This window comes from Sceloporus undulatus, chromosome 6, assembly GCF_019175285.1.
Source record: "Sceloporus undulatus isolate JIND9_A2432 ecotype Alabama chromosome 6, SceUnd_v1.1, whole genome shotgun sequence".
Lineage (NCBI taxonomy): Eukaryota > Metazoa > Chordata > Lepidosauria > Squamata > Phrynosomatidae > Sceloporus > Sceloporus undulatus.
Genome location: NC_056527.1, coordinates 40,099,115 through 40,387,472, shown reverse-complemented (window position 1 = coordinate 40,387,472; position 288,358 = coordinate 40,099,115). Strand labels below are relative to the sequence as shown.

General features: G+C 39.4%; 1 protein-coding gene across 4 annotated transcripts; it reads left to right on the top strand.

Moving 5' to 3' along the window:
- The first annotated feature begins 59,650 nt into the window (after positions 1-59,650).
- RAPGEF5 (Rap guanine nucleotide exchange factor 5) lies at positions 59,651-239,272 on the top strand. Of its 4 annotated transcripts, XM_042475396.1 has the most exons (26): positions 59,651-60,140; positions 97,603-97,653; positions 97,919-98,025; positions 100,659-100,780; positions 105,959-106,127; positions 107,741-107,807; positions 119,019-119,067; positions 130,215-130,291; positions 135,659-135,784; positions 170,386-170,504; positions 170,891-170,979; positions 201,644-201,722; positions 202,675-202,819; positions 204,836-204,933; positions 209,174-209,204; positions 210,054-210,132; positions 212,233-212,382; positions 215,241-215,338; positions 217,826-217,948; positions 218,829-219,007; positions 222,858-222,948; positions 227,353-227,403; positions 227,706-227,793; positions 231,445-231,509; positions 233,007-233,061; positions 233,773-239,272. In XM_042475396.1, exons 1-26 carry the CDS (start codon positions 59,955-59,957, stop codon positions 233,889-233,891), a joined length of 2,613 nt encoding a protein of 870 aa, XP_042331330.1. In that variant the 5' UTR covers positions 59,651-59,954; the 3' UTR covers positions 233,892-239,272. The 4 variants fall into 4 exon arrangements, with proteins under 4 accessions (XP_042331330.1, XP_042331331.1, XP_042331332.1 ...); XM_042475397.1 differs by lacking the exons at positions 227,353-227,403; positions 227,706-227,793; positions 231,445-231,509; positions 233,007-233,061; positions 233,773-239,272 and adding an exon at positions 224,672-225,223; XM_042475398.1 differs by lacking the exons at positions 227,353-227,403; positions 227,706-227,793; positions 231,445-231,509; positions 233,007-233,061; positions 233,773-239,272 and adding an exon at positions 223,944-224,612.
- Positions 239,273-288,358: the final 49,086 nt, after the last annotated feature.

Sequence of the window (288,358 nt, the reverse complement as noted above, 5' to 3'; positions counted from 1 at the left end):
GAATCTGTCTGATCCTATTAACCAGCCTGTTGCCTGAGCTGATTAACTGTCATGTACCTGAATCTCATTTATGGCCCATGTCCATTCATCATAACTCATTTCTGACATTATAACATTTGCTTTTTGTTTATTGCAGTTTCATACGATACAAAAGAAGGAATCATTTCTAAAATCATTCATATAGCTTATTTATTTTAAACTATTGACTGCACATGAGATTAATATTTTCTTCTATATTCAAAGCAAAGAGGCAGAAGATGTTTTTAAACAGGGCTTTGTTAGGAATCAGACAGGTGAATAGCATCTCTGGAGTATGTACAATTTGTACTCTGGAGTATGTACAATTCTCACCATAGAATTCATATCCATGGCAGTTTCCAGAGGTCTGATGTAGGTTTTGGTAATATATTGTATCATAGTATATTATTATTTTATTATATTAAACAATGAAATGTTGCTGTTTGAACATTTTCAATGGTGTTCACTGTGATAAACCTCTAAATTCTGCTTACTTTATTAATAGCATTTTTTCCCATGGTGACAGAGCAATATCAAAGAAGGAAAATTCACATACAGGATATTGTTCTTTAGAATGGATATTTATTTTAAACCAATGCCAGGAATTGTGCCATGGTTACTGTACTGCGTATAAAGAAATGAAAGAAAGCTGTGATTGCAAAATTATGAAAAATCCCAAAAATAAATAGTGCTTTAATTGCCTTTCCTGCTTAACATGAGACTTCTCTATTTCAGTGCTTAAAGCAATGGGATATATGCAACCTAAGAACATAAGACGTCAGTAGAGGATAACATGATGTAATGTCAAAAACTGAAAGCATGATACATGCAATTTTTCCTTTTTTCAAGAGAGAAGCTAAATGTTACACATTCTAACTACAATCCCTAGAAACAATGGAAGTTTTTGTTCCCTTTTCTCTTTTATTAATTCATTGTGAGTCCCTGCTCTCAATCTGAAATTAAGAGTTCAAACATTCAAAATTGTGGGAAGGGGAGGCGAATAAGGGATAGGGAAAGCTTATCACTTAATTTTCCTAGAAGTCACAATGGGACCTACTTTTATGATGTTGAGGAGAGCTGGGCTTAACAGGTTGGGCCATTTGTAGTGATGTATCTCTAATTATGTACATATGTATGGGGCAAAAAGAGTTACCAATCCACTGGGATTTTCTGTTCTTCTCCTTGGTTTTTAAAAGACATGATTGAAAAATGGTCTACTTTAGGTAGGATTAGCAACAGAATTCTGGATAATAATAATAATATGGAGAGATCATTCAAAGTTCAGATTCTTTACTGCACTTATACTGGAGCCAGCAGTTACTACTACTTCAAGTAAATTACAGATGAGTCAGTGTACATGGTGAGTTAGGAGTAAATTGTGCCTCTAATATGGAGCAATAAACACCTGTACTGGATAACAGTCTCCCTTAGCACAGGATGTGTTGGACTATAGCTGCCATCAGGGAACGTGTCAACTGGTGATGTTATATTCATATTCCACCTTTTGAACACTTTTCAAAAGTAGCCTTATATAGAGATCATTGCAGTATTAAAGCATGTGTCACTGTATCCAAATCCAATTCACTGTAGTGTGTCATGGCACCAGAGCTCTCTGACAGAAAAGGCCAAACAGCTTACAAAACTTCAAATCCCAGAATTCAATAGCTTTGAGCCATGGCAATTAAAATAGAGTCAAATTATTATTTCTGCAAAATGCATCCACACTTATCTTGGATTAAGTCTCACTGAAGCCCACAGGATTAACTTTGAAGCAGAAAAGCAGCTCTTTCTGCTACACCTCTAAAAACTGTTTATAAGTGTGAGATCGATAGACTCAGAATGGCTAGCATGACCACCTGCTGCTACAGACGTGCAACTTTTTGTATTAATAAAACATAAGGACACCGTGGAAGAAAGTGCCTATAGAACAGCAACAGATGGTTGTACAAGATAAATATGATTGATTATAATTTCCCCCATGCTCCCATTTATGTCTTCTCCCCTGAATTCCAATGTGACATAAATGCTCAGTTATCTGTTGTTCTTCTGTGAGTCATCTCCTGCTATCTGTAGTTTGTAGGAAACACTTAACTCTCACTTTCACTAATGAGATGTGAGCCCTTTTCCCCCCTGGTGGAGCAATCTCTGCATTCGTATGTTCTCCTCTATTTAACTTGACTCACTTTCTATTTCAAAATAAGTTTATAGTACAGGAAGAGAGATTCAAAATATTTTAGAAATACCACTGTATTCAGTGTAGTGTAACTGCAGTGAGTTTTGAATCAGAGTAATTTGGCTCAATCCAAGGGAGAGGAAGGGAGTCAGGAAGGAAAAATAATGTCATTAGGATTATGTGTTTGTAGTCCCCCCCCCCCATCTTCTTATATTTTCAGGAATCCTCATAGCAAGATATTGTGTGGGCAGCAGTGAGTGGGAATTGGTGGTATGTATCCCCCCAGCTGCCTTGCCCTGCCATTGATGTTCCACACTGCATTTAATGAAGCAATATATTTATTAGCAATTCCCTTTCCAGTAGAAATTATCCTTCCACAGCGTCTACTCACGAGCAAGTAAAGGTATCTGGCAACTTCAAATAACAATCAGTGGCAGATTCAGCCTGTTTTATTGCATCCTGTTGATTTCCATCTGAGAATTCCCATCTGAGTGATTCCACCCTGGAAGGCCTCTCTGTAAATTGCCCTGTCTCAGTTTTTGTTTGGAGGATGGAGTGTAATTACTGGTCTTCTAGTTTTACTTTTCTTTTAAAGTTAAGGAAAATGCTAAAAAATAGCCCGAAAAACCCACAAAAAACTATAGCATTTTGAACTTGCCAAATAGCATTTCAAAAAACTAGCTTGATTTCTGGCCAAAAAGTCACCTTTCCCACAACTGGCCTGCCATTTGACCTGGAGTGTTGGATCCCCTTTGTAGCAGTATAGAAGGGCGAAGTGGCCTCCCTTCCTGTTCTGTTGACAGAAACTTCTGCCAGATAAAAAAAGCTTACTGTCAGCAGAGAGATACCAACTGGATGCAACCAAAATTCTTTAGAATCTACAGAGCAGCCCTATGTACATGTTATACTGGCTCATTGTACATAGTTTTGCTGCACCAATTGTTGATTGTGCTTGTAGACTACTTTGGGTACACCAACAGAATACTCCACTACTGTCGCTATTTTGCTTATGAAGACACACTGATGGAGTGGGTAGCTAGCAAGAGCTGCATCTACACTGCAAAATTAATGCCGTTTGACACCACTTTAGCTACCATGCCTCAATGCTATGGAATTCTGAGATTTATAGTTTTGTGAGATATTTAGCCTGCTCTGTGAGCTCTGATGCCACAACAAACTACAAATCTCATGAGTCCATAGGATGGAGCCATGACAGTTAAAGCTGCCGTGTGGCATCAACCAGGTGGAATTGTTATAAGGATAGAAAGAAATTGTTCAATAACTTTAATCCATATTTTTTTTAGGTGCCAAGGCTATTGATTACACAATCACATCTGTAACCCATATTAGGCAATGAGGCAGCAGAATAGGAAGAAGCACAAACTCCAAAGAGATTTGGCCAGTTCCTTCCTCTGAAATATAAGCGCGGTACAGACTGCGCAAATGCGTCATGCTGGCACCGATGTTAGGGTTAGGGACTACGTGGCAACTGCACGGTCCCTAACCCTAGCACGGTGTGGTGCCATAACAATGACGGTGTTCCGTGTACACAGGCACTGCCATTGTTATGTAAGAGCCGTGCGGCGTCTGCATGTCGCTCCATGTCGCTTACAGAATGAGTGTGCCAGTGGCACACTCATTACGTCAGCCCTGCGGTGCAAAAAGAACCTGGTTTTTCCAGGTCCTTTTTCCTGCGGATGGAAGCCATACGGTTTGGTGGCTGTGACTTCCCTCTGCAGGAAATTAGGCTGCTGGCAGGCCGCCCTTTTTGGCCAGTCTGTCCCACACCATAGTCTGCAGCACCTGGTATTCATCGGCAGTCCCCCATCCAACTACCAACTATGGTTGATCCTGGTTAGTTTCTATGATCATAAAAGACCTGGTACCAGAAGTGGATTACCCACCAATTCCAAATTTATCCTTTTCTTTTCTTTTCTTTTCTTTTTTTTTTTTTGTCCTTTTTGGCAGTGTACTGGGCCCCCTGGGGCAGAACATAGCCCCCCTCAACCTTCTGAAGTTGCCATACCTGTTCCAGAAGGTACTGCAAAAGACTCAATGTTAGATACAACACTAGGGTACATAGTACTGTACTGAAATGTGATGGAAATGAATCCAGGAGAAAATTGAGTAGTAATTTATTCACAATAAATAGTTCTTCAAGTACTTGCTAATTAGCTTACTTGCTGTTCACCGCTATGATCTTTGGAATAGCGGTATATAAATAAAAAACAAAAAACAAAAAAGTAGCAAAACAAATGAACCCATTGCCAATAAAATCGTTAACATTAGAAAAGGTCAAATTTCTGTCCACCCCACTAATATTTCTCTAAACCACAATTGAGGTGGCATTCCAAAAGAACAGATACTGTATTCTGTAAATCACATATGTCTCTTTTGTGAAGGTTTCCCCATATTGCTTAATGAAATTTTCTGCATGATAATGTGTGGAATTCTCATTAGAGAGCGAAAATTTACACCAAGAGAAATTGTGTTTCTTCATTGAGTTACAAATTCTTCAGCCAAATATCAGAGAAAGAAAAGGTTTAATTTGAGAGATCATTGTCCATATATGAATGGCTGTGCCTCAATAAAGTGCATTAGAAATTGTAGCATGTCACAGTGCTATGCACTTTGACATTATGTGCCACTAACTGCCATATGCTTTCCTCTCTAATGGCTCATTTTCATGTGCTCTAATGGTGACGGTAGGTACTTATAATGGAACCAGAGGGAGCAACTATGGTACCTAAGGCTGTAGCTTGAACACCTGTTCCATAAACAGCGCCATTTGGAACTATGAAGAGAAACCAGCAACTAGCACTGTGCCAGCAAACAAAACTAGGTCCAATGCAAACATTTGCTTATCAAACAGTGGGAAAAATCTATGACTGATAGTCCTGATATTTGCGTGGACAAAAACAATCTCCACTGAGAAAATTGTTGGGCAATACAATATATGCAAGCCATGCCTGAAAGAAATGTTGATTTGATACTAATCTGTGTGTCTGTTCCATCAGATGTGAAATGAGATTCCGCCTAAGCATTAGGAAGAACTTCTTGATGGTGAGAGCTGTTTGACAGTGGAATATGCTGCTTTGGAGTGTGGTTGAGTCTCCTTCTTGGGAGGTTTTTAGTAGAGGCTGGATGTCCCATCTGTCAGAAGTGTTTTGATCATGTTTGACAGGGAGTGGACTGGATGGCCTTTGTGGTTTTTTAGGACTGGAGCATGGCTTTGGGATGGCTTCCAGCCTCTTAGGACGCATGCATCCTTTAAACAGCATACCTCCAAAGTGACCCGAAGCAACTTTATTTTGGCCTGCCTGTTCAGGCCTGTAGTTACTGTATATACTCATGTATAAGTCTAGAAATTTTAGTCAAAAAACTGATCCAAAAAAACCTGAGTTGACTTATTAATGAATCAATGTAAGCACTGTACTTCAACTCTTATTTTAAGAAAGTAATCCTTTCCTGGTGAAAGGCAAGAGTGTCATCTCTCATGGAAGCACCAATCCCCTTTATTCTCTCATCCATCCAGACTTTAGGGTGAACATAAACAGTTAAGCCTGCTGGAATTTTGTAAGCTCTTCAGCATTGTTTTCCTTTGCTTCATCCTTTATAGCCTTTGTTATATGCCCTAGGTTTCACTCTTGGCTTATTCATGGGTCAAATCAAAATCCACAATTTTGTCCCCCAAATCTGCCCTGGACTTATACATGAGGTCGACTTAGAGTATATATGATAAGTTGACCATGCAAGATATTTGCCTGTTTTCTTAATCTACTTAATATGAATACTGAAAAATATGGAAGTTCATTATATAGCCACACAGGCTTGATGCACATATAGGTATTATGAAAGTAACAAACTCTACCACTAATTTTGAATGTTGGTGGTATCACTAAGCAGATGCACAGATATCTGGGAGGAAAAAATAATCAGACACTATGTCATTGGATGTTTAGGTCATAATAACCACACTGTGAAAAAATATAACTTCCTGAACCAGGATCAGTTTTTCACAGAAGCTGAACATGCAATTATGCCAGCATCAAATCATGTGAAGCAAAATACACAGTGGGAATTGTGGTGTGTGCTTTTGAGTCATTTTTCAAAAGGCAAACCTATCATGGGGTTTCTTGGCATGGTTTGTTCATAAGGGGGTTGCCTTTGCCTCCCTCTGGGACTGAGAGAGTGTGACTTACCAGAGATTGTCACTCAGTGGGTTTCCATGGTTGAGCAGGGATCTGAACCCTTGTTTAGAGAGATCTAGTCCAACACTCAAACCACTAGACCACACTGATTCTCTGAAATGGAAACAGAGGCTTTTGTTTGTATTGGTGGTAAAATGTACGGAAAGCAGAACTAAGGAAGTATATGTGAACAGAAGATTTGTTTTTGTAGCTTGAAGCTTCTTCCCAATTCTGGTTTTATCAGCTGAAATAAGGGAGACTGGAAATTGCCTTCACTGTGCCACCTCCTCACAACAGCATCTTTTAAGTGGTATCTCCTACATTACTGAGTTCAGCAAAGGTCGCATGGAGGAGGTGCAGGGGGAAGGGGGAGCAGGAAGTGCTGCAGTGATGTTGTGCATTTCAGTATCCATGGTGCTGCATGTGGGAGGCATTCCTTTCTTTTACCATTTTGCTTTCATTCACAAATTAAATGTTTCAGCTGCTCCCACTGCTGGGAGTTGTCAAGTGTTGTTATACGAAACACTTATCAACTTAGCCTCTTTTGCCTTGACTAGAAGACAAAGGAAGTGTCATTGTTGTCTTTTGCCTATGTAAAAACTCTTTGGGCTTCCTTTTTCCAGGAATGAAACCCATGAAATGTAATGGCACTTACTTTGGAGTAGGCACACCTAGGATGGGACTGTTATAGAGTTATGTAAGATATTTTGAAAGCTATCAGCAACATGATCAAGTATGGTTCTACTCTGGTGAACACTGAGATCAAAATATGAATATGATTGCTCTGATATTTTTAAACCTTGGAATCACTGGCATTTTTTGGGGTGGAGGGTGAGGGAATAATAAATACTGTCCTCAGTTGGAGATCTGGAGAACAGAGTCTTCCAAGGATTCATTTCCCCACCTCTGCACTTGAAAAAAGATGCTTATAAAATGGATCTAACTCATTGGGCAAGAATAGTCTGGCAGATTCCTTCCTCTTACGGAGATCAGTTATATAATGGGTGTCCTTAGTGATATCCTTAAGTAGATCATTCTGGCAAGGGGTGTATGTATGAACTGACTTTAGGGTGAGACCTATGTAGAGATACAAACTGTGATTTGCTTATAATGGATACACTCTCTGTTGCTCTTTGAAGAAGTATTAGTTAAGCTGGTACACTCCAGATATTTTGGGTTCCAAGTCTTAGCACGACTAGCTGGCATAATCAATGATAAGGTATGATGAATGCAGAGAAGTAGGTTGCCTATCCCTGCTTTGAAACTTAGGCTGCACTTTAAGATGGATTTAAGATCCCTTAAACACAGAAATTTATTGCATTAAAAAGTCAACTTACCCCCTCTGTTTTACAGTCACTTACAGGATGCAGCTGGGAATTATCGCATGGAAAATGTTGCCTATGCTGCCGCCTGACTACATCTCGCTTAAATCCCGGCTCCCAGCTGTGCTCAGCTGGTCGATTTGCAAAGTCGGGAGCTTCCCATTTTTCAACCCAGTGGGTTAAGTAAGAGTGACTGAGAGCCAGGATTTAGGTGGGATGCAGTTGGTCAGCGGCCTTGGCGGCATTTTCCGTGTGATAATTCCCGCTTGCATCCCATAATCCTGAGGGCAGGGGACCGTCTAATTAAAAAGGTTGTATGTACCTCACTGTGTAAATTTACAGCACTTTATAAATAAAGGTTAATAATAATAATAATAATAATAATAATAATAATAATAATAATAATAAAAGTGACTGTAAAACGGAAGGCGTAAGTTGCCTTTTTAATGCGATAAATTTCTGTGTTTAAGGGATCTTAAACTCTTCTTACAAACCATTGCATTTCTCTTTATGTAGATTGCTTTCTATCAACTCATCAGCAATGTTCCCTCAACTTTTTCCGTCTGTCTTGGGGAGATGAAATGAAAATGAAGAAAGAAGCCATAAGAAAACCAACCTCCTTGATAGTTCTTACTGTATTATTTGCAAGCTGAGTGTTAATGGCTTGTAAAACACTAAAGTCTGATTCTCAAGAAAGAGATTGTTGCAAACAGGCAACTAGAGAATCAACCCTATCTTACTTTCCCCTTGAAATAAAGACTTTAAAGGCAACCCTATTAATTCTGAAACAAATAGTTATGCTTCTAAGCTCCAGGGCTATTACTGCATGTACTGATTCCATGCAAAGAGAAACTAGATTGTCATAAAAGAAATTCACAGCACTGTTTGCTTTGTGAAGAGTAATAGTTTTAAAATACAATTGTTCATATATATGTAACGAACTTCTACTCCCACAGGCCCAATTTTTCCTTACAAACTTCACAGTATGATATTCATGCTTGATTCACAGTGCACAGTGTGGTTCTCCATTACTAAGTCTTTCCTCATTTGTTCTGTGTGCTGATTATTCAGAGTGTGAGTCTCAGAAGCAAAATGTGTATTGCACAAGAACTGTATCACTGTTGGTGAACTGCAGCCACCTTCTGGGAGAAAGCATGACAGCAATTTACCAAAGGACTTGAATCAGCTATCATGAAGCCAACATTTACTTAATTAATTTTATGAGCTCTTTCTCCCAGAGTGGGACTTGAGAGACTCCCAGAGAACATAAAGTCTCCAACAGGCATAGGCTGAACCCTTAAGCCTACTGTGTCTATGTGCCTTCAAGTCATCTGTTGCCGAATGATGACACCATTAATTTCATAAGGTTTTCCTAGGCAAGGAATACTCAGAGGTAGTTTGGCCAGTTCTTTCCTCTGAAATACAGTATAGTGAACAGTACCTAGTATTCATTGGAAGTCTCCCATCCAAGTACTTACCAGAGCTGACCCTATTTGGCTTCCAAGATCATACCGGATCTGGTGCCTGTAGGCATTAGGCCTGCTTGTTGCTCTGTGCCTTCAAGTCATTTCCAACTTATGGTGACAACTAAGGTGAACCTATGTGCATGTATGTGCCTACAAACATAATTGTTATTTTTATATTCCATTGTACAGTACTATATTGTTGTTTTTATTGTTGTGATTTGTATTTGTATATATATTGTATTGGGTTGTAATCTCACCTCAATCCACAAATAAAAATTATATATATATATATATATATATATATATATATATATAAAAATTACAAGCTGCCTGTTGACTTTGGTGACCCTATGAATTGCATAGGATTTTCAAGGACTAATCAGATGAAATTTTGCCAATTCCTTCTCTGAATTATAGCCTACAGCACCTGCAATCATGGGGTTTTCTTGCCAACCTAAGCATGCTACATTAAGGAAAGAATCAGTCGGAACTTAAATAAATGGAAAACTTTGCTGACAGGAAGAGAGACTACAGGTACACCTGAATGGCTTTCTGAGAGGTTAAAGGAGCCTTAATTACAAAACAAACAAACAAACCAGAGTTATGTAATATCTTTACTACTGCCACTAAAATCTCCTAAAAGTGGTGAACCTTCAACATGTTTGATGTGATAAAAGACTTGACTTGATTCCCAGGCCAGAGTGATGCTGTGTGCCTTACCACACAGCGCGCGGCATCATGGCACTCATCTGGCACTGAATTTACATGACGCAGCACTAAAGGAGTGCAGAAAAGCCACACGGTGGCGGGTCTGGCGCCCTTTCCAGGGCACAAAGGAGACACTTTTTGTGGCTCTTTTTTGTGCTGCAGAAAGGTGAGATTGGGATCATGGCATGTAGTTGCTGCAACCCCATTCCAGCACTAAAAGGGGTGGCTGCAGGCTACCCCTTAGGGATGGTCTGTCGAGCCCCAAGTATATTGTGCATTTTGGTTGGCCAAATTTTTCTTCAGACAAAAGACTTGCTTGAATACAACAGTTAGATAGAGAAAGAACTTCAAAGCTCACCACTTTTGGTGTTCCTAATAAAAATGTTATCTAATTCAAACTTTTGTTTTTATCCTTAAACCTGGTTGAAGGAAATCTTAATAGGGGCTGAAGTTTATATGAACAAGGAATCTAATCAAGAAGCTGGAGATAGCAGCCCTCTTCCTTTCAGTGAAGGAAATGAGAAGAAGAAGGAGAAAGACAGTTTCTGTTCAGAGAAAACAGGAATCATCTGACCTACATTTGGGCAGTAAAAATAAAATGCGCAGATACAGGAATGTTGACACTTGGCATGAGGGCAGTACATATGAATCATATCTAGGAAACTTAGGAGCCTGCAGCTGCCCCCTTTAGCTCCAGATCAGGGCTGCCATGGCCCCAATCTTGCCTTTCTGCAGCGCAAAAAGGAGTTGCAAAAAGCAGCTCCTGTTTGTGCCTCAGAAAGGAAGCGATAGCTTGCATGCAGCTTTTCTGCACTCCTTTGGTGCTGCATCATGTAGATGCAGTGCCAGAGGAGCACCGTCACACCACATGCCATGTGGTGTGGCGTGTAGCATCATGGTGCCCTGGGGGCAGACTTGGGCATGCATCATGTGGATATCACACCCTACTCCACACCCAGGCCAGCTGGTCTGTACAGCCCCTTACTGGACCACATGCTCAACATGATTCAGCTCAGCAATGTGATGTGACAGCTAAGAAAGCCACTGCAATTCTAGGATGCATCAATAGGCGTATGGTGTCTAATTCAAGGAAAGTAATAGTACTACTCTATTCCTCACTTGGAATATTATGTCCAGTTCTGGGCACCACAATTCAGGAAGGATGTTGGCAAGCTGGAGCATGTCCAGAGGAGGGTGACCAAAATGGCGAAAGGTCTGGAAACATGTCCTATGAGGAGTGACTTAGGGTATGTTTAGCCAGAAGTCAAATGTGAATTCCTTTTTTTTTTGTTGTTATTTGTTGTTCTTTCTCACTCCCCTTCTATTCTTTGTTTCTCTCCTTTTTGTGTTTGCATATTATTTCTTTCTATTATTGTATTTTAGTCTATTGGAAATTATAAAAATATTTAAAAAAAACACTCTTAGACCACACAACTACAGCAGTTCTGATTTTCAAACTGCATGCTAGTGTACCACAAAAAGCTGAAAGATATATGTACACATGAAAGGTCCATGAGAACCCCATGGTTTAGGGCTAACCAGAAAGCCCAAAGTCCCCCTTTATACATATCAAATATGATGCAAAGGTTCAGTCTGAATTTTCATCCAGCGTGTGAAGGCTATGTGTCTTGATGTCTTGCTGCCCTGTAAATATCAAAAGAATACTCAGCACTGAAAGTTAGTCCTTGTGTTGCCAAAACAGCACTATTCACATGCAAGAGAGAGAAGATGCCAGCAGTCTTGGGGAAAACCTAATATTTGCAGAAGTAAAAAATATGTACATTATGTGTTGGGGGAAAAAAACCAAGAGTAGGAGACTTTCCCTACTGGTGGATCCCCTTCTTTACAAGGATTCCCTGCTCTTCCCCCAGAAATTCTGGCAGGCCACCACTAGTTGGGTTAAATTTCCTCACCCATCTTGCCCACAAATGGACTATCTGTCATTGCCTGAGGCCTGTTATGAGAGCCCACACCATTAAATCCCCCCTAAAAACTTGTTATCCATTTGTTTAATGGGTATGTGGGGGCAGAAAGCAGGACTGTGTGACGAAAAAGGCACACAGGAAATGTGCAAGAAGTACACTGTATGAAGCTGTTCTCTGTAGGGGAGGACTTTCTTTGATGTTGTATCCTACTTGAGAGGCCCAATTGGTGCTAACACTGGCTTCATCCTAACACCAGGCTAAAATGTGGCTTTCTATCAAAGGCTTGGCAGGAACGTCTAATGAGTTTGCTTAGATCTATACAGCATACCCTACAACATGTTACTGCTGAAAACCAGGATATATGTGACTAAGCAACAGAGTGTGGCCAAGATGGCAAAAGTTATTAATGAAGAAGAACAGATAAGCTAGGATAGGCTGCAACAGGTTGCTTTTGTCTGAGTCCACTGGGAAGGGCAAGATTCACCCCCTCTTCTCCACTCCCCCCTGCTGAGTTGATTGAGTACAAACTCCTCAAACTCAGTTTGTTGCAGTGGCACTCAGATAGGTAAGGTATGATGAGGGAAAAGCTGAGTTTATGTGAATGTGTCTGCATCTGAGTGTGTGTAAGAAAAAAAGAGTCATCAAGGGAGAGGCTGAATCTGGCTAGCTAGGCCCTCTGACACCTTTGGCCATGCACACTACTGGTATTCATTTCACAGTTCAGCGCTTATAGCTACCCATGGATCTCATGGGCAAGAAAAAATCTTACTCAATTCTGCTCTAGTTTGTCCACCTGCTTGGGAAATTTCAAGCCTTCCTGTCAAAAATGTATATCATTACTCTAGCTCTTGAAAAAAGGAAGGTGTTTTTGGATTGACTTTTCAAAACCCAAAAGTGACAGAATTAACACAGTCTTTTAAAACCTCCTCAGAATGTAATGGGTAGATTACAGTAATAATGCTGTCTTCCATATGGATAAAGTTTTAGTGAGACACCATCTTTTAAAACAACATATCCAAATATTCAGATTTAAAAAGAAGTTTATAGGGTGCAGGAAAAGTGGAAGAAGAAACTGTATGCATAAGGCACCAAATGACACCCAGTGACTTGCAAAGATCAATGACATCAAATTTAACCTAGTCATTTTACCTGTCCGATTAGTTTCAGAGCATTTGCAGAGTTCTGAGAGTGTGTGTTTGGTGCCCTCAAGTTGTTTCTGATTTATGGTGACCCTAAGGCAATAAGGGTCATGGGTTTTCTTGGCAAGATTTGAAGGCATTTGCCATTGCCTTCACATGAGGCTGAGAGCATGTGACATGCCCAAGGTCACTCAGTGGGTTTCACAACCAATCTGGGAATCAAACCCTGGTCTTTAGAGTCATACTTCAGTGTTCAACCCATTACACCATGCTGGCTCTCTTCTGAGAGAGGATAGTTATCTCTTCCAGATGTTAGAAAGAGTCCCACAATTGCAAATGCTGTAGGGGAGGTTTTGCTTCCATCACAATGTAAGGTTCATCACAATTTTTAAACCTCCCCAACAGATCTTTGTTAGCATGGGGCTGCAGGCAGGAGAAGGATTCAAAAAACATTCCTCCACTCATGTAGGATTCATACAGTTTTTCCCCACACAGATCTGGAGCCAAGTGACAGATTGCCTGAAGAAATACACCAGTCTCTAGGGTACCATCTTTGTGTTATTTTTGCAGTCCAACACAAATGATTACACGGACAAGAGAAGAATTCAGCAACACATCATGAATTAAATATTCATTATGATATGCCAACAGTGATGCAAATATTATCTCTGTGACGCTTTTGTACTTGATTCATGCTTTGAGTTCAATGTTTAGTTTTTTTCCTGGCTACAGTAACAGTGCTTGTCCTGAAATGCTTTGTGTGTACAAAGGCAGTGCCTTATCTATTCCCCAATCAAACTCTGTCAATCCAGACAGCATTTTTTTTGTGTTAAATTTTGTCCTTATTGTGTGACAGAGATAATATGCTGATGATGACGTCATTAGTTTATTTAGATAAATTAACAAATTTAATAAAAAAGGAACCCAAAGGAATTTTTAAAAATAATTTGGGCACATTACAGACCACCCGTTTGAAGTGGCCTGTACCCACCCCTTTCCCCGGGGTATCGGGGCCTCAGTGGCCAAAACAGCAGCCGCTGAGGCCCTGATCCGCTGCTTTCCAGGCTGCAGGGAAACAGCAAAAGGCCACTTCCCCACAGCCTGGAAAGGGGTGTCCTTGGGGCTTCAAGCCCCAAGGACCCCCCGCGGTGGTGGGGAGGAGGAGAAAGGGGCCGCTTGGCCCCTTTCTCCTTTGCGCCACTAGGCGCAGCCGTGTGAAGGCTGCACCCAGTGGTGCAAAACAGGAAGGAGCTCCGAAATGGAGCTCCTTCCTGCTCCGCGCAAAGGGCGCACTAAGTGCCCTGGTGCGGAGCGACGACGTCACGTCCATGCCGCCCCGTATAGAGGCGGTGCGATCGTGACGTCATCATGGCATCCCCCATGTAGATGGGGTGCTGCCATTTTGTACAGACTCAGTCTGTACTAGGGTTAGGGGCGTGTGGAAGCACCGCACCTTCCTAACCCTAATACGGACTGACTCCGTACTAAAAGGCCCGTCTGTAAAGGGCCTTGGAGACTTTTAAAGAAATATTTAAAGCAAAAAAGGAGGGTTATCAATACTATGGAGTTTGACTGCAATTAAATGGGGTCAACTGAAGCTAAATCTAGTTTATGTACATGAAGAGAGGTTAAATACAGCTAATGATCAACTTTGACTAGCAAGAAAGTGGAATGAGGAATTGAGGTGTAGATAGGTAATGGTTTTACATCACAATCAGGGCAAAGTGAGAAGTCTTTTAATAACAGAAAGGGTAAAAGATGAGGAGGAATAATGTTATTTTATTTTTTGTATGTATGTATATACGTGACTTTCTTATATTCTTCCTTTTTTCGGTTTTTCCTTGAAACGTCAAATAAAAATTAATGATTTCGAGATAATATGCTGTTGTTTATGTGCTCCTTTATCTGTTACATTAGTAAAGTACAAATGCTAAGTCTATATGTGTAATGGAGCTACTTTTAGTGCTGAGCCCTAGTTTTAAGGCCTCAGTGTGGCAATGTCTGTACCAGACTAGCAATGCAACATCCATCAGATGTTTTGGACTATACCTCCCATCGTCACAGTCAACATTTTCTGAGACTATCTGGTAGGGCATCTAGAGGTCAAAATAGGATTGGTGACATCTATGAAGAATGAAAGATGGTATGCAAGAAATTAGCACCTTGAAGAATGTAATCATCACTTCAGTGAAGTCAAAACCTGGAATTTTTTTTTATTTTTTATTTTAGGATTACAGTACTGAGAATCCTCCAGCCACTACTGTATTGCTAAGATCTGAAAGTGACAAGTGGATATATTAATGGTTTATTACAAATACAGTGAACTGTATTTATGAATTGTTTGGTTGGAACCAAATCTTTCTCTTTTCCCCTCCCAGTTTAGATAAAGCAGAAGGGGAGACAGCTGACACTGTAGGAAATCTGCGAAGGATGCATTACGGTAAGTCCCTGGGCGAGAATGAAGCCATCAGTTGTCCTGTGTGCTGCCTTTTTAGTGGACGCATAATCAAATCTTGACTAGGGGATTGCCCTGGGAAATATAGTCCAGATTATTTGTTGTTTAGAGGAGCTCATGCTGATCAGTGGTTAGAAAACTGACTTTGGTTTTGTCTTGGCCTCTCAAAAGGCAAGAGTTATTCCAGCAGAATTTGATTCCCATAATTCCTCTCTGAGGGTATGAGTGTAGGCCTTGTCCATTGATCTCTTGCAACTATGTGGTGGCAGGGTGGAGTGAGTGGGGGGTGAGGAGAGGAATTCATTTTGGGGGCATGGATTTCAGGGAGGCAATGCTAAATGCTTCTTTTCTGCACTATTGTCCTTACTTCACTGCACTCCCTTACAAAGAATTTTTTTTTTGTTCTGGAAGGGGTCAGATCACATATAGGGACAATAAAGAGTTTCAGTACAATAGAGTATTTGTTCAAGGAAAGAGCGGATATATGGATTGGCATGCACATGTTAAATCAGCTGAGAAAAGTATGTTGGACCAAGAAGGCAACTTCAGCTGATCCATATCAATCATCTCCTTTTTGTTTCTGATCTATGTGTATTTTTAGATAAGGCTTTAATTTTATTATTTACAGATTGGAGGAGGGGGTGTCATTTGCAAACTTTTGTCTTTTCTTTCCTGACAAACCTATGTATTACAGGGGGAAAGATTAGAGTTTGGGAAAGTTGTATGGTTGTGGGAATTCTGGAAGTCAATAGACCACAAAGGTGATTTTATCACATTCTGAGAAAGATGGAAAACTTCACAGTGCTTAATAATGTGGAAAGCTCTTTTTAGAAGGATCTTCTGGTTCTGGACAGCTCCCTCTACTTCAGTTGTCGCTCTCTATAGCATTCTCAAAATTTCTTAATGCCATTAAACCATTCAATATGGTATAATAGGGAAAGTCCATGAGCTTTATTTACCTGTTTAGTCTTGACTTTTAGGTGATGTCAAATAGAGCCCTTTCACCTACCCCATGGTTGGCACCTCATTGCCAGGGGCTGCAAAAACTGATTGTTCTCAAAAAGAAAAGTTCCACCATCTTGGATTTTAAACTATGTGGGCATTTTAGCAGAGGTCTGTGAGAGACTGTGTAACATGTTTACCTACATGTTCTGTTATTGGTTTAATTTAAGAAAATTTCTGTCTATCCACTGTAAACAGAGTGTCCAGGCAACTGATAATAGTTACAAGCACTGCATATTTGGAGATCTGTGATTTTACCAATGCAGATCACAATGTTCTATTTAAAATTGCTATGGCCAATTTGTTACCTGGAAGCAATCCTTCTGGCTCAAGGATCCATACTTCACATGAAGTATTTCCAGCCTTTTAGATCTCACCAAGGTTGGCCCCACTATAAAACCTAGTGAGGCAGTTTCCCCAGGTGATAGAGCAAATGTGCTGCTCCATCCTCACATTGCCATCATCTTCATTGTCCCAAAAAGTTCCATTCCACTTTGGAGAGTTGCCACTATAGGTGGCTTTCCAGAGCTGGCTATTTTATGAATAACTTGCTTCAATGGGAGCCAAGACATGATAGGACTGGTAGTTAGAAAATTGCCTCTGCCATTTGTTGTGGTGGTCACCTGCCCTTGAGTCGACTCCCACTCTTGGCAACCCTATAAATGAGACATCTCCAAGATCCCCTATCCATGCTTGATCTGTTTAATAATAATAATAATAATAATAATAATAATAATAATAATAATAATTTATTCATAGCCCGCTCAATCACAAGGAATCCAGGCGGGTTACAACAGTAAAAATAAAGATAATAAAATAAAATACAATAAATAAATAAAATACAATAAAATTAAAGAGAGCGAAGTGAGTACATTCACAGTTAGGCCTGATGGAAGTTGGGCCTCTCTTTTTCACTCCCTCCCAGGTCTGATAATGATGTCATGGAGGGAGGGCTCTTCTTCTTGAGGCAAGGATTTTATTTTAATTAATTTTAATTTAATTCTTCTCATTAAATTTAAGAGAAGAATTGGTGGATAGAGTGACATAAGTCACAGTAAATGGGGAGTAGAACTAGGTAGGGAAGGCCTGCCGGAAGAGATCCGTCTTAAGAGCCTTCTTAAAGGCTGTAAGAGTAGAAATGTCACGGATCTCCTTCGGCAGGTCATTCCATAGCTTCGGAGCTGCGATGGAAAAGGCCCTCTGGGTGACTGAAGTTAGCCTAGATTTTATTGGCTGAAGTAGATTCTTCCCCGAGGACCTTAGAGTGCGGGACGGACAGTATGGAAGTAGGCGATCTCTTAAGTATTCTGGACCCAAGCCATGTAGGGCTTTGAAGGTAATCACCAACACCTTGTACCTTGCCCGGAAACTAATTGGCAGCCAGTGAAGGGATTTCAAAACCGGTGTTATGTGATCGGTACGACGAGTACCTGTAATTAACCTGGCTGCCATATTTTGTACAAGTTGAAGTTTCTGAACTTGGCACAAGGGTAGCCTCATGTACAGCGCATTACAGAAGTCCAATTTGTTCAAGACCCATTTGTTCTCCTTTCTAGCTGTCCACAGTATCTTCAGCACTCTTTCCCAGCAGTTCATTTCAAATGAGTTGATTTTCTTCCTCTCAGCTTTCTTTACTGTCCAGCTCTGACATCTGTGTATGGTGATGGGGAACACAGTGGCCTGGACAATTCTAACTTTAGTGCTGAGTTGTATATCTTGACTCTTTAGGATCTTGTCTAGTTCCTTCATAATTGCCCTTCCCATTCTTAGGAGTTTATCACATGGGGGAAATCCCATGCAGAAACAGAATTTAAAAGCCAGAAAAAAACCGCAAAAGCGGGTTGATTTTCACTCACGTCATTGTTAAATTTGTGTCAACCCAAACAGAAAGTAAACAAAAGCCACTCCTTTTTACTTTCGGGATTTTCCGAAAGTAAAAAGGAGCGGCTTTTGTGTACTTTCTGTCCACTTTCCGCTTAGGTTAACACAAGTTTAACAATGATGTTGTCTGACAATCAATCTACTTTTGTTTTTCCCCTCTAATTTAAACCCCTGTTTCTGCACGGAATTTCCCATGTGTGATTCTTATTTCTTGACTGAAGTCCCCATTCAGATCAATGTTTGATCCAAGGTATGGGAACTATGTTTTGATTTCTCCATTGTCTAGGTTGAATTTATGTATTTCTTCAGTGCCATACATAGGGCAAGTGATTTTAATGGTCACTTCTCCTGTAGTTCCCTAGCCCTACAGAACCCTCAGAGCCAGTACAGTCGTCCCTTCTTATACACAGATTTCTTATGCACGGATACAAGCATCCACGGTTTGAAAATGTTAAAAAAAGTATAAATTTCAAATAACAAACCTTGATTTTCCATTTTTTATAAGGGACACCATTTTGCTATGTCATTATATTTAATGGGACTTGAGCATCCAAGGATTTTGTTATCCACGGGGATTTTGGAACCAAACCCCATCGGATAACAAGGGTCCACTGTAATTCATAAAAATAACTGGCTCTAACCAGAGCTGGTCTCTGTGTTGGTGGGATACCATAGCCATAGCCTATTTCTTTGGAGCATCGAGACAGTTAGCTGTCTGGCTACATTGTTGCTTATGCCAGCAATGTCTGTGGTGAGGAGAGGAATGTATGGAAACACAGGAGGAAGTAGCATGGTATTGTGGGTTTTTCAGAAGAGCACCCTCACCATATTTAATAGTCCAAACAGCAGCAATCACGCACAAGAGGAAGGCATCAGCAGGTTGTTGAGGCTCAGGGGAGCTCCCCAACTTTGAAAACTTTTTTTTGAGCAGGAAAGAAAACCCCTTATTACAAGTCATCAGAAGTCAGAAAGGGCTGATCATGCTTGGTTGGAATGGGATGTGGACTGGCTGGCCGGAAACTGAAGGGAGGAGGAAAATGAGAAAGAGCACAGTATGTTGGAAGACAATCTGGCTGGTTGGCTAAACTGCTAAGCTGCAGCTGCCGCTACCTATTGAAACATTTCAATACACTAATTGCCTAACTACTTTGACAAGAAAGTCAGTCAGTAAGCAAAGGAATGTTAGGCTAGCTCCATCCTTGACCGAAAACGGCATTGTTCCCTATGGCTTTTACAAAATTACTTTTTTAAAATTGGCAAGTACAATTATTTTTTATCTTTTTAAAAAATAATGCTTTATCCCTTTTTATTGTACATTACTTTGGAAAAATGACCAACAAAATACTTTTGATAAACAAACAAATACTGTGTTGAAAGTCCCGCCTATTTCTTGGTTTAATCTATATCCCCCTGGTACTCAAAAATGGGGTTCAGGGTGGCTCACAAGCTTATAAAAAGCTCACAGAAATAAAATCACTAGAAAGGGATAATATTAAAACATGGAGAGCCAGCATGAGCACCGGACTATGACTCTGGAGATCAGGATTTGATTTCCCACTCAGCCATTGAAACCACTGTGACCTTGGGCGGGGTCACACACCCGCAACCCCAGAAAACCCCATGATAGGGTTGCCATAATTTGTAAATGACCTGAAAGCACACAACAATAATATTAAAACACAACAATCAGATAAGCACATTAAAACAATAGCTGAATTACAATCAATTTAAGTACAAATTCAGCATACAGAATACACCCCATTAAAAGTCTATCGGCTTTAAAATGGGCTGTGACACTGTGTCTGGCCTCAGACCAGCTTTGTAAACTTAACCTCATTTTCCCAAATTGACTTCAAAGCAGTTCCCTGGCACAAAAAAGGGAACAGAAATTCTGAGTATATCCTGCCTTTTGCATCCCACATTGCCAAAGGCAATGAATAATTCATTCATTTTCTCCCTTGCTGGAAACTGTTCTCTGTCCCCTGTCTGCCCATTCAGTTTCACTTGGCAGTTCCTGTTTTGGACAGTTAGGTTTGTACACAGTTGGGTAATAAGTGACTCAGTCCATTCATTTGAAATTACATGTAATGCTCCTACTGCTGTCAGCTCTGAGGATGGAATAGGGGATGGCAGATGGTGGTAAGGAAATTAAAGCAGTTATAGGGACACAGGAAGCTGCTATATATGGGCTGCATCCCAGGCAGAGCACTTCTAGGGCTACAAATCACTGAGAGGCATTGTACAACTCTGCAGTGGATTCAGGGCTCAAAGGGCCAAACCACCAAGATGTTCTGATTAATAGAGATAATAACCACATATGCTAACCTACACATGACACAGAGCTTCCCTCTTCCCTCTAAACTGACCAGCACATCTCACAGTAGTGGGTGGAGGGGGAATGGATTTTCCCAACAAATGATATAGTTGTCCCGCCATATCCATGGATTCAATTATCCATGGGTTGAAAATACAGTGGGTCCTTGGTATCCACTGGGGTTTGATTCCAGAACCCCCTGTGAATATCAAAATCTGTGGATGCTCAAGTCCCATTAAATACAATGGACAGTAAAATTGTGCCCCTTATATAAAATGGCAAAATGAAGACTTTTTTTTTTTTGGAATTTATCTATTCTTTGAATATTTTCAAGCAGTGGGTGCTTGAATCCATGGATAAAAAATCCGTGGATACGGAGGGCTGACTGCATTCCAAAAATATATAAATTCCAAAAAGCAATGTTTGAGTTTGCTATTTTATATGATGGACACCATTTTACTATGCCCTCATATAGTATCAGACTTGTGCATCCATGGATTTTGGAACCAAACCCCAGTGGATACCAAGGACTCATTGTTTCTTTGTTGTAGTGCACAATATTTTTGGGTAGACCCATGCTCAGTATTTTTGAGTAAGACCCAAATGACTGGTATTGAGTCATTAGATTTACAAAAGACCTGCTGCTGACAGGTGAAAACTGTCGGAAGTGGTTTTCTGTCTCTGAGATTAAAAAAAAATTCTTTGAAATTGGGAAATGAAACACTTGGAAAAGTTTGAACTGTTGATTGTATTTTGGGCACAGGCACACTTCCTACTTCATTACTTTTGTTGAGCATGGGTCTTACACCCCACTGAATACCTGTTTCCCTCTATGTCCTATCATATGTCCCCTTGGGTTGTCTTGTTTGATAAAGCATTGAAACTGTATCTCTTTTTTGCTGATGTGTATGAAAACAAGAGTTTCTGTGCACATTTTAAAAATTTTTTCAAGAAGTTCAAAAAGAAAATCAGCATGTGCTTTATAGACTATAGCAAAGCCTTTTACTGCATAGATCATGAAAGGCTATGAAACACCCTTAAAGACATGGGAGTGCCAACACATCTTATAATCTTGATGTGGAATCTGTACTCAGGACAAGAGACTACTGTCAGAACAGAACATGGAGAAACAAGATGGTTCCCAAATAGCAAAGGAGTCAGACAAGGCTGCATCTTATCAACCTACTTGTTCAACTTATATGCAGACCATATTGTAAGAAAAGCCGTCTTGGACATAGAAGAAGGAGAAGTGAAAATAGCAGGAAGGAATAGCAACAACCTGAGATACGCAGATGACACCATAATACTAGTGCAAAACCTCAAAAACCTGGAACAACTACTAAGAAAGATCAAGGAAAAAAGTGAAAAGGCAGGCCTATTGTTGAACATAAAGAAAACTAAAATAATGACCACAGAGGACCTACACAAATTTGAATTAGGCAACAAATAAATAGAAATAGTAAAAGAATTCTCATACCTGGGATCAAACATTGATAGAAATGGGAAATGCAGCCAGGAGATCAGAACAAGATTAAGAATGGAAAGAACAGTTATGAAAGAATCAGAGAAGATCCTAAAATGCAAGGATATACAACTGAGCACAAAAGTTAGAATCGTATAAGCCATTGTATTCCCTAATGCCATGTATGGATGTGAGAGCTAGATAGTTAAGAAAGAAGATAGGAGGAAAATCAACTCATTTGAAATATGGTGCTGGAGAAGAGTGCTAAGGATTCCAAGGACAGCCAAAAAGCCCAACAAATAGGTCCTGGAGCAGATCAAGCCAGAAATCTCCCTAGAAGCCAAGATGACAAAATTCAGGTTGTTGTACTTTGGACACATCATGAGAATGCATGAATCACTGGAAAAAAACAGTAATGCTAAGAAAGGCAGAGGGAAGTAGAAAGCGAGGAAGGCTGCGTGCAAGATGGATGGACTCTATTCAAGAGATCACGATTATGAGTTTGCAGGAGTTGAGCAGAGCAGTGGAGAACAGAGGGTCTCATCAGCAGCCTTTCCTTTAAAAACAATCATTTCCCAAAAGCCTGTTAGAATAAATAAGTGTTTGCCTACTGATGGAGAGAAAACAAGGAGTGGGCTATTTTAACTTCCCTAGGAAGGCAATTAGAGAATCCAGGAGCAACCACGAAACTGCCCCCTTCTTGCATCTCCATTGGATGTGTCTGATGTGTATCTCAGGCTCAGCAAGCTGAGTTCACTGCCCTTTGTCAGCTCATTTTTAAGTGACTGTGAGCTGATTTTAATAAATTATTATGCTGAGCAGTGCTGTCTTTGGTGTCATATACGCAAATGTGTAAATTAGAGAGGGGGGGGAGAGGGAAAGAGATGGATAAACATGGGTACCTTTTATGGGGGGGGGTTCCTTGGGGTTATGAGCGTGGAGATTGTTGTGATGAATACCTGCATCTTATCTTTCCTTCCTTAAGGGGAAAGTGAATTGAGAGTGTGTTGTGATGCTATCCCTTTTATACTGTATGGCACTGTCTGTAGAAATACACACTGCTGTTGCTAGTGAACTGTGTAGCATGGTCTGTCTCCTAGTGAGAGATGCAGTAGTTTCTTCAATAAACACAGACACTGTGCTGAGTGAACAAATAAGTCCTAGGTCTATAAAGCTGCAGGCTATACATCTTTTGTTCTGTGTTCTATCACAGGCCCAAGTGCTGCATTTCTACACTGGCTTTTATGTACATCCATTTTTCCACAAAACTGTAAGCCAGGCAGAATGCTGGAAGATGTCATTGTGATATTCTCTCCAGATCAGTGAGCTGATTCAGAGAAAATAGCTTTTCTGATTAATGTTAATTTTGTCCAAGAATATTCTACATAAAAAGTGCATGTGTGAAAGAGAAAGCAGGGAAGCGTATTACCAGATAAATGATAATGCTGTACATATTTAAAATCCAAGTACAGAGAACTACAAAGGAAACAACTGAAATAAAAGAAATTGAACAGAGTATTTTTTTTTAATTTTCATACAGAATTTATAAAAAAGAAATGTCATTAAAAACACCTTTATTAAACAAAAGGGCGTAAGTTACTGTTTTACCTGGAGATTATAAATGTTGATAATATTGGCATTAAAACTATGAACATACATGCTAATGGAGAATAAAATGTAAGGGAAACCAGCATTGAAATAAATGTCAACAAAACCAGAAACAGCAACAACAATTTATAACCCATCTTTTCCCCAAATTGGGATGCAAAGCGGCTTACAATTATTTAAAAAATGGTTAAAAATCTCCAAGATTCAAAAGTTAAAACACAATTAATCAGAAAAATTAAAAGCGTGTTAAACATGTATCATTAAAACACACACATTTGCATCAGCTTCTGCCAACAAGTGGTTAACTGGACTTCTGGGACACGTACCCTTCCAACCTGATGAATACCCAACAAACTCTGTAGAGACAGGTCACATGAATCAAATATATCTTAAATGACTTTCTATTCCATTTGTAGCTGACACAAATGGACAGAAGTGATATGCTGTTTCTATATCTATGTCCTATGTTGATGTTTGTTTGTCCTTTATAACAAGGCTTTATAACTGGGCTTATTACAAATGTGTGTGTGATCTAATGCATTTGTTCTTATTTTTTGTTAATTTTTTTCTTTAATAAAACTAACAAAAAGGGGGAAAACATAATTATCTAGCTGATTTCAAAGAACTATTAACATCCTCACATACTACAGATTTTTTACTAATTGTGCACACTAGATGGTGCTAGTTTACTTGCTGCTATTTCTTGGTAAGAAGCAAATTAAAAGCCAGGATAGGCTGCTGAAACTTAAACTAGCTGCTACCCTTTTATGTCATATTCTTCATGATATTCAGATGCTTAAGATCCAGGCTGGTATTAGAATTCTTTGGGATGTATATACCAATTATTCATTTGGTTAGAATCTTCTAACCCGTATAATAATAATAATAATAATATTTATTTATATCCCGCTTTTCCAATTGCATGATCAAGGTGGCTTACAAGACAAGAAACAATAAAATACAGTTAAAGCATCACAATATAAAAAGTTTAAAAACATCATTACTATGGGTAGGAACGGGAATCTATACAAATCACAATTCACTAGGGGCAAGAAAAAGACAATATATTGCACTAATCCGGGGTCGAAAAACAGAGAACAAGGAGCAGAGAAAAAACATTATTACCTAAAATGAAAAAGCCAACTGGAATAGATGCGTTTTTAATTGTTTCTTAAAAGAAACTAAAGATGCAGAGGAACGGAGCTCTGCAGGGAGCTTATTCAACAATGAGGGGGCGGCGATAGTGAAAGCCCTCTGTGAGGTCCTCACCAAATGGGATTTAGGGACCTCTAACAAATTGGTCCCAGATGTTCTGAGTGTGCGGGGCGGATTATAATCTTGTGTGGCACCTCGTTCCACAGGTGTGTATACTTTTGGGGGCATTGAGAAAGACACTATTGTTGTGCCATGGTCCCAGGACTCAGATTCTGACAGTGAGACAGAGGGGCAAGATGAGGGAGAGAGGCCAGAGAGTGGGATAGAGATCCTTGCCACTGAAATAGGGGCTGTGCCATTAAGCCAGGGGGGCCCTGCCAATGAGACAGCCTCAATTTTGTATTTTTAACTTTTAACCACAATGTATGACTGCTTTAGTTTTGTCATCTTGGCTTCTAGGGAGATTTCTGGCTTGATCTGCTCTAGGGCCCATTTGTTTGTCCTTTTGGCTGTCCACAGTATCCTCAGTACTCTTCTCCAGCACCGCATCTCAAATTAGTTGATTTTCTTTATATCTTCTTTCTTGACTGTCCAGCAGTCACATCCATACACAGTAATAGGGAATACAATGGCTTGTATGATCCTAACTTTTGTGCTCACTTGTATACCTTTGCATTTTAGGATCTTTTCTAGTTCTTTCATAGCCTCTATCCCCATTCTTAATCTTCTTCTGATTTCCTGGCCGCAGTCCCTATTTCTATCAATGTTTGATCTTGAGAACTTTTACTATTTCTATTTCCAGTGTATATGGGAATAGGAAGGAGAGATGTATGTATGAGTGGTTGCACTGAAACTGGATGGGAAACACATCAGTACAGATACCCCACTGAAAGCAGTGCAATGCACCAGAAACATTCTTCTTCTTCTCAATCTCAACCAATTTTTTTTGTCTTGACAGTGACAGTGATGACTTCTAAGAGCCACATACACCCTGCCCACCTCTGCTTTGTATACAGAAGGCCCCATGTTCAGTCTCAAGCACCTTCTGATAGGGCAGAAAACACTCTTCTCTGAAACCCTGGAGAGTCGTGCCAGTCAATATTACCAACATTGGGTTAGATTGACTGTTTGATTCAGTATAAGACACCTCCCTAATTTCCTAGGCTTTCTTTCCAAAGAGAGTTTCAGCCCTCATATCCACTTCTTAGATAGGAGCCCTTCTAGCCATCAAACAGAGGTGTGAGGTTAATTGTAATTAAGCAGTAGCCATGGAAAAGCAATCTGTGCATTCTAACATTCTCTATTACTGCTGGGCTTACTACAAATGTGTGTGTGATCTAAAAGAGGGGAGATCATATGAAGATAAACAAGACAGGGAAAATCAGAGGGGAGAACAAATGTAAAGAATATCAGGTTGTATCCAGTCTGATTAAAAAGATAGAAAACCCCAGATTTTGTTCTTGCTCTTTTCATTTTTATTTTGGCAATGCATACACATTTTCTTTATTCCAGAATATTTTCTGTCAGCTCCCAGTACTATCAGAGGCTTTTTATATCAACTCCCCAGGTCAGTTTATTTTAACAAGATATTAAATTTGGGGAAAAAAGAATAAAATATGGGACTTTTCAATCAGTCTGGATGCATTCTTAATTAGGACCATTATTAAGACATAAAGAACAACATGGAAGATGAAACGTGGAAGCAGTTTTGAAATAGTTATTCCTTCAGCTTTTCTGTCAAATTGTATGTTGGATAATTCAGCCATCAAAACAGATCCTTAATAGTGCTGGGACTTATGTGAAGCATAACTAAAGTAAAACTGAACTTAAAACTGAAGTAGGTTGTCTATAACAAGTGGGAATTGTGTATCCCTGCTACATTTCTCACCATTAACTATGCTGCCTAGAGCTGATGAGAACTGCTGCAATCCAGTAGCATCTAGAGAGGCACAGACCTCCCATTGATATTCCATATTCAAGCTAGCCATAACAATTCAAGTAGGAAAAGCTAGAATGCGAATGATCTGTTATAAAACAGTTTAGCAAATACCCTAAAGGCACCAGATCTTGTCTAATTTTGGTAACTAAGGTCCAAAACACACTACGAAAATAACCCAGTTTGAGACTGCTTTAACTGCCCTGGCTCAGATAGGGAATTCTGGGAACTGTAGCTTTGGAAGACATTGAGCCTTCTCTCTGTCAGAGCGCTCTGAGGCCACAACAATCTACAATTCCCAGGACTCCCTCGCACTGAGCCAGGGCAGTTAAAGCAATTTCAAACTGGATTATTTCTGCAGTGTGTTTTGAACCTAAGAAGGGTAAGCTCTGGTTGGATGGGAGACTGCCTGGTGCTGTAGGCTGTACTTCAGAGGAAGGAACTGGCAAATCCATCTCTGAGTATTTCTTACCCAAGAAAACCCTGTGAAATTTATGGGGTCCCCATAAATTGCCAGGCAGCTTAAAGGCACATACACGCCTACACAGCAGTTTAGCAGATATTTTGGTAGTTGTGCTTAGGATGGGTTTATATTTTGAAATTTCCCTTTCCTCTCATACTAGGAGCTGGCAAGGGCCTCCAGTTTTAATCAAAAACAAGCAAACCTAGCAGGGAGAGCATGGTTTATGCTGTGCTATTTTGATTTCCGTTCTGCAGAGACAATATCTTAATAACACAGGCTATATGGAACATCAGAACATATGCTTTGCCTGTAGGAAGTTTTAAGTTTGGTCATAGCATCTGGTAGTCTGGGAATCTTGGCAAGCTACTGCCAGTCAGGACAAAGCTCAGAAAAATTTCTTTTCTTTTTCTTTTTTGGGTTACAAGTGGCCAGCATTGACTATGCAGATTGCAGGATTCTAGGAGTTCTAGTTCAACCTCTGAGTTAGAACAACCATCAGGCATTGAGGTGACTGCCTCAGACAGCGGATTTGGGATATCCTGGAAATACTGTATATACTCGTGTATAGGTCAACCTCATGTATAAGTCAAGGGTAAGTTTTGGTGCCAAATATCTGGATTTTAATATGACCTGTAGATACGTCAAGGGTAAAACTGAAGGGCACATAAATTCGAACCCAAAAGGACGCTTGTTCCTACTATCAAGTGTTTTTTTTTCCTTACCCATTTACATTGCTTCCCCCCCCCCGCCAATTGTAGTCCCCACTGGCAGCCCCTCTACAGAATCCCCCGTCAATCATTGTGACGTAAGAGGCAGTCCGGACTCTGGGGGGAGGGCGCTGGCAGACACCTTTTGACAGGCCGGAGGGGGGGGATAGAAGAGGATGAGGAAGAGGGGGACCAGAACGGAGGTCTGTGGGGGTTGGAGAAGGGGAGTGAATGGAAGCTGAGAGGAAGGCAAAGCAAACCTTTTTTTTTAATTGAGTGTGAAATCAGAAAATTTTAGCAATTTCGTTGTTGTGAAATCATCCTATCGATTTATATATCATTTTTTTAAAAAAAGGAGAAAAGGCAGCACCCCTCTGCCATTCATCCCTCCCACTCCAAATGATGTGATTCTGATCCATTGTTCCCACTTGTTACAGTATTGATTAAAAAAAAAGACTGCTAAAGAACATAAAGGGTATGGGAATGTTTGTCAGCTGCTTCCTGATCAGTAGGGGAAGAGACCCTTGTTGATCACAGTGGCTACTGCCTGGTAAATGGGGATTGGTGCAGTTGGGCTGCAAGACACTACACAGCTACATAATTTGTGATAGTTACATAACTACATAGCTGACAGAAAATTTTGGCCACCAATAGTTTCTCCAAGATGTATTTCCAAATGAGACTCCATTGTAGGGTTAGAGCCCGGGAAAGTTACTTCTTTATACTATAATTCCCAGAATTCTTCTTGGCCATGCTAACTAAGTATTGTATTCCAAATAACAACCTTTCCATGCTCTGCATAGAAAGGTACTATATGTAACCACATATTAAGCAATAGGGCTAAAACTGCAGCAAATTTTGAATGGATAGCAAAGCTATGATTATACTCAGTCTGTAATCTAATCCAGTGGTTTTGGTCCTGTTTCATTGTTAAATTAACTTTGTGCTAAAGGCTCTTGTTGTGGTCTGTGATAATAACTGAAGTTAGGCCTTTTCTTTAAGAGATTCTCCCCCCATCCCCACAATTCTATTCTTCAAGTACTGTAATTACTTTTGTCTGCCTCAGTGCTTGTGCCAATAATCCTGTCTTGCAAATTAAGCGGAAGGTAAGTAACGCAGGACAAAGACCCACAGATTTCTTTCTCTGCATCAACACAATTTCCTGTTCTCTATCATCTACTTTATTTTTTTTCCCACCCTTAATACAAAGCTCAAAAATTCTTGGAAAAAATCAAGGTACAAGGTTACAACAAATCCCAGGAACCACTCTTGCCCGTAACAGCTGAAGTCTTCAACCAGTTCAATCATGTTTGTTTGCTTCAGGTCATGGATTTCACACTTCTGTTTGAAATGAATATCTGCAGGGATTTATGCCAGGCAGTATCAGCAATTCCTTCAGCTGCTGAGATTTCTGGTGCTTGGACTGCTCTTAAGGTACTACCCATGTAGCAAACCCCTTGAAGATTATTATATTTTTACTCTGTAATAAAACTACTTCACCTCTCCTCTATATTTTAGGTCCTCTCCTGAAATGTGATCTTCCTTCAGGGAACTGCTCCAAAATTGAAATGGAAGTATTAATTCCCAACTTGGGTCCAATTCAAAGGACCATTTCTTCTTAACAGTGTTCAGCCTTCATTTTAAAGATTTTTCCAGCAAAGAGCTGCAGCCTTGGCACATGTCAGACTTTCTCGCAAGACTGATCACCCAGCTGAACACATCCACTCCTACTGAGTTGGCTGTGTTGAAAAAACAAAGCCTCAAGCTTTAATCCACTAATCAGTGCAATTAATCAACAATGGCTATGATCCAAAGAAGTGTTAAGATGATGCAGGGGAGAACCACACACAGAGCCAAAGTTGTTTTAGTGGTTTCCACTGGGAAAAGACAAGCTGCTATTCAGTTTTTATAAGTATCATGTCTCTCCAGCAGTAGAAATTCTACAATAGAAACAGCAAACAAAGTTCTGACTCTTCAAACCCAGTGGTGGCTGGTGAAGCCTCTCTGGTTTTAATCTAAACTTTGAAGTAGCTATCCAAAGCACTATTCCCCAAATAAGATAGCTACTCTAAAGTTTGGACTAAATTCCAGAGTAGATCTATTGCCCCACTGACATCAGAGACAGACACCACAGCACACACAACACTTCTCTGGATCATCTCTTGATTCTTAGGATATTTCTACACATGGCTTTTAAACCATGATTACACCAGGAAAGAAGTGGCATTAGCCATACTCATTGCATGATACCACCTCCGACCCATAGCTACACTGTCTTAAACCCGTCCCTTTTCATTGATGGGAGCAACATGTCAATAAGCTGGTAAGTATGCAAATCTAGAGGTGTGAAATGCCATTCCTGAGACAGTTGTATAATTACGAATCACATGGTGTTAGTGTCCCCTCATCTCCCTATCCTCCTTTCCTCTTCACTACTTCAGTTTATCTTCAGTAGATTCCCCTCTCTTTTGTACTTTTGACTTCAATTGCTGTAGCAAAGGTCAGGAATTGCTTGAAAAAAGTGTGTGTGGAGGGTAGCCCCTAAAGGCATGCTACAAAGGGCATAAGGCAGGCTTAACGGAAAGTCATTATGCCTGTGATCGGGGCAGGAGCCCCACTCATGTGAATGAGAGAAATCTGGTGATGGCTGCTTTGAAAGTTGTATGTTTCAATTTTATGTTAGTGGTCTGACTGGTGCGAGAATGGCTCTCGTGCAGAAGAGTCCTAAGGTCTTATCTGCACTGGAGAAATAATGTCGTTTGACACTGTTTTAACTGCCATGGCTCTATGCTATGACATTCTGGGATCTGTAGTTTGTTGTAAACACCAGAGTGCTCTGAGAGAGAAGTCTAAATATGTCACAAAACTATAAATCTCAGAATTCCATACCATTGAGCCATGGCAGTTAAAGCCATGTCAAACTTCATTATTTCTGCAGTGCAGATTAGACCTGTAATTTCATTCCATATTTCATGTAGAGGGAAGAAATGCTATAAACTGATGAGGTCTTCCAGGGATAGCTGATTTCAGAATCCAGGAAGGGCAAGGATCCAGTATGCATGTGGTGGCCCTCACTTCTCCAAGGATCCTATCCACATCCTCAGGCTGCACAAATTGAAACTTGACCAATAATATGGGACAAGCAGGCGCTATGATTACATCCACTGGGCCTGTCTCAACTACAGCATCTAAGGCAGAGTGAATCCGAGCAATTTTGTCTGCAAAGTGTCTTGTAAATTCCTCACAGCAAGCTGTCGAATGCCTTTGTTTCCTTCTTGGGGGCCAACATGTAAGAGGCCCCTGAAAACTTGAAACAGCTCTTATGGATGACACTGTGCAGATGCAATGGTGGCAGAAAAGTATTGTTTCTTTGCTGCCATCACTGCCACAGCATAGGCTTTCCAGTGGGTTCTAGTTCGTGTCTGGTCAGATTCACTCTGAGTCTTCTGCCATTGTCTCTCTGGTTTTCGTCCCACTCATTTCATCACCATGATCTCCCTGGTAAACCAGGGGACATGTCTGGCTCCACTTCGTGTGAGGGGACGCTTAGGGGCAATTGTGTCCACCGCCCTGGCCATTTACCTATTCCAGAGATCAGCCAGAGCTTCAACAAGATCACCTGCCAAGGCAGCAGGAAATTCCCCAAAGCCATCAAGAATTAATCCGGATCCATAAGCCTCCTGGGGTGGACCATCTTAATCAGCCCTGCACCCCTGCAGAGGATCTGAGTCCCACTGAGTGTAAAACTTAACAGGTAGTGATCAGTCCTTGACAACGGAACAACCAAGCATTCCTGCACTCCCAGATTACGGTCACCCTGGGGTGTCCTGGGGAGTGTGTGGACAGTGCTACCAGTATTGGCCCATTGTGGGTGCTGGTTTTATGGACAGCTTATCCTCTTCATGGATCTGAAAACCCCAATGGTAAGCCAAGACATCACCTGTGTCTGCTCTGGGAAGGATCTGTCTTCGAGAGCTGCAGGCTCTTTCTGATCAGATTGCTCCAAGTCAAGTTCCTCATATACCACAAGGTGAATGAAGACAACACTATTTGTTATGGAAGAGTGTGTGCACGTGTGCGTGCAAGTCAATGTGGGCGGAAAACTAAAATTTGAATATTTTACTTTTTGGCTTATTGGCCATGCTAACTGGAGGATTCTAGGAGTTGTGGTAAAAAAAATAACTCTTCTGAGCTCTGGAAAGACCAGTCTGCAGCTAAGTTGGTTTTGGACTGTAATTCCCATAATCCTTTACCATTGTCTATGATGGCTGGAGCTGATTGATTTGTAGAGGCCAAAAACATCTGGAAGGCCTTTATTCATTCCTTCTGTAGCTTCACCCATTTTCTCCCTTCTTTCCTACCAGAGCACATGCTTCCTTACTTCATCATAACTTATAAAATAACAATTCAACAGAAAAATCAGGCTGTCTAAGGCATCCTTGATTATGCATTCCTTGTTTTTAGGAGTTAGTATTAAAAATTACTTATTACATGTCATTGTTTTCATTCAGTGCTACAAGCTGCAAGCTTTCTTTGGCCTTGCAGTTGCACAGTCTTTCCTAAGAGACTACTGTAGCAGCATAATGCAACAGTGATATGCATGTGATTTTGCCATGATTAACTATAGCTGACTTTAATCACTGCAATTGTTGATTAGCACCAAGAGCACAAACCCTACATTACTGAGTCATAATGTAGAACAAGCAACCATCTTTGTTCTGTGGCAGTTGTGCCTTTTCTGGGGGCTTGGTCTAGATAGAAATTCAGCTTTTAAAAGGAGTTGTAAATAGTATCTATGGATAAAACAAAAAAGCAAAACATAGCAACCTCATCAAAGCTTAGAACAGTCCTGCACAATAAAGTAAGTAAGTCCTGCAGCCTTTTAGTGTATCTTTCCAGCTGTTTCATTTGTTTATATAACCACAGGCAAGCACTAAAGTATGGAGATTAATCAAGTCCATGGCAGGTCATCAAAATCAAGTTCCTGATGGGTCATCTGATCAGTCACAATAGCTGATATGCCAGTGCAGGGAACTGAGTGATTATCCATATGTTCTTCTAATGCAGTGGTTCCCAAACTTTGCTCTTTAAGAGATTTTGGACTTCAGCTCCCAGAATCCCAGACTATTGGCCAACATGGTTGAGGCTTCTGGGAGCTGAAGTTCAAAATCTCTTGAAGGGCACAGTTTGGGGACCATTGTTCTAATGCAACATCCCCAGAATCTAGTCAATGAATGCTGGGAGTGGCATTTCAACAACTTCTAGAGGGTCAGACAGTTCACATCTTTGTGACAAGCTAATGTTCATCTTGGTAGGTCACAAGTTGTGCAACCCAAACTAAGACTGCATCTACACTGCAGAATTAATGCAGTTTGACACTTTAACTTCCATGACTCAGTGCTATGGAATTCTGGGATTTGTAGTTTTGTGAAATGTTTAGCCTCCTCTGTCAGAGAACTCTGGTGCTACAAATCTGAGAATTCCATAGGATGGACCCATGACAGTTAAAGCAGTATCAAACTGCATTAACTGCTTTGTGGCAGCAGCCTAAGATGTCTTCTACTTTAGTTGAACTTTAGTTGTGATTTCTGAATATAAAGATACTGGTGAATAACAAAGGTGCCGTACAGACTGCCAAAAAATGATGGCCTGCCAGCACCTGTTTTTCCACCAGAGGGAAGCCGTAGCTGCCAAACCATGCAGCTTCCCTCCGGCGGAAAAAGAACCCACAAAAATTGGGTTCTTTTCACGCCGCAAGGGAGGTGTAACAAGTGCGCCACTAACACACTTGTTACGTAAGCGCTCCGTGGCGCCATGCAGATGCCACACGGCACTTACATAACAATTATGTATACAGGGCACCACCATTATTACGCTCTCGTCATGTGCTAGGGTTGTGGGACATGTGGGCGCTCTGCATGAGCACGAAGGCATCATTGAGGGCCTGTTTGTACCGGGCCAAAGCTTGTTCATGAAAGTCAGAAGTAAGCCTCACTGAGTTTAACTGGACTTATTCCCAGGTGAGTTGTTAATAGAACTGCAAACAAAGTTCAACCTACGTGCAATCAGCAAATTGGCACCCAATTTGCTAGTTATTATTTGCTGACTATGTTGTCCACAAAATGGGGATATATGCAAGATGAGGATTCTGGAACTAATTGTCCAAAAGTAACATTTCCAAACTCTAGTTGTCCATCTGGTTGTCCAATGACTGTTGAACCTCTATGTTATGGATAAGAAAACTGTAACCCATGGGCTCCATGTAGTCTTCAAGACCGCAAAACTGCTTAAAATGCATAAAAACAGACAACAAATGCAACAGTTTGATTATTTTCTTCCCATAAATACCCCATGACTCTAAAATAGAGGGAGGAACAGCTGAAAACAATCCAGAATGGGAACTGGAAATGATACAATATCTCTTCCTGGACTTGCATGACTGCAAGACTCAGTGGTATGTTGCATCAAGAGAATTGTGGGTCAAACATTGGGTCTTGCTCCCCATGCAGTTGTCCCCCCTCTCTGATATAAATTGCAGAGCATTGTAAGATTCTTCCTGACAGTTCACTGTCCTTTAGAATCACTAGAACACATTATTTACACATGCTGCCAAATGATGGGTTCAGCACAGATAATGGGTTCAGCACAGATAATTAATCCTGAAACGAGGAAAGCAGATAAACTGTAATCTTCCCTCTATAATGGCATTTCCATGGAAGAGAGTCATATGTCATAGGAGGAGGTCTAATACTCTGAAATGCACAGCTACAAGGTCACATGTGTGCCTGTCATCCACCTGTGTGCTTGACCTTTTTGGCTCCCTTTGTTTAAATACACTTAGAACATTCAGTGAAGAGTTCACAATGTTTCAGACTATTGCAGGTGTTGAGAAGGAAGATGGAGAATGAAACACACATAGGCAGAAAGTTCTTTCTCCTCCCTTCCCTTCCCTTTCCCTTTTGAGGCCATAAGCCAAGTTCTCTGATCCTTATCTGTGGCCTGCAGATCCCTTTGAATGATGTCATGCAGGATGTTTAATCAATCTTATGTCATTGTCACCACATCCTAGACGTCTGTATAGTCAAACTCTGCTTGCTGCCATGATCTAATATATTACACCAGCCAGCACATCTGTTTAAAAACTTACTGGATCCAGGCACACTAGGAACAGAAAAGCTTTGCTATGATTTTAGGTTAAGCAGTGGCATCTGGAATGTGAAAAGTCAGTGGAACAATGTACACTAGCCCTTGATATGCCATATCCAGCACCGCTTTAAAGGACAGACTATAGTGCACATGCTTTAGAGGAAACACTATAGGTCACATTCTATATGTCACATGCTATAGGAGGTCCAGTCACTGGCATCTCCAACTGAAAAGATCAGGTAGCAGGTAGCAGAAAATACAGTCGGCCCTTCTTATACACAGATTTTTTTATACACGGATTCAAGCATCCACGGTTTGAAAATGTTAAAAAAAAGTATAAATTTTAAATATTAAACCTTGATTTTCCATTTTTTCATAAGGGACACCATTTTGCTATGTCATTATATTTAATGGGGCTTGAGCATCCACAGATTTTGTATAACAAGGGTCCACTGTACTTTTCTTTGAGATTTTGAAAATCTGAGACTAGATGGTCCAAACCAATATATATATAGCAGCTTCCTCAGTACTACAACCTGTATAAAGTTACCTTCTGTATTCTGCAAGACTAGTTCAATATTATGATTGTGCAATATTCACTTTGCCTGCAGAACCCATTGGAGAACAGGTTGATGGGAGGGGTCAGTAAGCAAACAGAAACACGTATTAGGTTGAAATAGGCCATGCTATTTATTTGTTACAGTTTACCTAGTTTTTTGGCAGGGCCTAATGGTAAAAGTAGTCCCTTGACATGAATGTCTAGTTGTAACTGACTGTAAAAGCTGAAGAGCCAGCATTGTCCGAAGACTGCTCTGGTGGTTATGTGGTCATGACTGCACCAAATGCTGTTACCTTTCCACCAAAGTGGTACCTATTTATCTACTAGCATTTGCATGCTTTCGAACTGCTAGGTTGGCAGATGCTGGGATTAGTGACGGGGGGGCTCACCTTATCATGTGGCACTTGGGCCTTGAACTGCCAACCTGCCAATCTTGCAATCAACAGTCAGTGTCTTAACCATTTGAGCCACCGCATGGCCTACTAGACCATTTATCCCCTGCACATTGAAGCCATAATCATGTAGCATGTGGGTTCTGAGGTGGATCCTTCCTGTCACCTGGGGAAGAGAGCAATCATTGCCAGCTCCCTAAGGTAAGCTAAAAGATTGACTCTCACTCCAGGATCCCTTACTGGCCCCCACAGGAGAGTGGATAGCAATAGCAATAGCATTTACATTTCTGTACCACCTAATAGTGAACTCAGCACTCTCTAAGCGGTTTATAATATACAAGCCAATTGCCCCCAACAAGATGGGTACTCATTTTACTTACCTGCAAAAGGTTGGAGGCTTGGGGCCCTGGGACTGAACTCACAACATTGTGGTTGCAGTACTTGCATTTAACTACTGTGCCACCAGGGTTCCAGATGACACCCCAGTTTTTGCAGACTGGATTGTATTTCAAATTGTGGATTAGGGATTGTGTTGTTATTTTACTATGTTTTATTTTGATTGTAACCCGCCCCTATCCTCCGGGGAGAGGTGGGCTATAAATAAATAAATAAATATTATTATTATTACTATTAAAGTACCTCTAGCACTACAAGGGGTGGTCCTCAAAGCAAGGTCAATTCCTTCCTAAATCTATTTCAGCTGCAGCCAGTCCAACAGGCCAACTTTAACATGCTTGAGAGCTATGCCCCATAGCTAGCTTATAAGAGGTGGGTGTTATATGGCCTGAACAGCTTTGCATACTTTATTGAAATGCATGGGTCATGAATTATAGACACATTTGGGTTGGGAGGAAGCTACCAGGGACTCTATTCAACTTCTTCCTGGACCTGTAATGGGGTCCCAAATAGTTTATCAAGAAGACCAGAATAAATCACTATAAGCTAAGGGAAAAGACATCAGGCATGGTTGTGCAGTTGAGGCAATACTTCTTATGTTATTTATGAGCTTTCTGTTTTAGCTGAATCACCAAAGTATACATGTATATGTGTGTGTATGAGTGTGTGCTGTCTTCTCAACCTGCCCAAATATCATTGGATGAGCTAATTTGTCCAAGAGAGGTTTGATCCTTGCTCAAATGAGATGCTGTTGAAGTTAGAAAAAAAAGAAGAGCCTGACCCAGCCTTTATTTGTAATCTTTATTAGAATGAAGGCCATGTGGCATTATGCCCCCAGTGGGAGTGAGCTCATGATCCTAGTTATTATCTGTGTTTAGAAGAATGATAATCAGGAATAATCAGGTTGGAAATTTTACTTTTCTAGCCTACTACTCCCAGTCTTCCATGCAGCACAATCCAGTATCCACATTGGCTGGGGGACACTGGGAGCTCTAATAAAAAAGTGGTGTTTGGTAGTTCTGCTCAGAACTCCTTAGTGCCAGATAGAAGTATTGCTCATAGTTTAAGACCACTCTTCGCAAGTCTGAAAGTTAATTTTCATGGTATAATTTTTCACAGGTGGAAAGGCAGATAAGGAATTTCAGCTTCCCCTAACATGAGTGGAATTTGTAGCCAGAATGAATTCCATATTTTATTTCACAGCAATGAAATAAACTTCCATGCTGGGTACTAATGACTAGAAGTGCCTCTTATCTCAAGAAGTAATAAGTGAAATGTCAAGTAATTCCAACCATCAAGTCATTATTTTTAACTTTCCTAGCCTACCATTGTGTGAGGGTTGAAAATGAATAATTAAAGCAAACATGCATAAATGTGTGAGACAAAAATCTTTGTATGGTTTATTCCTCCTATACTAGTTGTTTATATGGAACATAAAATACTTAACTCTCCATATAATGCAGGAGGGATCAGGCACCTAGTGTGAGGGGCGGGACAACTGAGGGGCAGGACTTCCAGGTCAGGGGGAAGCGCTGTGTGGGCTGGGGAAGAGACCTCATGGGCTGAGGAAATGGCTGCCTGCCACCCACTCAGGCTGGAGTCTCCCTGAGGCCTGGAGACCCCCCTGTGGCCTGGATCAGCACATGCAAAGTCCCAAGGGGCACCCACGTGGGCCCAAGGAATGCCTGCTGGGGTGGGGGGCTGACTGGGTGCCACCCCCCTTCTGGGGCATCACCCAGTGTGGCCTGCACCCCTGGACCCTGCAGTGATGCCACTGCACCTAAGTCACCTGATTGTTCCTGCCATGTAAAGGTAGTTCCTTCTTTGTACTGGCATCTGGAAAAGGCAGTGTTGCCTTATTCTTATTTATTTGGATTTGATGTTTGTAGGTGAATGTTCACATATGCAGCATTGCACATATTCTCAGGCTGGCATTTCCTCTGCCCCTTCTGTACCAGCTTAACTTTATAGAAGTGCAAGAGGACAATCATAATAAAGGGAGAACGGAATATGCAAATATGCACATACATTATGGGAAGTAAAAATAAACATCCTGCTGCTGAAGTTATGTGACCAGACATAAACCAATATAGCAAACACATCTGCACGGTAGAAACACTTCCTTCCACTGATGTGGTTACATAATGGGGGACCCATGTGGCTTCCCAAACTGATTTCAGTTTGAACTGAAATGTGTGTGTGGCTGTAAAGGAGTCAAACTGGGATAGGAATACTGTGTAGTGGAGCTAGGATACAATCCTTGTGTAGATTCAGCCTAATTACCTTAGGATGAAATGTTAAAAAATGGAACCCAGACTCTTTAACTGTACAAATTTGGAAGTGACAGCCCCGATTAATTAGCTGCTTTATTTTAAAGTGTCCCAGTTTCCCGCTTGTCCTCCCATTTTCCATTTTTGTCATAGGCAGGAAAGTTTTTGCAAGCCACGTTTGAAGTGCAAAAATTGGTTTGGTCTCAAATCAGCAGGGGGGAGAGAAAAAGGGCAGAATCTAGTCTTTCCCAGTGGGTTCTTCCAGTAGCATCACAAGTGCAGTGGTGCGGCCCACACTGGGTGACACTCCAGAAGGGGGTGACACCTGGTTGGGCCCTCCCCCAGCTGGGCGGTGAGGACTGCTACAGCAGGTACCTCCTCTGCAGCCCTCCTGACCCCACTATTGTTGTGGTGTTCTACTGAGGAGACCAATGTTGTGGAAGTGAAGGAGAGGGCCGAGCACAGACCTCCTGACCTTGCTGCCATGGTGCCACTCTCTTCACGATGAGAATGATGCCGCGGCGGCAGCAGCAACAACACCAGCAGTGGAGAAGGGGCAAACTGTCCCAGAACCCCCCCCCCCACCTGAAGCCCTGCTCCCTGCTCAGAAGCCATTGTGTTCTTCCACATTAATAATTTTTGACATCTTAACCTTTCCTGATGTTGTCTTTTCACATGTGTTCTGGTTTTATCTGTGAAATGTTGGAGGGTATGGGAACCACATATGCTTAAGCAACAAGGAAGAAGGCTTAGTAAAAACAAAGCAAAACAGCAAATAAGCAAGCCTATTTGATGTCTTTTTTTTTACCAAGCCTTTACCAAGCAAGCTTATGTGGTGACTGAACAATAACCATTCTTGTAAGCCTCCATAGATAGTTTTACACAATGATGGTGGATCCAATTTGTTTTGCTGCATCTGTCATAAAACAAGGTTTACTTTTATCCAAAAAAATAAGCCAGACATTGAGTTAAAAGTCCAATCAATACATGTCCATAGGCAAGACAGGTAATAAAGAGCTGGGGAAAGCCATTAGCAGAGGGCAAAGGGTTTGTTTATTCCTTTCATACTGGGGTTTAGGAGATGCCTTTGCTATTGCACACCTGTCAGGTCTTTACAATTTGAGCTGGGCATGCAAAACGTATGCGTATTCAGCAAAATAGCTTTTTTTGTGTGAGAGGAGTAGAAGAGCACGGGAGGTCCTGCACCATCATTTCATTTATCACAGAGACCTGAAAGACCGATTGTTCCTTACCTTACAGCTTTAGTTTTACACTGAAATTAATCACTCGGGAATGCCAGGGGCTCTGCTGGGCTGAATGTATGCTGCCTGCCCTCAGTGGAAACACAAGTACCTTGCTGATTACTCTGGTTTTAACAATGGCTAGATCTAGTGAGAATGACACAGCTGTCGGAAGCTGACGGTGGGTTGTCTCTCAGTAAGTGACTGACCTTGAGGGCTATTCGCATCCTGTTCTAGATTACTGCCTTAACTGGGTCATAGTCAAACAGCCAATGTAGAACAGGAAAGGCAACTTGACAGCCTTCTGTGAATTGTTTCCAGTAAAATTTTAATCTGTTCAGAATTACAGGCCACACTGTTGCTGCTGTTATCAACCTCATTGTTCTCTTAATACATAGAATGTGATAAAGTGGATCATTCTGCTGGGAAGTATATGTTTTGCACAGAACCTGGAAAGTTACTTATAAAAAGTAATTAATTGTTGCACATTCAAGGTCTCCCAAAGTAGACACCACTATAGCATGATTTTAGAAAATAAACTCTCTGCTCTCTCATGATTAAAAATCATTAAAATATTTTCTCTTTCATTACTTAAAAAGGCATCATCATACCTTGAGCCACTGACCTGTGGTTCAAAACACATCTATATAATGAGGGCACACAAAGCCTGTAACTGCAAAAGTAACTAAGGCACAGTACAGAGCACCAAAAAGAGGCACCAGGGAGGTGCGACAAATTGTGCGCAGAAGTGGCTCCTTTTTGCGGCGTACCTATGACGCCACAAAGTGCTGGCGGCGGTGTGATGACATCTTAGCTGCGCTGCGCCGTTTGGGCATGGCGCATCTGCAACGTCATAGCTGAGTGCACCATCTGTATGGCGCTGCTCAGCTGAGGCATCCTTATGACATGCTAGGGTTGAGGGGCGTCTGTAAGAGGCGCCCCGAGGCAACCCTAGCACGTCACTAAGACATGCTTAAAGGCCCATCTGTACCGAGCCTAAGACAGTTACACTAAAAAGGAGCTGTGTTATCCCTGAACATCACAATTGAAACATTAGAGAATGGCTAGCATGATAATGGAAACATGGTTTATAAGCTTAATGCAAAATTTTCACCTGTTAATTTCTACTATATAATGGGGAAGGACCCCAAATCACACAAAACTCATAGGTACACAAAGAGATTTAAAAATAAATAAATAAAAGGGAGATGACAATATTCCTGGAAAATAGTCTTCTTCCACAATTGCTGTCAATCAGCTGTTCATGTAACCTGGGGTTGATTACATGGGGTTATATGAGCATTTTTTTTGGATGTTGCAGAAGAAGGTATTCAACACTTTGTGCAACATTTACTCCTCTCGTAGAAGGCAGCTTTGAAATGCCAGATTGTGCTTCCTCTGTTTTGTGAGAGGAAGGGTGTGAGGGGTGCCTGGGCTAGGGGAAGAAGGCTTCCATCATTATCCTAGATGTCCAGCAACTCACCTGGACAGTAAATTGCTGGACAGGTGTGTTACAGTGCTTCTAAGGTGCAGCCCATGGTGGGGGGTGGGGTGGAACACAAAATTGCACAGGTGAAACATACAGTGCCTGTAGGTACCAGCCATAATTTCCTTCGGTTATTTACTAGAGCATAAATAGGTTTCCCCTCTGGAAGCATAAGAATAGTCTGTAGATGTTTATATATAAGAATATGGATTATATATGTTATACTTAATAAAGGTCCACCCCCCCCCCCCCAGTGTCAGCATCTATCTAATTTCTATTCTGTTTCCCTCCCAAATGGGACTCAAGGCAGCTCACATGTTTATATGTGACAGTTACTGACTAGGGTTATTTTTTTATCTGCAAACATCACAGAGACAGTTCAATGGTATATGTCTGAAAAGTGGTTAGAATATGTATCTTTATTAATTCACAATATTCACATAGATTTGTCACTGAATGTCAGGCTTAATGCTGGACATACATTGCAGACAGCAAAAGAGTGTACGTGTGCCTGCTGACACACACAACATTTCTAGAATCTTTTTTGAATACCTCTTAATTCACCAAGTGCTTGAGGGGATGTTCAAATAAAAAGGCACCAATTAAAGCTTCTGTTTTCACTGGAAACTGAGAAGAGATGTTTGAGACATAATTTGCAGATAAGGATATATAGCTTAGGTAATTCTATTTTTCACTTTTTTGTGCATGTCCGTGCACATCTGTGCTTGTTTGTCTGTGCTTCAGATCATGTCAACTCGTTGTTGTTGTGTGTCTCCAAGTGGTTTCCTACTTAAGGCAACCCTAAGGTGAACCTATCACAGAGTTTTCTAGGGGTGAGAGTGTGTGACTTGCCCACGGTCACCCAGTAGAGATCCCATTAAATTTCCATTAGGTTTTCTTAGGCAAGGAATCCTCAGAGATGGTTTTGCCAGTTCCATCGTCTGAAATATAGCTCGTAACACTTGGTATTCATTGGCAGTCTCCCATCCAAATACTAACCAGTGCTGACCCTGCTTCACTTCCATGATCATACCAGATGGGATCTAGAAGCCTTTAGGGTATTTGTTGTTGTGTGCCTTCAAGTTATTTCTGACTTCTGACCCAAAATCTATGTTAGTGGGATGGTCACTTTAATAAGAGTATTTTTTCTTATGGATGCTATTTTTGTTTCCATGAATAGTAGATCAGGAGGAGAATATAATGTTTAAAAATAGAGAGGTAGAATCTTTCAGATATCGGTCTTGCAGCACTGTGGCAGTGAATGTATGGCCTACATACATTCATGAGAAATGCTGCATTCTACTAATACTCTTTTAAATATGATATTATGACAGTGAAGACAGCATCTCTCCCAAGCAACACAGGCAGTAAGCTATACTGCCAGCTTCATTATAGGAACACCTGCAGCAAGTCTATATCACTTACTTAACACATTGTCAACAATTCCCACCATTAAAACTCATTTTGAAGGGTTATATGGATACATCTATAATTTACTTCAGGCTTTACTGACAACTGCAATGTGTCTGGAAATGATCTGTGTTTTTTCCCCCCTTTCCTCCTTTAAATCATTGGCTGTTTCAAGTGGGAGAAATGAGGAGTAAGATGAAGATAATTTACAGCAGGGAGGGAGACTGGGTATTGTAGAATAAATCCTGAGAAAATATTAAGTTATAATCTGGTTAATCACTTTTGGATTTTTTAAAAAGTTGCCCCTGAAAAAATGCCATTGATAATTGGTGACATAATGAATACTTCAAGGAAAATAAGCAAGGTAGCTGTCAGAAACTGAACTGTTCAACTTCCACAAAGAATGGTTATCCAGAACTCAAGAAAACCAAATGCAGCTGAGAAAGTAGGCTCAAGTCTATGAAATCTCATGATGCCAACTTGTGTCTTTCAGTTAGTCTCAAAGGTACTGCAAGATCCCTTTGCATACAGATCTTCCAGACTAACATGGCTATGTCTTTGACTTCTGCTATCAAGAAAACTTGTGTCCCTTTTGTTGTATACTGTACACATATTAAAATGTTGAATACACTCATCCTTCCATATTTGCAGCTTTCATATTTGCAGATTTGATTATTCATGGATTGGATTAATATGTTCTCTCTAGCAATATCTAGATTCTCCAGTGCAACTCTGTGGTCAACTTTAACTAAAAGTTACACTGAAAGACCTAGAGATTCCTAGAGAGAAGACTCTACTAGGCATGTGTAGCTCCTCCAGCACAGTTCTGTGGTCAGTGTCTGTCCAATGTTGACCACAGAGTTGCACTGGAGGACCTAGAGATTCCTAGAGAGGTGTACTCTCAGGTAAAAACATGGTGTTTTTGTTATTTGTGGTTTTTCCATATTCACAGGGGTCTTGTGCCCCTAACCCTAGCAAATAGGGAGGGACAAATGTAATTTCATCTCCTAGAGCCCTGATGGCACCATGGTGGCGCAGTGGTTAAATGCCGTTACTGCAGCCACAATGTTGTGAATTCGATCCCAGGGCTCCAAGGATGACTTAGCCTTTCATCCTTAGATAGGTCAATTAAATGAGTACCCAGCTTTATGGGGGCAATTGGCTTACAGAATGTAAACTGCATAGAGAGCGTTGAGTTCACTACTAAATGGTATAGAAATGTAAATGCTATTGCTAAATGCTAGAGGCAGATACAGTAGATATAGAATTGCAACATGAACACAGTTCAACATTGTCTTCAGAAGTTATTATTAAGCTTTATTTATATAGCGCTGTAAATTTACACAGCACTGTACATACACTCTTTTAATTAGACGGTTCCCTGCCCTCAGGCTTACAATCTAAGAAGACATAACACAAAAGGGGAAGGGAGTGGAGGATGGAGCCAGATGCCTTCTGGGAAGGGCTCAGTTCCTTTGGGGAGGCCTGATGGGATTGGCCTACCTTCTCTCTCCCTCAGAAGCCAGGATGGAGCCAGATGCTTTCTGGGAAGGGCTCAGTTCCTTTGGGGAGGCCTGGTGGGATTGGAACACCATATTTAAGAAAAAATGAATAAAGATAGTGTAAATAGAAAAACTGTTATTTTGCCTTCAAGTCGTTTCTGACTTATGGATGCCAATTTTGATGATTGTAAAGTTGGAAGGTTGGCAGTTCGAGGCCCAAGCGCCACTTGATGGGGTGAGCTCGCATCACTAGGCCCAGCTTCTGCCAACCTAGCTGTTCAAAAGCATGCAAATGCAAGTAGATAAATAGGCACCACTTTGGTGGAAAGGTAACAGAGTTCTGTGTAGTCATGCTGGCCACATGACCACTGGAGTCGTCTTCGGACAATGCTGGCTCTTCGGCTTAGTAGTGGAGATGACTGTTATGACTAGACATTCATGTAAAGGGGAAACATTTACTTTTTAAGGTGACCCTATCATGGGGTTTTCTTGGCAAGATTTATTCAGAGGAGTTTTGCTTTTACCTTTCTCTGAGGCTGAGAAAGTGTGACTGCAATGAAGCTTAAGGTGGGAAAAAACAGGATTTTATTCTAGCCAATTCTAAAGCAGCTGTGTCTGCCTACAACAAGGAAACGTAAGCAGCTCCCTCCAGAATCGGTCACTGAGCATACATAAAATACAACAGCAGAACAGATAAGCTTGTCTTGCCAGCTCCCCCACACATTAAAAAAACACACACAATTACCCCACATATATCTACAGATCTGACCACAAAAAGAAATCATAAGAAAGGTGGAGGCTGCTGAAAGAAAAAAAAATGTCCCTGGGTGCATTTTGGAAGAAGCTTTTCAAGAGGTTCTAGAAGGTTGAAAATGTTTTTATTACACATGCAAGACTTCCCTGGCCTGATTGTTTCATTTCACATGTTCATAATGTTAGTTTTGGATACAAAGTTTGCTGAAACTTAGTGAGCTGCTCTTCTTTTTTCTGGTGTAGGAACCTATGCCTATTCTTTCCATGCTATTTTTGCCTCTGATACAAAAGCTTCTGTTAAAAAAGTAATGCCCAAGAACACATCTACTTTGTTAACTGAGGTATAATTACAAACAAGACTAAAAGCTTAACACACCACATTGAAAACACCCCTCTGCTGCATGATTTAAGAACCAAATGCCTGCCTGAATTAAAAGGTCTTTGCCAGCTGGCAAAAAGAGACAAGAACTAGTTTTATTATTTATGTTGTTTAGTGCTAATGCTAAAATTTATGCAGGGAAAACAACCTCTTAAGAAATATATAGAGTGAAACCTATGCATTAGAAGAAAGAACATAATAGGTGCAACACGATTATGCTGGCGCAACACTGTTGTGTGACACACCATAGATCTGGGGCAACAAGACAAAGTTAACTGCACTAGTGAAAGGGCTTGGCTGAAAAAGTAGGTGGAATGGACCTTAATATCTTTGGCCCCTTCAGGCCTAAATGAGGAAGCTATCTCCCACTTTAATTAATTTTTTCAATGTTTTCAAAAAACTCCCTTTCTCTATAACTCAGATACATCCATGTGTCTTTGAATGTTGTCTCTATTGTTTCTACCATCAACTTAAAAGTTATTAAATAATCCAGCCTTTATTCACATGCCTTAATTCTGTAAGTAAATGTTTTGGAAGTTCCTGGCCCAGATATTTCTGCAGTTATGATCTGAGGTGGGTATTTACAGCCATATGCAATTTTCAAATACAATACATTTTTAATGTAATTGGATACCATTTAATGTACATTCGGCCCTTCTTTATACATGGATTTTTTTATACATGGATTCAAGCATCCGCAGTTTAAAAATGTTCAAAAAAAGTATGAATTTTAAATATCAAACCTTGATTTTCTATTTTTTTTTTATAAGGGACACCATTTTGCTATGTCATTATATTTAATGGGACTTGAGCATCCACAAATTTTGTTATCCATGGGGGAATCTTAGAACTAAACCCCAGTGTATAACAAGGGTCCACTATATATGCTGTCTTTTTCTTTTTACACACACACACAGCTCCCTGAACAAGCCTGTAAGACCAAAATACATTGAGCTTTTTAGCAATAGACCATCTTTACAGCTTCTGAGATCTTGAGACATGTCTCATTATTCTCCTGGGGATTTCATTGAATGCTCCTTAGTTTTTGCTCTTTTTGCAAATAAAAAAGGGAAAGGTTGCATACATCAGTTATATATCAAGTCTGCATACAAGTTAAAAACATTTTCTTCCTTATCCTTTGTCTAGCTGGAGGTTTTTTTTTAAAGGCACACTGGTGCTAGGAGGATGGTAAAGAGGGCTGAAAAAACACATGCATTTGCTATGTAACAAGCCTGAGCTGGAAAAGAATGGGATTCTCCTCTAGCCAACCCTACTGTAGCCTACAACAGGCAAGATAAACAGTACCTGCTTCCCGAATCTCTTAGGGAGCATGCATGATAGAGAGAAAAGGGGAGACCAGATAAACTTGCCTTGCCAGCTATACCCATATACTGTAAATCTGTAAATTTGGTCAGCAAAATGGAAATGATATGAAAAGTAGAGACTGGTGAATCAAAATGTCATCCCTTGATGCATTTTGGAAGAAACCTGTAAGTGGTTCAACATGTTTTTATTTTCTTATGCAAGGATTATCTGATCTGGTTGTTTCATTTTGTGTCATGTGCCTTCAAGTCGTTTCTGACTTATGATGACCCTAAGGTAAACCTATAATGGAGTTTTCTTGGCAAGATTTGTTCAGAGGAGATTTGCCTTCTGAGGCTGAGAGCATGTGGCTTGCCCAAGGCCACCCAGTGGGTTTCATGGTCAAGCTGGGAACTGAATCTTGGTCTCTAGAGTTGCAGTTTTTATATGTGCATATCTTTGGATAAAAGGTTTTTTGAAACTGCTCTTCCTTTCCATGGTACAGAAACTTTCCCCAATTTTTCCATATATATATCCCCTCTAGTATCAAATTTTCTATTATAGAGGCAAAACCAGGGAGCACATCTGTTTTGTTAATGGGGTATACCTGCAATATGAAAACTGAAGAGCTTTTACTATAAGATTCTAAACAGTACCAAGATGGGGAACTGCCAGGAAAACCTGGCTACTACAGACTATATTTTGGTGGTGGGAGCCAGAGATCATTGGTAAAGCACACCCTTTTCCTACAGAAAGTGAGTCTTGACATTTCCAGTGAAAAGAAACAAGTAAGAGGCGACAGTAAGGACCCTCTGCCTAGGATCATGGAGAGACTGGGCCAGGAAAAGCAGGCAGTGCTGGGTTACGGGGATGGATGTTCAGATTCTGTATAAGGCAGCTTCATACTCTCATAAAGCTCAAGGGTTTTTTTTCAGTCACACTTTCTCATAAATATTTTAGCGGAAGTACTTCTGTAAGTACTAATTATTAAAGCAGCAGCTTTGAGATGGTAATTCCAGAGACTAAGGCCCCATACAGACTGCCAAAATAAAGCTGCTCTGGGTCACTTTGGAAGTATGCTGTTTAAATGATGCATGTGTCCTAAGAGTCTGAAAGCTGCTCCAAAGCTGTGCTCAAATCCTTAGGACTGGATCATGGCTTTGGCACAGCTTCCAGACACTTAGGATGCATGCATCATTTAAATAGCATACCTCCAAAGTGACCCAAAGCAGCTTTATTTTGGCCTGTCTGTATGAGGCCTAAAGGCCCGGTACAGACGGGCCAAAAGTGGTGTGGGGCTGCTGATACTAGGGTTCAGGAGTACACTGCAACTGCATGCTCCAGAGCCCTAGTACGTACAGGCACTGCCATGACTGCATGGTTCGACCCACATGGCTACCACTCTGCATGTGAAATGGACCTCAGTTGCTGATCTTGAAATGGAAGCAGCATGATATAGGTGCCAGGTGGCTTGTTAGGTAGGCTCCTGTACTATTTTCTGCCTTGAAAGGTCAAAACCAACATTTTCAAATGGGTTTAAAAATGCACTAGCCAGCAGTGGAGCTGGTACAGAATTGGGGGGTGGGGGAACGACAAGATCTAGCTGCCTGCAGTGAACACCAATTGAAGTTTTTGGAGTGTCTCTTTAAAAATCCAGTACCTATCTTTTCCCTCCTGGATTGTTCCTCATATTTAGATGAATGAATGATTCAGGTGCATTTTAATTATTTGCAAAAAACAGAGATACAAAGATGAAGCAAAATAAAAATAAAAATTGAGGAAGATGACAGAAGACTATTTAAACAACACCAGATTAGGACAGACGGTGATAAAACAAATATTTTGATGGAGCTGCTACAGCTTTTGTATTATTAAACACAGCTACCATTTAGAAAAGCTTCTCTTGCACATGCTTGAGCTATCTGAAATTCCCAGGGAATCCAGCTGAGTCTACTTCAATGCTTTCCTGAAGGCAGACTGTCAAATTGAAATCCTTCTAACAGAACAAGGTGTTAATATGTGGCTGAGGCAGGCAAGAATATGCCTTGAGTTTTATTTTGTTTCTTGCTTCAGGGACTGTTTGAAGGTTAGTATCAAATATATGTGAATATTCTTTTTTGAGCTGCATTGCCAATAACTCTTTTAAGGCTATTTTAAATTGAGCTATAGGGATACAAACTTGACTCAACACAAAATTGCAAGCAATTCTACGCTAATGTAACATTAAAAAAAGGATTTATGCCTGCAACAAAGAAAACTAGACTACCTATATTACTTTTGTTTTGTTTGTTTGTTAAATTCCATGTATGTTGTTAAATTCTAACACTTCCACCTATGACAGAAAAGTCTCTAGCCACTATGGGTTATTTATTTATTTATGACATTTCTACGTATCCTACAATTCAACATATTCAGCACTGGAAAGAAAAGCTTTTTAAAAATGAGTTTCCCTCCAGGTACTTCAAAAAGATACTGCAACATAAATCCATTTTCTATGCTTTCAGATCTCATAGTTTCTAAAACTCCATATTTTTGATTACTTCTAGAGTAGGATGCAGGCGGGAATGACTTCAAAGCAGAGCAGAACTGCACATATTTGCAACCACCCCCCTTTTCAATGGGATGCACAAGCCGGAGGAGCAGAGAGCCATAAGATGAATCTTAGTCTGACTGCTGCTAGCTGTGCTGCACCGCCATCAGCTCCTGTGGTACAGATGGGCCAGCTTTTAAGAATATGGACTATGAGATAAATAAAACAAAAAAATTCTGGCTGCCCAATAAGTAAACAAATCTTCCAACTCAGCCTTCGCTAGTCTGATTCCCCCTGGATATGTTGTACTGCAAATCTCAACATCTAGGGTTACCAGGTTTCCCTTAGTAAAAGGGATGGTCTTATTTAAGTTCTGGATAGCTTGTCCCATATATTATAAAGGATGCCTCTTATTTAAGGGCTGGAAAGCCTTGAGTGGGCATTAAATTGAATATCAATTGGAGTATATTGTTACAGGCTTAGTGTTAATTTGATGTATATTTTGCAAAATTTAAGCCCCTGTAGCATGCATAGTAAAAAAAAAGTGTATCTGTTTAAAGTATAAAGCATGATGTGTGTGGCACTAAGCAGCATCATTTTAAGCCAGCAGGTTTACAGGCTGGTATGGGGCTAGCAGCCAGCTGTCAAATTATACGCCAAATGCTGTGGGAAGGGATCTGTTGCAAATGCAGCTGATGCCCATTCTTCTGACTCCAGCTGAGCAGTGGGCTGAGCCTGATGGAAATAAAATGTCTCCTCTCATGATAGCTGCTGGTATGCCATCATGGTATTTTCAGAGGTGTAAGGTTGTCTGGGGGATTTGAGATTTCACAAGAGCCTTGAGCTCTTGTAAGGAGCCCTCCCCTTCCATGACTTGAGGTGGGCCTTCTTCTGGCAATATAAAACAACATTCCTGTAGTACCTGAAAGACTAATTAATTAATGAAGAAGGTCAAAGAGGAAAGTTCCAAGGTAGGCTTAATGCAGAATATAAGAAAACAAAAATAAAGGCCAGGGAAAATCTACAAGAATTCATCCTAGATAATGAGAAAATTGAAATAGTCAAAGAGTTCCCAAACTGTGGATCAAATATTGATGGGAATGGTGACTCAGTCAAAAATTAGAAGGCGGCTAGGATTGGGAAGGGCAACTAGAAAAGATCCTAAAGTGTAAAGATATGACTCTGAACCCTAAAGTGAGGGCCATCCAAGCCATTGTGCTCCCCATAATCATGTATGGATGAGAGAATGGGACATTGAAGCCAACAGAAGGAAAATAAACTCCTTTGAGACTTGGTGCTGGAAAAAAGTGTTGAGGATACTGTGGATGGCCAAGACAAACAAATGGGTTCTAGCCTGAACTGTTCCTGGAAGCCAGGATTACTAAATTGAGGCTGTTGTACTTTGGCCACACCATGAAAAGGTATGAATCACTAGAAAAGGCAGTGATGCTAGGAAATGTAGAGGGAAGTAGAAAGAATGGAAGACTGCATGACAGATGGCTAGACTCAATCGAAGAGGCCATAGACCTGAGCCTGCAAGACCTGACCAAAGCAGAGGAGGATGGGGGGCTTGGAGATGTCTCATCCACAGGATTGCCATGAATCAAGGTCAGCTTGAGGGCAGTTAACAACAATACCACCGGTGTAACTCTATCAATGTACTAAGACAACATGGGCAATGGATGGGGAAGATTGGTGTTATGGTATAGTACCTGTGGCATCAGGCTGGGGAAAGCAGTTCTGTTTTCAGATTAGATTTGTCCTGTGATGTTGCGGAGTTTGTGCACTGGATTTGGGCCATAGCATTCAGTGAGGATGAAAATTATACAGCCCTGTAGATGTTATTTGATTGCATCTCCCAACATTCCTCATCATCGTCTATGCTGGCTAGGGCTAATGAGAGTTGTAGTCCAACCTCTAAAGGTCACATGATTCCCATACCTGACATTAATAAGAATTTAGCCTGATCCTCATTGCATCTTTTTCTCTGTTAAAATCATATTTCCCTCCCAGTGCTGCTATTTGCCCCCAGAGAAGTGTACACACTTCTTCATACATATGCATAAAAAGGCCACAGTGCACAGTGGAAGTAGCAGACTTAACAATGGAAGCAGCAGACTTTATGTTGCATATCTGGACATGGCATCATGCATGTCAAGAATCTCTGATTTACTTGTAAGGGTTTTGTATATGTTACGTGTAGTATATTTCAGTTAAAATAAATTGTGTTTAGAAAAGAAATGGTGAACATGTCATCAACACAGAGCATTTCTGCAGTTTAACCTTGATCTGCAGGGACAAGAGCAGTATATTAGCACTGATATTTTTATGACACAGAGGCAGAGACTCACAATAAAATTGTTAACAGATTTAATTTCCCTGAAGGGTCATAACGACCAAAACCCCTTCCTATAATATGTTAAAATGACAATATTATTGGCGGTATGAGCCAATATTTGTAGCTGAGATATAGCAAATTGTGGGCCAGAGCAGTTTACTTGTTTAGACCAATGTTTTAGATATATTAAAATACAACCACATCCCTGCAGTACAGTTAGTAGAGCTCAGTTGTGATCAGTAACCCATTCCATACCTTTTGACTAAATCCTTTAGTTAAAAGTTGGAGACAACCAACTCAAATGCAGTATTTAATAGATTATTCTATGTTCAGGTTATATCAAATTGTTGTTGTTGTGTGCCTTCAAGTTGTTTCCAAATTATGCTGATCCTATAGGTGATCCTATTACAGGATTTCCTTACAGACTTCTTCAGAGAGGGGTTGTCATTGCTATCCTATGAGGCTGAGAGAATGTGACTTGCCCAAGGTCACCCAGTGGGTTTCATGGCTCAGCAGGGATCAAACCCTGGTCTCCAGAGTCATAGTCCAACACTCAAACCACTACATTGGGCCTCTTCAGGCTAGGATTGTGTCCCCTATTTCTGATGTGAATGGTGCTATAGATTATGGAGATTATCACATTGAGTTTAAAACACCCTATCCGTGACAGGATACAGGCACCTTTAATTTTAACAATGGGTGTTACCACACTTGGCCGTGGTCAGGTGAATGCAGCCCATATACAGCCCAGATGACAGCCAGGCTTATCCTATGACTTTTCAAAAACAGGAATATCCTGGTCTTACAAAGCCACAGAATAAGCCTGACTGGCATCGGGACTGTATACGGGTTGTATTTGCCTGGCCACAGCTCAGGGTGATAACACCCTTTTTAAACATTAAAGGCACCTGTAGTCCATTGGGGATAAGGCACTTTAAACTCAATGTGATAATCTCCAAAGTTGTGTGTGCGCGCACTTGCACACGAGCCTTCAAGCTGCCTGTAAACTTATGGCAACCCTGTGAATTTCCAAGGGTTTTCTTATACAAGGAATACTCAGAGGTGGGTTTGCCAGTTCCTTCCTTTGAAATATAGTTTACAGCATATGGTATTCATTGACAACCTCCCCTCCAAATACTGACCAGGGCTGACTTGCTTAGCTTCCAAGATGGAATCTAGTGCCTTTAGGGCAATGGTTCCTAACCCCCACTTTGAGGAGCCCTTAGGTCTCCCGCACACTTCCCAGGTGCTCTGCGGCTGCCCCAGGAAAATGAAAGAAATAAAATTGTAATGAAATTAAAGAGTAAAAAAACCCAAAAAGTAACACTACTCCTAAACATCATTAACTTGTAAGACAAAGGGTAGTCTCTTAGGGGCTCCGCCACAGAAATTAATTCAAAAAGGGCAAGTCAAAAAGGTTGGGAACTCCCTGCTTTAGGATATTTTGGCCCTGTAGATAGTTACTGCTTGCAGACTACATCTTTTATCCTCTATTTTTTTAATCTCTGGTATGTGGATGGGGGAAATACATATGAATCTTCTCATTCATGAAGGGCAGGTACAAATGTTCCTTATTGCAATCTGAGGTTTAATGTATCATGCTTTTTAGACAGAATATGCTTGGATTTGACTTCAATATTTGAAAATACAGAGTAAAAAATTTAAAAGGAGCGCAAATCAGGAGAACTCTAAAACAGAGAGAATGAACAGAGGCCAATATTATTCATTTAATAGAAGTAGAACAAGGATGAGAAATGCTGTTGTGCTGCAACTTCCATAATCTTTCTCATTGGGTTTTGATGGCTAGGGTTGATGGGAATTGCAGTCCAACAGCTGAAAAGCCACACATTTCACATGACGCCCCCTCTGCCTCCACACCGGACCACCGCCGCTGCCAGAGCCGCGTTTCTGCCGGGCGGCCTCCTCCCGGGGTGTCGGAGGTGTGCAGTTGCGCACCGCCCCGGGAGTGCCGCCCACGGACTGAGAGGGCACCGCTGCGGGACTCTTTTTACTGGCCTTGGCGTTTGGCGGCCAGAGTGTGAGGGCTCTTTAAGGGACACCTGGGGGGAAGGCAAGGAGGAGGCTCGCCAGGTGAGAGCGGCGAGCATAAAGCCGGGCAACCGGACCTTCCTGCCACGCCCCCTCTGCCTCCACACCGGACCACCGCTGCTGCCAGAGCCGCATTTCTGCCGGGTGGCCTCCTCCCGGGGTGTCGGAGGTGCGCAGTTGCGCACCGCCCCGGGAGTGCCGTCCACGGACTGAGAGGGCACCGCTGCGGGACTCCGCAGCGCTACCATCGCGCAGCTGCGCAACTGCGCAGTTTTAATCGGGTTAGGGAGGCAGTGGGTTAGTCACAGAGCAGAGGATGCCTGAGGTGGCTAACCTCTGCTCTCTTAATTGTGGGAGGAGGGTGGGGGGAGGTTATGGATGTGGGGGATGCACGGGCTGGGGAGGAGGGGGATTACATCATTACGAGCGGAGCTCCCATTGAGGTAGTGTGGGGCAGGGGGAGGTATGGCGGTGGGAGAAGGGACTTGCGTTCCAGGGAAAGGAGAGACAGATGCATCATATCTATCTCCCCTTCCTGTCCCCCTCCCAACCTAAGGGACCTGAGGGTCACTCCAACCGTGCCACAAACCCTGTCGCTGCTCCTGTGCAATGCCAGGTTGATTAACAACAAGTCCCACATCCTCCACGACCTGTTGGAGGACAGTAATTGCGACCTGGCTTGCATTACCGAGACCTGGCTTGGGCCTGAAGGAGACGCTGTGTGGGCTCAGGCCCTGCCTGCTGGGTTCTCGGTGAAGGACCAGCCCAGGTTAGGTGGGCGGTGTGTGTGTGGCCTTGATACATAGGAACACCTTGTCCCTTACCAGGAACCACATCCGACTGACGTCCTATATCGAGTGTATTTACCTGACCCTAAAGGCTAGGGACAGTCTAGGGATTCTGTTGGTGTATCGGCCACCCCGTGCGCTAATGGACTCCCTTAACGAGCTGACACAGCTGGTCGCTGAGCTGATGCTGGAGACGCCCAGGCTACTTGTCCTGGGCGACTTCAACATCTCCCTCACGGCCAGCTATGTTCCACCCGGTGCGGCTCGGGAATTCATGGATACCATGGCGGCCATGGGCCTGTCCCAGCTGATTTTGGGTCCTACGCATTCTGCGGGTAATACTCTTGATTTGGTCTTCTGTTCGGATGCGGAAAATCCGTGAGCGGAAATAACTAATATTTCCCCCCTGTCATGGACGGATCATTTCCTGGTGGAGGCAAAAATCAAGGTGTCTACCCAGATCCCCCCCGGGGGTGGCGGACCTGTTAGGATGGTCTATCCTTGACGGCTGATGGAACCCAAAAGGTTCCAGGAAGCTTTAGAGGGGCACATGGTTGGAAGTGACGGCGACTCTGTTGATGCCCTGACTGGTATCTGGAATACCGGTCTCTCAAGGGCTATACACAGTATCGCTCCTAAGCGCCCTCTCAGGCCCGCTTCCAAGCGTAAGCCCTGGTATACGGAAGATCTCCGGGCAAGGAAGCGGGAACTGCGACGGCTAGAGTGCCGTTGGCGGAAACACCTTCGCTTACATGACAAGGCTCTCCTAGACCAACTGTTAGAGGACTACGGAGAGGCGATATGAGCAGCTAAGAACTCGTTCTATGGTGCTCGTGTCGCGTCCGCGGAGTCACGTCCAGCAGAGTTGTTCAGGGTGGTCAGGGAGCTGACTCAGCTCCCTCCTGCCCCGAACCAGATCCTTGAACCTTCTAAGGCCTGCTGTGACAATTTTAATAACTTCTTCGCGGATAAAACCTCTCGGATAAGCGAAGGTCTTAACGCTGACATTCAAGCAGAACCTAGTGTAGAGGTGTCCAGAGCCTCCGTGGACTTCATTAAACTGGATCGGTTTGAGTCGGTAAGTAGCGATGATGTGGACAAGATCCCCAGAAGTGTTCGGAAGACAACCTGCTCTCTCGATCCCTGTCCCTCATGGCTAGCAGCCCAGGGGGGACCGGCGGTAACGTTATTGTTACGCCGGATCATTAACACATCTTTGAGGGAAGGGCAATTTCCACCAGAATTAAAATTGGCCATTGTAAAACCTTTATTAAAAAAGCCCTCCCTCGACCCCCTGGTACATAATAATTATTGGCCAGTTTCGCTGCTGCCATTTCTGGGGAAGGTGATCGAGAGGGCGGTTGCAATCCAGCTTCAGGCGGTCTTGGATGAAACGGATTATCTGGACCCATTTCAAACTGGCTTCCGGGCGGGTTACGGGGTTGAGACGGCCATGGTCGCCTTGGTCGATGATCTCCGTCTGGGCATCGACGGGGGAAGCGTGTCCCTGTTGGTGCTCTTGGACATCTCAGCGGCTTTCGATACCATAGACCATGGTATCCTTCTGGGGCGCCTGGCAGAGGTGTGAATCGGGGGCACTGCGCTCCAGTGGTTCCGGTCCTACCTCTCTGGGAGGTCCCAGATGGTGCAGCTGGGAGACGTGTGCTCCGATGAGCGGGCCCTTAAAACTGGGGTCCCTCAAGGAGCCATTCTGTCTCCCATGCTATTTAACATTTACATGAAACCGCTGGGAGAGATCATCCGGAGACATGGGGCGCGGGGTTATCAGTACGCTGATGACACCCAAATCATTTTCTCTATGTCTCCGACTGATGCAGTGACCGAGGATGGCGTCTCTCCTCTCGTGGCGTGTCTCGAGTCAGTAATGGGCTGGATGAGGGAAAACCGACTCAAATTGAATCCAGAGAAAACGGAGGTACTTGTGATAGGTTCCCCTGGTCCAGGAATGGCGGTGGTTCCACCTGTCCTGAACGGGGTCACGCTCCCTGTGAAGGACTCCGTGCGCAGTCTGGGGGTGCTTCTTGACTCGTTGCTTCACCTGACTGCTCAGGTGAATGCGATGGTCAAGAACACCTGTTATCAGCTTCGGCTTATTCGCCAGCTGCGCCCATACCTGGCCCAGAGGGACCTTGAAACTGTCGTACATGTTCTGGTAACCTCGAGATTGGATTTCTGCAATGCACTCTACATGGGGCAACCTTTATACCAAACCCGGAAGCTACAAATGGTACAGAATATGGCAGCCAGGCTGGTCACTGGTACTTCCAGGGCCAGCCACATAACACCGGTGCTCCAAGATCTGCATTGGCTGCCTATTCGCTTCCGGGCACAATATAAGGTGTTGGTGATGACCTATAAAGCCCTAAATGGCTTGGGCCCAGGATACCTGAAGGACCGCCTCTCCCCGTACATTCCGTCCCGCACCCTCAGAACATCTGGGCAGCAATTACTTAGGGTGCCAGGGGCTAGGCTGACCTCTACCACGAGGAAGTCCTTCTCCATCGCTGCCCCGGCCCTTTGGAACACACTGCCCACAGAGCTCCGCTCGGCCACCTCCCTGGCCCAATTTAGAAAGGACTTAAAAACCTTTCTATTTAAGATCGCATTCCCCCAATTAGAGTCCTAGTAGGCCTCCCCTCCTCCGTATTCCGCAGGAGGGCTGACTAACGGGGGCTTTTATTCTTTTATTCTGTTGTTGTGTACCTGTTTTTATCCGAATGTATATGTTGTGTTTTGATATTTGTTGTAAACCGCCCTGATCTCAGGAAGGGCGGTATATTAATAAAAAATAACAATAACAAGCTGAACAAATTTATGACAGCATAAATTTGGCCTTGAAGGCTTGTGGGAGCTGCAGATACTGAGGATCTCATGGGAATCTTCTCTGCTTATTTGGCTTACCAACTAGTAAGTCATAGCCAAGCTGATGGATATGGATTAAAATTGCACAATACACCTGACGTGCAGCACTGTCCTACATGAATGTATGAGTGCAGATAGAAGAGCTGTTCACTTCTCTTCTTTAAGAAAACAGCAGCACTAAGTTTGCCAGAGCTTGGAAAATTTACTTTTTTGATGGTTTCAATCCCCACTCAGCTACAAAAATCCATTGGGTGATGTTGGCCACGTCACAGGCTCTGAGGAAGGCAAAAGAAAAAAAAAAAACCTCTGAACAAATTTTGCCATGAAAGTTTCACCTTGGGTCACTATAAGTTGGAAATGACTTGAAGGCACACACAACAATACAGAACCCCTGTGAGAGCCAGCATGGTATAGTGGTTTGAACGTTAGACTATGATTCCAGGGTCTGAGTGCCCGCTCTGCCATAGAAACCCATAGAGTGGCCTCTTGGGCAAGTCACATAGAAGAAAGCAAAGGAAAACCTTACTGAATAAATCTTGCCTGGTAAACCCCACGATAGGGTTGCCATAAGTCAGAAAGAATTTGAAGGCACACAACCACAACATGGTGCTATATTGGCTTGAAGCTTGTTGATGCTATTGTTATTTCCTGATGCTAGATATTTTATTGTTTTTAGCTGTTTGTAATTGAATTTTAATGTAAACACTTTGTGCTTTATTTTAGTCTGTAACCCCGCTTTGATCCATTGGGAGAGGCGGGGAAACATAAATAAAATTTATTATTATTATTATTATTATTAAGGTTCTGAGAACTTCCAAAAATGAGCTTTTGCAAGCTGCAAAATTGGAATGTTTAGAATACAAAGTGAACAATTCTTATTTCTATAGTGGTTTAAATGTTGGACTAGGACCCTGGAGACCAGATTTCAAATTCCCAGCTCTGCCACGAAACTAACTGGATGACCTTGGGCAAATCGCACTCTCTCAGCCTCAGAGGATGGCAATGGCAAACCCCCTCTGAAGAAACCTGCCAAGGAAAACAAGCAATAGGTTCGCCTCTTATTACCTGGTTGCTGCCTTTCTGCATCCGCACTGCGGAAACAATCCGGCCTGACACCAATTTTAACTGCCATGGCTCAGTGCTACAAAATTCTGGACATGACAGTTTTTTGTGGGTTTTTTTGGGCTATGTGGTCATGTTCAATTTGGAAGAGTTTATTCCTGATGTTTTACCGGCATCTGTGGCTGAAGCATTCTCTGAAGATGCCAGCCACAGATGCTGGCGAAATGTCAGGAATAAACTCTTCTAGAACATGGCCACATATGGATGCCGGCCATGAAAGCCTTCAACTTCACTCTGGACATGAGTTTGTTGTAGCACCAGAGCGGAGCCGTTATGTTGTATAACTGCTATTGTGATGGCTGATGCTATATCCGCACTGCAGAAACAATCTGATGTGACAACGGCTTCTAACCACCATGGCTCCATGCCATGGGAATTCTGGGAACTGTAGTTTGTGGTGGCACCAGAGAGGAGCCCATAATTCTATAGGATGGAGCCACAGCACTTTAAAAGTGGTACGAAACCAAATTGTTTTTGCAGTATGGATGCTACACACATATAGACCTTTCCCCTGGTCACAACAGCACTTTCTTTACTTATTTATTTGATTTCTATGCCGCCTTTCTCCCTGAAAGGGACCCAAGGTGGCTCACAAATAGAAAGTCTAACAAACCGTAGGACAACAAAACAATAAAATAACATCAGCTAAAAACCATATACAATTACAGACATTAAAACCATGGCACCCATCTCATATAAAAGCTAGAAAAGAGCCCAGAATTTCATAGGATGGAGCCACGGTAGTTTAACAATGGTACGAAACTGGATTGTTTCTGCAGTGTGGATGCAACACACACACACACACACACTCTTCCCCCAGTCACAACAGCACTTTATTTACTTATTTGATTTCTATGCCACTTCTCCCATAAAGGGACCCAAGTTGGCTCACAAACAAAACACAAGACAGCAAAACCCCACATAAGAAGCCATCCCACCACAAACTTCAATCCCCAGAATGCCATAGCATTGAGCCAGGGAAATCAAACCATTCAAAGCCTGCCTGAACAAAACCTTTTTTTTTTTTTGTTGCTTGCTTTGAACAGAGGAGGAGGAGGGACCAGGAGAGGAGAGGAGGAAAAAGGTGGAGGCAGCAAAAGAGAAAGGAGAAAAGAGAGCCTCTCTCTCTCTCTCTGCTGGCCCTTCCTTTCCCTTGGCACCTGTGGGAGGAGGAGGAGGAGGAGAGATGCCTGCTTCTTGCCTCCCTCTCTTGGGCCTGGCTTTTGGGCCAGCCCTCCTCACCTTCCCGCCCAATTTTTAGCTCCCGAGGCAGGTCCCTCTTCCCTGGCCAAAGGAAGGAGGAGGAGGAGGAGGACGAGAAGGGGAAGCTCTGCCAGCCTGACAGCAGCCCCAGCCTTTGCTTGGAGGCTGCGCTTTGCATAACAAGGGAAAGGTGTGGGAAGGGAAGGAGGGAGCCCAGAAGCTGAGCCCAGGAGGAGGAGGAGGAGGAGAGGAGGGCTCCATCCCTCAGGCATGCAGCCTCCATGGCTGGGGGCGCCACCAAGATGCAGCCGGACTCCTCTCTCCTGGGCCAGAGCCTCAGCCAGAGCCCCCAGGAGCAGCAGCAGCAGCAGCAGCAAATGCAGCTGCGGCAGAAGCTGAGGGAGCTGCCTGCCTTGCTCCGGAGCGGACTCACGTTGCGGAGGAAAAACTCCAACGCTGGCAGCCGGGTGAGTGAAGGAAGGGGCCTCCCTTGGGGCTCAGGGGCATCTTCCCTCTTGGCCCCTCCAAGGCTCCAGGCCTGGGTAGAACCCCCCCCCCCAATGGCTCAGTGCTCACCCCAAACCCTCTGCTCCACTTCCATTTCCCTCAGGTGGACCACCCCCCTTTTGCTGAAGCAATGAGGAGACCACAAACAGCTCAGACTTGGAGGGCCCCCCAGTTTTTCATCCCCACTACGAAGTGCAGCCTGGGCCAAGTGAGAGCAGGCAGAGGCTACGTTCTTGGGACCAATGTTTAAAATGGAAATCTAGCCCCAAGTGCTGGAAGACAGTGGTCCCCCAACTGTGGACTTTGGACTTCAGCTCCCAGAAGCCTCTCAGCCATGTTGGCCAATAGCCAGGGTTTCTGGGAGCTGAAGTCCCAAAGCCCTGAAAGAGCCCAGTTTGGGGGCCACAGGGGTAGGGCATTCAAGGGGGGAAATGGAAAACCTGACCACCCAGAAAAGGTACAAAACACTCCCAGGAGTTTATCACACGGGGCCTAATTTCGGCATTAAAGAGAGATTAAAGCGCACTGCAAGCATCCTGCGAATAAAGCCAAGTAATTGCGCAAATGATTGACACACACAGTTGCACAAATGAGGCAATATCGGAAATGCATTGTCACTGAACTCCTGAAAGTAAGATGTACGTTAATGCTTCTTTGTGACTAATGGTGGGTTTTATGTGATGTTGTGTGAAATCATTTTGTGCAATTAAACGATTTTCCAGGATATTCACTGGATGATAAACTCTTGAACTCTTTCATGTGATAAACTCACTAGAAACGCAAACCCTTGCTTCCTAGCCATGCTCAAAATGGGATTCCTCCTGGACAGAAAGATGGCATGGGGGGCGGGTCTGGGAAAAGGAGGACACCTGGTCACCTTGGGGTTGTTTGGTCCCCAAGGTACCCCCCCCCCCCCAAATTTGGGAGACAGTTCTGTGTGTGGAGGGAGGAGGGGGATGCCTGGCCCATGTCTTAAAAATTAACCATGACAACCACAACAGTCTGTTTGGCTTGTGAAACGTCAGTGAGGTATTCCATTGGCTCATCAAAAGTCCGTGGGTATTGCATTGGCTCATGGAAGGTCAGTGGGATATTTCAGTGGCTCTGAAAAGTCTGTGGTCTAATGAAAAGGCTCATGATAGGTCAATGGGATATTGCAAGGTATGTGCTGTTCCTGAGATTGTTTTGGGGAGGGAGGGAGGAGACATCAGATATTCACCTACATGAAGTGAGATTAGGGGCTGTCAGGGTTAGGCCTTGCAGTATGGATGTCCAGGGTGAGTAGCAATAAAAGAAGGAGGCTACTGATTTCCCTTGGGGAATGAATGATTTGCTTGACCGTGATTGGGTTTGTTGCCCAGTCCTTGTTTGCTGAGAAGTGAACCACAGAGATCAGGGAGGCTTTTAATCCCAGGTCAATGTGGATAAGATTTTTTTAAAAGTGTGTGGTTTTAGAGCCTGCCAAAAGAGTGGCCCAGGGGCACTTTTCTAACTGTGGCAAAACTGTTGTGACACATTGGAGACTTAGCAGTTTATTGCTGTGCAAGCTTTTGCTAGGTAAAGTATTTTAATGCTATTATCAACGAGGTACATGCATCTGATATAGGATGTATGCCTCCATCCCACAAAATGTTAGTTAGTAAGGCTGGAGAAATTTTGTCACACATGTGACACATGGGACCAAACCTTGATATTTTCAAATCATCCAGGCCACCAATTAAAAACCTCTTGGAAAATTGTCCAAACCACTGCAAAAATACACTGAAATGTGCCGATTTGATTTGTCCCCTACAACCCAGCAGAATAGATAAAATGACCCCAAACCAGTCAAAAGTAAAATCAGAACTCATGTGGCCTCTTGATTTTTGTGTGTGTAAGCAAACTTTGCCCAGCCCTAATCTACATGAAAATTCAGACATTTTCAGTTGAATTTTGATTCTTTTGCATTCTGTGGACATAGCTGCTTACTTGGATAGTCCACTGCATTCACTCAGATTTCCTTCCAGGCAAACATGCATTAGATGTGCAGACGTGACCTAGGTAGCATAGGCTATTCAGATCAGTCATTCAAAGAAACTATGAGGAAGCCAATTTAGAAGTAGTCCTGGTCATCTCTGTATGCATTTTGTAAGCAACATAATGCTGCAGTTCAGTGGTGTTGGAAATTTCTGCTGAGTGTATTAATATTGTCAGCATCAATGGAAGATGGACTACCACCAAATCAAGTGGATCCTGCAACAAGACAAACAACCAGTAGTAGGCAGCCTCAGCTGTCCTTTAGAGCACTACTGTAGTTTTTAGGTTATTTGATGGAGGGGGAAATGGGCAGTTCTCCTATGTGCCAAGAATTGGGACCATATTTGTGACCATTGACTACACCTGTTTTTTTCCTCGAAGGTCTCCATGGACCAGCAGCCAATAGCTCACAGACTGACACCACTTTGAGTAGCAATGTTAATAATATTTGTACAGCGCTGTGTATAATTACAGCGCTTTAGAAATAAAGTTTAATAATAATAACGATGCTCTGGAGTCTGTAGCGTAGCATAGTTTGTACTATCCAAAATAGTTGGAACTGTTCGTTACTAATCTTTTATCCTAGGTTATTCTTTTGGATTTGTGTGCTTTGTCTCTTCCTCTGATAAGTTTTTAGAAGTGCAAAAGTTTGGGCTGCAATCTGATTGATAACAGAAGTTGCAATTGTGTCAGTTTTAAATTGCATTCCTATACATGAGAGTAAGTCCCATTTACCTCAGTAGAACTTAATTTTTAGTAGCCATGTATAGCATTGTGCTATTTGTTAACGTTTCAAAAGATAACATAATTTTGAGGCAAAAGTCACACTTGTTCCTTGATGATGTACTCTTAGGGAAGGAAGCATTCTCCTTGTGTGTGAGAGAAAGGATAATCCTTCTTAAAGTAGTACTTGTCATCAGTAGTTTTTTTATCAACACTTTGTTTAAAATAAAAAAATAATACATTGTGAAACTCCTTAGCTGCTCAAGTAATTGGTACATCATTTTGACTCTTTAAAATGTTTGTACATTAAACATTGTAGCATTATTAATTATCCCTAGATGCACCCATTGTTTTCAAGCAAAACTTGTACCAAGAGATTTGGTTTAGTGGTCTGATGAACTAAAATGATTTTTTATTTGTGTCTGAGGGACTGTGCTACTTTAATAGTAGAAATAATAATGATTAATTTCAGAAACATTACAGAGTGTTTCTTAATATCATCCACATGTTACATATGTTGAAAAGTTCATCGTTGAAAAGCTCTATCATAACTAAACTTTGCCTTGGGCTTATGACATTTGGGAACACACGAATAATAAATAATGTATACTGGAAATTAGATGCCCTATGGTAGCCTTCCCAAACCTGTTGCCCTCAAATATTTTGGCCTACAGCTCCCATAATTCTTAAACATTGGTCATGCTGCCCGGGGCTTATAGGAGCTGTAATCGAAAACAACCAGAGGAAACTTAATGAGGACAAACTGCACATAGTATTTAAACACTAGTGTAAGTACGTCTCATCATTTTAATTCTCTTAAACATTCTGTGTGTTCATAAAGCTTTATACAAATAGTAATTAATTATGAAAATTATACTTGTATGGCATCAGGAAGCTTTGGAATGCGACTGCTCACAAATAAAACATTTGCCAGGTCCTAGATAAAGACAGTACAGTAGTTCATTTGTCTGAGTTGTGAAAATGTAATTGCTATTATCATATCCTGTTTTGCAACATGAGCTACACACACACACACACACACACACACACACACACACACAAACATGTATAGGATACACTCAAACACAAGGATAAAAAAAGTGACACAACTGGAAATGTAGCCCAAAATTCATGCCTTGCAGGCATGAATTTCAGGATCTAGTTATTATTAGTCTTCAGTTATGTGTATATTAAATTGTGATGGAAATAGATTGTAAAATGGAAAGCTTGATATGCAGAGGTTCTAGGGTTTGGTTTGTATATGCAACATCACATATATACCTGTACTAATGGCATACACAGGTGATTTCTTTATTCACTGGGCAGTGAACATCTTTGAAAGACTTGACTGATCAGAGTTATATTATTGGAGAGGTAATCAGACACAGTGAGAATTAGTAGTGATGCTAAAATACCTTAATTTTGAGGAAAACAATTTTCTTTAAAAATCTGCATTCCAAGATGCAGGATCTTCTAGTAAGTATATATTTAAGGGTTACTTCCAGGAATGGCACACCCTCATAGTGATCTCCCTATCATAATTATATGTTGCTGTATGAAATTGTTATCTTATGTGTGGAAATGCTGTAAGTGCAAATAGGCTATAGATCAGAGGAAGAAACAATACAGCCATCCAAATGTTGGACTCCTGACTGTTGGCTTTGGTGAATGTGATTGCTGGGACTTTCATTCTGACAGCATCTGGAATGTCACGTGATTCCCACCCCAATGTAGATCTTTGAAAAGGTACTTTAATAAATTGAAAAGACCAAAACCAAAGGCAAATAAAAGGGAGAAAAATGAAGAAGATGAAAGGAATTTTTTAGATTGCTGTAGAGTAGGATGGACAACTGTTGAGCAGGGTGGGGTTGCGTGGACTGCTGAAAAATAAAGCAAAATTCCCAAAGTGCTCAGAAGTCCATTTATGGCTCTCAAAAATGTGTATTTTATTATTTTAAACAGTACAGAGAGGCCTTGCAACCTTTTTAAATTATGCATCTGGAAGTGTCCTGGAGCAGTATTTGCTCTCTTTTTTTGGTCAGAAAAATCTGCCTTGAGGATTCTGGAGAAGCATTTTATCATCCCCTCACTGTAGTGAATGGTTAGGGTGGCCAGACTTCAAAGTGGATATTCTATAATACAGGGTTTCTCAACTTTTTGACTTGCAGAGCTCTTTTTAGAATCAATTTCTATGGTGGAGCCCCTAAGTGGCCTACCCTATGTCGTACAAGTTAATGGTGTTCAGGAGTGGTGTTAACTTTTGCTTCTTATTCTTTAATGTCATTCAATTTTTATTTCTTTCATTTTCCTGAAGCAACTGCATAGCACTTGAGAAGTACATGCGGAGCCCTAAGGGCCCCCCAGAGCACTGCTATAATACCTCTGTACAAGATGGATTTCAGTAGGTAAAGCTTGTCATTTTGGATTGTCTCATTATAGGGTTTTCATGGTAAAATATATTCAAAAATGGTTTTCTATACTGCCTCCTGCAAAAGTATATTAAGAAAACAGAAATAATGATCTCAGATTACTTAATTGACTTTAAGGTGGATGGTGCATATATAAAAGTACTTAAAGATTATCTATACCTTAGCTCAGTCATTAATCAAAATGAAGATGGTAGTCAAGAAATCATGAGACTAGAACTTGGAAGGGCTGCTATGAAAGAAATAGATAAGATCCTAAAGTGTAAAAATATGGCATTGAATACCAAAGTCACAATCATCCATGTAATAATATTTCTGATTTTTATGTGCAGTTGTGAAAGCTGCACAGTTGAAGAGAGTTGTCAGGAAGATAATTAACTCATTTGGAATGTGGGGCTTCAGGAGAGTTCTGTGGATACAATGGACTATCAAAAAGACATGAGTCTAATCAAGCCTGAACTCTCTGTAGAGGCCAAAATGACCAAACTGAGACTGCAGTCAGCCTTCCACATTTGTGGCTTTGACACTCATTTTGATTATTTGCGGGGTCAAGGCTACCCGCTAGCGCACTTCTCCTCCTTCTCTCTCCAGGGCTTTTCCTATTTGTAGGAAAAGTCCCAGGAGGGAGAAGCCAGGAGGGGTACATGTGCCAACCTTGCCACTTTCCTGGCAGGAATAACTATCTTCTCAAGGCTGCCACCTAACCAGGAAAGGTGCAGAGAGGAAAGGTAGCCACCCCACTGGGAAAGAGGCAGGAAGTCAGTTAAAGGGACGGGAGGGAGGAGGGAAAGAGGGGAGTGCCCATACATCTGCTCCTCTCGCCCCTCCCAGCCATTTCTTTAATTGGCATCTGGACGGGTTAGTTGCAGTTTTTTTCACATTTGCAGGGGCCTTGTGTCTCTAACCCCCGTGAATGTGTAGTGCCGACTGTATTGTACTTTGGGCATATCATGAGATGATCTGACAATAACACTAGGTAAGGTTGAAGGTAGGAGAGGGGGAAGAGTGCATGACAGGTGGGTAGACTGTGAATCAAAGATGCCATGGTCTTGAGTTTGCAAGACCTGAGCAAGGCTGTTGCGGATTGGTACTCTTGAAGGTTTCTTATTAACTCCTATTCACCAGATGCCAAAGCTGACCATGAAGCAATTAAAAACAACAAACCATCACACATGGTTTGTGTGCTGAAATTCGTTTCTTGATAATTCCTTGATAATTCTTATAGCTGTTAACCATGACAAGTGAGGAAATGCTACTGAGCACTGGGGCAAAAAATGATGTCTGAGGGATGGGATACCAAAAGGGCTTAGCCAGCTTGTTCTGCAGTGATGCAGCTTTGTCATGACTGTGTAATATAATGATTTGGAAATGTAATAAGATGCAACTTAATGGATTATAATACCCTATGGATTGAGCTCAACAAATAATGTCACTATACTTGAATGTTATTAGCACTTTGTTAATGGCACCCCTTGGTTGGCATCATTGTCATCTTTAGTAACTGTGAGACAGAATTCTTGATACTATATAGCACATATACTGATAGCATTCCTAAGAGAAATGCTATATACTTTCCCATGTGGTATGGGAGCAAGAGATCATTATCTCTGTGGACAGTGCAGAAACACCTCTTCATCTGTGCTGGTAAATTATTTTGACACTTGTGTTCCACACTGAAAGCTTTTGTTTGTGTGTATGAGACTACTGTATAACCACTGCCACCTCTGTATTTCATGTAGAAATAGTAGCAGAGTGGAGAAACGTATTCTGTTGCTTGGCCTGCTTTGAGATATTCTGTTCTTTCTTTTTAGTATTTGGCTAATGTGTGCCTGAAGATTCCCTGTTTGGCTTGTACCTATAATGAACCTACCTGGAGGAGAGTGAATTTAGATAAATCCCCATAATTCCATTAATATTTGAAACTGGAGACATAGTTCACAGATAGTTCACAGATAAGTAGCCTTTGTTTTAAAGCTGTAACTTATAATGGTGGCATTTACTTTTTAGAGCCTGAACATTTATTGCCATGGAGATTCAATTTGGATAATTTGTTGTAGGTGTCATTATGTGACTAAAAAAAGACTGAGTATACAGTACCGAGCTTTTCCTATTGTAAAGCTCCACTGTTATACACCCCAAGTAAAACAACTCAAGATAAGCATCTTGTTCCATTTTTCTTTTGCTCTCCTAACTGGCCTATGGAGTAGTGGTTGAAGAATGTGAATACAGGATAACATACTATCATTTCTTTTTAGAGATCAATAGCTAAGTTTCCCCCTCCTGTTAAAAAATTGGTAATATCTTTCCCCCTCCTTCATTTGGATTTAACAATCAATAATAAGCACATTTTTGTGGTGGTTGTTATTGTTGCCTTGTCAGGATGTGTCACATTCTTAATGGTATCATGCTAGTGCTTAAACCTTTAAGGAAAAGAGGCAATGGAATATCTGTTGACTGAGAAATAAACTCTAATAGGGAAAATAACAAAATCCAAAATCCATAAAAGAATAATAATTTTAATGGTCAACTAAAATGCAGAAAATACATCATGCAAGCTTTCAAAGCTTCACTGGCTTCTTCATTAGGCAAACAGGAGAAGAAAAGTGATGATGTTAGAGTCACAGGACTACATTTTATCTCAAATGTTATGTATGTTTTCAGTTTAGATGGTCTACAGTGATAGGATTACAGGCACAGAGCACTTCTTTTCTTGTATAGAAGCTGTCTGAATCACAAGGGAAGCTACTTTTCTGTTGCTATTGGAGTTGAAATTTTATTATCTGTCTTTTATTGCCCTTTGTCCCCAGACAAGAAGGGGAATGTCCTCTGCCAGCATTGATATCCCTGTAGATCAGTGGACCCCCAACTTTTTTTAATGCCCCATACCCCTATGTAATGTTTGTTTAATGTTTGCATACCCTACAAAACTAATATCACATTTGAAGATGAAGAATTTCTCGTTTTTAAACTACAAATTAAACCATATACAATACTGCAGGCAAACAAATTAAACTTTATAAGGTTTTGCCTCAGTGCATAAAATGCTAATCTAAATTGAGGAATTAGATTCTAATTTATTCAGAAAAAATTGTAAACTACTGTAAATTGTACAGTTCTCTCCATTTGATTAAATAAACAGTGAGACTACTATCTATACACCATAAACAAGTACTGTCACTTCTCAAGGCACACTGGGAGCTGGCTGAGTGATGACTCGTGACTCACCACTCAAGGACATAAACTTCTCTCTGTCGCACCCTTGAAATTCCATTTTGCATCCCCTTGCGGGATGGACACTTTGGGAACCCCTGCTCTAGACCATCTTAACTGACAACAGAAGTGACATCTGAGACAAACTGTAAGCCTCTAACATCATCACTTTTCTTCTATTGTATGGGAGTGGATGTGGTGTAGTGGTTTGAGTGTTGGTCTAGAACTCTCGAAGATTGAGGTTTGAATCCCTGGCTATGGAATTGCTCAGCCATGGATACCAACTGGGTGGCCTTGCGCTAATCACACTTGGACAGCTGCAGAGGAAGGTAGTGGCAAATCTTCTCTGAGAAAACCCTGTGATGAGTTTGCCTTAGGGTCACCATAAGTCAGAAATTACTTGAAGGCACACAACAACAAAAATGATTTTTAACATCTTTGCCTGATGAAGCTTCAAAAACTTTTGTTGTTAACTGCCCTAAAGTTGACTTCAACTTCTGGCAACCCTGTGAATGAGCAATCTCCCAGACTCCCTGTGCTCAATAGACCTGCTAAATTTCTGCAGACCTAGGGCAGTGTTCTCTGATTGAGGCTATCCAACTGGTGTGTGGTCTTCCTCTCTTCTCTTGCCTTCTGTCTTTCCAAGCATTGTTGCCTTTTCTAGTGAGTCATTTCTTCTCATGGTGTGGCTAAAGTATGACAGCCTTAATTTAGTCATCTTGGCTTCTAGGGAAAGATCAGATCTGATTTGCCTTTGTACCCATTTATTTGCCTTTTTGGTCCTCCATGGTGTGTGCAGAACTCTTTTTCAGCACCACATCTCAAATGAGTTGATCTATCAGCTTTCTTCACTGACTAGCTCTCACGTCCATACGTAGTGATGGGAAATACAATGGTATGAACAATCCTTACTTCAGTATTCAGTTGTACATTTTTGCACTTTAGAATATTGTCTAATTCTTTCATAGTTGCCCTTCCTAGTCCTAGTCTTCTTCTGGTTTCTTGACTGGAGTTTCTGTTCTGTTCTGCAACAGGGTAGGGCCTCCAGTGCATCTGAGGATAGTGAGTTAGCAGAGGTGGGAAACATACAACCTTCTAAATGATGCTGGATTGCAAATCCCAGTAGCTCTAGCCAGCATAGCTAATAGTGAGGAATGTCAAGGGGTACAGCTGAACAGTTTCCACTTTGTTCAGTCCTGGTTGAGTGGGTCTAGGATAGGTTATAAGGTGTATACAAGACTGTTCTGCAAGAGAGAAGAATGACCAGATGATTTGTCATCCAATATTTGTTGCCTTCATTCTGCTTCATGTTGCTTCATTCTGCTTAATGATAGGCTCACCCTTATTATTAGGGGTAAACTTCAGTGGGCTTTAATTCAGCTTAACAAAAAAAAAAAAAAAAAAAAAAAAAAAAAAACTGTAAGCAGTTTCAGTGGAATGTATTTTAAGCATACATTGAATGTGGATCATTACTGTTGCTCTGGTTTTAAAAAGCGGGATAGGGCATGAACAACTTCTTACTTTAAGTGCCAAATTTTAGTGCCTTTGCATGCAATGCTTCGTTTAGACTTGCTGAGCCTTCACCCTACAGTGTCTTGAAGCTAATGCCCTACTATCTCTGTTGAAAAGGGTAATGTGTGTTTTGAGCTACTGCAGTTGAGACATGATCTTTTGCTGGATTGGGCAGTTGGTTCAGTCATAGATTTTCAAAAATTAAGGGGAGTTGTATCCACAGACATAGATAACCACAAGCCTTTCCTTTATTATCAAACAGCAGTGGAGCGATACAGTTTTGCAGACTATGGATCCATGCCCAAACATACTTAAAAATATAGAAGGCAAGGAATGCCAGCTTTTTCTTTTAAAAAGCAATATATTATGTCACCAGTTTTTCCTTTTTTGTGGAAACTTCTGACCACTTGCCAATCTAATAGACATACATATACTGTAGTATCTATTCCAGCTATGCTTTAGCTACCTTTCTGCAACCAAACACTAAAAATAAAAATAAATAATCATATGTGGTTTTATGTGTGTTCTTTTACAGCCCTACCTATTATACTCATTCTCATTATGAATGATTCCCAATTGGCAAAGGGGTCAGACAAGGCTGTGTCCTTTCATCCTATCCATTCAACTTGTATGCAGAACATATTATAGGATAAGCAGGCTTGGGCACAGAAGAAGGAGGAGTGAAAATAGGAGGAAGGAATATCAATAATCTAATATGCAGATGACACCATAGTACTAGCAGACTAGCAGACCTCACAGACCTGAACACCTACTAAGGAATATCAATGAAGAAAGTGCAAAGACAGGCTTAATGTTGAACATAAAGAAAGATACACAATGGAGCACAACAGTAAGAATCATACAAGCCATCTTATTTCCTATTACCATGCATGGATGCGAGAGCTGGACAGTTAAGAAAGATGATAGGAAGAAAATCAATGAGATATGGTGCTGGAGAAGAGTTCTGAGGATCCAATGGACAGCCAAAAGGACAAACAAATGGGTCCTGGAGGATAGGGGGTCTTGGAGATGTCTCATCCATAGTGTCACCATGAGTTGGGATCAACTCGAGGGCAGTTAACGAATACATTTATGTAGCATTTTCTTGTATTACAGCACTTTACATGTATTTTCTATTTTTAATCCTTACAACAGCCATTTAACGATTACTGTCCATTTTGTAAATGCAGGATGAGAAACATATGATCCTCTAAATATCGGTGGACTGCCACTCCCAGCATTCTGCACCATTGGGTTTGCTGGCTTGGACTACTTGACTTGGGCTGAATTTTCTATTCAACAAGATCTGGAGCGTTATATGATTCCCTCCCTGTTATAGATGGTGAAGAAGGCAATGGAAGGTCAGACAGAGTATTTTGACTAAGGCAATCTTCTGAATTCATAGCAGACAGAAGATTCATATTAGGGGCATTCTGGGGCTTTCTAGACGGCCCTTTGGGACGTCCGGTGGACGTCCCATTTTAAAAAAGGGGCGTCTCTTTTAGACGCCCCTGGGCCTCGTACGGACTCCGTCCGTACAAGATGGCGCCGGCCTTTCTACATGGCCGGCGCCATCTTTACGTATCGGACGCACAGCGTCCAGACGCGTCGCACCGCTGCTGACGTAGCGAGCGCGCCCCTGGCGCCTCGCTACGTCGCAAACGCGACGCAAAAAGAAGCTCCATTTTGGAGCTTCTTTTTTCGGTCCGCGCGGGAGTCGGGCCGTTTGAAGGCTCCGGCTCCCCCGCGGACCTTCTGGCGGCGGCGCCAGACCGCTGCAAAGCGGCGGTCTGTACCCCGCCTCTGATTCTTAACTTAGTCTCTTTGCCACTCAACTCTAGTCATATAGCAAGGACTATAATCAATGGATCCTTTCTTCCTTTTCACTCTTAGTTCATTCTCTTATTGTGGTGTTATGTTGTGGTTTTCCTATTAATTTGTGGCCAAGATCCAAAAGGTTTTGGGTATCCAGTGCTTGCAGAAATGTGACTCTTCCTCCCCTACCCTCTCCCCCTTGCCCTCTCCCCCCAGTCCTGGTACAGCTTTCCATAGAACCAAAAATCTTTGTTGGAGGACTTGCTAGCCTCATTAATTTTCAGGATTAGATATTGCTTCAAGCTCCAGCATAATAGGAATGTAATGTTATATTTTTGACATGTCTCTGAAATAAAGGCCACATTTGACATACAGTAGTATTAAACCTATGACTTACTTTTTTGATAATGCAAGCCTCAGGCATATACCCTTCCTCATCTCCTTTGACATGGCTGGCAGGAGGAGGTTGTAAACTACCATCTTTTTTCATGGACAGTGTTCTGTGGTTATTGTTGTGCTTGATTAATGTATGCTACTTTTGAAATCCACAGATCCAAAGAGTCAGTATCATTCACAACTAAATGATAAAAAAGATTCCATGTCTGTATTGGTTTAACTGTGGTCAAGGGCTGTATTTTAATCTAAACTGTTGTTAATTTTATTTATGGTTTGTTCATAACCTATAGTTTGAAGGTGACTTATTTCTATTAAGCTGAAACACAATTTGTCTGTGTCTGGACAACTCTTGAAATGGTGTCTGATTCACAACTCTGGAGGAGAAAGCATATGAGCCTGAAGGTTGCTGCGGTTCAGCCTCATAATGCTACATAGTCATTGTGTATGACAGTGAGATCAATGAAGACAGTACAGTAATAGATAATAATTGCATCCTAAGGAGAACCTTATAGGATGGGGCAAAACATTCTCTCATAGAGAATGTGGAAGTACCTCCTTGCAACTGAATTGTTTTCACTTGTATTCTGTATTAAAGGGGGAACCAACCTTTATTAGTGTTGAATTTCTTGTAATGTATAAGAAACAGTGTTTGACCATATTCAGAATCTTTAGAATGTGGAGAACATGATAGAACAATGTTATCCATTAGCTATAAAATAAGAACTCCAAAGATGGTCCAGGCATTTTGAATAAATTTTTACCAAAGAATTCTGGCAGAATTCCAGGTTGACTAATTACATCTGGCTAGGTAGTATTTCCCAGGACATTTCAGATAGAAATTATGGCCATTTACAATCATAAGATGCTGTTAAAACAGCTGCTTCACTTCATCCTGTAGGTGGTTGCATTTCAGTATTGCACAAAATCATTTTTAAATATGGAAATGCCACATGACATGAACATGCAGTCCTCATTGTTCTTTTTAAAATAAATCTAACAGAAAAAAGAATATGAGTTATGTTGTTTAATGTCTCACATTCAGTTTACCAAAAAAATAAGAATTAAGGGATAGGTTTGTTAAGTGTGAATGGATGTAGTTGCTGTTTTCATTAGGTTTCTCTTTGCCTGATATATCATCACAGATCAATTAAATGCATGAATCTTAACATTGCTGTAATATAGAGCCATCCATGCTATTAGGAAGAGGGAAACATCCACATCAGGCAGCATATGCTAGGGAGGTGAGGAAATGTAGTACAGCAAAACTGGATGTTGTGTGCACCCTTGCATGCTGTCCAGTGGAGTAAAGTGCACGCTATTGCCATCAGTGCTGAAGCAACATTAATTTGCTGGTTCTGTCAGCTTCTGTATGTGTAACTGAAAGGCTGTTTTATAATCTATAATTATAATTTATAATTCTGTGATGTTGATTCTACAGCTGAAATGTACATAGAAACCTTTAATCCCAAATCATTTACAAGTTCTGAACAGAGACTGAATAGCTGTCTATTATTTGGCCCCAGCTGAACATTGTTGTGGATCAACTAACTTCATTTGCCAGCTCATGGGTTGAAATATTGTGGTCTTTCAGAAGTTGTTGGTCAGTTACTCCCAGCATTCTTTCCCATCGGCTATGCTGACTAAGGGTGATGGAAGTTGCAATTCAGCAACATCTGAAGGGACTCTAGTTATGGTAACTAGATACATACCACTGCAATATTCAGAGATTACCCTTTAAACACCCTGTTATGCACATATATGTTACACAGTTTGGTACCTAATTTGGAGGGGTGTAATTTGATGTCGTCAATGAGTTTATATAATCCAACCTTTATTTTTCACTTGGTTCCTCCTATGAGGTTATTGGCACTTCCCCTTCTTCCTGTTCCATTGCTGACATTTCACTGCAAAAATTTTAATCATCCTTCACTGTTGAGCTAATCTTTGAAAAGATTGTGGTGATGGACAGTCTCTCCTCTTTAGTTTTATTTATCAGGTAGACTCCTTCTGGCATCTGAGCATGTGACTCAAATGGAAAGGAGATGAGGTGGAGCACCTGTTAGGTATTCTAAAGTTGGCTTCTAAGTGCCAGGGCACAGTAGCAGGTGGTATAGGTAGAGCCTAGAAGATGGCAACAGCCCTACTATAATTTTGTCATCTTTTGTACGGTTCCCAAGATCTCAGACCTATCTTATCTACCTACTGCTAGGGAGCTGATACCATGGTTGCTGAAAAAGAGTTTCTCTAAGTTGAAGTTGGCTTAATGGCAAATAATAACAACAAATAGCACCAGTGCAGCGAAACATCCCATTCACTACCAGTGGTGGTACACAACCCCCTTGACAAGCACCAAAAATGGCAGCAACAAAGGGGAAAGGAATTGATAGATGCAGCTTTTTTGAATGGGAAATATACAATAAGATAGTTAATAGTGAACAGGACCTAGTTTTCATATAGCATTAGTGCAGTGATTTTTTTTGGGAGGGGGGAGAGGGGGTTAGTCACTTGTTAAAAAGAAGTCACTTCCATTATGAAGAAGAGCAGGAAAGTTGAGAGAATTCCATGTGGTTTCTTTGTACCTGAACTATTTATTTTCTTTTTTGCCTCTCGGTGTGTGTGTGTGTGTGTGTGTGTGTGTGTGTGTGTGTGTGTGATGTCAGCACTGAGGTTTTCTTGCAACTGTATTAGTGCTTGTTCAAGTCAATTTGCAATGTTTTATTTTAGAAAAAATGTTGTGTGTCTTCAAGTCATTTGTGGTGATATCATGGGGTTTTCTTGGCTTCTTCAGAGGGGGTTTTGCCTTTGCTTCTCTCTAAGGCTAAGAGAATGTGACTTGCCCAAGGCCACTCAGTGGGTTTCCATGGCTGAGTGTGGATTTGAACCCTTGTCTCCAGAGTCATAGTCCAGTGGTCAAACCACACCATGCTGGCTCTTTTAATAAAATTCAGTCATCCCTTCTGATTCACGGGGGATCTGTTCTGGACCCCCCTTTGAATTGGAAAAAAACAGAAATATTGGAACCCCATTTTTTAAAAATGGCTGTGCACTCCTGCGTGGGCCTTCATAGATACGCCATGGGCATGAGCACCGTTTTATCCCTCCTGGTTTCCCATCCGCGGAAACTCAAAACCACAAACGGGAAGTCAGCGAATCCGGAGGAACAACAGTAGTAACAAGAAGCAGCTATGTCATCTGCACTATGTCTTTTTGGTGCCTAGAAAAAATTGTACAGCTCCTTAATATAAGAAACCAATGTTACAGTTCTCCTGTTTGTTAACCACATGTATACAGATACAGCACAATGCATGACAGTGTAAATATGCAGGTTAATTGCTTAGTTTGAGTCTTATTGAGGAAGTTATTGCTGTTGAGATGACCTTTGTAAATAAGAATGGAACAATCAGTCTATTGTAACCTGTATTCTTAGACGTTCTTATGACTGACTGAATTGAATTTTGTTTGAAGATAAATCTTTTATTATATGATGAAGTCATCGTTTTGATGATATACTCCTTACTGCTATTAATGTTTTCATACTGTCATTATAGGTGTGTGGGTGTTACCTTTCAGTTTTTAGGTCACACATGTGTGGACAGCATACATAAACATCAGTATATAATGCAACACAATAGCTATGTCTTTTCTTATCCTTCTTGCTTATGTAGGTGGTCATTGGTATCTGCTTTTTTTCTTAAATGATACATTTTGAATCATTTATCCCTGAGACAAGAGTTCCAGGTGTCATAAGAGAGGTTGAAAACCTTCCTTTGAGGTTTCTTCCTAACTTCAGAGAGAAGTTCTGACATCAGTTTTGAGGGGCACAATATTTCCATGGGACCAGGAGAGGATTTGGAGAATTGATCTCCACTTAGTGGAGTGCTTAATGATCTGATCTTTGAAATGTCATCCCAGCCCTCAGGAAAGATCCATTCCTTTCAGCTTGCTGCTGTCAGTGCAACCCCTTACTTTTTTTAAGTTGCAGGATTTGGGATGCCTGTTGGTATCGATTCCACACAATCCAAAGCTCTCCCAGTTCAAGACTATCACTCTGATGAGCCTAAGAGTTTAATATCAAAGCTAGGTCAAGGCTTGCACTGGGAGGGAAATTACCTTTTAAAAAACCAGGAAAGAGAGTAGTGAATGCTGGACCTCCCTCTTTCCTTTCTTTCCAGTGGCCAAACCCTGTCCTACCAGTGTTTGATTGGATAGGTAGGATTGCTCTGTTACTCATAAAACAGGGATCTTCTCTAAAGCAGATGGGGCAAATTTTGGCTCTTGAGATGCTATTGAACCTCAACTCCCAGCATCCATCTCCATTGCATATTCTGCCCAGTATTGATGAGAATTACAGTCCAATAATATCAATGGATCATATGTTGTACATCCTGATCTCTGGACTATTACTTTAAATATATTAATTCATTGTCGCTCAAAATCACTTCACATCTTTCTGTTGCCTAGAATAGTATGAACTGTAGATTAGTTCTTACAGAATCTTCTATAAAAGGTTTCTTGAGATGTCATATGGTGATGAGCATTAATTTTCCATTGTACCTGTAGATACTGTTCAGTTCCTTCCATATGTTCTGTTGAAACCACACGTTTGTCACACACTTATTTCATTTTCAGAGCTACACCTTACTTAAAAAAAAAAAGTGAAACAAACCTTAGTCCACTTCTAAGTTGGAGAACAAGATTTGTGATCGAGTGTTTGTATATTTATAGAAAATGTATATGTGTAACTTAGACTCAGCATCTATAAAAACCTTTCTACTTTGAAACCTAAATTCTTGTTGAGTCAGTTTTTTTGTTGGCTTCTCCCAGGATACTAAAGCTAGACAGGAATAGAATTTTTATTCTAATAAGCTTTCCCTTGCCAAAACACATACATTTCAAAGAACAGCTGACATAGCTGCTACTTGTTAGTATTTCATGAACCGAAGGTGAAGAGGCTGGCCTAATTTAAAAACAAAACAAAACAAACAAATAATAAGTAAACTTTTATTTATACCCCGCTTTTTGTTACCACAATCAAAGTGGCGTACAACCTTTAAAAATACAACAATATATACAGTTTCCACCCCCTTTAAAACGGATTAAACAATTCTATCCATTAAAATTACAGACAATAAAATCTAAAAACAATAGTACAATAATAGAATAATGGTGGGCAGAGTCCTCACTTATATATGTCTGTGGGGGGATCTTTATGTGTCCGGGTTTTATTCCGAGAAGGCCTGCCGGAAGAGATCCATCTTGACAGCTTTCTTGAAGTTGGTAATTTGACGGATCTCATCTGGGAGGCCATTCCATAAAGTGGGAGCGATCACGAAAAAAGTCTTCTGGGAGGTTGCCGTCAATCTAGTCTTTGTTCCTCCTGGAGGATCTGAGCGCACGGGCAGATTATACGGAAGGAGGCGATCCCTTAAATAACTAACCCAAATCTGTCAGTATGAGTGAAATAGTCTGAAGTGTCAACCACATTTATTAAGGAATATTAGGGACTGGGCCAAATCAATAGGCATTGCTTGTTTATTGTGTTTCAGCCTATTTCCACCCCTTCTTGCAAAACTGGATTACTCGGAGCTCAGTTGTCTAATTCTTTACTCTTTATATACTTGAATCTGACTTAAGTGTATTGGACTGTGCAGATATCTTTGTGAATAGTCTTCCCTTACATTTCAGTGGGGGGATGGAATTAATGGTGTTTAATTAATTTCAATTCATTCAGATTTTGATATTTCCAAAACATAATTTCTAAATATTTATAATATTTCCTCCTCAACACTGATACAATCTGCATATGAGTTTTGAAAAGAGCACAAATTCGTATTTATTATTTATTTATTATTAATTTGATCTGTTTAAAATATATTATGGTTTTACATTATCCCTATATACTATTCAGAAAACCTGTGAGTATGCAGTTGAGTATGACAGCAACAAAAGTATCTGACCTCAGTGTAGCTGCTGTTAGGTGTGATCTAGATTACAATTCTGTGTGTCATTAGTTGGAAGTGAAGCAAATCCCACTGAATCTGATCCTATCTGTCTGTGATAGCATTAGGATGCAAGTCTTTTTGAAAGAGTTGCTATTCATGGATAAGGTTGTTTTATAGTGTTCAGTATGACACAGTGCAGAAATAATTCTGTTTGTGAATGCTTTAACTGCCTTGGCTCAGTGCTAGGCAATCCTAGGAATTGTAGTTTATTTTGGCACCAGAGTTCTCTGACAGCAAAAGTTAATGTCTCACAAAACAACAGTTCCCAGAATTCCCTAGCACTGACCCAGTGCAGTTAAAGCAGTCTTGAACTGGATTATTTCTGCACTGTGTTTTGGCCCTAAGTCAGAACTACTTTTAGCTGGAATGATGACTTTGTATTTAAGAATAGTATTGATTCTGAACTAGCACATATGTGTGTCTGGATATAGTGTTAATTACAATGAACTTTTCCTGTTGGTGATCTGGTAATCCACAGAGTTAACTGCCTGTGAATGATGCATCTGTTCACACACCACTGCCATTGAAAATATGGGGTATGACTGTCCACATGTTATACCATCTGTTGGGCTCCTGGAATTGAAGACTACAGTGGGAAGAGTCCACTGTAGAATGTACTGAAGGCTGCAGTCTTATTTACAAATATGACTCAGTACACTTAGCCGGACTGGCATCTGTGTAAATATTCTTACTGCATGTATTGCTTATTAGTACAAACTAATAATTGTCATCTTTTCAGATTTTTATATTTATTCATTAAATCTGTCATCTGAAAGTCAGAACAGCTATCTGAAATGCAGTGAAGGAAAACAAGATATGCATTAATTTTTCAAGTTTTTAAAATTTGTTCTCAGAAGCTTTTATATTGTACTGCCAAAAGTTGTGCTTTGATCTCCTCAACTCCCCTCTAAAGCATGAAAGGCACAAAATAGCACATCATTCAGATATTCTGAAAAGGTAGTTGATGGGATAAAGGTTGCAAAGATTTTACTTTATTTCCTTAGCAACACTTGTTTATGTTCTCAGGTATACACACAGGAGCTTGGCTAACAGGTAGCAAGGGCAACAAGCCTTTTTTGTGGGCATTTTGCATAGGCTTTTTGCAGGGGCCCAGAGTTCTGTTTCAGTGCCTGCTCAAGACTGCTAAATGCGAATGGTGCAGAAGCTGCTGCAGTCACCTGCAACAGCAGTGTTATATTTGTGGTTTTGCCAGAGGTTGTGGGTAGTTACAGTTTCAGCAAGTACAGGTTGGTTGCCCTGTTGGAAGAAAAGTCCAGCAGCTTGAGGCCTGTGTATCTACTATTCAGCATATTAGGGAACATGAGGTTTTCTTGGTCAGGGCAGAGCAGACACTTCCTGGATAAGGAACACACAGTCTCTGAGGAGGAGGTCCATTCCAAACACAGGAGGTAGACATTTGGAGGAATGTGACCCATAGAAGGACTAGGGATCATTCTGTGATTTTGGAGCTACAGAATCATTCTGAAGATCTCTCTTTGGTCAGTGCTGACAAGGAGAATCAGCAAGAACAACAGTATCAGTCCTCAGAGAATGTGCAGGTGGCCTTGAAACATTCAGCACATGGAATGGCTCCTGTCAATCCTCAGAGGAGATGTGGTGCTGGTGGGGGACTCCTTACCGAGGGGAACAGAAGCTGTGGTTTGTAGGCCTGATAAGATGTCTTGAGAGATGTGCTGTCTTCCTGGGGTAACAATCCATGAAGTAACAGAGAGGCTGACAAGACTTGTCAAGCCCACTGACATCCTTTCCTTTTGATCCACATGGGAACCAATGGCACTACAAAACATAACCTTCAGGATATCACAAGAGATGATGAGGCTCTGAGTAGGAAGATGAAGGACCTTGATGCACAGGTTGTCATTTTTTTCCCCCACCTAGTTGCAGGACATGACCCAGGAAGGAAGAGAAGAATAGTAGAGGTGAACAACTGGAGATGGTACTGCTGGAAATTATTTGGCTCCTTGGAGCATGGTCTGCAGTTCATGAAGATGGACTTCTGACAAGTGATGAGTTGCACCTCACAGCAGTTGGCAAGAGCATTTTTGCTAAGAATCTGGAACCTGATTTGGAGAGCTTTAAATTGAGTTACTGTATGTGTGGAGAAGGAGATGATATTCTTTAGGGCAGGAATTCATCAAATTTTGGAGATAATAGCCCAAGTGTTCGATAGAGAACTGGGTGATTAGTACAAAAACCCGCCAGTGCGAAAACAGTGCTCAGACTGGGAAAAACAGAGCAGAGGATGGAATAGGGGAAATGCACACAGAATAGGAAAAGAGGTGGTAGAGGAATATTGGATTTGTTGTTGCTATGTACCTTTAAATCATTTCTGACTTAATCATTTCTGGTGACCCTACTACAAACCTATCATGGGAGCTTTGAGGGCTGAGAGTGTGTAACTCATCCAAAGTCTCCTGGTAGGTTTCCAGACTGAGTGGGGAATCGAATCTTGATCTCCAGAGTCGTAGTCCAATGCTCTAACAGTGCGTTGTTAAATGATGGAATTTGCTTTCATTGGATCTGATGATCTCGGCCAACTCGAATGGTTTGAAAAGAGGATTGGACAAATAATGTGGAGGATAAGGCTATTAGTGACTACCACTCATGATGGTTATAACCTATTATGCATTCTCAGAAAGAGGGCAGAAGAGGGCATGGGCATGCCTCAAACTTACATGTGTCATTGTAAACATAATTTAATATATATACAGTATAGATAAATGTGCATGTAATGTATGCATCTTTAAAAATAATGATGTTAATACAATTCATCATAGTGGTGAACACTGTCCAGGTGATGTCTGTTCCTGCCTTCTCTGCTAATTACAAAGTGTTGAAAAGCGACTTCAGGATTCCTTATATGCTTTCAGTTGCCTTTCAGTATGGCAACCCTATGAATGATAGGCCCCCAGGAGACCCTGTTATTAACAGCCCTGCTCAGTCTTCTTATCTTAAGGCCCCACCTTATTTGATTGAATCAGCTGGCTGTTAATGCATTTCCCCCTTTTCCTATTGCTTTTAACATATTGTTGAATTACCATCTTTTCTAATGAGTGTCATGTTGTCTCACAATGTATGATAGCCTGTTAGTCATTTGGACTTCTAGTGAGAGTTATGGATTTATTTGTTTTTGGAAACATTTATTTGTCTATTTGGCAGTCCATAATTTCCCCAGAACTCTCACCTAGTAAAACCTTTTTAAATGATTTGATCCCGCCCCCTACTTTTCTTCAATGTCCAGACTACACACCTATACATAGAATTTGGTTGTTTTGTAGCACTGATAATGCTGACTTTGATATTCATGATGGAACTTTATGCTTTAGGATCATATCTGGTTCCCTCATAGTTCGCCTTCCAGTTCTTAGTTTTTTTTAATTTCTTCATTTTGATTAATGTTTGAAACAAAATGTGGGGAAATCTGTAACAATTTTGATGTGTTTCTCGTGGACTTTAAAATTAAGGATTAGTGTTTATCTGCACTATAGCTAAGGCTTATTCTGCATTTATTCATTTAATGCTGCTTGTGCTCTTCATGTGCCTGAGCCTCTTATGAAGGAAATAAAGAGATTCCAGGGCTTTCTGTTTGTCTGGTCAAATAACATAACCACACCACGTCAAATGACATGCATATTGTAAGAATATCTTCTCTATCTTCTACCAACATCCGCTTGTCAAACTTCAATGCTCCACTAATGCCTGCCCCACACCCTGGATGCATAATCACTTGTTATGATAAGATTGAAACTATCCACACCTTACTTATATTCTCTCTCATATCTTAGTCAACACCTCCATTATCACATGCCTTCCATCCATCACATTACCAACCTATTCCAATCCTCTTATTCCTTAATGAGTTCACAGATACTACCAGCTTGCATTGATCTTGTGTGGCAGAGCATAGAATAAAAGGTCTGCAGATGAAGTTATGATACGTCTTTCCTCCCAACTCTACTAGATGTTTAGCAGCTTGCCTCCTATGGCCATTCATTGGCTGGGGGAAAGGGGTTGTGTTGGAGAAGTCTGACTCTGTTCCTGTAGCCAGATTCATGATAGACCCCTCAGCCATGTCCCATACAGGGTTCAAATGGGCAAATAGCTTGTTGGTCCATTATATATATATTTGCTCATGCCAAGTGTGTGTGTGTGTGTACCTGTGTAAGAATCTGGATTCCTTTCGTTATTAAATGATGCCTATATTACCCCAATACTTAAAATCTGGTAAAGATCATACATAGTCTGCTAGCTACTCCTTAATTGGGCAAAGCAGACAAGGCAAAAGGAGTGACCAGAGGCCGCTGCCACCCCAATCACTGTAGAACCATCGAGGGAACACGGCAACTATATGTTGCAGTCCTGAGAGTGGCCTTTGCCACTGTCCCAGATAGGCTGTGAAAAGGAGCAATAAGAAACTGGTTCTTTTGCTGCCAGGTTTGGACTACATTAGGAGCCCCAGAGCAGCCTCCGCTCAAGCTGGGACCATGCATCATGTGGACGCCCTGCCCCACCCTGGCCCAACAGTGGCCCTTTTGGGCCATCTGAGGTCAATGTTGGTATAGAATTTGGTATGATTTGCAGTAGATCAGCAGAAATTTCTAGTTTCCATTTGCTTAATTACTTAACATTAACTCCCCATTTGTCACAAATTAGATTGCTAAAATCAGTTATGGATTTCTGTGTTTAATGACTTTGTGCTCCATTTTGGTACTGAAAAGAAAGAGGCACCCTGTTCCTTAACAGTAAAGTATGTCTACTCTTGCTTTCCCTCTCCCAACAATCTTGAGTTTCTGTCTTTTCTTGTCTTCAAGTTGAATTTGAGCCATGGTGACCTCATGAATGATAGACTTCCAAGTCACCTGATCCTCAACTTCTCCGCTCAGCTCCTGCAGACTCATGGCCGTGGTTTCTTTGATTGAGTCTATCCATCAGGAATATGGTCTTTCTCTTTTTCTATTGCCCTCAACTTTACTAAGAATTATATTCTTTTCTAGTGAGTCCTTTCTTCTCATAATATGGCCCAAGTATGACAGCCTCAGTTTAATCATCTTTATGACCAGGGAAAGTTTGGGCCTGATCTTCTCTAGGCCCATTTAATGGTCCTCTTAGCAGTCCATGGTATTTTCAGAACTATTTTCCAGCATCACATCTCAAATGAGTTGCTTTTCCCTCCTTTATCAGCTTTCTTCACTGGCCAGCTTTCACAGCCACACATTGAAATGGGAAATAGGATGGCATTGACTGTCCTAACTTTAGTATACTGTACAATGATATATCTTTACAGTTTAGGATCTTATCTAATTCTTTCATAGCTACCTTTCGAAGTCCTAGCTGTCTTCTGATTTCTTGACTGCAGTCTCTACTCTGATTGTGATTGAGCCCAAGTATGGATAATCATGAACTATTTCAATTTCCTTGTCTACTTTAAAATTATATAGATAGTCTGTGGTTGTAATTTTTATTTTCTTGATGTTCAGCTGTAAATCTGCCTTTGTGCTTTCTGCCTCAACCTTCTTCAATAATCTTTCCATATCTCTGATATCTTCTGTTAGTATTATGGTTTTATTTGCATATCTTAGATTGTTGATATTCCTTCCTCTACCTCCCTCTTCTGAGTCCAATCCTGCTTTTCATATGATGATCTCTAAATCATTTTGTGCATGAAACAAGTTTGTGTTCATCAAACCATCAGAAAGCAAAAATGACATTATCTCAATCACCCATGTGGACAATTTTGGATTATGGAGTATTTTGGATTTTGGAATTCTGGATAAGGATAAGGAATACTCAGCCTATACATAACTTGGAACCAACATATTCCCCCATTAATAAGTGTAATGAAACAATGTACAGTCGGCCCTTCTTATACACGGATTTTTTATACACGGATTCAAGCATACACGGTTTGAAAATGTCCCAAAAACGTATACATTTACCTTGATTTTTCATTTTTTATAAGGGACACCATTTTGCTATGTCATTATATTTAATGGGACTTGAGCATACACGGATTTTGTTATACACGGGGGATCTTGGAACCAAACCCCAGCGTATAACAAGGGTCCACTGTACTATATAAAATAAGAATGTAATCATATACATGTTTACCCAGAAGTAAGGCAAATTGATTTCAGTAGCACTTCCTCCCATATAAGTGGGTATAAAAATTGTAGAAAGGCAAAGCTATCCAAGCTATCCAAGTCACTATGATGGTGCCAGGGAGATGTATAGCAGAGATTGAGCTGCTGTAGCATCCATAGCCATATCAACTCAAAATGTCTAGGTTGAGATTTCAGAGAATGTTTATTCTTCCCTTTCTTTGCTTCTCTCTGTGTTCGTTCCCCCCTCCCCCTTTCATTTTGATAGCAGTGAAAGGGTCTGTTGATTCTGCAGATCCACAGCCTCTCTTGACATGCTGCTGCTAATTAACAATAATGAAAACAATAGCTTCAGAACAGCCCTTCATGATTCTATTGCCCACAGGACACCATGGGCAGCATTAGCGATGTTAGTTATCTTCCCCCTAAGTGCAGAGGTTTTTGCTTTGGGTTATTCCTTTTTTTTTTCTGCAAGTACAGAGAGCATAGGGTTGTTCCTTGCAGCATTCCCCCCAACCTACCATACAACTCTAGTATTTTAAAAACACACACAATGGAATTATTTCATATAATTCTAGTATGTTTTTTTTAAAGAAAAACCAGAGCACTCCACATTTTTCCCTCCAGAACTTTAGAAGCCTTTATTGCCAAGGCTTTAAAATTAGATTGGAAAATGTGAACATATTGCTGGTCCTTTTATCTCCATTCTGATTCTTCCTGTTAAAAGCTTGGGTGTACTTTATGAGGGATGTTACAATGGATTATTCTCTCTCCAGTTATGTTCCCATCTTGTATTACAAAGGGTTATGAATATAATTCCCTGTGCGTTTTGCTGCAACTAATTTTTCTTTATGTCAAAAGAACTGGATGAACTCACCCATAGCAGGATGTAGAGAACATGATGTTAAAAATAGAGGTATTTCTGTATGAAAGTTTGGAGGTCAGTTCTTGGCAAAATGCAATCTGACATTCCTTTTAGTTTCTCCCTCCCTCCTTCACTCGTGATGTAAGCATTTCCTTCCAAAGTTTCCCTTGTTCTAGGAATGACTTCAATGTAATCTTGTAGGAAATAAGATAATGTAACTAATTCCTTTTTTCAGCGATGTGTTGTTGCTAACACAAAGAATAAGGAACTTGCTATTGTACTTTGGTATGTGCTTTGTTTTTCAGTAATGTTTCAGAAAATGGTTCTATCTGTTTCACTGACAGTATTTTATGATTTGACTAATAAGTCTATATTTGTATTAACAGTTTAAAAAATACTGCTGTAGCATTAAGAAGATATTGTTTCTCCATTATTCAAGCATCATTCTATGTTGAAATTTTTTAGGTAATACAGTACAGTGGTTTCTCCTTATCTGTGGACTTGCCATGCGGGGATTTGAGCATCTGTGGATGGCAAGCCTGTTCTGCATTTGCTTTGTCTTATCCCACCCTCAGCTACATGTAAACAATGTCTGATGCTTTGCTTAGGTGGCGCAGAGTGGTTATCAGCTTTCATAGCAGTTATATGCAAATTCCAGTTTCAGAGGCAGTATGACTCTTTAGTTACAGGTGCCAGGTAGCAATGGGAGAGGGTTGTTGGATTTGACTGCAAGTTACCTACCCTTTTCAGGAGTGGGGGACCAATATTAATGGTTTTCCTTTGGTGACTTATGGATGAAAATGGTTTTATGATGTTACTTGTGTTGGGAGATATTTCTCCAAGGCCAGCACTCCTGGAGGCGTATGCTTATTAGGGTTTTAAATGTGGATATTTCTTCACAAGTTTTTTTAGCCTATCATCCCATGCTAAATATTGGTTCTTCTCTAACAATTTCCCAAAGAATTTCTATTCTACATCTCTTTACTGGTATTGCAAAAAGAAAAATAGTCTTGAATCAGTTATGGGCATGTGATTTGAGTAACACAATTTTGTTTTTTATTTATATACCGCTATTCCAAAGATCATAGTGGTGAACAGCAAGTAAGCTAATCAGCAAGTAAGCTAATTTGCCCCCAACAGTCTGGGTACTCATTTTAGCGACCTCGGAAGGATGCAAGCCTGAGTCGAGCTTGGGCCCTTTTGCTGGTCTTGAACTCGCAACCTTGTGGTTTTGAGTGAATGGCTGCAGTACAGGCATTTAACCACTGCGCCACCAGGGCTCCTTACAATGACTGTATGGCAATCCCAGGCATCTCTATTAATCATATTTCAAATTACAGGGTGATGAATAACATGTGAGTTAAAGATAACAAATATTACATGTGAGTAAAAGCCTCAAATATGAATTTATTTTGTTCACAAGTATGGAAAAAGATAATTAAAAACATTTCCCTACACGCTTAATTTACACTGATTTTTCCCGTATTTCTAACTTGACAAGAAACACTGTGAAGTTTTTAATTTTTTATTAACTTTCTATAACTTTTGTGGTCATGAGGAGAAGAGCTTTTAGTGCTCTTTAAAAAGCATAGTAAATGTTCTTTTTGAAAGAACACAGTCAAACTGTAAATAATGAAAAGGAAGTTTATTTTGGTGGAGGAGAAGCAAAAGGGAGAACACTACAATGCAACAATTGCATTGCACATAAAACTGTCAAGAAAATTAATAAAGTCAGTCTGTCTTAGCTAGTCACATGTAACCTGCTTAAACAGAGTCTTGTGTTTCAAAGCATATGCAGAGTTCATTGCAAAGAGGACATCTTGGATTTCCAATTATATTTTATTAGAAGAAAGAAAACTCTTTGTTTCATGAGATACTGGATTCAGTATAATGCTGCTCTTTTTTTGGAGATCGACAGTGATCCCCCTACCCAAGTATTCTGATATACTCAGTTTCTGATGCCAGTGACCTTGCCAGTAATTCAAACAAATATTTAGTGACTGAATCCATTGTAAGCCTATATCTCAGCTGAAACCAGAAGAGAACTCTTAGAGAGCTTGTTTTAGATGCATATTCAGTGGAAAGAACAGAATGTTTGATTATTCAGGTTGCTCAGAACTGTGCCAACTTACAGATGCTTTAGGGGACTGTTGAACTATATCAGAAAGTAAAATGTCATATGTAGTAGTTTCGCCAATCCTTAAAGCCCAGCTCTGGTATTAATTAGAAACAATGGTATTCTCTTTTCTGCATTATTGAGGCTTAGGGTCCATAGCATTTTTCTTGTCTTGGCTAGACTCTCTTAATACTTCTTAGTGTTACAGTTACTTAAACTGAATGAAAGTATTGTGGGGCAATCTGGGAACTGAACCCCAGCTTCAGGTGTTGAAGATAGCACTTTAGTATTTTACATTTGTGTACCACTTCATAGTGGACTAACCACTCTTTAAGTGGTTTACAATGTGTAAGCCAATTGCCCCCAACAAGCTGGGTACTCATATTACCAGCCTACAAAAGGATGGAAGGCTGAGTCAACTAGGAACCCTGTGGGTTGAACTCACAATGTTGTGGCTGCAGTACTGGCATTCAACCACTGCACCACCATACCCCCTCCCTGAAGATGTAGCATTCAGATGAATATTATATAAATATATTTTCCAATATTCAGATTTAATGAAATTCGGTGACCGGAAGTACAGTTGGCCTTCTATATCCATGGATTCTGCACCCATGATTCAACCATCCACAGCTTGAAAATGTTCAAAAATTATTTCAAAAAGTAATTTTTGATACTGCCATTTTATACAAGGGACACCATTTAACTATGTCTTTGTATTTAATGGGACATGACCATCCACAGATTTTGGTATCCATGGGGGATCCTGGAACCAAACCAGTGGATACCAAGTGCCCACTGTAGTGGAATCCAGTTTATTTGAAGGGATTTTTGCCCCCTTGCATTCATACATTATATTTTGCTTGCTTTGTGGTTATTCCTCATGGCATTAACACAGCGTTGGCTGTTATGTGGTGATGATGGAGAATTGGTTGTGTTGACTGCTTCTTCCATCATGTCTGTAGGTCATTTTGTACTCACACACATGCACTTACAGTCAACCATTCTTTTAGGGGAGGGTGAACATCTGTGATGGGAGATTATCACATGCCTCTTTTCACCCAATCTGGGCACAGGTTGGGCACGGGCTTAAACAGGTGAAAATGGATCTTATTGCACACCCCCATGCCAAACTCGATTGCATTGTGTACCCGATCTGGACTCTTGGTGTACTTTTCGAAGAATGGGAAAGCATTGTGCGATAAAATTAGTTTATACCCGTTTAAGCCCATGCTCAGCCCATGCCCAGATTGGATGAAAAGAGGTGTGTGATAATCTTCAAGGCCAGGAACCACTTTTCAGGTTCTCCAAGTTCTTGACAGCCAATTTTAAAAAATTTTTTCCTGCCTTTTAAAATTTTTCCTTTGTAGGAAGCATCACTGGGCCAATTCTCACAACAGCAAAAACTGTCTGTTTTAACTTTTAAAACTCACTTTGTATTCCTGAGTGTTAATTAATTGAAGTGTACCAAATTTCCTATTGCTTGTGCTTAATGTCCTTGTTTTTAATTCAGTAAGTGTTACTAAATTGTTTCCTTGTATTTAAAATAAAACAACCTCCAAACCCATTTGAATTATAAAGAAATGTTTTAATATCTAAAAATAAAAGTATCATAATTATTTAAAATGTTATTATTTAGTTAGTTACATCTCGCTTTTCTCCTGAATGGACTTCAAGGTGGCTTACAATGTAAATTAAAACAGCACATAAAACAATATGAAGTACAAAGTTTGAAAAAGCATTAATAGTACATTAAATTAAAACACTATTTTAAAAACATATTTAAAACAGTTAAACATTTAAATTACAAAATCCACATTGTAACAGTTCACCTAGTTACACATCACTCAACCCTTGACAGCCAAAGCTTTAGGCTTGTTTAAACAAGAGGCTTTTTGCCTGCTGACAGAAAGACAATAGAAAGGGGCAGTCTGAGCATCCCTTGGGAGAGAGTTCCAAAGCCCAGGGGCACTCACCAAGAAGGCTCTCTCCTGTGTCCCCATCAATCAAGCCTGGGATGGTGTTGGGACAGAAAAAAAGCATCCCTCTGAAGATTGTAAGACTCAGGCAGACTCATATGGGGATATGAATTTTCAGATAGTCTGGTCTTAAGCTGTGTAGAGCTTTATACTAGCACTTTGAATTGTGCCCAGAAATGGTCTGCTAGCCAGTACAGCAAAGGAATTGTAACCAGCCCCACTCAACAGTCTAGCTGTAGCATTTTGAATGTGGTTAAGTTTCCAAACAGTCTTCAAAGGCAGCACCACATAGAATGCATTACAGAATTCCAACCAGATTGTAATTGAGGTGTGACCAGGTCTGACTTCTCAAGGTGGCTCACAATTTTTAAATTTAGTTGTACACTAGTACGGTTAGTTAACAGGCTCATCAATTTTGATTTTTAACTGTAGAAACACACTCCTGGCCACTACCGAAACTTGGGCATCCAGGTTCGGTGATAAATCCAAGCTACTGACCTCAGATTTCAGAGGGCGTGAAACCCTGTGCAGCACAGGTTGAATCCCTATTTCCTGATGAGCCTTATGACTGACTAGGACTACTTCAGTCTTGTCTGGGCTAAGCTTCAATTTGTTTACCCTCATCCAGTCCATTACTGACAAGAAATTGTCAGACTACATTTCATTTATTATTTAATAGGACTTTGATGTATTAACTGGAAATATGATACTGACTGGGATGTTGACTATACCCTTGACTACAGTGCATTTTCCCTTGACTATACCCATGACTATAGTGTATTTAAGAAATGGTGAATTTCAGGAGTAGACCACAGTGTTACTAAAAAAGAAAAGATTCTGGTAAGTACTAGGAGACTAAACTAAACATTTGGAAAACAGAGGGAAATAACCTTTGTAGGCAGAAAGCAGAAAAGGTTTGGTTTATATAGCTTAATAAACAGAGTGTTGAAACAAGACATGTAGAGTTACCTCTTTCCTTAATTACTGAAAACAAATGTTGATGTGTCTTTGCTTCCATTTCCACCTCTGGTACCAATTTTGTGTTAAACCGGTAATGCTCAAGAACATATCTATTTCTTTAACTAAAGTATAGCTGTATGGCAAAGAGGTGGGGTTCTTAAAACAAAAATCTGTAAACAGATAATACCAAATCTGTTATACTTTATTTGAGTAGCCTAATAAGAAGTGAAATGTGGTTGCTTGAATATAAGATGCACTGAGTTAATATTGCCACATGTGCAAGTTGTAGGAAACAGATTTGTTTTAAAATAGGAATATAGGAAATGGCTATTTTCCTAAACTTCTGTGTTAATCAGTTCTTCTCATTATGAATTGTCATTATTATCTAGCAAACCCTGAGAAAAAACAGGACAGGATCATTGCCCTGGTGGCGCAGTGGTTAAATGCCTGTACTGCAGCCATTCGCTCAAAACCACAAGGTTGCGAGCTCAAGACCAGCAAAAGGGCCCAAGCTCGACTCAGACTTGCATCCTTCCGAGGTCGCTAAAATGAGTACCCAGACTGTTGGGGGCAAATTAGCTTACTTGCTAATTAGCTTATTTGCTGTTCACCGCTATGATCTTTGGAATAGCGGTATATAAATAAACAAATTATTATTATATTATTATTATCCAGGTGGCTGCTATTTTCTTTTATGTTCTTTGGATGTACTTTGAAGGAATTCTGCACCCTCTTTTTCTTGCATCCATATGAAAAGGAATACAGTTCATTTTTTAAAAATGTGCTGAGATTGTTAGTTTCAGAGAAAAATTAATGGGACATAAATAAAATCTGAGCTTTAACTCAACACATGTAAATTTTACACATTAAAAAGTTTGGGAGGATAAGAAGGATGGGGGAATCTCACACCCTCTTCAGCGATTCTTGCACCTCTGAGGGTCCCACCCCACCATTTGATGACCACTAGGCTAGGTTATTTATGTCCAGAAAAGGCCATAGCGGCACCATTCAAAATTGGCACCAAGCAAGCCAAGCCACAAAGTCCACATGGGCTTCCAGTGACCAGGATGTAGACTGACTGGCAGCAGTTTTCCAGGATTTCATAGTGGAGTCTGATTCTACTAGTCTTTTCCAGCTCTATGATAGATATTTATAGTCCTGTGATGAATGAATGAGGGACCGTTTATATTCAGATCACATGCTCTAACATTGAGTTGCTTCTCTTAGTTCTGAAGTGAAAATACTTGCTGTTGGCTGTAATCTCAGCTACTCTTGTAACTGTGTTCAAATGATAATGGAGATTATCCACCAGAGCCAATTCAGCAACAATCACGTCATTAGAAGGGAATGTGACAATAATGTTATAGCAGTCGATGTTTTTGAACATGAGAGCAATAGCGCAATAATGGCAACATAAAAGCCAAATAATCACAGAATTGCATTCTGCACATCTCAACTAATAAAGCGTTCTTACACTGTTGTTGGTCATTTTGCTCATGTACCATTTTGGCGCAATGGCACATGTCTTACATCAAATGTTTCCCTCCCACACAATAAAATAGAACAAAGTAAAATTTACATATTACTTTCATCCACTGCAAACAAATTTGTACCCCATACCTGACAAATAAGACCTAAATCCACTGCAATACCGATAGTAGTCTTGAGAATGAACTGCCACCAGCAAAATGCATTGTGGGTAAATGTTCCCGACTGCTTCCACAATCGTGAGAATGAAACATGATTGACTTTTGCACCTGCCTAATTGCACTTCATTCTCATGATTCAGAAGCCATGTACAGGACTTCCCCTTGAATGACTTGTTGCTGGAGGGTGCCGAGGTCTTCATGGCACAAGCCCTGGATAAATGCAATGTTGTGTGAAAAACCTCGAACTTTATTGCACCCATTTTTTGGCATGTTATGGGTACGAAAAGAGGACACTCGTGTGTGTGTGTGTGTGTGTGTGTACGCGCGACTGCCCCAAAACAGATTTTACTGCACGGCAAAGCATCCTCCAAAAGGCCCCGTTTCGTTCCGTTGTGGCAATCCGTTCTGATTCAGTGCTGACGGGCGCCATTTTGCTCGGTCGGAAGACTTCCGACCAGAACATTTCACGTGCTTCAGCACTGAATGGGGACGGATTGCCGCAACGGAACAGAACAGGGCCTTTTGGGGGACACTTTGCTGTGCGGTAAAATCTGTTTTAGGGCGGTCGCGCGCACACACACGAGCGTCCTCTTTTCATACCCGTAACGTGCCAAAAAAAATGGGTGCGATAAAGTCCCTCATTGCAATTGTGCAATTATACCAGCAACGTATCTTTTACTTCCTGCTTTTCCCCTCGTGTGATAATCTCCAACATTCACTTTAGCTGCATAAAAAGTTTACAACTCATTCATTTGGAGAAGCTGTATAAGTTATTTCTGAACCATAGTTTATATCCTTGTTCTATCTTATCACTAGTTTTCTATCTATCTTAGCAGCACTTTTTAAAAACAGCTCATGTGACTTGAATTAAGCAGTGTTTTGAAAATTGACTTTGATCTGAAGTACCAAAGCTGCTTGATTAAATTAGGCAAACAACTCTAAATGTTCATAAGTAGGATGGGTGGAACTGCAAATAATTGGGCTGCAGAAACAGATGTTCTTCTTGTACCTGGCATAGTTGAAAGGTATGTTCCTGTGCAGCATGTTGAAACTTGGGTGTTGATGTTTTTGTTTCTGAGCATTTTAAATTCTGACTGCACTTAAAATACTCCTCAGCACAGAGAATATAAGAATGATGCACTGTGATCCATGAAAGTGGATCAAAGTGTAACTGCTAATGGGTTTTATAAATCCAGCATCTTGTACAGTGTGTGGCTTAGTTTCAGTTTGCCTAGTTTATATGAGATTGCTGTTGGATGAGAAAACACAGTGCAAAAAAGAAACAAAAGGAATGGGAGGGTCTTAAATAAAAAAAAATAGATTTTTCTCTAATTCTAAGGATATTGAGGCACTTGTGAGATCACAATTAGTGAATAAAGATGGTAAATAAACAAACAAATTGGGTTACAGCAAAACACAATAAAAGAAAGAAATGAAGCAGTTTGCTTCATAGATATACTTTAATGGTGTGAAGTTGTTCTTTGTCTGATGTGACTGTTTAAACCCAATTCCATTTTCAAGTGGCAGTCATACTGGTAGGATTTAATAGGATGGTGGACTCCTGAAAATGCCATTGAGTTTAAATTGCTGTTTTGTACAGTGACTTGTTGGGTTAATACAGTACTTAAAATGGGAAACTGCGTAGTCTCGAAGCTTGAATACTGTTTCTGAAAAGCAGCTCTCAGAATCCTGCAGACAGCATTGCCAGTGCCCATGCTGGTTGGTGGATTCTGGGAGTTGTTATCCCCAAAGTAACATTCCCAAGCTCTGAACATTCTTAACTGTTCTAGGGATAATGTTGCATTGGTGTGGGTAAAATTGCTGCTACTGCAGGTAAAATCATCTGGCGTAATTGTGATTTATGTGACAGAGGAAAAAAGGGAAGCAGAAAGCAAGGCAAATGAAATAGGAGACTAGAGCTGGGCTGAAGGAAATAGAATAAAATAATAATAAGGAAAGAAAAGACTAGAGCTCAGTTTTCTGTTTTGCTTATCTCTAAAGAAGTGATTCTGATGTTTGCAAAGTCAGCTGGTTGGCAGTTCAAGGCCCAAGCACCGTAAAATGGAGTGGGCTCCCATCACTAGTCCCAGCTTCTGCCAACCTAGCAGTTTGAAAGCATATAAAAGTGCAAGTAGATAAATAGGTACCACTTCAGTGGGAAAGTAACAGTGTTCTGTGCAGTCATGTTGGCCACAGGACCACGCTGGCTCTTCGGCTTAGTAATGAAGATGAGCGCCACTTTCTACTTGAGAATCTTGTCAGGGAAAATCTTTACCTTTAAAAAGCAACAATAAGTTCATTATGGGGATATTTAAAAAGGTTCTAGAGATTTCCAAGTAGATCTTTTCATGTCTGAGGCAATTGGACTGGCCCACTATTTTGTTGTGCTGTGGTAGTTTGGTTGGCTGCTGACACACACTGTGACAAGGTAGGAAACATGTTCCCACATTATTAAGGGAATCAAGCAGATGCATTACATTGATTCTACTTGGAGCATGGCATGGCCAAGGAACAGGGCCCAATATGCTGCATATCTTTGCAGAAAAAGGACCTGCTGCAACATAACATGGCAAGGCCAAAAGCATTGAGAGCAAACAAGACATTAATAGTGTAATTACCAACAAGATCTGCCTTTTAAAAATCATTTTGTTGGGTTTATCCTGAAAAGCTGCCTCTTCCTAGCTGTGGTCCTGACAAATATCCTGTTCGTGCAGCAATTAATCTTAGACTGACAGTTCCCTTTGATGCCAATGAGCAGTTTATTGTGAAGTTTAGAAGTGGATTTGCAAATAATAATTTGATCTAGTCATGGTTAGTATAATATGGAGATGTTTATTATTATACTAATCATATAGCAGCATCCATAAATGAAAGGTGGTGGCAATAATGGAAAAACTGGCCTTCAAGTGTAGAGGTATGTGTGTGTGTGTTGGGGGGGAAAATGGTACTCCCACCCTTCTTAAGGGCAGAGAAGCTGAGCAGGAGTTGTAGCAACAGAGTTCCTCTCTATGTTATTTCTGCCTGAACATTGTATGCTTGCAAAAAACAATTGGGAAAGGTTCTGAAAGCTGAAAGACTAGGATTAACATTTAGGCTTAGATATGAGAAAGAAAACCATATACATTAAATATTAAATGCATTCATTTAAATAAACCCTGGGTAATCAAAACTTACTATACTCAGTCAACCCATTGCTGATGGCAACCAAGACAACCAAGACCAAAACCAATTCATCCAAAATTGGCTCCCATAGAAATCCATTAGTTGTAATAAATGAAAAATGGACTGAGATTTTAAAAATTATGACTCAGATGACTTTCTCATATTGCAGCTACATTCTTAGGGTAGTTTAGATACAATGCATCTTCTTTTCTTACAAAAATGGAAAAGGGGAGTGGAAAAAAAAGATTACCATATATACTTGACTATAAGTTACCCTCATGTATAAGTTGAGGGCAGGTTTGGGGGCCAAAGTAATGGATGTTGATATGACCCATGGATAAATTGTGTGAAATTTAGGATCATGTAACAAAGGATCTAAAGGATGAAGCAAAGGAAAATAATGCCAAAGAACTTACAAAATTCCATCAGGCATAACTGTTTATGTTCACACTAAAGGCTGGATGGATGAGAGAGTAGAGGGGGATCAGTGTTTCCAGGATAGATTGTACTCTTGCCTTTAACCAGAGGATGGTTCTTTTTCTATCAAAGTGCAGCACTTGCATTGGCCTGTGGATAAGTTGACTCAGGTTTTTTGGGTCAATTTTTTGGTTAAAATTTCTAGACTTATACATGAGTATATACAGTACCCCCTTTTGCTTTGGTATTTTCTGATGGCAATTATCTTCAGAAAACGTGGCATCTTCCATAAAAAGCTTGTATCACAAAGGTTCTGCCAAATGCAAGTGTCACCTTTCATTATAGTGCTAACCCCTCATCCAGCAGTACAGCATGAAGCAGCTTAAAAAGTTCAAAAATCAGACATATTTCCTATTTCATTTATATGAATATGCACTTTCAGGATTATTCTGCTCACACTCTCCTATTTAACAACACATCCTAAAGGTGCTCTCATTGTATTCTGAATACTATATGTCAGTTTATTATTGCAAATATAATTATTGTATAAATTACAATATCCTACAGTAAAATGGCTTCTCTAACAGTTTAGTATTTCTTAATAGCTGAAAGCCTTTGGCCTCTAGGGAAAGAGAAGTGGACTCTGCAGAGAAATTCTCTATATAAGTGTGAACAGTAAGCACAATTCAGACAAAGCTGATCATTTAAAAACAGTATTTTTTGTGGTGAGAAAATTAAGTATATGTGTAACTTAAATGAGTTAGGCTAGCATGGAAAAGCCAACTTTTGACCAGGGTTTAATATAGGGAGCATTCAATTACAGTGTTTTTCTAGCTTAACTGACTGATGGTCAGTTTTCCTTCTGGAGGAATGTGGCCTTATGGGGTTTTTTTTGTGTCTGTGTGTGCTCGCCTTCAGGTTGCCTGCTGACACGTTAATCCTGTGAATTTCATAGGGAGCACAAAAAAGTGTTTGAGCCCACATGTGTGGTATAGGCTTCACACTATTCTTTTGCTCAGGCAGAAGTGAATATTAGAATCCTGTTTGCCTTCTGTTGGGTAATTAGAACAGGTGCTGGTGGCTAACAAGAGAGGCAGAGGTAGAACATGCTCAGAGGAACCAGCCCTAGAAAGCTGGTATTTGCTTATGGATCCTTGCAAGTATGTTATTGGATTCTACTAATTATTTCGAAATTTAGCAGACTTTGCAAGTTGTGAATATATATTTCTCCCAGAAGGGAGGTCTGAATATTTACAGTCTTAGCTGATGCTACATGACATGACACACTTTTCTAACAATGTGGGGAAAAGATTAATGTTCTATTCGAGATTATTTTATTATTACTTTTAAAATTCAGAATTTGTAAGAGTAGAAAAAGAGAACTTGGACTGCTAAAGAATAGAGCTAGAATGAATGTAATCCTTCTGTTGCCCAATCTGTCTATAAATTATCCTCCATTAATACATATCACTAGTCCTAATACCAAGTGGCCAAAGTGTGTGAGATATAATGCCAAAACACAATGCAGAAATAATCCAGTTTGAGACTGCTTTAACTGCCCTGGCACAGTGCTAGGGAATTCTGGGAACTGTAGTTTGTTGTGGCACCAGAGCTCTCTAACAGAGAAGACTAATGTCTTACAAAACTACAGTTCCCAGAATTCTCTAACACTGAGCCACGGCAGTTAAAATGGTCCCAAACTGGATTATTTCTGCAGTGTGTGTTGGCCCATAGTTAACAAAATTTACAAGTGAGGAGTAGGAAAGTTGGAAACCACATGTTCAAGTGGTTTTTTTTAAAGTGGATGGAGAACACTCCAAGATTGTATTTTTTTTTGTACTAATCTCTTGAAATGTTTCCGAACAAAGCTGTATATATATTAACAGTAGGAGAAGAAATCAATTATTTCTTACAAAAAATACTGATAGTATGAATCTGAATGAAATTTACAACTCAGATTATTTGTACTAATGCATCAGTTGTTGAACAACTTTATTATGCTTTGTAGTCAGGTTAAATAATACTAACAGTAATGATGATATATTTCTTTTGCAGATTGTATCTAGAAGGATTTCGAATCCGTATCTGGAAAATCCTCCCAGCAAGGTATTATTATTATTATTTTTTAAAAAACTCTTTCATTTAATCCTATCCCATAACAACTTATGGCAGCCATGTGGGTGAATGTTTGCAAATGTAAATAGATTTGAATATTTCTGATAAGAAACTCTGTATTCAGATACAGAAGAGCTGATTGAAAATCATGCTGGCACTTGTAAGCTGTGCTTTATAATTTTTATGTTGTACTGATATTATAGCCTTGTATGCTTGCATAATTTATTGTTTGCCCATTTTGTCTTTTTTTCTTTAGATTTATGGAGATGGTGCATCATGTGCTGCAAGAGCTCTCAGAAATGTTTTTGTTTTACAAGCTTCTGATCTAGTGAAAGACAGGATGTCTCTGATGGGGCTTTGCAGGTAACCATGTTTGCTTTCTTTTAATAAAAATATGGTTTTCACTTTGCAGTTTCTCCTTCCTTTCTGTTGATTAGTAGGTTGACTACCATGTACTGTATATCTAAGCAAACAGTCCCTCCTTAAACAAGAATATTTATGGATTACTCCTTGTATGCCACTACTGTATACTTGTTCTTGTGCCAGCGCCTGATATGACTATTTCCATGTGGACATTATGTTGCTTATTAATTTCATTCATACTTGGTCTTCATAGAATCATAGAATAATAGAGTTCTGTCACTTTTTTCTGTGCTATAGTATTTATAGAAGCATTTTATGTAGACCTATGGTCTGGTAAAATAAATTCTAATGAATCTAGTGTGCATGTATTCTTAAGAGACTGATGTATTCTGCTTGAGTTGATCTCAAATTGAGTTGATCTCTCCTTCAAAAAAATAAATCAGGAAACAAAATCCAAAGATATTTTCTGCATCAACAAGTGGCCTGTGATAGAATTTCAGATATTGTATTTATTGCTTGATACAGGTTATTGCGTGATACAGGAATTCCAAAATCTGAAATAATCCAAAATCCTAAATTGTCCGCGTGGGTAGTTGACATGCTAATGTTTTTGCTTTCTGGTGGTCCATAAACTTTGTTTCATGCACAAAACTATTAAAATATTATGTATAAAGTTACCTCAGGTTATGTTTATAAGGTATATATATGAAACATAAATGAATTCTGTGTTTAGACTTGAGTCTCATCTCCAAGATATCTCATTATATAATGCAAATATTCTAAAATCTGAAAAAATTCAAAACTGAAAATACTGCTGGTCCCAAGCAGTGTGGATGAGGGAGACTCAACCAGTATATTAACAGTCATCAAAGTGGAAAAGGTAGCCACAAGAACCTGCCCTCAGGGAATTGATATAACAGTACTTGTGGTTAGAACACTGCTTATCTTTTTGTATAAATGCTGCTGTTAAAATTTAGGTTAGTTTATAGCATTTTGTGTGGCTCCATTGCACAGTTGTTCAAAGAGGGATGTATTTACAAAGTACAATATCTGAGAGCAAAACTATAGATAGCTAACCAACTATACAATCAAATTGGTCTGCTTTTAAAAATAGGAAATAATTGCTTTCAGGCTTTTAAACATGTTTTTATCCTATCTGTGAATTAACTGCATTTATAATAGTATGGAGATTTATTATTTTGTCAAACTGGATTTTTTTAAATTGTGATTTGTCAGTTCCATGGAGTGGTATAATAAGACCTAACAAAAAGAAAGGATTGGCATGTTCTGATTTACTACTTGCAGATTTCCTATGCATTTAAATCACAGATTATAATATGCTTACTTAAGTAGTAAAATTAATTGTTTATTGTATATGTCATATCTTCAAGACACAGATATTTTGCATCAGTCCTATATTAAAATATCCCATGGTTGTTCTGAAACAACCAAACATGTTAAGCTTTTGAATTATAACATTTTAGTAGTTGGCTTGTCTGTGGAAAGGTCCTGTATCTTTGCATGCTTCTGAGTTCCAGTTTCTATTATTGTCCACACATCTGCTTAGTCTAGTAAAAGAGATAGTAGTTAATATGAAAGTCAGATCTCAAAGCTGGGGGACAGTAAACAATTTTGGGCTGTGTGTGTGTGTGTGTGTGTGTGTGTCAAAGAGAGATGAAAGAATTCTCAAGTGACTTCTGAAGAAGTCAAATTACCTGTACAGTATAGACCAGCCTAGAAAGGCCAGCCAAAGGCTAGTTGGGAGAACTGACTTGATGCACTTTTGATAATGAGGAAAATATAGCATACACTATTTCAGAGGATTTCAGACATTCAAGTACTGCATGCAGGCTGTTGAACTGAAAGGTTAATCTTCTACTTGGAACAACAGCACCAAGTTTAATGGGATGTGCTGGAAAGGTCAATGTACTTGCTCCTTTCTTCACAAGTAGCATTGTGACCCAAGTGGCTTCTATATTACATGGAATGCCTTCCAGTGATGGCTGGGATGCAAGCTGCAGCCTCTCTAGAGATGGTCTGCCCATGGTTGCCCATATTCTGATAGCCTCCCATTTGGATTACTAGTTACTGCAAAGCTTGCCTCCGAAGCCAGTTCAGAAGAATTCACAGAGCAAAAAGCAGCTGTTTGAAAAAGATCACTCAGACATATTTCACCAGTTTTGAAAGTAGTCAGGTTATTAAATGGCTCTCTAAACACTTGATGCTAGCTTGCTTTTGCACCTGCTGCCATTTAGAGTGCTGGTATTGGCAGTTACACCAGTGAACACCTTAAGATCTAAGTATCTAATGGAGTGAACATTTCAGGTTGTATGGGGCATATATTTCTTCACCTCTGATGAATATATCTTAAATGCTGCTGGGATTCTCATTACATGTTGAACCACTAAGTCTGAGTGCTTTGTTTTTCTTCACTTCCAGAAAAAATACAACAGTGTTTCCATTCATTTTGAATGTTCTTTTAAAAAAATGTTTGGTTCATGTGGTATACATCGTTGCAATCCTTTGTATGGCTGTTCAGAAGTGGACTAATCAAGTGCACTGTGATTTACTTCAGTGCAGATATGTTCATGATTATAGCTTTGGTGATCTTGACTTCTGTTTCATTTTGTCAGGAGAAGCTGCATTGGATCTGAACTTGTAGATTGGCTGTTAAATCGATGTCCTTTCATTAAGACCAGAACTGCAGCAGTGGGTGTTTGGCAGCTCCTACTGAATATGGGAATTGTGTTATCAGGTCAGTTTTATGAACATAAGTCTAGCTTATTTTAGAAGTATTAATTTTCCCTTGCTGTTCCCCCCCTTTCCCCCTCTGGTATTTAGAAATATAATTTATCCAAAGAAAGAGAGGAAAATATTTCTTATAGTGAAGGTAAGCTCTCTCTTTGCTGCTTTCATCCCTATTTATCTTTCACATGCTTTATATTTTGAATAATTATGATAAGATATGTACTGGAGAGCTGGGAGGGAGGGCCACTTCCTCTCCCCCAGTTCTGCACCTGCTCAGGATCTGGGAAGGGCCAGAGAAACAATGGATAGAGGCTAGGGGAGGGCAAGAGTCCACCTCTGCCCTCCAAGTCTCGCAGGATCCGGGCAGGATCCAGACCATCAGGACCCAAAGAACAATGAAGAGAGGTTGAAAGATAGCTGAGAATCTAAAGAAGGGAGGACACAAGGGGAGCAGGGAAACTGAGGAAAGCATGAGGGAATGAGTAGGGAAGCAAACAATCAAATAACAATGGGAGGGATGGCAGAGAGGCAAACAGTACTGTACTAGGTAGCAGCAGTAGTGGTGGGTGACACTGTTGAGAGAACAGCTGTGAAACATATCTGGTGCAGGTTGGCACTGTGCACAAGGAGGCTGAGGTGACCCTCATTGTGTGACCCTATAACCAAGAAAACCCTATGATGAAACATCCCAAGCAAAACACAGGCAGGATCAGAACACAGAGAGATAGGAAGAAATAAAGGGAAATCACATTTGCAAGATTAGCCAAGGGCATAGAGACATTCAAAAGATGATGAGACTAAGAGTAGAAATAAGTACATGGAGTGTGGGAAGTATAAGCCAAGGGAAGCTAGACATAGTAAAAATTGAAATGGAGTGCATGAATATAGCAGTACTGGGGATTAGTGAGCTAAAATGAACAGAAATGGGCAACTTTGATTCAGACACAGTGTTCTGCTCAGGGAATTAAAAGATAGGAAAGAATGGAACGGCTTTCATACTAAGGAAAGATGTGGCAAAAGCAGTCAAAGGATACAATGCAAATCAGATTGAATAATCTCAATAAGGCTCCATGGAAAACCTATGAATGTTACCATAATACAAGTATATACACCAATCACAGAGGCAGAACAGGAAGAAATTGAGAGATTCTATGAAGGAGTCCAGGAAGCAATTTACAACACACCAACACAGGATGTCAAGTTGATCATAGGTGACTAATGTTAAAGTAGGAAGCATAGAAGAATCAAAAACAGTAGGCAGACATGGACTAGGCAAAAGAAACAAAGCAGGTGAGTGTCTGTGATGCCAATAACGTATTCATTGCAAACACCCTTTACATTCAATCAGAAAGATGGCTATACACATGGACATTACCAGATGACCAACATAAAAACAAAATAAATAATATTATGAGAAGTAAAAGATGGAGAAGCTCCATACTGGTGGCCCCATCCACAAAAAGGAGAAACAAAAAAAGTAGCAGTGATAGAACCATAGCACTAATCTCCAATGCAGGGAAAATTATGCTCAAAATTTTGCAACATAGACTCCAGCCATACTTGGAGAGAGAAATCCCAGAGGTCCAAATGAGGTTCAGGAAAAAAAGAAGTACTAGGGACCACATTGCAAATATATGATGGTGAATAGAATGCACCAAAGAATTCCAAAAGAAAATCAGCATGTGCTTTATAGACTACAGTGGACCCTTGTTATACGCTGGGGTTTGGTTCCAAGATCCCCGTGGATAACAAAATCTGTGGATGCTCAAGTCCCATTAAATATAATGACATAGCAAAACGGTGTCCCTTATAAAAAATGGAAAATCAAGGTTTGATATTTGAAATTTATACTTTTTTTGAACATTTTCAAACCGTGGATGCTTGAACCAGTGTATAAAAAATCCAAAGCCTTTGACTGCATAGACCATGAAAGGCTATGGAATGCCCTTAAAGACATGGGAATGCCAACACATCTGATAGTCCTGGTGAGTAGTCTGTACTTAGGACAGGAGGATACTGTCAGAACAGAACACGAAGAAGCAGAATGGTTCCCAATTGGCAAAGGGGTCAGGCAAAGCTGCATCCTTTCACCCTCTCTGTTCAACTTGTATGCAGAAAATCTCATACAAAGAGCAGGCTTGGAAACATAAGAAGGAGGAATGAATATAAAAAGAAGGAATATCAATAAACTGAGATATGAAGATGACACCATACCACTAGCAGAAAACATCACAGACCTACAACAGCTACTAAGGAATATCAAGGAAGGAGGTGCGAAGGCAGGCTTAGCATTGAATATAAAGAAAACAAAAATAATGGCCATGGACAATCTACACAAATTCAGTCTAGACAATGAGGAAATATAAATTCTAAAACAATTCTCATATCTGGGATCAAACATTGACCAGAACGGGGATTGGAGCCAAGAAATCAGAAGAAGACTAAGACTGGGGATAGAGGCTATGAAAGAACTAGAAAAGATATTAAAATGGAAAGATATATAACTGTTAGAATCATACAAGCCATTGTATTCCCGTTACCATATATGGATGTGAGAGCTGGACAGTTAAGGCAGATAGGAAGAAAATAAATTCATTCAAGATGTGGTGCTGAAGAAGAGTGCTGAGGATACTGTGGACCGCCAAAAAGACAAAAAGATGGGTTCTAGAACAGATCAAGCTGGAAATCTCCCTAAAGGTTGGGATGACTAAACTGTGGTTGTTGTACTTTGGCCACATCATGAGAAGGCACAACTCATTGGAAAAAAACATTAATGATAGAAAAGGTGGAGGGAAGTAAAAAGAGAGGAAGGAGGCCAAGGGCATAAATTTACAGGAACTAAACAGAACAGTGGAGGATAGGGAGTCTTGGGGATGTCACATCCACAGGGTTGCCATGAGTTGAGATCAATTCAGGAGCAATAAACAACAACAACAAATGTACCAGAGACTATTGCCAATGGAAATGTGTTCTGTTCCTTCCCCTACTCATTTGACAGTGTTATCCATTAGCTCGCTATCTACCCAGAAGCTGTCTAGTCCACCATATGACTGAGGTATTTTTAATTCATTGAAAGGAATTTCTAATTGAAGAATTACATATGCTTCCTCTGTTTACAACTGCTTCCACATCTATTGCTATTCTTTACTGCTTTTGCATATCAAATTCTGCATTTTAAGCTCTGCAAGGTGGGCACATGTCCTCTTTGTTCTAAAGTGCTCCACACTTTGGTGATATCTTATTTATAAATATTTTGGTTCCTGATAAAAGTCATTGCAGAATGACTTTGATAAAGGGTCTACTTTTGCTTTACACCATCTCTTGCTATCTCCCGTCTCCATAATTATTTATATATCCACATCTGAACCTTTGTCAAGTCTTGCCTTACAATTGCCTTATCAAGCTGCAGGCCCTTTTCCTTTATTGCAGGTTCTCCTAGTGATCTTTCTTCTGGGCTACTGTAGTTGTTTTCCCTTTGGACATACATCTTGTCTTCAGGCATCTCAGAGAGTGCTGCCTAATATAATCTTCTGCTTTCACTGCAGTGACTGTGTCTGTTACATTCTTTAATGCTTCATATCATTTTTGCATTAGATTCACTTGTCTTGGGCTTTTATTTATGAGGTCTTGTATCTCCACCACTGACATGTGCACACTCTTTGCAGCATGGAATTTGCCTGAAAATGAAATTTATAAAGGTTGCTTCTGTAGTTAGCCATTTGGGTGAAATGGTTATTTATGTGGTTCTAACCGTGCTGCACTAGTACTTATTTTTTGGTAATAGCTTACATTGGCATTTCTAAAGTTGCATGTTGTCTTGTCTGCACTGAACATATTTCTAAAGGCAGGTCTCTCATACTTTTTGCCCTTGTGATCCTCTTTACATCTACATGCAGATATTGGTCCCACTCACTGTAGAATATGAATAATTTTTTGTTTGTTTGTTTAGTGTATTTTCATTCACATGCTCATGTATATTCACATTTAATATTTTATAAGGGAATAGATCTCCTTCTTCTCCTTTTCCTGCTCCCTCAGGCAGAGTTTCCAAGCACCCTCCTTGTCTTTCTTTTCACCTCTAGGTGAAAAACAAGTTTGGGAGGAGGAAGAATAATCAGGGCCTCCAAATCTCACACCACTTTGACCACCTGCCCCACAGTTTGAGAAACACTGTCTAAAGGCATCTGCAGCATGCTTTTTGATGTCCACGTAATAAGCCCTGCTTGAAAATTCAAAATTTAGAATTTAGTTTGACTCTGAGTTCAGGAAACAGTTTTCCAGTGTGAACTTGCCTTTATTCTACTAAAGGACAGATTGCTATCTGTTCACCAAGGGTCTTCAGGAACAAAATAAACCAAATGCAAGGAGTCAAATGTTCAATCCCAAATGGGATTGTTTCAGTTGTGGGGGGTAGTGTGCTCTCATTTGTTATTCAAAGTGAGGAAATGGAGGCAAGACCAGAATTTTACAGAAAATGAAAGTTGTATTAAGGAAGCATAACTCAATAATGACTGGAAACAATAAAAGGATTAACTGTGACTCATCAGTGAATGTGTTCCAGAGAAGAGGGAAAGAGAGAAAATGAGAGGTCTGAGGGAGGTCTTGGTGGTGATTGCACAGTATGAATTATAGCTTTGATTGAGAGGACAATGTAGTATGACTTAGAAAGAAGAAGCCAAGAAAGAGCTTTAAAACATGTGTGTTTGTGGAACATTCTTATCTTCTCTCATGACTCAATAATGAAGAGAGGTTCTTGAACCTCTTTGAAGAGGTAAAGGGGAGCTTAATGAGAGAGAAGAACGATATACCAATGACCCTTGCAGAATAAAAGGGAACAGAGGAGATTTCAAAGGAAGGAGATCTCATGTAGGGGAATAGAACATAGGTAGTGCTTAAGATGAAAGGGTAGTTATAGATTTGTGTGTGGCATTACTGATTTTGAAGGTTGGTGGAAGTTGGCCCACGCACAAAAGAAACCATTGTTCAACAGATGAAACAGTCCTGAATTTAAGTACATCTTACTTCTGATGGCTGATTGCTGCATAATACAATGAGGCTGAACAGATTAGAATAGCAGGAAGATTTACTATAATGATCTATCAGGAATCAGGAGTGTACAAAGAACTATGTAATGGACAACTCTATACAGTTTCAGCTCATTTTTTTTCTTTCCCCTTTTAAACAGTGGACAGACAGGTTTACTTTCAGGACAAGTATGTTTTCTACCAATTCTCAGCTGATGAGTGTACATACCTTTTGTGTGAATATGAGGGAGAAGATGGATGGAAAAATGGTGTGAAACTTTTACTGCAGCTAGTGCCTGCTATTCCACCCCGGATTAATACATGTAATTTGTAAGTATGTTGCCTGTAATTATTATTATTTAATGTTCTCCAGATAACTAGATTATACACACACCATAAACTACACAACTACTTCTTATGTAATTTATCAATGAGGCTGTTGCCTATCAAATTTACTCCCATAATATATCAGGTATTTTGTAGAAGAAATAGTACTTTTTTTGTTGCTGCTTCTTACCCAAATCAGACTGAAAAGATACAGCTATATGTATTGTAGGGAGCAGAATTGCACTTCAGTTTTATTGTGGACTACATATATGTTATGTGGTGATTTTATGACAGCCTACAGTATATATTTGAAGGAAAATGATATCTTAGAATTTTTATAAATGACAAAGCAAGGAATGAAGAACATAATATGTACACAGTGCACACACAGGTATAGGTTGGGATGAGAAATCTCATAGAGGGTCTAGCAACAGGAACAAGTGAGCTATTGATGGAAAAGATTATCTTGGGCACTAGAGGTTTTGAAGCTCAGACATCAAAGAGGAATATGGCTGCCAAGATTTTCTGTTCATTTTGCAACATACATAGAGGGTAAAAAACAAAACTTCAGAGGTCTTCTCAGATCTAGATCTGGAAGAGATATGGAAGAAAGATGTGTATTTAACAAACTAGTTTGAATGAATTGGCCAAAACCACGATGGAAATAGGTGGACAAGGAGAAGCTGAGGTTGGGCTGGACATTACTTGGTCTATTCAGCATTGGATGGATCTGGTTCAGCGGTTCAGCTATCATCACAAGTCATTGCTTTTGCCTTTGAAACTAAACAGTTTGATTCCTGTAATTCCAATTCCTGACGAGATGCAGCAATTCTGTCTTCGTATATATGACTGTAAATAATGTTAGGTAATAACACAGGTTAAGAGATGGTACTCTTTGGTTTTTAGGTTTATATCTTATGTTCTTCTTCATCTGGACATGATTGAATAAAATAAAATTACTTATTTCTAGTGATATTAGCCATATTATGTCATGCTAAGATCTGTATATCCAGACCTAAATATCTCAGATTTAAGAGGTTCTGTAGCCCTGCCAAAAGGTGAATTACGCTAATGTATTATGTGTTGTTGTGGCTGCTGCTGCTGCTATTACTACTACTACTATTACAGTAGGTACTACCATTCTTAGAATTAGGGGTTTAGGACCCTGATGAAAGTGGAAAAACCACAATTTTAATACCTGAGAGAACACCTCTCTAGGAATCTCTGGGTCCTCTAGTGCAACTCTATGATCAACATGAAGCAGAAGTTGACCATAGAATCAAGCCGGAGGACCTACAAATGCCCAGAGGAGTGTTTTCTCTAGGAATCTCTAGGTCCCCCAGTGTGACTCTGGTAAACTATCAGCAGATTTGTGCTGGAGGACTTAGAGGTTCTTAGAAAAAACATATTAATAAAATCCATGAATAATCAAATTCAAAAAAGTCAGAGTTGCAAATTTGGATGGCTGACTGTACTACTGTTATTTAGGGGCTCATCAAGCTCTAAGAATTAGCTTGCTTACCCTGTGCATAAATCCCTCACTAAATCAGAGCAATTTCTCAACTTAATGCACTTTTTAGGCATCTTTTTACCCTTTAATCTCTGCCCCCTTGCAGGAATAACAGAAAAATAGAAGATGCTGCTGAAACCAATGCTGAAATTCTTGCTCGCCTCACAGCTGCGGTATGTCTTTCATAAGAATTTTCTTGGTCCATTTCAAAGAGTTATTTATTAGGGATCGATTGTAGTTTCAAGTTTTAGTTCCAGTATGTGCAGCCATTGAATGAAAGTGAGTTAGCGCTATTATATTTGTGTCCTGACATTAAACATTTTTTTTTAAAAATTAAACCTATAGCTAACCATAACAAAATGTAAAATAGCAGCATATTGAAAGAGCGGTGGTTATTAAAACTACATGAACTCAGATTCAGAAAGATTGAAAACACATAGCACAACCGTCTAAAAATCCTGGACAAATATAAAGTCTACCTCCGAGGTTTGGACCAAGGGAGATGGACTGGAGGGAGGGCTTGGCTTCTTAATGGAGGCCTGTTGGAGCTATCCTTCCTCTCTAGTAGGATAATACATAGATGAGCTACTAGGTGGGCTACAGATTGGCATCTTACACATTTGCAGAGGTGAAGCTCTAGAATTAAGGTTGAACAGTGAAGTGGCCCAGTTTGCTGACAGTTATTTAGGTTAAGTAGCGCTATCATGCTGTAGTGAATTAAGTACTGGATTAGGACTCTGGGAAACCAGGGTTCAAATCCTTGTTCGATCATGGATGCCTTGGGCAAGTCACATTTTCCCAACTTCAGAGGAAGGCAATGGCAAAAATCTGAATTTTTTTCCCAAGAAAGCCCCACAATTGGGTTTCTGTAAATTTAAAAAATGAAGATACACAATAAAAACATTTAGATTAGAATGAATACAAATGTTGAGGAGCTTCCACAAGAATCTCCTGGAAAAATAAGCATTATAGTAGATGCAAGTAGGCATGAAGTCGTGTACGTTCAAGCAAAAACAGCTTTACATATACCTTGATGTAATCTAAACCAGTGGTGACTGATCAGGAGAGAGGCTAAACTAAATTTAAGACTATTAATTGTCACAAATTGTACAGATTTATTCTTTGAGCAGGCTTGTACTGATGACAAAATGATTTAATATACTTTTCAAACAAGATATTTGTTAAATGTATATGTTGAACTGTTTATTTTTATTATTGGATGATTCAGCAATGCCAGTAACCTGTTATAACCTGTTATAAGCCGCCTCAACTCTCTGCTCAAAAATGGGTCTCCAGGACAAATCCAGACAGAAAAGATACCAGCCTTAAAGTTTACAGTTGTAGCAAGCTAGTTGGTAAGCAGTACGTGTGTATATGTGCCTTCAAGTTGCCTGTTGACTTATGGCGACCCCATGAATTTCATAGGTTTTCTTAGACAAGGAATACTCAGAGGTAGTATTGCCAATTCCTTCCTATATAAAGCCTACAGCATCTGGTATTTGTTGGTGGTTTCCCATCCATGTACTAACCAAGGCTGACTATACTTAGATGGGATCTGGTGCGTTTAGGATATTTAGGGCCTTTGATACTCGAAGAGAACTAGGATATAATTAGGGAAGGCATCTGGCTATCACCCAAGCAAAGATGAAGTGATGTGATAATAATTACTGTTGGGTCAGGATGAACCTTCACATTATGTATGGGGAGAAGTGATAAAGCCAGTTTGAGACTGAAGTTGTCTTTTTTCTTGATTGCTTCACTGCAAAGGATACAAATGAATTACGAGGTGCCAAAGATACAAGGTCCCAGCTGATTTAATTATTTAATTATTGAAAGTATGTATTATTCCAGCATATTCTAGTCATGTAAGCCGCCTTGATTGTTGCAGCAGAAAGGTGGGGTATAAGAATAAAGTTTATTATTATTTATTATCTTGACAGTGGGTGTGGCCATGCCACTGTTTATTGAGAGATAAAATTGGCTGGAAGATGACCAATTATTTAATAGCACTTCATGGATATGGACTTTTGGGGCAGAAGTCGTAACCTCAAAATGGGGGGGGGGGGGGAACCTGCCTTTATCAATGGTGAAATGCATACAAAAAGATATTGGTACATAAAGTCTGTATGAAAATTATTAGTCACACAACAAACACCAAGTTTACCGAAGAACTATTATTGTTCATGCATCTCTGATGTAACATTATTGTCATATGACATTGCTTTTTATTGGCCTTTGCTCAATTTGTTTCCCATGAAGTGTACATATCTATAATACAGTTTTTGTAAGGCTTTCTTTCCCACAATAATAATACAATATTCTTTTTCTTGGTGATTCAGACTAGAAATTCCTAGTAAAGGAAATGTATACTTGTTCCATACAATGGAAGGGCGAGGGACCTTTGAGGGATAATAGCTATTACTGAATGGTGCCAATTTGTTGGATTGCAGGAAACAACTGGAAAGAGACTACTTTTTGTCAGAAGTATTAGATTTTAATTACATAAAATGATACTTAGTACTATGAATTTCAAAAGGGACTTCACTTCTAATGGTGGTTTGCATGTGTCATTTTAAAACATAATTATTTTTGAAGCATATAATACATCCAATACATAAAACAATGCATACAAAACCCAAACAATTCTTTATATGTAGAGCTACTGCTGAAAATTGTCCCAAAACTTCTTATTCTTAGTTCAGAATATAGCACAAGATGTCTAAAGGGAAGAGACATTAGAAATCTTTTACAGTACTTTGTCAGATGCAGCTGGTGCTGGTCTGTTTCTGGGGCTATTTTTGTAGCTTGGGACCAAATCACCTTAAGGTTTGCCAATGTCAGAATGTACTTACACCGACTCTGTGATCTCTTTTAGAGGTTTATTTCTGTTTTGTGCAGCTAATTGAAGTGCAGTATGTTGCCACTGAACATGAGGGGCAAGAGGGTCTTTTCAGCGGTGATCCTCAACTCTGATTTATTTATTTATTTATTTATTTAAATCTTTATCATGGGATTTCAGGCAGCATACAATATAAACAATTTGAAACACTTCTAGATTAAAAACATTAATATTTTATACAAGATAAAACACATTAAGCATAGCAACAGTTAAAACCACTTTAAAAATTATAGAAATTTAAAACCATTTACATGTATACTTTGAAAAAAATTAGTTCCCAAAGGTTTAAATTAAAAAATCATATTTTGGTTTGAATCCAGTCAGACCTTGAAGGGGAAGGCATGCCATAATTGGGGAGTATAATCACCAGATAACAAAGTCTGGCCCTCTTCCCTTCTAGAGCCAGATACAGACATTAGTTTCTCTGGACTTTTGGTCTGTTTTGCTAGTCATCTTTAGTAGATTTTTGTGACTGCTCTTTTTTTTTTTTTAAAAAAAGATGGTGATATATTTTAATGATGTTTGTTCATATTTTTGCATTTTACATCTTATCGGATTTTTTTTTTACTCCTCTTGGAACACAGGATGAAAATATTCATACTAAAATAAAATATATTCACACACACACAGAAGATTTTAATAAGCTGCAGACACACATTAGACTAAATCCTATTGGTTAGTCTGAAGTAGAGTAGACCCACTGAATCAACTATTGATTGGTGAGTCAGTGCATTTAATGGCGAGTCCCATTAGTGATGTTCCATTGATTCAATAGGTCTACTCCAGTTGGGACAAACTATAGAATTGAGGCCATTGACAATAGCAATCTCTAGTACTGAGATGGGAGGCAAAGTGACTGATGGACCTCACTGTATAGCAAGCCACCCGTATTCTGTCCCAAGGCTGAGGGGAGGCAGAAGGGAACAAATAGGGTCTCTGGAGGTCAGGACAGTGAAAAAACAAATAAGCAATGCATTACAACATAAATGTGGAAATCTCAAGAGCCTAGTAAGTGAATATAATATATATCGCTAAATGTATACACTGGCCCACCATCGTGCTTCTTGCCCTAGACTGAGTATCAGCTCTTAGCTTCACTACCTGCTCACAACTCCTTTCTGTTTTTGTTATCCTGATTTCCTGGACCTTTAATTTTGCTGGCATGGGAGGGTTTCTACCACCTGCCAGAGTCTCACAGTTGAGGGCTTTTGAATGTAAAATTTGTTAAGGAAAATGCAACATGGGATATACAGTAATAGAAATAAAACATGTATGTGAGAGTCACTATGACTAAGCAAAAGCAATTAAGGAGCCACACAGGAAAAAGGTAATGTAATTAGCAAGTCCTAAATGCCAAGGACAGAAATGCAGAGTGGATAATTGAACACACCTGAGAATTGTTAAGTGGACAAGGTGAGATGATGAAATAATTTAATTATGGGTTGAAATATGAGAACCAATGAAAATGGATGTACACGCCCACTGGGTGGAAACTGGCTAAGTGGGTGGTGTTTTACTATGGCTATAATAATTGTTATGATTCCCAATGTATAGTGTGGAGTAGTTTGGATAGTTGTTGGATAGTTGTGGAGTTGTATATAGTAGAATAAAGTAGATCTTTTATATAAGACTACTGAGTTGTCTGGTGTCTTGGGTGAAGAAACAAGAGCCAGCAAGATCCTGGAGAAGTGTGGAGACTTCTGTGGAGCAAGAGTGAGAAGGCTTGGAGAGTTTGTCAGGGTCTTCAGCCTATTCTCTGAAACTCTGCTGCTTTAGAGCAAAGCTTTAACCACTGGCCAAAACTGGTCAGCGCCGGTGCATAACAAGGTGGTGAGTTAGAGCCAGAGGTGAAGAGCTACAACTCCCATCATCCCAGACAAAATTGTGCCCTAATTTAGTAAAATAAATAAATAAATGTATTAGCAAAAATTAGTCCATCACATAGTATAAAGGAGTACAGGAAATAGTTAAAATGAGACACATGCTTAAAAAAAAGCAACATAACAAAAATAACAGTTTCAGCATAAACCCTAATACTGAAGCAGTTATATTAATATTGTACATTGTACATTGCTTTGAGTCCAAATATTTGCATAGTTGGCTTTCCCAACTATATCTTTCCCAGATATATTCAAGGATATTTATCCATTTTTAGTACACAGATACCATGTAATTTTGTCTGTGATTGCTAGCAGCCATGACACACTGTCTATATATGGCATCACTCTTGATTAAATAATTTTTTGCACAAAGGAACTGACAAGCAAGCATTTAATGCTCAACTTAGTTAACTTCTGCTTGCAGGAGCTTTCTTTAGCTATTAAATATGAATACATGGGGTTACAGGCACAACAGAGCTTTCTCTTTTTTCATTTCCTTCCAGCCCCACGTCCCTCCAGCTCTATTTCAGAGGGTTCCCATACTTCTTGGTGAGATTTGCGGAGAGGTCTGCAATCCATTCTCCTCATAGCTGCCATTTTGTTAGTTGGAGTGATACAGCTCTCATAAAGTTTTATAACAGCTAAATGAATTGCAGTACAGTAATTGTTTATTTTGTCTCATGCTGCCATGGCCCCTGAGGCAATGCATAGCAAAGAAAACTCAATAAAATGAATTAAAAACAAATTAAAATAATTATTTTAAAAAGCACATCTAATTCTCTCTTTCTCTCTTTGTACATATAATTAAAACATTAGGATGAAGGGCTGTATAAAACAGTGCAATCTTGGTTGCCCAGCAGGAAGGATGGAGCCAGCCTAAACTTTAATTGCAAGTTTCACAACAGAAGTGCTGCTACTAAAAAGGTCTTGTTTTGTGCATTCACCAACCTAGTCTTTTAGCTTATGTGGGAAGAGGTGGTTCCTCAGATATCCTGTCCTCAAGCTGTCCAGGGCCTTTAATTATACGTGGAAGCAAATACAAAGCCACTGCACTTGGAGTAATACTGGTGACATGTGGTCTTTAGCATATACATTGAACAGCAGTTTGCTACTGCATTTGCACTGTTTGAATCTTCCAAATAGATTTCAAAGGGATATTTAATCTCATATTTAAAGAATTCTCATACCTGGGATCAAACATTGATAAAAATGGGGACTTCGGCCAGGAAATCAGAAAATTAAGAATGGGGAAGGCAGCCACGAAAGAACTAGAAAAGATTTTAAAATGCAAAGATATACAACTGAGCACAAAAGTTAGAATCATACTAGCCATCGTATTCCCTATTACCATGTATGGATGTGAGAGCAGGACAGTTAAGAAAGATGATAGGAAGAAAATCAATTCATTTGAGATGTGGTGCTGGAGAAGAGTGTTAAAGACTAGATCCTGTGGACAGCCAAAAGGACAAACAAATGAGTCCTAGATCAGATGAAGCCAGAAATCTTCCTAGAAGTCAAGATGACCAAACTGAGGCTGTCGTACTTCAGACACATCGTGGGAAGGGAGGACTCACTGGACAATAATGCTGGGAAATGTGGAGGGAAGTGGGAAAAGAGGAAGGGCACATGCCAGATGGATGGACTCTTATTAAGGAGGTCACAGGTATGGGTTTGCAGGAATTAAGCAGAGCAGTGGAAGACAGGGGGTCTTGGAGATGTCTCATCCATAAGATCGCCATGAGTTGAGATTGACTCAAGGGCAGTTAACAACAACACCAAATTTAATCTCTTAACATTTAACTTCCAGTGGGTTGTCAATGCAGGGAAAACCTTAAAAATATTAATTGAACAGAAATTGATTAAGAAGTAAGTGATTCCGCAGTGATGCCTGATGAAACTGACAGTCTCAGGTTGATATCACCAGGACATTTGAACTGTGACATTAATCTCTGCTGTTACCATGTGCACTCTAATACTGTAACCATGACATCTGACCTTTTCTTCTGTGAGTATCCACCTGGGTTTTAATGGTAGTTTTTAATTATTAAGGGGATTATTAAGAAGATATCAAAGACATGATTAGAGGACTATGAAATAGAAGTGATTTATAGAAGTGCTGAACCCTTGAGAGATCTGACATTAATCTCTGTGTGTAAATTCCATTTTCAATATTGGAAGTTAAAATCTTGGGCTATGAAGTGTCTTTATGGGAAAAAAGTATTGTTTTATGTAGGCATGGTGCAAAGGCACCAGGGTGAAAGATCAAAAAATAGTTTCCTGTCATCTTAGCAATGACAGATTTTGATCAAAACAAATCTCTAACATATACATAATCTCCCCACTTCATAAAAGCAAAAACAGTGTGCACTAGTTTTAGTACACAGGAAACGGAAGGAGAATATTGTTGTAGCATCTACAATAATTTGGGAGTGGGCAAAATGCAGCCCCCATGGCCCCCAAATTGTTTATGTTTTCTTTCGTAGGAAAAGTCCCCAGAATCCCTCCTCCAACCTGTTTTAGGCTAATATGTGGTCCCTTTTCCCCCCTAGTTGGAAAAAAAGCCTTTTCTAAGCCTTGAATAGGCCAGGTTCTCCTCAAATGTATTACAGAATTGCTCTCCTAGCCTCTGGGTAGAGACTTCTCAGTAAAAATAAAACTATATGTATATGTGAATGTAATTATTTATTTGTAGCACGAGGGTGTATGGAGGAGTGGCGAACATCCCACATTCAGTAGTATGTGTCCTAGGGACCTGGTATAGTTGTTGAACCCAGAAGAGGGAGATATGGTGGGTAGAGACAAAATATCAAGGAAGAGGGGAGCACAAAGGGTGCTTGTTGTTCCCAAACTGTCTCCCAGCACAAATAGCATATATAGCCTTAGTGAGAGCCCCCCTGCCGCCAGACTGAAAATGCTTCTGCCTAATGCTAGGTCAGTGAATGGTAAAACAGCTGCAATTCAGGGCCTGATCCTGGAAAAAACCATGCTGACCTGGCACGCATTACAGAGACCTGGTTAGTTGAAAGGGGGGGGGGGAGTTAATCTCTCTCTCACAGCTTTGCCCACCAGGATTCTCTGTGCAGCAGCAGATGAGACCTGGTGGGCGGGGAGGTGGAGTTGCAGTGGTCTCCATTCCCCTGACCTGATGCCCCCTCACACAGTTTACTGGTTTTGAGTGTTTATTTAAAGGTGGGACAGAATAGGGTTTCTGTTGGTGTAATGTCCACCCTGCTACCCAACATTCTCCTTTCCTGAGCTAGCTGGGGTGGACTCAGGGTTGATGTTGGAGTCTCCTTGGCTAGTAGTGTGGGAGGACTTCAACATCCATGCTGAGACTGCCCTTTCAGGCGTGACTCAGGACTTCATGGCCTCCATGATAACCATGGGTCTGTTCCAAGTGGTATCTGATCCTACTCATGTTGCTAGGGCATATTGTGGACCTTGTTTTCCATGCTGGGTGAGAGGATGATGATGATCTTGGTGTGAGGAACTTACCATAGCTCCCTTTTCAGAGACAGATCATTATATGACCAGGTTTAGATTCACTGTGACTTAGAATCTCTGCAGGGCTGGGGGACCAATTAGGATGGTCTGCCCCAGGAGGCTGATGGATCTGGATGGAGTTTCATGTTGCCTCGACAGGTGATTCTGTTGAAGCTCTAGCTGACCTTTGGAATGGGGCAATGGCCAAGGTGGAGGACACAATTGCTCCTGAGTGTCCCTCTTACGGAGTGGAGCCAAACCAGCCCCTGGTTCTCCAGGGAGTTGGAGGTGATGAAGTGAGGGAGACAGAGACTAGAGCGAAGTTGGCAGAAGACTCAGAGTGAATTTGACTGAACACAGGCTAAAACTTATTTGAAGGCAAATTCTCCTCTGGCCTGTTTAATCACCCAAGAAGGACAAGGGTCTAAGACTTGGGCTGTACAAGTTGAAAAGTATCTATTAACACTGGACAGAAAGGTTACATCCACTGGCATTGTATCGACTATAGCAACCACATTCGAGCAGATCTGAGTAACTTTATCTACAAAGTGCTGTGCAAATTCTTCACAGCAGGCTGTGGAGTAGTCTACATTTTTTACTTGAGGGTGAGTGTGCAAGAGAGCCCTGACCGCTCAGAACAGCTCTACTGGATGGTTCCCTGTAGATGCAATGCTGGCAGCAAAATGTAATTTCTTACTGGCAGCAAAAAATAATTACTTTGCTGCCTGCACTTCCGCAGAGTAGGCCTTCAAATTACTCTTTCCCACTCCAATCCAAGGAGGCTGTCCTGGTCCTAAACCAGTATCTGTCATCTCTAATGGACTGGATGAAGGTGCACAAATTGCAACTTGAATTGACTGTCTGGATTGACAAGACAGAGCTGCTCCTGGGCAGTCAGAAGGCAGATAAGGGAATGGGGATACTGCCTGTGGTTAGATGCAGTTACACTGCCCCTGAAGACACAGGTTCACAGTTTGGGTGTATTCCTGGACTCAGCTTTGAACCTGGAGGCCCAGATCTCTGCAGTGACCAGGAGTGCTTTTGAACACTTAAAGCCTGTGTGCCAACTAAGCCTGTTACTTGAGATGATGGATCTGGCCTTGGTAGTATCTGCCTTGGTTACATCCCTTTTGGACTACTGTAATATGCTGTACTTGGGACTGCATTTAAAGAGTGTTTAGAAACTGCAGCAGGTACAAAGAGTTGCAGCTAGGCTGTTAACTGGGCCAGATTACAGAGACCAGACAATGCACCTGTTGAAACAGCTCCACTGGCTGCCAGTTTGCTTCTGGGCACAATTCAAAGTGCTGGTTATGACCTATAAAGACCTATATGGCTGATATCCAGGCTATTTGCAGACCGTATCTCCCTGTATAAACAGCCCAAGGTCTGAGATCCTCAGCAGAGGCCCTTCTCTCAGTCCCACCACCATCATAAGCATGTTTAGTGGGTATGTGATAGAGGGTCTTCTTAGTGGCTGCCCCTAGACACTGAAAGGAGGCCCAAGGAGGCCAGAATGGTCCCCTCATCCTTTTGCTGGCAAGTTAAAAACTGTTTATGCAAACAGGCTTTTAAAACAGAAAGTTTTTAAAGAATGGACTGAGGTATTGTATTTTTAAAGTGTTTTAAACATTTCTATCTTTTTAAACTGTATTTTATTATTTTAATGAGCAATCTATTTTAATATTGTAATTTAATTCTAATGTCACTTTTGTATGTTTTTAATTGTACTGTTCTTTTAATATTGTGAGTGGGATACTAATGAATAATAGTAATAATAACAACGTTTTCATAAAAGTACTTACACAGTAAATAGCTATTGAGATATACTTAATACATTGTATTTTCCAAATCAGAATGGGCAACTACCAGAGGACTGGAGGCCACACACACCCTGAGTTTGTGTTGCCACAATCCCCATGCTCCCAACTGCCCCCTTTTTAATGTTTAATTTTGTAAAATGCAAGAATGCACCCATTTCTTTCTTGAGGGCATGGGAGTAATTTTTCCATCTGCTATTGTATGGGATATCCTTTTAAAAGCAGGCAATACATTATAATTTAACATGACCTGAAAGCTCTTACTATGCTGGTACTCCAAGATGATGTGTGTTGTGAGACCGATAGGCTCTGTGGTGATTTACCTCTGCTGATGTCCAGATCAATATATAGACATAGGCTTCCTTTCATCTATAAACTCCTGAAATACCTGAAGTACAGATAAGGTATTGTGACAGATGGCCTACCTATTATCATTCATTTCCTCCCCTGGAAAATATGGCTATTGATCCTGTATTAGTTCCTGTATTCTGAGCTGAAGGGAAATGGAAAACTTATTTGTACATATTTCCTGATGGATTAATAATCTGCTTAATTTAAAAGAAAGTGTCTATGGTGAGAAAACTGACTGTGCAGGAAAAAATATTCAGCTGCTAGTACTTTCTTCTGTGTTCATGTAATTATTGAAGCTGATACAGTATATCTTGTATCAGTTATGGTATTATATCATATACTTTACCACCATCATGTACAGTTTTGCATCATAGCACAACTGTACATGATGTTACAGATTGTTGCAGGTCAAACATCTGATTGTGCTATGGAATATTAAGCAAAAATTCTTCATCCATGTTATGTTAAGTAAACATCCAGTTCTCATCCTTTAAACCTCTTGAAGGTTGAGTAAGAAATAATGACATTTGATGAAACACATACGTAATTCTGGAACCAAATTTGACACATAATAGAACAACTGTAACTGGATTCCACCAAAATAGCTGCAGTGATAACTTTGCGAAGATAGTATAACTTAATGGCACAATTCTATGCATGTTACTCAAATGTATGCTCTACTGCATTCAATAGGCTTACATCCAGGTAAATAAGTGTGAGATTGTAGTTTAATTCCATTTGGGAGCTAGATCATCTGCCATGGAATATGGAGACCCAGACTGCTTGTAGTGTTTGTTGTTATTTTGGATATTTTATTATTCTTTGTAGTATTTTATAGATGAAAAATCAATAAAGAGTACCTACACACATTTTTTTAAATTGTATTTTATCAGTAGCAATATTCTGTTTTATCAGCGCCATCTGTAACACTTTTTCTTCTTGCTGTGTTAGGTACAGAGAGAATTGGCTACTGTTCTTGCTTTGAAGGCAAGAAAATCAGGTGAGTATTATAAATGTTTGCTTTTGTTTTATTATTCTGCTGCATGCAACACACACACACACACACACACACAGAGTGCAAAGCCAGTTGAAAGGAACAAGAAATATTTACTTGCATTCTGTTCTTTCCAATTTCTCCTTTTGTATTGTCCGAGTTCATTTACTTTTCAGGTCATGTACCGAGTTCACTTACTTATATGGAATGCCTACCCCAGATAAGCTTGCCTGTTGTGTCCATTATGGTATTTCCAGTGCCAAATGAACACTTTTTATTTTGAGTGTTGTTAGGTTATAGCATTCTACTCTCTGTGGCTGGTATTATCTTGGTTTTATTGTGTACTAGTTCTCCTTCTTGTTTATGATCTGTATTTTATAATTGAAGTCTTCTGTATACTGCTCAGAGAATATTAGTTATGAGTAGGGTTAAAAACCCAGTTGTTGTTGCTGTCCACCTTCAGGTTGTTTCTGATTTATGGCAAACCTAAAGTGAATGTATCACAGGTTTTTCTTGGCAAGATTTATTCAGAGGGGGCTTGCTTTTGCCTTCTGCTAAAACTGAGAAAATATGACTTTGCAAAAAGGTCACCCAGTGGGTTTGCCAATCTCTAGAGCCTTAGGGCCAGTACAGACTGATGCTTTGCGCCGGCCTGGGGCTAAAGGTAGAGCTCAGGGGAGTGGAGTGTCTGCAAGCTCCTAGGCCCTACTGCATTGTCCGGGTGCCATCTTGGTGTGTGCCTGTTCAGATGGTGTGCGCCACGATGACATGCCTCATGTGCCGTGTCCAATTGGTACGGCACACAAGGGACGTCACCACGCCGCTCCAGTCACCACACCGCTCCAGGGCGCTAATGGTGCCTAGGCAGCAGAGGAGAAAAGAGCCACATTTTGCAGCTCCTTTTTTCAGGCGCATCGTTGCCACGCCATTTGGTTGGCATGGCCATGATCTGGAGGAGAAAGGGGCCTGTGTCTGCCCCTTTACCCCAGTCTGTACAGACCCATAGTCCAAAGTCTCCAGAGTCACTACACAGTGCTGGCTGTCATTCAAAAAATACAGTACACACACACATTTGTGCATACATATTTGGAGACAGTTTTCCTGCTTGTTAAATCATGTAATCAAATTTTATTAGACTGCAGCATTGCTCTCTAATGCTGCTGTATGGCTCTATGAACTTAAAAATGCCCTCTGTGAAACCATCAGGCTATGAAGGAAACGGAAATTGGATATTGAAAAGGTGCATTCTAAAATGCAGATACTAAGGGCCATTTTAATGAAATGACGTGTCTTTATTGTCATGTAGGTTCCATGTGTTTGTCTGAAAAACAGCAACATTAGATAAGCACAAAAGGTCTGACTTTGAGCTCTTTCCAGGAATGTTTCCCCCCAGCCTGGAATGGCCTATGGGTTTTGTTTATGACTGAGTGGGGAGTATTTTAAAATGAAATTTATGTCTGGTACAGAAATCTAAAGCACAACCCACCCAGCTGCATGTAAGATATTTTAATGCAAGGGCTATTCCATCATATTTTCACATTTATGGACTTTACCAAAAATGCATCAAGTTTACATCAGTTGTGGACTGATGATGCATGATGATTATGGCATGGGATATTTCACATGTATGTATATGCATAACTGATTGTGATAATGTATTCTTCTGCATTTAAATATGGAAATTATTAGTGGTACTAGTTTCTAAATTAGCTTCAGGTAATAAATGTAAAATCCACAGTACTCAGAACATATTCTAGATAATAATCCAGTATACAAAGTAGTATAATGCCAGTTATCTAATATAGGCATGCCTGGTTTCTGGTGTTTTGCAGGCTCATCTCTCTTGAGGTCAATTAACCAGAGTAGAGAAAATGAACACTAACTCAGCTCGTAACACGGTGTCAAGGAGACCACATTCAAATTTTTTTAAATTTTAATTACAGAATTTAAAAAAAAAAAAAGAACATGGGAAGTCTCCTTTCTTAATGTTCTGTTGTAGCTGTAATCTGCTTCTTACTCTTAAATATCTCAACATGATAGGAAGATGCAGGAGCCTTTTGCAAATATGTGGGGTTGATAAAATCCTATTTCCTATTTGATCTCTGACAAATGGATCCTTTGGGACTGGCTTTCTCTCTGGAAACCAAATGAGCATAATGAGTAGCCTTCCCTGCAAATTCAATATTAGCTTTACACCTCAGGTCAAAAGAAAGTTAATGACCATTTGCACACTGGAGATGGAAAATTGCATTGCATTTCATATTATTGTCAATTTAAAAGTATAGTATTACACTGAAGTAATTTTTATTTAAATTGATTTAAATTACACACCATGGTCACTGAGGACACTGGAGAAGAAGAGTGGGAAAAAACCCCCCAACAACCCTTAGCTTTAGTGATACAGGTATCTATTCACTTGGTCTAAGCAGTTGTAATATTTACCACACAAAAGAAATGACAGAATTAGAGATGAGAGAGAGAGAGAGAGGAAGGAAGGAAGGAAGGAAGGGTGGATAGATGGATGGTTATGCCTGCTTTTGGGGGGAGGGGGAGAAAGAAAGGCTGCATATGCAGATCTTATCTTTAGGCAAGCTGTTTTTGAACTGTAAAGGCCCTTATCACAATAGCAACACATGGAACTCCATTCATACAGATGGTTCCTGTAAGTATCACATCTTTCAGTCCAGACTGGTATGTCTTACTGTATCAGTGGTGTACCATTCTTCATTTATATTTTAGTTGTACGTTGAAAAGTACACATTTCTTATCATTCGTATCATTTAGCCATTATCCTTTATAGGATTTTTATATCTACTGTATATACTCGTGTATAAGCCTAGAAATTTTAGTCAAATAATTGGCCACAAAAACCTGAGTCGACTTATTCATGGGTCAATCAATGTAAGTACTGTACTTTAAGTCCTATCTATCTATCTATCTATCTATCTATCTATCTGAACCATTCTCTGGTTAAAAGGAAAGAGTGTAATCTGTCCTGGAAGCACTGACACCCCTTCTATTCTCTCATCCATCCAATCTTTAATGTGAGCACATAGTTATGCCTGAGGGAATTTTGTAGGTTCCTTGGCATTGTTTTTCTTTGCTTCATCCTTTAGATCTTTGTTACATGTCCCTAGGTTTTACCCTTGTCTTATCCACGAATCTTATCAAAACCCATAATTTTGGCCTCAAAATCTGCCGTTGATTTATACATGAGATCGACTTATAGTTGAGTACATATGGTATGTGTTTTTGCAAATGCACAGTAAATGACTGCTTCACTTTTTAGCATTGCCCATCTCTTGGCTTGGTAAAGATTTTCATTCAGCTGATTTAAAAAGCTAAACAGCCTCCCTCTTTCCTAGAGGTCTGTCTGATAGTTAGCAGAGGAAGGCTGTTTTCTGTGCCTACATTTAAAAATAGAGAAAGGTGGGACAACAACAACAGGAGCATTACTCCTTTCCTTTTTAACTACCCACTATTTGAAAGAAATCTTGATACATCCCAGATTGTTATTTCAGATCTGCTTCCCAAATAGTCATTCTTAAGCTCTTGCTATGTCATTTTTGTGCTTCTGTTTTTGTACCATTTTAGAATCCTTACTATAAAATGGATGATATATTATCAGGAACCTAATTTTTGTTTGGTGTTTGTTATCAAATTTACTGTCTGTTTCATTTTAGCAAATATCCCAAACACCTGCCACAGCTGGTTGGAAATGAGATGCTTTTCAATGTATTTTTGCTGAGGCTCCTGCAGTCTGGGCTGTGAAGAGTTTTTGTGCTGTGGCAAGGAAAGAGTTCATTATCCCCACTTCAGATCATTATTGTCTATTAGTCTTAAATGCTTTAAGATCCTCTTCCTGCAGTGTAGGGGAATATTACTGGTGTTTGTGTGAGTCAATAGAACTGGGGGAACTTTTTGCCAGTTAGCATTGCCAGCAAGGGAATTGGTTTGTGTTTTGTGTTTCCGCTTAAACATTCAGCACAAAATGGTCAGTGATAGTGTTAATTGTTAACACACTATAAAGCTAAGGGAGGAAGTTCACACCTTCCTTGACTTTATTGTTCCAGCTTGCTTGGCAGCAGAATATGTTCCCATAATTCATTAGTTTGTGTTGAGAAGTTTATCACTCCAGCCAGAGGTGGTACCATTTTAGAAATTTAATTTCTGTGCAATGCAGTAGAAGATGCAGATATCATTATTCTTTACTATATGGCTCTTTATTAATTGGACTCAGATAAATAATTCAGATTAATTTTGTTTAAAAAAATCAGGTGAATTTGAAGCTTTATATAACATAAAATAAACATATAGTACCAAGCTGCTGTTGAACACTCTGGAGAAGGCACTCTGGCAGCTATGTTGAATAATCTTTCAGAGACAGAATGGTGGAGTAGAAATAAACATATACAGTAATCATAATACATAAAAGCAGACATTGCCATGTAACTTTGAAATATATTTTTGACATCTTGTAACTTAACCATTTGGGGCTGAATGCTTGGGCCAAAAGGCCTGCGTTCACCCTGGCCTGGCATTTTCCTATATGGATAATAATAATAATAATAATAATAATAATAATAATAATTCCCACTTTTCCCTGCGGATCGAGGTGGGATTACAACAGATAAAATCGAACAATACAGTTACAAAATGTCAATAAAAGCACATAAAAATACATGCACAGTCATTAAAATAGCCAAATCGTCATCTGTTTCTGTACTATTGAATCAAGTGTGGAAGATTATTTGATAGTTATAGAAGATCAGATGGGTAGGGCCGCCGGAAAAGATCCATCTTAAGTGCCTTCTTGAAGGCATCTAAGGTGGTGATAAGACAGATCTCTTCTGGTATGTTGCTTCAAAGTGTGGGAGCCGTGGCTGTGAACGCTTTATGGGAAGTTGTGATTAGTCTGGTCTTTATATATTCCAATATTTTCTTCCCCGATGTTCTGAGAGTGCGGAGCGGATTGTGTAGGGAGAGGCGTTCCCTTAAGTAACTCGGGCCCAAGCCATGTAGGGCTTTAAAGGTAATAACCAACACTTTGCATTGGGCCCGGAAGGTGATCGGCAGCCAATGTAATGATTTTAATATTGGAGTAATATGGTCAAATCTAGAAGTACCTGTGACCAATCTGGCTGCAGTGTTTTGGATCAATTGAAGCTTCCGAACTTGGTACAAAGGTAGCCCCATGTAGAGCGCATTGCAGAAATCTAAATGAGAGGTTACCAGTGCGTGTACCACTCTTTCAAGGTCCCTCTGGGCCAGGTAGGGGCACAGTTGGTGTATCAACCAAAGTTGGTACCAAGCGCTCCTGGCCACTGCCTCCTCCTGAGATGACAATTGTATTGACGAGTCGAGGAGCACTCCCAAACTGCGAACTTCGTCCTTTAGGGGAAGTGTAACACTGTCCAGGACTGGTTGACAAATCTCCATCCCTGGACCAGGGGTCCCTATTGCAAGCACCTCCATTTTCTCTGGATTCAACCTGAGTTTGTTTTCCCTCATTCAGACCATTACCGACTTAAGACAGGCATTTAGAGGAGAGATACCATCCTTAGTCACTGCAACAGTCAGAGACATAGAGAAGTGGATCACACAGGTCATTAGTCCCAGTCCAGAATTGCCCAGTCCAGATCCTGATCCAGCAGTCCTGGACCCACCCAGACCCAACATTGTCCAGAATGATTGACTGATTGCAGCTAAGTGTCCTGGAAACTCTGCCATGACATCTGGCAAACTGCATGGGCTCCAAAACCCCTTACTTGCTGCCTCTGCCCAGAAGGCCCCCAACACAGCCAGTGACTTTGGAAGGGGGTGCCATGTCAAGTGGGTGTAGCCAAGTGCCTCGTTTCCTTCCTTATGGCCCACAGCAGAGGAATGGACATGCCAGTGTTATCAGGTAAGGTGTGTGGCAATGGCGACGGATCCACAGTGTGGCAGCAGGCAAGCATGTGAACACTGGCTTATTGCTGTGCCTGCCTGGGGACTGAACTAGGGGGGAATCACAGGCAGAATACCATGGAGTTGGCCCATTGTATCCTTCCTGTCCATATGTGCTCATCATTACTATGCTCCAACCTTTATTCTTTGCTGTATTAGTCTTCTTGGAAGGAGGGAGCCAGCTGATAATGATCCATTCTGCTTCAAAGACCTTAACTTCTTTTAACTATGCATAGGCTAGTTCACTGTGGCTTTGGCTGGAACCAAATATGTGGGTCTGAGAGCAAATTGAGCCTGAGAAGACAAAATGACTACACTGAGGCTGTCAACCTTTGGACATACCATGAGACTAAATATTATTGTTGTTGTTAATTGTCTTTGAGTTGACTTTAACCCATGGCAACCCAATGAATGAGAGCTTTCACACCCATTCATAGAGATGGGAAGTATGATGGCTTGTACCATCCATTTTAGTAATCATTGATATATCTTACAATTCAAAATCTTGTAAAGTTCCTTCATAGCTGCCTTCCAAGTCCTAATCTTCTGACTCATTAGAATGACTCATTAGTGAATTATTATAATGCTTAGTATATATTATAATTGCTACAGTGGAAGGCAATAGAAAGAAAGGAAGACTGTATTACAAGTGAATAGACTCGAACAAGGCACCTGGAATCTGAGACTACAAGACCTTAGGAAGGCTGTTAATAAGCCTTAATAGAGGTCTCTTGTTCATAAGGTCACCATAAACTGAAGCCAAATTGATGACAATTAACAAAAGCAAGGCTTTGTGTTGAGGAGGTGGGAAGAGTACTTAACATCCCAGCACTTCCCAATACTGTTCTTAGCACTGGAAGATATCACACAACTGAAATTGGAAGAATAATCCAGTGTCATCCTGAACGCAATCATGCATATTCACATTATTGCGCGAAAGGTTACAACACGCGATTGCTGGCAGTCCGAACGCACTCCGAACACAATCAGGCGTCAATCTACAGTTGAGTAAATTCGGTGAACTAGTGAAGTCACAAACCCTATTCCTAGACAACTTCGCACTCAGTGCACTGTTGTTTGGTGTGATATGCATGTCTCCTTTGATCCTGGTCCCCCCGCATTTGGAAGGGGGGGGGGTTTCCCATGAAGCCACGCTGCAATTCCGCTTCAATTTTGCTTCTGCTTGTCCTTCAGCATTGCTGAGGGGGGCCTGCTGCTTGCTAATTAAGAGACATGGACCGGGAACTATTGGATAACCATTATATTCACGTTTTAATGTGACAAGAGTGAATATATGCTAGTTTTTATGTGAATAGAGCATGTTTTTTCAACCATTCTTCCCGCCCCCCCGCCTCCCCAACCTCTTTTGAAAATTGTGGGGTTTCTTGGTTCCTCTCTCTCACTCACCTAAATATGCTATGCACCAGTCATCTGGAGTCTCACAGACCATGCACAATGGTGCCAGTTTGCAATTAAGAACTCATTGATGTGATGGCTTACTTTGCACAGAATCTGGGTTGCATTCGGGGAGGCCATTACAGTGAATTTAAGGTGTGATAAGTAATCACATAATTGTGTGGATTTTCGAATTGGCCTCGCTATCTTCTCTTTCGAAATTGAGAGCCTCCTGTCCTGTTTGATAAACTCCACTGTTGGGAGGAGATAAGTGAAAGCCAGATGAGTAACATGTAGTCCGGTAACAAGATGTGGCATCACTGTATTAAAGCCAGGCTGAAATGGCTACTACTGCATTTGATGGAAAGTATTTGAAGGAATTAAACAACACACACCCCAAGAAGCAAGAGTATTATGTTTCTTTAATGGGGGGGGGGGGGGATGTCAATCTTGATTTTGCTAGGTATATTAAAGTCTGATGATTTTTCTGTTGAATATAGTCATTTTATTGCATCGTTTTATTTTGTTTTAATTTATTAATGCTTTGCAGAATGCCCATTTTCTGTCTCCTCAGTGCTTCCTTCAAATGTGGAGTGTTTTGGCAATGTTGTTTGTGAGTTGTTTTGAGCACAGCATGGTGTGGGAAGTGACATATAAATTAATTGCCCAATATATTTAAAAATCGTTATTGGGTGAAATTGGACATAAAATGATCTGAATAAATAGTACACAGAGATTTTAGTGTTAATATTATCTTATTTTGGGTTTTTGAACCTTTTGTATCATAGCCAGATATAGCAATATGTGTACTCCATTCCTTCAGGAACAGATTGTTGCTTTAGGTGAGAGCTGTACTCTGCCTCTTTCATTTTATTGGCCAGATAGCCACAATATCCTTTATTTCTATTCTAATTCTTCAGTCCCATGTGTGTGTAGGAATCAAAATCTGAGGAACAGAAATTTATGAAAAGTTAATGAATTTTACTGATGCTTAATTGGGATTTATTTATTTTTAGTAATGTGTTTAGTAATGATGATGATTAAGCTTTATTTATAAAGCACTTTAAATTTACAAAGATTTGATTAACCCATGCCCTTGTGTTCTTCTTTCATAGTCTCATAAAAGCTATCAGGAAACTATGTGTTGGTCCTATATGGTAGATTTTCATTTAGAAACAGAATTCTCTGTGGACAAGTGGTAAACTACTAGAAAGGACGAATTAATGATAGAATTTTTAAATTTTTTTAAAAATTGAGTTTAATTATAATATAGTGTACAAAATTACTAACATAAAAGGCATAACTAAAAAAACATAATTGACACTAAAAATACAACAATACTAATAATACAAAAATAATAAATTGTAAGATTCAAGGAGGGAAGAGAATCTCAAAGAACAAGTCGGTGAATTCTTGTACATAAAGATTATGTATATGCATATTTATATAGCTATGTATTCATTTCAAAATTTCTCATCCAATCTCTAGTATTTATAATATACTAAAGACAAAATAACATCAAATAATAGCAGTGATAAATAACATCCACGAGAAAAAACAAACAAAAACAAAACACAAAAACAAATATAAATACAAATAAAAAATCATTTAGTATAAAATACGTTTATGTCCAGAACTCCCTCTATTTCCGTTCTTTTTATAACCCTAAGCCTCTATCTCTTTAATCTTCTTTTTAATGATGGAAATTCTTAACCAGACTTCTTATCAGTTGTAATCACTTATACGTTTTAACTGTTCATCTGAAATGAATATTCCATTAATGTTAGAGTAGGTAGTTTTTCTGTCTAAAGTATCATAAGCCTCCCCCCCTTTTTTTGCATGAACAGTAATCCTCTTTGTGTATAAAAATATACAGTCTCTCTGTATATCTATAATGCTTGGTATATATTATAATTGCTAAGGTGGAGGGTATTTACTTTATTATTGGTTTTATAGTGAATCTTGAATGAAAAATCCTTCCTGTTGCCTACAAGGAATTAAATCAGGGCATAGCCTCCTGATCTTTAAGTGACTGTTAAAAAATCAACATCCTGAACTCCTTAGCTCATTTGTAGATCAGCACATTTGGAATTGTTCTTCACCAAGATAATGGCCATTTAAGATCTTTGCATTATTTTATTCATGGTGACCTGTTCTATGAATAAAACAGGAGAAATACTGTAGAAAGGGTTTGTGGTAGCAATAAACTGGATTGCAGCCTTTGCAGTCTGGTTGCATTATATGTGCCACATGGGACAGATTTGTGACTCTCATGAGAATAGCTTTTATGTTTAAATAACAAAAATGTTGTCCTTTGTTCTCATATGGAGAATGTATAGAGGAAGACTGTTGATATTGGCATAGTAAAAGTTTTTACTGCTGATCCTACCTACCACCCAGAGATTATAAATCTTGATGAATTTGAGGAAATTACCGCCATTGTCTCATCCCACCAGGGACCATTCTGTGGTTTCAGTTGCATTGCCTATAGTAGCTCTTATACATTCCCTTAACTGAGGATGGTTCGTTTGCAGCCGTGGTAGTGTGGGATGGCTTCTCCCTGCTTCAACATTAACTTCTTCAGCAGCAAAAGTCTTTACAGTTCTTAAAATATCAGCACCTGCAAAACAGAATATGGAGCTATAAACTCAGGAGTGACAATGATCCAACTGGACCAGGGAGTCCTGTCCGAAATAGCTAATGTTGAGGAATAATAGGGATTGCAGTGCAACAACATCTGGAGGGTTGTATGATTCCCATCCTGAACTAGAATCTGAAAAAAACAACAACACTACAGTCTGAAAGCAGAACTAATGAAACTTCCAGTTGGATTAAGGTGATTAGTAGACCAACTCCCCAGTTCTGCTCTTTTTTCTTTATATCTATCCTGATTCTACCCATCTCCGTTTTGGTCTGACCATAGTCCTCCATTCTTGCCTAGACCCTTCCAAGCTACAGTTGCATCATCCTGATGGATCCCAGTCAAAAGAACATAGCTTTTGCCTTGGTTTGAATGTTTTCTCTATTGTATTTTTCTAGAACATTGCAATCTCAGTTTTACAGTATACCACACAAGGTGTTCCCAGAAGCATTTATTGGAACTTGTGCAATTCCTTGCTCAAGTGGCGGAGTCCACAGCTGCATAAGAATAGAATGATAAGGGAAGAAGCAAATGGTCTTATGAAAGTTTGCTCACACAGATATTTGCATGTATATGTGGAAATATGCAGACATGATAAAAACTGAGACAAAACAGTTAGAATTGAGGAGCAGTGTGATAACTTGTTTTATATTTCAAAAAAATATTTGTCTGACTTCATGCACATTTTATATAAAAAATTGAGAATTTGACAATGTTAGTTCTGTACTTGAAAACCTAGCTAGACGCTGATGTACTGTAGTTGTGTCAGAATTCAAAGACATAGCCGTGTTAGTCTGAAAAATCTGTATGCAAAAGGATCTTGTAGCACCTTTGAGATTAACTGAAAGAAAGAAATTGATAGCATGAGCTTTCGTAGACTTGACCCTACATGCATCTGCGGAAGGGCCACACTTTGCTAGTGGCTGTGCCAGGTTTCTTACTAAAGTAGATACATAAACCCTGTCCTTTCTTGAACATGGGGGAGCTATGTCAAATCCCATTTAAAATTGGTAGTACTTAGGCACATCATTTGTACATCATTGCAGGTGTAGGCATTTCTAACAAGATGCACAATTTTAACCAGTGAATTTTATTCTGATATACAACTAGTTAGCTTTCAATTTTGTGTTTGAATCCCATCTCATATGTGTTCCTTATTTATTCTAACTAGCAATGAGTCATAATGATGAAAACTGCAGTGAAGAAGCAGCTGGGCAGGAAGATCAGAAGAATGGCCATGATGCACAGGTAGAAAAAAATTATTAATAAAATGTTAAAATTCTTCACCCTTCTTTTGTAATAAAACATTTGCCCAGACTTGGTTGTGAAGATAGTTTGGCTATGATGGCTAACTCCATGCTTGGATTACAGGTATACCTCAATTAATGAAGAAGATGTGTTCTTGGATATAACTTCTTCAACAGAAACTTTTGTACCAGAGGCAGAAACAGTATGGAAAAATAGGGTTTGGTTCTTACAACACAAAAATGAAGCGTATGCTTCAAACAGACTTTTTCTTTAAAACTAACAATATGAGCAATGAGCCAAGCAACTCCGACAGACCTTGCATAAGTAAACAAAAATTCTTTGAATCTTTTAGAGACCACTTGAAAGCTTCTTCCAAAATGTATCCATGTGTGACTGAGAGGGAGAGAGAGATCGTGGTGGTCAGTTGGCTTTGAGAGACAGACCTGAGGTGGAGGATAGGGAAGACAGAAAAGAAGGTGAAGAAGGGCTTACAGAGGAGAGTAGAGGTGAATCAGGGGGTCAGGAGAACCCTGGGGAAGCAAGAAGGAGAGAGGCAGAGCTAAAGGGATAAGAGTGAAGGGACAGGTGGATGTGATGAGAAAACCCAGAAGAATCTCACAGGGAAAGGTGGCAGTGGCAAGGGAAAGAGCAGCGGAGTGGAAGCCAGGCCAAAAACGGTGGCCCACCACTTTATAATGAGGGTGAGGAAGACCTGGGTGGGAAACTCATTCTCAGGTAAAACTGAGGGACTCACGCTGGGAAGGGAAGCTAGGAAGACCATGTCACCAGGAATCTCTCCCCTATAGCAGATACTCAGGGACCATTTCCAAAGATAGAGAATTTGGAGGGCATCTGATAGGACAAAAGGGCCCAGCACTGGTATCATGGCCAGGGACCTCAGTTATTGGAGAAAGTGGATTGGGAAGCAGCGGTGAAGTGCTTTCCAGCTTCTATAAGTATAGAAGAAACCCGACAAAAGGGTAGAGAGAACTCTATTTAAGTTCTGTTGATAAAAGAAAAGACAGACAATCTGAAGAAGTTTTGAGTTAATCTATAATTGGATAATAACATTGGTGCTGCAGCCACAAATCAGTTTCATGTGCTTTTGTATACAAAGAGATGGAAGCTAGAGGAACACCACTCCATCCTGGGGAGGGAGGAGTGGCTTCACCTGGGATGATTTTATTTTCTTTCACCACCCTCCACTTTTCTTATGATTTCCATTTTGGAGGCCAAATCTATAGATCTATGCCTTCTTTTAACATATTGGTGGTAGCTGATGAGGCAAGTTTATTTGCTCCCCTCCTTATCTCTCCGTTTTGGTATTCATACCTGTTCAGTAAGGGATTTTGGAAGCAGCTGCTATTGTAGGCAGACACACAAAGCTATATAGTAGGATCAGCTAAAGCTGAATCCCACTTTTTCCTAGCTGAAGCTTGATTGCATTGTTTCTACACTGCTGCAAGTTGACACTAAAAGTCTCGTTTTTCCAGCCCCCTGTCACCATCTTCCCAATGTCGATGCTATTAAAAACAGATGAGGAGGAAAAAGGGAGGAAAAGGTAGCCATAAAAAGACTTTGTGAAAAGTAGATGCTTTGCCAGAGGCTTTGTTAAGTGACATATGCCTATACTGAAGGTAACTATACTTGAACTACCCTTGAAACTGTAACTTGTACTCAAGACAGGAAGCTACTGTTAGGAGAGAATACAAAGAAATGGAATGGTTTCCAATTGGCACAAGGATTAGGCAAGGCTGTATTTTATCAGTCATCTATTTAACTTGTGTGTTGAACATATCATGCATAAAACAGGATTAGCTACATAATAAGGAGGTATGAAAAAGAGGAAGGAGTATCAACTGTCTAAAGTATGTGGATGACACCATATTACTAACAGAAGGTAACAAATTTAGAAAGTTAAGGCAGAAGGAGCAAAGGCAGCTGAAAATTAAGAAAACAAAAATTGTGACACAGACAATATACATAATCTTAAAGTAGATAATGACATTGAAATATTTCAAGATTTTCTATACCCTGGTTTAATCATTAATATGAGTAGAGACTGCTGTCAAAAATCAGAAAAAGGCTAGGACTTGTAAAGGCAGCTAAGAAGGAATTAGACAACATCCTGAAGTGTAAAAATATATCACTGAATTCTAAAGTCAGGATGGTCCCATGCGATAGTATTCCCCATTATTATGTATGGCTGTGAAAGCTGGGAAGTGAAGGCAGCTGATAGGAAGAAAATCAACTCATTTGAAATGTGGTGATAGAGAAGAGTTATATGGACACTGTGGAGTGCTAAAAAGAAAAACAAATGGGTACAGAGCAAATAAATCCTGACTATCCATAGAAGCCAAAGTGAGTAAGCTGAGACTGTCATACTTTGGATACATCATGAGAAGACAGGACTCACTTAGTAATGTACACAGCAATAAGAAAAAAGGAAGATAATATCCCAGATGGCTAGATTCAATCAAGAAAATTATGGCACTGAGTCTGCAAGACCTGAGCAGAGCAGTTGAGGACAGAATGACTTGGAGGTCTCTGTTTCATAGTCATAAGTCAAAGTCAACTTGATGGCAGTTAACAACTATGAGAAAAACAGCTTGAAATTAGCATATTGACCCATCCCTAGGACAAAGATGCTATTTCATTCACAAGCAAACTGAACATATTATATCTGAAAGTCTTTACTGGAGAACAGTTGAAATAACCAGTCATTATTATTTGCACTTAACATATTTAAATTTTGCCCTTAGGCTGGTCCTGCTTCCTATCACAATTAGTTTATATAAATGTTCATTTCAAGGTTTTGTTGTTCAAGATTTAAAGACAAAAGAATTCATTAAGTATTCATCTGCTCTAATAAGCAGCATGCTAATAAGATTATATGGGTGGATTAGAGAAAACAACAGTAATTTAATTTCAGTGAATTCAGTCATTCAACTTGTCTGGAAGCTACTTTGACAATTTCACAAGCATTGTAGTGCTTTTAAGCTTATGTTCCATTTTGGCTTCATGGAAATAATGTGAGGTGTTAAAACGGAACAAAAAGATGGCCCAGGATAATACTATGTATTAGTTTCCAGCTTTGCTCATTTGGCAGTGCTAACAGGGGTTTTTCTTCCTACTTGAAGACAAAACTTTTGATGAATGCTAATGGTCATTTACCACATGGTAACTTACTAAGTGTGCTCAGTAAGCCAATCAGCAGGATTTCCAAGTGTGGAACAGTCTTCTGCTTCCCTGGATTTCTGATCAGGTGCCAAAATGTGGAATGACTGTTTTCCACTTAACAGTAGAAATGACTGTCTTGCCAGATAGTTGTATGTATATTTGTTGAGTTAATTGTACACTTGTTACAGTTGTTAACTGATTACCTATGGACTAATTAATGGAATACAAAACTGAAATGTAGGGAAACAGAGATTGTTGTATTCACTCTACTTTAGCAGTCAGCAAGAGTTTCTCAGGGCTAGAATACTTCTGAGAGAATTATTTTGAGCTGAACATGATGACAGTAGTTTGCTGTCTATTTCCCAAAGGTTCCTGTATTTCACCTTTGTGTTACTACTAACTCACTTTTATATCAGTGTGTTGATTTTCCTCTAGGGACATCTTTTCCAGGACTTACTTAACTTCTATACCGTCCACATTGTGAGCCATTAGTGCTTCAAATACAACAGTAGCAAGTTGTTTTTCCTCTATTGTTCTGAGTATTACAGCACAATTGTGATTAAGAACACCTTTTTATACCACCCACATAATAGCAACGGGTATATAACTTGTGCTAATTTCCATATACAGGTGAAGATGATTTATTTATTTGTTTATTAAAAACCTGTCAAATTGCAGCAGCAAAATTAGAATGGAAGTAATTTTTGTATCTATTTAGATTGACTAGTGTCTTTTCCGGTAATCCTCTTATCATATTTGAATCTATGGACTCTTTCACACTGAGGAACTTATCATTGCTGAAATACCAGCAAAAGGTTCCTGAAGTGTTCCTGAAGTGCCAAGATGGGATAGCTGGTAGCGCTTCTTAATCATCATTGAGACATCCGACTTCTCTCCCATTGTCAAAGCATTTGCTTTGTTCCCGTTATTCATGGCTGCTCCATGAATGTTTTGACAATGGGAGAGAAGCAGGATGCCTCAATGACGATTAAGAAGCGTGACCGGCTATCCCACCTTTGTGCTTCAGGAACACTTCAGGAACCTTTTCCTGATGGTAAGCCTCTGTGTGATAAGGGCCTATGAGTAAGACAAATAACTCTGTGCTTTAAGTGAAAGGTGAAAGGAAGGAGGCCTTGTGTGCACAATGCTTTATGTATGATGTTCCCAGCTTGATTTAGATGCTTGTATACAGTGACTTTGTGAAAAGGGAACTGTGGTTGGCCCCACTCTTTACCTACAGACTCAAAGATAAGAACAGGTCCTGTATACAGTATTTGTAAGTATGTATAGTCTGTACTCAAATACACAGGGCGTATTCTCATCTTCGAGCCAGTAGGCAGAGAGTGGGGCCAACCATAGTTACCTTTTCACACAGTCACTGTATACAAGCATCCAAATGTGAAGAAAATGCTTGTTATTTATGTTAGCTAGTACTATCTGCTTTGCAAGTACTGTAGATAGATACAATTGATTTCCTCGTCGTCTGTTTGTGACTTCTTGTAGGCTAGATGAATAGTGAACTGGGTGGTAAATCTGTCCGGTTGTGTCCATTCATGTGCATAGAATTTTTAAAAATCACAATGTTGTGTTAATTTTCTTGCTTATATACCTCAACTAAACAAAACATTTGCATATACTGTACCTCCATAATGCATCTGAAGCAGCACAGTTATTATTTGATATGCTTGTGTCTGCTGGTATTCATATTTAACACATTTCAGTGACTATATTCCATGCATACAAAGAAGGGTGGAGTGTGAGAAACAGAAACTTGTGCTGTTATTTTTAGGGATGACTCTGTTTCTCTCCATCCTTTTCCAGGACTGTTCTTGGCTAACTTTCCCATGGATTTCTAACCTCTTGCTATGGTTCTCTTATGTAACAGGAAATAGGTTGACAGGAACAAACACACAGTTAGCATATCAGCTGCACCCACAATAGTAGCTGTTTTAGTTCATGCTGTTCTCATTTTGCTAAGCAGATAGAATCGCTTGAAAGAAGTGGGATATTTGGGAACGTTGTTGCCTTTTCCCTAAAGAAGCAGCAAACACTCTGTTCAGCACAAAAGGGCAGAGTTAAGATACAGTGATGGGGAAGATATTTTCATTTTAAAGTTACAAGTTGGTGAATGTCATGTCCTGGGACTGTGGATTTAAGTATCTCTTTGCTTTCCCTCCAACACTTAAGGCAGGAGTTATGTGCAAGCTTCAAGAACGAGAGGATATTGGGCACCTTGAACTTGTTCAGAAACTGGCAAGAGAAAACTGTCATCTTCTACATGCAGACAAAAAAGAACCAGAGAAGACGGACCGGGTAGGATATTTTCCAGTTTGTGGATTTTCAATAGAGTCAAGTCACTGGATGTAATCCAGCAAAGTGCATCATGACTGATTCCCAGCCCAGTCAATTAAACTTAATTCACCGCGAATTCTTCTGCATACTTACTTAGAAATAAATTGCATTGCATTCAATGAGATTTCCTCTAGTAGTTTTATTTATATACAGTTGCATAAGTTATACATGTACTCTCATCCATAGCTTTTAATGGAGCAGTCATGGTCTGGAGAGAAAATTTATTTTGTTTCTTGATGAAAGAAACAAAATGCAAATGAAGGTTGTATTATCTTGCTAGCTTAAGGAAACAGCATTTTGTCCTAACTGTAGCATCTATTTAAACTGTAATTGTTGAAAAGACTTGCTTTGTTAGATAACTTGTTTTGTTCCTTCTCAGATTTTTAATGTAAGTTTTTGGAAGGGAAAATGGGAAGTTATTTCTCTTAGCTGCATCTTAATTTAGACCCCCAACTTTCACCACCTGGAAACAAACAAACAAAAAGCCTATTTGAATGTAAAATGTGTAATTTAATATGTATAATGTTTGTAATGTTCAACAAAATTTTCTTTAAGCCAGTTTAGTCTTGGAAGTTCTTGTGGCAAGCTGAAAAAAATATTCCCTAAAGAAAAGTGTTTAGCTCTTACAAATAATAATAATAATAATAAAAACAGGAAATAAGATGTTGTTTAAGAGCACTACAATAATACAGTTGACCCTCCACATTTGCAGCTTTGACATTTGCGGATTTGATTATTTGCGGTTTTATTATGTTCTCTCTTGGAATCTCTTAAGACCGTAGAGTTGTGCTGAAAGCCTAGAAGTTCCTAAAGAAAACACTTCTCTGGGCATTTGTAGGTCCTCTAGCATGATTCTATGATCAGCTTCTGGCAGATGTTGACCATACGGTTGCACTGGAGGACCTGGAGATTCTGAGAGAAGTGTTGTCTCAGGTAAAAAGAATAGTGTTTTTTATTTTTATTTTCCCACATTCATGGAGGTCCTTCACCCCTAAGCTCAGAGAATGTGGAGGGACCACTGTATGTTCAAAAGCACAAGAAAGGCTTAGCTTTTGTAGGGATGGTATGCATAAGTTGGAAGAAAAGTAATTAATGAGGCAACAGATTTTCAGAACATCCTTTATTGAGCTATTCAGATTGGTTCTCATGGTAGTTTTTCTGAAAAATCTTTACCAATAGGAGATGGATAGATATTGCTGAGATCAGCATACTACCAAAGCAGTAAAATTACAAACCACGCAGAACTGCAGTATTATCCGTCTTGTGTATCCCTCTGCCTGCCTGATAACAAGAGGAACTTCTGTCCGTTACATTCATATGAAGAGGGAGTTATGATAAGATAAGGCCTATTTTCTTTTTAGATAATTATTTCTCTTAAGACACTTCATGTGCTTTCCTTTATCCTTAAGTACAATATATATAATATATATGTATTGTTGTTGTTCTTAACTGCCCTCATGTCAACCTCGACTCATGGCGACCCTGTGGATGAGACATTTCCAAGACCCCCTGTCCTTTACAGCTCTGCTTAAATCTTGCAAATCCAGTCTCATGGCCTTCCTGATTGAGTGTGGCATCTAGCATGTGGTCTTCCTCTCGTTCTGCTACCTTCTGCCTTTCCTAGCATTATTATCTTTTCCAGTGATTCATGTCTTATGATGTAGCCAGAGTCTGGCAGCCTCAGTTTAATCATTTTGGCTTCCAGGGAGAGGTCAGGCCTGATCTGTTGAAGGACCCATTTGTTTGTCTCTTTGGCTGTCCAGCACTCTTCTTCAGCACCCTATCTCAAATGTGTTGATTTTCTTTTTAATTGCTTTCTTCATTGTACAGCTCTCACATCTGTACATGATGATGGGGAGTACAATGAATTGGGTGATTCTGTCTTTAGTGATCAATTGTATATCTTTACTCTTTAGGCCCTTGTTTAGATCTTTCATCACTGCCCTTCTAATTCCTAGTCTTCTTATTTCTTGACTGCAGTCTCCCTACTGATCAGTGTGTTTGTGTGTGTGTATTATATATACACAGATGAGCTATATAAAAAGAAGATAAGATGAATGATACATGGGAAGAAGAATCATACAAAGATGAATCCCAGATTCTGGAAAGTGATGTTAAAGCACTACTTCAAGTAATTGGGAAGAATAAATCACCAGGAACAGATTACATAACACTAGAGCTGTTACAGTCTACAGAGATAGAACTGGCTATAATACTAACTAGAATCTGACAACAAATATGGAAAAAAAATGACCCACAGATTAGAAATGATCAACAGACATTCTCATCCCTAAAAAAGGAGTCAAAAGAGTTCAGTAATTACAGGACCATTACATTAATTCTCATGCAAGCAAAGGCATGGTTAAAATTCTGCAGCACAGACACCTGCCACAAATGATAAGAGAAATTCCAGAGATGTAAGGAGGATTCAGGAATGGAAGAGGCATTAGGGATCACATCGCAAACTTATGGATAATGGAACATTTACCAGAGAATTCTGAAGAAAATCAGCAGGTGCTTTATGGATTACACTACAGCAAAGCCTTTGACTGACCACATAGATCATGAAAAACTATGGATTGATCTGAAAGAAATGAGAAACTTCATTCTCCTGATGTGTAACCTGTACAGGAAGCTGATCAGAACAGAATATGGACAAATAGAATGGTTACCAATCAGAAAAGGGGTCAGACAAGGCTGCATTCTATCAACCTATCAATTCAACTTGTATATAGAACATGTCTAGACATGGAAGGCGGAGGAGTGAAAATCAGAGGAAGGAATATCAACAATCTTAAAATATGCAGATGACACCACACTACTAGCAGAAAACACCAAAGACTTGAAACAATTACTAAAGAGAGTCAGAGAGGTAAGTGCTGACTAAGGAAAGTTAGAGAAGCAGACTTGCTATTGAACATTAAGAAAACAAAAATAACGACTACAGAAGAGCTACAGAAATTCAATATAGATGGAGAAGGAATTGAAATAGTTAAAGATTTCCCATACCTTGGACAAATCTTAAAATGCAAAGATATTAAACTGAATAGCAAATTAGGATCATCCAAGCCATATTTCTCATCACCATGTATGGATTTGAGAATTGGACAGTGAAGAAAGCTGATAGAAAATCAACTCTTTAGACATGTGGTGCTGGAGAAGAGTGCTGAGGATACTGTGGCCAGTCAAAAAGACAAAAAAATGGCTCCTAGAGCAAATCAAGCTTGAACCCTTCTTGTAAGGCTTCATTGACTACATTGATGCTGTCATACTTTGGCCACATCATGAGAAGAGATGACTCACTGGAAAAAACATTAATGATAGGAAAGGTAGGGGGAGTAGAAAGAGATGAAGATCACATATCAGATCATTAGATTTAATCAAGGAGGCCATGGTCTTAGGTCTGCCAGACCTGAGCAGAGCAGTTAAGGACAGGGGGTCTTGAAGGTATCTCATTCACAGGATCTCCATGAGTCGAGACCAACTTGAAGTCCATTAACAACAACAACGACATATATGCATAGAAATTAGTATCCACTTTAAAGGGAGATTTTATGAAGAAAATGTTGGAATTACATAATCAGTAGTTTATTGTGCTTTGGAGACAGGTTGCTAAAGTGTTAAACATTTATCTATATCTTTCTTGCGGCAGAAATATACCCTTCCTAGCTTGATTAAGTAACTAGCTCTGGTCATTATGATTATTACAAAAGATTTCAAGTAATCTTTTACACATTCCAGATATTTTCAAAATTTGATTTGCATATTTTTTGCATATGTGCTGAAGTTCCCACATAGTGATTTTGCTATCTTAGTTCAAGTGATGAACCATAGAATCATAGAGTGAAAGAGACTGCAAAGGCCATCTAATTAAACTCCCTGCCATGCAGAATATGTCATTTAAGTGCACCCATAAGTGATATGACATGCTGGAAGGATGGCCACTTAAGCACTGAAACAAAAAAATACAATAAAAATGCATTGCTATAAATATGCAAAATACACTATTTTGCATAACGTTCTAATATAATAATTTGTATGTATTACCCTAATTTTCAAAAGAATGACTATAATTAATATAGAAATGATCTCATCATTGGCTAAACAAAGTGATTTATGTTCCTGACCATTCTACCATTGGTGGGCAGCTCCAAAGTCCCTTCTCTCCTTTTTATGGTTCTTTATCTCAGTCCAGAGGCCCTAAATACTCTAAAGGCACTGATCCCATCTGATCTTGGAAGCTAAGCAGGGTCAGCTCTGGTTAGTCTTTGAACAGGAGACAGTAATTGAATAACATCTGCCATAGGCTATATTTCAGAGGAAGGAACTGGCAAAACTACCTCTTTGTATTCTTTGCCTAAGAAATCCCTATGAAATGCATGAAGTTGCCATAAGTAGATGGGCAAATTGAAGGCGCATAACCACATCTCAATCCAGACCTGGACAGGACAGTCCTTCAGATGGAGAATGCCTTCAGACAAAGAACTGGCCTCTGATGAGTCTTTCAGGTGGACAGCTATTCTCTGTAATGTTGAACATATGACCTTTCTGCAATCTAAAGGGAACCACTAGAGAGTGAAGCTTGTACAGGCATGATAAATGTCAGTTTTTCATGCATAACAGCGTATTCACACAAAATGTTAACCATGCAAATCTGATATGATAAAGTACCTAGTGGAAACATTTAAAAAAGTAATATGCTAAGCTTTGCAAGCAGAATAATTTATTCAGTACAATCATATGAATGCACTTTTATTTAATTTACATGATTAAGTCTAGTCACGGAATGTGATTTTCTTTGGCACGGGACACAAGTGTATTTGGCACAATACAGAGCATTATCTGCAACCATTTCGTTAATCTTGAATTTTGTATCATGCATGCAAAATAACTAAAACTTGGGAATTTAAAATGAGTAGAGTATTTTCTTTTTCATATATTCCAATTCTTGCCATTTGGTGTTTATGCTATTTAGATAGACTTAAGATGTCTATCAAGATGAATGGCTTACTATATCCAGTTTCATAACCTTTAGAATTGTGCCTTAGGCTGGAGGTGTGTGAAACTCTGCCACTCCAAACATAATTGAAAGAAACATTGTGCCTGAAAGGCATTACTCTTTTTCTTTTCTGTGGTTTACAATGAAAAGCAGTAAATTATAACACTCTCTATGCTGGTTGAGCTCTGCTGGGTAAAACTGGTTGTACATATTGCTTGCCTAATATATGGATATTAGTGCCCTCTGGCTTCCATGGTCTTGTTAAGTGTTCATGTTATTTTAAAAATATTCTTAATTTCTGTAGAAAAGTTACTTAATCTGTATACATTATTAAATGGTATAGAATTAGAAGGAACACCGTATTCCATATATGAAAACCTGTGTCCATAATTAGTCTGAGAAGGTATTTAGCAATTGGATTACTTCTTAAAATCTGTATTAATGTGTGAATCATCTGGCAACAAGTAAAGCCAAATACAGCTTGATTTTTGGAATACACTTCCCAGACTCTCCTAGCCAGCATGGGTACTAACCATCATAATGAAAGTAATAGTAAAATGCCATCATTAACAATACAGATTGGGTGGTAGAATAAAAAAGCAAAAAGCACTCAACCTTAAAAACAAATACACACCCAAAGCCTGACGCATATAAAATATGCACCAAAGTTTTGTTATTTGCATTAAAATAGAAGCAGCTGCCTGTTACCATACCTCAGAACATACTGAAAGTAGAGATTTGTATATGTTTGTGGTGACTTCCCATTGCTTATTTAAGTCTAACTGGATATGAACCGTTTCCCTTTTAAGAGAACATTTCATTATTCAAAAAGTTGGTTCCAGATGCTTTTCTGATGGTTGTTCCTGAAGAGGAAATGTGTCCTTTCCTCCCTGCCCTTTCTCTTAAACTCAGCTGTGCTGAACTTAAGGCACTGATTAGATGTGCATGTATATGTAAAAAGAGGTGAAATGCTTGTCAGCAGTTTTGTACCAGTAAACATGCAACTGAAAATAGATTCTAGCCTAATTTTATTCTGTGTGTCTGTTTTTCAGAGAAGAAAATGAATTTTTATTCCTGTCCCCTTGCCCTAAAAATTCACTAGATAAGGCTGGGAAAAATCTTTGTCTGAAATCCTGAAGAGCTGCTGACAGTTACTGCAGGCATTGCTGACCTGTCACTTGCCCTGACAGAAAAGGACTTGGCAGAGGAAATACAGGGTCCTGCTCAGCAGAATGACTGTGTGTGTGTGTAGGGCAGGTTTTGTTGTGTGCCTTCAAGTTGTTTCTTAGATATGGGGATCCTAAGGCAAACCTATCATGGGGTTTTCTGGGGTTGAGAGTGTGTGACTCACGCAAGATACCCAGTGGGTTTCCATAACCAAGTGGAGAATTAAACCCTGGTCTCCTGGGCCATAATGTAATGGTCCAACTACTACACTATGCTGGTAGATTCACCACATTTTAAAATAATACTCATTTTGCCATCTGAAAGTATGATCATTAGATTCAAACTCAAAAGGTACCTAAATTGCACTAGTTAGAGCTAAGTGAACAAATGTTATTTTCTGTGTAAGACTTTCTGTGTTTCCAGTCCCTTTAATCAAGTTGGCCATTATTTTTGTTGTCACTGATTATTTTTGGGTAGAATACCAAAATTATGTCACCTTAGCTGTTCAGTTGCTCATCAAAGCTCACTTCTTTTGGGAAATTATTTTAAGTTTTTCTTGTTACACTATTAAATTGTTTATTTTAGAACATTATCTTCAGCTTATCTTTTCTCCACAACCATGGTTCAGATGCTGCTCTTGAAGAATGCATACATACATTATAAGAGAGCTCACGTTCTCTAGGAAACGTGAGGCATGACATAAGAAATGGATTTAACTAGAGCCACATTTTTGACAATGAAAATTATTTAGAATCTGCAAAGGGGTGGAGACCTGTGAAGCAGTTCCACTGTAACAGGCAGCAATCTCAAATAAACATAGCTGGTGTGTCCATAGCTAGATATCCTTATGTTTGTTAACAATGGTGAAGGGCTGTCTTGTCAGGAACATGTGGCACACTTGGCCTGGAAATGACATGGATGTGGCCACGAGGTGGAACTGGTGCAGAGGTGACTACAGTTCAAGTGGCAGGTGTGCATGAGTCAGCATTTGGAAGTTGTGCATCATGGGACATTGATGCAACATGCACAGTAGGTGAAGTCAGTGAAGGGGTGCATCATGGGATACAGTACGATGCAACATGCACTAGGTATGAAACCAGCAACGTCTCATTGGTGGCATGGCTATTACATGACTTCACAGAAGACCATCTATATAAGTGAGAAGGTGACTATCTCTGTTGTTTGGTTGTTGTGTGCGGTAACTGACGAAGCACTTTGTTTGTATATATAGCTGTGAGTATCCAAGATGGCTGTCTGGTACTCTGTGCATTCTTGTAAATAGCTTGCAACAAGTGATTAAAGCCCTCGTTGTTCGAGTGAGAGCTTTGCTGTCCAGCAGTGTTTATTTCTTCAAGCTGGGAGCTCAAGGCTGGTCAACTTGTGTGGGAGGAATTTTTCCTTCTCAGCCTGAATCCTTTGCAGATGTCTCTCCAAGAGCCTTCTTGTGGCATCTTGCCTGCTTGGATCAACTCTGCATGTGGTCATAGTGGACACAACGCATCTCTCTACGCCCCAACATGTCTTGCTGATTGTTTTGTTTTGAAACTATGAATTGCCATACCAAAGAAGAAATCTACTTTGAGATCAGTTTATTTTCTGATTATTTATGTTGTTGTTGTCCTATGTCCTTCACTTTTTTCTGACTTATGGCGACCCTAAGGCAAACCTATCATGAGATGTGAAGGGAATCAGTGTCAGTATAGAGAGTGCTGTGAATGGAAGGGAATCCTCTTTTGAAACTTTTAAAAGGGATTTTGCCTCTGACAGTTGGGGACAGTTGGATAAGACTGTTGGAAGTCATAGGGGAGTGAATGTGTACTGGGTATTTCAACTGATTGAAGGAAAAGGTCTGACATAACTCAGTTTGACTCTTGCTCTGTGTTTGAAATTCAGAACTGAAAGTTCTTAATGCATCAACTATTCTACAGGACATAATAATTTACTTCTTAATTTGTTACAACTGACTTTCTTCATCCTGAATGAAAGGGTGGTCATGCCTACCATAAAGAAGACAAAGCTAACACACAAATGTGTCCGCATTGAGATCACTTGACCCAATCGAACCATTGAGGCCCATGACCCAAATCCAAAAGGGGATTCTGAAGTGGGACTGAAGGGCAGGTGAGAGTGACAGACTATCAAGGTTAGGAACTGTGGGGGGCAACTTTGGATAGGCCAACATCACACAAGGTTATTTTTTGCAAGATTTGTTCAGAATGTACTTGCTTTTGCCTTCTTTTGAGGCAAAGACTTGCGCAAGGTCACCCAGAGGGCTTCCATGGCCAAGTGTTTCTTCCAGACGAGGAAGGTCTCTAGAGTCATAAACCAATGCTCAAACCACTACACCACTCTGTGTAGTGACACACTGACACTGATTATTTTTACAATGATATGAATTCTCAAATTATAAGCCATTTTTTTAAAAAAAATTACATCAGATGAAGTTTGCATCTGTTTTCAAAAACCTTTGAAAGATCTCTCTACTAGAAATCTGCAGTTCCTTGTTTGACACATGCTGAGATTTCTTCAGCTTTGTAACTGCTGAAGAGTGCATTTCCTTGGAGACAGGATGAGGTGTCTTCAGTTCAGAGTAATGCAATATTCTTTGGCTCCCTTTTTCTTTCACTTGACCCCTGCCATTCTTTCATAGTCTACTTACAATCTAAATTTATTACCATCTAAATTTATCGGAAGTTAAAAAAGTGGCAGGGACAGGGAATACTGAAACTTCCTTTGGATCATTTGCAAGTATATAATCTTTTGATGTATTTCGTGGACCTTTGAGTTTAATGCAAACTCTCATGCAGATTCTACAGGTAATTCAGTCATGTTTCTAACTTACTTTGACCTTTTGCTTTTTCGCTGTCAGGTATAATGCACATACATTCACATTCTCCAAGTTAAGGTCTTGAATTCCAGAATATCCCAAAACTCCCTATTTATTTACATCATCCTTAGAGCCTTCATTTTTTCTCTCTTCCTACTTGAAATAGGTTCCTGATAAAATAGCCTTACAAGCCTTATTTTTAAAAATTATTTACTAATTTGGTTTACTTTCTTGCTGTGTTAGCTTCTTTTAGTTTTCTCATTGATGATTATGGTTTTGTTTTGTCTGTAAATGTACGAATGAAAACTTTTGAAAAGAAATACTCCAATTGATTTGTGCTTTATATTACCCACCGTGGTGTAGTGGTTTGAGCATTCGACTTAACTCTGGTGATCAAGGTTCAATTCCCCGCTCAGCCATGAAAACCCTCTGGCTGACCATGGGTGAGTCACACACTCTCAACCCCAGAAAACCCTGTGATTGATTTGCCTTAGAGTTTCCTTAAGTCGGAAATGACTTTAATGCACACAACAACAACAACAACAACAACGGAGAGCTGAAGAATGTGAGAACTGTTAGTAAACAGGCAAGTCCAGCTACTGCCTTTATAACATCAAATTGTTCTCCCCAATTCATTCCAGATGGTTGCTAAGCTTTAAAGCAAACAAAATAAAAACCCTCTTTTTAATTGCTTCTACTAGCAAATTATTCCATATGCTGCAACAGCTTAGTACACAAGGAAATTCCACCATAATTATCGTTCAGACAGAGGCCCATTACAGACGGGCCTTAAAGTGCGCGCTCTGTGCGTGCTAGGTTTAGAAAGTGGCATCCTTTCCAGACGCCTCCAACCCTAGCACGCGCAGAGCATGCACAAAATGGTGGCGGCCGTTCCACACGGGCGCCGCCTCTATATCGGCTGCAAAAGGAGCTCCGAAACAGAGCTTCTTTTGCTGTTTCCGTCGCTGGGCGCAGCCTTCAGATGGCTGTGCCCAACAACGCAGAGGAGAAAGGGCCCAAGTGGCCCCTTTCTCCTCCTCCCCGCCGACGCGGGGTGTCCTTGGGGCTTGAAACCCCAAGGACACCCCTTTCCAGGCTGCGGGAAAGGGGCCTTTTGCCGCTTCCCTGCAGCCTGGAAAGTGGCGGATTGGGGCCTCAGTGGCTGCTGCTCTGGCCGCTGAGGCCCCAATCCGGCTGTGAAAGGGGCGGGTGCAGGCCGCCGCTTTTCGGCGGTCTGTAACCCGCCAGACTATCTTTAATATATGGTATGACTCATTTTTCCTGTTAGAAAGGAGTCCTGTGTTCAGTAGTTATTTTTTTTCCCATTTTTGAAACATTAATGAATAATCTGTGACGATGGGCGAATGAAGTCTGTTCAGTGTGCTTTGTTATGGGGAAGAGACAGGGGTGAAACAGATAGCTGGGAAGGAGTGGCCCAAGGCCTCTCCAGGTGTGATGGGGCAGGGACTGCAGGAAGTGCACAGCCCGCTGTGGCTGGAAGCCTCTTCCTTTGGCCTGTGGGTTTGGGACCTTAGATATATTTGACCATGAATGGGTCCTGGACTTCACCTTTCCTGTTTTTAAAAACCATTTTAAGATCAGATAACATAACACTACTTTTGCATGATTTGAATTTTGATTTGTGTGAATGTTGCTTTAAAATAGTATGTTTCCCCTGCAACTGCACATTATAACTAGTTGCAAATGTTAAAAATAATAATATCCAAGAAAAGCTCTGCCTTTTTTTAAATAGATCTGGTAAATGTAGCAGCAACAAGGTTTGGGTACTAAGGTTACTGAGATAAGTAGACTGGTTGTCTCTGAAATACGTAAATTAAGTCTACCCTTGTGTTCTTTCTCAGTACATAGATGCAGAAATGATATCTTTTCACCTGTGACTGAAATGCTTAATTCTTTCCCTGTTTTACTTCAACTCTCTATTGGCCATTAGACTTGCTTACTCTGGAGGTGGAGAATCTATCTGCTCATCCTGCAGTTTGCTTGCATGCTAGGCAGTACACAATGGACTTGTGCACCTTCTCTAACCCTAGATATGGGAACATACTCCTATAGCTCCATGGTCTGCATTAAAAGCAAGATGGAGAAGGCCCACTTGGCCTCCAGGAGAAACTAAACCTTCCTAGCTTTTTTCAAACAGTACATACACGCAAATGTCATAGTGTCCTCTGTGTGTATACATGCCTTCAAGTTGCCTCTTGACTTACTGTAATCCCATGAATTTCATAGGCTTTCTTAGGCAAGGAATACTTAGAGGTAGTTTTGGCAGTTCTTTCCTCACAAATATAGCCTACAGTACCTGGTATTTGTTGGTGGTACTAACCAGAATTGACTGTACCCTAAACCTCCGGCTTAGCTTCTATGATTAGACACGATCTGGTCCACTTAGGGCATTTATACCCTCAGTGACCTTTAGCCCTTAATAAAAAATTGTGCTGCTACAACAATTGGCTCCTCACTCTCACCTTGCATTTGCTTAAAAAACAAACACCCACTCCTATCCAACAAATGAAGAAATTACATAGCAACACAATGCTGTGTTTGACAGTTCCTAACTCCCTGTCTCCCTGCAGGAGGCATAATCATGGGTTTTTAAAAAACTCTTGTGGAACACCCACACTCAGCCACAGGCCCACTACTTCTGACAATAGGGTTAAAATGGTGGATTTTATTTACATACATTGCCAGACTAATTTTGAAATATTTAGGAACTTAACAGGAGAACACTTATATAAGACCTGAGTTGGAAAGCTTGTGAACTTTGCTACTACTACTTACTTGGGGTAGACACCGCAACATAGGGTTGCCATAATTGTCCACTAAAACCAGAAACAAAATGTGGAACAAATTCTAGACCAAACTGTAGGACGACTGCAGGACAAAACTCAGCCCAAAATGTAGGACATGTTAGAAAAATGGAGGACCTTAAATGTCCTCCATTTTGGGCTGAGTTTTGTCCTGTGGTTGTCCTACAGTTTGGTTTAGAATTTGTCCTACATTTTGTCCCTGATTTAATGGACAATTATGGCAACCCTACAGCTACACTAAAACACCAAATTTCTGGATTACTGTTAATATGGTAGCAATCATTCCCCACCCAGAAAAGTTTTGGGCTTTTTAAAAATATATATTTTAATGAACCAGGATATTCTTTTTCCTGATGCTGCCTGTGCTAGGCTTTACTGAGACCTTATTGTTTATGTAAAGACACTTAAAAGTGGGAATGGCAGATTAGTTTTACAAGAGAAATGGGCAGAATAATGGTAGCACAATTTGCCCCTTATCTTATGTTCTACAAGGGCTAGAAGAGTCTTTCTTTGTCAACCTGTTGGCTTCCATGTATTTTAGACTTCATCTTATTTGATTCTTATTGGCTGTGTAAACTGGAGATTGATGAGAGTTGTAGTCTAAACATAAAATTGATCTCAGCTGATGAGGGTCAGGCTAGAAACTTAAAAAGAAGAGCTGTAAGACTGTTACGGCTCATTCTGTGGGTCTTCCCTGTAGACATGAACTATTCTAGTAGTATGCAAGAAAGCAAAAGCTTTTTCCTCTCCAGTGTCTTCACAACATACATTATTTAATATGCCTCTCTTTTGTCCCCTTTCCTTTTTTCCTATGCTAAAGAGACCCTGATTAAAAATATGTCAGTTGTTGTTTGTTTTTTTGGTGGGGAGACAGTTTTTACAAATTCTCTTTTCCTTGTGGGTGATGCTGTAATATTTTGGAAGCTTCCCCAGCTATGCAGAACATATTTTAAGGGGTATTGCAGGGGATGGAAGGAGAAATTCTTTCTCCCCCATGCACCACTGATTTTTTTTTAAAAAAAACCTGTTTATATCAGACTTTCCCTTAAGTTCTTAAAGTGATCTGCATTTGCTCCCAAGGTCCCATCTGTTAATTGCATGATGTGGTATATCTCTTATCTGTAAAGCGTTGTCCTTTTCAAAGAAGCATTTATGGAGTCATTTATACTATACAGTATAGCAAAGGTAGACGACATGTGACCCTACATCATCATCACTCATCATTAGCTGTGCTGGCTTGGACTGATGGGAATTGCAGTCCAGTATTTGGAAGACCACAAGTTTCTTTCCTCTACTTTGTAACTCTTAAATGATATACAGTCAACCCTCCATATCCACAGATTCTGCATCCACATCTATGGCTTGAATATATTCACACACACAATTCCATATAGCAAACCTTGATTTTGCCATTTGATAGATGGGACACCATTGTATATAATGGAACTTGAGCAGCCATGGATTTTGGTATCCACAGGATTTTGGTATCCACAGGGAGGTTCTGGAAACAAACCCCAGCAGATACCAAGGACCCACTGTAGGTAGTATAGATATTAACTAGATTTTTTTTGGGGGGGGGTATATCTTCAAGTCGCCTGCTAACTTATGGGAACCCCATGAAATTCATAGGGTTTTCTGAAAGAAGGAATACTCAGGCTGCATCTACACAACAGAATTAATACAGTTTGACACCACTTTAACTGCCATGGCTCAATGTTATGGAATCCTAGAATTTGTAGTTTTGTGAGATATTTAGCCATCTGTATCAGAGAGCTCTGGTGCTGCAACAAACTATCAATCCCAGATTTCATAGGATGGAATTATGACAGTTAAAGCAGTGTCAAACTACATTAATTCTGCATTGCGGTAGTAGCCTAGGTGTTTTTGCCAGTTTCTTCCTCTGCAATATAGCCTACAGCACCTGGTATTCATTAGCAGTCTCCCATTCAGGCACTAACAAGAGCTGACACTGCTTGGTTTCCAAGATCAGACAGGATCTGGTGCTTTCAACGAATTTAGGCCCCTCAGACTCACTATTTACTCTCTTTGCAATATGCAGTTCCATGCTGCTGCCATGTGGTGGCTCACCAGAGATGTGGTCGGATATAGCCTTTGGGCCTTCATTACCTCTTCTTGAGAGTGTTCTCAGTCTGTGAAGTGCACTTAGAACAATTAGCAATTTTAATCAGCTTTGTATTTCAATTGTATGGCTAGAAAGTTGTGTGACACCTGGTGCAACACTCTGAAATAATTGGTCCTTGGATGTCAGCAGGGATTTGATACATTGAATTAATATGGAATTCTCTTCATCTTTTCTAATTACTGTTTCTAGACTGCAGTGTCTTCGTTTTAAAACTCATGTGCAAAACAAAGTCTTTAGTTCAGAAACAAGGATTTCATTTTTGATTGACTCTATTATTAAGGAACAAGTTCTGACATTGTGGCTACTGTCAAATATAAGCATACTGAAACACAAAGTGTTTCTAGTCTTTTGCTGGAATTTAGATGCTACTAGCATTCTTTAAGCATGTAAGGACATCTGGATATGATCAAGACTTAACCTAGCCCAGAAAGTCCCAATATGTTCCGCAGACTCCGTATGCACTTCCCAGGCACTCTGTGACTGCTCCAGAAAAATGAAAGAAATAAAAATAGAATGAAATTAAAGAATGAGAATATGTTCTTATATATATTCCTACACACCATTAAATTGTAAGGCATAGGGTAGGCCTCTTAGGGGCTCCATCATAGAAATAAGGGCTCCATGAGTCAAAAAGTTTGGGAACCCCTGGCCTATCAGTATGTTATGTATGTTATATCAGTGGCCATCCAGTCTGAGACAGGTTGGGTAAAAAATATCCCCTAGTTTCTAGCTGTTTGTACATGGTTTGTGGACTCTTGCGGAATTCAGTGGACCTTAGGACCAGACTTTGGAGAAAGATGACCTTGATGTCAGTAGGACAGCATATTCATTCCAAATTTTGGAACAAACTTTAAAGGACTTCTCTGAGTTGCCAGTATTGTCTAGTGGTTTGAGCATTGGATTACGACTCTGGGAGCTCAGGATTTGAACGGCCATGGAAAGCCACTGGGTGACCTTGGGCAAGTCACACTTTCTGAGCCGCAGGAAACCCCATGATAGGGTCACAACAATATATCTCTTAGGTAAAAAAAATAGTTGTTTTTTATTTGTGATTTTTCTACATTCATGGGAGTTCAGACCTGGATTCCCTGACCTGTTGACATCAGAGCCATCAGGGTTCACTGATATTAGATAAGCACGTACACTGGTTACACCACATTTGTTGGGGTTGTGTGTGAAGGACTCCCTTGAATGTGGAAAAATCACAAATAAAAAAGCTATTCTTTTTACCTAAGAGAGCAGGTAGGAATCTCCAGGCCCTCCAGTGCTACTGTATGGTAAACATCTACCAGAAGTTGATCATTGAATCAAGGTCAACTTCTGGCAGTGTTGCACTGGAGGACCTAGATTCCCAGTCAGAACATAATAATCAATACTGCAGAAGTCAGTATGTGGAGGGCCAACAGTATTAAATTGCAGATTCACAGTTGTTGGTCCCAATTGGATTAGATCCACTGAATCATGGGAATTTACCCACATGTTGACCTATCAAGTTCCCATTGATTAATGGCTATGCTGTAAACTGTTCTGTGTTAGGGATTAAGGGTTAAAATAAATCAGTTAATGTATCAATTTCATTTAAGATTTGCACAAGGGCCAGCTAGCTATGTATGGTGTCAGTCAGGCCATTGGTTTCATATGTATACATGCAAGGTTGGAATTCGGAAATGTATAGAGGAAAAAGTTCTGAGGCACTGGCAACCTCTCTCTCTCTCTCTCTCTCTCCCCTAATACTTTCATTTCTATGATGGTTCACAACTGTCTTATAAAAATCTTTAAGAAAACTATGGATTTGATTTGTGATAGTCACGTTTTTGAATTCTGTTATCAATACTCACAAAATCTTCATTCCCTTTTTTGTTTGTAAAAAAACCCCATATTTTCATCAGGTCCTTGTACAGTTTTATCATCATATTACATTTATTATATTGGCATGTGGAACAGATTTGTCTGTTTCAGATTTGGGAATTAGTCTTTTTGGCTGCTTAACATATTTCTTGTATGACATGGCATAGAATACATGCTTAGAAAGGCCCCTGAAAAACACGAGCCCTGTTTAAAATAAAAAGAGGCCAATGCCAGTCCACCTTTTTCAGGATTTGATAAAGTCAGAAAGTAGGGAGTGCATGTGTCACTTTTTGCTTTCATGACAATTAATGATTCCAATCCTTTTTATAGCCCCTAAGTTCCAATTTTCCATGTACTTGTTAAGTGCTTGCTGCTGCAGGCTCTCCTCATCCTTCCGCAGACAATGTGCCTAATGTTCATCAGCTGTATTGCACTGGTAAGGAGAGGAATCAAATGTTAAATGAGCAAAGGCTTTTATAAAGATGAAGGCTGAGAGAAAATGCTTAATCATGGGGAATCAGTGCCAATATCACATGATCTCATACTTCCTTGGCATATGTATTATGAAAACCACTGGATTTTGTTTGGTTTGCTATCTGTATTTAAAACCTTTGGTAGAATTAATTAGAATTAATTTGCACTGCTATAATAAGTTCCCATCAGTTGTATGCCACTGTATTTTAGTAAATATATTTGAGTTAAATGGTATGAGATTTAATTCTAGTTTTCAGAATGTTTCCCTTATAAATTCAACCCTTCAGCATCTTACATTGCCCAGCTTAATTTTTAAAGATTGCATTTTATGTTCGGGATGAGGATTTGGAGTTCAAGAAAATCACCAAACAAACATAAAAGAATAATGTTAAAGGTAATTTCCCACAGACCTCTTCAGATTTACTTGTTTCTGAACATTTATTCTTTCTCCCTGCTTCTTGAAGATATAATATCAGCAGCTTGCTAATCTTCTGACAGATGAGATATAACACTCCTGAAGGTCAACTGAAAGTCCTTTGTGAGATTCAGTAATACCTGTGTACATTTTATGAAGGATAAAGTGCAAGTAATGTGCACTTTTTCTTGCTTTATAATAACAACTCAAAATTGGCTCTGGTAGAAACGTGTATTAGGCTGGCTAGTATTTGTATTTGTATTCAGGCGGAGGGTCTAAATACAGTGGTCCTTTGGTATATGCTGGGGTTTGGTTCATGTAGTCCCTGTTGATACCCAAATCTTTGGATGTTCAAGTCCTATTAAATACAATGACATAGTAAAATACTGTCTCTTATATAAAATGGCAAATGCAAGGTTTGGTTTTGGGATTTTTTTTTTTTAATCTGTGGATAAAGAATCCATATATGCGGAGGACTGACTGTACCCTAAAGATTCCAGAGGTATCTGATTTTGAAATTAAGCAGGGTCAGACCTGGTTAGTACTTGGTTGAAAGATCATTAATGAATGCCAAGTGCTGTTAGGCAATTTCAGAGGAAGAACCTGGCAAAACCTGCCTCTTGAGTATTCCTTGCCTAAGGCCAAGTCTACACAAGGTAGAAAAAGAGAACCTCCCCCCAGACCTGTGCCAATCAGGATATATGGTGCATGGCATTTCTCCCAAATCTGTAATAACCAGGACACATGACACATAGCCCAAACAGCAGTAAATTCAGAATAAAAATGTCTTAATGTGAATTTAAAAATGCATAGTTTGCTCGTTGTAACCTCAAAGCATAAGCCCAGGAGCAGTGAGAAGGAGAGTAAAAGATCTTTCTAGGAAGTAAGTCATAGTGAGAAACCAGGCGTGACACCTGAGGTGTCTAACAAGCAGGAAAAAGAAAATCTTTATTTTAATATCAGGTGATGTGAGAAAAATAAATGGTGACCAGCAGTGATCTGTCTGTGGGAGAGGCAGTGGCAGAGTGAGCTGACAGCAGACCACAGTAACATTCACTAAGTACACAACTGCTGTAGATAAAACAGGTGCAGGGAGGCTCCAGGCCAGGTGTGGAGCAAAAAAGATGGGGTATCCATTTAGACTTTTCCCTTAAGTGTGGACTTTCCCTTAAGAAAGCCCTATGAAATTCATGGGGTAGTCATAAGTCAACAGGTGACTTTAAGGTGCAAACACACAGACACAGAAAGAGAGGGGGAAATACTATTCTCTGTGTATTTCTAGTAAGTGTTGCTGTAATCAATAATTTTTACGATTGCCATTTTTGGTGTGTGAGACTATGCATGCGTTTGTAGAAATTAAATGTGATAATTAGACTTTATGGCTTTGTATACTTTGTATTGAAATTCTCAGTATGTCAAAACCAAAGTGAGAAAGTGACAAGTAACTTATAATTAATTATCCCCCATTAATTAAGGTATAATTACATCACATTATAACTGCAACTTAACAGAGGATAAATTCACTCAAATTGTGGTATGACTGTACTTTTAGTTTGTAGCTATACTACATGGTGGAAGAGGAATATCACATGGTTCAAGTCTTGTGCCATTGGTTCTGTTGTGGGACTTGAGACAACAGCTTAGTAGACAGGAGGCAAATCTATTTTTCCCCATAGGCTAGTTTCAGGTCATTTTAAAAGGGTTTAATGTTAACTGGAAATAACTAGTTCGATTTCCTGTGAAAAACAAGCAAGTTATTATTATTATTATTATTATTATTATTATTATTATTATTATCCTTTATTTATAAAGCGCTGTAAATTTACACAGCGCTGTACATACAATCTTTTTAATTGGACAGTTCCCTGCCCTCAGGCTTACAATCTAAAAAGACACAACACAAAAGGAGAAGGGAGTGGTGGAGGGGAAGGGGCCTTTCTAGTAGGATAATACATATAAAATACATAGCAATACAGGAAATGATTCAATAAAACAGACAAGAAACATCAAATAGCAAGTGACAGTTATGCAATGCCTGGGAACGCTTCTCTGAACAGGATGGTCTTCAACTCCTTTTTGAAGCTGGTTAAAGAAGTGATGGCTATTGCTCGCGGGGGAAGAAGGTTCCAGGAGTGAGGGGCAGCGAGTGAAAAGGGGTGAATCCTAGATGGGGCAGAGGAAATCCTGGGCTGGGACAGCAGACCTTGACTACCAGAACGGAGGGCCCTAGTGGTAAGGCATCTTTTTTTTTGGTACAAAAAATCAACTGGCATGATAGCTATTTATCAGGGCCTCTGGAGTATAATTATGACTAATTATTTTTAAAAAAACAACCTTCCATGACATGCTAGTAGTTAATTCAGGTTGAGTCTCTCTTATCCGAAATCCTTGGGACCAGAAGTGTTTGGATTTTGAGGGGTTTTTTTTGGGGGGGGGGGTTTGGAATATTTGCATATATATAATGAGATATCTTGGGAATGAGTCTAAACATGAAATTCATTTATGTTTTGTATTCGCCTTATTCATATAGCCTGATATTTTAAATAATTTAGAATTTATATATTTTAAATAATTTTATACACAATACTTTAAATAATTTAGAGTGCATGAAACAAAGTTTGTGTACATTGAACCACCAAAAGCAAAGATGTCACTATCTCATCCACCCATGTGGACGATTTTGGATTTTGGAATATTTTGGATTTTTGAATTCTGGATAAGGGAGGCTCAAACTTGTAATACCAAAAGTTGAGAGAGGTAAAAATTGTCCTCATTGTCTAAAGGTTGATGGAACAGTTCTTGTGATTAAATTAGACTACAATGATCCTGCAAGCTGTCTCTGAGAACAATATATGAAATTCTCTGAACATTTTCAGAATTCAAATAGGACAGAAGCAAAATAAAACAAGGGATCAAAAGATGAAGACAAAGCACAGGTGACTATTATGTTCACAATCTCAGATATACTTTTTAAATATGCAATATGCTACCAATCTGACACCATAGTGCTGAATTCATTTGCTTTTATTGTGAAATATATTTGTAGTCTGAGGGCAGCTGGCAGTTGGATGCTGTATAAACACTTTGAATGAATGAATGAATAGAAATAATATATAGCCTGCCATGATTACTACAAACTGTGATATAAAGTTTTTTGTGTTGTTGAAAATAACAGGAGAAGGACACTATGAATTCCTGGAAAGGGTAAATCTCATTGGAGTACTCTTTGCATTGTTCAAGGAAAGAAAATTCTTAGAGATAGCAGCACAAAACAAAACATGCCAATGTTTACTTAAGATGCTTTGCATTCATGGCAGCTACCATGTGACTTAGCTGTTACCATGGTAGCTATGCATTTTTCATTCCATAACTTGCATAAATGCTCAGATTGCCCTTGTTGGGATAACTTATTCCCTTCTTGAAGTTGTATACCACTGTGCAGCATAATGATAATAAAGCAATGCCTGAAGGAAGGAGAAGAAACTTGGTCTATTTAAACTGATAGAACTACAAATGATATATACAGTAATTCTGTTAGATACAGATAAAGCAATTTAAATTACTTTGCTCACAATGTTGTCTCCAGTTTTAAGCGTGCCTTTGCTTTTTTGTGGCATAAAATTATTATTAGAAGTAACACTAGTAGAAGTAAGATGTTATGGTATCATTATAATGCCTACTCCTATATATTTGCCCATGTAGAATTTTAGAAGCTACAACAAATTGTAGTTCATGGCCAAATGTTCTCATTCTCACTAAAATGTTTTGGGCAGATGCTTTGCTGACATAGATGGAATGCTTAATTTTCCATCCATTACAGTGAAGTGTGCGGATGAAATACAGGAAATTATGCACAGTATCTGCATTTAATACAGGACATGGCAGTTGAGGACAAGGTTTCTATGCTGATTTCATCATCTTCCCTACTAGCACAATTTTGAACAAATAAATAGTATGTTTTGTTTTTGTTTTAAATGAGATTTGTTATTTTTTGCTTATGTTATGTTCCCTTTTTAAAAAATATTTTTTAAAAATCATTTTACCTTTTATCAAAGTTTATTTAGACCTTGGTGATGGATTAGTGAAACTGCAGAGCAGGTGCAAATGCAGAGTTTGTCCTTTTTTATAAATACACTATAATCAGATTTATTTAGCAGAACTGTGTAAAGTAGTACCACATCAGTCTTGATAACTTTTTTTTACCCAACAATTCTAAACTCTCATAGTCAAATAAAAACTGATGACAATTTGGAATTAACGTATCTCATAAGCCATTTCTTGCATAGATAAATGTACAAAACACCAGACAGCAAATGGTAGTAGCTTTTTCAAAGGAATGCTGCAAGGTTCTGTCTTTTATTCTGTGTTCTGAGGTAAGAGGAAGGTTTTGTGGAGTTATTATTGTTCTAAAATTGTGAGCCCTCAAAATGACAGGAATATATGAAAACCTGGATAATTCCCCTTTTGCTTATGACATATTTGTGTCTCTGTGTGATTGCCATGCGATAACATGAATATGTTCTTCATTTAAGTCTCAAAAGAAAATGTAAGGAGGGAAAACACTTTTGTGTCCTGAGTGTCCACAGAAATGAAAGCAATAAAGAGTCCTCATTGCTATGCCAAATCACACAGTGACATGAGCAAGCATTTTTTTCAGAGATTAAGAAATGATGGAATAGGCCCCAGTGATGAGAGTAGGATGCTAATTCCTCTCTGTTCTTTCTTCCTATTCCTGCAAGATGTGCACAGTTTTTCAATTTTTGGCACCCTAAACCTAAATGAAGGGATGTGGTGGCTTAGTGGTTAAGATGCCAGTTCTGATGATCGGACGATCAGAAGGTTGGCAGTTCGAGGCCCAAGTGCTGCATGATGGGGTGAGCTCCTTTCACCAGTCCCAGCTTCTGCCAACCTAGCAGCTAGAAAGCATGCAAATGCAAGTAGATACATAGGTACCACTTAAGTGGGATGGTAACAGTGTTCAGTGTAGTCATGCTGGCCACATGATCACCAGAGCAGTCCTTGGACAACACTGGCTCTTAGGCTTAGAAACAAAGATGAGCACCACCCTCTACAGTTGGTTATGACTAGACATTTACCTTTAAATCTGTCTACCATCATAGTGATTACAAGCTGGATTTCAGCTGCAGGAGCTATATCAGTATCCTTTGTGAAACGAGTGAAGTTAAATTGTCCACAGCTGCATTCCACTCTTATTACAAACCTGCCTGTCCATATAAGGTCTACATGGGATATATATATTCCCAATTTCCTCTTGGGTTCACTGTGTCCTGTTTATGATGCAGGCCCCAAATCAGGTGTGAATTTGTCTTCATGACATCTACACCTAATTCAGCATTTCTTCACCTTAATGCAAACTTAAAAAATCTTACATTTTGCTCTGGGTTTTTGGCTGTCCCCTTTTGGAGAGTTCTTCTTTCTCACATAGTCTCTGTGAGCTGCCTGGTGGTGACACTGCGGGCACAAGTCATTATTGACATCAGAGTGAAGTGCCCAGTGATAACATGGCTGGGTGCCTCACTGTGGCTGCAGCTGCAACACCCGGTGAGAAACGGGGATCTTATAGGAAGGCAGTTGCTATGAAGAAAGAACAGGCAATGGGGGTAAGTTGGAGGGAATTTAGGGCCAGAATACGCTGGTAGAATCCCAGAGTATTCTGGACAGTGAAGACAAGCCCTAGTGCCAGGGGGCAATGTCAATAAGGAAGAAATGGTTTTTATGGTTTGAAGATGGTCCTTCTGCTCATATGCCCCCTGAAGCCCCTTGCACTGCTATGAACATGGTTCCTATAGAGGTTGTGCAGCCTGAGAATGTGGACAGGATCCTTGGAGAAGTGAGGACCACCACGTGCTTACTGGATTCTTGCCCTTCCTGGCTTCTGAAAGCTGCCAAAGAGGGACTGGCTGAGTGGGTAAGGGGACTGATAAATGCCTCACTGCAGCAAGGCAGATTTCCATCCTGTCTAAAGGAGGCTGTGGTGAGCCCATTACTGAAAAAGACCATCCTGGATCCCACTATTTTAGATAACTATAGGCCAGTCTCTAATATTCCAGTTTTGCATAAGGTTCTGGAGTGAGTGGTGGCCTCCGAGCTTCAGGGGTTTCTGGACAAAACATTATCTACATCCTGGCTTCACACCAGGCTATGGTACAGAGATAGTTTTGATCACCTTGGTGGATGACCTTTGCAGGGAACTGGACAGGAGAAGTGTGTCCCTGTTTGATCTCTCAGTGGCATTCAATACCATCGACCATGGTATCCTTCTGGGATGCCTTTCTGGGATGGGACTTGAGAGCAGTGTTAAACAGTGGTTCCGGTCTTTCTTGGAGGGGCGGGCCCAGAAGGTGGTGTTGGGGGACTCCTGTTTGACTCCTTGGCCATTAGCCTGTGGGATCCCTCAGGGTTCTGTTCTGTTCCCCATGTTATTCAACATCTACATGAAACTGCTGGGAGAGGTCATTTGGAATTTTGGGGTGCGGTGTCACCAATATGCTGATGATACCCCAACTCTATTTTTCGTTTCTGTCTGACTCCAAGGAAGCTGTTTCTGTACTGAACCAGTGTCTGTTGTGAGTAATGGGTTGAATAATGTCTGGAAACTTCAGCGGGTTCAAAATACTGCAGCCAGAATGCTGACCGGGGCCAGTTACTGGGAACAAATAACCCTTGTTAAAACAGCTTCACTGGCTATCTGTTCATTTCTGGGCACAATTCAAAGTGCTAGTCATGACCTATAAAGCCCTACATGGCTTGAGTCCAGACTATTTGAGAAATCGTATCTCTCCATACAAATCTATGAGAGCCCTAAGATCTGCAAGACAAGGCTTTCTCTCGGGGCCACCAAGATCATAGGCTTGCCTGGTGGGGACACGAGAGAGAGCCTTCTCGGTGGCTGCTCCCACCCTGTCGAACTTCCTTCTGTGGGAGGCTAGACTGGCTCCTTCCCTGCTGGCCTTTCGCCGGCAAGCAAAATCCTTTTTATTCAAATAAGCTTTTTTAAAATGATGCAGGCCTGGTTTTATTTGTGTGTGTATGTGTTTTAGATGATGTTTTTAACTTTTGTATATTTTATGTGATTTTATATTGGATATAGATATTTTAATTGTTTTTAATTTTATGTGATTTTAAATGTTTTATCTGTGAGTTGCCTTGGCTCTGTCTGGGGAGAAAGGCAACACATAAATGAAATGAAATGAATGAATGAATACATTTCTATCACATCTTACTTTTCCATAGAAATTGGTTTGACATGTTCTGAACAGAGTGATAGAATAGATAGGCATTTGGTCTGAACTATCATGGTCCTTCTTGCATTCTTACATGAAGAAAGCACAGGTGTGTATTTGAGAGAGATATTCGTTGCTACCAAAAGGTCCTTGCAATCAACATTGCAACATGCCTTGAAATTAATAAACTAACTGAACATTTTCAAATTATCATATCTCAGTTTTACATTTATTACAGTATTTTCATAGTCTGAGTGGTTTTAAGATCATCTCTTCCTTTGAAAGAGAATATGCTAGAGTTTATTGATGTAAGAACTGCTGTGAGCAAACAAAGATTTAAGGAATAGGAATGATTTCATTTTTAGAATTTGTCCTAAGCCAAGGCCAGCTGCTGTACAATTGTTTGCTAAGCACTTTATCATGGAAATATTACTCTTTGTCCTGTAGACAGTTGGAAAGCAAAGTCCAGGTGTTGAGTGGGTGAGTCTCACAGGGTTAATATGTATCCCATATGCCTTATGGTGACATCTTGAGTATAAATACTTGGAATTAAGGTGAGTTCCATGAGATGTATTTACAAGTAATTTTGTTTGTCTTTCTCCTTAATATAATACAGTTCCTAATCATGTGATATTATGTTGCATAACCATGTTAGTGTAGCCTCCTGCCAGGGATTTTAAAAAAATAATATCTAGGAAGACCATCAGAAGCCTGAAGAGAAGTTGTGATACTGAGCAACAAAAGACACAGCAGTGATATTCTAGGGTCACATGATCTATTATGCAGTTGAAGCATCACTGAATTCCATGACATACTATTTTTATTCAGATTTTATTTGTTTACATCCCACCTTTCCTCCAGTAATGGGACTCAAGGTGGCTAACAACATATTTAAAAACAATACAGATAAAAACTATACAAAGCCTTTAATAAAAATATGAATACAGTGGAGCCTTGCATTACGCGGGGATAAATATGGTACCAGCTTCTGACACGTTAAAAAAAAACATTGCCAGTCCCTCACACCAGTTAAGAAACAAGGATCCAAACAAAGACTCAAGTAGCTGCAAGGCTTAGAGGTTCTGAAGGCTAGATTTTTCTGTGTCTGTTATCACCCCAAAAGCTCTAGAGCAGCGGTTCTCAACCTGTGGGTTGCGACCCCTTTGATAGGGGTCACCCAGGAGCATTGGAAAACACAAATTTCTTATGGTCTTAGGAACCGAGGCACCACATTTTTATGGTTGGAAGTCACCACAGCATGAGGAACTGTATTAAAGGGTCACGGCATTAAGAAGGTTGAGAACCACTGCTCTAGAGAGTATGTACCATCAGAGTTATTTTTCCCTGTATTGCAGATGGGGGGGGGGGTGCTTCCTGAATTCATTATACTGTCCACTATGAGAACTTTATTCTAAACTACTGATTTGATATTTAATTGATTTTTAAATTCTAATAACATACAATGATTGACAAAAATACAGAGGAAATATAAAAGGAATAAATAAAAAATAAACAAGACTGTATTACAGAAACCAAAGCATACGCCCATACAATACCTAACATAACAGTCTAAATTCATTATGCTATACAGTGGACCCTTGTTATACGCTGGGGTTTGGTTCCAAGATCTCCCATGTATAACAAAATCCGTGTATGCTCAAGTCCCATTGCATATAATGACATAGCAAAATGGTGTCCCTTATAAAAAATGGAAAATCAAGGTAAATTTATACTTTTTTGTAACATTTTCAAACCGTGTATGCTTAAATCCATGTATAAAAAATCCGTGTATAAGAAGGGCCGACTGTAAATTCAATAATTTATCCAAATAAAATATATTTCCAAAGATTACTGTGCATAGTACGAGGGTGGTAAACACATTGTTGTTGCAGTAGCTAATATGATTGATGCCAAGTTTCATAAAAAAAAGTTATCTGTCTGATTGTTTCTAGATTCTCTATGTGCTGTCAATTTAGGATGTCGTTTTGTGTCCCATTTTGGGAGAAAGGTAGGCTATACATCAAATCAGATCAATACAATTTTATAGGGAACTATGCCCCAAAGCTTATTTAATCAATCTGCAAATGCAGGGACTTTGCAATCTTTTCAAAATCCGATTAATTGATTAATTCCTGTTTTAATTTATTAATTAGGCAAGGGTGAACAATGACATACAGCTCTTTAACACGGTAGAAATAAAGCAGTTTGGTAGCACTTTAACTGTCATGGCTTCATCTTGTGAAATCCTGGGATTTATAGTTTGGTGAGGTATTCAGGCTGGGCTGTCAGCGGGCTCTGGTCCCTCACCAAATTACAAATCCCAGGATTCTGTAGGACAGAGTCATGGCAGTTAAACTGTTGTCAAGCTGCTTTATTTCTGCAGTGTGGGTGCACCCTATAGACTTCATTGCTTCCACCTTATACATCTACATGGTAGTCTTGAGCAAATGTGGATGGTTTTTAAGTTGGAAGGTGTTTTTTTCCCTTTTAGAAGAAAAGTTTGTTATGATACATTAATGTAAAAGTATGGCCCCTCTGTCCTTGTTCCATTTAAAAGGATTTCACTAATAATACCTTTATTATAAAGTAACCATCCAGGTGATTATATCAGCAGTTTGGGGAAAAGTGCTTTGTGTGCATGTTATCTCATTTGATCTTGTAGGGTTTTTTAAAAAAAAATCTTGGCAACAGAGCAGTTTTGACTTACTTTAGATAAGCAGGGCTTTTTTTCCTCTTGAGATCATTTTTGATAAATGTTGATATTTCATGGTGGCTGGGTTTTGCTAGTATAGGATGCGGGTTTTTTTATTGTACAGTGTGTGTCTGTCATGAAGCAATGTATCTGTGTGTGCAGATGCACAGACATGTATAGCTTGCATTTATTAAACTGTATCTGATTTGAGATTGAGTTTGTTTATACAGTTTTATTCCATGACACCAAAGACTTCATGTAAACCAGTCCTAATTCTCAGTGCACTGGATTGTGTTCCAATCAAAGTTAATTTAAAGAGTCTTGTAATGATTTTAGCACTAAGAGAGCATGCAGACTAGAACCTGTTTTTATCTGATTAATCTGAACTCAGCCTTGCAGTTAACTAGCTTCATTTTGGAAATACAGTATGAGTGTACATAGGAGCTTTTTGTTTTTTCTTAATGTGAGAACAAACTTCTGGGAGATCATCAATGCATTTCTTCTTGTTATATACTGGTCGAATCATATGAGTCTTCATAAGTTTTGTTGGGGGCAAGTTAGTATATCTCTCTTAATTAGTAGGAAGCCAAGTGTTTCTAAGGTGGGGTACAGACCACCCAAAAAGGGCAGTCTGCCCGCGCCTTGTTTGGCTGCTCGAGGGAGCCACAGCGGATAAACCCCCTGGCTCCCTCGCACTGCAAAAAGAACCCGCAAAAAGCGGGTTCTTTCTGCAGCGCCATAATGATGCCACAGTGCGTCAATGGTGCACTCGCGGCATCATTATGGGGGTGTGATGTGCAGACGCTAAGCATCCGTCGCATCAAAATGGTGGTGCCCCGTGTGTACAGTATGGGTGGTGCGCCCTCGGCCAACCCCTAGCATGTGACAAGGGCGCACTATAGGCCCGTCTAGATCAGGCCTATCTTACTCCCATCTGAGGCCTTAAGTATGACATGGAAGGTGCTGTGTGCTTGTGATTGTTCCATTTGTAGGCATGGATCATTTTGGTCAGTCCCACTGAATCAGTTTTTGAATAATGAATCAATGCATAGGTAAATTTAATTGATCCAATAGATCTGCTCTGGAGCTAACAATAGAATTCAGACCATATTCAATTTTTTCCCTAAACTTTCAGTGCAAATTCTTACAAAGAACTCATAGGGATTTTCTTGCCTCAGTCCATTCTAAATTTGCCTTAGGGGTGTATGTGTGGGTGTGTGTTAATGTCCTCAGGTCAACCCCAACTTATAGCAAACCTATGAATGAGACATGTCCAGGACATCCTATCCTGAATATCACTGCTCAGGGCTTGTAGACCCTGGGCCATAATTTCCTTGATTGAATCTGTCCATCTTGAATACAGTCTTCTTCTTTTCCTGTGGCCTTCTGTTTTTCCATGCATCATTGCTTTTTCTAGCAAGTCATGCCTTCTCATGATATGGCCAAAGTACGACAGCCTCAATTTAGTCATTTTGGCTTCTAGGGAGAATTCAGGTGTGATTTGTTCTAGGACCCACTTACTTGATTTTTTTTTAGCAGTCCACATCCACAGAACTCTTTTCCTCTACCAGATTTCAGATTTTCTTCCTGTCAGGTTTCTTCACTCTCCAGCTTTCACAACCATATATATAAATTGGAAATATGATAGTATGGGCAATCCTAATTTTAGTGTTCAATAATATATCGTTATGCTTCAGGATCTTGTGTAGTTCTTTCATAGCTGTCCTTCCAAGTTCTAGTCTTCTGATTTTGTGATTGCAATCTCTATACTGATCAGAGATTAGGCCAATGTATGGGGAAACATTAACTCTTTCAATTTTTCCATCATCTGCCTTGAAGTTACCTTAAGACTAAGTAGGAAAAGGCAACATTGAGGGTTGTAAGTATCCCCCAGGACCCCATGTAGGCCTTTCTCTTCATTATAAATGAAGATAAATGAAGCATTATAAATGCTCTCAGGTGATTGGCAGGGAAGGAAGCAGAGATTGAGATTGGTTGTCTTGCAGTAGACCTAATATCAAGAAATAGACATGGGGAGGGGGGGTGCACTAGGGTTGACACCCAAGAGGAAAAGGGGAGGTAGCCTTAAAAAGTTTACTGATGAGAAGATGGGGAGGAGCCGCTTACTTATTTTGTTTTCCAGAAACTGGTTAGATTGACCAGTATGGTCTGGATAGTGCAGTATCTTGTAATAATTAATTTATTTACGGCTATACAAGGACAGAGCAATGAAAGCAAACTGACCTTCTTAAGCAGGCAGTAGATCCCTAGAGTACAACTTCTGCGGTCATACCTGTACAACCAAGGTGGTTCCTCTAGTTCAGCTTTCTATGCTTCTGGCCAAGCCATAACTGACATAGGGCATCATGCCTGGATCTCTCAATGTCTTGTGCTTTTTGAAAAATCCTCTATGGTAGGATGATTGGATTAGAGCTGACAGAAAATGGGGACTGCATCAATTCGCCCACATGTGTAGCATACTTTGTTGCTGCTACAATGGGATTTGTTTCTGGGGAATCAAGTCCACTTTCTTCCCATGGCCCCTGATCTGACTCAAAATGATTGATCTAATTTGGTTTGCATTCTGTTATATCTCATAGGAGCTTAGGGCAGTTAACAGTCTGCATAAAAATACTCAATAAAAATTACAATTACAAATGCAGTAGGTCTTTGGTATCCACATGTCTTTATGGTTTCCTCATGAAACTGGTGGATCTCTGATTCAAAAGACTAAATTGGGGACTTTCCAGGAGGGATTTTTTTTTAGTTTAGTTACATTTCTCTGTTACTGCAAAAATGACAAGAGCTGAGTACCATCTTAAAAACAAATGTAATTAATTGTGACTTTTTAAGGCTACAGCCTACTTCCTCTGATGTTAATTTATACAGTGCTAATTTGGCATGTGTGGGAAATGCTTTCTGTCAGGGTTTTTAAAAATGCATTTACCTGAGTTTCATCTTTCAAGTCAAACTCAAGAACAGATGCAATTTGCAATCAGAAATCCATACCTGTCTAGGTTTGTGATGCAATCTATGAAAGACAAAATACCTTCAACAGCAAACAAAAATACCCTATACATTTCTAAAATGTGCCCAAATAGACAGGTGTCCATTTGAAAAATGTCCAGAAACTATATATTCATATTCATTTTTATTGAAAACAGTTTATACAAAATTGTGGAGAAGCGTATTTTAGCGGTTCACATTAATTGATTAATTGATTGCTTCTACTGTGCTCCTCTCCTTACTGTGAGGAGCTCAACTAACCAGGAATCAAAAACTTAGTGTTACTCTTGAAACAGGATTCCACTTGCACTGCAGAGCTAATACAAGTTGAAACTACTTTAATTAACTACTTTAATTTCTCAGTGCTATGGAATTCTGGGAATTGTAATTTGTGGTGGCATTAGAGCTCTCTGACAGAGAGGAATAAGTGTCTCACAAAACTACAGTTCCCCAAATTGCACAGCACATAGGCCAGCCTAGAGGTCTACCATATATTGTTATGCTTCTGCTACTTGGTATGTTTCTACATTCTCCAAAACAAGCAGTTGCTGCTCACTTCACTAAAAACACTGCAGCAATTCGTTGGTAAAGGAGAATACTGAAAAAAATATGCCCTCTCTCTTCACTGTGTAAAGAGACCCTGGTAAAATTGCATCCAGCTTATATAGGCCTATGACTTTCAACACTTGTGAAAGCAGGCCTTAAGGATTCCTTAATAATGTGAGACTTCATCCTGAGTTTCAGAGTCAGTGGGGCATAATCATCCCTGGCTGGACTAGGGAGTTGTGGATCTACTGTTAATACATACAGAGGCAAACCAACTGCTAGTGTAGGAGATTGGGCAAAATGTCCTTTCTTTCATACCCGCCCCCAGATTCTCCAAGTTAAAATATTAATATTTGTACAAGAAGAATTTACCATAGTGTTTAGAGCTGGATTAAATATTTTTTCAAGAAGTCACTTCCAGTCTTATAACTTAGGTTTAAATGACAAACACTGTGAAAAGTTTAATTGCACATAGATTCCAGAGAAATGTAAGGCCACTAGCATCAGTCTTCATGAGCATCCTACTATTTAATAGGGGCCCTCTATACCTATTAGTGCCTTCCAAAAGGTGCTGGCATAGTTCTCTGAACATACCCTCTGCTTTATCACTCAAAGTCATGCGCTGGTACCAGCATCAAATTATGGGAAGATTAGAAAAGCAGATCAGCAGGAGATGCATCAGCAATATCTAGCTGGCTGCGTCAGTTTCAGCCAGTACAGCTGTGAAAACAAAAGTTCATACTCCATGTGGTTTTATGCTAAAGGTGTTTCTTTTGCTAATGACTACAGTTTAAAGCTGGTATGTTCCAGAACACTTTGCTTTGCTGCCTCCTGTTATGAAGCAGAATTCCCCTTTGTATTTTAAAATCATTGCTCTTGATTCAGAAAGTTGATGTAAAAGCTTGTATAGTTTAAATGCTTTGCTATGTTCAGGCAGCCATTTGGATTACTCTTTTATCTTTTTCCTCTGGCTTGTTTGTAGTTTCGCAGGGTCAGGACTGCCCTCCTACTCTCCAGTAGTGTTCTCATATCTTAGGACCTTTCTTCTCTGGTCCTCAGGGTAAGGGAGAGGAATGTCAGGGCAAGGGCATGTGTATTTTTCATCTGTTAGACTTGCTAGATTTGCTTTTGATTTGAATGACATACTCTGAGCAACTGTGGTTGATGCTTAATGACATCATCCTTACTCCTTCAGGATTGGATCTTGGCATCTCAGGTCCTAAGTTAGTCTTTGACTGGGGGACTTTATTCTTTCCACTGAGAGCAATAATTGGAAAAGAAGACATTTTAACTTGCAAGTGGTGGTCTAGGAACACTAAAGTCCAAAACTCACTGCAGAAATAATCCAGTCTGAGGCCGCTTTAACTGCCCTGGTTCAATACTAGGGAATTTTGGGATCTGTAGTTTTATGAGACATTTATGAGACATTTAGCCTTCTCTGTCAGAGAGCTCTGGTGCTGCAATAAACTACAATTTCCAGGATTCCCTAGCACTGAGCCAGGGCAGTTAACATGCTCTCAAATGGGATTATTTTTGCAGTATGTTTGGGACCTAAGTAACACATGCTATTTTCAGGATCCCAAAAATACTAAAAAAAGTAATCCACTTTCAATAACTTTCTCTCACCTCATCTTCTTCTTCCTCACTCTCCCACCTCACCCATTGCTTCACCAGCCAGCTTAATGTTCATGAAACAACTAACTTGCCCTTTCCAGTTATTTAAAGGAGATCTATTTAACTTTAAAACCTGCTCTGTAAACATTTATAGTTCAGTTCATTTAGGAGTGTCTGTGTGAGTGTGTATCCCAAAATGAACTGAACTATAAATGTAATATATATCCCTCCATATTTGTGGCTTTGATATTTATGGATTGGATTATTCACAGATTTGATTAATATGTTCTCTCTGGGAATATCTAAGTCCTCTAGTGCAACTCTATGGTCAACTTTAACTAAAAGTTGCACTGAAAGACCTAGAGATTCCCAGAGAGAATAGTATACTAGGCATTTGTAGCTCCTCCAGTGCAGTTCTGTGGTCAGTGTCTGTCGGACTTTGACCACAGAGTTGCAGTGGAGGACTTAGAGATTCCTAGAGAGGTGTCCTCTCAGGTAAAACATGGTGTTTTTATTATTTGCGATTTTTCCATATTCACGGGGGTCTTGTGCCCCTAACCCTAGTGAATATGGAGGGACAAGTGTATATATAGTATATGTAGTATATAGTCATACACATGCACACACGTAAACTAACTGGGTGACACTCTCTCTGTCTCAAGAGGATGGCAATAGCAAACTCCCTCTGAGGAAACTTGCCAAGAAAACCTCATGATAGGGTCGCCTTAGAGTTGCCATAAGTTAGAAAAGACTTGAAGGCATACAGCAGGAGCAACAACAATATATGTGTCTGTCTGTTTGTATATTTGCATGCAATATAATCATGTCAAGTTAATATGACCACCTTAGTGAAAATGAGTGAAATGTGAGTACATACTCTAAGTTGACATCAATGGTAACTTCAACTGGATTGGGTCTAAGTTCCCATTACTTACATGCAGAAAACAGAGACTGAGAGAGCCTTCTGTGTCTTTTTAAAAAATGTAAACAGGGAAGGGGGATTAGAAGAGTTTCTTTCTGGCTGTAGGCTTTCCATGTGTCCTGATGGTGTTCAAACTGTCATTGAGCTCTTGGACAATCATGGGAAGGCTGCATTGGAGATGAAGTTCAAGCATCAAATTAAATAGTTCTCTTTATTAATGTGATTTCCTTTTGACTGGATAAACTTGAAAATTACAGTTCAGTCCCCACAAGTATGTTAATACTTTGAAAAAATAGAGAAACTTCTTATAACTGTGGAGGAACTGAATAATTTTAGGTTATAACCTATGCTTATCTCATTATTTAATGGCTGTGCTGTAAATTGTAGGCAGCAGAAGCATATACCGTGAAATGGAAGATTACAATTATGCATCAGTATTCCTGCAACATGATGTCTCGCTAATGTCCCCAGGGATTTTTTCAACAAATAACCTATGTTAATTGGCTCAGTACCTGTATGTCTGACATGGCAAAAATTTAATAATTGCAGCATGTGTGCATGTACGTGTGTGTGAGAGATAAATAAATATAGATCAAGTTCCTGAATTGAAAGCTGTTTGGGGCAAAACCATATCCTTGTACTGGTTTGTCTTATGTCTAACAGAGCGTGGTTCTATTGCTGATTAGTTTCTGAATTCCTTCATGCCATTAAGATATAATGGAGAAGAAGAGAGTTAACCATCAAGTGACATTGCTTTGCATTTGCAATAATACTGCTCCTATCTAACTTATGCTTTCCTTTGCAGAAGACCCGTTTAATTATTTAAGACTGCTTTGATATTATCCATTGTTGGTATTATTTCATAGTGTACAAAAAAGCACCTTACCAGTATGATTGCAAATCAAATTACTGTGAAGCATTTGACTTAATTAAAATATTATCCGGCTATGGTTTTTACCAGGCTTCTTGCCACTGGGATTTATCTTGGAGGCTCTTGAAAGGAACTAATGAGAGCTTGTCATCAGTCAGTATATTTCATTGCCGATTGTTCAGTCAGTAATCTGCCCTCTCCATAGTCACCCTTTGAGATGGTTGGTATTAACAGTATGTGCAAAAAATAGTCACATTCACATAAGGAGACTGTGGTGGGAAAAAGTCACCACATTAAGCTTTGTTAGTTCACATTAAAGCTTTGTTAGAATACCTTTTGGGGGCATAATTTTGGGTCAAACTTCACAGGTTTTTCCCCCCTCAAAATTTAATTGTAGATGAAGTAAATGAAAGTTAAATGAAAGAAACAGTGTCATGCTTTTTTTTTCTGACTGGTTTTACTGCCTCTCTCCAAGAATGGGAGCAGCTCTACAGGATTGTATGTTTTGTTTGTGTAGTAGCAGGTGCACTTCTGTTGAAATGGTTATAAAGTGCTCAGTGACGGTTGCAACTTCCTTGTCAGTTTTAATTCAGTATGTTTAGTGACTGCTAAACAAGCCGATAAGCAACAGCCAAACATAATGTAGATGGAGCAGAAAAAGAAAAGACAGACTGACTTTCTTTTATTAACTCTGCCCCCTTGTTTTATGTATTTGAATGTCATCTTTTGTAGTTCCAACATGTTCATAACAGATTCTGGAATGGAAAGAGCTGCTCAAATTCTGGTGCATTGTGAATTTTCAGAATATAAATCAAGAGCAGCTGCTGCTGCTGCTACATATGGCAGCAGTGATAGAGAGAAAATGTAGCTATAATCAAGGTTTCCTCCCACCCCTTCCCTTTCTCAGTCCTCTGGAGATTTTACTCATTTCCCCCCTCTTTGTTGTTTGTCCCCCTCTCCAAATTAAAGCTGGATGATGAGGTGACTACTATTCAAGTGAAGGAACTGGACCAAGATGTTCTGGTGCTTAAGAAGGTGTCGTCACATAGCCCAGCCCCCACAACAGGGAGTGTCGAGAATGATTGGAGGTAAGAGGGTTTTTTCCTTGGGTGCTCAGCCACAGCCCTCTCTGTCTCTCACACACACCCACACACCACACACACATGCTGACTGCAGAGCACTCAGCAGCTAGATGAACTCACCGGCAACAGAACAGAGAGGGAAAGATACAGCAGCATGTAGGGAATGTCTTTGTTATTTGCCCATACAGTATGGGAAGTTCTAAGCTGAGGATCTTTGACCCTCACATAGAAAGGAAGGATTCTGCCTTGTTTCTAGGCAGGGAGCTGCCTTTACCCACCTTCGATGTGCCTTATTTTAAATACATTGATGAAGAGGATGAAGAGGATGAATGGAGCAGCCGCTCTCAGTCTTCAACGGAGGATGACTCTGTGGACTCTCTCCTTTCTGACAGATATGTGGTGGTGTCTGGGACTCCTGAGAAGATTTTGGAACACCTCCTGAATGACTTGCACCTGGAAGAAGTACAGGACAAAGAGACAGGTAAATTACAACTGCACCTTCTACTGAAAAGCAGCTGTGTCCGTGGGTTTTTTAAGTGCACATAGTTAACCAACTACTGTGCAGATAATGTGTATTATGGCATTTTTGTACAGTACTAGCATTTGCACTTTAAATTATTTCAGTTGTAGTGAATTCAGGATACTCCTGTTTGATATATGCTGCAGTTAAATTGATTTTTTTTATCATCTTATGTTTATGTGTCATATGTGTTTGAAAGGAGCTCAAATCTGGAAAGGAAAAGTTAACCTTAACAAAATGTTGTGCCCACTGGCAGGCTAAGCTATAAAATCCAAACAACTATAGCGATGGTTGTTTGACATGAAGAAAGTAGTAAGCTGAGATACATAGCTGCAAGGCACATACGTCAGCAATTATTTAAAGTTCTTAACATCTACATGTTTGGTACTAATTTCTGCTACTTATTTTGTTATTAATAGTTTACCTATTCCATCCCGGCACATGCAGTAGTGTACTGAATGCAGTATTAATTATCCTCCTTTTCTATTGTGATTCTTTGTAGGCTAAAGCTTTCACTTAATTGGCCAGATGACTTAATGTACATTTTATTTAACAGTGCCATATGTGTGTATGTATGTGTGTATTCACATTGTTGTGTTCATGAGATTGCCTGTAATTTGTTATGAAATTTGATTTCCCCCACACCACAATATGCAGCATCATAACCTTCTGTAGCACTTGGCTGTCTTTAACCTGGAATTGTAATTTTGTTCCAGCCTAGAGCAATTATTATATTGATCAGGCTGCTTGACATACAGGTTATTTTTCAGCTTGATTCTCAGCTTTAATGTACACTTTGCTGTCACCAGAATGCCTCTGGTAGTTTATCAGGATCACTTGCAATTTATTTATAGTTTTAATTAAAGCAGTCCTGTGGCTCTCCTTTAGATTTTTTAGTATAATTGCAGAATAGCTGCAATATTTAGTAGATGTGCATGGAGTTGATACAGGCTTTTTTATTTTTCTTAGTGGCGCTACAATGCACATTCTTAGTGCTCTTTTCCAAATGAGATTACTAAAAATAAACACATTTACCAGGATTAAAAGGATTAAAGAAGAAATAACATCTGTGAATTCCTTTAGCTTTCTTGAGTCAGGTTCTCTGGTCCTCAAATCAGTACAGTATTGTTAAGCAAAAGGCATTTGTGCATAATTGGACAATGTATATTTCCTAAAGCTAAAAGAAAGACCATGTATCTGATTTCTTGTTCTGTCCACTGAGCTGGTTCTCTAGGATTAGAGATTAATATTTTTGCAGAGAAAGCACTGCTGTGTGATTGATGTGCTTCCTCAGATGTAATCGCAATAATGTTGTATGTTGTTTCACTGGTGCCAAATGATAGGCTATATAATAGAGGTGGTTCAGGCCAGAATATTCTTGGCTATACCCATGGAAATAGAGGGGATCCTTTATGAATAATTCTGTATTTAGGTTTGAACAAATGATTAACTCTTCATGTAGATTACTATATGCTTTATTACTGTTTGGGTTTTATTGAACAAAGATAGAAATTCCTTAGTCATGTAGCACATTGTTCTCAGATACTCTTTAACTTCCAGAAAGTCTACTTTAAAATAATGTTTACCTGGCTTTAAGTGTTCAGTGTCCAGCAAGTCTTTTTATTCACTGTTTTCCTCCTGTTTCTCAAACTTAAACTCAGCTGTTAACATTTCATTGTTCCAGTCTATAGGTGAAAAATGGCTATCTGAGCATGACTGGCGGTGATTACAATGTATTCAGTGGTTGGTTGATTTCCTCTACATTTCCCCACCCATATTGTATTCCCTCATTCTTTCATGTTGTCAGTCCTGTCATAAGTTTGGTTTGTTTCTGAGAGTGGTAAAAGAACATTAAGTTCTTTTATTTTAAATTAAGCCAGACTTAAAGTACACTTAATGAAATCGCCCAAGAAGTTGACAAGATAAATATTTCAGGGGTACATTGCAGATATAGACATAACAAGAAATTTGAAGAAGCACTGGTGCCATTTCTCTGGTGGCGGTAGTAGGGCACCATCTCTTTGCTGGGCTCTGCAGTACCCTTTGTTATTTGTGGTACCTACAAAAGTTCCTCCAGGCGTGGTGGAGATGGATGTCATGACATTATCTAAAGCTGCTCTTAAATGTGACTCCATCCCAAGCCATTTGAGAGACAAGGCTTCATCTAACTTAAACAGGCTGATGGATCTATGCAATTCACTGATGGTCAGATACACCCTCTATAAAGGTGCTCCTTGTGCGTGCATGCACATGTGAGCTTCACTCTCCTATGCTGCTTACCCTCTGACAGAAAGTAGGTGGGTTGCTACCTGTCCACTTCTTCTGGACTTTCAGTTGAATGCCTGTTCTTGTGCTTGCTTTCTGCTTACATTGCAGAATTCGGTTGGGGAGGACACCTGATTACTAATCATGTAGAACCAATTGTTCTCTAATGGCTTGAGTCTCCACAAGCCCTTCATTTTTTTCAGTTGTCACCTGACCCTGGCTGGGAGCCCAGTAATATTTTGGCAGTATTCCAGTAAGATCTCTCATTGCTTTACTAACCTTGAAATTTGCCACAATTTGCTTTTAGAAACAGTGCTCAGAAGTAGCATTTCCAATTTCAAAACTAGCACATGTGATTTTTTTACTTGAACCCACAGTTGTACTACTTGTTAGGCTGTGAGAGACCATTTGGCTTTTTCTGAAGATGTTTTGATCAGCATTTACTTTGTCGTTATTTTTGTGTGGCTTCAATTCATTTCTGACCCAAGGTGACCCTATCAGGGGTTTTCTTGGTAAAATTTGTTCAGAGGAGGTTTGCCAGTGCCTTCCTCTTAAACTGAGGGGGTGTGACTTGGCCAAGGTCACCCAGTGGGTTTCTATGGCTGAGTGAGCAATTGAACCCTGAACTCCAGAATCCTAGCCCAATGCTGAAACTACTACACTATGCTGGCTCTCTAGTGTTATTTAAGCTCTGAAATGAATCTATGCCTCCTTTGTGTATGCCTTAACATCAAAATTATAAGAAAATCTACTTTTTTGTAACATTCCCCAACTAGCATGGCCTGGGGCTTTTGCTAAGCTTGTGGTAAATAACTTTGGGGCTCAAGAGACAGGCAAAAAGGGGCGGTGAGACACTGCCCCTTTCTGCCCCGGAAGCAGGCTGCAGCAACCACATGAAAAGGGGCTTCTTTTTGCACCACAGAATGGGCACACCGTGATGACGCCCCTCGTATGGCACACCATTTGGGCACTGCACACGGCTGGCATCATCTTAGTGCACCCTGTGTAAACAGCAGCGCGCCAAGATGGTGCATATGGTGTATGGTAGGGCTTGGGAGCGTGTGGGAACCCCTCTCTTCCGAGCCCTACTTTTGGCCCTAGACTGGCACAAAGTGCGAGTCTCTACTGGGCTATAGTTAAACTCCACAGTTTAATGTCATGTCACATTCAACCTGAAAAGTTCATGAGCAGGATATATTCTATATACTGAACAATACAAAATGATCTGTTTGACCTGTTCTGACTGGCAAAGGCTGTCTGAGGCATCAGGCAAAATGCTTTCTTAGCCCTTCCACTGGGCAGTTAGGTGCTACTGTCAGGAAGCAGAGAATAGGAATGTATTAATTTCCCACAATGGATGGGGTCCCGAAGGATTTAAATTGGTGCCAGTGATTTTGTAAATTTATCCATTAATGATAATGAAATGGTGTTAATGCAAATTTATGCACTAATGATACTGAGGTAGAGTTGAGTCATGAAGTGGCCATGCTAGTGGTACAATTTATTATAGATGTTAAGAACAGAAGGGCATTGTAAAGGATTCAGGAAGGATCTGTCCATACATTATGAGCAAATGGAGTGCATTTTCAACAATATAAACCAGATCCCATCTGATCTTGGAAGCTACGCAGGGTCAGTTCTGGTTATTACTTGGATGGGAGACTGCCAAAACATACCAGGTGCTGTAGGCGATAATTTAGTGGAAGGAACTGGCAAAACCACCTCTGAGTATTTGTTGCCTAAGAAAACTATGAAATTAATGGAATAGTCATAAGTCAACAGGTGATTTGAAGACACATACGTTCACAAAATAATACATTGGGGCTTGTTGTCCCCTCATGTACAAAACAACTGTGTATTTGTGTTATAATATTGTTTTATTATTGTTGCACACCATTTAGAAATCCTCAAATCTACGCAGTCTATAAGTATTCTTAAATAAATAAATAAAATATGGGTGGTGTCTGAGCTAGCAGTGACTGACCAGAACAGCAATTAGGATTTTTAATGGGTGATTGAATGAAAATATGGTCTCAGTGTCTGCTAGCTGTAAAAAAGAGCAAGATACAGCAAGCTAACGATCGTCTCACCCTAGACTGCAACTTTCAACACTTCTAGCAAGCATAGCCAGTGGTGATAGATGATAGGAGCTGCAGTCTATCATCTGGTGAACCATACGTTATCCATCCCTGATTCGGTGGATCATTAAGAAAAGGAGTGGAAAGAAAACTACTCACATCATATTGTCTTTATATATGTATAATATCACAAAACTTGTAAATTCAGAATCTTCTAAGTATATAATAATAATAATAATAATAATAATAATAATAATAATTTTATATTTCCCACTTCTCCCTGTGGATCGAGGTGGGATTACAACCAGATAAAATCCATACAGACCATATAATAAAATAAATCTTAACAACACTAAAATCCCCACAAAATTAACCCTCATAATACAATATTAAATACATAATACAAAATTACAGAGCTAAAAATTAAAAATTATATTACATAATCAGAGACTGGGTATAGAGGTGGGTAGACTGCTTATACAAAAATAATAATAATAAATTGATACAGTTTTTTCACTATATATAGATTTATCTTTTAAAATATGTTTTATTCTTTTAATAACTATCTAATAGTTTTTAAAATGTTTTTAATTGTACTCTTTTTAATGCTATGAAGCCACTCTGAGTCCCAGTCCTGGGAAAAGAGCAGGATACAAATAAATATAGTAATAATATTAATAATAATCATCATACATAATCAGGTGAGAAAGCCCGCTGGAAGAGATCCATCTTAATAGCTTTCTTAAAAGCATCTGAGGTAGTAATACAACGGATCTCATCCGGCAGGTCATTCCATAATTTTGGATTGATTCAAGACAAAGGTCCTCTGGGAAGTGGACACCAATCTGGTCTTATGTGCCTGTAGTAGGTGCTTCCCAGGCATTCTGAGAGTGCGAGGCGGACTGTATAGGGAAAGGCGTTCCCGCAAGTAACCTAGGACCAAGCCATGTAGGGATTTAAAGGTGATAGCCAACACCTTGTACTGCGCCCGGAAGCTGATCGGCAACCAGTGGAGATTTTTTAATACCGGTGTTGAACTATACCTGCACAACTATAACAGCGTAGGTAGGTTCTGTAGCCTTGAATGAGGTAAGATGTGGAAGAAATTAATTCATTGAAGCTGGCAAATTTTGTATGCCTTCCTTTGCCACTGCTGCACTACTCTGGAAAAAAATGCAATCACTAACATGGTGCACCAACAGGATTCCAGCTACTATATTTATTAAAATATTTATATTCCGCTTTTTATCATAGGATTTTATGAAAAGGTATAAAAGGCTAAAACCATATTGAACACGACAACAAGTAACAACAGCTTAAAAAATTACAACAGTCAAAAACCATGTACAGTACCCCTGCGTCATAAGTAAGCCATGCGGGGAGAAGAGGCGGCACGTCCCATGGGGACTAATGGGGTATGCACCCATGGCTCGCGTGTACCGCCACATGCACGAGCCCCATTCATTTAAATGGGGCTCGAGCATAGATAGTATTTGCTTTATGCGGGGGAGTCCAGAACGGATGTCCCACATAAAGCAAGGGCACACTGTATATGCATATGTATATGCATATTTAAAGTAAATTAATCCTGAAAGACTTTATTAAAAATCCATGTATGCAGTTCTGGTTCTTATGATTCCAAAACTATATTATAGGACTGGCACAAGATGCAGAATATGGCAACCACAATAATGTGAGGCTGGAGCAAATCTATTTGGAAAGATTACAGTGTTTTCAAACTATTTAGTTTAGAAAAAGGAGGAATGAGGTGTGTGACATGATAAGGTTGTATATGCCAGATGAGGAGCAAGTGGCTAGATGTTTTTTCATAATCCTAGAATGCAGGTTCATGTCATGAAGTTGAATTGTGCATTCAGGACAGCTGAAAGGAGATACTACTTTATTCAGCACAGTAGTTATTGTGTTCACTTTATGACACTGTAGTGATGGCCACCAAATTAAGATGTTCTAAAGGTTGTTTTAAAGTCAATCTTGTGGAGGATAAGCCCCTCCATGACTGTATGGCCTGGTACAGATGGGACTATTGGGCGCCCTCATCATGTGCTAGGGGTTGGCTGAGGGCGCTCAGCCCACACGTGCCTCAACCCTAGCACGTGACGAGAGTGTAACAATGGCAGTGCCCTGTACAAATGGGCACCGCCATTCTTACGTGCAGGATGCCTAGCGTCTGCACATGGCAGCACCATTATGACATGAGTGCGTCATAATCGCGCCACAAGAAGAACCCGCTTTTTACGGGTTCTTTTTGCTCCATGGGGAAGTCCCGCAGTCTGGAAGCTTCGGATTCCCCCTGGAGCAAAACTATGTGCCAGCAGACCGCCCTTTTTGTACTGGGCCTATATTAGGTCTAGTATTGGAGGCATGCCTCTGTATATCAGTTGTTGGAGAGCATGAGGGGAAGGGTGCCTCTCATTGCTGCAGGTGTCATCCTTATGAGCTTTCTACAGACACCTGTTCACCCACTGTGAAGGCCAATGTGGACTAAATTGGTCTTTATCTTGATTCAACAGGGCTTTTCTTATCAACTTAGGTTTTGGTGCCTTCTGCATTCCAAACATGTGCTTTTCCCAGGATATGTGTGTCTGTATATTGTTAATGGATATAAATGAATGTGTGTATAAATTACTGTGTGAGCAACTGCAGCATTATTACTTGTGCATCAATGATAACTGTATATTCACAAATGTAGAGATTTTCTCTTATGAAAAATCTAGGAATTGGCTGTGGCTAAGCAGAGGTAGGTTCACTGAACCAAAAAGTGATCACACTGTTGTGAAGGTCTGATCTGATCTGATCAGCAATGGCAAGGCACTGTGATGACGTGTCTTAGTTTTTTGCATGTAAGGCAGTGTGCTTTGTCCTTTTATCTACTTTTTGAGGACAGTCTTTATATTCAACATTGTACCTTGACACAAGTACTAATTGGAAAATGCCTGCCAAAACACCCTAAGGCATTAGATCCTGTCTGATCTTGGAAACTGAGTAGGGTCAGCTGTGTTTAGTATTGAGATGGGAGACCACTAATGAACACTACATGCTGTAGACCAGTGGTTCCCAAACTTTGGTCTTCTAGATGTTTTGGACTTCATCTCCTGGAATTCTTGACTGCTGGCCAAGCTGTCTGGGGTATCTGGGAGTTAAAGTCCAAAACACCTGGAATATCAAAGTTTGGGAATCATTCCTGTAGCCTATATTTCAGAGCAAGGAACTGGCAAAACCATGCCTGAGTATTCCTTGCCTAAGAAAACCCTATGAAATTAATGGGGTCACCATAAGTTGAAGGCACATGCATACACATACACATGCACACTGATTAAAACAGCTCCTTTCCAATACATGTAATCCTCTGGATCTTCAGTGGAAATCTTAAATTCATCACTGTCTTTAAATGATACAAGACTGTTCCTAGTCACTTCCATGTCATAATAATGATAGTTCTTAGCTCCATTAATTATATTTTATATGCAGTCCAGCTTCTAAAAAAAAAGAATCTCTGCCTATGATTGACAAATACAATTGGCCCTCCTTATCCACAGATTTTTTAATCCGTGGATTCAAGCATCTGCATCTTGAAAATATTCCAAAAAAGTATAATTTCCAAATAGCAAACTTTGATTTTCCCTTTTATATAAGGGACACTATTTTGCTATGTGATTATATTTAATGGGACTTTCTTATGGATTTTCTTATCCATGGGAGATCCTGGAACCAAACCCCAGCAGTTAACAAGGACCCACTGTACCACTTATATTAAATGCATCAATCCCATGTTTTTCCTTATTTTTCATTATACTCAGTGCTAAGTTTTCTGTTCTTGTTATAAAGCATTGTAAAGGCATTTAATAATAATAATTTGTTTTATTTATATACCGCTATTCCAAAGATCATAGCGGTGAACAGCAAGTAAGCTAATTAGCAAGTAAGCTAATTTCTTTCCTCTTCATTTTTGTTTTCCAAAGCATCATTAATGTTATCAAGTACAAATGATTCTAAGACTAAATTTAAAGATTTTTAAACAAATAAAATTCTAACTATGTGCTTTTTAGGTATTGAATGTACACCCCAGTATAGGCATCCCCCTCTTTTTGATTACTTGTTTTTGGATGTTTCACTGCTTTGACAGATCTAAATTATAGCCATGTATGGCACTTTCGATCCCTGGTCTGCACTTTTGACCACTACTCATATGCTATTTTTTTCTCTCTCAGTAGACTTCGTGTCATCTAGTGTTCAATCTTGCATTTGCAAGCTAAAAAAAGATGCTTCTACTTTCCATCCTATTCCAATTTTTGACGGTCCTTTGGGCCCTAACTCATCAGATAAGTGGGGGCACCCTGTTCTTTCTGCTCTTTAGACATTTTTTTAGGTTGTTAGGCAAAGATCTGTTCATTTCCTGTTTACCACTGGAGATACCAATGATGAAATTGATACTGTATACATTGGGGTGAATAATTTCATTGTTTAACCAGAGTGGTTTGGAATTAGGGTTATACAGTATGAGGAACACAAGGAATACTCATCTCTTCAGTAAAGATGTATATGTCTATGACTGAAAAGGATTAATTACACTAAAACAAATTCTTGTCATTCTCTGTTTTAGGTTCTCACAAAGAATGTACAGATTAATCTAATTAAAGATCTTAATGGAAGAGGGAGGGGGGAAGAAGTGGGTGGCAGAGGGACAAAAAGTTTGGCGCGTTACAGACTGCTAAAAAGCGGTGGCCTGCACCCGCCCCTTTCCCTGCTGGATCGGGGCCTCAGTGGCTAGAGCAGCAGCCACTGAGGCCCCGATCCGCCGCTTTCCAGGCCGCGGGGAAGCGGCAAAAGGCTCCTTTCCCGAGACCTGGAAAGGGGTGTCCTTGGGGCTTCAAGTCCCAAGGACACCCCGCGGCGGCGGGGAGGAGGAGAAAGGGGCCACTTGGCCCATTTCTCCCTTGCGTCGCTGGGCGCAGCCATCTAAAGGCTGTGCCCAGTGACACAAGACCAGGAAGGAGATCTGTTTCGGAGCTCCTTCCTGTGCATATGAAAGGGCGCATTAAGCGCCCTCGCATGGCGTGATGGCGTCACGTCCACGCCACCTCGTTTGGAAGCGGTGCATTCATGACGCCATCATGGCGGCCCCCATGTAGATGGGGTGCCGCCATCTTGTACGTCCTCAGGACGTATTAGGCTTGGGGGCGTCAAGAAGTGACGCCCCTTTTTAAACCTAGGATGTCCTGAGGACGTCCCTTATGGCCGTTTGTAACGCGCCTTTTTCTCCTTTTGTGTTTTTTTAGCCTGGACTTGCCACTGTTAGCTTTGTGCATACTCATTACCAACATGTCCCCCAATAAATTACCCATGAAGAATACATGTTGGCAGAAAGAGTTCCTGACCATTGCTTTATAGTATCTTCCAAGCAATGTAATAAAAATGTGCAAGAGATTATCACATTTCTCTGTATTTCTTTTTTTTTTACATTAAAAATCTATTGACTGTACTTTTTCAAGATTAAGATTATAATAGTATTTTATATCTGAGGGGAGCCTGTCCTTTCACCTCAGTATATATTTCCTGGTCTGCAAGGGACTGGAGAATAAATTGTTTATTTTATCACTGTTCATTCCACTTATTGGATAAGCAGAGGATGGCAAACAAGGAAATTCTCCACTCATTTAATAACTACTCATTTAATATGTAGATTGCTAGTTGCCGGTTGGTTTCCTTCTTCACTGTAGAAGATAGCTGATCTTTCTTTAGAGGTCATTACACAAAGATTCATCTTTCTGTGAGGGCTATCACCCTAAGGGGCTTCTGTAAGTCTTTTTTTTTTTTTGTCTTCTCTTGTATCTATGATAGGTTTCCTGAAACAGTAACAGTGTTTTTACTAGCTTACAGTGAGCATCTGGAATTGTAGTTTTGTAACCATAAACTCATTACAGTAGCCTGCAGTATTCAATTAGTAGTATGCATTACATCTATTCTGAGAGTCTATGGTTCTGAGACCTGCAAAGTGAACAAAATAGGTGTTAGCTGAGAAAGGGGAATGTAGCACTGTGGTTGTATAGGATGAGAGATGTGGTATGAAGAAGAGGGAATGCAGTATGGAAGAAGAGAGAGATTGTGTGCAACTGTTACCATACATGGAGAGAGAAATTGCAGAGGTGCAAGCAGGATTCAGAAAAGGAAGGGGCACTAGGGACCACATTGCAAATGTGCGATGGCTAATGGAGCGCACCAGAGAATTCCAAAAAAGAATTAACATGTGTTTTATAGAATACTGCAATGCATTTGATTGTATAGATCACGAAAAATTATGGAATGCACTCAGAGACATGGCCGTGCTACTATATCTGATAATCCTGATGTGGTGCTGGAGAAAAGTATTTAGGATATCATGGACAGCCAAGAACAGATCAGACCAGAGCTCTCCTTGGAAGCAAAGATGATCAAATTGAGACTATTGTAATTTGGCCACATAATGAGAAGGCATGGATCACTAGAAAAAACAATAATGCTATGATAGAGGATAGAAGAAAGAGATAAAGACAATAAACCAGATGGATAGACCCAGTCGGGGGTTGCGGGGAAGGGCTTGCTGGATCTGGGCAAGGCAGTGGAGGATAGGGATTCTTGGAGATGTCTCATCCACAGGGTTGCCATGAGTCAGACCCAACTTGAGGGCAGCTAGCAAAACAAAAAAATTAACCTGTAATGGAAATTAATTGTGTGCTTTCAAGTGATTTCTTACTTAGCACCCTAAGGTGAATCTATCATAGGATTTTCTTATCATGATTTATTCAGAATGGTTCTCCCATTGCATTATTATTATTATTATTATTATTATTATTATTATTATTATTAACCTTTATTTATAAAGCGCTGTAAATTTACACTCTGAAACTGAGAAAGTGTGACTTGCCCAAGGCCATAAAATGAGATTCCATGATGGAGTGGGGATTTGAACCCTGACCTCCTGAAGTCCTGGTCCAGCACATAAACCACTACATGATGCTGTCTAATGTAATGGATTTAGGGAGGGAGAAATGTATAATTGAGCAATAATAATAGTAATAGTAATAATAATAATAATAATAATAATAATTCTTTTCTCCAGCAATGCCATGATATAGCTGTCTTTAACTGCTAAAAGTAAAAAAAAATGGCTCTCAGTTTTACTTGAGTTATGTGCTACAGACAAATTGAAAGTGAACTAGAATTGAGATTGCTATTATCAAGTTAGGACAAGCAATTCACTTTGCTCTTGTGCAGACAAAATCTTGGGTGATTGCCTTGAAGCTATTTCTTCTGTTTAGTAGTTCACTTCCTTAAACATTCCATCTGCATGCCTTCAACAATGAAGTAGCTAGATTGTAAGGTAATGCCATCCCCTGAGGTACCCAAGCCATTACTTTCTGTGATGTTGTAAGCTCTCCAGTAACTGCTTGAGAGCATTTCCAGTTGGCTCTTCCACTGAGAAATACTAGCTGTCTGTATTGGCAAAATGTATTTTTGTTGTTTATTTTAAGCAAATTCCCTTGTTTGACATGTGATGGTCATTCATATATTTTAACATCCCATTCCTTTACCTATCCTTTAACCATGCTGTGGACAACAATTGTTTTAAACATACACAAATCGTCGGATTGCTGCAAAGGAAGCAGACATGAAATCTATCTCCTAATATTACCCAGCATCACATAGAGAAGCAAGTTAAGCCCCTTTACCATGGCTTCCAAGAATGCACATTTATTTAATGCATTATATATAAGAATACTATAGGATATTTTTACTATGTAAGGATACTGAATACACCAAAACTACAGAACAAAATCCTTATTTTTAGTCTGACAGTACAACCAAGTTACTGTGTGCATTGTGTACATTCATTTCAGTGTTTCCAGTGTGGTCTAGGCTCAAAGGTTTTTAGTACAAAGATTTTTTTGTTTATAATGTTTTCTGTCAAATATAAAACAGTATATTCATTCCCCTCCCACAGCATGCAAAGAATGGCAGAGTTGAAAAGCACCACTCCTTTGCAACGTGTGTATTAACTTCAACCAAACCTTTCATCCATTCTCTTTCTGTGAACTGTGTTCAAATTCTGAAAACAGAATCGGGTTTGTAACATTGTGAAAGTAGCTTATCAGACAGAGTTCTCTTGCTGAAGACAAAGTATAACATTTAATTTTTAAATTTAGTTGTTAAAATTAATTACTTTGATGCTACTTGTCTAATCTCAGTATTTCATCTCCTCAATCCCTTACCATTGCCTATCCTAGGTAGACCTCTGGAACTAAATAGATAATCTTTCAATAAATTATGCAATAAATAAATATGAACTATATGCAATAAAAGATAATCTTTCTACTGTGTATGTTAATGAGAGTTCTGCAGAGAAAATTGATATAGAGCACTTCGTTTTAATAGGAATGGTGGAGAAATGGTCAGATTCTCATGTCCTGTGATGCATGTCTTATTTTTGTTTACATTCAGAATCAGTGAATCAGTTGATCAGCTTGCTCAGTGGATCTGAGAAAGAATAACTGAATCAGTATCACAGCTACTGAGTGCAAAGATCATAACCTAAATTCTATAGTTATTGTTGACTAGAGTAAAGACACAGAATCAATTAGATTTAACAGTTTTACTCACCATTCAACAATTGATTGAATGAGTCTACTCTAGTTGGGACTAACCAACAGGATTCCTGCTTATGTGTCATTTAATTCAATGTTCAGTAGCAGTATGTTGATTTCAGTGTTTGCATTTGGAAATACCTGATAGGTTATTGGTGCTAATTAGCATTTCCTTGGTAGTCTTGGATGAATGAACTTCCATCTAATGTATCTTCTTTCTAATGTAGTATTCCAGGCAGCATACAACATATGATCATATAGCTCGTGCTTCTTTTTGTCCTAGTTCCTCCTGCTTCTTCAAATCAGCATTATTTCTGACTCTTGCAAATCAGTCCTGGTTACCCTGTTTAAATCTTCCAATTTCAGCTTTTAACCAGAGATGCATTAGAAGAACCTGGCAGTGGTAATATGTAAAACAGGAGGGAATTTGTGTACAATGGAGAAAAGAATGGCTTATCCTTTTGTTAATTCAGAAAGACTTTGTGCCACTTTAGAGGTATAGGTCTGTGTGGAGGAGATATTACTATAGATAACATAAATGAAGAAACAGCAGTTTATTCTAGGTATATAGTTTTTTGCTTATTCTGTTCTTACATGCAAGAATGAAAAAAGCCAAATGTTTTTTCCCCAGGATTGCAAGAATGTGTGGTACATTTCTTGCATTTTGGAACTTCTAGATTAAGAAATTAGAAATTGTTAGAAATTGAAGTAGTGAAGTGAAATCTCTATCTGTATTAAATTTCCTCTTGTGTTGGCCATCTAGTGAGGTCCATGAGTGTAACCTTTTCTCTGGTTGTATGAAAAATGTGTTTGCAATGAATAGATTATTGGTTTCACAAAAATCTATCACTAATCTGCTTTGTTCCTTTTGCTTAGTCCAAATCTGCCTACTGTTTTTGATTCTTCATTACTTCCAACCTTTGCGTTCCAATCTCCAGTGATCAGCTTGACATTTTTTGTTTGTGTGTTGTCAGTTTTATCCTGTGCTCCTTCGTAAAATCTATCAGTTTCTTTTTGTTATGCTTCAGTGGTTGGTGCATATACTTGAATCATGGTGATATTCATAAGTTTCCCATGGAGCCTTATTGAGAAGATTCAGTCTGATTTTGCATTATATCCTCTGACTGCTTTTGCAACATCTTTTCTTAGTATGAAAGCACCCCGTTTCTTCTTGTCTTTTCATTCCCTGAGTAGAATGCTGTGTGGTTGTCTGATTCAAAGTGGCCCATTCCATTTTAACTCATTCACCCCCAGTACTGCTATGTTAATGCATTGCATTTCCATTTTCACTATGTCTAACTTCCCTTCGCTCATGCTTCTCATATTTCATGCCCCTATTTTATGTGTGGTGCTGCTTCTGATGGGGGTTTGTCTTTCTCAGAGTGTTTACTGTTTGCTTTGTCATTTTTGACTGCCCTTAGCTGCTCTTGCAAGTGTGTCTTCCTTTAGTTCCCATCTATCTCTCTGTTAGTGCTCTTGTCCTACCTGTGTGACACTTTGTTTTCTAGGTGATGGTGGTGGGGTTACACAAGAAGGAACCACCTATACCTTCCTGTGCGCCGTGCTAACAAGTGTTAGTGTTGATGTCACTGCTGTTCTTCACTTTAGTGACACCACCGCTACTGCTGCTGCCCAGAAGTTGTTTTCCTATGTCATTCTCCCTCCTCCCATTATTGTGATTGTTTCTGAGATGGTCTGTGCCAGGGCTGAGATGGACTCATGTGGATGTATTTTCTCTTCCTCTTCCTCCCAGGTGTTTCACCTTTCCTGTCTCTGGAAGGCGGGGTGGGTAGGCTAAGATGGTCTGTGCCAGGGCTGAGATGGATTCACGTGTCTGGGATGAGATTATATGGGTTTTCCTCCACCTCTTCCCTGAGGCTCCTTCAGGATCAAAGAAGATCAAAGAAAAAAGTGCAAAGTCAGCCTTACTGTTGAACATAAAGAAAACAAAAATAATGACCACCAAGAACTTTCACACATTCAAACTAGACAATGAGAAAATAGAAATAATAAAAGAGTTCTCATATCAAATACTGATATGATCAAACATTGATCGGAACGGGGACTGCAGCCAGGAAATCAGAAGAAGATTAAGAATGGAGAGGGCAGCTATGAAAGAACTATAAAAGAGCCTAAAATGCAAAGACATACAACTAAGCACAAAAGAAAGAATCATACAAGCTATTATATTCCCTATTACCATTTATGGATGTGAGAGCTGGACAGACAAGAAAGAAGATAGTAGGAAAATCAACACATTTGAAATGTGGTGCTGGAGAAGAGTGCTGAGAATTCCATGGATAGCCAAAAAGAACAAACAAATGGGTCCTAGAGCAGATCAAGCCAGAAATACCCCTAGAAGCCAAGATGTGTCATACTTTGGACACATCGTGAGAAGGCATGAATGATTGGAAAATACAATAATATTAGGAAAGGTGGAGGGAAGTAGAAAGAGAGGAAGGCCACATGTTAGATGGATGGACTTTATTAAAGAGACCATGAATATGAGTTTGCAGGAGCTGGGCAGAGCATTAGAGGACAGGAGGGCCTGAAGATGTCACGTCCATAGGGTTGCCATGGGTCGAGATCGACGCAAAGGTAGTTAACAACAACAAATTAAATTCCCCTAACATAATAAGAAATCATTTAAAGCAGTGGTGTTTTGTGAGTGTCAGCCCCTCAAGCAGCAACAACTGAAGATTACATATCCTGGAAATCACCAAGATTGCTGAGTTGCCATCTAAATCGATTACACAGGATGCCACTGCATTATTTAACATAAAATTACAACAATGATTTTTCATAACCAGGGGTGAACATTTGTCCATTTCTAGTTTTGGTTTAATTTTTTGCATGGGTGGCCCTGGAAGTTCCCAGGGGCAGAAAACTAATTTGCACCCCCACCTTGGTGGTAAGGGTTGCACAAGGAGCAAAAAATCTAAGTCAACCCTGTATACTTGAGCACACAACTGAGGTCAAATCTCATTAAAGATGGGAATGTAAATTGACCGGCATCAAAATAAAAGAGCTCTTTCATGAAGGTGTAGCATTAATCTGTTGCATGGAGCAGATGGTTGGATGAAACAATGAAGGCTGCACAATGGATCTTTGCACAGTAATACTGTGCTTTTACTGTTTGAAACAGTAGCTTTTGCAGTTGTGAATAGCCTTAGGAAACTAAAACACAAATAATGTTTACCCTGCTTGCATCTGTGTGTGTCATCTTTAAGCAGAACAAGTGAACACCTTTATTATTCCTTTTACTGCAGTATCAGTATACGAATGTAGCATCAGCCTACAGTTTGACACTGTCATGGATGTCTTGTGTGAACGGAAATCTCTCAATGTATTTCCTTGGCTTTGGCATTAATAATAGTGCAGGATGTCTTTTTAAGTATTTATTAGTGTGCACTGATATGGCATATTTACATTTGTGTGCCATACTGATTCACGTCTTCTGGTATAATTCTACATGTAATACATAGTTTCCCTTATCCAGAATTCCAAAATCCAAAATACTCCAAAGTCCCAAATTTGTCCACATGGGTGGCTGAGAGAGTGACACCTTTCCATTCTGATGGTTCGGTGTACATAAACTTTGTTTCATGCACAGAATGATTAAAAATACTATGAATAAAATTACCTCCAGGCTACATGTATAAGGTGTATACAAAACATAAACAAATTTCATGTTTAGACTTGGGTCTCGTCTCCAAGATGTCTCATTATGTATATGCAAATATTCCAAAATCTGAAAAAATCTGAAATCAAAATCAGTTATGATCCGAAGCATTTTGAATATGGGATACTCATCTTGTACCTTCATTAATGTTGTTGTTGTGTTCCACCAAGTCATTTTTTTACTTATGGCAACCCTATCATAGGTTTTGTTGGCATGTTTCTTCAGAGGGGGTTTGCCATTGCCTTCTTATGAGGCTGATAGAGTATGACTTGCCCAAGGTCATTCAGTGGGTTTTTATGCTTGAATGGGGCTTTGAAATCAGTCTCCAGAGTTGTAGTCCAATGCTCAAACCATTACACTATTCTGGCTCTCCTCATTAATGTATTAGAGCATAAAAGAAACTTGGACTGGAATAATCAAAACCTATAAAGAAATTTAGTTACTTTGTTGTTATAGTTTGATGCTTATTTAGATAAGATCTATTCTAGACCATTTTCTGTGTGGAATAACCATGGGAGAAAAACTAATGAATTATTTTCTCTGGCTAGAAGGCCTTTAAAAAGAAAGTAAAAGTAAGTTTGGATGTCATTTCAGTGAGGTCTAATTAAAAAAAAAGATGCAGGAGCTCCTTCACACATTGTAGGTATGAAGAGAATTGTCTGTAGATAATTTGAAAGCAGCTCTATGCTGTTTATACTGATTCTGGTATCATACACATGCCTGGCTTCATCTCTTGATTTGGGTGACAATGTGCAAGTAGGCCAGGATGTAGTGAGAAGGACTGAGTGATTGATAGGACCCTATGTATTTTGACTCATTTACATTGACGTCTTCCCTAAGTGTATAGACATCAAGGGGCGGGAGTGATGATGGAGTCAGTGTCCATGTTGGCTGGTGGATTTAAGGAGTCCAAAAATTGTTTCAAGATGAACCACTGACCATGTTGATTATGCAGTAATAGTAGTTTTCAACATGAGAATTCTTGTGCCCCTTGATGTAGATCTGGAGAACCTCACTCTACTGTGGAATTTCATGTGATAGACTTTGTGTCCCGTTTTACACATTATCAATATGATGTGGAAGAGGAATGATTCTTCACACCTAGAAGAAACAGAAGGGCTAAGTTGCTGTTCCTTACCCTCACTTGTATACTTAGACTGTGGGTGTTTAGATAGACAGCCTTATGTTCATAGAGCTCTGTGCATATTAGTTTTTCTTGCTAGCTGGAAACCAATTTATGCAGGGTTCAGACTAAGTATGCATATCTAAATCTAATGTCTGAGTAGGACAGCTCAGGCTTTCAGGTTTTCCACACCGAATGTGATCATCTATTAGGCAGAGGCAGGCACCTCAGTCCTTTCACTGTATGGAATCTCTTCCACACATATGACACAGGCCTTTTTGATCTGGCCAGTTCTTGAGGAGAAGTTAACATGGTACAAATTATTCCTTCCTCAAGATTGTACTGATTCATCAGACAGGAGAAAGTGGCAGAAGCAGTCAGTTTTGTTTTACTTTTATGATCCATTAGTACTTTTGTCTAAAAGTAGCTCTGCATATTATTGGATAAACCTTGAACTGTGAAGCATTTCAGAATAGTTTTCCAACAGTAACACAAAAGAGCTGCTATAGGGAGAAAAAGAGAAGCAGCCACCCCGAGGCTGTTTCAGGATTATTCTAAGACCATTGATTGATCCTGCTGTTATTATCCAGCTCATATGTTTATAAAGCATTTAGTCGTTCCATGGAGACTGCATGTCTCATGTGCTCTCTTTCTGTCCTCCAAAACAGCTTATTAATCTTATAAAGAAAATCAGCCCAGAAGTTCTCATTACTTATTGGAAGCACAGGAGAAACAATACGGTATGTCAGATGGCTGCAGTTGGTTTTGCAGTATGAGAAGGCAGGGTGTATGAGAAGGCAGCATTTGTTTCTCTCTCCTCCTACCTAATTTCGTGTAGGTTGATGAAAACAGCATTTTCCCCCCAAATTTTGAACAAACATTCTACTTCTATATCAATTTTAATTTTTAAGAGTTTTATTTTTTAGAACGCTTCAGGACTTTATCACACGAGGCCAGAAAAGTGGAATTTTAACAGGATAAAAGCATCTTTGGTGGATACTTATTACATGACCTTATCTCTGTCCTGCTGCTACCTTGCATTCCATTTGTTTCAGTAGCACACCTTTTCATTGATGGGCAAAACCTGTCAATAGGCTCTCAGTCTCACTGCTGTTCCATTACTGCTAATTGCAATAGGCTCCTTCTGCTGCAGTTCTGATTCTCAGGCAGTCACATGGCATGAGAATCAGAACTGCAGCAGAAGGGGCCTATCATGAGTGTGATTCTGCTCCTTTCCCCCTCTCCAATTAACACAGCAGCTGGCTTTGCACATTGGTGTCCTTTTTTTACTGGCCTTTCTCTTAATATTATTTACATTTTTCCCTTATGCTGTGCACACATATATTCATCTTTCAATCCAGTGCTTTACTTTATGGGGTTATTTCTTGAAATAAACAATACATATATAATTGTAAAAATCTGCATAGGGAAAAAGTAAATGCTAATCAAATTTATGCATATAAACTATTGGTAATCAAAGATCATAGCAAAGTATAACTGATACCACAAGTCTATTTTGGAAATATTCTTACCTCTGTTTGAAGGAAATTTCACTGTCTCCCTGCCTCAACAATAAAGCTACCCAGAGTTCCCACTTATCTAGGTTTTGAAGCCAGCTTTAGTTGGATATGAAACCAAGTAGAAAAGCTATTGATTAAATAAAGCTTTATTGATTAAATAAAAGCCAGGTTAGCTTGCAGCATAATTAATCAGGCTGCCAACATAAAATCTAATCACAAAGGAAGAATTCACTTTTGAGAAATGTGTAGGTGGTGAGAAGAGATTAGGAGAATGTTTGCACTGATCCACTGAAATATAGACTAACTACAAATGTAACCATATCAACATCATGTTCCTCTCTGCAAGATAGGCTTAGCTGTTATTTGAATTAAATCTTACTTGACACCCTTCTAATTTACTAATATGGTAACAGAGGTGCAGAATAATAAATTATTGGGCATTCACAATCTCTGCATTCGATCCTTAAAAAAACACCCTTTCTATTAAAACCTGTTGGATGTGCATTTTGCACTACTGAAAGATTAGGAATACTGCAGTTTTAAAGAACTCATATCCTGAGAACGTCTCTTTGGCAATTTCTGCCTTGTGGTATGATTTTTTAATTTATTTAATTTTATGAGTTATTTTAGAAATATGATTTAAAAAATCCCAAATCTGAAAGCAGTGGAAATGCTAATAATAATAACAACAACAACAACAATAAGTATTATTATTATTGCTAGGGCCCTTGCTGGATTTTTCAGGGTAGCAAAAATGAATCCCTTGGAGTGACGCCAAAGGATTGTTTTCCGTTTGAACAGTTGTAGACATATCTGACAAGTATTTTATTTTTCTGTTACTGAAAAAGAGTTTTCAAAACTCTATGGCTTGAAGGAGAATAGATTGTCTAAAAGACCTACACAAAATCAGCCTTAAATTGGTTGATTAATTTAGCTAATTTACCCAAACTCTTTCACAAATGTAGTGGCATCATTGCAATGGATACACTTCTAGGTGTTTGGTTTGCTGAACTACTGAAGGAGTAGTTTATCAGTCTGAACATACTCATGACTTCCAAAATATCAGATGGACAAATATAGAAACAAAGCTTTGCTAAACCCATCACCCGTTGTGACAACCTTGACAGAAGGATATCACTCATTTGAACTTTCTCTAATATCAACAAATACATCATATTATAAAGGGAATATTCATAACCTAGTATGGTAAGTTACTAATAGGGTATTATGGATCATGGTGGGAATATGGTATGAAGTACAGCACATATTAATGGTTTAAAAGTAAAAGTACTGTACTTGGTACTGGAGCCATATGTTCATATTATGTAGGGCTTGTTGATTATCTGACTAGTCTTAGGCAGCTGTGTATGGCCTCTCTCCTTTGTAATTCTATCTCTGATAAAAGAAATGGTGTTCTGCTTCCCATGATCGATCATTTGCAGCTGATTTTTAAATACATTTTCTGATTTGGTAAGTGATTTATGGGAAGCCTAATATTTTAGTTAATTTGAGATAGAGGCTATGAATAGGGCGGGGGGAGGTGCAGATTTGACACTCTGGAGATGCTCTTTGGAGTAACTGTTCTTATCTTGGTCTCTAATATTAAGTGATTTAAGGATTTCTGCACTATATCTTTCAGAATGAGTATCATTAATTCCTCTGAAATTCTTCTATAGCACAAGAGTCTACACCATCCAAGAGTCCAAAGATTTTTCATCAGTTTTAGTTATGAATAAGTTCTATTTTTATTAGTTTTAATAAGTCAATTAGTTTTACTAAGTCAATGAATCTCTACAAGAGCTATCAACAATATTATTGGAAGCATGTTTGCATATGTGAATACATATACAGTCATCCTCCATATTTGCGGATTTGATATTTGCGGATTTGATTATTCACAGATTTCACTAATATGTTCTCTCTAGGACTGTCTAGGTCCTCCAGTACAACTCTGTGGTCAACTTTAAAAGTTGCATTCTGTGGTCAGTGTATGTTGGACATTGACCACAGAGTTGCACTGGAGGACCTAGAGATTCCTAGAGAGGTGTCCTCTTAGGTAAAAACGTTGGCCTGTTACAGACTGCCAAAATAAATCTGCTTCGGGTCTCTTTGGAGGTATGCTATTTAAAAATGATGCTTGGGTCCTAAGAGTCCGGAGGTCGCGCCAAAGCCACACTCCATTCCTAAGCACTGGAGTGCAGCTTTGGTGCAGCTTCTGGATTCTTAGGATGCATGCATCATTTAAACAGCATACCTCCAAAGAGACCCGAAGCAGCTTTATTTTGGCAGTCTGTAACAGGCCGTTGTGTTTTTGTTATTTGCGGTTTTTCCATATTCACGGGGGTCTTTTTCCCCTAACCCTAGCGAATATGGAGGGACAACTGTAGTTTCATTACCTATTTGGAAGGATAGATACAAAATGCTGAGGCCAGATAGTTGTGCTTTTTACAGTCTTGTATAAAAAGAAATGTAATATGTTCTTAAGCATGTGGATTCTTGCTTGCATAGTGACACAGGTTATAGTCCAGTTGACATCCTGGACACAGCTGCATCTCCCCAGTCAACAGAACAGCCACTGTTTAGACATAGGATACACCAGGAAACTACTAGCCAAACTTCCCACACTGCCACTTGACTGCTGTCTTTGTTGTCCTTGCAGTTACAACCTGCTAGCCAAGTCACAGCAAAGCTCAAAAAGCTGAAGCAGGGTCCCAAATTTGAAAGGTCCTTTTTGCTGCCACCTCTCCCTCGCCCCCATGTGCTCCTACTCTTTGCTCCAGTCTGTCCTAAAATGGTGTTACTCTGAGCCACAGAAACGATGCCCTGTGCCCAAGCCTTGCACAATTTTCTTAACTGCTAGTAATAGCAAATGATCCCTGTAAGGGAGTGAGCTCACATGGGCAAGCAAAGAGCAGAAGACACCACCACACAAAATGATCAGTGAGGCTGTGTGGTGGTTTTCTAGGGACCCTGAAAAGAAGTTTAATGTAATCCTCATCCCCACCATGGTTCTAAGGCAACTGGTTCCCATTGTCTTTCCTGCACACCAATACTTTGACTGAACCCCCCCACCTCTTCCTTTCCCCCTCACTGCCCCTTTAGTGCCCTCTTTCTATTTCACCGCCCCCCTGGATCCTTCCACTGCCCCCAAGTTAGCTTCATGATTCGGAATCTCCTCTCCCCTTTTGTTGTTAACAGTTCTATTCAGATTTTTAAAAACATTCCATATATACAAATAAGTGGATAAAGCGGCATAGCGTTGGGATAGAGGTCAATATATATTCAAGAATACCAGGAAGAAAAGTTTTCAACACAAATGCAGTAGACTTCAAAGAGTCACAGTATTTCTGCAAATGCCATTATTTCAGACTCTTTTAGAAGTTCTGGGTCATTTTTATAATTTTTGAGTACTTGTAATTTAGCCTGATATGTGTAGTATTACATGTTAGCATTCTCTCCCCAGTCCCCGGCTATGGCTTTGTGTAGATGTAATGAGAATTATAAGTCTCTATTCCATCTACATATTGAAATTAGAAAAGCTAGTATGACACTGTCTTGGGTTCAAAGTACTGTTGAGGTTTCAAAGAAAGCTGATTATCATGAGCTATTGTTCTGCATAATGTAAAGATGATATTATAAAGCTCTCATCTGTCACCAATCCAGGTGGTCTTAAGATATGGCTTGGAAATTACTTTTTGTAATGGCTTTCACTGAAACAAAAATATGCAACTAGCGCTAAAAGAAACAGAAACGAGATTTCTAGGAATAGAAGGATAAATGGCATTATGCAGAGTAACAGCAGCATCACTCCTAAGATTTATTAATTATCAAGAAATGTTCCCAGGAAATTTAGTTCAGGATTTTGGTACTACTCCATTTATTGAAAGTACAATTGGCACAGTAAGAATTGTGTTCCGATGCCAGAATAGTGTCACCTCAGTTTTGCCAATTCCTAGTTCACCCTTATTTTTACCTCCAGTAGCGCTTTTTCCTCCAACCTAGTTTCCCTCCTTCCAAATTTTTCTTTCCTTTTTGTCCCTGTTACTTGCTTGAGTTCATTCTTGGCCCAGACTGTTATTATGAAGTTATGAGTCATAGAGTACAGCTGGATCACTTCACGGGCTCATCTTGTCCAGAAGCCTCTTGCCATTTGAATTTTTTAAAATTTCTTTATGTGTACAGTGTAAGAATATGAAATAAAAAGCTCAGTTAGATGGTATAATATTCTAATATTGTAACTTGTTTGAATGCTTTTTGTAAGAGAGCTTTGATACAGGGCAGGATATAAATACTTTAACACAACAAGAATCACAACGTTGAAAAGAGAGGAGAAAGTAAATGTGCAGGTTGTATCTATATGCTGCTATTTCAAACGTTGCAAGTATTGTTAGTTCTTCTAATCACTGTATCAAGGGTGGGAGAAGAATTATTCCTTCAGTACTGAAGTATCAATCTTTTGGCAGTCAAGAGGTTACAAAAAATATGTTTCTTCTTACTGTGCGTTAAATTCCAAGACACAAAAAAATGCATTGCTAAATATCAGAGAGCTTTCTAATAACAAATTTATTCATGTAATGACTTCTGCTGGCATTGTGAGAAAATAAAATGGTAGCTTGGCCTAGCTGCCTGACTTTCCATTGAGGCAGTGGGATCTAGCGGAGCCAGAAGCAGAAAGTTCAGCATACCTGATTGTAAATGTTCTTTTTTCTTTTCTTTTTTAGTTCTTGACAATAGAAATAGAAAGTTAGAATGTGCTTTTAACTGTCCTTTTGACTGAAGTTGAAAAAATGGCCCAGTGAAGGGGAGGAGGAGGGAGCAAGAGACTCTGAGAATCTTGTGATAAATTATAAGCAACTACAGTCCTACATAAGAGTCACAGGAGATATGATAGTAAAATGACAGTCTTCAAATCTCTGCATACTAATCTTTGCTCCTTTTATGTTAAGGATGTCAGTCGGCTACTGTTCTGCCATGATATCCCCTCTTTACGTTAAACTTTAATTCTGTCACAATCCATCATAAAGGATGAAATCTGAAACTGAAATGTATGTACATAGTTCTTGCAGAGGAATATGCCTGAAACCTGCCATGGATAAAAGAAATCCCAGCACGGTTCCTCAAAGTACTTTCAGGACACAAAATGTACAGTATCTTGTTTTTCTTCTCCCTGTACGCTGCACAGTTTTAAAAAGTAAAAACACGTTACTTTTTATTCTACATATGGTCATGCTGTACAGTGGATCAGTTGTAGGCTTGTAAACAGAAGGAAGAAATACTTTATATAGCACACAGTTAGCATAAACTTGATGGATGGTAGACCTCTTTCATACCTTTGGCAACTACCAGAGGGTTAAATAAATTAAAGGAATGATAGAACTATCAATAACTATTAGCCACGGTAGCCACTTTAAGAAGTTATTTTAACCAAAATATGTAGATCAAGTCCTGTCACAATACATAAGAAAACAAAAGTTGCAACAAAACAAAGAATGTGTTGCTTTTCCCTGGGAAACCTACAAATCCCATAGCCTATTAAAGAGCAGCATGGGAGACAGTTGACAACTCTTTGTTTCATAGCTTCCATTTTTCCACCTGTAGAACGTAAATAATTTAAACACTTTACTGAATCACAGCATCTTGAATAGTTTCCTTTCCACTCCCAAACCCAGCTGTTGATTTGGCCAGAATCCTATTTGGCAAATTGTAATGTTTCTTCTGCACTTTTCCTACCAGTTTCACACATTATTTCTGAAACAGGTTTTATAAGAAGTGTAGCATAAAAATATTGTAAATACATTTTGCAGTGAGACTCCTTAATCCTGCTTGACGTTATGTTATTGTATAGGTAGGCAGGCGATTGTGCATTGCAGCGGCTCATTCCAGAGCTCTTCCCTTGTTTTTCTCTTCAGCACTTACCAGCATGATATCCTTTAAAGGAGCAGCTGTTTTTGCTTTGTTTATGTATGTGTTAATATAATGTGGAACTTGCACTTATTTCACATAGTTTGATTTTACCTGAGGTACAAGTTAGACTATGGTTTAGGTTCTTTTACAAAATTTAAAGGAAAGAAATGGCTGTCTAAATAATACTATTTCTGTTTAATGTGTTTTAGTAAAGCCACAAACATCTAAATTGCCTTCAGAGTGAAAATCTTTAGATAATAGCTGTATGTTTTTAATAGCTACCCATACAAATAAAGAAAATTAGGAAGAAACATGAACACCCTTTGCTGCAGGAAAACATTTAGGATAATACACACACACCATCATAGGGTGTAGTACATATGAAAAGTAGCTTCAGAGACTGGCATTTGAATTAAATTTATGCAATTCCATTTGCATGTTTAATAGGGCTTTTATGTCCAGTATGATTGTATTATGAATATTATAATGTCTGAGAAGAAAGAGAGAGGTAGCTTTTGAAAGCTGCCATAATGTAAATGTTACAATGCAATTCCCCTTTTGGAGGAAATAGAACATGATGTACTGTTATTTGACTCTGCCCATATCTGTATATCTTATTAATACTGTAGTTGTTGGAATCCTGTTTGTATTTGTTCAAACCAAGTTGCAGAGTTGCAAAAATTTCACTCACAGCTGAATGAATAATTTGCAAAGTATAATCTGTGGCGACTATAGTTTCCCTTATGGAATATCTGTCAGCAGAATGTTTATAGCAGGCCTCAAAAGCATTCAAAATATTTCATATATTTATTTCTACTGTAATGTCAAGCAGCTTCAGATGGGGCTTTTATCAGACAATGATGCTATCTCATTCACTCGATTTTGTGGGGGCTTCAAACATTGTCATCTGCCAGTTGTAATCCTCCCTTGGTTTTCCATCACTTCTTTGTCCTTAACACAGAAAACCTCTTTAAGAGAAAAAGACAAATAGCAACATCATGTTTTCTTATTGTTACTTAAGGAGCAGCAGATCCTAGTAATAGCTGCCTAGTTCCTTGGATGTCTACTGTAGTATGTAGTTCCCTTTTGAGAAAAGTCGTAAGACCCATCTTGATGGTAGTGGTTTGAGCATTAGACTATGACTCTAGAGATCAGGGTTCAAATTCCCACTCAGCCATGGAAACCTCCTTGGTGACCTTGGACATGTGACACTCTCTCAGCCTCAGAGAAAGGCAAAATTCCCTCTGAGTAAATCTTGCTAAGCAAACCCCATGGTAGCCTAAGAGTCACCATAAGTTGGAAATGACTTGAAAGTACACAACAACAAGATAATGAAGTGCCACTGCTTAGCACTACCTTTAACTATGTATCTGATATAGTTGTTGGAATCCTGTTCATATTTGTTCAAACCAGGTTTTCAGTGTCAAATCTAGGACTGATATCACAGAATTACAGGACTGGATATCAGCAAATTAGTTTGAATCAGACCGTACTGTACAGACTGCGAAGGGTTACATGAAAAGTTCATTTGCAGACAGTGTTTGTCCTGCCAAAGGTATGTGTTTTAAGTAAGTCTTTAGGTAAACTGTAGATCTGTGGTGAAATCCTCATTGCCTCAATTCTTGTTATGGCAGTCACCTATACAAATAAAGAAAATGGAGAAGAAATATGAACCCCCTCCCCAAGAGTATGAAACAAAGTACAACTTCCCATTTTTTTTCCAGGCAACTTTCCAGGGAAGCTTTCTCTGTATATGAACTCTTGATTTCTGAATTGGCATAGGGTTGGACTTGATGAGCAGTTAAATGAGCAACTTAGGAAAGCTATGGTTTTTTTAAAAAAAACTACCAGGCTTCAATTTAGGAAGAAAAGATGGTGTCTCACAAGCCAGTATGAAAGAAAGATGGCAAGAAAGTGAATGTGGGATTAAGAAAAGCTCATAGAAATTGAGACTGGAAGATGTTTACATCTGAAAATGAAGCTGTGGCCTGATACAGACAGGCCAAAATAAAGCTGCTTCGAGTCACTTTGCAAGTATGCTGTTTAAATGATACATGCGTCCTAAGAGTCCAGAAGCCACGCTCCAGTCCTAAGTACTAGAGTATAGCTTTGGTGCAGCTTCCAGAGTCTTACGATTCATGCATCATTGAAACACCATACCTCCAAAGTGACCTGAAGCAGCTTTATTTGGGCCTGCCTGTATAGGGCCTATGTTTAAAGTGATGAATGCTTGCTTCATTAGCCTGGTCATATGAAGAAAGAGTGTGGTTGTATGCTGCCTATGCACATGTTAGCTTTAAGGTTCATAGGTCATAGGTATCAGAACAGGCCAAGATTACCATAAGAGGATCATTCTTTCCCTGCATCAAAAGTTTTCACTAGGATTGTTGTTCTTTCTTTTACTCTCTTGCTGTGAGAGCATTTACAGTCAGCATTCTTGTTATGTGCTGAGGGTCACTCCCATTCACTGGAAAAGAGCATGCCCTTCTTCTTTAGAATGGTGATTAGGAAATTCTGAAAGTTAAACCTCCTGAGGTCTTATTATACAGTCAATTTCACACACACATGTAGAGTTCAGTGAAAACAGGAATGTGCAAATGATGCGGAAATTGGACCCATGGAGTTTCATGGCTCTTGCATGGCACTCTTTCCATCTAAAGCATAAAAGCCTTCAGATAGTTTTAGCTGGAAAATCATCTTTTGAAGTCAGTGAAATTGAAGAGGCTGCCAGAATAATATAAGATCAGATGATGTACCTTTCTCCTAATTATCTGTTTTTTAATAGCTGGTAAAAAGACAATGCTAGATGATTTAATGTTTGAAATGATATGTAGAATGGATTGCCACACTATAGGTATGAATATATTCAGCATTTCAAAAAGCATTTGGTTTCATTTTGATTATGCAAGTTATATCATTATGTGCATTGGCTATACTACCCATGTACCTGTTTCTCAGCAAGAAATCTAGTTTCATATTCAAGACTCTAAATACTTTATCCTAGGGCTGCCAACCAATTGGATTTTTCAAAAATACTGTTGAATATTTGCTTTGAGGTAATTATATCAAGTACATGTATCATTTTAAAAATCATGGTTACATAAGATTTTTAGGATATTGAAGGAATGAGACAATAATTTCCTCTATTTACAATTTCATAAATAAAAGCTATCATTCATTTTTAGAAGGCACATATAAATTCTTATTCATAACTGAGGATCTTGCCATATGGTCTTATATCTTTATTACAGCAACTTCAATGGACTTTTACCTTTTGTTCCCGAAACAGTTATTTCGTTTTAACATGAATGAAGATAGAAGGTACTACAGATATTCCCTCCTTTGCTTCATTGCTGTCATGCTTACCTTCCTCTGCTTTCAGTCACTGTTCCTCTGTTACGTAGCCAGTTCAACTTGAATGTCTCACTCTTGTTAAAACAACTTCCTTAGCTGGCTGGCCACTTCCACAAATCAGAGTATTACCTGCAATTTAAAAAGCTCTAACCTTGTGGTAGTAAAATTAACTGAAGCAGCACCATCTCCCATATGAACATACCTAGCATTTAAGATCTTTAGAAGAGACTGTTACCCTATTAATACGTGCAGTGAATTTGGTGGGAACGTTCTGGCGGGTGAGCCTCCAAATGGAGTCCTATTCAACCTGCTATCTGGCTGCCCTTCCACAGACAAGTGAAAGCCCTTTTTAAAAAATAAACCTTTGGAGTATTAAGCTGATCTGTTTTACATGCTGTGTTTGTTGTTGTTGTTATAGATCTATCCTGATTGTTCTTAGGTATTGTTTTATACCTTTTAGGATTGTTCTTGTGTTTCAAGTTTTAGTTTAATATTGTGAAATAAGTATTAAAGAATGGTATAAGATTTGATAAAGATTTCAAATAGATTTAGTTAAAAGTTTTATGTCTTTCAATAAGTAACTACTGACAGTGATTGTTATTGTGGTAAACTTTTATTAATATAAAGAAAGGGGGAAAAGAGTAAGAAAATAAAGTAGCACAATATAGAGAATATTATATGATGACAAATAATATGACTGTGTATTATTTAATTATTTGTTTCAACATCTCTAGTAGGATGAATTATAGTTAAATATATATACATATTAACATACAGTGCACCCTTTCTTTATGCAGGGGATTCGTGCTGGACCCCCCCCCCCCCCCGCGTAAAAGAAAAAACACGTAAGCACGAGCCCCATTGGAAGTAATGTGGCTTGTGCCCACCGCACAGTGCTGCTGTTGTGCACCCCATTACTTCTTCTGGGGCACACCGGCGCGGCTTCCAGCATATGCTGGAATATGCACTATATATACATATTCAATTTAGGTTAAGGATAACAGTAAATAAGAGCAAGTACTATAATAAAATGGTATAAAGGAAAAGACTGGGTGACACTAGGAAGGAAATTAATGTTTGTTAGGGCTTTTCTTGTGGTTTTTTTTTTTTTTTTGTTATGTCTTGTTTATTTTTGTCATGACTGTGTTTTTTGTGTTTCTATCTTTTAAAAAAATTAATAAATTATTTATTAAATAAAGGGAGCTGCTTGTAGTTGCTGCGGCCCCAATCCGACAAGGAAAAAGGTGGCTGCAGGCCACTCCAAAGGAATGGTTTATTGAGCCCCTTAGTATCCTGAATGGAGCAGTTGTACATAAGTAGACTGCACTCTGGCAAATGCTTTAACAGGCCAAAGTCCTGTTTTCTTGCTGTTAACCCTACCAGTAAACTGGGACTCACATTTGCGTATTTAGTTGAACTGATTGCTGAAAGACCAGCCTATGTGGAAAAGGGTTGAAATGTGGAGTATTTTAAAAATAGTTTCAAAATGATTAATGCCACAATCCAGCATGGAGACCTGTATGTGGAAGCACATTTATGCATATAAAATATAGATACATTTAGATTGCTTGGGTGGAAAACTTGTACATAAGAGAATTTTGTTATTTGTAACAATTCACAAGGAATGCCAACATAAATAATCTGTTACTGCTCTCTCTGAATACTGAAGTATGTGTATGTTCAGTGTTGTTAAAATTTTAGCAATGTGGACATCAAAGTTATGAACCAGCAAAACCTAAAGTGTATCACATATTTTGGGTGTAGTTTTTAAATGTGGAACTTAGAATATCCAGAACAAACAAACAAAGGTTAAGGGTACATGATTAAGGGGGTAATTTAATCTTTTGTCTATAATAGGTAGTGAATTTGGTAATGTAATAAATTGAAAATGGAATAATTTGGTTTATAAATTTACTTGAAATTCTACAGTGCCAGTGTTATCCCTCCCCCCCCGATATATAGTATTGAATATTTTTATAGTTAATGACATTTTTACCATCACAAACCATTTAGTTACACTGTACTTTTTAAAAAAGCGTTTTTGTTAACTTTCTTTGCAGATACTCTCCTGGATGACTTCCTTCTCACATACACAGTCTTCATGACAACAGATGACTTGTGTCAAGCTCTCTTGAGGCAATATCCTTCATTAATGCAAGGGAAAGGAGTTCATCATCTTCCTGTCTTGCATGATTGTGTCTGTTGAGCTCTGCTGGTTAGAATTAGTTGCAATATTTCCATGTTTGTTGTGATTGATGGCAAATGTGCCATATTTTGTGTTTGTGTTTGTTGAAACTGCTTTAAGTTTGCATGCTTATTAGTATCAGATTATATCCTGTTGTTCTTTGAGTGAAGCCAAGGTGAGGTATATGCCTTTCCGCAAACCCTGTGTGGTAGATCAGGCTGCAAGTGACTGGTTCAGGTTCACCCAATGAGTTTCATGCTTCATTGCTTCATTGGGGATTTGAACTTGGATCACTCAGCTTCTAGTCCATATATGTCCCAGTACAGTATTTCATGGCTGTGGTGTAATATTATGCATGTATCCAATGAAGTGAGATATAATCCATATAAACGTATGCTGCGATAGATGTGTTAGTGTTTAGGGCATGACAACAATTTTTGTTGCTTAAAATTAGTTGTGGATGAAGACTAAAGAGCCTAAATGTTACTGTATTTATTTTATTTTATTTTTACTTTATTTATTTATAACCAATGTTTTAGATAAGACTAGACAGCCAGTGTGGTTTGAGTGCTGGACTAGTACTCTGAGAAACTAGAATTTGAATCCCTGCTCCGTTGTGGATACCACTTGGACAAATCATTTTCTGTCAACCTCAGAGAAAGACAATGACTATCTTGCCAAGAAAATCTCCATGGTTTGCTTTAGGGTTACCCTAACTCTGAAATAATTTGATGGTACACAGGAAAAAAAATTGGACTGCTTTTCAGAATTAAAAATATACAAATAGTGACAGCATAAAATATTGGAATAGCAATACAAGATAAAGTTTAAAAGTGCAGCATGTCGTTTGGAGTATTAACAAATTTTCAGTATAGCCTTGATTTCATGTTCCTTAGCTTTGTGTACTTATTGTGCTAAGAACCATCAAGGGAAGGAAGACATGCTGGATGTTCCCTGCAGAAAGCGGAAAGTCTTACATTTGGTGTCTCAGTGGACTTTGCTCTACAAAGATTGGCTACATGAAGATGAACATTTAAAGCAGTTTCTAAAGGTAAATATACCCAAATTCATTCCAGTGATATGTGATATTTTAATTTACATATATCTGTGTCTTAATAAAACAGTTACAAAATAAATAAAAAACTTACATGAGACTGGCCAAAACATTTGATGTTGATTTTGTTACAGTCTTAGGAAGTAACAAGACAGTAAATATCAATATTATTTATCCAGTAAAGGCCCTTGGGACCAAATGCAACTTATAAAACCCAGTCGCTTGATTACATGGTATTAAATTGTGGTGATCCTGAAGCATATTGGAATAAGTGCCCATTTTAATTTTAATTTTCCCATTCAGTTGGTTGTGTAGAAATTCTTTCAGACTTAAAACATTTTCTGGATTAAAATATTACAGTACCTAGCAACTAGAAGCATGAGAAAGAATATTAATGCTCATCAGATGTCTTTTTAAATGTGCCTTTTGAACAAAAACATTCACAAAGCAGTTGCTGATCAAACCTCTTTAAGATTTTTTTTTGCAGAAAAGCCCTGAAATGTGTAAAAACAATGTGACAAAATTCTTATGATCTCACTCAACAGGGATAAAAGTTTTGATTTTTCCCCCTTCTTTGTATCAATGGCTTAAGTGAAGTTTTATAGTTCCCAGTGGCAACAGAACAAAGAATAAAGATATAAAACAGGGGAGAAAGGGAGAAAATGGGTTATGATTCCTCATCACTCCATTATATCCTTTGTAATATACAGTATGTCAGATTATATATACAATCTCTGTGATTTATCTTCACTTGGGTACAATAATTGAAATATCTTACTTTAATTTTTTAAGAGCATTGCATTTCCAGCATAAGTGATAAACTTACAGTTTGTGTGCCCTCCACACTGTTGACTTAAGGCAGACAACTGTGCTGTGTTGTCCCCATTCTTTTCCTGGCCCCTTAAAGTTACCACTCTCCTTTGCCCTACACTTTGAAATAGATGTGTCTTGGGACCATTTTAGCACTCTATATTTGGTTTTAATTTTGTTTTGTTGTCAAGAGTACTATTATAAAAGATAGCAAAGAGAAATGGATAAGGTTATACATGGCAGTTTATCTCTAGTGGAGGACTTTTGGAAACGCAAGTACCCTGTGCCTGGGATCTGGTTAAGGACATATGCTTACATATGTATGTCCCATTTTGGATGTTCAGGGAGTTGATATTCCTTCCTCCTTTTGTAGCACCTGACTTACTGAGCAGCTTCTGAAGCCCTCTGTATGACCACTGTGTGCTTTGTGGGGAGCAAGATGGATTACAGAATTGTGTAGATATGTCCCTGTAGCCAGATATGAAATGATGTCATCAGTGCTTAGATTCACTAGGGTCTTCCAGAGATCTTGGAGCTACTGTAATCATTTTGTGTCTGGCTGCAGAACATAGCCAGACACTTCTATGACCCCGTCTGCTCCCAATGAATGGTTTTGTAGAGAAGGAAGGCTACAGAGGCCATTCAGTAAGTCAATGGGGTGATACATGGCTCAGCCTAATATGGACCTCCCCCCTTTACACTGAGGCATGCAGGATTGTGGCTTGGTAGCAATAAAGAGAAGGAAGCAGTCAAGTGCTAAGAAAATAATGCTACAACAGGCTTACAAACTTAAATTAGGGTTAGCGTTTTGTAATGCTAAGGGATATAGAAAAATAGAATACTTAGTGTATTCATGCCAAAAAGAGAACATGCTTGAAGCTTGTGGAAGGGGTTAAGTAATATTCTGAAATGTCACTTTAAAATATCACAGACTAGTAACAGTTGACACCTTTAGAAAGGGATGATATAGAGACTGCCTCTTAAGACATCAGCTGTCATTGACTGATGGATACGCTTTAAACAGAAATTATGCACTGAGAATTTTTTTCTCAAAAATTCCCTTTGAAAGCAGTTTTGAAGCTTTGTTTTAGCAAGCTAACAACAGATTTCTTGAAAGGCAATGGAATGATGCTTTATACTTTATTCTTGGATCAATTTGGCTGATATTTCCCTCTCTCTCTGTTACCTTTCCCTGTTTTAAAGACAATATACAGGAATGTGTTAGATGATGTATACGAATATCCTATACTTGAGAAGGACCTAAAAGAATTCCAGAAATTACTTGGAATGCACCGTCGTCAGTGAGTTCTATTTTTAAATTCATTTTGGAGGTTTATATAATTAATTCTGCGTTGACAACTTGTTTTCTTTTTATATGAGTGAAGAGATATTAGATGTAAAATAAATACAATTGCACTTAATCTTTATTAAGGCAAGCTTTGTTTTTCTGCAGCTACAAAGGAATAATTTGAAAGGACATATTTGACATTCACAGTGCTGGCAGAAAGGGGGAAAATGTTGCACCATCAAACACTAATTTAGTATCATAAACAAGATTTGTAGCTAGTTCTTCTTGCATTTAAAGTCACTATTTATACAGAGCATCTTCAGAGCATTTAGACAATAGGGCTCGTCTCTAATATATCTCTGCGTGCAGAAATTTTAACTTGTGCCTAATTCTTATCAGTATTGAAATTTATTGTCTTCACCCCTCATTTCCCATATATTTCAAAATTAGTGAACCAAAAGAAATAGTTTCACACCACTGAAAGCAAGTAACTGCTCAATGACCATTAACTTCATATTCTTCATGATTTTAAAAACTTTTTTTACCTCTACTAATGGTTCCTAAACTTTTATATGGTGCCCCTTTTTTCTTTTGTCCATGCAGCAAATATTCTGAGTTAATCTCCCTTTCTTTAACCATACATTATTACACCATTTTGTTGCTGTTGGGTGCCTTCAAGTTCTTTTCAACTGATGGCAACTCTAAGGTGACCCTGTCATGGAGTTTCTTGGCAAGGTTTTTATTCTAATCTAATTAAAATGTTAAAGCTACTGACAAACTGTTTGCATTTTCTTATGGAAAAATTAATTTATTTTTGACTCTTACCATAGATCTTAAGGTAAAAACTAAATATTTAATTGATTCTAAGATATGCATTTATTATTTTTCCATTATGCATAATTACTATTTTTATTTAATGATAAAATATTTACTAACAAATATGGACAAAAACAAATAGGCTGATGGAAAATTACAGTGTACTGTGTATAGCTAGAAGTTTGATCAGTGGATTCTTAGAATCTGTTGGGGTTTGGTTCCTGAACCCCCTGTGGATACCAAAATCTATGGATGCTCAAATCCCTTTAAATACATTGGCATAGTGAATTGGTGTCCCTTATAAAAATGACAAAATCAAGGTTTACATTTTGGAATTTATGTCTTTTTTGAATATTTTCAAGCTCTGGATGTTTAACTCTATGTATAAAGAATCTGTGCATATGGAAGGCTTACTGTATTTTAGACAGAGTGTTGAATGAAATGCAGTTTTTAAGCACCCTGGTGAGTTTTCCACCCTTGTAAGGAAAAACAAACCAAATGTTTAAATGTTATGGGAAGGAATACCAATGGCTTTTTCTTTACGGATATCAGGAGGAATTGGGAAAAATCAAGAATTTCCATCCTTAGTCGGAAGTGGGCGGAACATGACACTAGAAAGGACCTCAAATGTATATAACACAGCAATGCATAATATTAACGCCCATCCTGAAAAGTCAATTGTTGCCAATATAGCAAGACTGATTTTACAGTCTTGCAGCAAGACTGATTTTCTTGATTTTACAAGATTTTCAACATCTAATTTTCCCAAGACACACAAAAATACACACCGTAACTGCATACCCACACTTTCAAGAAATACATGCAGTTTTACTCAGAACTGTGCAATTTTCTGAAGAACAGCTTCACAATGGTATGTCTATTTCTGGCTGTGACTGTTTCATTTTGCAGAACTTTTAGAGAAAGAGGGGCAAGACAGCACAGGAATGGATGGATTAGATATCTGTTATTAATAAATAAAGGTGTATTGCACACTAGTGTTTTAAGGCTGATTTTCTAGTCTTGATTTATAGAAGGGCCAAGGCATGCAACAAAAAAATCAATCCCTTTTCACCCTCTAGTCTAAGAAGACCCCAGAGAGTGAACTCTCTGGATCCCCCTTCTTCCTTGACCTTCCTGCCTACTCTGATTCCTTGAATTCTTCCTATTCTTGTTAATATTTATCAAGGGTACTCCTCTCCTGCCACCTCCTTTTCAGCCACTCTTTCTCAGCTAGATTTCTGTACAATTTGCTTCTTGAACTTTCTGTCCTCTGTGCACCCACCACTCTTTCTCAGCCAGTGGCATTTCCATCCTCGGTGTCACCCAATGTGGGGGACTTGGGTGCCGGAGTGTGTGTGGCCAAAGGTCTGCACTCACCCCTTCTCGTGTAAAGTCAAAGCTTTCATGGCTGGAATCCATAGTTTTTTGTGGGTTTTTTGGGCTATGTGACCATTTTCTAGCACACTTTGTTTCTGATGTTTCGCCAGCATCTGTGGCTGGCATCTTCAGAGAATGCTTTGTCTGGAACTGTTGGGTGTATATATACTGTGTGAGCCTGGGAATGCAGGAGTGATTTGCATGTGTATTGTTCTGTGCTGATGGCAGGCCTCAGCCTGGGAGGCTAATGCAAATGAGGATTAATATCTGCTAATTGGTGATCATTATCTGCTGGGAAAGCCCCTGACTCTGAATGGTTTCCCATTTGCATTTGCTGAGTCCTAATTTTGCTATTCCTTTGGACTGGTAGCCAAATTTTGTTCATTTTAAGGGTTTCTTCTTTCCGGTTGAAATTGTCCAGGTGTTTGTGGATTTCAATGGATTCCCTGTGCATCCTGACATGGTAGTGGTTGGCATGGTCCAGAACTTTGGTGTTTTCAAACAGTATTTTATGCCCAGGATGGTTTGTGGCGTGTTCTGCTACTGCTGACTTTTCTGGCTGACCTAGTCTGCAGTGTCTGAACAACATCCACCCTGACATCCAATTCACTATGGAAAAAGAAAAGGAAGGAACACTGCCATTTTTGGATATCCTTGTCATCCGCAAACCGAGCCTATGTTTAGTTCAGACAGTGTACCGAAAACCCACACATACAGACCGATACCTGCACAAGAACTCCAACCATCACCCAGGACAAAAAAGAAGCACAATCAAAACATTGGTAGACCGAGCAAAACGCATCTGCGAACCCCACTTCTTGGAAGATGAACTGAAGCATTGGACTGGGCTCTACAGGCCAATGGTTATTCCAGCTCAGCCATCAGAAGGGCTGCCAAGAATACCCCAGAGAAGTGAAGACAAGCAGCCACCCAAACGGAAGGTATTTTTACCATGCATCAAAGGAGTCACAGACAGAATAGGCAAAGTGGTGAGGAAGCACAACCTTCAAATGGTTTACAAACCGACGAAAATCCAGCAAAAACTTCGCTCAGCCAAGGACCAGAGAGACCTTCTCACAGCCGCAGGAGTTTACCGCATACCATGCAGCTGCGGACAAGTCTACATAGGGACCACCAAACGCAGTGTGCAAACAAGAATCAAGGAACACGAGAGATATTGCAAGATACCAGCCACAGATGCTGGCGAAACGTCAGAAACAAACTCTGCTAGAACATGGCCACATAGCCCAAAAAACCACAAAAAACTATCACCCCTTCTCCTTCACCCTGATGGTAGTGGCCTCCTGAGAAGGTGACCACCACCACCACCGTGGGGATGCAGGGCCAGGGCTCCTCAGCCTTTGTTCCCTGCAGTGGTGGCAGCCTCCTCACAAGGTGACTACCACCACCATGGGGAAGCAGGGCCGAGAGCACTCACCCTTCCCAGTGGAAGAGGGACCAGCAGGTAGGGAGCAGCCTTGGTTGGGGATGAAACTAATTAAAGAAGAATATAGTTTTCACAGCTACAATGCACAACTTGGGGTTTTAGCATTCAAGGAATGTTCTACACTTTTCTTCCCTTTTTCAGTGTTGAATCATTCAGATGCTTATAAAAAGTTGCAGTTTTAGTACAGATGCACAACTTCACCTTGAAGAGTTGTGTTGTGTTCCAACTGTGCAGTTTTTAAGGCTGCACAGAGTTGACAAAGTTGTACTGTTTTGCTGTGCCGAGAACAAACAAACAAACAAAAAACTTCCCAGACATTGCAGGAACTTTCCAAGCACTGTTTTTCTTCCAGTCAGTTTTTCTTGAGTCGTTGAGAACACCAGATTTCAGCCATATTTGGGAAATTGTTGACCAAGGCTGCAAAGCAATACTCATATAAGAACATATTCTACCCAAATACATTGGGAGTTGTTTCCTGGTAGAAACATATAGAATGAGTCTATACTTGTTCTTTGGGTATAGCTTTTAATACTCTCTCTTCTCTATACCAGTTAAATTTAGAGTGTTTGGGGAGATAAAAAAATAGTAATAATACATTATCTTTTTGTTTCAGCACTGTTGATGAATATTCACCTCACAGAAAGGCAAGTAGCAATAAAACAAAATGAAAACCAAAACCTGGCCTAGACTGATAGCACTGCTAAAATCATTCATTCCCGTCACTGTAGCTCTGTTTCAAGCCATATAAACTAAGCTAAAGTGTTTGTGCCATTGTTAACATGTATGTTCTGAGATGCCAAGATCCCACAGTAATCAGTCAGCGTATCATTGCAAATCTGTAGTTAGATAGCTTTGAATTCGAATAAATCTGGGTAATCTGGATAAAGATTTTGATTACAAATGCCAAGCTCTTTGACTGAAGGGTGTTAAATAATGATGGCAAGAGAGAGAGGCAGTTCATGTCCAAATAATGTAGAGGAAAGAGTTCCTTAAAATTTATATAAAAATTTGTTGCTTTAGAAATGTAGGGTTGTGATCCAGAAATATACTAAATTGAAGCATATGGATATAACAACCTTTAAAATTCAACATATAGGCCCGTTACAGACTGCCAAAATAAAGCTGCTTTGGGTCTCTTTGGAGTCATGCTATTTAAATGATGCATGGGTCCTAAGAGTCCGGAGGTCGCGCCAAAGCCACACTCCATTCCTAAGCACCGGAGTGCAGCTTTTGGCAGTCTGTAACAGGCCATAGTTACAGATGGAGGAAAAGACAGAATTGAAATTTCTTACAGAACCATTTTGCAGTGGTTTTTAGTGTTTAGTCTGTGTCTTAGCTGTTTTGTCCAATAATGCAACTTCCCAGACGGTTCCCTTTCCCTTTCCCTTTTTAAAATGACCCAAAAATTTGGGGGAGGAGAGATTTACTGTATTTGAAGTTTTTTTTTTAGTTAATTAATTCCATTAATTATTTGTTTAAAAAATTTCTCATAGCATAAAGCCATTTTACATCAGTTCAGCCTAAAGGAGAACTGGCTTCAGAACAGAGGAACTGTGACTGAAACAGAGGAAGGTAAGCATGATGGCAATGGTGCAAAGCAGGAAATGTTTGTAGTACCTATCATCAATTTTCATGTTAGGAAAAAATGAACTTTTCCAGAATAAAAAATAAAGCCCTTTTAAATGACAATAGAATTCTAAGTTGGAAAGCATCTGAAATATGTTTTTGTCATTTCAAGAAACATAGAAAAATATATTTTAGTCTTTTACTACAGGTGATGTTTTACTCAGCAAAAAATAATGTGTTAACAATTGTGTTATAAAGAATAATCCTGTATCAATAATAATAAGAATCACACAATTGAGGAAATAATATTGTCAACATTACCTTTAACTGGAAAAAGGATTTAATGAGTAAATACTAAGGAAATTATATTTTGATTTCAATTGTGTTTAGAAGTATTTCAGGTGTAATATTTAAACATTGTATCCACACTGACGTAACTTCATAAAGATCACCACATTGAATAACAAGAACATGTTTTCTCTTGAGAAAAACGAAATCTAAAGTAATTGTTTTGTGGCTTTAGTCTGGAATTAGTGTAACTATTTCTGCTATTGTGGTTGTAATGGATGATTATGATTATGATGATTATACTAAGCATTTATTTGAAATATTCTCCCTAAGAAGACTGTCTGGCACCAGCTTTAATGGAATGCCAGTCAAAGGCTTTAAAAAAAACCTTTATCAGATTTTCAAACTTTTGATGATTTCTTTTTGTTCTGAGCTACCTATATTTGCTCACTTATATAATTTTCTGAGTTTTTTGTTTATTTGTATATGGATTTTTCTTTGTTCTTAAAATATTTTATGGTAAGCAACACAGATACAGTCGGCCCTTCATATACACGGATTTTTTATACACGGATTCAAGCATACACGGTTTGAAAATGTTCCCAAAAAGTATAAATTTACCTTGATGTTCCATTTTTTATTAGGGACACCATTTTGCTATGTCATTATATTTACTGGGACTTGAGCATACACGGATTTTGTTATACACGGGGGATCTTGGAACCAAACCCCAGCGTATAACAAGGGTCCACTGTAATTTGATTAGATTGTTTAGGATATAAATCTAAATTTAAAAATTGTGCTTTTTTCTGTGTCTGCTTAGTAGTTGGCCCAGCAACTACTGTTTTAAATATTACCAAAATAAAATGTATCAATTCCCATCCAGAATGTTTGCTGAAAAACATTTGAGCAACAAAGAACATGGTGATATTTTTTAGTTAATATTTGTGACATTAGGTTTAGCTTAACCCAAATATTCCTTTTGATTCCTCTTAACATTTTCATAAAGTTTTATAAATTGCTGCATAATGTATCATCAGCTGTGGAGTTCCTGTACACTGACCTACTAACAAGGCCTTCAGGTGGCACATATAAGAAATGTAGCTTTTAGAGTTCTAGTCCCATGTGTTTGGAATTTTCTCAGCAAAGATGTGCATGTATCTGTATCTGAGTTTCAGGGATATATTATTGATGTTTTGAGCTGGATTGATATGTTATTTGACTTGGTATTTGTAAGACAGCTTCCTTTTAATTCTAATATGTTAACTACTGTAGCTTTACCTGACTTTGGGGAGTTTACCATTTATTGTGCTTTTATTTTTTAAATTGTATCAGTAAGCTGTTCTGAAATACCATTTTCCCTGAAAGGACAACATCTTTTAATAAAAATAAAAATTCATTTTTTATTAAAATTAAAGTGGTCTTATTGAAGGGAGATTAGCTGCTCTAGTAGCTAATAGCTATGCTGGGGAAATTGTACAGTACCTATTTTCTGTGAGGAAGGGTAACCATTATGTGAGTACAGTACTACATACTATGCAGTTAGCTCTAAACACAGCTAGCGATAGCATAGCATACAAACTGTACTTTGGGATTTGAAAATATTAGAGTGTATATGTCTACTTATAGTTTTCTGTTAAGAAAAACGCTCCCATAAATCAGCGAGTAGCAGCTGTGTGGCTTCTGTTGTCAAAGGATAACTGTGGGGCACAGTGATAGCCAAAGCACCACATTAATCTTTGGTCTATGAAGATCTTTCAGTTTTCAGTAAAATTTGCTAACTCCTCTTAATGGATTTCCTCTCCTTTCTTTTTGCAGTTTTTTGTCGTATATATATAACAGAGCATTCTTATGTCAGCATAAAAACTAAAGTATCCACTTCAGCCCAGGAGATCTTGAAAATTGTAGCAGAAAAGCTCCAACATTCACAGGAAGATTTGGCTCTAGTGGCTCTTTCATTCTCTGGAGGTAAATGGTTTTATCAGTTATTCCCAGTTTCTTTTTCTCTTTCTGTATATTATCTACAAAGAGAGTTTGGATAGGGCCGTTCCCTTACAGGCCCACAGCTGGACGAACAGAGCCCCAAGAAGGAGCTGCTTAGCAAAGCAGTTTCTATGACAACTGCTAATTCTTCAGTACTGTTGGATAATGCATTTCGACATCATGTCTGGATCATGAGGGACTTTTCCTATTGTAAGGCTTGCCACTACAGATAAGTCTCCCAGTTCCCAATTTAAAATAAGCTGTGAAGTTAATTGAAGATACCTGTTAAAAGCAAAGGTGTTCCAGTAAGTCGATTCTCGACTTTAGACTTGCTAAAGTATATTTCTTATATTCAGTGCAACAAGATAGAAGAAACTGGAAAATGTATCTTCTGTAAAATCCATATTCTCTTAGGGAGAACAAGTAATGCTTCTTTCAGTATAAAATACCCTTAGTCAAGAACTTCAATACTGAAGTCAAAAGCTTTCTTGCCCAGCATCCATAGGGTTTTTTTGTGGGTTTTTGGGGCTATGTGGCTGCGTTCTGGAAGAATTTATTCCTGATGTTTTGCTTGCATCTATGACTGGCATCTTCAGAGAATGGCAGCATGGAGTTGTGTGGGGTACATATAGTGACCTTTGGTTGAGAGGAAGTTATTTTCATGTTAATTTCTGTGTTGGTCTGTTGGTGAATGGTAGGGCCTCAGGGTGGGAGGATTTGTGTCTATTGAATTAGTGATCCATTGTCTGCTGGGACACCCCGTGACCCTGGGATGTTTTCATGTGCACTTGCTAGGTCGATTTTGGTGTTTTTCAGGACTGGTAGCCAAACTTTGTTACTTTCAGGAGTTCATCTTTTCTGGTGAAGTTGTCCTGGTGTTTGTTTATTTCAATGGCTTCCCTGTGCATTCTGATCTGATAGTTGTTGGTATAGTTCAGAATTTTAATGTTATTATTATTATTATTAAACTTTATTTCTGAAGCGCTGTAATTATACACAGTTCTGTACAAAGTCGATAAAATTAAAGAGTATATAAAAGCCTGCCCAAGGCGTACGTTCTAAGATAATAACAATTAAAAGAGGAATAGGTAAAATTACCATATAGAAAAGAAAAAACAAATTAAAAACATCAAATATAAAACAAATCACATCACATCAAATATTATCAGACAGCCAGAAGACAATCACAAATTCCCTGAGAACGCTTCCCTAAACAATATGGTTTTCAGCTCAGCCTTAAATCTGGTTAGGAAAGTGATGAGCCGTGCATGCAGAGGAAGAAGGTTCCAGGAATGAGGGGCAGCAAGAAAGAAGGGACGGATCCGGGATGGGACAGAGGAGATCCTGGGTTGAGAGAGGAGACTTTGGCTACCAGAGCGGAGAGTGCAAGTAGGGATATAGGGAGAGAGAAGATCGGTTAAATAAAGAGGGGCCAGCCCATGCAGGGCTTTAAAAGTGAGTAGCAAAAGTTTGTACCTGATGCGGAAAGAAAAAGGGAGCCAGTGAAGGGAGGACAACAGAGGGGAGACATGATCATAACGGCGAGCGAGTGAAATAATGCGTGCAGCTGAATGCTGAACAGAAATTAATGGGTGGAGATGAGAGAGGGGAAGCCCTGCCAAGAGGATGTAACAGTAGTCTAGTCGTGAGACCACTAGGGCATGGACCAGTGTCTTTGCGGTAGAAGCTGAGAGATATGGACGGATTTTGGCGATATTATAGAGAAAAAATCTGCAGACTTTGGCTGTAGTCTGAATCTGAGGGATAAATGACAAAGAGGAGTCAAAGATGAAACCAAGACTGCGGGCTTCCTGGACTGGCTGGATAGAGATGTTATTGACAGAAATAGAAAAGGAGTAGTGAAGGGTGGGCTTAGGAGGGAAAACAAGAAGCTCAGTCTTGGACATATTGAGCTTCAAACGCCGATGGTGCATCCAGTGGGAGACAGCTGTTAAACAGGATGACACTTGCTGCTCTAGCTCTGGCGAGAGATTAGGGGTGGAAAGGTACAGCTGGGTATCATCGGCGAACAGATGGTAGGAGAAACCAAAAGAACTGATAAGTTTGCCAAGGGAGAGTGTGTATAGAGAGAACAGAAGGGGACCCAAAATAGAGCCCTGAGGAACTCCAACAGATAGGGGGACAGAAGACGAGGTTTGACCACCCAAGACCACTGAAAAAGATTGATCTGACAAGTAAGATGTTTTCAAATAGCATTTTATGCCCAGGTTGGTTTATAATGTGTTCTGCTACCACTGATTTTTCTAGCTGGCCCAGTCTGCAGTGTTTCTTGTGTTCCTTGATTCGCATTTGGACACTGTGGTTGGTGGTCCCTATATAGACATGGTATGCGGTAAACTACTGCAGCTGTGAGAGCACAATGAACACACACACCAGAGCTGTTGGTTCTTTGAATGTTTTGGACTGTGGCTAATAGTAAGGGATTTTATGTCATAGAGAGTCAAAAGCTGCCCCTCCATGCTGGAAAAGTAAGGGCATCTTTTTTTTTTCTGTTGCTGCTTCTGTCATTATATGTTTTCATTGATTTCTGATGATAGTCAATAGGTGGCACAAAAATTTAGATTTCTAAATCAAGATTCAGTTTTGATCTAGAGTGATTTTCTGAAACGGAATCTGAACTGACTTTTGTGATCAGTATTCATCTACTGGAAATAAGAAGAGATTAATAAGATTAGTTGTTTGATAAATCCCCTCAAACTTGATGGATTCAGAAATTGAGATGAATGTATAGATGGTAACTATAGAATGAGAGAATTTTGACTGTAATAATTTTTTTAATGACAAACTACAATGTTTCTGTTATTTTTCAATGTCTACTTTAGAAAAACATGAATTACAACCAGTTGACCATGCCATCTCCAAATCCCTTGAATTGTCTGCTCGTATATTTGTGTTTCGAAAGGATCTAACAGACACTCTGGTAAGTGTGTGTGTTCTGAGTTCTAAAGTTATACAATGCGGCCTTTGTTTCTTGGTAATTTCCTAGTAGCCACTATCAGCTTGAACAAAGGCAAGCATAAGGATGCATATTTTCAAATATGTTGTCTCGACAGGCAAGGGTGAATTATTACTGTAGCGTTATCCTTTTGTGGAGAAAACAAATGTTTTTTGTGCAGTATACTTTTCGCATATTTGAAAGTCACGAGTATTCAAGAGATTTTTTCTGTTCCGAAAAATATGTGTTGTTGGGGTTCTGTGCAAAAACCACATTTCCTTTGTAGAAAACACAGTTTCTTATGTAGAAAATGTCAGGGTGTGTGTTTGTGTGTGGGTGTGTATGCAAAAAACAACAACAAAAAAACAAAAAAGCCACATGTTTCTCTGCACAAAAAATCCCTCTCTGGAATACTTTGGAATATTTGACTATTAGAAGAAAACTGTGCAAAAGTCTATTTTGTACTCCCAACAGTCTTTTCAGCTGAGAAAGCTGCTCTGAGAAGTGTTTTTCCAGCTTTGAAAATAATAATAATTCTGATTTTACTACATATAAACATTTGAGGGGAAATGTAAAGTGTTTTTAAAAAATATATGGCCTGGGTCCAGGTCATTTGAAGGATCATATCTCTCTTTATAAGCAGAGGAGATATCTAAGATCATCTGGAGAGGCCCTTCTCTCTGTCCCACCATCCTCTCAGGCTCATTTGGTAGGAACGAAAGGACAAAGGAGAGGGCCTTCTCAGTGGCTGTTCCCAGAATTTGGAATTCCCTCTCTGGGGAGGTGCTTGTGCTTGCACTTCTTTCAGCGACAAGTAGAAACATTTTTATACCATCAGGCTGTTTCGAACTGATGAGAGTTGGGCTTGTACATGCTATGTGATTCAGATCTTAAGGTTTGTATATATGTTCTGCCCTCTGTATCAGTGGAGTTTCCATTCTGGAACCCCCCCCCTCCTTGCATAGATGATAAAAAGTGTGGGGCCTCAAGTCCCATTATTGCCAATGGACATGTGGTGTGTGCATGACGGCATTAGTGCAGCCATGTGCATGTGCTGCCGTTGACAATAATGAGGCAGGGCCATTCACAGATGCTCCAATCTGCAGTTGGCTAGCCTGCCAATACAGAGGGCCAACTGCAGTTTTTAAATACAGTTGGCCCTCTGTATTCATGAATTTTTTTATCCACGGATTCAAGCATCCATGGCTTGAAAATATTCAAAAATATTTAAATTCCAAAAAGCAAACCCTGATTTTGCCATTTTATATAAGGACGCCATTTTACTAGGCCATTGTATTTAATGGGACTTGAATATCCACACAATTTGGTACTCACAGGGGGTCATGGAACCAAACACCAGTGGATATCAAATGTAAAATACTACACATTTTACTATTTTTATGTTTAATGTTTTTACATTTATAAATTGTTTAATTGTTTTCTAAATCTTATATTTATACTTTTATTAATGCCTTTGTAACATTTGTATTTGTATTGTTTTAAATATGGTTTTAGCTGCCTTGAGCCCTATTATTGGAAGAGTAGTGGCATAAAAAGGAGTAAAATAATAATAAATAATATTTTTAAGAAATCTCTACCAGGATGCTTGTGTACTATATTTTCTATATGGATAAAGGTGCTTGCACCTTAAGAAACATTAATTCTGTCAATTCCTAGGAGAAACTACTGGTGCTAACCACTGTTATGAGGCAATTACAGAAATATTACTTGAATGTGATTTTTGGTGCAACATAATTTGATGCTATATAACAGATAATTTAATCTCATTTACGTAACAATGAATGTACTTTGAATCTGGCCCAGTAGTGGCTTTTATGACTTTTAATTTATTTTATAGCCTGTTAAGACTGTGATCGTATACAAATTTATAATAAATCCATTTTAGGATAGTGGGGTATACTTCTGATGCATAGCATTGGAAACTAAGGTTACTTTCAATTTGAATAATTCAGTTATAAATTTCTGACAAGACTGAAGCAAAATAAATAGATTATTAAATAGCCAAGGTGGTGGTGCCATTTCTAATAATGTATTAAGAAGATTGAAGCATTTGAAAGAGCAATTTTTCTTTTTTAATATCTGTTTGTCTAGTGTGTTTAGAATAAGCTACTTTTATCATAGAATTGACAGTTTTATGAAGTCTATAAATGAAGGCATGTTGAGCAAATATATTGTAAAATCATGACCATTTGAGAAGTTGGTTTCATTATGGTGTTCACTGTTGTGTTTTTGGTTTCTTGTCTTTTTTATACTTAGTCTAATAGTGATGGAGTTTCCTAATGAAATATGAATGTATTGATTATGATTAATATTGAAAATATTTCATTCATAGAGACCATAATTATTTCAAGATAAAAATGTTTAGGCGAAAATATCATAATTAGCTTTATGGCTGGTATTTCAGTTGTATATGATTCTTCAGGATTTCTTTCCATCTATCCATTACTTTAGAACCCTTTTGCTGAAAATGATGAAACCCAGCAACGTCCAGTGAGGATTCTGGGAATTAATACCTGGGACCTTGCTCTAGAATTAACAAATTTTGACTGGAATCTTTTCAATTTGGTTCATGAGGTAAGAAGAAATGGCTACATGTGCTTACTGTAAGTATTGTTCAGCAATCTTGTTTAATTTGGGTTGATTTTGGTATTGTTTTCTTTTGTAATGCTTTGTTCAGGCATAGTGTGCACATTTCTGGTACCAATCTAAAAGACGTCTAGGGCCAGGACCAGGTTGGGTACATTTGCTGACAGAAGGTGAGTTCAAGAAGATGTTATTCTTTCCCTCATGCAGCTCTTACAAAACCTCAGTATTTCTTTTGGAGGGTTCAAAAGCCTTCTAGATTGGAACTTGATGTGGTGTGAAAGGCTGCAGGGGATGAAGGCAAGTGGAATGTATGTACCCAGCTATACCCAACTGTACCAGTAGATGTACCCAACTGGATCCTATTCTAGACATCTGTCTAGAAATGCATGTCAAGCTTTCTGTCATTGTCATGGTTAAAGTAGAACATTTGAAGTCAGTTAGACGTAAGTAAACAAGGAGTATTGTGTTCAGTTTATTGTAAGTGTGTCAGAATTTGTATCCAACAATTGTATAAATATGAGAATACTTGTTCCTCACTGCATATATTTAAAAATATACATGAGTGCTAAAGAAAACACAGCAAATTTGTTAGACTCTCATTAGTTGCCCAACTGAAACCTACAGCAATTAATAGATCTGAGTTGAGCAACAAACTGTTCTTGCATTTTTCATAGCTGTGACTACAGCAGTAATTGTAGAAAACACCACATAATTATTTGTGATTATGAACTCTTTCTGAACTGCTGGAAGTATCTTCATAAATTATTAAGATGTGATGTTTGACCAAGTATCAACAGTTACATTTTTTAGATAGTTAAATTCTGATTTGCATTTTTAGAGGCCTAATTACTCTTTAACTGTCTTCCAGCAAGAGTTGATATACTTCACCTTCAGCAGGCAAGGCAGCGGGGAAAACACTGTGAATCTTAGTCTTCTGCTTCAAAGATGCAATGAAGTTCAACTCTGGGTTGCCACAGAAATATTGCTCTGCAACCAGCTCTGTAAACGTGTGCAGCTGGTGAAAAAGTTCATTAAAATTGCTGCTCAGTAAGTAAAAAAAAAAAACAATGCAAATGTTGACCCAACACTTCTTTGTTGAAAATATTCAGTATTTTTAAAGTGTGTTGAAAGGTGTTGAGAGAAAATGTGTTAACATGCCATCAGTTTTGTCTGCCTTGTAAGGTGTATATAATGTTACAAATAACTAGAACAGCAATATATTTTGTCAATCTGATTCCATTTCCTATACCTCCTGTGCAACCAATGTATTAGCTCCATTTGAGTTTCCAAAGCTCCCAAGACTACTATAAAATAAAGCTATATGGGTTTAGTTAGAACCATGGCTTATCTGTATACAGCTTCGTATTGATGGTGTGCCAACAACCATCTTCTGATTTCTGCCTCCTTCGACATGGCTTCAGGTTTTGGGTTTTTTTGGTTGTTAGTTTTGTTTCCACTTTCAGAGGGCTTTAAGAATTTCTTTTGAATTCCTTTTGGTGGTGAATTTGAGTATAACTGATCAGTGACAGCTAGCCAAGGATGTTGTATTTTTTAAGGTGGCCAAGATGTGTGTGTGTGTGTTGTTTTTTTCCCCCTTTTCTATTTTCTTCTTCCTGTCATCCATCTCTCCATTGCATAGCAACCTTCTCACCTGCTTCTGCTTCCTCATCTGAAAAAAATCCCATGGGAGGAATTAGCTCATGATATCATGAGGAGTTACTTCATGGCATATTCCTCAAGACTTTAACTGAATCTCAAGAAGTGAGGGAGGCTTCTGGCCACTGGAGAGATACTTGTACAAAGAAAGCTCACACACGTTAAACACTACTTTAAGCACAAGAAAGGGCAGGGAAATAAAAACATTCTAAAAAAAATAGAAAGAAAAACATGAAGAAAATTTGGATGAAATTTTTGATACAGCACTAGTTTTAATTTTTAGTTTTTATATTTAGAGACCTACATCCAAGTTCTGTTCCCAACTAGAGTAGACCCAATGACTCAGTTGTTGGATATGTAAGTTAACATTTATGTAAATCTCACTGATTCAATGTGTCTACCTTTAATGTTAGTGACTGTATTTAGGCCAGAATGTGGATAGTAAGCTACATCTCATTAACGCATTATTAATAAATAATCTGTAATTTATTGCATTACATTCCCTGTTGCTAATGGAGAACTATCCATAATCTGTTCCAGTGCGGTTCTTAAAAGTTATTGAATGTTCTGTCATCTTAAGTAAAATGTGTCATGACGAGCCTTCTGATAAATCACTCAGAAATGCAATTGCCTGTGAACATGCCACTGAGCAGCACATTCATTTCCATATTTATCAAACACAAAGTTTGATTGTTTTGCATAGCAAGGATTGGGTGCCTTATTTCATTACTTTTATATCCTTATTATTTTAAAAAAAACTCTTAAAATTATAATACACAGATTGAATTACTTTTGTTTAGTGAAAGAAGTAGAAATACATATATTATTGCAGTCTCTTAGGGAAAATATAAGAAATTCAAGTGGTAGATAAAGAATGCTTGCATTTTCCTTGTTAATAATAATAATAAATGCTCTGTCTAGAGTTCTTCTATATATTCCCAATGTATTAACATTCTAAATGTAGGCATGGATACCTTTATACAGATTATGATATAAATGTAATTCATTAAAGCTGTGAAAACTGATGAAAATTTAATAAAATCTAATTGGGAATGCACACATATTAACTTCAACATTGTTTAAAATGATAACAACAAATAATTCATTAACAACAGGTCTAAATATTCCAAGTTATAAAAATAAAAATACTCATAGCTCCTTACCTCATTTATTCCGTATTAGTTTATATGCTTTGTTCATATTCACCACCACCACCCCCTCCCCGGTTTGAACACACTTCCCGTCATGGAAGTGCATACTGTGTTTACAACTTGTTGCTGGAAGGTGTTGAAGGGTGGGGTTGGAAAACACCTTTGAACAAATAATGCTTGGAGTAGAATTTTATAGCTGAATATCTGATTGTTGAAATTACAAACTTGCAGGTAAGTTGAAGTACAGGTTTTTCCAGATGATCAGTTTATGGTTGAATATAATGTGCAACTGACACTTATGTGATGCATGACATTCATGCACATGTCTTCAAGATACTGCTGCTTTTACATGGATAGTGTTTGTTTGGGGGGGGAGGGAACTGATAGGAAAGCAATATTCTCCCATCAGACAGCACTACAGTTGTTAGTACAATTGCTGTGTGGAATACAGTCTATGTCAGTATCACAAAGACACCCATTTTGATAAAGCATGTTATGTGGGTGACCAATAATATCTAATAACTACTCAATAGAATCTAAAGATTGCACATTAATTAAAGTTTCAGCAATATGAAATCCCTGCAGAATATATTGGTAGATGCAGAAAAAGAAAATGAAGAGTGATTTAAGGATTGTAAGGATATGTGCAAGCAACAGTGAGGCAAGATTTAATTTAGATAAACTCAAAGCTGTGCAACCAGGGAATACTAATTCCAGGCTAAAAAACAGGCTACAGGAAGAGGAACAAGATTGTGTATTAATGATCTTTTAATAACAGAGAAATGAAGCACTGGAAAGAAGTATGCTACACTTTCCAATATATACAGTATCTGTGATTCATGTTTAAGAGTCTTAATTATATTAAGTAAAAATAGGACTCAGGTTTTTTTCATTGTGAATCTGCCTGAAATTTGAACAGTCCATGAATTAACTAATGCCAATGGAATTTGGGAGGAAGGGGTTTTTGCACCCTTTGAAAAGCACCCCAACATTTGATGGGAGACCGGTAGGCAGTCCAAAAAGACATAAAAAAATTTGTGGACTTTTTCACGGAAGGATTTCAAAATGGACTAATGAGATGAAAATATGTCATTGTCAGGCTCTCAATTCCAACACTTCTCTACCAGATGTAAGGTTCTGCTTAAATCTGTACTGCCACTGTGTGTGAAGATTTCCACAAACTCACTGTGTGAGGACCTACTAGATGCCCTCAAGATTCATGTGCAGAATATTATCACCACCGGACACCAACTCTCTTTATTATAGACACTGTAGACACTGTATTTGAACCCAATTTTATGTTTATAGCATTCCCAGAGACTAAAATCATATGATGCACAATTTAAAAAAAAAAATACATAGATTTATACATGTCAGTAAAGAGTGATCAGGAAAAGTCTAAAAAGGCTTCATGATAATTCCCTACAGCTACCGTCTTATTAAATATTATCTAATTGTTTTAAAGTCAGATTTTTTTGTGTTCAGTTTGACAGGACTGCAGTGGGTAGAAGGAGGAATATGAATAGCTGTCAGCTCATAACAGTGTGGGCATGGTGGATAGAGAGAATATTATTATTATTATTATTATTATTATTATTATTATTATTATTATTATTATTATTATTATTATCCTTTATTTATAAAGCGCTGTAAATTTACACAGTGATGTGTAATATGTGATGCCCTTCCTATTTTCCCTCCAAGTGGCAAAAGAATAGTAAAGGAGACCCATGGGTTGCAAACAGATACAACAAAGATTGTGAAAGCACATTTTTACATTTGAAAAGGATAACAAGTTATATCTGGTGTGTGTGTGTGTGTGTGTGTGTTTGTATGTCAGAGACAAGTTACTGTTTGGACATAAAGTCTGAGTTGGCAAAAGTCTTATTCAAGTTGAAGAAATGAAAAAATAGTCTTAGGGAATTTTGTTGGACTTGAATCAACAGTTCTAAATGAATCACCACAAAGAATAACTTTTTATCACTGTTATTATAATTAGCTTAGTTAATCTTGTGTATTTCTCCAACTAAGTAATAAAAGATTTTATATTAAAAGGAACTGACACCATGCTATTTTAAAAATTTTCTTAGCTGCAAAGCCCAAAGAAATCTGAATTCATTTTTTGCTATTGTTATGGGTCTCAACACTGCATCGGTTAGCCGACTTTCTCAGACATGGGAGGTAAGAAGAATATTTCATTGTTTTTTTAATTGGTTTGTATGCTTTTGATCATTTTGATTGGGTCCAAATTTAGTCATCCATAGAAGAGACCCACTGAAATCAGTGGAACCTTTTAATTGTCACCCTTTTAGTCTAAGTTATGGTTAGGTAGCATGGCTAAATCTGGATCCAACCTAGCATATGAGACTTGGATAGGGGGAGTATATGTTCAAATTGACATAGGACATACATAGACTAAAGTTTCTCATTAAAGTATTAGTAAGGATAAAATAATTAAATGCTTGAATAATCATAGCACTAATTAAAACTAAAAAGGCTTAGCCTTGAAATTCCTGAAATGAAAGATAGTCAAAAAGCACTCTTCACATATTAGCTTTCAAATGATGATCTAGTCAAGGGCTACTTGCTTGTTCTGTAGAATGGCCTTAAATTTTGAATTGTCTCTCTGGTATTGCAAAAATGTATTTGGTGACAAGTAACAAAAAATAATCTAGTATAGATCCAAATTCTGTGATGAATGAAAGTTTACACAGAAGCACACCATGTAGACCAGAGACACTGCCCATGTGGTGGTGGTTTCAAACAGTCTCTGCTTGTGTCTATCATCAGGAGCAGCTCAGAGTCATAAAAATGCAATTAACCTCATCCAGGCAGATAAAAAAATTGCACTGAGTGACATAATTGGAATAATTGTTGACCCTAATGAGAATTCCAGTGTGTTGCAAGATATAAAAATGTCGGTGTCTGAAGGAGTGTATGTGAGTGTAGATTTAGTGGTATTTCACAATATCCAGACACTTAAAGCCAGTAAACACATGTTCACAGCAGCAAGAACATTTGATTTGAACAGTTGTCAGCAGCATAGACTCCAATAAATTTTACAACTACTGTTACTACTAATACATTTTGAAAAGACAAAGTCATTTTAAATGAGCATTTAAGAAAATGTAGTCTGAAATACAAAAAACCCACCTCTGAAAATCTTGTAATTTCAGAACCATGCACACCCCAGTGAGGAGAGAGTTCCCTAACACAAGCTGTTTCTTGTGCCCACCAATCAAGTCACCTTACAAAGAGGCCAATATGCTTAACTTCAGAATTACAACTTAATGCCTAAGATTATTTTTATGGATATAGGCATTCCTTCCAGTACCCTGAATGTTTAATTGCCAAAATCAGTACCTTGGTATTCACTGAGGTTTAGTTTCAGGACTCCCTGTGGATACCAAAATCCATGGATGCTCATTGAATACAATGACATAGGAAAATTGTGCCCTTTTTGGATTCCCCTCCCCCCCAATATTTTCAAGCTGTGGATGGTTGAAATCCATGGATACAGAGGGCTAACTACATTGGACCCAAAAAGACGCTGGTAACTAGTACAGCTGATTCAAGAATAATATCACATCTTCTGACCACCTGACCTCAGCTAGCATCCAGGCAGCAGTGGTACTCTACCAGAACCATCTTCAAAGGCAACCTCATATAGAGAGCATTTCAATAGTAGTAGTAGTTTTTTTTTAAAGATGTTTAATATCGGATCTATCATACTGATGTTTTTATCAACTTGTTTTGATTTTCTTACATATGAGCACCAAACACAATCACAAATAAACTGTATTAAAATTCAAACAAAAAGGTGTTTACATAGATATAGCATTAATTGGCAAGGAGGTCAAGCAGGGCTGCTTAGTTTCACCCTACTTGTTCAACTTGTATGCAGAAAAGATCATACGAAGATCATACGATCGTACGAAGAAGGAGGAGCGAAGGCACCTCAACAATCTAAGAAATGCAGATGTCACCATTCTACTGGCGGAAGACATCACAGACTTGGAACAATTACTAATGAAAGTCAAGGGAGAAAGTGCAAAGTCAGGCTTGATGTTAAACATAAAGAAAACAAATATAATGACTACAGAGTGTTGACATAAATTCCAATTAGGCAATTAGGGAATTGAAATACTGTAGTTAAAAGATTTCCTGTACCTTATGTCAAACATTGATCAGAACAGAGACTGCAGTCAAGAAACCAGAAGACTAGAAATAGGATGGGTAGCCATGAAAGAACTAGAGAAAATCCTAAAGAGCAAAGATATACAACTGAGCGTTAAAGTTGGAATTGTCCAATCCATTGTGTTCCCCATCACCACGTATGGATGTGGGGGCTGGACAATACAAAAAGCCGATAAGAAAAACATCACCTCATTTGAGATGTGATGCTGGAGAAGAGTGCTGAAGATACTATTGACAGCCAAAAGACAAACAAGTGGGTCCTAGAACAGATCAAGCTTGAACTCTCCCTAGAAGCCAAGATGATCAAACTGAGACTGTCATACTTTGGATACATCATGAGATGTAGCGATTCATTATAAAAGACAGTAATGCTAGGTAAGGTAGAGGGTAGTAGAAAGAAAGGAAGACCACATGTCAGATGGCTAGACTCAATTAAACAGTAAACAAGTTTATTGAATAGCCCGAGGGTTGTTTCAAAATACAGTACTCAAAACATAGTAACACAAGCAATGCCACACACACACACACATAATGTTAATATAGTGCACTAAGTGCAATAAACTAGACTCAATTAGAGAGGTCACAATCCTGAAACTAAAAGACTTAAACAAAGCAGTGGAGGATAGAGGGCCTGTTTTTCTTCATCCATAGAGTCACCATGAATCAAGGCTGAATCAGGGTAGCAAATAGCAAACATTAATTCATATTCTACACTATCTATCAATACTTATTATGTGTAGGGAAGAACAGCTCTTTTTCCCTCTAAACCTTTCTTCCATACTTCAAAGTCACTTTAATACCAAAAGTTTAACATGAGTCTGGTTGTCTTAGAGAAGCATCATGTATGTCTTTTACCTTTGACTAAAGACCTCTAAGGAAATGATCATTTGTTTCATTTTTGAGGTTCTGCTGTAGTTTCTTCTAAACACACACAAAAAAAGAAAAGATAAAAGAAGAAAACCCAACCCACGACTGTTAATATCGGGCAATTAATACAAAGAGACGGAGTGATTATTAAAACTACACTTGAGTTCTCAATTTTTTAAAATGCTAGCTTGTATTAGACACACACTAGAATTACGTTGGGTAATAAATGAGCATCTGTCACTTAATTGTTGAGGGAATTCCCTATTTTTGCCCAAGGTAGTACAGTATTTGTGTTGCACAGGTGCTACTATTCTCCACCACTCATGCCTCTGAGTATTTTGTGGTTCATGAAAATGCCATTTGTCATTAAGCAAACATTTCTTGTGATTTGAAGGCATGTGCTGAATGTAATAATGTGATTATAACTGTCATGAATTAGCTAGTGCCTTTTACATGATAGGTGGCAACATACTCCTGTTAGTTAAACCCTAAAGAATCAGTTTCTGTACATTGGCCTATTATTTAAGGGAGCTTTACTTAAAAGGCAAAAGGTTTATATGATCTATAGAGAAACCAGAGTTTCATGATTTGATATATGTTAAGTGACAGATCCAAACTCTAATTGTTAGAGGTTCTCTTTTATCTGTACTTTATAGAGAGATCTTAATGTTTTAGCAGTAAATTTAGTTGCCTGTTTCTGCTAGTGGATTAAACCAGATTGGGTTCTAGATACTAACAACATGCACAGTTAGTAATGATAAAATAAAAGGTATTACTAAAACAATGAACTAGTTATGCATACTGAAAGGACAATAAGATTTATTGTAACGATAAAAGATTTAGTGTAAACAGATGGAAAATACTGATAAAGATATGAAGCACATTTTTAGATACTATTTACACATCAAATATAACAAAAGAGGAAGTCAGCTTTGTGGTTAATTTGTGTGTTATAGGTGGAATGTATGTCATAGGTGGAATGTATGTCTATGTAGAAGTTAATAGATGTTGTTTGTAGTGTTTATACTCGTCAACCTGTTTTGTGTATTTTAACTTTGCAAATTTGAATATAAAGATATAAGATATATGCACCCACCCAGGACAGGTCTTAAGACAAATGACACATCAGAGATTTTCAGACGGGGAAAAATGCAAGGAGTAAAAGGAACACTCCTAGCATGATTGTGTGATCACACTCCCAGGGAAGTCCTTTTAGTCCCGGCTTTTTCCAACGTCTCAAAATCTCCAAAGAGTAAAGAAACTGGATATTGATATCATAAAACAATTATCATAGAAGAGTTATGAATGGGGGGGGGATCCCAAAAGACAAAAAAGTTTACATTATTCATAATGGGGAATTTGAGTGCTGACAAAAACAGGCACTGCTAGAAAGTGGCTTCTTGATTTTGATTTTTATCTGATGTGCCACATATGAGTCACTGAAAGAAATATTAAATATTTTCTGCATACTTAATTTTCTGCCCCTTTCACATTTCTTTTGATTTTCCCTCTATATCATAGAGAGTCCCTGGAAAGTTTAAGAAGCTCTTCACTGAACTTGAAAGTTTGACAGTAAGTAGGCTTTCTATGGAAAAGGATTTTCATTTCCTAGTTGTACCCTGTTATTGCTTAATGGAAACATCGTCTACAGTTGAGATTTCCTAGCTTCACATATCTCAAATGGTGCATCTCTTTGTATGTGTGGTATCCCCAAACTGAATGTGTACATGTTAGTCTATTTTCCTCATCTACCTCATTTTCCAAGGAAACATTGAATTATATTAAGCTTATGGCTATGTAATAGAGTTAAAATTGCCCTTCTTAGAAAGTGTGTTTTCCTCATTAGTTTCATTGCAACCAAATTGTTTTGGCAGGATCCTTCTTTGAATCACAAAGCCTATAGGGATACATTCAAGAAAATGAAGTCTCCAAAAATTCCCTTCATGCCTCTACTCCTTAAAGGTAGGAGTCCACCTTAACTTGCCCACATTAACTTTTTATATTGAGTTACATTACAAATGCTAAACCCATGTTTATTCAGAACTAAGTCCCTCTGTTTAATTTAGGTTTAGGATTAGAGATATTATATGACTGGCTAGGGAGACCTATATATATATACATATGTACATGTGTGCTGTGGTATAGCTTTATTTATACCCTACTGTTCCCCACCAAAATTGGATTCAAGACCTGTCATGAAGAAATTATGTGGCAGTAATCCTAGGTAGCAGTGACACTGGTGTGGAGGAGTTCTATGAATAGCCTAATCTATGTGACAGAAATGCCACAGTGTGGAAAATGGGTATCAGGGATAACTGTGCAGTATATTCAAATGATGTTTAACATTACTCTAAATACATGAATTTCTGGCAATTTTTTTGATCTCCTTTCATTATGTTTTTATTCCACCTATTCTTCAGCAATTCATGGATATTCATAGGATTTTAATGAGGCATCTATAGATATATCCACTAAAACCAAACATACTTTGTTTCAGAAAGTTTGGTATGTTACTTGCTTGTAGCCTATAACCCAGGACTTCACAGCCTATATTATTCGTATTATTTATGTCTCTCTTATATCTCGACTGAGTCCATTCCATAGTTCATTAGCGTTGGATGGGTACTCTAAAGAAACTTTGAGTGGAGAAAGAGAAGTTAACACTTCCTAAATATAAATAAGTAATACAGACTTTCAAAGGAAATATGAAATAATGCCTTTTAACCATAATATCCTCTTTAAGGTTACAAAATTTCTACAGCGAATCCTCTACTGTTTTACAGATGCTGCTTTTGAAAAATCTGGCTGATTTTTCAAATATCTAATAAAGTACTGTTTTGCTTGTATAGTGTAGCTCATATGCAATTTTCTGCTCCACTGAATTTATCTAGGTTCATAGTTGTCAGCAGCACAGTAAATTTATTTCCTTCTTTCCTCTCCCCCATTTCTCACCTCCACAAATGCTTGCAAATTTCTCCCAGTTATCTTTAAAGGCAAGAAGAAAACACACACACACCCACACCTTGCCCAGAGTTTTCAGTAGAAAATCTTCTTTGTAAGACAGTAACAATTTCATGTCCTTCATTTACTTTAGCAATGGGGTAGGTAATAAAAGTGTGTAAAATCAATTGAAGTAGGCATGCATTATATAAATGGTTTTTAGGAGTGAATGCTGGAGAAAGCCTATCACATGAGGAAGGAAGAAGGGTGAGCTGAAGTCACAGCATTCACTGGTTAGAGGCCAGCTCTGAAAGAACTTAATAAAGCAAAGCCTTTTAGGAGTGCCTTTGCAGTCTAGATGATGGCCTGGTGGATTATGCTAACAACGAGAGCAGGAGATTAAAAGAGTGGAAGGAAGAAACAGTAAGGTATGATGTTGGTGTGATACATCATTATGTTCAATTCATTTGTCTGGATAAAAAGGGTTCTCTACAAATGAATTTTCCAGAAGTTCAGCATTTACACTGAATTTGGGAGCAAAGCTTAGAAATTTTACCCTTTTGAGCTATTGTTGTTGTTGTGTGCCTATCATATAACCTATTAGTGAACCTATCATGGTTTTGTTTTGGTTTTTTGCAAGATTTTGTCAAAGATTTTCCTTTGTCTTCCTCTGAGGTTAAGAGTGTGCGACTTGCCCAAAGTCACGAAGTGAGTTCCTTGGCCAAGCAGATATTAAAATCCTAGTTTCCAGAGTCATAGTCCAACACTCAAATCACTACACCATGCTGGCTCTCATTTAACTCCCAGCATTTCCCAGTCAGTGGGTATGCTGAGTGCAGGGTGTTGGGAATTATAGTCCAATAAACATATTTAAAATATAGCCAGAGCAATGCTGCTTTATATATGTTTCCAAAATTCAGGTCAGGAACTGCATAGTCATGTAGAGAAAGGAATGGAAATTCTTATTGACAAAGCTGTCATTAGCTCCACAACCACCTTCTTTTAATGAGATGGTAAAGCATGGCATAATGGTTAGAGTGTTGGACTATAACTCTGGAGACTAGGGTTTGATTCCCAGCTCAGCCATGAAACTCACATGCTCTCAGCCTTAGGGGAAGGCAATGAATGGCAAATCTCCTCTCAACAAATCTTGCCAAGAAATCCCCATGGTAGGATCGTCTTAGGGGTTGCCACAAGTCAAAAATAATTTGAAGACACACAACAAGAACAACAACAACAACTGGCAGTTTTAGCTGACTTAATTTAGTGGAACTGATTTTCCCCATCAGCTTCAGATTGCTGATCTCTGTCTTGAGGACAATTTTGACTGAGTCTCCTTAAAGTCCTAACTGCATTTTAACCTTTGCAGCTCTAACAATACTGATTCAAGGCAAAGGGTACCATGCCTCACCCACAATAAACTACAATTCCCAGGATTTCCTAGCACTGAGGCAAGGTAGTTAAACTGTCTCAAATTTAGGTCCAAAACACATTGCAGAAATAATCCAGTTTGAAACCAATTTAACTGCCCTGGCTCAGTGCTAGGGAATCCTAGGAATTGTAGTTTGTTGTGGTATCAGAGCTCTTTCTGGCAGAGGAGGATAAATGTCTCACAAAGCTACAGTTTTCAGAATTCCCTAGCATTGAGCCAGGGCCGTTAAAGCATTATCAGACTGGATTATTTCTGCAATGTGTTTTGGACCTTAGTGGACCACAGGCTGAACGTGAGTCAGTAAAAGTGATGCAGCAGCTAAGAAAGCCACTGCAATTCCAGGCTGAATTAATAGGAGCATAATATCTAGATCAAGGGAAGTAATAGTACCATTCTATTCTGCTTTGCTCTGACCTTACCTGGAATACTGTATCCATTCTGGTGCCACAATTCAAGAAGGATATTGACAAGCTGGAACATGTCCAGAGGAGGGTAACCAAAATGGTGAAGGGTCTGGAAACCACACTTTATGAGGGGTGGCTTAGGGAGCTTGGTATGTTTAGCCTGGAGAAGGGAAGGGATGACATGAACTAGATAGGACATGGAACAATGGATTCAAACATCAGGCTACAGGAGAAAGATTCTACCTGAACATTAGAAGAACTTGCTGATGGTAAGAACTATTCAACAGTGGAACATGCTACCTAGGAGAGTGGTGCTATCTCTTTCTTTGGAGGTTTTTAAATAGAGGCTGAATGGCCATCTCTTGGGAGTGCTTTGATTCTTGCATGGCAGAATGGGGTTAAACTGCATGGCCCTTGTGTTCTCCTCCAGCTCTATGATTCTATGATCTTCTAAAGAATCTGAACTATGTTGGGATAGGAGAAGCTCTCTGAAGTAAAACAGCAGAGGTTTATGAATTGTGAGTTTCAGTAAGAATTTTGTAGCAAGTGATGTAATAATACACCAGTCATATTTATTGAAAAGTGAAGTATTTAAAATGTACAGGTGCATCATTTTACAAACCATGGACTTCCCCGTTTGCATTTCAATTTCTTACTTCTGCCTCATTGCTTCAAAAGATGGGGCTTTTCCACTTCTCACAGTTTTATGTAGACAAGTTTCTGTCACATAGAAGGGAAAGGAGAGAAGACCTAACAATATTAACTAGTGTGTTTTATTACTGGCATCTTGTAATCTTCCAAAGTGAAATATGATTAAAATATGTATTTACTTTTTAGATGTAACGTTTATACATGAAGGAAATAAAACATTTCTGGATAACCTTGTTAACTTTGAAAAACTGGTATGTAAAATTTTCAGTTTTAAATATATTAATGGGGAGAAAATGATTATCACACTGTCAATCACCCTCTTTCCTTTCTTACTCTTTTAATGCTGTTTCTTCTTCCACATGAAAAATATGGTTTATTTCTCAAATGATTCAGCTTTCCATTGAGTTTCATAAAGATTCCCTGTTAGCAGATTCACAGTTGTTGTTTTGTGCCTTCAAGTTGTTTCCAGCTTATGGTGACCCTAAGGCAATCCTATCATGAATACCAAACTATACCTGGGTATGCTATAAACTGTAGTCCAGTCTGGACCACATCAGATTTGGAAAGGTTAATAAGTTTTGGCTTGTATGTGTATGGAAGGGATGAAGAAAACATTTTTAAAAAAAACTTTTATTTAACTTTTTAAAAAATACTCATTGCTGTCACTGAACCTTGTTTTGAGGCTCACAAACGTGCATATGTTCGTTAAATACTCCCAGGCCCAGATGAATTCCACTCTGACCTTTAGGTGTTGTGCATAAAATTACATTAACATACTTGAATACCTCTTTAAAGTATGCCAGATTAACATATAAAGTTAATTTGATGCTCTGTTTATTGTGAGATAATTCCCACATTGCCCTTTTGACCTTTTTGGTATTTCTGCTAACACATTAGGATTTCTACATGCTCCATTTTCCTGTTTAATTTAGAAATTAGAAATAGCAGCTTGGTAATGGTAATAGAGTACTGTATATTGCAATTGTGGAAATTTTGGTTTTTAAAATCAATTTGAAAATAGTTTTTATTAAAGTGATTATCAGGTTTCATGTTAAATTGAAGTCAGGTTTTTAAAGAAGAAACAACATCCACAATAGCTTTCAGCCATTACATTCAACAGCATTCTAATAACTCACATTGCTTCTATGGAATAAGCTATGCCAAGCAAAACACATTCGCAGTGTTTCTCCCCTCTCTCTCCTTTATATTGTCAGTGTAGCCATGGCTAATTGCATAGACGTTGCCTCAATTTAGTTACTCTGCAAAGTAAAATTGTTTTGGTCCAATTGTTTGTGTCCTGTGCTTAGATTGCAACAGTGATCAAATAATAATTGCAGAAAAATATTATACCAAGCTCTCACCTAGCGTAAATCAATATAGTTCCATGGATTTGTGACAGTTCAAATCAGCCTGAGATCTGACCATACATGTCCAGTGAAATTGAAAAGATTTTCCTCTTCCTCTAATCGGTGCAACCATCTGTGACCTATATCACCTAGGAAATGAACAGCATAGGAGGGAAATCTTTTCTCAGCATCTATTTATACTAAGTCATTTCAATTTCTAAGGCATAGTGGATGGAATGTTTTCTCTGACTTTCAGAATTATTTGGCTTTTAATGTTCCATGTCTGTTCCACATTAAATGGAAGCTCCATTCATCTGAATGGCAGTTTCACTCTAAAAAAAATGCAGAGGCTGTATTTTGGTACACATGCACATAATATTATTTGTTATTTCATCTTCAAAGCACATGATTGCAGACACAGTCCGATCACTGAGGCACTGCAGGCGCAACCAATTTGGTGAGTAAACTACATTTATGATAGTTCCAGCCTTTGAGAACGTATTCATTCATTCATTCATTCATTCATTCATTCATTCATTATATTTATATGCCACCTCCTGGTCTGAGACCCAAGATAGCTCACAAACATTAAAAAAAATAGTTAAAAACATGACAATAAAATTGAAAGATAAAATATAATACTTGAAGTCGAAGGCTTTCATGGCCAGCATCCATAGTTTTTTGTGGGTTTTTCGGGCTATGTGGCCATGTTCTAGTAAATTTTCTTCCTGGCATTTCGCCAGCATCTGTGGCTCGCATCTTCAGAGAATGTTGGCCTGGAAAAAGTGGGTCTATATATACTGTGTGAGCCTGGGAATGCAGAAGTGATTTGCTTGTGTATTGTTCTGTGCTGATGGCAGGCCTCAGGCTGGGAGGCTAATGCAAAAGAGGATTAGTGTCTGCTAATTGGTGACCATTATCTGCTGGGAAAGCCCCTGACTCTGAGTGGTTTCCAATTTGCATTTGCTGAGTCCTTATTTTGCTATTCCTCAGGAATAAATGTAAATTATATATATTAAATAAGAATCAGTATTCCTGGAAATGAAAGCTACATCATTTTGGAACTTTCCAATTTATGACTGATAGCATTTGGGGTATGAGTTCCAGGAGGAAAAAAAATCTGTATGTTGCTGCATTCTTATTAATTTTTTTGTTCTCAAAACTTCAGGAAATGAAGTGCCCACAAAAGAGCATCAGGAGCTGAAGCCCCATGTCCACCACTTGCACATCATTGATAGCCAGCAGACGTTATTTGAGCTTTCTCACAGGATAGAACCTCGTGTGTGAATGCAGGCAGACTCACATAACTGCAGCACTTTCAATTAACTGAATGTTTATGCCAAGCATGTTGCTTCCCTAGGAGAGACATGATTTACTGAGTTTTATCAGTAGCTGATGCCACAATGTAAATGTGATTCATGCAAAGCAAGAAGAGGAGCCGTTTGAAGCAGCCTTCCAGGAGGAAGAAATGCCAAATTCATTCAACTGCATTACAAGGAAGAAAAGAACATCATTCTCCACTTTCAGACACTTGACTTCCTTGGAAATATATCTTGGTCCAAGTAGCTTTCAATACAAATTCTGCCAGTGTTAAATTGAAAGAAAATGCCATACCGCTGTGAAGGGACATTTCAATAAGCAGCAATGTGTGAGAAAGGTGCAGATGATTTTCTGTATAGGTATGTGCACCTCACTGTTTGTAAGGTGCCAAAATTATTGATTGTTGCCAAAAATAATGGGAAGGGTGGATGGGTTCTGAGCAGTCTTTCCTGGGCACATATGTATCAGCCACTGCAAAACTGAAATATTGAAAAAGATGAACTTTTAAGAGATCAACTTACTAATAGAACTGAAACAAATAGTAAAGTTTTAGCCAAGCACCAGCCGATAATTTATTTTAGCATGCCTTACTCCTCAGAATATACTTTATAGCAAACTTTTCATGGTATAGTTTGTGGTAATAAGTGCAGTGCTTTTTTACTTGATTATGTATTATATAAAACAGTGCTTTCAGCATTTTTCATAGGTAGTGCTTTTAAAATTACAGAATCATCTTTTTTCCATTCCTCTCAGTTATTCTAATTAATTTCCACTTCACTTCACTGTGCTAGTAGCTTTATCAGCAGTCACACTCTCAGCTGTCACAACATGATTCAGAAGTGAACATTATTAGAAATAAATGCATTAGGTTTTGCTCCTTGGTTGCTATATGATTAGGTAGCTACTGCAATTACCTTTAAATAACTGCCACTGTACCTCAGAGCAGTGGCTAACTAGACAGGCAAGGATCTATCAGAAGGCTAACAACAGAGGTGTAACAGTAAGAGGCAGAAGTAATCTTTAGATTATGATTTCACAGAAGAAAAATGTCTGCATCTTCATATTAGAGAGTGTTCAAGAATATTTAACCTATGCCTTATCACTTAGGGCAGTGGTCCCCAAACTGTGCCCTTTAAGAGATTTTGGACTTCAGCTCCCATAAGCCTCACCCAGGTTGGCCAATAGTCTGGTACTCTGGGAGCTGAAGTCTAAAATCCCTTAAAGAGCACAGTTTGAGGACCACTGCCTTAAGGGTATGAATAGAATAAACCCTTGGAATTAATTTACTGTAAAACTCCCATCGCAGTCACTTAAAAAAATAACTTCTGTATAAAACTGGAATATGAAGTTAACATGAGAGTTACACAGCCACTAAAACTGATTGTGGTAATATTTTACAGTATTACATTTTACATGTTGACTCTAACCTGCTGTTTCATTTTGAAATACCAAATAAGATCTGAGCAATTACCCAGGCACTTAGTTCAGACCTCGACCATACTGTTTTTCAAGCTTCATGGGACATTCCTGCCAGTTCCTGTGCAGAATTGAAGGAGATAGTGTTCCTTTGCTGGATGCAGTAGCTGTGGCCTTCCTTCTCCTTAACTGAAAGCTGGATGTGGACTCCAGCATACAAAATATGAAGTGTTCAGACTGGAAAAGAGAAAATCCCTTTGAAACTAAATTGGGACTACTTTCAAGGTAAAGTCTTGGGAAGATCTTGGGATCACTCCCAAAGTAAAGCCCTAGGAATACTCAGTGTACAGTTTTTGTCTCTCTTCTCTCATCAGGAGTCAGCTCAAGGATTTTTGAAGAGTAACTGCTAGACTTTAATCTGATGAGAGATAGGATTTCATTCTGTCATGAAGAGTAGTCAGCAACTTTTTGAAAGATGAATGTTGCTCTTAACACTACAATTTGATACAACCTGGAAGGAGGGGCATGTTGAGCACTTACAATTTGAGCACTTACACGAGTTCTGTTTCAGCCAGCACAGTCTTTCTTGTTGGGAAAACATGGTAATTCCTAAAGCAAAAGTCCTTTGAGATGCCTGGAAAAAAAATTAAATGCTTGCTTGTGTCAGAGGGTCAATCCTGTGATGTTAAAACATGACTCAGATGTGAAGATTTCCATCTAAATCATTTTGCTTTCTTAACAGTTATTTTCAATTTTATAGATCAAAGTAACATTAATGTTCCCTGAAACCATGTATGCAAGTTCCATTTTAATTGAGAATGTCTTCATTGCTATGGCACTAGGTTTTGCACAGAATGTTGTTAAATATGGTGCAAGGCAATGTATTTTGCTGTCAAAATCTATTTATATATAGCTTTGTATATATTCCTTTATAGCAGCAAAAGGTGTTTATTGCTTTGCAAGAGAGTAGAAGATCTGAGTAACAACACACATCAACTGAAGCATTTGAACTGTCTTTCCCCTTCTTGTTTGTGGTTGTTAGGGAATCATCTTCAGGAACTTTTTTCTCCACAAACTCATTCTAGGGGATTAAGTCGTATTAGAAGACGATTTAAATAGTAGTGTATGAGGGTTTAGGGTTTTTTTTTCTTTTGGATCAGTGCAGTGAAGATTCTCTCTAATAAACCTTGGCTTCACTAATATGAAAATTGTGAAAATACTGTACAGGCGTAATGTAAAGACAACGTATGTTTCAGAAATGTAATTTATTGTACATTCTATAATGGATATATATTGTTTCTCTGCACAGCTTTTATTACCCATTTAAAAAGGAGGAAACTGCTGAAAGAGTAAATATGTTCTATCATTTAGATGGTTGTACATATTGGTAACAAGCAAGATGAGCTATTTCAGTATTCAGTGGAGCTTTTTGTTTTAACTTCCTACAGCAACTTAGCTGATGAGGCAAGATACCTTTTAATTGAAAGGTAGCACATCTCTTCAGCAGTAGAAGGATTAGAAATTTTGGCTGTATGCATGATTTCTGCTCAAACACATAAATAGGTTTCTTTTAAACCCAAACAAACCCTTAGCTTTTGCGAATAACCCTTATAAAAATGAGCAAGAAAACCAGACCTTCATAGAGTGGAACTAAATATTACAAAAGGAGGGACTGCAAGCAAGATGTCTGTCTTGTGCAGAATAATATTTGCAGGGGGGATCAGGCCAGTGGCTTAACCTGTACATTATTGTGACCCAATGTTATGAACATTTTTCTAGAATGTAGGATTTAAATCTAAAAATAAAAAATAAACCCTTCTTATACCTATGGTTCTTCCCTGGAAAGTGTACCTATTGTGTTAAAAAAATTAGTAATCTCCTACCTGGACTCAAAGACCATACACTCAATTATGGGAAAATATGGACTGGGAGGTTGGTGATGAACAGATATACAAAAACACCCCCCCAAAACAGGGAAACATACGTATTAATTCTCACCTATAAGTGCTCTCTCATCATGCATGTACATTAACTGGTACATGTTTGATGGTAAAATGTATAGTTTCTTCCACTAACTAGTGCACTAACTCCCTGTCCATCCCATATGGCAATAATGTAAGTCAACTCTGGTTTTCTCGATTAGTAGGTGTTCTGAATTCTATCAGATAGACTATTCAATTATTCCTGGATCATTTTCTAATTCTTTCAAAATTTGTACTAGCTTTTTTCTGTACTCCAGGCAGTTCTACCAATTTTTCTCAGTTTTAATGAAGCAATGGATAATCTCAAAGATAATGCAGGAGCCACTTGGCCAGTACTTGGCCAAAGGTACTAGTCAAAGTTAAATTGTGAGCCAAATTATATTATGATGTTAGAAATGGACTAGTGTTACAGCTTTGACGTAATAAATGCAAGAGATTATGATGGTTGTCTGGCATATGGATAATAGAACTATTCCAAGGAAATAGATAAATGGCTGTGTGGTACCAACTGCATCAGTTTTGAGAGAAAGAAGCAGCAGTGTGCCATTTTTTACTTTTTTAAAAATAATGTTGATATGCAGGGCAGTGTTAAACTATCATAAATAAGACCATTACCATTAGTTATCATCTTACTGCTAAACAACCAAATAGTAGGACTTTTCCAGAAATAGACTGTATTTTGTTAAAGTGGGAAAGATTCTCCAGGGTTGAGCTCAGGAAAACCTAACTTTGCAAGTCTGCAGCAGAAGCCAACTGTGTATTGCACTGATTGGCAGCTGCCTGTGTCTTTTGCAGCCCACTTCTCTCCAGTTCCTGGAACAGCCCTGTGACTTGTTTAAATTGTGACTTTAAAACTCCACAACTTATATGCAAAATGAATGTTTAAATGAATTAAAGTGTGTGTAGGTTACAAATAAAATAAAAGGTGGACTGTCCTCTAAAAACATGATGGAAGATTTAAGATGAATGACCAGACCAGCATTTTGGTAGCTGGTATGCACACCTTTCATATATGTTGTCAAGCAAGGGACATTGAAGTCTCACAGGTTTCAGATAAGAAATTTGAATATCTGCTTTACATTCCCACTAAGAGCAATGGAATGTACAACTGCAATCTTGTGTACTATAATCTAGGAACTATTGAACATAATGGGTTCTGCTTCTGAATAAACATGCATAAGAGTGCACTATACATTTGGCTGGATTAAGCCTCCTGTTAATTGACATCTGCTAACCTTTAATAGCTATTAAGAGATTCAGTGATTAAAGTGGAGGAGAGGGAAATAAACAACTTTGCAGCAGTACTTGTATGTCTAGTCACTTTATCAATTTAACATGTGCTGGGCCCTAGTGAGCAAAGAAAAAGGCAACACATTCAAAAACATACAAACAACCGTACATATATCAATAAATAAAGTTGGGCTCTAAAAATGCAAGCTAAGTGAGCTGTAAATATTAACCTTTTTAGCAGAGTTAAATTACTATTTATTTCCATACCGTATTTATTGTATTATTCTCCTTACACTGTTAGATACTAAGGCACTGTCGACAAATGGAGAAGGACGTTTCTCCTGTCCATTCTGGTCTCCCTGGAGTGCCATAATGCTGTCAGCTTGTATTAATGGTAATAGACTAGATTGCCCAAGCCAAGGTTATTTGCCTAACTTCTCAGGGACCACACTGCATACTTACCCATCATTAGCTGAACTGGTATGTACAAAATGCTCTGATTACCAGGAACATGGTTGCCAATGTATTCCTTTATATATGTCATGCTTGTCAGCCTCTGTATATATCATTGTGTTGTATATTTATGAAAGCTAGTAAGCAATAATTTATACAGTATGTCAAAATGGCCAAGCAATACAAAGACAAAACTTGTAAAAGCAAATGTTAATGTTGAAACTTTTTTTTTAATATTGCTTTTCAAAATACAAACTGGATTAATGACATCTGTCTCTGGGTCTATGTTGATCTGTAACTCATCTAACATCTAACACATGCTTCCTTGTTTGCTGCAGTATTTGTTTTATAGCATGAGCTTGAGTTGTGAATCCTTCATTCAGATTTCAGGGTAGCTGTGAACGCCTTGTGTCATCATTTAGCTTTATGGGGATGATTATACTGGCTTGCCTGCTTACACTTCTACTTTGGGAAAACAGGAAAGATTGCTTGGATCATTACTGAAAATTTTGAGAGCAGAACCCTGGAACTGGCAGGATGGTGACTCCCTTCCCCATCGCAGTCCCCTGAGCATCTGCAAAATTGCTTACAGAGGGATGGGGAAAGAAGTTAGAGTGTGACTGCCAGTGAAATGTTGGACTTCTATCAACACTGCCCCATACCCAGTTACTTCTCAGTCATTTCTGCCTGCACATCTCTTTGCACTTCCATTATTTACTAGGAAGTTACACCAGTTGCATCTAGTTACAGCAGCAGCATAAATTGGACACACAGCAGCTTATATTAGAATTTGATATAAATCAGAAATACAATTACCCAGCCCCCATCTCTTATATCTGAAGCAGCCAAATTCTAGTGGGAAATGTCTCACCTCTGCACCTGATCCTGCTTCTGTGTGCTGTTTCAGCCTTCCTCTAGACAGAAGGATCTGTGGAGTAATGGAAGAAGGCTCTGCAGCAGAGCAACGAGGAACCCTATCAAGCCTGGCTTAAAATCCTTCCAGGGCAGCCCTGGGTTTTCCAAGCTGCCCCCCCCACACACACACACTTTGGACTAGTTGTGAATATTGTCTTCCTCTGGACCCTTCCTCCAGCCCAACTGTCTTGACAGATATCTCAATTTAGATTCTGGCCTGTATACTGACTTTGCCACTGAATGGACTTTCCTATGGATCCATCCCAGTACACCCTCCATTTCTGGTCTCAGTTGAAGACTGCATCAGGGATCAAAACTGTGTGAGTAGATAGGTTCCAAGTAAGTGAATATAGGAGACAGCCAACATCATGTTGTAGTTTGAGTGTTGGACTAGGACTCTGGAGAACCCACTCTACTGTGGAAACCCATAGAGTCACACTTTCTCACCCTTAGAGGAAGGGTTTGCAAAGGCAAACCTTCTCTGACTAAACTTTGCCATGAAAACCCTAGGATAAGGTCACCATAAGTTGACTTGAAGGAACATAACAACTAGCAAGTATAGGATGGCAATAAAAATTGTAACTGATGTTGATTGGATCACTTATCTGAGCAAGCTCTGCTTTTTTCACATCCAAATTATGTTCAAATTTTTAATAGACTGGTACAGATTAAGTGGCTAGGCAAAATATGTTCCCTAACTGCAATGGAATGTGAGTAGAAGGGGTGGTGGGTGTCCCACCCTGTGTTCCACAGATACAGAGTGGATTAGATGTAAAGCTTTTTTTTATTCTGTACTTGAAATCACCTTGTATCCAAGTATGTCAAAATGATCCATTAGCACAAACTGGAGAAATACAGAGATGCAGAATGGTTGACTTTTCCCCATCACCAGTGCTAAATAATCTGATGCTTGGAGAGGTAGATGTAAGATGAATGAGTAAAATGAATGAATAGGACTATCAAACAAGTATTTTCCACCAAATTACAGTTATGTAGCTCTTACAGATTTACACTCCATTTTATGCCACCTATTTGAGAAGATAAAAACTAAACTACTGTTTAGAAATAAATGTCTTAGTCTTACAATTTTGTTACCTTATTTGTATGAGGCATGTAGAGCCTCTACTAGCAGTTGCAATCTATCTGAATTAGTTGGGGAAATACTCAGCCTTGCAAGGGGGGGTAGAATATACAGGAACAAAGCACCAACAATACAAGTACTGTACTCACTGGAGATTCCAGGCATAGGGAGCTATATACAGTGTGCCCTCACCTTACATGAGGGATCCATTCCAGAACACACACACACACACGCATAAGGCAAATCCTGCGTGCGAACAAGCCCCATTCATTTGAATGGTGGTGCAGCACAGGCGTGCAGTGCAGGTGCGCATCCCATTCACCATATTAGGGCTCGCTGTCCACATGACCTCAATTCTGCATGTGGTGAGCCGCATACGGCATCGGCATGCTGTATATGTTTATTAAAGAAAACAGAAAGTAACACACACATAAAGATAACCCATTCAAATATCCAGCATACAAAACTAAGTGAATACAGAAAATTGAAAGGGGATAGCTGAGACAGGTTTGGATGAGGCAATAGCTATCTGTCTTCAAGACAAAGGTTCACAGAAAACTGGGAAGCATGAAGACTCAAGTCATGAAGCTTGAGCGTGCCAGGTTTGGGGAAATTCATGGGAAGAAAGGACTAAGACCGAAGTCTGAAGACCACAGTCATCATACATGGAGGGGATGACTTCTGCAACTACAGCAAAAAGATTTCATTTGGGGGGTAATATTTATACCCTTAATCCATGAGAGCTCTGCAGGAAACCAAAAGTTTGATTACCCTACAACAGAACCTGGAAAGGTTTCCAAAATGTAGAGTTTGTTTTGAGATTATTTGGGAAATGAGAGAGATTGACTGTGATTGATGATGCTTCATAACTTTTACAACATCTAGGCAACATCTAGAGTCCCCAGAAATAAATGAGAGGAAGGGGGTGTTTAGGAATATACAAGAGAGGAAAGGGGGATTCTGGCAGAACTCATCTTTTGGCTTTTGGTTTCCATCTGGAATGCAGAGGGGGGGGTGTATGGTGGTGTTCTTTCTAGTAAGCTTCTCCATCCTCACATTTTTACACATGGCTAGGTGTACATGTTAGTCAAACAACCTACTTTGGTGCTATGTATGCCATCGTAAACCACATCTACTCATGCTAGTGCCTTAATGTTGCATATCTAGATTGATAAATATATTAGGGGATGTTCAGATACATACATTCTGAGTAAATCCAACTGAAACTGGCTGTTATGTTACTTGCTATTTGTCAAGTAAAACTAGTAGCCATGGCTGAAAGGACCTCTTTCTCCTGGTTAAGCTTATGGAAACTAAATTTCCAAAGTTTGCAAAGGAAATATGTGTGTGTATTGTGTGCCTTAAAGTATTTTAGACTTATGGTGACCCTAAGGAAAACCTAACATGGCATTTTCTTGGCAAGATTTGTTTGGAGTGGGTTTGCCTTTGCCTTCCTCTGAGGCTGAGAGTCTGTGGTTTGCCCAAGGCCACTCAGTGGCTTTCTATGGCTCAGTGAGGATTTGAACCCTGGTCTCCAGAGTCATAGTCCAATGCTCAAATTACTACACCTTTCCTTTTTGTAAGCTTTCACAGTGTGGCTACAATACTGCAGACATCACTGCCCTCTAGTGTCTGAAAATAGGAACCTTGTTGGCTGCTTTCAGCTGTGGTTATGTGAATTCCCAGGAGGAGGAGATTCTGCGGTCCACTGACTTGAATGTGTTACATTTGTTTGCGTTTATAGTGCTAGAGCATAGAGCTGATGGAGCTTATCTACTGAGTTTTTTTCTTACATAGATTCCAAAAGGTTGAGTTTTCAGTCTTATGATGAAAGAAGCTAATGGGAGCTATTTATATCACTCATTGTTGCTGGTCAGTCTTCACTGAGGTTTGATGCACTGTAAGCACTTTGCTCTATGCCAGCCCTTCCTACTCCTATGTTGTATCCAGTGGCAGCTTAAAAATTCTATGCCAGTGGAGTAGCCTGAATTTTAAAGGAGCTATCCAAGACAGTGAAGCTACTTTAGCTTTTTAGAGCTAAAGTTCTTTACATTGGATAAATCAGTGGTCCCCAAACTGTGCCCTTTAAGAGATTTTGGACTTAACAAGCTCCCAGAAGCCTTAGCCATGTTGGCCAATAATCTGGGATATTAGGAGATGAAGTCCAAAATCCCTTAAAAAACACAGTTTGGGGACCACTGGGACAGATTATTTACATTTCAGACTTACATCTCAAGTAGCTTCACTGAGCAACTGAAACGGAAGACAATAATTGCCACTGACTATATCCATGAGATTATCCAAAGGCATCATGTTTATAACAGTACAAAAGAATGTATTATTGTCTCACAGCCATAGCTCTAAGACAATGATACCTAGGTTGCATCTGCACGGCGGACACAATGCAATTTGACACCACTTTAACTGTTGTGGCTAAGTGCTATGGAATTCTGGGATTAGTAGTTGTGTGAAATATTTGGCCTTCCTTGTCAGAGAGCTCTGGTACCCTACCAAGCTACAAACCTCAGAATTCTATACTAATGAGCCATTTTGAAGTGGGATCAAACTGCATTATTTCTGCAATGCAGATGCAGTCACGGACTTCCTGGATTTTCTAGATTGTTTGTCATCTATTTTCTTCTGGTAAAAATTTGGCACAAAGGCAACATAGGTCCAAAACACCCTGCAGAGATAATCCAGTTTGAGACCACTTTAACTGCCCAGACTCAGTGCTAGGGAATCCTGAGAACTGTAGTTTATTGTGGCACCAGAGCTCTCTGACAGAGAAGGCTAAATGTCTCACAAAACTATAGTTCCCAAAATTCCCTAGTATTGAGCCAGGGCAATTAAAGTGCTCTCAGACTTTCTGCAATGTGTTTTGGACCATAGTTATCAGGGCAGGACAAGAAAAAGAATCGCTTGCTACATTTCAATTCAAGAATCCAGTTTCCTAACTGCATCTCTACTCGTAGCTTGACTAGTACTACCTCCAGCACCCAAGGCAGGATTTAATTGTATTATGATTTCATTATGCTTCATACACATGGGATTCTTAAACTGGACCTTGTGTAAATTGTTGTTGTTGTCGTCGTGTGCCTTCACGTCAGTTCTAAGGCAACCCTATTACAGAGTTTTCTTGTCAAGATTTATTCAGAAAGGGTTGCCTTTGCCCTCCTCTGAGGCTATGACTTGCCCAAGGTCACCCCATGGATTTCCATAGCCAGGCAGGGACTTGAACCCTGGCCCCTAGATTCATAGTTCAATGCTCAAGCTACTACACTGCACTGGTACAATATATACTACCATGACCACCATGAAAATTCTGTCTTCATGCCAAGAAACACATTACGTATATGCATTTCATTTATGTAATATAAATGTCAGTCCAGGTGGACAGTCTTAAAAGAGACCAATGTTGCAACTGGATTTAGATGCCTCTGGGAACGTCAGGTTACCAATGAGCCATCCCAGACTCAATTCAGATGTCTGGATGTTAGATGAGTCCTCGTTTTATATCTGGCATAAAAATTGGATGAACTACAAATCCCTTGTTAGATTCTTTAATAGATGGCAAATTAAGAGCATACATGCATCAACAGATCAAAAAAAGCAAGGAGTTTTGCTAAGATAATGTACAGTACTCGCTCTTGCTATATCTAATTCTCAGAGCTTGGAAACATTACTTTTTTGACTACAATTATCAGAATCTTATAGCCAGTTGACCTCCCCCCCCCCCTGCCAAAAGGTAGCATTTCTAAGGTAGATAAATAAAATTAATCATCTACCTTCCCTATAATGCTAGATGGTGCTTATCTCCTTCTGCTCTACCTTGACACCCCACAATAACAAAACAAACAAAGGGAGGAAAGTAGGCTAAAGATAATGTGACAGACACTGCATGGAAGAGCACTGGTTGATGCCTCTCCCTGTCCTCATGGCACCGCTTGGTTTCGGTATTTTCAGACAATGGCTTCCTTTTCCCTCCAGGACAAAGACCTGATTGCTTTGTATCACTTGTGCTCTGTCAAAAGAGCTGGCTTGGGTTTGCTTGCTTTAATCACACTCCTCTGGATTACAATCAACTTTTATCTTTCTTTCTTTCTTTCTTTCGTTCTTTCTTTCTTTCTCTTGGCGGTGGAATTGAACTTTCAGTAACTATATTGTCTGCTATGATTTAGCTGTTTTCTGTTCTATACTTCACCATGTTTACTCTTGGAAATAAGCCGGAGATGCAGCAACACACTGGTCAGTGATTGATGGCCAGGGAAATTGATCTTTCTGGCACAATCATAGAAATTAACCTTTCTCACTCAGAAGGGTTTGAGGACCAACTCTTTCTCCCTCTCTTTCTCTTTCATTGTTTTTGTTTTAATTCATAAGCTTAGCCTTTTCTGACACATGTTTATATATGTTCAAATCTGAATTTCTACCAGCAGTATAACACAGCTGTAAAGGAGCTTGGAAATCATATACCTCCCCTCCCATATCTAAGGAACTGGCCAGCCAACCATTATCAATAGCCAAGAATTGAGGGGATGAAGAAATATTTTATTGGCTTGAAGCTCCTTTCAAATGCTTCATTGTCTGTCTGGTGGCTGAGCTGTTGAAATTTCAGGCAGAATTTGAAGGGAAAAACTGAGAACCATTGAGAAACTAGAAGGTAACTGAAAAATCTGTGGCCTGTGATCCTATGTTGGCAAAGAGGCAGGAATTAATTAGAATCCCAAGGATCAATGAGATACTACTTTTCTCACTTGGTCAGTAGCCATGACTGTTTTTATTTTATTTTTAAAAAAACATGACACTTATGAAAGGTTGCTTTTGGCGGGGACCACAGTGTTAAAGTTTCTTTCCTCCCAGCTATGATTAGAATATTTCTTCTCCATGGTATATCAAGTAGTATTGTCATCAATAGATCCTCTTTTCAAAATCACTTTGGAGGCACCGGGTTTTGCTTGAAAATGCTGTTTTAGACCCCCATGCTGAAACAGCTGGAAATAGACCCACAAATTGTCTGGAAGTGACTTCTAAAGTTCCTGGAACATCACTTCTGAGTAGGCAAAAATGGCAGCATTATGCTCCTTTTAGGGTTGGAAAGGTCTCACATTGTCCTTCCAACTCTTGCTTGGTCCCCATCCCTGATTTAGAACATCTTTGTCTCATTCCAGTATTGCAGTCACAGCATGCAGGAAAGTTCTTACAAGTTGAAAACAGTATGGGAGCAGAATATTAAGCCCAGCTCCATAAGTGAGAGTATTGGGGAATGTAGTATGTTGTGTTTCCTTTCCATCTTAATAGACCACTAGGAGATGTACCAGGAAACCACTGCAGGGCAGCAATGGCACTGGAAGAGAGATTGCTTGAATATGTTACTTTTGGGGAAAATTTTGGGAGCTGTACTCCAGAAACAAACAAACAAACAAACAACCCAAGATTTGGAAAGACATTCTGGTCACTGCATTTAGCCACAGTGGCACTGAGAGAGTCTGTTTCTCTTTAGTCTGTACTGTGCAATAAAGTAGACGGGGGGGGGGGGAGATGTGTACAGAGAATAGGAAATTGTGTTGATGCAGACGTAGCAATGTGCACATCTGTGTCCTGTGCTGCTTACCTTAGGTTTCAATTTGCAAGACAGGATTTTTGGCACAAGCACTGAAGCAAACAAGAACATGGGGGCGTTTTTAAAGAAAAATATCATTTTAGTTGTTATCGTAGAATTCAGTCTGTCTTTAGCAACTGGAAAATGTAGAAGAATCAAACCTTGCTTAAAACTGCAGATTGGATGACAATGATATAACTGGGGGGGGGGTTGTTAAGCTCTGCTGTCTATCCAAAATCTAACATCCTTTTAGCCCTGTTATGTAAAAGCTGGTTGCAAACAGCAGGCCTACAGTGGTTTCTTATGGCATGCATGGTGACACACATTAAAAAAAATAGTTTCCCTCATCTCTAATGGTGCTCTTAAATCTGTAACAAACCAATCTTCACATAGTAATTACATTGATCAATTCAGGTCATACAATTCAGAACACTTTCTTCAGATCTTGGAGAAGTTACTTCTGTTATCAAAATCACCCATCCAGTAGCCATAATGGCTAGGAGAAGATTGGGAGTTTGAGTCAAGAATTAATATATCCAAACTCTAAGAAATGCTGGTGTCTGCAGGTTGCTAATGACACATTGTTCAAATCTTCTCTAATGGCTCTGATGCAGCATTGTTCTGAAATAACAATATACCAAGAACACTGGCAACTAAAATGGCAGCCCACATCCTATGGCTCCAAGGTACTTTCCTTGCTGGATAGTAAGTAATAGAGCTTTTTTCAGCATCTCCCAGAATCCGGAGCCCTGGTGGCACCGTGGTTAAATGCGTGTACTGCAGCCACTCACTCACAAACCACAAGGCTGTGAGTTCAATACCAGCCAGGGGCTCCGAGTCAACTCAGCCTGGCATCCTTCTGTTAGTCACTAAATGACTACCCAGCTTGTTGGGAGCAATTCTTGCACTTTGTAAACTGCTTAGTACATCGGTAAGCGTTATAGAAATGCACTTGCTATTGCTAATCCCTGACCCTTTCCACGTTCCAGCAAGGCACAAGTGCAGCCTCACCTGTTTACACCTGGTTTTCTTCCTTTCCATGGTGAATCCATATAATTTGCCTTTTAAAGCAAACAAACAATTTCCTGTTTAAAGCTCCAATGAAAATCAGCAATGCAGTAATGAGGCTATCATTTCCTAGTTTATTAAATCTTCTCAAGTGCAAATGACTTGGGAAATGATGATTGTATGAATCAGATGACAAGGATTTCAGACATGCCATTTAGGGTACATTCCAGATGAGCCATGTATGTATAACCAAACCTGCCTAATTCATAAAATTGTGGACATATGGATGGAACACTATTGCAGAGCCTGTGTGACATGAGTCACATGAACTATCCATCAGAAAGCATTTTCTCATTTTAGAAATTGCTGCACCCAATATATATTTTTTCCTTAAACCACAATATAATACCAAAAGCACATCAGTCTGGAAGAGAGTCTTCTCCACCTGAGACTGAGCATGAGATCCCAGTGAAGAATTAAATTAATGTATAATTTTGTTTGATTTGTTTCCACTTTTGCTTGACTAGGCTTCAAGGGTCGGTAAAAGTCTCCTATTTCCAATAGGAAGCCTCCAGCACCATCTAGTGGTTTGTAAAGCCATTTACTCTTTTGTAACATTACAGATGTTTCAGTGGATGCTTGTGCCAAAAATCCTGTGCACCAAATTTTAATTACAAAGAGTGATGAATGCCTTCTAAGGAGTAAATCTTACAGTTTTAGTTGCTCAACTAAATCTGCAAAAAGTTGCATATGCAAAAATTTCTGAGAAGTAAAAGGCACAGTTCCTTTTGATTTTTGTTGCACGATGTAAACAGGCATTGTTTCGAAAGGAATTTCAATCTCCTCTCCTTTACAGAAAATAATTCAGTTTCCACTATAAAACTTGTGCTTGCTTTTAAAAATGGATTTTAATATTAAAAATCTACCTCTACATAAACCAGTCCATTTTGGTTGATCAAATGTTTTCAGACATTTCATCTAGCCAATTTATTGAATTTCTACTTTTATGGACAGCATATAATCCTTTTATGTCAAGGGAAGGCTGTACTTTAAAGAATTTACTCAAATGCTTTATCTCCCTAAATAATGTATGATAATTAATGCATGCTTTATCATGATATAATATCTAATGACATAACAAATAAACAGACAGAGATGGGGAGGGGCAGGAACCATTCATGAAAAAAGATGGAAAAGGCTAATTTTTAAATAGTGGCTACTGATGATTTATAGCAAATAATTGTCTTACTGAGGCAGAGAAGGTTAATAATATATATTCCAATATAACTAATGTTGGATAATAAATAATAAATAGTTAATAATAAATAAATATATGTATTCAGAAAAACTCTTGCAGCCCATTGGCCAAATATATGCCTTACCAATGAAAAACACCTGACCACTCATCCATATACATCTCAAGATGCAGGCCTGTCAAAAGAAATCTTGAAAGCAGCAGTCAGGAAAATGTTACTACTTTAGATCTTTTATGCCTTCACTCCAAACATGCCTATATGCATCAACAATGGTGGAAAACAACAGATGTTAAGAAATGTAGTTATATCTCTATCCTTCTGAGCTTCCTTTACATTCCACTCAGTGGTTCTTTGTCTTTTGGAGGCCTTAATGTGGTGCTGAAGGGTGAGCTTATAATGACAATGTGTAGGGTTTTTCCTTGTTGCAAACAGGCCAGCTGTGCTGGTGTAATATATTGGAAAGCAAGTACCCAGCACTTTGCAGCTTTGTAGAGAGTGGGAGGGAGAGCTGTTGTTATAATGCAACTCATGTACCAGACAATCTCAGCAGGTGTCACTATAGTAGGGGAAGTATGTGGCTTCGCTAAACTGCAGTCAATAGCTACAGCTGCAAGATAATAGGGAAACAAAGCTAAAAAGAACCCACAAAAATGCAGATGTAACTGAAATTTTAAAGTGACCAAACAGCAAATATTTAAAGATATAATGAGGCCTTCCTCTGGTCCTACAAGAATGGCTAGATTTAATTGCTACCGTTTTCACTCTTTGTGCAGATTCCCAGTATTTTAAAAAAACGTAAAAAGGTGACTGAAACATAAATGGAATAAAGTTTACAAAGTTAAATACCACATCATTGCAAAACATTGACATCATTAATCTCCATGTCAACCAAATGTCATTTCTTCAATTTTTACATTTATGTTTCCTATTTTTAAAACAGTCACCTAATTCTTTTAAAATGCAAACGATACGCGTGTCTCTGATATAGCAAACAGTATTCTCTAGGGTTGGCAGATCTTAGTGGCTGTCCCTGAGTCTCCAGTTTTGTGAATCATCTCTAGGCAAGAGGTGAGGATGCAAATCTTCCAGTTTTGCTGGGTTCAACTCCAGGCAAGATGAAAGAGTAGAGCACAGCTTGTGGGGCTTCATTTTGCTATAATTTGCAAGAGTTAATTGATCTATAGTTGCAACTTGCAAAGACACACTGGGAGGAGGGTTCTTCTTCCTTCTCTCCCAGCTATTGTGGAACCAGAGCTAACCCTCTGTTCTGTTCTACATTCACTTTCTGACTAAATGCAAGCTTGTTGTTATTGTGTGCCTTCAAGTCATTTGTGACTTATGGCAACCCTAAGGCAAACCAATCATGTGGTTTTCTTGGCAAGAATTGTTCAGAGAAGATTTGCCATTGCCTTTCCCTGAGGCTGAGATCATGTAGCTTGCTGAAGGTCACCCAGTGGGTTTCATGGCCAAGCTGGGAATTGAACCCTGGTCTCCAGAGTCATAGTCCAATACTGAAGGCACTACACACACACATATTATCTCTGTGCATTTGACTGATAAAACTGGGAGCAACTACGGTTGGTACTCAATGCACGATGCTTAATAACATCACTGCAGGCGATCCCAATCGTTTACATTTTGGCCTGGAAACCTAAGGGCCTGAGGCAATCATTAATAGTCCCTAAATAGTATAATGCTACACACTTTTATTGCTTTTTGTGAGTATGAGACCTTGCCTACTTGATTGCTAAGAGCAGAATATCCATTTTAGAGTCTATGGAAAGGCTCTTGTTGAAATCACAGTTAGGCCACAGCCCTGTGTCCCAAAGACTCTAGAATAGTAGTACAGGCTCAGCTCCTGCATCATAGACATAATGTGCTTCCATTGTCCTGCCTTATTCAGGAGCTGAGCCACTAAAATGAATATATATATATATATATATATATAAGAAATCAAGCACCCATGAAAGAATGGGACATGAATTAACTGGCAAGTCAAGTAGTATTAACAGATTGGTCAATTGACTGTTTAACCTAATTCTTGATTGGAGAAAAAAACCCTACATATTCTATACACTTAAGAACATGCCTGAATAAGTTGCAGGTTTACTCTCCCTCACCACTTGTGCATTATGCTGTAATGTCAAGGAAATGGCAGGTATGAAAATTACTTGCTTCCAGCCTCCTACTATCCTAGTATTTTGGTATGGTACTCGAATATGGTTATTTGTAGAAGATAATGTTCGCAGTGGCTGCTAGCTATTCTGGACATGTCTACATGGACCATATACATTGTTTTCCCCCACCCTTGCATCACCCTGTCCACACAGGGAAGAGCCAAAGGCCCAATTCAACTGCAGACTGTCAACATGTGGGCAGGGCAGTTCCACAGAAATTCCAGACCATCACTTAATCCACTTTTTAAAAACCTACCTTTTACTCTGGATCTTTCAAAAATCCACTATGGAGCAAACAAGGCAGCTGTTTACACAGCGTTTTACTATGCTGCCTGGCACTGCCACATCTGGTGCAAGCTGCTCCTTTACAGACACAATGGGGCAACCAGCCATGTGATTGATGCTGGGTGCCTTGTTTTGTTTTGTTTTGTTTTGTTTTTTACCTTGGAGTGATTTGCACCAGTGGCAGTGGGCAGTACAACTGGACACTGTGTGGACAGCTGCCCAACTTCACTTAGTAATGCACAGGTAATGGGAAGAATTCGGACCAGCTTTTGGGCCAGAATACTCCAGGTGCAGCTCATAATCAGAGGCAGAATGCTACTGATGCTGGTATGCAATACCAGTTCTACCTGCCTGTGTGTTTCTTGGAGATAGCTTGAGATCAGATTTTTTTACAACAAAGTTGTAGGGTTGCCAGCCTCAAATTTGGGGAATTGCTAGGCCTCTCTGAGTCTTCCAGTGAGAAAGAAAAATCGGAGGTGTCTCAAGAAACCAGGATGGATGACTAAGGAACTTTCAACCGAGCTAAGTTTGAAACGGAGCATGTATAAGAAATGGAGAAAGGGGGAAATCACAAAAAAGGAATTCAAAGAAATAGCAGGCATGTGTAGGGGTAAAGTCAGAAAAGCTAAAGCGCAGAATGAACTCAGGCTTGCTAGAGAGGTTAAAAAGAATAAAAAGGGATTTTTTTGGATATGCCCACAGCAAAAGGAAGTAGAAGGAAATGGTAGGGCCACTGCGTGGAAAAGATGGCAAAATGCTAACAGGGGACAGAGAAAAGGCAGAATTACTCAACACCTTCTTTGCCTCAGTCTTCTCAGAAAAGGCAAAGGGTGCTCAACCTGAGGATAATGGAGCAGAGGACAGAATAGGGGAATTTCAGCACAGAATAAGTAAAGAGATAGTAGAAGAATACCTTGTTAATCTAAATGAATTTAAGTCTCCAGGACCAGATGAACTACATCCAAGGGTACTAAAAGAATTGGCAAATGTAATATCGGAGCCATTGGCAATCATATTTGAAAACTCCTGGAAAACAGGAGAAATCCCAGCAGACTGGAGGAGGGCAAACATTGTCCCCATCTTCAAAAAGGGGAAAAAAGAGGACCCCAACAATTATCATCCAGTTAGTCTGACATCAATACCAGGAAAGATTCTGGAGCAGATCATTAAAAAGAGAGTCTGTGAACATCTAGAAGGCAATGCCATAATCACAAAAAGTCAACATGGGTTTCAGAGAAACAAGTCATGCCAGACAAATCTAATCTCTTTCTTTGATAAAATTACCAGCTTGGTAGATGAAGGGAATGCTGTGGATATAGTATATCTTGATTTCAGTAAGGCCTTTGACAAGGTTTCCCATGACATTCTTGCAAACAAGCTTGTAAAATGTGGGCTAGACAAAGTAACTGTTTAATGGATCTGTAATTGCTAGACCGGCCAAACCCAAAGGGTGCTCAACAATGGCTCCTTTTCATCCTGGAGAAAAGTGACCAGTGGGGTCCCACAGGGCTCTGTCCTGGGCCCAGTGCTATTCAACATCTTTATCAATGACCTGGATGACAGGATTGGGAGCATACTTATCAAATTTGCAGATGACACCAAATTAGGAGGAATAGCTAATACTCTAGAGGACAGGATCAACATTCAAAATGATTTGAATAGACTAGAAAGCTGGGCCAAAGCTAACAAAATGAAATTCAACACAGAGAAATGTAAGGTACTGCACTTAGGGTGAAAAAAATGAAATGCACAGATATAGGATGGGGGACACCTGGCTTAAGGAGACAACATGTGAAAGGGATCTAGGAGTCCAAGTAGACCACAAGTTGAACATGAGTCAACAGTGCGATGTGGCAGCTAACAAGGCCAATGCGATTTTAGGCTGCATCAATAAAAGTATAGTGTCTAGATCAAGAGAAGTAATAGTGCCACTGTATTCTGCTCTGGTCAGGCCCCCACCTGGAATATTGTGTCCAGTTCTGGGCACCACAATTCAAAAAGGACATTGAGAAACTGGAGCGTGTCCAGAGGAGGGTGACTAAAATGGTGAAAGGTCTGGAAACCTTGCCCTATGAGGAACAACTCAGGGAGCTGGGGATGTTTAGCCTGGAGAAGAGAGGGTTAAGAGGTGATATGATAGCCCTGTTTAAATATTTGAAAGGATGTCATATTGAGGAGGGAGCAAGCTTGTTTTCTGCTGCTCCAGAGAACAGGACCCGGAACAATGGATGCAAGCTACAGGAAAAGAGATTCCACCTCAACATTAGGAAGAACTCCCTGACAGTAAGGGCTGTTCGACAGTGGAACACACTCCTTCCTCGGAGTGTAGTGGAGTCTCCTTCCTTGGAGATCTTTAAGCAGAGGCTAGATGGCCAAAAACCGGGACAACCCTGGTTGCAGCTGGGTTGCGCCACAACCTGCTGGGCCTCGCTGCCCTCCTCCTCCTCCACCGTGCATGGCTGTGCGGAGGAGGCAGAGGAAGAGGAGGGCAATAATGCCTGGGACAGAGGAGGCGAAGGTGGAGGCGGCGCCTCCTGCGCATGGCCGCGCCACCCTCCCGCGGTTTCCTCCCTCCTTCCCGACCTCTGTGAAGGCCGAAGCCTCAGTAGAGGCCTGGAAAGAGCATGCAAGGCTGCCCGCGATCGCCGCGATCGCGGGCGGCCTCCTCGCATGTCCTCCATTTTTTTTAAAAAGTGTCCTACATTTGTCCCGATTTGGAGGTCCTGACTTATGGCAACCCTATCTTAGTGTCACCTGGTGTGGTTCACATCCCCAGCACTCCCATAGCATTGCCAGTGCCTTCATGTTAAAAGTATGTTGTCTCCGTTTACAGGTGTTTTATTCACAGGTATGGGAATCTTGGCATCACTTTGAAAGAACCTTAAGTATCCTTAGAAAGGCACACCATTGGTATCTGAATAATTTAAAAAAAATGATTTTGATGCTCTGTTATTAAGAGACTTCCACTCTCTGGATCAGACATTGTTCCATTATAGTGTATTTTGCTGGTCTGGTTGATTGCTTCTTTCTACTATCAAAGAAAAATGTCAAAGAAATATTTCACTGATATTCCTTGCAGCAACTCTGTCTTCTGTCTTGTACACATACACACCCCTTGCATCCTCACCCCCAGCATCCCCCGCTGTTCTGTTCTCTTGGCCAGATGCTCTTGCCAAACACCCACCTGGCCCAGCTGGGTCTTTCAGCAATAGTTGCTGGCTGCCAAAGCAGCTTTTACTCTTTCACTTTTCAGTGAGAACTAAAGTAGTAGTTTTTAATTATTCTTCCTTGCTCTGGCTACTTAAACAGCAGTAAAGTGCTTTGCAAAGCTCAGCTGCCAACAGTTCATAGACTTGATTATCTTCCCAGAGAAGTATATGGCAGTGCTGTTTCCTTCTGTGCTGTTAACTGGGTGGACCAACTCAAATAATTTCTAGTGACTCCCACTTCCAGACTGACAAATTTAATCTCTTTTCGTTGCCATTCCTCTAAGGTTTGGGTCAATTTTTGTCATTTCTTATGAACCTCCTTGAAACCTCTTAGTGCCTGAAGCCTTCTGCCTAAACCCTATTTTTGTTTTTGCCTCCCCAGTGAAAACTGTCGTGCTACACCCTGGTTATGAGGGGTTTCTCTCAGAATCTAGAAATCCTTCCTGTTTGAAATCCACAGAAGGAAAAAGGCAGATGGGTTCTGTTAGGGAACACTGCAGACACCTATACTTTCATCTTGCAAACTTCCTTCATATTTTACAGAAGGCTTGCCAAGTGATGTGGTGTTTCAAAACTAATTAGCCATCTGGCAGGAAACATGAACAAAAATAACTTAACGGCAAAATGTTAACTGTACTTTTTGCAGAAAAAGTGAGACCATTTTTGGAGTGAAAAGAAAAGTTCAGACCCATGGTTTCAGAGCACTGTCCCCACCCTGCTGGATTACAAGAGTAGCTACTTTATCAGTAAAGACCTATCTCTTCTGCAGTGGCGTCATGGGGGGGGGGTTATACCTCACCCAGAAGAGGGGTGACACCCAGTTGGAGGGACGCAAACACTCCCTTGCTGGCTGCTCCAGCCCTGGACATCCTCCCAGGGTGGGGGGGCAGGACTGGAGGAGCAGGAGGGGCACACACACGCTCTTGCCAGCTGCTCCTGCCATAGGCTTCCACCCAGGGAGAAAGCCCAAGGCTGGAAGAGCACTCCCCATGCACTGGGTGACACCAAGCAAGGGGATGTGACTGAGCCTACACAGTCAGTTTTAAATGATAAAATTAAAAACACAGTAAAATTAAAAACTTACAAAAGGGACAATTAAAATGAAATTAAACTATGTGCCATCGAGCCTATCTTGCATTCTCCAATGGAGCTTTCCTCTTCTAAATTAGGGGTGAGCAAAATAGAAGACATGCTGGGGAACACGTTGACTTTGTTAACTGAGTTATACCTTGTTTATGTCTTCCCAAGAAACCCCATTTGTTTGACTTTTAATGTGGCGGAAGGCAAGGCTGTTGTATGGTAAATTAATGCTACATTTAGTGCAAGAAGTGGATCCTTCAACACTGTGTTCTGCTACAGGGATCCTGCTCTTTTAAAATCATTATGAATCCATGGAGAGCTAGAGTGGTGTAGTGGTTTGAATGTTGGACTAGGAATTTGCAGAAGCCAAACCTGGAGGTTAATGTCCTTCCATCCATCCATCCAGATGCCCTGTATTCTCCCCCTTTTCAATATCCTCCAGTTGTGATAGAGCAGAAAACGTGTATTGAAACCTTGCTCTGTGCCATTGTGGCATGTACAAGCAGGCATGGTCAAGAGAGAGAAAACGCCTGGGGAGGTTTTTTTTAAAAAGCCTTACAATAACATAGAAAAATTCTTTCCTGGCCTGCAAAGGCATCCAGCAAAATTGTGAGAAACTGGGTCTAAGTTCTCACACTGAGGTCCAGATGGCTGCAATCTTGCCCTTGCAAAGATTTAGGGTCAGGCCTAGGCCAAACAACTGCTCAGCTAGGCCTGAGTGCTAAAGTGCTGGCTGCAAGGCTCAACGCAACATGCCCTTCCCTGTGAAGGCATTGGGGTAAGCTTTTTGTTTGGTGGAGGATGTATATATATCAGACGTTTCAAGTGCCCGCTTGCTTGTGGTATGCCTTGTACTACTCCTCTATTTCAGACTCTATTGTGGATATTGGATGTGTTGTGGGTGTTCAGGCAGCAATGAGGTGTACACAGAGTAGTTTTTTGCACTACAGGTCAGCAGTTTGTGTATTTGGATGTTTTGTGTGTGTGTGTGTGTGTGTTTTAAAAAAAGGCAACTAAAAAGCCATTTTAGTTACTTTATTAATTATTTAGTTGCTAGTTGCTAAAGAACATGCAAATTAAGGAAGTAAGGAGTTACTTTTTAAAAACTGTATCTATACTGGTAATAATAATAATAATATTAATAATAATAAAATGTATTTTTATCCCACCTCTCCAAAATAATCAAGTTGGCTTGATGGTAAATCCCTACTGGAACTACAAGTAATTATACTGCAACACTAACTTGCAAAATTCTGTGGGTACTGAAGGCAGACTCCTATCAGTCTCTTTTGCTCACTGGCTAAATTTTAGTATATTAGCAAATATTGCTTCAACCAGGTGCATGTTCTTTCTCTGTGTATAGCAGTTACTTATGCCCCCTCTCCCACACACACACACATAAGCAACCTAGACAAACTCAGATCTCTTTTTTATTCTGATAAAGAAAGGGTGTTCTATTCATAGGAAAATAGTTGGGTCAGGCTCTCTGTCGCTTTTTGTTTGTGCTCTACGGGGTGCCTAATAGCTCTGCAGGGGTAGGAATCTAGTCACGCAAGCAACCTACGGTATACACTGCCAACTACCAAAAAAAAGTGTTAATGAAAGGGTGTCAAATTCGAAAAGAGCCAGAAGTGGTTTGGGGAAGGGATAAGGGGGATACATTTTCAGTACAGAAGGATGTATAGAAGAAATGTTTTTTCACCAATATTTATTTATATTTTCATTTTGCAATGCATGCCATTTTGATGAATTTATGTGACCAGGTATAAGTGGTTATGGCAGGTATGCACTATGTCCTCTGTATTTATTTTATTTTCAACGTTTAATACTGTTTAACTTGCACAATCCATTCCACAAAGAGAGAAGCAGTTTTATCTAAATAAAGAATGCTTTTCAGGATTTTGTGATAAATGCATATTTATGCTAAAATATGTCTTTTGAATCCCTCACACAATATTTGACATACTAAAGCTGTGGTTTTCACTTTGTATATCAAAGCACTGTGCAATTAGCAATAAAAGGTATACAACAAGCAAATAAATGTATCTGAATGTCTGTTTGTGCCATGTAAATCACATTTGTACATAAATTGTTGTAAGTCTTTAAAGGAATTTAAATTTTACATGATTATTTCTTGTTAAATCAATGAATTGAAATTGCTGGTGTTAATTTCTTTCTGGAATGAAGTCTTGGTGGAGGAGGAAATAATAATAGAATCCTTCAGCAACTAGTATTATATTACCTCTGTACAAAATGTGTACAGTACTATTTTTGTAATGGTGTCTACAATAGTGTACGTAATATGTTATTTTTTTTCATAGAAGGAAACTGGGACGTGCATTTACAGTAATATACTGATTTTTTAACTAAATGGCAGGAATAGCATGAGTTACCATGTGACATTCATGGTGCATACTTGCTGCTATATACAGTAGCTGAAAGACTGCATCTCCCATATGAACCCACCTGATTTTGAGATCCTTGGGGGAGGGCTTTCTCTTGGCCCATCACCCTCATTGGAATACTTGGTTGCTTAGCAAATAGAGTGGAAAACCATGTCACTCCCAGTTTTTCCTGAATCACGTTGAACCCCTACTGTTTGCATGGCCTGCTCCCAAGATGAGATGAATACCAACAGGCAGTCTGCACCATGTGGTGTGTCAAGCCGCACCGCTTGGTTTTGTTTTGTTTGGAGTTTTTTGCCTTTCCTCCATGCATGCACACCATCGCACAAACACATTGATGGTGCAATGGGTCAATACTACAGCTGGCCAACTGTGTTCCTCTCAAAGTATTAAAAAATTATATGGTGAGCAATGGCATCGGTGGCTGTGTCTCACTGGTCACAGGGCGCATGCTCCAGACTGCTTCCATACACTGCTTGGACTTTTCCGCATTCCCACACTTATATCACGCTGTTTGTACACCAGTGCAATAATGTGTACTTTTGAAGTTAGAGTGGAGCAAATGGACATTATTTTGCTGTGGTTTTTTCACCCTGGAGTGCAGCTTCGTCCCGTTTCGGCCTTGTGGGTCATCTAAAAAGCTGAGGCTTGAAACAGGATGAAACCACTTTTTGTTCTCTGTGCAGATAACATCTTGGTGAAGATATGAGAGAGAGTCTTCTCAGCAGCTCCTCCTAGAATGTGAAATTTTCAGAGGCTTGGGTTGGCATCTTCTTGTTCTTGTCAGGGTTTGTCAGGGCTTCTCCAGAAAATCTCAAAATGTGATCCTCCACATAACCTAGAACTGAACCATATGGTGCTTTATAGATCCTAACTAGCATTTTGAATTGCTCCTGGAAACAGACCTGCAGCCATTGGAGCTGTTGCAACAAGGGACCAGAAGTTTCCAAACACTTTTCAAAGGCAGACATGGTTAGGGTTGCCATAAGTCTGGGCCTCCTAGCCGGGACAAATGTAGGACAATGTAGGACAAATTTTTCAAATGTAGGGCACATTTTTAAACATGGAGGACATGCAAAAATTGCTTTTTTAAAAAAATGTTACTATAAATGCATGTTTCTTAGGCGTGATCAAAATAGAGGACATTTGGGTATTATTCCTAGACAGATGACAGAAATGTACTTTCCCTTTCTGGCCACCCCCCCTCCCCCCATTCCAAACGGCACATTTGGGCATTGCACATGGCTTTACTTAACATGGCAATCTCTTGCATATTTCAGAGGCTTATTCAATAACCAAACTCTTTGGGTTTCACACTGAACATGCTATGCATACTGAATATGTCAAGGTGGTTTAACAAGAAGTGGGTTTGCCCTCGGATTCAACTGTACTTCTCAGAAGTATGTATTTGGTCAAGGGACTTTGGTATTTTTTCACTGTGCATGAGTTTGTAAAAATCAGAGCAACTTACATTGGTCGTGCCTCAGAAGCTGGCTCATATCATCATCATCATCATCATCATCATCATCATCATCATCATCATCATCATCATCACTATCCGCTTCCTCCTCCTCCTCTTCTTCCTCCTTGTCCTTCCTCCCTCCTTCCTCTCTCCTCCTCCCTCCTCCCTCCCTTCCTCCTTCCTCCCCTTCCTCCTTCCTCCCTCCTTCCCTCCTTCCTTCCTCCCTCCTTCCCTCCCTCCTTCCTCCCTCCCTCCTCCCTCCCCCTTCCTCCCTCCTCCCTCCTTCCTTCTTTCCTTCCTCGTCCTCCCTTCCTTCCTCCCTCCTTCCTCCCTCCTCCTCCTCTGCCCTCCCAGGCCCAAGCGGAGGAGGAGGTGGGTGGCTGCCTTGATGCACTCCCCCCCACTCGCACGCCAAAGCAGCAGGCAGGCAGGCAGCCACCCACCTCCACCTCGTGCGCCTTCGCGCAACTGTGCTAGGCGCTTGCCTTGGCACTGGCAGGCGGAGGCAGAGGAGGAGGCAGAGGTGCCTGCCTGGCTTGGCACTCCCCGTCCACGTGCACGCCAAGGCAGCAGGCAGGCAGCCACCCACCTCCGCCTCAGCCTCCTCCTCTGCCTCCGCCTCCCGGGCCCAAGCCAGGTGCCTAGTGCGGAGGTGCGCGAGACGGAGGAGGCAGTGGGTGGCTGCCTGCCTGTTGCCTTGGCGCACACGCGGGCGGGGAGTGCCAAGCCAGGCAGGCACCTCTGCCTTCTCCTCCGCTTGGCGCGGCCTGCAACGGAGGAGGAAAAGGAGGTGTGCGTCCTGCGCGTGCCCGCGCCCTCCTCCCCACCTCCCCACCACCCTCCCCCACCTCCGTTTCAGGCCAGGAAGCGCACCGCCTCCTCCTTCGCTTCCTCCACCCGGCCACCCATCCTGGAACGGAGGAGGAGGAGGAGGTGGGTGGCGCGGCCGCGCAGGGAGGCGGGGGAAGGTGGGTTGGTGCCACACGGGCCCCGGGCTGGGGACCAAACTGGACCAGGACCGGGAGGGGGCCCCCAAAAGCGGGTTTGTCCCGGGGGCCACCGGGTTATGGCATCCCTAGACATGGTAGATCAAAACTTTTGTATTATCTACTGTGTAACTCTATTTTGTTTTAACATATATTTTGAAGTCCCATATTGTGAGAAAGACAGGATATAAATTATAAATAAATGACAGACAGATAGATAAATCTGAAGCAATATACAGGCATTTGTTTTTCCAGGGGAGAGTCAGGAGTAAGGAAGGGTAGTGGACATGTATACTGGCTCTTTCAGTTGTAAGCATTTCATTTGTTCTGTGATTAGATTCTGTCTTGTTTGTGTCTGACTCTGTTTTATTTCATCCATCAGGGGATTAAGACATTTAGTGCTCTACAGATGTTTACTATTCCTTCTTAAAGCAACAGCAGCATCATTTTGAACCAACAATGTTTGTGATGTTATATGCTGTTCATTGACTCTGTAGGTTTCTACGTACCATTTTGCTGGTAAATATCCAGTTCTTTTTGATATGATAATTCTCTCCAGAACACACAAATAACAGTTTTGTTACAAACTGTACACCAAAATCTACAGTATTTAACTTTTTAGCCTGCTGATACTCCATATGGGATGTTAAATTTTATATATTTGATGCCTATTTCAGAATGCCTGTACTAGATTAACACACAGCTCTTTTTATCAGTTCCTAATCCTCCTCCCTTTTTGAATGATGGTACTGATTAATCCATTGTGTATACTTCAATAAGCACAGACATTTGCTGTACATTCCACTCTTCCTTCTGGCTGTCCCCGCAAAACAATACAGTGGTACCTCGGGATACGAAATACCCAGGTTACGAAATTTTCGGGATACGAAAAAATCCCATAGGAAAACATTGTTCCGGGTTACGAATGTTTTTTCGGGTTACGAAAAAACTTTTGGTGCTTTTTTCGGCTTTTTCGCACGGAATCGCGGCTTTTCCCCAACTTTTGGTGCTTTTTTCGGCTTTTTCGCACGGAATCGCGGCTTTTCCCCAACTTTTGGTGCTTTTTTCGGCTTTTTCGCACGGAATCGCGGCTTTTCCCCATTAGCGCCTATGGCAATTCGGCTTACGAAGGCTTTTCGGGTTACGAACGGTGCCACGGAACGAATTAATTTCGTAACCCGAGGCACCACTTGTACTATTTATCATACTTTTATTGTTGAAATGTGTGTGCTGCCCTTTGGCAAATTGCAGTCACGATGGCTTTACAAAGAATAAAATGTCACAAAAATACAATGCCAAAATGCAAAGTCCAATAGGCACAAGAACAGTTAGATGAAAGCATGATGAATAAAAGAGGAGAGACATATAAATAACAGGTAAGATATTGTACTTCCAGAGAAAGAATACAATCAAAACTGAACTATAGCAAATGATAAAGGCACTAATATTCAAATACCAAAAGACCATTAAAACAGGACAGTTTGCCTTGCATCTAAAGAATATAAAGGTTTTTAGTTAGCTTCCACTGGTTCTCTCACTGACATTTCCATAATGTCATAATTTGTTAAGTATGCACAGCTGTATACATTATGTTCCTTCTTTGACAGCCTCAGTATTGTTTGATACATTGGCCTCTGGCCCAGAACTCTGGAAATTTCTTCTACAACTCCTAGAGTTTCTCAGTTATCTGCCAAATTTGGAGAGTTGTAGTTTCTTTTATAAACTCTTCTTTGGCCCACAATTATTTGAGTCAGTGGTTCTCAAACTTTTTACTCTTGAGGCCCCCTTTAGATCTACATGCAGATGTCATGCCCTCCCACTCCATGTAGTATATAAATGAAAATATTTTGTTTGATTTGTGTGTGTATAGGGTTGCCATAATTGTCCACTAAAACCTGGGACAAAATGTAGAACAAAATCTAGACCAAACTGTAGGACAACTGCAGGACAAAACTCAGCCCAAAATGTAGGACATTTAAAGTCCTCCATTTTTCTTAAATGTCCTACATTTTGGGCTGAGTTTTGTCCTGTAGTTGTCCTACAGTTTGATCTAGATTTTGTCCCACATTTTGTCCCAGGTTTTAGTGGACAATTATGGCAACCCTAGCCTCCCTCTGTTCTCGCATACTTGGGATCTGCATCCCTTGACTATCCACTGGAGGCAAATGGAGGGGGTTAAAATGGGGCATGTGCCCACAGGGGTGTGCCTCCATTCAAGTCAATAGGGCTTGAATATGTGCAATTTTCCGTTTTTGCAGGGTGGGTCCGGAACGGATCCCTGTGAAAACAGAGGGAGGAATGTATATTCATATTGTAACATTTTATAAGGAAATAGCTCTCCTCCTTTCCCTTCTCTTTCGTCAGGCAGAGGCTCCCAGCACCCTCCTTGCCTTTCTCTTCCTCCCCAGGAGAAAAAAAGTTTGGGAAGCAGAGGAGGAAGAGAAAGGATCAGAGCTTCCAAGTCTTGCACACACCCCACCCATCCCTTTTAAGGTCCTGCCCTGCAGTTTAAGAACCACTGATTTGAGTAATTATAACTATGTCTGGTGTATCTTTGCCTAGAATTTCAGGCTTTGGTTTTATTCTTTTGGGCTAGGCATTTCAGTTTGGTCATTACTTTAGCTCCATCAGGTTTAATTTGTTAAAAAATAATTTAGCTGTATTTCTGACTTTGACAATTTGAATTTATTTAACTTTATATATATGCCGTAAGCCTTCTCTATGTTCTTTTCTGGTCCTTTCCAAGACTGGGATATCATGTGTCACATGTGACATTACTACAGATCTCAAATGTCTGGTCAATTACACTTTATTGATCTCTAGTTCTGAAAAGAGGTTGGCAGGTACATATCCTGCAAATCTGTACCTGTGAAAAAGTATACTGAATGACACATATTGGAACTTTTATTATCTATATATAGCATGATCCCCAGTAAGTGGTTATCTATATATTCACATGGAATTGAGGTTGGAAAGTTGATAAAATGATAGATCAACAAGAAAACATATTAGTTTTTTATGCATGACCACAGCCGTATAAAATGTGCTCCACTTTTCTTTTAAATATATATTATCAAATAAAAATGATAGGTTCGCCTTAGGGTTGCTGTAAGTCAGAAATGACTTGAAGGGAAACAACAACAACAACAACCATTAAGACCCTTGGATGAAGCCTTGATCAGAATAGAGACTGCAATCAAGAAGTCAGAAGAAGTCTATGAATAGAAAGGTAAAAATGAACTAGACAAGATCCTAAAGTGTAGAGATATACAACTGAGTACTAAAGTTACAATTATTATAGCCATTTGTGTTCCCCATCGTCATGTACAGATGTGAGAGCTAGACAAGGAAGACAGTGGATAAGAAGAAAATCAACTCATTTGAATGTGGTGCTGGAGAAGATTTCTGAAGATACCAGGGATGGCCAAAAAAGTCAAACAAATGTGTTCTTGAACAGATCAGGCTTGGACTCTCCCTGGAAACCAAGATGATGAAACTTAGGCTGTCATATTTGGGCCACATCATGTGACACATGACTCAAAAGAAAGAGAGGAGGACTGCATAGCAGTTGAGGACGCGGGAGTGTGTGGGGGTGGAGATGTCTCATCCACAGGGTTGCCATGAATTGGGGCCGACCTGAAGGCAGTTAACAAGAACAAACCAAGTGCAAACTGCATAATAATTTACAATATTATGGATTTCACCAAGAAGGTGAATTTATGAGAACCAGAGCATGGAACATCAGTTGTTTAAAATAATTGATTACTTATATTATTTTCCCTGCAGTTGCCATTATGTTACATTTAAAGGCCTGTTGCCATTATTCATTATTTAAAGAGTTACATCACTACTCAATTACTTATAATTTTAAAAAAGAAAAATACATTTAAAAAATGCCCCAAATTCCACCCAAATGATTCCTAAACCAGCATTTATAAGGAAATTTTAAAGATTATTGTTGCTACATGTTTAAAAAGAAATTAGCAAAACCATCAGTTTTTACATTGTTTTGAGGTTTTAATCAAGGTTCTTAAAAATGTCTAGAGAGGTTTTTTGGTGGGTTTTTCAGGCTATGAGGCCATGTTCTAGAAGAGTTTGTTCCTGACGCTTCGCTAGCAGCCGTGGCTGGCATCTTCAGAGAATGCTGGCATGGAAGAGAGTGGGGCACATATACCACACTCTTCTCTGAAGATGCCAGGCACAGCTGCAGGCAAAACGTCAAGAATAAACTCTGCTAGAACATGGATGGCCTCTTAGCCTGAAAAACCCACAAAAAACTATGGATGCCGTTCATGAAAGCCTTCAACTTCACATCTCTGAAGAGTGTTTGGACAGCTAAGAAGATGCATCATTAAATGACACAGCACTGTGCCGTACAAAATTACAACTTTAATAATTTGCACTTTTAGCCAGTTAAAATTCTGCTTTTTAGCCTCATGTGGTCAAGTCATTGGATCACAGAATTCTTCTCTTTCTGGCACCTCTTTGATATATGTATAGTTCTTAGTCATGACAGTTTCTGCTACTCAAACATATTTGAAAATAAATATATTTCTGATGTTTTAAAAAAGCACGGAAGTGTATCTTAGCAACACAAGCTTAAAGATTCAGCAGCTGGTTAAAAATGCATCCCCCCTTTGTCCAAAGGAATAACCCTGTTATATTACATTCTTACTATAGACCTAAATATAACAGTTATAAAAAAAACTATTTTAAAGTATAAATTAGCCCTATTCTCTTTCTCTTTCTCCCTCTTCTCTCACTCATCAGCATCTGTTCCCACTCCCTCCCTCAAATGCTTCCCTCAGTCAATGCAAGACCAGCTGCAAATACCAGATTTAAAATGACCTGAGGCAAATATAATAGCGTATAATCACACTGATAGTGATACAATAATACCTAACCCCACATCTTTATCAGCAATATAACAATTTCCCCATTTCAAATACTTTTTTAAAGTGCAGTCATATAGGTTCAGCCATGAAGCATAGATACATACATAGATTCTACCCCAAGGTTTGACCCTCTGCACCCCTCCTCAAACCATGATAGGTTCACCATACGGTTGCCATAAGTTGGAAACAACTTGAAGCACACAACACACACACACATCTACCTTTAGATGATACTAAGTGTGCTCTTTTAAGAATATGGTCAAAAGATGCTCACTTTCAGTATGTTTTTGTGTTTTGGAGCTGCTTTTACTATATATACTTATGTATGTTTATAAATTTTAGTTAAAAATTGTGCCCCAAAACCAGATTTGACTTATCCATGGGACAATGTTAGTACTGTACTTCAACTCTTATTTTAAAAAAGATACCATCTCCTGGTGAATGGCAAGAGTATATATCTGCCCTGGAAGCACTGACCCTGCTCTATTCTCTCATCCATCCAGCTTTTAGGATGAGCACAAAAAGTTATACTTGCTGGAATTTTGTCATGTTCTTTAGCGTTTGCTTAATCCTTTAGATCCTTTGTTACGAGGCCCTACATTTTACCCTTGACTTATCCACAGGTCATATCAAAATTCTTAATTTTGACCCCAAAACCTGCACTCGACATAGACATGAGGTCGACTTATAGTTGAGTATATACAGTAAATCCTTAATAGAATGTATTTTTTTAAAAAAGTCTGGTTCACTTTCCTCTTTTTTCGTTCCATGGTAAGTGCTGCATGTTTGGGGTTTGCTTATGCAACAGTCATTTCTGAGAGGCATCCAAACAGAAACCACATCAATAAGATACTAAACCCTTAATTACAGTAATGTATGTCCTGAAGATTCCTCCTCCTTCTCCCCTGCAACTCCATATCCCCTCCACCCTGAACCTTTCTCCATTCCCTTTGGCACAGTCTCCAAACTGCAGCATCTCAAACCCATCACAGCGGCGTGCACTTAAAACGGCTGCAGGAAATTTGTTTTACAAGGCTGGTTTTAACTGAACTACCTGCTGTGCACCACATTGCTACTGTTTGGGAAATGAATGATGGGAAAAGCAAGTCTGTGATTTCATTTGTTCAGACCGATTAGTCACACGTTACATACGGTATCATTTGCTTGTCACTTAATGACTGACCAGCCTGCCTGAATCATTAGTGCCGTAGTGCAATGAAAGGAAGACATAAGCATAATGAGGAGCTGAAGGAAAGTGGAGTGCTGTTTTACCTAAAAGAAATGGTGCGCAGAAATCCAGCACAGCTGCAGGTGTTCCAATGACAATGTGGGAAGCAGTTAGCTTCCAATTTAGCAGAAAATTAAGAGCGAAAAAACTGTTATTTGTGAGAGAAGATACTCATGGCAAGCAATCATCCATGCTCTATATCCACAAGATGAGCATTCAGCTGTCTTTGTCGTGACTTAAAACAATTGGTATCTTGGGCAGCATTCAACACCAGATTGGTGCTTATTATCTGCAGTTTATTCTTTCTTGGGATATTTTGTTTTTCTCCCCCCCCCCCCATTTTATGGTTAATTTGCTTGCATGAATGTAAAGCCATTTAAGCTGAAAAATCTGGATTGTGGTTTATCATTGTGCTCTGAGCTGTGTGATGCAACATAATTGGTAATTTTCAAATTCATAATTCATTTTGATTCATGCAGCCCTCATGCAAAGCCCACTTCTCAAACTGGTAACAAGCTAGGTTAGATCCTGTAGATTCCTTTGCTCAGATAATAAAAGTTAGAGACACTTTGTGTAGTCAAATTATGAATTTTGGCAAGATACATAATTTCTACTTTCCACATCCAAACATCTTGGCAGAAGAAATCTAGGGAATAAATTTTGTGTGGAATCTTAGCAAGGGACAAGTGATTAACATGCTAGCCTGATGTTTAGATGTCCTGCTTCATACTCTTGTTGCTTATTTCTTTGTGCAAAAATGGGCAAGCTACTTAACCCTCATTGAGGCAAATTTTAAAAAAATGGTTATTTACATTTTTTTTCTTCAAGTGAAAATACTTCTATTTAAATACTAAATTTAAAATCCTCTTGGTAAAGGGCTGCATTTTATGGATGGCTTCCAACCTGTTAAATTTTCCTGAGTTCAATAACAAGCTATTTTTAAAATCAAAATTGCAGATGAAATTTTGATTTAATTGGGTTTAAACATGTTTTACATCAGTGTTGGATGCCCGTATCAGTGAATTATTTATTATAAATAAAACAGATCTAAATGAATTGATTTAACCTTAAATTTTCAGAAATGCATAGTTGTAAAAGTATAACCTTTAAGACCTTTTTGCCTGTGATCTGTACTGTCTGTATAACTGGCAGTTGCTGTGACTTCAGTCAAAATATATTTAAACTGATCAAATGGCAAACACCATGTAGCAATAGGAATAGCAACAACATTTACATTTCTGTATAGCTTCATGGTAAACTAAGCACTCTTAAGCAGTTTACAACATGTAAGCCAATTGCCCCCAACAAGCTGGGTACAGTGGGGCCTCAATATCCATGGACTTGTCATCCGTGGATTTAAGCATCTGTAGATGGCAAACCCCTGTTGTCCCCAATGGTGGGGCCATTAGGCACAACGGGACTTCACCTTGAGGCTGTGTGTAGACATTGCCATTGGGAACAATGGGACTTGAGGTTCTGCAGATTTTGATATCTGTGGGGTGGTGGACTGGATCCCCCACGAATACTGAGATCCCACTATACTCATTTTACCACCCTACAAAAGAATGGAGTCAACCTAGAGCCCTATGGAATTGAACTCACAACGTTGTGGCTGCAGTACCAGCTTTTAACCACTGTGCCACCAGGGCTTCATGTATTCACATAGATCATCAAGTTCCTTGTGTATTTTTCAACTAGTTTTATTGAACTTTGTTTTAGGGTACTCTGATATTGGTCCTGGTCCTGGACATTTGGACTGGATCCAATAATCTGCTGTGAAGCCTTATTTATTTCTCATCTTAATACAGTCACCCCCCCCCCCCTCATGGAGGTTAGGGGCCAAAGACCCCTGTGAAAGTGGGAAAACTGCAAATATGTTAGCCCTCCACAACATGAATGATAGAGTTCTCTTCTACCAAGAGCACCACCCATAACTCTCTTTGCACCCTTGAAACACACTGCCTCCCCCACATTTCCAAAGTGCTTCCACTTTTAATCTGATGCTAGCAGCTATGGCTGCAAAGGATCCTCCTCCTCTACCTCCCTCCTGGTCAGACAAAAGCAACACCGTATCTTCCCCACTTTGACAAACTTTGCATTCTCTTGATTTCCAAAGTCTTCCCACTCTAAATCCATTGTTTGCAACCATCACCACAAAGGGAAGGTATAGTGTTGCTTTTGTCTGGCCAGGAGAGAGGACGAGAAGTTGGTGGCTGAAAACTCTGGATTCAAAGGGAAGGTCTTTAGGAATGAGGAGGATGCAAATTTGGTGACACAGGGAGTTTTACAATGTTGGTTTTGGCTGAGTGGGAGGAAGGAAGAGGAGGGGATTGGTGAAGTGGTTGACCTTGTGAAGCAGCAGCTACAAAATCATGAATAGTCAAAACTGCGAATGTGGAGGGCTGACTGTACTACAGTTTTTCAACTAAGTTTGTTATAATGATAGCTCTTCAATGAAGCCTGTTTTACTCCTCATCATAAGTTATGTTTACAGCCCTTCAGCAGTTACTCTTACAGCAACTTATTCCAAATATTAAAGGACATATGTTTTGAAGATTTGTTAACGGTTACTACCATAACATTTCAAGACCTACAGCCCTTCATGCAAGCTTTTACAGCTACTTATTCTTATTATTGAACAACTTATGCTTTGAAGATATTATGGACTTTGTATAATTCCTAGAACTGGAAGACTCAATGATGGTAGTGCATGAACTGGCAACCTCAAGTCTGGAGTTTTTCAATGTGCTATGCATTGGGCTACCTTTGTGCCAAGTTTGGAAACTTCAATTAGATGAAAACACAGCAGCCAGATTGAGTGCTGGTACATCTAGGAGTGAGCATATCACACCATTATTAAAATCTTTCCACTAGCTGCCAGTTAGTTTCTGAACAAAGTACAAAGTGATGGGCATTACCTTTAAAGCCTTACAGTGAGCCCTTGATATCTGTGAGGGATCCATTCTGGACCACCCCTGCAGATACCAAAATCCATGGATGGTCAAGTCCCATTGTCCTCAGTGGTGGCACAGCCATGCAGCCACACCACCATTAATGACAATGGAACTTCACCTCATGCATCCTCTCTTCCTCCCTCCCTGCTTTCACCTGAGGCAGCGGGTGGCAAGAGGCCTCAGCCACCACCACTGCTTCCTCCTCTGCGGCTTCTTCCTCCCAACTCCTCTCGCCTCTTCCTTCCTCCTCCTGCCTCCTTTGATCTCTTCCTCCCACTCCTTCCTCCTTCTACTCCTCAGTTTTTCCTTTCTCCTCCTCCTGCCTCTTCCTTCTCTTTGCACTGCCACTGCCGCTGCCACCACCTCTCTCCTCCTTCCTCTTCCTTCTCTTTGCTCCGCCACCACTGCCACATCCTCTGCTTCCTCCTGCTCCTTCTTCCTCCTCTTCTTCCTCATCCTCCTCCACAGCTTCCTCCCACCTCCTCCTGCTTCTTTCTTCCTCCTCCTGCCACCTTTGCCCTCTTCCTCCCACTCCTTCCTCCTTCTCCTCCATGTCTTATACCTTCTTCCTCCTCTTCCTGCCTGTTCCTCCTCTTTGCCCCACCGCCACTGCCGCTGCCACCTCCCTCCTTCATCCTTCCTCCTCTTCCTTTGTTCTGCCACCACCGGAACCACCTCCTTCGTCCTCCTCATCTTTCTGCCTCCTCCTCCTCCCCCCCCCCCCCCCCCCCCGACTTGCCATCCACAGATACTCAAATCTGTGGATGGTAAATCTATAGATACAGAGGGCAGACTGTACATGGTTTGGATCCAGATTACCTATGAGATCACCTCCTCCCATATAATCTCCCCCATACTCTCTGGTCCCCTGGGGGACATTTATTTGAATCAGGCAGGAGGACTAGACTGAGAGGACCTTTTCAACGGCCCCTACACTTTGGAATAACCTGCCAGGAGAGATTCAACAACTAAATATGCTGTCTGAATTTAAAACCGTATTAAAGACCTAGCTCTTCTGGCAGGTTTACTGAGTCAATTTTAAACTATGAATTTTAAATTGGTATATTTTTAATTTTTTATGTCTGGCTGGTTTTAATTTGTAATAGTTATCTTAATCCTATCTCTATTTCTTTTGAATTATATGTTTATTTATATATTCTATTTTAATATATGTTGTACCCTGCCTTGAAGCTTGGGAAGAGGCCAGTAAGTAGTAGTAGTAGTAGTAGTAGTAGTAGTAGTTCCTCCTCCTTCTCCTCCAGATGATTCTCTGACCATACTTGATCACCAAGAAACACAGAATGGCCACCAACATATGCAAGGGAAACTTACACGTGCAAATGTTCCTAACAGAATTCCAGCCCATGCTTGTAAAATGATGATTACAACACTCTGAACAGCACAGCAGGCAACACTATTTAGGCCTCCACAGAATATATATAATGGCTTGTCTTTTTAAAACATTATTTCATAGCTTCCTGTTACTCACTGTCTGTTCTCACCAGCTGGTCAGGGAAAACGTTCAGCTACACCCTATTTCCCTTTGCTTAATAGACATGCTGCCATGTTCTGCCAATTTTGTGAACCATAATACCTCAACCCCCGTCCCATATTCATTTCCAATACACTGGTCAGCTCTCAGCAGCTACTTCATTAAGCATAGACTATCAGCAGTTTATGAAGGATATTTTATGAGTTAGGACCAAAAAGGTTCCAAAAAGGTCCATTCACTACATTCCCATATAATATTCTTAGATATTTGTGCACAATTTTACAGCATTGCTCTTTCACCAAGTATAAAACTTTGCACACATGGTACTTGGGTCTAGAATTTTATTTTGTCTTTTATTTTTATGTATTTTTTTATGTGAATATGAATTATAACTTGCCAAGTCTGATAGGCTTTCCAGTAAAGTAAAAGATTGCTGTGAAAACTGCAGTTTGACTTGCCATCATATAATTTTTAGATTATCACTTTATTCAAATTTATAGTATTCCCTGAGTCCCTAATAAGGGACATACAGGAGTGCCAAATCCAGTAACATTATCATTGTTCCCCCCATGGGTGCTCTGAATTTTATGGGAGCCCTGACAATGATGTATTTCTGAAGGGAGAGGGTCTAGTACAGGGAGAGCTCCTGTACAACTCAAACAGCTGCAGGAAGACGTATCCAGGAGTAGCCATGTTGGCCATGTACAATAACACCCAAAATGCACCCTCCAGTACAAGTTGTCCTTCCAATACCACCTGAACTGAGACCAGCCACATCTTGACAAAATGCAGGCTTGTGACTTACACTGTCCTAATATTTTTCTCTGGTATTATTTTTAACATCTCTGTGTGATGAAGAAGCAGAGGAACTTTGAAAGTGAAAGCCATGTGTTTTACTGGGAACAGTGGCCAAGATCCTGCATTGACAGATGTAGCTATAATGACAGAGCTCTGTCACTGTAGCTACTACTGTCTATGTCGCTGTGACATATGTAGATTTTAATACCAGCGCTTACCATGGGGAAAGGAAATTCAGAGGAAATTCCCTCTCCCCAAGCGATTCATTGACACTAGAGGGAGCTGCACTTCCTCAACATTTGAGAGGCAATTTACCAGCACTTAAGCACTGGTGTGATAATGCCTTGAGGTTACTTTTTACCTCTTCACTCGTATAAGAGCTCTCATCAATGACATCTGCCCAACATCCACTCTTTATACATTTTCTCTTGGCTGTCAAGAAACTAGATTTGCCCAGTGATTCCATCACAGTCAGCCTTTCAAAACCTATGTGTTAAGCCAGGCAGCACATTGGCTAAAGTGTTTCTGAAGTGCTGCAGATCAGGGTGTTGGGAAACAACGACTAAAGTGCTCTCTTGTTTGCAAGTGCATGTGGAGACATGCAACTTGGGCAGGATCCCAAGGGCTCCCTCCAGTTAGCCATCTCAATGTGCCCTGCAACCAGGAAAGCATTGCAGGTATCATATCCCAGCACCCTCATTTGCAGTATCCCATCAAGCCTTCCTGGACACCAGGCTCAATAGGCAGCTTTTTGAGGTCATCTTCAATCAGTAAATGTGAATCCCAAAAGTTACAAGATACTGCTCAGAACAGTTCCTGAAAATCGCCTTCTGTGGGATGGATGGGGAATGGAATGGAATAGGGACTTCCGGCGACATCAGCGGCGTTCTGGTGTAGGGTAAAAAATGTGATATCCCTGTTCCGTTCTCTTCCTGCCCTCTTCCTTTCTGCGCCAGGCCCTTTCCCCATGTGATGAGGTCCCCAGTTAGAAAGTTTATGAACTCACAAATATTGCAGCATGAGCTTTTATCAACTTCGTCTACTGCCTCAGAGGTATGGAGTAGCCTGATGTCCAGGAAGGAACTTTATAGACTATATGAATACCTATGTAGATCTTTTCTGGGCACTAGTTCACTCTATGCATCTGAGGAAGTAGACCAAGTCTATGAAAGCTTATGCTCAACTTCTTTCAGATAGTCTCAAAAGTGCTACAAGATCCCTATGCATGCTGATATTCCAGACTAACATGGCTAGGACTCTGAACCATAAATATTGATCAGCCAAGCACTGGCTGGAATCCTGCTTGTTTGTCCCAACTAGAGTAGACTCATTTAAATAACAGCTGAATTTTAAGTCAACACATAGGTAAATCCCATTGATTCAATTGGTCTATTTTAGGCAGGACTAGCAACAGAAATCAGGCCATTGTTTTTTGTAGAGGGGTGTGTGTGTGAATTTATGCCTGGATTAATTCCCTGAAACATTTGGATTTCACTAATTTGTTGTTGTGTGTCTTCAAGTCATTTCTGATTAATGGAAACCCTAATGTGAACCTATCATGGTGTTTTCTTGGCAGGATTTGTGATTTGTTTAGAAGAGATTTGCCATTGCCTTCCCCTGAGGTTGAAAGCATGTAACTTGCCCGAAGTCACCCAACATGTTTCATGGCCAAGTGGGAATCAAACACTGGTCTCCAGAGTCGCAACTCAGAACTCAAACCACTATGCCATGATGACTGGGTGAGAACTGCATGTGTGAATGAACTATTCAAAGATTATATATGAAATATATAAATATAAATACAGGCTGGAATCTTGTTGGGTAAATTGTGAGTAAAGTGCTCCCTTCCCTTACATGGGGGATGCGTTCCACACACCCCACATAAGGGCAAATCACATATGTGCACGCCCCATTTAAAATAATGGTGTGTGTGCATGTGGCGCCATGTGCTGCACTCACCACAGTCACACGTGCCATTCATTAGATTCTCCCACAGCTTCAGCGTATGCTGAAAGCTGCAGAAGTGAAGCCTGCATATGACATGGGCTCAATGTACATAACTTGCAATTATGCATTCACGGCTGCCACATATAAATGATAGCTAACTAACCATGACAGTCCCCTAAACCCCACTTACCCTGTCAACGGGGAAGCAGCTGCCTGAAGTTCCTATCCACCTCACATGAGCAATATCTGGTGTAAGGTGGATTTTTGACTGGGTTCCTTTTTCTGCCTGTTGTACCAGAGATTGTTCATGCAAGGAGAACATCAAGCAACTACTTTAAGATTAACAGGGAAACTGACCCCTGTTGATCCCAATGGCTGCTTAACAGTTGGAGGGCATCATGGCAGAATTCACTATGTAGCAACATCATCATGGTGCTATTCAGTACACAATGGTTGTAGGGGTCATACAGGCATCTGAAAATGTTGTTGTGTGCCTTTAAGTACTTTCCAGCTTATGGCAACCCTAAAACCCTATTACAGGATTTTGCTATTGTTCAGAGGGGGTTTGCCTTTGCCTCCCTCTGAGGCTGAGAGAACGTGAGTTACCTAAGGTCACTAGTGGGTTTCCATGGCTGACAGGGATTGAAACCCTGGTCTCCAGAGTCACAGTCACATTCCCCAGCAACAAATATGCAGAGGTATATTCCCTCTGATACTGGAGGTGAATCAGAGTCATCCTGAGCAGTGGCCATTGCTGGCTCCACCTTCCATCCATTTAGCCAGTCCCCTTTAAAGCCATACAAGTTGGCACCCATAACAGCATTTGTTTAACTATGCAGTGCATGAAGAAATATTTCATATGAAGACAAAGGCTTTCACGGCAGGCATCCATGTATTTTTGTGAGGTTTTTGGGCTATGGGGCCGTGCTCTAGAAGAGTTTATTCCTGACATTTCACCAGAAGCTGTGGCTGGTATCTTCTGAAAATTCTGGTGACATGGCAAGATTTGAGATTTGTTTCTTAATATTAAATTGTTAATACTCAAGGAAACTTTAACTGAGACCAGAAGATTCTCTTTGTCTAACAAAGAGGTAGCAGCTGTTAGAAACAGAATATTCCATATAATTCTATGTCTGAGAGAGACAGCTGGTTGGGATATTCCTGTCTATGAATGGGGTGTTGCTTTCTGCCTTTTTGCCATACCTTGTTTGGTATTATACATATAATGTATGTTGAACTCTAAATATAGGAATGAAGTACAGTGGATATGGATATAAAAGAAGTTGAGAGGCTGTTGTTTCTCTACTGGTCTAATTTGAGTAATATGCTCTAGCCTGGTCGTGTTGCTTTACAAATCAACAATAAAACCTTTTTCTTCTTTTAATCCTCTAACTCTTGTTTGGACATTGGGTATTTACTGAACAAGAGGGAATATTTGCCTTTTTCTAGGTGTTAACACTGGAATGGAAGAGAGTAGGGTATATATACTGTTGGTTGCGAGGAGGTGATTGGCAAATTAATCTGTGTGTTGTTCTGTTGTTGAATGGCAAGGCCTACAGGGTGTCCATTTACTTAATGATCCATTGTCTGCTGAGAATCCCCCCTCACCCTGGGTGGTTTGTCCTCTCAACCAACAGTATATATACCCCACTCTCTTCCATTCCAGCATTCTCTGAAAATGCCAGCCACAGCTGTTGGCAAAACGTCAGGAATAAACTGTTCTAGAACATGGCCTCATAGCCCGAAAGGCCCACCCACCCCCACAAAATAAAACAACTAAGAAATATTTCCTTTATCAGTCCTGGGCCTGTTAGCTTTAATAGTAGGAGCAATTATACAGATTTAATCACAAGGGCTGTATTTATGACTAGAAAATGTTCATTTAAAAGAAAAATCAAATCTCATTATGATTTAAATACTATAAATATTATGAAAGACAATTTAATGTAAGACTTAGGATTAGTTTCTTTGACTGAATTTACCACTATGTGTTATAAGCATGTATGTTTAAGGTTCCTCCAGTATGCCTCTAACCCCAATCCAACTGTTTGTTCACACAGACCTTTAAGATAAGTAACAATTATAGTTTTCCACTGTATGGTAAAAAAAGAGGTGATGCAGAAATCTATTAAGCAGCTGAAGGACGAAGAGAAAAATCACATCCGTGTGTGCGTTCACACACACATATGCACAAAACAATCTATTGTTGCAAATGTTAAATTACTAAAATTTTGCAAATGTAAAAATCTGCTTATGCATGATGTTAATTTCTGGTTTTCAACCATACTTCAGAATGTATTGACTTGTAAAATTTTGATATGACAGTGAAATAAATTGAACCCACCTGCTGGGGGCAAAAACCTACTGTGCTGAATGAATGAAAGCAGCCTCTTATAATCTCCAAATTGATTACTTTCTCCCCTCCCTGCCCTCCCTCTCTACACAACAGTCTTTACTCATTTGTGCTTTGTGGCATTCAAAATCTAAACAATATAAAAGGGAAACACACACACACACAAACGTTTTTAAACAGCAGCACATCCATTTAGGAGCATCATGAGTGATGATGACACTTTTCCCTTTCCCAGGACCAAATTCTTCTCTCACTTGCACTGGTAATATTTCTCCGGTGTAAAATGAGACAAAATCTCTTGCCCCTGCTGTGATAAAGAAAAATAAAATTGTCTTGAGGAAAGCATGCTAGAGGTATGGTAGGGGTTTTCCCACAGAGGAAATTATTTGCCAAGATGTTCCAGTGAGTCATCCCACTGGGAGAATGGGTCTCAACAGAAACAAGTGGCTAGGTGGTTATTATTATTTTTAACTGTTTGTTCTTCAAGGGAAGAGCTATGTTGATTTAAACTCCTTATGAAAAGCTTCCTCATATAGGTGCCCACAGTCTCCACAACAAAGATTTCTCATGAAAGACCTTTCACAATGTAAAGATGATGGTGTAGCAATAGCATCTGACATGAAAAATATGATCACTCTGCATGACCTTATTGGATCAGGGCCAGTAAATTTTTAACATCCTTTTTCTTTTCTTTTCTTTTCTTTTCTTTTCTCTTTCTTTCTTTTTTAATGAGAAAGAAAGAGAAAGAAAGAGATCAACATTCCTACCTTCATGTTTGCACATACTTTGAAAATGTGGCTATAGGGGCTGTCATGATAATTGCCTCCACTTCAAAATATGCCACTACCCACTTTTTGTTAAGACAATCAAATTGGTGTACATCATTAAAATAATACAACAATATATACACAATATGCCCCTTAAAAAGAATTAAACATTTAAGGATTAAAATTACATAAACACTTAAATCATTAAAATCAAAGACAGTGGGCGAAATCATAGCATATGTGAGAGAGATCATTTTGGCTTAGTACTATTGCAGGAAGGCCTGCTGGAAGAGATCCGTCTTGACAGCTTTCTTGAAGCTGTCTAAGTTGGTAATTTGACAGATCTTGTCCAGCAGGCCATTCTTCAGGCTGGGAGCTGTTGCAGAGAATGTCCTCTGGGAGGTTGCAGTCAGTCTGGTCTTTAAGGGCTACAACAAATTCCTCCCAGATGACTTCAGAGTACAGGATGGATTATATGGAAGAAAGCACTCCCTTAGATAAATTGGGCCCTAGCCATGTAGGGCTTTAAAGGTGATAAACAACACCTTCCTGTGCTCGGAAAGTAATAGGTAGCCAGTGAAGTGACTTTAATATTGGTGTTCCGGTTATCATCCTGGCTGCCATGTTCTGTACCACTTGAAGTTTCCGGACTAGGCACAAGGGTAGCCCCATGTAGAGCGCATTGCAAAAATAAAGTCTTGAGGTTACAAGTGCGTGCACTACAGTTTCAAGGTCTCCTGGTTCCACGAAAGGGTGCTGCTGGCATATGAGCCGAAGCTGATAACAGGTGCTCTTGCTGTCGCTTTCACCTGATTTCTCATGTGAAGCGATGGATCAAGAAGCACCCCCAGACTGCAATATATATATATGAGGCACAACTAAAACACTAAGTTATAATATTAAAATAAAACTAAGTGAATTATCAAATGGAAACAAGTAAATTTAAAACAATTTTAAAAACTGGTGACAATGGATGACAGATGTACTAAATGCAGATTTTACATTGTATTATTGTTAAATATATGAGCCACCACATGCACGTAATAAGATCACATGATTATTTTAAGATATTTTGTGTGTTTTCAAGACATTTTCTTAAATTTGGGTGGTATACACCCAAATACAGAAATACAGATGGAATAACTGTATATACTCATGTATAAGTCTAGAATTTTTAGTCAAAAAATTGAGCCAAAAAACTTGAGTCTACTTATCTAAGGGTCAATGTAAGTACTGTACATTAACTGTTATCAAAAAAGAAAGAAAGAAAGAAAGAAAGAAAGAAACCCTCCCCTGGTGAAAGGCAAGAATATAATCTGTCCTGGAAGCACTGATTCCCCCTCTCTATTCTCTCATCCATCCAGCCTTTAGTGTGACCGCAAACACTTATAACTGCTGAAATTTTCAAGGTTCCTTGGCATTGTTCTCCTTTGCTTCATTATTTAGATCCTTTTTTGCATACCCTTAAGTTTTACCCTCGACTTATCCATGGGTCATATCAAAATCCATAATTTTGGCCCTAAAACCTGCCCTTGACTTATACATGAGTATATAGTATAGAGTATAAAGTTGAGTATATACGGTAATAAGTATTTACACACAAAATACACATCTTTTTATTATAGCATATTACTTTCCTCACCTATATATCTTCCATTTAGTATGTCCAATTTGTTTTTATTGGTTACTGTGGAAGTTATAAATTAGCAAGCTTGATGGCTGAGGCATGTATCTTTGAGGAAATCCCATTATGGAAGGGAAATGTCTGGTTTGACCATAAGTATTTGCAGTTGATCTATCTCCCTTAGCTCTACACATATTGGTTCTCTCACAGTCTTGCTAGATCAAAAAAGATAGGTAAGTAGTCTTTGGCGTGTTACAGACCCGTCCCTTTGAGGCGGCCTGAAGGCGCTGCTTTCCCCGGTGTATCGGGGCCTCAGCTGCTAGACTGGCAGCCTCTGAGGCCCCGATCTGCCGCTTTCCAGGCTGCGGGGAAGCGGCAAAAGGCCGCTTCCCTGCAGCCTGGAAAGGGGTGGACACCCTGCGGCGGCAGGGAGGAGGAGAAAGGGGCCGCTTGGCCCCTTTCTCCCTTGCGTCGCTGGTGCAGCCATCTAAAGGCTGCGCCCAGTGACACAAACCAGGAAGGAGCTCCGAAACTGAGCTCCTTCCTGCTCCGTGGAAAGGGCGCACTAAGCGCCCTGGTGCGGAGCGACAGCGTCACGTCCATGCTGCCCCGTATAGAGGCAGCGCGGTCATGATGTCATCATGGCGGCCCCCATGTGGAAGGGGCGCCGCCATTTTGTACGGACTCAGTCTGTACTAGGGTTATGGGCGTCCGGAAGTGACGCCTCTTTTTAACCCTGGTACGGACTGAGACCATACTTAAAGGCCCGTCTGTAACGGCCCTTTGGGTTCTTTATGGACCTTTTTCTGGGGCCAACAGCCAAAGTAGGTACAGAAGGCTCTGAAACATGTAAAAGAACATAATACTGGGAACTTTTCTAACATCTTAATCCAAACATATTTGTGAATTTATATCTACAGTACATACAAATACATGAAAGACATCAATTTTTAAGGATCATTGTAGAGTGATGACAAGGACCAAATAGATTACTGTATGTACTCATGTATAAGTCTAGAAATTTTAGTAAAAAAATTGACCCCCCAAAACCTGGGTGGATTTATCCATGGGTCAACGTAAATACTGTACTTTAACACTTATTTTAAAAAGGGAACCATCCTCTGGTGTCCTGGAAGCACTGACCCCCCTCTACTCTCTTAACCAACCTTTAGGGTAAGCCCAAAGAGTTATGCCTACCAGAATTTTGTAAGTTCTTTGACATCATTTTCCTTTGCTTTAATATTTAGATCCTTTGTTGCATCCCTCTAAGTTTTACCCTCAACTTATCTATGGCCATGAAGCTTGTTCCATGGCTAATGGAATTCCTCATGCGACAGTAGTTAGTTTAATCCTCTTTAATGTGATGATTAATTGTCTGCTCTCTGTTCTTCCCAGTGGGATCATTGTAGGTTTTGATAAGGATGAGTGTGCTTTATGAGTCTGTAGCAGATTCCTTCAAGCTGTTGAAATGTAGTTTAATTTGGTTTTGAATAAATTTGAAGAAAGGGAAATTTCTTGGGGGTTTTGTTTTAATTTGCTCCTTTGCTAAAAAGTAGTTATGTTTATACAAAGAGGGACTAGATGTATTTATTAGCAATTGTATAGAAGAAAGATTCAACTAGTCTCTAATTTAAAGTTTTGAGGAATGACATTTGATAATAACCTTACCTGGAGGAAGCATCATGACTCTGTAATACATAAATGTAAATTTAGATTGAATATGTTAGAAATAAATTTATATAGCCCACTGAAGAAGGCCTTAAGTGCACCCACTGGCTGAAACATGTCAGGTATCCCAACTCTTAAACTTATTGACATATAAATCTAAGAGCTTTTCAGCATCTTAAAAGTGTCTCTTGTGAATTTCATTGGCTGTTTGCTTTTTTAAAAAAATGTTAAAGAACATTTCTAGCAGTACATGGGGAAAAGATAGGCTGCTTTATTGTGCCTAATAAATCTTTGATTATGGTTGATAGATGCAAGCTTTGCCCTCTTGTATCTTGTGCCATCACTTTAATGCCCTTCAAACCAGTGCTCTAAGGATCATTAATAATGCTTTTGCTCATTCCCCCTGCCATTATTTGCAAAGGGCGCAGGAAGTTGGGCTGCATGGCTTTAGGCATGATTTATTAGCTTTAGTGTTGTAAGATTAACATGGAAAAGAGCCTAGGTGTGGTCTCCTGGAATTTAGTGCTCGCAAGAAGCTTTAAAAATGAACTCTTTGGACAGAGAAATATAGGTTCTGTATAGACGGGCCTTTAAGTACGTCCTGGCGACGTACTAGGGTTGCCTTGGGGCATTGCTTATATACGCTCCGCAACTCTAGTACATTGCCAGGACATCAAAATGGCGGCGCCCTGTCTACATGGGCGCTGCTATTTTGATGTAACGGCCGTGTCGCATCCAAACGACACGGCACAGCTGTTATGTCTTGGCGCTGCTGCAGGGTGCTTGTGGCACCCTTTCAGCGGCACGGAAGGAGCTCCAAAACGGAGCTCCTTCCGCCACTTATGTCACTGGCACAGCCTTTACACAGTTGCGCCAGCAACACAAAAGAAAAAGGGGCTGAGCAGCCCCTTTCTCTCTTTCCCCACCGCTGTTGGTGTGTCCTTGGGGCATGAAGCCCCAAGGACACCCCTTTCCAGGCTGTGGGGAAGTGGCGTTTTGCCGCTTCCCCGAGGCCTGGAAAAGCAGCTGATCAGGGCCTCCGGGGCTGCCGCTGTGGCAGCTTAGGCCTCGATCCGTTAGGGAAAGGGGCGGATGCAGGCCGCCCCAAAGAAGTAGTCTGTATCTCGCCACAGGTTGTCTAAATGGCAGGCTATGGACTTCCTCCCTACCCCAAATTGACAGATGTGAGTACCAACAATAAGGATTGGTTTCAGGCCTTAGTTGCTGTCAGTTTGAAGGAAATGACAATGGATTATATTTTTTCATAACAGAACATTTAAAATAGATAGTTCTTGATCATAGATGATTCCTGGGAAGGCTAGTAGTTGGGTTGGTGCGGTCTTTTGTATTATTAGTTTGGTGATTCACAAATAGGTTATTGCCCAAATAGGCATCAATAACAATGCCTGAAATTTATGGCTTCCCTATTGGCATCCGTGTGGATTAAGATCAGACAATGTACTGATTTTGACAGATTCTGTCTTGAGGCTGATGGCTATCCAACATGGAAAACAGATCATAAGAATATAACGTTAATGAAATTTGGTCCTTGGATTTAAAAGTATGATCTATGAGAGTCTGGCTTTGCTTTTGGTTACATATGAGTTCATGATGGAAGAGTAGGAATTTTTTTAGCTTATTTGTTGGCTAAAATGTTTTATGGCATCCTGGCGTTGATATTTTTCTTCTTTTACTTGGGGGTTATTCAGATGGTGAAAATAATCCAGGATGAATCCAGGTTGAATCTCTGTTGTTCACATGCATTCCCGAATGCACTCAATTAAGTTGGGGGGGGAGAGGCTGCCAAAAAACTCACTTAACTTGAGATAATCTGTATTGATGTTTTTTTTAAAAAAGATTTGCATTGTCTGCAGTGTGGATAACCAGGAAAACCAGTGTGGCAGCATAAAAGGAAACAAATCTTCCATGTTCTAGAAAAAGAGAAAATTGAAATACTGAGCATTAAAGAAACAAGAATTAGAATTCAAGACACAAAATACTTTAAAAAACTCTAAATTAGGACAAGTTTTTGTACGTGCAGGGAAAAAGGGAAAAAATGGAGTTGCCATTTATGTCAAAAAATTCAACAATCGTGAAAGAAATAATTAACGATGTAGAGGGAAGATATATTGGAATAGAAATGAATTTAAACGGCAACAAAACTCTGGTATCAGGAATTTATGGACCCATTCAAAATCAAGGAAATTTCTATAAGAAACTTTTAAAACAACTACAAAACTACAACTTTGATCAACATATATACATGTGGGATTGGAATGGCGTACTAGACCCAAAAATGGGCAAAGAGACAAAGAGAAAAATACAAGAAAAGCAGGGGAAACTCCCGAATAATTTTTTTGAGTTATAAGATTTCTTCTCACTTATAGAGCCCTGGAGACATAAATTTCAATGCACCAAAGATTTTACGTTTTACTCAACCCCACATAATTTGGCTTCAAGAATTAATATGTTTTTTATTTCTAAAGAACTACTCAAAGACATTAAAGATGTCAGAATAAAGATAAATAAACTGTTGGATCATAGTCAAATTTATTTGGAGACCAAACAAATGAGAAGTGACTTCTCATAGAGATTGAATGACAACCTGTTAAAAGAAGAGTCAATGAAAAAACAAATTAATGTACAACTAAAGCTTTATTTTGAAGAAAACATAGACCCAAGTGTAAAGATGAAAACAGTATGGGATGCATCAAAAGCAGTTATCCGAGGCTTCATTATGAAGAAAAGTGCAGAGAAGAGAAAAATGAAAAATGAAGAAATTCAAAAAATTTCAGAAAAAAATTCAAGAGAAAGAACAGAAATTCATGACTGATTGGGGAAAACATAACAGAAATCTTAAAAAGCAATTGAATTTACTTAAAAAACAACTGACCAGTAAAATGACAAAGTAAAAAGCTGAAATATTTGAAATAAAAACAATTTGAATTTGGAAATAAGATCGGGAGATTTTTGGCATATAAAATAAGAAAGAGAAGAGACAACAACATGATTTTTGAGATAAAAGAAGGTCAGGAAAAACATACAGAGTTAGAGGAAACAAAAATAATATGTCTTAAATACTACAAAGAATTATATAAAGAGCCACTGGAGAAGAAATAACAACATGAGAAAATATAGAATTATCTGGAAGATATAGATAGCTTAAAAATAACGGAGGAAACCAAAGAGATACTGAATGGAACAGAAATAAAGCAAGCAATTAAAAAAAAATGTGGGGAAGCACTGGGTCCAGATGGATTCCCCCGCAAGCTACTACAAAGCCTTTCAAGAAGTATTAATTGACCCTTTCCAAAAACCTTTAATTTCATCTTAAAGGAAAGAATATCGGACACATGGAAGGATGCAAACATTGTACTAATACCAAAAGAAGGGAAGGATAAGACACTTCCACAAAATTTCAGGCCAGTTTCTCTCCTGAATAATGACTATAAAATATTTGCAAACATCATAGCTGAAAGAATTTTTAAAAATTAAGTAAATGGATTTACCAAGATTAATGTGGCTTCCTACGTACAAGACATACAAAACATCACATAAGAATAATCTTAAATTTGATTGAATATTATGAAAAAAATCCAGGAAAAGAGTCGACTCTTCTTTTTTTAGATGCTGAAAAGGCCTTTGATAATTTAGATTGGAGTTTTTGATGGAATTAATAAATAAATTAAATTTGGGGAAAAATATATCCATGTGGATAAAGCAAATTTATAATGAACAGAGGGCAAAAGTTATAGTAAATGGAAACAAAACAGAAAATTTTAAAATCGGAAAAGGACCAAGACAGGGGTGTCCCCTATCACCCCTATTATTCATCACATGTTTAGAGATCCTCTGTATAAAAATAAGGGAAGAAAAACAAATAAGCGAAACATGCCTAAAAGGGAATGAAATAAAAATCAAGGCATACGCAGACGATATCATGATTACAACTGAGGAGCCGATAAGAAGTATACCAAAGGCTCTAGAAAAAATAGAAGAGTATGGATATTGGGCATGATTGAAAATTAATAAGAATAAGTCAGCAATGTTAGCACTCAACATGACTAAAGAAGAAAAGAGCAGGAAAAGACAAGCATTCAAATACAGAAGAAAATAAAATATTTAGGTGTAGTAATAACAAATAAAAACATGGAACTCTTTGGAAACAGTTATAAGAGAATTTGGCAAAAAGTGAAAACAAAACTGGAGAAGTGGACAAAATTAAATCTGTCTTTAATGGGAAAATTACACTCATAAAAATGAATGTATTACCTAAACTAATGTTTTATTTGCAGAATCTACCAATTATTTTGAATGAAAAGATTTTTAGTCAATGGAAAAGAGACATACAAAAATCCATATGGTCAGGAAGAAAATCAAACATCAAATGGAAAGTATTAACAGATATAAATGAGAGAGGGGGCTTTGTTAAGGGTTAAAAGCCAGCTAACACTAAATGTTTAGATGTGGTGACCATGAGCATTCAGCACACAGAGGACGAAGCTAATAAGCTACAGCTGTTGCTCATAGGTACAAGGTCATTCTACTGCCTGCGTGCAGCAAGTCTGAAGATGAACACGTGTCTGTTTAGACAAGGGGACAATTTTCTGTGTGGGACAGGAAGAGGCTGAGTTTGTGGGACTGTTACAGCTTCCTCTGCTGAAATTACATTTTTAAATTTTTTTAAAAAAATATTTGTTCATTGTGTGTGTGTGTGTGTGTGTGTGTGTGTATGCAGAGTAATTTTCAAAACTGAAGAAACACAGAATTTAGTATTTAAGCAAATAATAAAACAAATCAAAAGTCTGAATGAAAACTACCAAAGTCTAGGAATATAAAAAGAGTGGAAGAAGAGTACAAGCCAGGCAAGATTTCTTGGGGAGAGAAATGTGCAAAGAGTGTGCCATCACTCTCCTTGTCTCAAACATAAAAAAATTAAAGTAAAGTAAAATGACAATATAGAAAAGCACCTGCAAAGATGGCTGCAGTATACAGATAGGTTTATTTTGGAGTAGGCTCTCCTTAACATAGTTTCAGACCGTGCAGGGCTTTAAAGATCAATAAAGAGCACTTTTATCTATGCCCAGCAAACAATTAGGATCATGTTTGCTACAGAAAGCTTGAAGGAGAGGGAAAAATATGGACCCATTAGTTGTTTCCAGTTAGAGACTTTAACAGCCACACTCTAGGATCTGACCAGTTTTTAGAGGCAACTGCAGAAGCACTACTCTATGATAGCAGTAAATTTGAAAGATGTCAGAATATGGATAAGTGTAGTGGCCTGAGCATTGGACTATGACTTTGGAGAACAGGGTTTGAATTCTTGCTCAGCCATGGAAATTTACCTTGGCGATCTTGGGCAAGTCACACTCTTGGTCTCAGAGGAAGGCAAAGGCAGCTCCGCTCTGAACAAATCTTGTAAAAAAAACAAACCCAACAACCCTGTGATAGGCTTGCTTTAGGGTCACCATAAGTTGGAAACAACGATTATCACACTAGCAGTTACAGCACAAACCAACCAGCATAGTTCTGATTTGGTAACAATTATGATCACATGATGCAGTGCGTAAACCGTGAGTATCCTACATAAAACCCGCCACTTTTCATTCATGGGTAGAACCTGTGAATGACCACAATTACACGATAATGGCATGGGCAGAGCTCAATACGCCATCTTTGTACGAGCTTGCAAGAGCTTATTTTGCAATTGCAAGATTTCATCGCCCCTCCCACCTATCATCTTCTGGAAATAAGCTGATGCTTTGATGAGTCCTCATGGTATGTAATAGCATCTCATCCATTGCAAAGTAAGTTGAATAAATTGTCATACTTGCGGAAAATCGGGTGTGCCGATGAGTTGCTTTGTGGAGGGGGGGGGGATTCCCGTGATAACAGCATTTCTCCCTTTTCAAAACATGTGTTTCATTGTACCGCTTCTGCTAAATGTTGTGCACCCAGCCCAAAAAAACCATCCATATTTCTGCCCTTCTTTGCATGTTTGTTGTGGTTCCTGACTGCTCTGGAGCCTGAATGTAATGGGAAGACTGGAATATGTTGTATTGTGCAGCATCTGCTCTTTTCTGCCTGAGTGCCCTGGTCTCACCTTAACCTTTTTCCAGGTTTCCCTAGTAGTGAGCATGGTTGCTAGTTTGCTGTCCTGTTCCTCGCAAAATTTGTCTGGCCCCACCCCCACTACTACTAACTAATTTGGAAGTTCAAAAATTTTCTTTTTCAAACCAGGACAGTTTTACGAGTGGCCAGCTAAATATGGCTTTCTATTATTTCGTTTAACCCCTCCCCCCTTTTTTTTTCTTTCAGGTCACTCTTATGTGTGCTTCCATTGCTGCCCAGCTTATACCAAACATGTTGTTGTTGTTGTTGTTGTTGTTGTTGTTATTATTATTATTATTATTATTATTAACCTTTATTTTTAAAGCACTGTAAATTTACACATCTTCCCAATTCCAAAGCAAATGTCTGGATGTGAGAAAGGACTGTGAAATGGAACATGTGGCTCTCACGGGAGCTGTGCAATTTCACAGAATCAACTTCTGGTGCTGAAAACTTGTTCTGTTGCACAGAAGTCAATGCTATGCAATTACACATGTGCAGCTTTAAAAAATAAGTGAGCGCAATCTCAAGAATGCAGTAAATTCTTGCTGCTTTCATTGTGCATTTATGCCAGTTCCTGGTGTAAGTGCAATGTGCCATACAACTGCAGCACTAAGATACCATTTTCTTATATTTCATGTTGTAAACAGTGTCATGGTGTGATAATAGCCAAAATGAAAGCACATGTGTCAACAAAACCTGAATTTAATTCTAAACTCCATAAGGAACTATATTATGTATTGAGATATTTGTTTTCCTTGTAAATGAATTGTGAATTGAACTCCAGAACTGAAGTGAACGGTAAGAACTTTGAACTGGTCTATTAACTTTAATTGGTCTGAAATACTTGGAGAGTTGAAAGACACTGCAGCATCTTATTCCAAAGAGAGGTCTGTCTATGTTCCCAGTTCTTACCAGTGATAGAGTGCCTTTGGGTCAAGACCATTACATTCAGAATAAGAACACTGAAGAGTGCTTGCACACCTGTATGAGCACTATTCTTTTGTGTCAGATATAGCTTATGCTGGAAGCATGTGGTACACTGAAAATGTCATTGAATATAGTGAAAGGAAAAACCAAAATTGCAGCTGAGCACAGCTACAATGGATGATTACAACACATAGAAAACTATTTCTAGCAACAAAGGCCCCAAGCAGATTAACTCATTCAGTGAGCTGCATTGTGTATAATTCTTGCTTACATTTGCTGTCATGCGCTGTAGTTAAAATTTACACTCTTTTATTGTACATGAGAAGATATTTTTATTTATACCCTCTTTTGTTAGCCATTTGGCTTCATAATAATTAATCAAGTCACCAAAGCAGTATCATAGTAGGGAGTGAGGAGGACTTATTTGCATTATTAAGATATTCTAACAGAGTGTCGCAGTGTGTTAACAGCTCAGCTACAATATAGGCCTCTTGTTTTATGACAAGTTGCAATTTTCTTGTAATGTTAGCTGAAGTTCATCTCAATAATTATGCTAAATTAAAGAGTCTTGCATATATAGAAATAAACATGAAAATGCATTAAATTGAAGAGAAGAATGTAATTTAATCCCTCTGTGACTAAATGAAAGTCGGCACTAAGACTGCCAGTTAGTCCTCATTTCACCCTGCAAGGCCTTGATAAACACAGAATTATAATTTTCTTGGGTGTCACTTCACATACATGCGCACACACATACATGGATACACACAGGATGTAAGTGTGCAATATGGTGACATCTTATGCTTCAGGGATGTGTCTGTGGATAATACAATCACATGGATGGTGCTAAGTCATGTCCAAATTCGCAATGGAGAAAGCTCTATGAATTGGAGGATGTGGTAGAGAACTTGTCCTGATATTTGTTTCCTACCTCCACAATCAGGTGCAACCTTCCTCACAGTACCAGTTGAGAGCCTGCACACACCAAAACTTCATAAACCATTCATATGCTCATCCACTCACCCTGGTCTTAGACAACCTTTTTCCTCCTGCTTTTATCCCTCAACTATCATAGTTAAAACTGAACTTGTCACCTCATCATCATAACCATGAACATATTCAG

What these genes read in the sequence shown, in the direction of transcription:
- RAPGEF5 (XM_042475396.1), top strand. Translation starts at nt 59,955, where the DNA reads ATGGCTGGGGGCGCCACCAAGATGCAGCCGGACTCCTCTCTCCTGGGC. An exon ending in TTTGAAGGCAAGAAAATCAG is followed by an intron (nt 119,068 to 130,214) that starts GTGAGTATTATA and finishes TATTCTAACTAG; the next exon opens with CAATGAGTCATAATGATGAA. An exon ending in TTCATTAAAATTGCTGCTCA is followed by an intron (nt 219,008 to 222,857) that starts GTAAGTAAAAAA and finishes AAATTTTCTTAG; the next exon opens with CTGCAAAGCCCAAAGAAATC.